The following is a 240,877-nucleotide window of genomic DNA, read 5'->3' as shown; positions in this document are numbered from 1 at the left end:
TCTTCATTCTATTGCATATGGCCGAGACTGAAATTATATTACTGTTTAAAAATGATGTCCTTCACTATCAAAAAGCTAATCACATGCAGGTGAACAGAGTCGTGCCACCATCAGTACTGAAGGCAGAATCTTTCATAATCACTGAGAAAGCTTGGAACTTACCAGTGACTGGGCAGGGACTCGGAGGTGCTCCCACCCTCCTTTCTGGGGCTCCCTGATGCTCTTAGTGTGAAGACGAAATCCTTACCCTCAGCTATGAGCTCATGAGCTCCTGTTCCCTGCCCACTTCTTAGGCCTCTCCTCACCTATCTCTGCTGCCTCTGACTTGCCACCCAGCCATTCATCCCCCTTTTTCCCAACCCCTTTCTCCTTGCTCTGTCCTGCTGCAAGGCGATGCACATGCTCCTGCTACTCAGGATGTGCTTTCGTCTCCTTCTCGCCTAGGTAACCCGTCTTCATTTTTCAGGTCTCAGCAGATGGATCCTCTGACATCTCCAATTGGTTGGTTCAAAACCACATTGTGGAATCTTGTGAACCACATACTTCTCCTTCACAGAATTTGTCAGTTGAATTTAAATTTGTGATTATCTGATGACTGTCTCCATCACTACACTGAAAGCAAATGATGGTGACCAACTTTTTGTTCACCATTAAGTTTCCAGGGCCTCTTTGCTCTGAGTCTGATATAGAAAAAAAATCTCAAAAAGTATGTGTGGACATTGGTTAAGTGACTGAATACATGAATGCATGACTCACTGAATGAGGAACGAATGAATAAATGTCATATGCTGGACCCACTTACTTACTGCATTGAATTTATCTGAATTGTTTCCCCCAAACTTTAATCTGATAACATAGTGTACATGCAAGTAAAATATAGCATAACACATGAAAAGAGAAGAAACAAACTAAAAGGAAAAAAAATCCTCTACTGCTCCTTATGAATACAATAAACTCTAGATTTTAAGTATATCCAACACTTTCAAGTAAGTACCAGTAACTTGGTTTAAATGTGGCTGAATGAGACACACGAGACTAGGGTGCCACCTTGTGGTTTAGTTTTACATTTATCATTTTCGACGGGCCTGGAACTTTCTACTTTAGAGGAAAAAAAAAAAGCACCATTAAAAACTACAGCAATAGAAAAGAGTGGAATTTTTGCTCAACTAAATATTGTTTGCATGTCATTATCCCAAAGACTTTATTCGAACATTAGCATTCATTCCTTTTGGTTTTTTATTTTAATTAAATATTGAATTGATAGAGAAAAGTAGTATAACATATGTATGTTATAAATAATCAAATGAGAATTACCATTGGTGCACCCACCACCCAGCTTACAATTACCAGTACTCGGGAAGACCCCGTGTGCTTCTTGCTGCATCCTTCCTCCATCTTCTCCGTGAACCAGGAATATCCACTATCTTGCTTTTATTTATAGTTTACCATCCATGTCCATATCAATAAGCAATATTTTTAGCTTAGCATTTTAAAACTTCAGATGAAATGGGCTCATTCTGTATCTGATTTGCTTTTTAAATTGAATAGTATTTTTTCTGGGATTCATCCTGTTGATAAGAAGAGCTGTGATCCATTTGTTTTCACTATTTCGTGCTATTTCATGGAATGACTCTACCACAATATATTTAGCTGTTCTACTCTCTTTTAAGGGGGGGTTGTAACCCAGTCCTATGTTACTTATTTAGCTTTCGCTCAAATCGTTCCTAGCTGTACTACTCTTGATGGACATTTAGGTTGTTTCCGATTTGGGTCTGTTATGATGGTGCTACTGCGAACATTCTTGACTCTTCCAGTGCTCGAGTACAGGATTTCTCCTAGGGGTTGAATTGCTGGGCATGACAACCTCCAACTTTACTAGATAATAACACATTGTTTTTCGGTTATTTTATTGCACCAATTTACACTCCCCCTGTTAGTGTATATGAGTTTCAGTTGTTCTGCATCCTTGCCAACATTTGATATTATTAGATTTTTTCATTTTTGCCACTTTGATGGGTGTAAACTGAACTTGTTTTGTTCTAACTTGCCTTTTTAGATTACACAAGAAGTCAGTCCTCTTCTCAAAGGTGTACTGGTGATCCATGTTTCTTATGAGAAGTGCAGTTCCAGTTTTTTGCCACATTCTTTCATTTATCCACCCAAGAGTTACTTGAAATGCTACTCTGTGCCAAGTACAGTCATAGTCTTGAGGATACATGGACGAATATGACATAGACCCTGTCCTCATGAAGTTTTGGCTTACTATCACTTTATTGCCTCCAGGGATCATACAAATTATCAAGACTGAAAAACAGCGACAAATGTGAGCACCAATTATGTGATTATCACTTTGCAAGACAGAAGAAGTATATTTTATGAACTTGGACCTCAAGGAATTTACAAAACCATAACTTACACAAAACAGCAAATCATTAAAAAGCACTGTATATTACATATATTATGGAAATTCAGAGGATGTGATAAAGGAGGAAAAAAGTAATTGATCAAGTGTGTCCATGGTTTAAATTTAAGTTGCTTTACTTTTATGTAACTAATGCAAAAACATTTTCCTATAGCCTACTTATTAAAGGAAGAAGATGGGGGAAAATTACCATTTTTAAGTCAATAAAGAAATAGTGATCAACATGAGGCTGTGTCAAAGATTAACTTTAAATAAATAAAAGTTGTACTGAAGAAAGAAATACTTTCACAAATCAACATACTTGTCCTTAAATGCAAGTACAGTGTGTTCTCTATTAAACTTATTTCTTAATTAAAAGTTTTCTCCAAGTTTCTAGGGAATCTGGTAACCTCCAATAGGAAGCTACTAGGGTTGACTTTCAACAAAGCTGCAATGCACAGAATTCAATTATACATTTGAAAGAGAACTTGAAATAGCATATAATTCCTTTTTCCTCTATACAGCACTCCCCATGAACCACTATTTGTAAAGACTTCTCTAAAGAATAATGTCACCAGAAAATTTGTTGTAGTGTGGGGGTGTTGTAAAGAATACAGCATTTAGGTTGGGCAAATCCAGGTTGAAATCCTGATTCCTCCATATACTTGTGTGACTTTAAATAAGTTATGTATTTTCTGCGTCTAAGTCTCCTAAACTACAAAGCGAGGATAATTTTAAGAATTGACTCTATTATTGTGGATAAAGTGCTTATTCAGTGTTTAAAACTGTAACTTACACAAAACAATAGCAAATTATTAAAAGTACTATATATTATGATATATATATATATAATACTTAGGAATAAACTTGACCAAGGTGGTGAAAGACTTATATTCTGAGAACTATAAAACACTGATATAGGAAATTGAAGGTGATTTAAAGAAATGAAAAGGTATCCAATGCTCTTGGATTGGAAGAGTAATATATACTACCTAATCAACAGATTTAATGCAATCTCTGTCAAATTACCCATAACATTTTTTCATAGAAGTAGAACAAATAATCCTAAAATTTATATGGAACCATAAAAAACTCAGAATTGCCAGAGCAATCCTGAGGAAAAAGAACAAAAGTAGAGGCATGACCCTCCCAGACTTCAGACAATACTACAGAGCAAAACAACATGGTATTGGCACGAAAACAGACATATGGATCAATGGAACAGAATAGAGAGCCCAGAAATAAATCCACACACCTACAGCCAATTAATCAATGGAGAAAAGGCAGTCTTCAGCAAGTGGTGCTGGGAAAGTTGGGCAGTTATATGTGAATCAGAGATGTTAGAACACTCCCTCACACCATACACAAAAATATACTCAAAAAGGTTTAAAGACTTAAAACATAAGACATGATGCCCTAAAACTCCTAGAAGAGAACATAGGCCAAACATTCTCTGACATGAATCATAGCAAAGTTTTCTTAGGTCAGTCTCCCCATGCAACAGAAATGAAAGCAAAAATAACCAATAAAATAAAAGACCCATACCAAATAAAATAACCACCCATAACCAAAATACCCATAACCAAATAAAATAAAACTTTGTTTAAAAATGAATCAAACAGGAGAAATATGCTGTAGGCCATTCATGACTACTCTGCAATTCCAGGCTCTTCCTCCTTTGACTTCTTTGACCCTGACTTGTCCTGACTCTACCTGCTCCTTCAGACTTTCCTCTTTTGTCCTCCTCTAGCCAGTTAGATCTGCAAACTTCAGCTCTTATTTTTGCTGCATTCAGTCGCTTGGCAAATATTTCCACTCTAGAGTCTTCAGTTCTCACTTCAAAGCTGAATCTCCTCCAAACCCATCATCATTAGTCAAAAACATCAACCCATGTACAGGACAGCTTCACTTGGATGACCTCTCTTTGGTTCAAACCTAATGCAACATGACTTCCTGCTTTGCCTCGCTCCCAATGAACACCTCTTCCAAATTAATAGGTCATAATCAAAACCTTAATCATTTTCTCCTTTGATACCTACTCTACTGTGATAGGCAGTCTTAGTGCCCTTACTTACCTGTGCCTACAACAGTAACTGGCATGGAGTAAGAATTCCATAAAGGATTGCTGAATAGGTGAATAAATGAGTGAATGAGTGACAGTAGCTCTGTGAAGCATGCAGGGGAGCTATTAGCCTCTCTATTGTACTGACAAAGATCCAGAGGCTCAGAGAAGCTGAGTCACTTTCCCATGGTAACTCAGCTCACATTGGCAGTCAGGACTCATTCAGTCTTTGGCTCCCGAACAAGAGTGTTTTCTTTGCTTTCCTAAGACCTCTTCTTTCTCCTCACTTGCTCTTCCGTAATATCTAGTTATTAATAGGTTTGTTGTCTCTTTCTCACACCAGTCAGCACCTCAAATCATTTTTATTGCTTTGACCTGCCAGACTGACTTGCTTACTGTTCTCTGGCTTCCACCAGTCTTTTCTGCACTCAGCAGCCCTGTCTTATCACCCATCTTTGTTTAATTTCTTTCATCTTCTCCTTGACCATTTACAATATCCTAGTCTCTCCATTGCTACTTCCTTCTTGAATTTCTCTGATCTGGTTATAAACTCTCTTCCTTTGCTATTTCCTTTGTAGTTATTCTAGTCTCACCTTGGTTTATACCCTGGTCTTCTGGCCTTTTCATAGATTTTCTTTTTTGAGAGAGCCCACATCTTCTCAAACATCTATGCTAATAGAGCCACGATCTCTACCTTCAACTCTAAGTTCCATCCTGTATTTCTAACCATCATTTAGCTGTGCTGCCTCTGTTAGGATTCATCTGAACTTACCTTCTCTCCCCAGTCTGCTTCCCCACCTCAACCTCCCTACCACTTTTTTATGCCACTCTAACTTTACTAACCACATAGAACACAACTCATGGAGTCATTATTGATTCTTCCCCATCATTCTTAAGCTTTTATATCCTATCTAACACCAACGCTTCTTGCATTCCCTTTGTAGCTCTTTAGCTTGTCTTGAGGTCCTCCATAACCTTGGTTACACCAGGCTGTCTGACCTGGACCTGCACTACTTCCTAGCACAGGTGCCCTTCTATAGCCAGCCTGACGTAGCCACTCGTAGTGCAGGTGCAGGCCCTGGTCATCCTGGCTCCCCTGAGATGAAATGCGCATTCCCCGTTTTGCAGGCTTTCCAGATCCTTCTATCCTTTAGATTATTCTGGGAATCAGTTTTCCAGTTCTGTTTTCATTCTCGTATCTGCTTCTCTCTCCCTTCCTTCACCACATATTATAATTATTTGAAGTACCTACCACATAATAAATAGTCAATGAATGGTGTCTATTGGTTTTGTTAGTAGCACTAATAATAACAAACATATTTGTCTTAATTCCTCATTGAAAGACTCCTTAAACACTAAAGTCATGTTTTCTTTTTACAACCCCTTGGACCAGTAATAAATACTCATCATTTTCCTCTTCTAAACCAGTCTCAGCACAGCTACAGAGTAAGTTAGACAAAGTCATGAAAGCTGTAATGAAGCTTTTAGTCTCTTTCTATGCTACTGTGAAATTTCAGATTTAAAATGAAATGGCCAAAAAATCCAACAACTTAAAAAGTAGCAAAGTTAGAATTTTCTTTTAAGTTTCAGGATTATGAAAAATGTATGTCTATATAGCACCATTTTGTGTTCTTTCTGATTTCAATATTTCCATGTTTTCTTTTGGGGAACTCCCAGTCTTTCTTTGACCTGAATGTAAGGATTCCAAGTGATACTTAACTTCATTTTTTGAAATGCCTTTATGATCTACCTACAGGGAATTGATATACTGGATGCAAGAAATTCACCATGTCTGTGTGAATCTCTTTGAGAAAAGTTAAAATATAACAGATAAAATAATTAACTAAAATGGGTTAGGAAGAGAAAACATAAAGCAGCTACTTGATAATTAACCAACAACGTATCTCAGAAAAGATCTTGAATTCATAAAGGAAAGTAGGATAAGAACAGCTCCAATGTACACAATCTACAATGCACATAATCTGAATATATGAAACTTGACTCTAAGAATGAGACAAAATAGATAAAATCCCTCCTAAAATTATTTTTTCCTTTTATTATTCAAGTAAAGATCTAGAGTAACAAAGGCTTAAAAAATTAATTCTTGTAGACACATCCAAATCATCACCAAAAGCTGTAAAATGCAATTTTAGAAGTGGCTTAAGTTGTATTTAGAGTACTTTAGAATCAGGAACATTTTTGTTTATTTGATTGCAAATAACATTTGTAAAAATGTATGGCGTATTTTAGATTCAATAACGTTAAAAACTAGCTGAATTTTTATAACTGGAAAAAAATTACTAACAATCATCATTGGAAAACAATGTAAACTCAGTTGCAAAAACCTAGTTTCCCTGACCGGGAATCGAACCCGGGCCGCGGCGGTGAGAGCGCCGAATCCTAACCACTAGACCACCAGGGAACTTGAGTAAATGGCTTCTCAGATTATATTTGCTTCCTTAAAAATGTCCACGTAGACCTGACCAGTAGAAAATGAGAGTGTTGTTTCTAAGCCCCGCCCACTTCCTTCCTGTTTTGGGTCTCAGTCTCCTAAAATCGGGCAAATTCTCTGAGCTCTCAGGCGAGCTCCAAACCGAATCCTCTTCCGACTGCCCTGCTGGAGAAGACATCCTGAGATTTCGTCCTAATTATGTAACTATCTATACCTAGAAAATGTTAAAGTACTGTCCAGAACCTTGTGATTTTCTTTAGTATTTTCTCAATCATCTAGCTGCTTTTTCTAAATCTAACCTCAATCTCTCCCTGTACCTGTCTGTCTTTCTCTCTTATGCAGGTGTTAGTCCCACTAAACCTTTTACTAAATCTAACGACAGAGTGCCGCCGGCGGAGAGCGTTTCTCGTTGCAGAGCTGGGTGCGACATTGCACACTCCTTGGCACGGGGCACATGCTTTGTAATATGGGTGATGAGGGGCCTCGTGGACTTATAGGACGCTTTTGTATATATTTACTAATTTGGGAGTCGATTAACAAAGCTGAGAGGGCCGTGGGTGACTTGCTTAGTGAAGAAGCAGGCCATCTACTCCCGGATCCAAGTAAACCCTTAAAACCCACTGTGTTTCCATTATCCTCCTATTTTCCTAACAGTGTTATTTGGGCAATCGCTTCACCTCTCCGCATTTTGTACGAGACACGGCCAGGAAATGATGCAATTACCAAAGGACTCAAAAAACCTTACAGCCCAGCCTCAGTTTAGAAACCCTCATGAAATATGAGCAGAAGGCAATAGGATGTAGCTCAGCTTGGAAAGTGCCAACTGTTACAGTTGGACAAATGTAACCCAAGAGACCCTGCTTTGCTGCAAGATGGAAGGAAGCTTAACTAAAACAGATATAAATTCGTAATGAACTTGCTTACAACACCGGCGCCACTGTGAGTTACAGCCGTCGTCCATCGCCATAGAATTTAGGTGAGCCTGAGCTGAAATACTTTTTTTTTTTTCTTGTTTCAGCAACTCAGAAATGGAATTTAAATTATTAATGAAATTTACCTAAAATTATTTAATAATATGAGAACAGGAAGATTAAAAGGACTTATTAAGACTAATAAGTAAAGATGGAAACATCACCAGCGGAAATTTCTAAACTTAATTACAAAGGTACGAAAGGGTACAGTGAGAACTATCATCCCTGTGTTTTCCCCTCATTACGCCTCATTTCTTCCCACAGTTAATCCGGGTTAACAGTTTCTTCTGTAACCTCCTAGAAATGGTCTATGCTATTTTAAGTTTTATTTATTTTATTTTTTATTTCCTAGAAATTCCCATTTCTTTTTTCCCCAACTTTTAATATTGAAACATTCCAAACCTACAGAAAATTGCAAGTATAGAAAATGAACACACACATATCCTGCATCTGTGCTGTCTAATTTAGTGGTACCAGCATCCATCCTGTGACTATTGTGCACTGAAGCGTGGCTAGTAAGAATTTAGGTGCTCTCCAGGTGTTGAATACATACTGGATTTTTGAGCCTTAACTTGAAAAAAAAAAGCATGTAAAATATGTCATTAATGATTTTTACACTGATTACATTTTAAATCATAATTGAATATATTGAGTTAAAATATTATTAAAATTAGTTCCACTTACTTTTTACTTTTTAATGTAGCTACTAGACTATTTAAAATTATATATATGGCTTGCATTATATTTATATTTTATAGTACTAATCTAGATTCACCAGTTGTTAATATTTTTCCATATTTGCCTCTTGACCTTTTTCTGAATCAACTGAGGTTAGTTGCAGACACATGATACTTTACTTCTAAGTACTATACCATATATTTCCTAAGAACGAGCAATACAATAACCACATTTAGGAAATTTAAATTTAATACCATATTATTTGTCATACAGTTCATAATCAGATTTTCCAATTGTCCTACCACCTTTTATATGTTTTCCTTTTTATCCAGGATCCACTCAAGGATTATACATTACATTAGTTGTCATGTTTCTGTAGTCTTCGTCCTTTAATCTGAAACAATTCCCCAATCTTTTTTTTTTTTTAAACAGCATTGACCTTTTTGAATAGTGGAGGACAGTTGCTTCAGAAAGTCCCTCAGTTTAGACAAATACTTCTTTTGCCAGGAAAACTACCTTAAATGATGTGTCCTTCTCAGTGCATTACATCAGAATTTGCATAATGCTAGTGTATTGTGTTGTCTCTAAAGGTAAATGTGGGAGGCAGAATAATGGCCCCTGTGAGATGTCCCTGCCCTAATCTCCAGTATACATGAATGTTACTTCATGTGGCAATAGGAATGTTGCAGATATGATTAAATTAAGGACTTTGAGACAGAGGAGATTATCCCAGATTATCTGGTTGGGTCCAAAATCATCATAAGGGTCTTTATAAGTAAGGGAGGGAGCCGGGAGACTTGAGTCCTAGTGATGTGATCTGAGGAAGACTCAACTAGCCTTTTCTGGCTTTGAAGATGGAGGAAGGGGACCATGAACTAAGGAATACAGGAGGCCTTTAGACGCTGTAGAAGGCAAGGAAGACCCACCAGAAAGAAACAGCCCTGCCAAAACTTAGATTTTAGCCTAGTGAGAGCCGTGTCAGAATTCTGGACTACAGAACTGTAAGATAATAAATTTGTGCTGCTGTAAGCCACTAAGTTTGTGGTAATTTTTTATGGTGCCAATAAGAAACAGATACAGTAAGTCTGATCATTTGGTGATGGTGTCTGCCATATTTCTCCACTATAAAGTTACCTTTGACACTTATCATGAACAAATTTCAAAAAAAAAAAAAAAGGCACATATCACCCCTGGAAATAATACTTGGAAAATGTATGAATTTTCTTTCCCTCAGCAAAATTTCACTCAGTGGTTTTAGCAACCACTGACAATCCTTGCCTGAATCAGTTACTACTATGGTGGTTACAGAATGGTGTTATTTTATCATTCTCATGTAAAGAACCTTCCTTTCTCTACTCCCTCTTTTTATCTTTCATTTAATGTTAAAATATCGGTTTGGACTTATATTCTTTTTCTTATCTTTGTGTTTTCAGTCAATGTATTGTAATCTACCACTGTCATTATTCATTTAATACTGAAATTGTCCCAAATTTGGCCAGAAGGAGACCTTTAAGCTGGCTCCTGTGTTCTTTTGACATGTCCCTATAAATTTTTCAGCACTTTACTTTCTAGCGCAAGGTGGTCCAGGCATGTTCTGTACTTTATAAAATATTGATTTAGGGAGAATAAACATCTTTATGAATATAGCTTTTCTCTGTTAATTTCATTTTTAAAATTTATACACAAGGAGGGGCATACTCTACATACTCTTCTGTAATTTTTAAAATTAATTTCTTTTGAAGGCTGTCCATTTTTTATATAAAGTATTTTTTCATCATTTTTGATAACTACATGGTATTCCACTGTGTATTTTATTAAAGCAGTTTTATATGACTGTTCATTTAGATTATTTTCAATATTTTGCTATTACCAAAGTAGTACAATGAGTAACCTTGGCCGACATAATTTGGCATTTGATTTTTATTAATTGGTCCACAAGTGACTCACTTTATAGAATGCCAATTTCTGACTTGAAAATGTTATGTATTGGAAGAAAAATCATGACATCCAATTAAAATTCAGTTATAGTCATAATTCATGGAAAATTTAATTTTTCAATTTTGATTTCAATCTGACTCAGCTATTCTTCTGTTCATTTGTTTGTTTGCTGAACAAATATTTATTGACTATCTAATACATGTTAAGGCACTATGTTAGGCACAGGATGCCTGTGATCTTGAAGTTTACTCTGGCGGGGTTCAAGTAAACAAGCAATTACGGTTCATAGAGAAGCGAATAGGAAAAGAAATGTATTCTTCAATTAAATATTGACAATTCTTCAATTAAATTAGTTTATTTAACAGATTAAAAACACATTATATATATCACGTATACTTTGCCAATAGGAATGTAAAATGGTACAGCCACCCTAGAAAATAGTTTGGCAGTTTCTTATAAAATGAAAGATGCACTTAATATATGACTCTTCAGTTGTACCCGTAGGCACTTATATCAGAGAAATGAAAACTTATATTCACATAGAATCTGCACACGAATGTCTGTAGCAGCTTTATTCATAATAGTTTAAAACTGAAAACAACTGAAACATTCAATTTGTGAACTGATAAACTGTGGTATATCCATACCATAGAAGATTTATCAAAAAAAGGAACAAACCATTGATATATGTAACAACTTGGATGGATCCCAAGGGAATTATGCTGAATGAAAAAAAAAAAAGCCAATCCCAAAGTTTATGCACAATATGATTCTATTTCTGTAGAATTTTTGAAATTATAGAGATGGGAACAGAGCAGTGATTGACAGGAATTAGAGATGTAGGGAGGAGAATGGAGATGACTGTATAGGGGTAGGTTGTGGTACCTTTGTGGGAGTAAAGGAACAGTCCTGTATCTTATAGTGGTGGTGGGAGAAGAATCTATACAGATGATAAAATTGCATAGAAAACACACACACACACACACACACACACACACAGAGGCAGGAACGTGTGTAAAACTGGTGAAATCTCAATGAGTTCTAAAGATCATACCAATGTCAATTTTCTGGTTTTGATTTTGTACTATAATTAAGGTGTTGTCATGGGGGATAACTGGGGGAAAACCCGGGACTTCCCTGTACATGTTTTGCAACTTTTTGTGAATCTCTATTTCCCTCGAAAAACTCCCCTTTCAGCTTATTGCTGTATACATTTTTTCACTCAGTAAATCCAAACAACAATCAGCACTTAATATCACCTTGAGCTTAGGGATTCATTTCAGAATTTTAAATTATATCTTATCACAATATCTTAGTACGAGATTATTTGAATAAGTTTTTCAGAAATTATAAAAAAAATGAAATCTCAAGCTATTGAACAGAGTATTTTTTAGCAGAAATAAGACGGCAGAAACTGTCTAAGGGTAGATACTTTTTGATTAACTGTAAATAAAAGAAGAGGGCAAATCTATTGCGCTTATTCTAAATAAACAGCCGTAAATTCTACTCCCTGACAGGCACCCAGACAGCAGTCTGTTCCTATAGATGTCAGTATTTCTTTCTCAAACACTCTGGCTGGCTCTTCCTCCTTTTAAATGACAAGAGATTTCTACCTCCTCTTTAGACAAGATTTCTACCTCCTTTTTATAACAAGCTGAGAGAAGGACTGAACCTAGGCCCATTCACAGAAGGACCTGTTTACATCCTTCTCAAAAATCAAGGTGATGTCTGTGATGTGCCAGACCAGTGATCCTAGTTGTGAAAATGAGCCACTGCCTTCAACATTATTAAATAGTGAACTCCGTCCTGCCCCTTTAAGTGCGGGATGTCTCCCCACAGACCTCCACAGACGTTAATCAGTGTTTACCTCCCACGGAACTCCTGTGTCTCAGCCAGTCTGAGTCAGGTGTGTGAAAGAAGGTGTTTCTCTCTGTGCTAGAAAAAGCAGGCTAGTTTAACCTCTAGAGAATGAGCTTTCTTAGTGCTGGTAGGTTAAACTCATCACCCAGTACAAAAATCCCTTCTCCAACGCCTTTACAGAGAAAACTCCCAAAGAAATTTCAATTCTCTCTGTGGCTGTGAACTCATTATTTACCAGCGAGCTTTCCTTTTGACAAAGTGTTGGAGCAGTATTTGCCAATGTGCCTGGAATGCCAGTTCCATGAGAGATTACCAGTGTTGTGGTTAAAAAACAGGAATACTAGCCATACTTCTTCATTACAAAACCATTATTAAATAGATATATAAGAAAAATACATTTGTTACAATGGTTGTTATTATTTGGTGTGGAATTCCTACCCACCTCCTCCAGGAAATCTCTTGGGAGAACACCTGATGCCTGAACTGAGGGAACCAGTTGCCCCCATCTGGTCCAATTCCTACCCTGTGGGGGAAAAAAGAGGATGGCAAGCGACCCTCTTTTCTTCCTTTAAGAGCTTAAGTGATCTCCACTTCTCTCTGTCTACACCAAAGTCTCATCAGACAGCATTCTTTACCCCAGAAAAAGTAAGATGACAATTCTACCTAAATTGTTCTACAATGCCCTCTACCCTTCAGCAGAGACAGAAAGGTCAGTTTTCATATTTAACAGAGGCCCTCACACCCTTAAAATCAGTGTAGCAATATAATTTGTCATTCACACACAAGACTTAGGCAAATCAATAAATGCTGAGTTAATGAAAACGAACGAATGAACAAGGTTTAAGGGGGGATTTTCTCCCCCTTTAAACTGAAGAGCAGAAGACTTTATTCCCGGGACTTTCACTGTAATAAAATGTTATAATTTGCCTATGATACAGCCTGCAGCCCTAGAGGAGTTGAAGACAGTGAAGAGGGTCCCTAAATTACAGGCAGTGTTTTTGAAAGGCTGACAGACCTATAGTTGATGGTTATTACTTTTAGAAAACATACTCAGTTATATCTTTGTCTAATAAAAAAGATCATTGCTTAATTTTTCTCTTGACAAAGCATGGGGTATATAGAGAGGAAAAACAAAAGGGGACCCCTGGTGGTGAAAGGATGGAAACAGTCAAGAATTGCAACTCAATGGACATTTCCTGCAAACTACAATCTAAAGCATACCTGTTTACAAATGAGTAAGCAACTGCCAAATTCTCAGTGTCTTCATTCTGTCACTTATACATCACATAGATACATATACATTCCTATAGTCAGCTTGTTCTGAATTTGGGGCAAATTATCATGAATAATAAAGGATATCTTTTGAAAATAAACTGGGGCTCTAAATCAAATCAGAGTCCCTGAAAGTTGCCAAGTCATGTGCCCTGTGTTTCCTGACCCGTACATGATGCAGCTCCACTTTGCTTAACTCATCTCAAAAAGCCTTTGCGATTTTGTCACAGTTTGTACTGCTATGGGACATGTCTCTTCTTTGACTGTTTTTAAAAGATTAACCTTAGATTTCAAATTACAAAAACACTCACGAAAGAAGTGTGAGAGCAGCTCAGTTTATCTGGAGATCCCAAACCGTGTTCTGATTCAATGAAATCAGCTCTTTATATTTTAGGAGACTAATTTTCCCTTGAAAATAGTTTTCAAATAACACAGTGCCTGAAGAAAAAAGAGAAAATCAATTCTTCACATTCAAACCAAAAGGATGTAAACCTGAGGTCCCACTTCATACGTGCTGAGAGCAGAATCGGGCGATGATTCCGTATTTTGCAGGATTGTATAACATGACCACTTGAAGCTGACATCCCAAAGCCATCGCTGTTAAGCGCTTCGCTCCACCTTCCACGAGAGGCGGTTACAGCATAAGCAGCATCAACAAGCCAGGGGAGGCCGCTATCTAGCGTGCCTGTGTACTTGGCCTGTGGCACACCAGTGTTATCTGACCAACTGCAGGCTCCTCCATGAAGTTTTTTTCTATGTGTAAGGGTAAACTTCACGGCCAAATCCTCCTAGTCATCTTGCAGTGCTAGTCATGGGATCTTAGAAGGAACAGCTCCCAAGTGGGGATGGGAAGCTCACAGGCACTGCCCCGCTGATGATGCAAATCCTCCCAACCAAGGCTCTCTCGGGTCTCTGCCAAGAGTCGGTCTGGAGAGCTCAATTGCTACGTCCCGATTGCTGTAATGATTGCAACTTGGCAGCATCCGGGATGCTGTACCGGGGAAGGGGGCAGGAGGAGGAAGGGGATGGTGGGCTCTTTTGCGAAACCGAACGCCGGAAAAGGACAGAAGGGTGAATTTATTGTGACCAGTGGTCCCTGAGCTGGAAGGAAACTCTAGGCTTTAAAGCGCAGGGAGGCGCTCAAATTCCAGCTCTGCTCTCAAAGGTTCACTTCCCACGAAGAGTAGTGGCCACGGCGGGCCAGCTTTAGGGGATGCGGCCTGGGGCGAGGTAAGAAGACCTTCCCAGGGTCCGCCACAGGGAGTCCGGCCGCCCGAGTCGCAACGAGCTCGCTCCCGGGAGGCGTCACAAAGGGCCGAGGCCTGCGGAGGCCGCGCACGCAGCTCTCGGGGCGGAGCCGCCGGGCCCAGGCTGGGGCTGCGACGGGGCAGTGGAGGCGGCAGCCGCCGGCGGGTGGCGGGGGTACCCAGCCTCCCAGCTCGGAGGTCTCCTGGGTGGGGAGGATGCCGCAGCTGCAGCCCGAGCCTCCGAGCCCGGCCGCCGAGCTCCCCGGCCCCCGCCGCAGCGGAGGGGCGCAGAGCGTAGCGCGGGCCGGGCGGAGCTAGAGGCGGGCTTCTGCACCGCGTCGCGCCACCCGCAGCTCCCCGCCTCCGGCCGGGCCCGGGAGCCTGTCGTGGCCGATGTCCTGACTGCGGGCGCTTCTGCAGGGTTGGCCAGGCGCCGCGCGTGAGGAGAGGCTTGAGGAGTCCTGGCGGCGGCCGCGTCCACCAACTCTGGACGCCGGTCCCCTGGGGCGCGCCTGGGCGCTCCTCCCTCCAGCCCCAGCTCCTCGTCACCGCACGGTCCTCCCTAGACCCCTCCTTCCACCCACCCTGGAGGATGCTCTCCCCCGCGCTGAGCGGCAGAGGCCACCGCTCCCAGAAATGCGTGCGCCAGATCCTCTTCTCCCGGACCCGAGGAGCCGGCGCCCCCGCCCTGTAGGTAGGTGGGTGAAGCCGGGACCAGACCTTGCCGCTGTCCGCGTCTGATCCTGCCGCTGGGGAGGGCGGGGGGCCGGGGCCAGGACCCGCCAAACTTGCCTCCCTCCGGAGCTCGGTGCTTCACTCGGAGGTGTGCTAATGGCGCTGGGCGCAGCCCCTGTAAACCTGACAACATCTTTTTGAGTTCGGGAGATCGAGCGGTGGCAACGGAGAGCTTGACCCTTTTTTGCCCACCCCCCTGGGCCCGGTTGTGTTCGCGCAAGGGTGGAGAGGACGGGTTGATGTGTGAATTATTGGGGTGAGGGGGGAGACCGTTGGATTTTCAGCAGCTCAGGTGGAAATATGTCACCATATTTTTTCGGCTTGATGAACAGATGCGTTCTTCCTGTTTTCTCCCAATATGTAGCCACGGAAAGCGTTATTTCAGCGGCATATAGAAGTCGCTGTGGATTTTTGTGTATTTCAGAGGTAGCTGGCTGATATATAAAATTGATATCTCAAACCCTTACAGTCAGCATTTTAGGGCCAGTTAGAGAAGGCCCTTCTAGAAGTCCAGTATTTAGGAGATAGATGAGGCTGGGGTATTCTCGCGCTGCTTTCTTGGGAGCCTCCTGCTTTCGTGAAGGCGTGTGCTTAAGAGCCTGGCAAGTTTGATACAGGTGTAGGGAGTTGAGAATCTGCTGGAAGGATGCACGGAGTCGTCCAGCAGAGGCAGCCTCGGGCGCAGCCTGGCTTCCAACTAGATGTTAAGGTTTGTATTTCTGAAAAACTGGTTATGAATTCCTTCTTCTTTCCCAAGTGTAAAGTTCATACATCAGAGCTTTTGGCAAGATTGTCTCTATTCTTTCTAAATTTCATATTAAGCAAGACGGTTTAGAGTTTTGGAAAGTGAATTGTTGTAAGCTCCAATTTTATTAACGTATTAAGGTTTAGAGCTTTGGAAAATGAACCTGGTGTAAACTCCAGGAGGACAGAGTCCTCATCTTGTTCAATCCTGTAATCCCCTGGCCTGATGCATAATGGACCCCCGTTAGTTTTTTGTTGAATGAACTGTGTTTCAAGCTTCATCTAAAGACAATTTAGGATTAAAATGTATTTGTCCTGTGGCCATTGAAGTTTAAAATTGGTTATCCCAAGATTTAAGTTGAATTTTGTCAGTTTTAGGACCATATGTTATTCCTTCTTAGTCTAATATATAATTAAATAAGGTAATTCTCCTCAGCTCCTAATATAATTTCACTTCTAAGCTTGCAATTTTTTTCTAATTGGTAATAAGACTTATTTTAATTAAACTCTAAAACACAGTTTAAAAAAGTACAGTTCATGTTTAAAGGAAATTCTAGGTTACTCCAGAGGTAACAGTGATGTGGTTAATAGGTGACATATTAACTCATTTTGGAATTGAGTTGTTATGGTTGACCTAATTATAATGTATTTTATTACAGGTAATGGTGAAAATAAAGCATTTAGAAATGTTTGTAAATCCTAAGTGATTCACAATTCATGGTGTAGTCACACATTTTAAACTGCATGGGTTTTCCTAAGTATATAAACGTATCAGTTTCCAAGTTTGACAACCAGGGTGGTTGTGAAATCCAGGATTTGGAAGATTTAGTGCATTTTCTGCTTTTAAATTTTATGTTATCTTGAAATAATCAAGGATAACTGTGTTATGTTTCATGTGCTTTCTTTCTGCACCATGATATTTACTGTTTTGATTTTGTTTTTATTTTCTCATTATGTAAGTTTGATGAGTCAGTATTAACCATTTTTCACTTTGTTTAGCAAAAATTATCTGGGAATGTTCCAGTCACTTATTTCCTCTCTTTCCTTCTTTCTTGTCATTTTAATACATCTTCACCATCTTTACTACTTATTACCCAAAAGACTTGTAATAAAACTATAGTAAGCCATAGTTTATTACTATTGTTTCTCCAGCCTACTTGGGTTCTCCCTAGATGGTGAGGAAATAACATTTTTAGGTAAATGGTAGTGAAATTGGGGGAACCATCAGTGGGAGAGAGCTTATGAAAAATATGCTCTGATTTATTCAACCAGAGCAAAAAGTCTCCCATGAAATAAAAATTATTACATTTCACACATCTTAAGTTTGTAATCAAGGATATTGCACAGTTAATTTACATTGTTCTTCCTTTTAAACTTCTCAAAGAGCCCTCTCCTATGGTTACAGTAAACCCTTTACTTTGTTGCAGTTAATAGACATTTATTTGTTCATTTGAGAAAGAGAAGTTGAGCACTTAGACTGTACTGGCACTCTTGGCCTGAAACCAGTTCCTAATGTCAGGATGGAAGAGGCATTTTTCTGTGTGCGTGTCTTGCATCCAAATGCGCAGCATCTCTGCGACTGAATGACTCAGTACCTGGGTCCTGTCTAGTAAGCCCCCTGCACCCTGCCTCCACAGGCAGCCCTGGAATGCAATCCTGAAACCTGGATTTACTCTTATTTTTCCTGTGTCTCTCCTAAGATTTTATTGCCAAAACCTCTCTTCCTTCCTGGCTAAATGTTACTTACTGTCTTTTTTATTATCCCAGCCCATTTTTGTTGTTGTTTACATCCAGTAGGATCCACCCAATTCACATATATTAGAACCAAAATTGTTACGGTTGCCTAAAAGTTATAGAAAGGAAAATTTCTTTAACCTTAAATTTCAAATATAGGGAACTGGCTGGCGGTTGAAGAATGATTGTTGTGTATTAATCTCCCCTCAACAGTGGTATTCAATGCCAGGGAATATGAATTGTCTGCTCATAAATTTGATCAGAAGCTTAACTGAGAGAGATGATGTTTTTAAAGAGTTGGCTGAGCAAAATGATGTCCACCCATTTTCCACCAATTCTAAGTGTTAGGCCAGGAGTCTAGACATCTTCAGAAGCTATGTACTTCGGTTCCCTTGTTTTGCATCCTTTGCACCCCCTCCCCCGAAACTGTGCTCTTACAGAAGCATTTTATTAATAAAAAACAGTAACAAGAAACCTACTGTTACGTTACTTAAGAGATGTGGTTATTTAAGATTGCAATTTCTTCTACAGCTCCTGTTTGAAAACTTATGCAAGAAATTCCATTCTGCTTTAAATGTCAAAGGAAAGCTTTACTTCCCCTGAGCAATTATTGAGTGTCTTTTTTTCATCATGCAAAACTAGAATTAGGTAATCGATTATATTTCCGTTTCTAATTTGGCAACCAGGAAACTCAGAGTCAAATTTGCAACTTAATTTTAATAACCTTGTTAAAACCTATGACCTAAAATTGATGTTCTAACTTTCCCTTGAGCTTCTGCTCTACCTTGTTTTATTTTTGATTCTGATTTTTATCTAATTATATTTTTCCATTTTATTGAATATATTATTTTAAGCTGACTCACTTCCTTTGTAAAACAATGCAAAATATAAAACATAAAATTAATCAGTGAGAACATTTACTGAGTTGATCTCTGGACACAGTATGATTTTGATTAACAAGTTTAATAGGTTCCATTAAATATGTTTTGAACAAGTATTGCAAATTTAGTATATTTGAACTTATATAGCCAAGTGGAAAACAGTGTTACGTAGTTTTGCAAAACTGAGATCCACTTATTTTTTAGCTATTAAATTCATGTCCACTTCTGACTAATTTAAGGTTGGTAAGAACCATTCAATTTAAGTCAGTCATTTCTGGAGTACTGGCCTTGTATGCTATTGTTAGGCTGAACAGGAGAATCATTCCATTTAATTAAAAAAGTCATTTTTAGCTAAAGGGCTAGCCTTAACCCTCACCACACTCGCCCTCACATCTGACCTCTTTTACATCAGTAATTTATCTGATGCATCTTTGTTTTTATAAATCAGATAGATATTCTTCCTTGAGCCTCTTTTATTCACCATAAAATTTAAAAGAGTGAGATCCATGAGTTAATCTATCAGACTTTCTTCATTCTGGTATTTTGACTTATTAAGTTAGTTGACTTTAACCTGGTAAATAGTTACTTACATCTGTATGATGTCAACTTCAGGTTGCTAGCCAAAATCATAGTTAATTTTTACTTGAAAGACAGTTATCTCTTTATGAGAAATGCCTTTATGGAAGCCTACTTGGGGTACTAAATTTCATGTGGAAGGCTCCATGAGTTTATAGAAGGCTTCCATCCTGGGAACAGGCATTTCTCATAAAGAGAAAATTGTCTTTCGAGTAAAAATTAACTATGATTTTGGAGAGCATTTTATGATTGGTTAAAAAAAAACAAAAAAAAGCTCAAGGTTGAAGCTTTTATTTAACTATTCATCCCTTTTCTAACCCTGCCCCCACCTCCTTTCCTTCCCTCAGTAGAACTCCTGTTCATATCATTTTTTTTAACATCCCTGCCTTACCTTATTAATTCTTTCTCAAACATTGTGTTAACTTGCATTTAAAAAAACCTTTCATATTTATTATGGCCCTTACCTAACAGAGTGTCCTTTTTGCCTTCATTCCTGGGTTTGCCTCTTTAATTGGTACAGAAAGATGCAAAACCCTCCAACTATGGTGTCAATCTTAAAAAACCGGAAGCATTAAACAACCTGGTAGATGACATGAGCCCTCTAGAGATAGTAGCCCATCCTAAGGAGTGACTCCTGAGTCTGTGAATGAGGTATTTTTCTTTCCCAGCCATATAATCGGAGGGTGTCCTAGATGCTCGGTTTTACTGCGAGGTGCCTGGCATGAGATAAATTGCTGTTGACTGATTAACAGAGGATTTGGCGAATAAGAATTGAATAGCGTTTGTTCAGCACTGTTCCTGTGGAATCCTCTGACTCATGGATGATTCTGATCACTAACTAGATTAGCCGTGTAGAATAGGAAAATTTTGTGAGACTGCTGTGCAGGTGTGAGGTCCCTTGAGAACTTCCATTTTCTTTCTGTAATTCTGATCTCACTAAACAAACATCACATTTACTGATTTGTTTCCCCAAACATGGTGATGCGAGGAATTGAGGGTGTGTCCTGAGTAACAATAACGAATATTCAGCCGTTAGATGAGCGCAGCCCCTGCCTTGTGGTGTGGAGCACAACTGCAGGCTGGCAGTCTGCGGGGAGGGCCTGCTCAGCCCTTGTGGTCCCTGGAGTTTACAGCTGAGCCTCAGCCCTGGGTCCTGGTAATTCCCCCAGGGCACTTGCCTGTCCTTGGCTCCCAGTGAGACAGCTAGTTAGCAACCCTCTGATACCTTGAATTACAACATCTTCTAAAGTAGTTTCAATTTAACAAGCTTTAACTCTTTAAAAAGCATTCTAGGAAGGAATCATTTTAGTCCACTTGGGCTTCTGTAACAAAATACCTTAGACCAGGTGGCTTATAAACAGCAGCCATGTATTGCTCACAGTTCTGGAGGCTGGAAGTCCAGGACTGGGGGGCCTTGGTTGGGTTCTAGTGAGGGCCCTCTTCCAGGTTGCAGACGGTAGACTTGTGTCCTCACGTAGTGGAAGGAGCGAAGGATCTCTCTGGGCCGCCTTTATGAAGGCACTAATCCTGTGAGGGCAGAGCCCCCGTGAGCTTATCTCCTCCTGAAGGCCCCACCTCATATCATCACCTTGGGCATCAGGTTTTCAACATAAGAATTTGGAGTGGGGTTGGGGGACACAAACGGGCCATATAACAGGAATAGAAAATTCACAAAACAGGAACTACAAATGGCCAACACATGAAAAAAATATTCAGCTTCATTGCATCAAAGAAATGCTGACTATAATTAGATTTTAAGAGTCCATAACAGTGCTGGCAAGGTTGAGGTTGGGTCCCATTCACTTTTCACAGACGATAGGAGGGTGTATGGGGGTATTATGTCTTTGATGGAGAGCAGTTTAGCTCATAGAATCCCTTGGCACCAGTGAATCTGTTTTAAGAGTACAGCCTAAAAAAAAAAAAAAATCAAAGATGAGGCTTAATTTCAGTGATGAGTGCATGTCTCTGGGAGGCAGGTGGTCTGGTAGGTGGGTTAAGAGCAGGGATGCTGGAGCCAGTTGCCTGGCTTGGAGTCCTCTTCCACCGCTTATCAGCTAAGTGAACTTCGGCAAGTTGCTTTCTCTTTGATTCTTTCATCTGTGAAATGAAGATAATAATGATATCCACCCCTCACATTGTATTGAGAATTAGATAAGTTAACACACGTAAGATACTTGGAACTCTGTCACAGAGTAAGCAACTATGTAAGTATTAGTTTTTAGCAAGGGTGATATTGTGAAAACTGGAGACAAATCCTACAGTGGAGTTGTTTTTTAAGTGATAGTACTCCAAACTGTATGTAGAAAAAGACCCTAATTTGATTATAAAGTGCAGCTGCATGGAAGAGAAGACAGGAAGGTGACAAAGTCACACTGATGGGATCACAGATAATTTCTATTTTCATATTTTTTTATCGATATGTATCACAGTGATAATTGTTAGAAATAATTAAAAGGAATATATCATGGGATTCTTATATACTTGACTTTTCTTTGCCAAATTCATATTCATCTTGACATATTTTACTTTCTCTTCCTCTTTTCAAAGCGACTAATATTTCACTTCCTCAACATCTTCACCCACACACCATCTGCTTGGTATTTTCTTGCATTTAGCTTGCTTGTTTGGCTTATAGATCAGCCCCAACGCTGGTTCTTCAAGAACATGTAGACCAAGTGAAAGGATTTATGAGATTTCAGTGGTGGTGGCTTTCTCTTAGAAATTTAGGCCAGAGAATGCTGCTTAGGTGTTAATGGCACTGTATCCCCTCCACATTTCAGGCACTCAGCCTCACCTCTCACCCCCAACCTGTGTAAACTCAGCACTTCTGTAGGGTCAGGAGAGCCCTCAGTACCCCTCACAGACATGGGGGTAATTGCTGCCTTCAGGCTTTTGGCTGCCCGCTCTGTCTGAAACTTCCTCGTGTATTTCTTCCTTTCAAGCCAATATTCTGTACCAGGTTGAAATTTAATTCCATGAACACTTTCCAAAACAGCTACACTACCCCTAATTTCAGTTTCTTTTGGCACTTAACTATTAGTACTACAAATTACAGGCTTGCTTTATGGCTTACTTCTTATAGTGAGCTGATGGGGGCCAGGTCTTGTTTTACTCTGTGCCCTTCAGGTTTCTCTCACAGTGCTGTCCACGTACATGCACATGGAACACAGGAAGATTGGGTGGTGTCGTGCTGATAACATTCTTGGGAGATGATTTATGAGTTTTCTGTTCCATCTTCTGCTTTGCCCATCCTACTCATTTCTTTATTTTCAAGATCAGAATGGTACCTCATTTGGTTCTCTCAGCCTTACAGATATTTACCTGAAATTTTGATAATAGATTTTCATTCCCAAGGTCTAAAAACTAAAAGGTTCAATTGCAAAGAACACCATAGTTAGCAAATGCATTTACAGCTGGGGCTCAGTAATATATGAATTAATCCTAGTTGCAAGGACAACTCTGTCATCAACTCTAAAATATTGCTTGATTGATCAAGACAACTTCATGAATCTGCTGGAGAGTGTGCTTAAAGTTCATATATATGTTAGGTTCTCATAGATTTTGCATTTCCTAGAAAAGACCAAATCCTAGGAAATGTTTTCACGTGTCTGCTCTCATAGTCTGGACCAGTGGTTTCCCAGCTGGGGTTCGTGTGCCCCTTGAGGGTAGGGGAAGAAATTGTTAGAATGTCTATGTCATCTTTTCATGACTTCTATTTTTCTTATATCTTTTATAATGCATGTGTAGTATATTATAATTACAATGCATTATAAAGCATCTTAGTGTGGAAGACATGGTTTTTTTTTAATGTAAAAACTATACATATTAGGATTTCATGCTCAGATACTTTTATTGATGTGGTATATAACTTTAAAAAATGTAGACCACTAATCTAAATAAAAGGCAAGACTTTATTATTCCATAACCTGAAGTAAGTTTCTGTCATGTATTTAGCCATAACAAATGAAATCAACCTTTTAACAACAAAAAAATCAACCTATTCAACATAAATCCTATGTCTGACCTGAACTAGGGGTTGTAATTTGTGTGTGTGTGTGTGTGTGTGTGTGTGTATGAGTGCGTGCACACTTGCTCATGCATGTGGCACATGACACATTCCCTGCCTTTTGAGAGCTTACAGTCTGAGTGAAAAGAATGTGGGCACGAGGAGCAATTAATCAGAAAATGGTAGAAGAGACCAGGCATGTGTGTGAGAAACCTAGCAGTGTGAGTGTGTTAGGCTAAAGTCACTGAAGGGTGGTGAGAATGGCCTGATGCACGGTGATGAATTATCTCCTGGGTACAGATGTTAACCATGTGAGCTTTCTGCTCTAATATTCAGAATAATATTTACTGGTGCTCTCAGTTACATGCCCACATTTCCTTTAAATTATAAAAGAAAGTGGCAGAACAGACATGATGGGAAAGTAATAATATTTTTGATGCAGTTTCCTTTTGGAACAGTGTATAAGGTTTAAAATAAGTGAATTAGTTTCCTAAGGCTGAACTGACAAAGTACCAAAAACTGGGTAGCTTAAAACAATAGAAATTCATTGTATTACAATTCTGGAGGATGGAGGTCTAAAATCTAGGTGTTGGCAGGGCGGTGATCTCTCTGAAACATGTAAAGGGATCCTTTCTAGCTCTTTCTGGCTTCTGGTGATTAGCTGGCCGTCCTTGGCCTTCCTTGGCTTACCGCTGCCTAGTTCTAATCTCTGCTGTCTCCACGTGGCATTCTCCCTGTGTGTCTGGTCTTCATACGGCCATCTTCTTATAAGGATGCCTGTCATGTTGAAATTGAGGGCCCCCAAACCCCAGTATGGCCTCATCTTAACTGATGACATCCGCAGTGACCCTCTTTCCAAACAAGGTCACATCCTGGGATACAGTGGGTACAACTTCAACACTTCTGGTGTGTGTGCAGGGGGCACACAATTTAACCCATAACAGTAAGTAATATCAAAATCTTTAGATGAATGTACCAAGGTGTACATAAGTAAAGGATGCCTCCTTACAGCTAAACTTCCACAGTCATGCACGTTGGTTATGGGGTGAATGACAGCTGGAAGAAAGGGAAGCTTTCTTGGCTATTTTTGCTAATTGGCTGCTTCTGTCTCTGGGCTTTGGTATTCCAGGCCTTGGTAGAATTATGCCTTATAGACAATAATGTGTCTTATGTGGCTTTGATCTTCCTGATAAAAATCCACAAAGTAGTTTGTGGATCAGGACATTTTGAAAGGCGTACTGGGTTTTTTGTTGTGATAATACTGCAAAACAGCCTCCAAATCTTAGTGGCTTAGAACCACAAATATTTCTTTCACACTTATGAACCTGCAGGTTGAAATGTGGTTGGGCTGCTCTTGGCTGGGTTCGGCAGGGCTGGTCTGGACTCCAAAGTTGTGGTAGGAGTTCAGGTCTGTTCTGCATGTCTTCATCCTGGAGCCTGTGCTGAAGAACCCTTTACTTGGGGCATACTTTTCTGGTGCAGAACAGAAACTTGCCTTAGGGCCTCCAGTTGAAATGGGTCCTCTGTTAATCTTCAGTCCGTTGGCCACAACAAGCCACGTGGCCAAGTAGGTGGAGAAGTATACTGTATATACTGTGCAAAGCCCCACAAAGTGGCATGGGAAAGGGCACGGGTGTATGATTCTCTTACAAGGAGGGAGTGCGTGATTGAGGACAACAGTCCACTCTGGCCAGAACAGCCAAAGGGCCCTTTTTCATTTGAATTCTGCAAGAACTTTTATATTGAAGAACTTAATAAACCTTTAAAAGAAAACAGACTTAAACCATCGACCCAATCTCTTGAAAAACTGGAGTTGAATATTGTATACATAATTTTTTTTTCCCCAAGAAGAGGTCACAGTACTTCCCACTGCTGGTTTAATTGTGTGCTGGGCAGATTTCTGGCCCCATAGACACCTTTCATTATGCCTTCTTCCTGGACCCATGTTGTCCGTTTACCACATTTTGCGCTGTTCTGACCAGAGCACTGTGTGCTCCTCTCCATCTTTACCCTGCTTGTCGGAAGCAGAGCCCGGTGCAGCTGCAGTCCTCTTGAGCATGCTGTGATAGAGGATGTTTGCATTAAAGATAAATCTGTTAATAGTTTACAGATGTGATCACTGACTGTGTAGCACTGTCTGTTGAACTGTAATCATGACTGGCTGTTTTGGTGTTGCCCCACTTCAGACACCTTCCCAGAGAACACTGGCCCGTGTGACCTGGCCCTTTTCTTTCTGTTAGCACTTCTCTGTGCATAACACATTTTATTGGGCATTAATTTCCATCATGCCTATTTTTTCTGATTGTTTTGTTTATGTAAATTTTATTTTCTTGCCAAAAATTGAAGTTTTCGTAGAGTATATCGAGTCCTGTTTCTATGCATAGGCTTTAGATAAACAGTACAGTGGTCAGCATAAAACGGGTTCCTAGTAGATGCTTATTGAATTGAAGTGACTGCTTGTCAGTATGTGATGACACACTATTTTGGAGTAAATATAAATTGTTTATTGCCATCTGTACTTGCCATGTAAATAAATATGCTGAAAACACGTTAAAAAGAGTGATAATTCAATTATTTTGTATTTCTACAAGTATGAGTGTATGCCAGTGTATTTTGAAAATGCATTCAACTGCCAGTACCATCCACATGAGAACAAAGAAACAGGTGGCTTTTGCTTAGCAAAATGGCAATTTACCAGGTAAAGTGAACTTTACGTCTCTTGATAGGGTCAAAAGATACTCAAATTTAATTCTTGGAAGCTAGTGTTTGCAGCCCATATACTGTGTGTTCTTTGGAAAGGCATTCCATTTATTATATCTTTCATCTGGCAAATTTTGTTGTTTCTATTTGCATCAATTAACTCTAATTCAAATCCATCAAATAGATAACTCTCACCAAGTAATAATGACGATGATAATGATAATAGTAACAATAACAATAATAATAATAATAAAGTAGTGGTAGTGACCACTGCTTACACTTACTTCTACCCTAAAACTGAAGGAGCTGGGGCATGGTGCAAGACCAGAACCCATGCAGTAGTGGTGGCGTTTGCTGTGAGCACAGGGAGCTGGGGAAGCGATTCATATTGGTTCTCTGGAAGGCCTTGGGAAGTAGGCTTGAGTTCTGTACTGTGGAGAGAGACTCCAGAAGACTGTGGAGCTTATTCCTTTTGGGATTTGTCTGCAAAGAAAATCAAACAGGCCAGAGATCCTAGGATTTTAGCAGTGGGTCTGTCTGATAATATTAAAATGAATTCCAGAAGTGATTGAAGACATACTTTTCTTCCCATGTCACCTGTTTATTTATTGATGTCATTTGGAACCTACCATCTTTAGATTCACCTTGGAGATGATCTGAAGTGATCTTGTGGTGCTGGAGCAGTAGAAGGGGCTGTCCCTAGAAACCGCCTTGGTGGGGATGCAGGCATCAGATGTTTTTCAACTCTGGTGAACGTAGAGATGATCATATGGGTGTAGCAGACACCCAGTAAATGGGGACTGATGGTGAGAAAGGGAAGATTTTCTCTTAGGGTTGAGATATGAGGTCAGCAGAGTAGACTGCTCTGTGTTCATTGTCTCCAATAACTTTTTATATGACTTCCTGCATATTTTCCCCCCTTTAATCTATCTTTCTTTACGAGTAGAAAACTGTTCAAAACTGAATTATTATATCCTTATAAGTATTAATGGGAGAATGTATGCAATATACTAAAGACCCCTGGTAGAATTTTTATAGAATCAAAAATTTTAGTTCGAAAAAGGACCTTCAGTTTTAGTCCCTAGAAAAAGGGGGGTTTTGTAGCTTCAAATTAATAAAGAAATTTTTTTTAAAAGGTCAAAATTCCATTTTTAAATTCTGATTCTCTGTATTTACTGTTTTCATTTTCAGTGGGGAACTAAGTGGATTGGCAGAAGATGACTTTTCAAAACAAAAGAAACAAAAAATTGCCAGCTGCTAAGAGAAATATTTCTGGCAATTCAAAGTTATATCATTACTTCTTAAAACTTAAGAGGTAATTCACTTAATTTAGTGAATTAAGGTAATGTGCTTTTCAGTTAGCTCTTTAAAAATCTAGTTCAATGCAATAAATATTTATTAACTGCATGGACATGTTCAGTGTAGTGCATTTATTGATCAATAGTAATGACTAACCTGAATACAGTTCAGGATTGATGTCCTAAAGGACAGCTGACCAGAAAACTGGTATTCACCTTCTTGTTCTTTTTAATGGTGGATAAGTACAGGAAGAACCAGGTGACTGATGTGAAAATTCTGTGCTCTTGTTCTGTGTTATCCGTGCCTTGCATTAGAGGCCATTATTAGTGGTTCTGACTTTGGCATCATACAAAGCAAATCATCCTGGCCCCAACTCTTATGGCTGTTTGACCTTGAATACACTTTTTAACCTTTCTAAACTTCAGATTCTTTGTCTAAAAAGCATTGCGAATATGGATTCTCTCATATGGTTAAAAAAGATTAAACAGCATGTGTAATAGCACTGAACACAAAATTTGGTACATATGGTTAATGTTCAATAAGTGTTTTCACTGTTGCTGCTTGCTGTCATTTCTGTACTTACCAGGCTGCCTGGCTTGAGTTCGTTCACAACATAATGTTTTTGTTTAGGGGCTAATTTGAATCTAGCTTTCCAGGTGCTTATGAAGGCAGGCATAATTTTCATGAACACAGGAACATCTGGGCTCATTGAAATCCCAGTGGAGAGAATTTTCTGTTCCATGGGGCACTAGACTCTAGAGACACCTTTTGGACACATTTAATCTCTATGCCAGTCCTTTTACAGATAAGGAACCTGGGGGCTAGAGAAACTGAGTAACTTCCCCAAGGCTGCATAGCTTGGAGATGCTGGAGTCTGGATTCCAACCCACTTGTCCTTCTTAAAGGTGCTGCCTTAGTAGCGTGGGTCAGAGGAGCTGGTCAGGTAAGGCACAGAGAATCTTGAAAATAGAGAACTACTCAGGTGTGTGGGGTTTATAAAGTCTCAGCTTTGAAGGAATTTTTGAAATTAGAAATTTTTAATTAGAAAAATAATTAAAAATATTAGTTCATCCATAGAATTTGACTTTCCTCTATAATAGTGGTTTTTGGTGAGTGTAGTATCAGCCCACCAGGGTGCTGTTTGATGGGCATGGTTACTGGGGAGGGACAGTAGCATTTAGTTGGGGCAAGCAGAGGTGCCAAGTGCCCTGCGATGAGCAGGACAGTCCTAGACAACGAAGAATTGTCCCTTATTCTTGGAAGCTTCCTATCATCTGTACGACCTACGTGAGTGGTTATTGGGACATTCTAAAGAAAAGAAATTTGTTCTAAATCACCATGTATAGAAATATCTGTTTGGTTATTATTTATAGCACTAGTTTTTATTCTAATGTTCAGTGCACCCCCAATGCCCCATTACCCACCCTGTCCCATCCCCTCATCTCTGCTCTCTCACTTTCCTGTATATAGTGAAATTGTTTCTGATCTCGTTTCACCTGTAGCTAAACTTGTCCTGTATAGATTGATATAAGCATCTGAGTATTTTATTGTGTCTTTCAATGAACTTGTGCCTGAGAATTTACTTTATGATTATGAATTAGTAACTTATAACTTACCTGTTATAAACTACTTTTCTTTTGACATTGTATTGATTTTTGAAACCTGAGAACTTATTTACCTGTTGTCAGTTACTTTCCTTTGGGGCATTATATTAACTTCATAAAATTAAGTGGGCAAGTAGACTATATTAGCTATGAACTTCATTTAAGTATTATAAAGGGTACATAATGAGATATTTATATACAGTTGACCAGTGAAAAATTTGGTGGTTAGGGACCCTGACCCTCCATGTAGTTAAAAAAATGTGTATGACTTATAGTGGGAACTCCATTATGGAGTTTCTCCAAAACTGTGAATCGTGGATGTTACAGTGTATTTAGTGAAAAATAATCTAAGTGGACCCATGAAGTTCAAACCCCTGTTGTTCAAGGATCAACCGTATTTATTTAGGTGAGGGGTATTGGTTTCTGATAAGGCTGAGAACTGCTAGTCTACAGCCATCCCACGAGGTGGTTGTCCAGCTTGTGCTCAGTCACCTTTGGAGATTAGGAAGCTGCTATCTCTGGAGGCAGCTCTTTGCATCAATCCCTTATGTTGAGCCCAGATGGAGAACCCTGAACTCATGTACACACAGCTGAGATCTGTCTGAATCCAAGTGTTGTTATCCAGGATGTTGTTTATCCCTCCAAAAGTCTAATGCCCTATTTTCACTCAAGTCAGTGGTCAATTTACTGATGAGGACAAGTCTTAAGAATGAATACTGCATTAAGCTGTTAGCATCTTCCCTCCATGTTGAGAAGGAAGCCAGCTCCCAGCTCCGGGTTGAGGACAGTCAGCTGGTCAGCAGTTACCTCTTGATACAGTGCTTCAGTGCTTCCCTTAATCCATCTAATCATAGAAGACTCCATCCATGTCACATTTCTCCATCTTATTGGTAAGCAGATCAAGAGAAACTTACAAAGCACCTTTAAGTATGGTTACACTGTGTTCACCTAATTTGCTTGATGCACTAGAATAGTAACTATGTCTAAAAGGGAAATTAGGTCAGTATAGTTGGGTTAAGCCACCATTCCTTGACTTCCTCCCTTCTACCAGCTCTCCGCTCCGGCCGTACCAAACCACTCAGGCCTCCCTGAGCCCCATGTCCCCTCCCGAAGGCTTGTACATCCTCATTCTGCCTAATGAGACCAGTCTCTTTTGCATTCAGCATCAAACTACTGTTCTTCCTTCATAGTCCAGCTCTGGCATCACCTGTGGAGTTTCCCTGACCCTCCTTTCCCTGCTGACAAAATAGTTGCTTCCGCTCTTTGCTGTGTGGTTCCTTGTACCCACCAATATCAGACCACTTGCCATTTGTCTTACCAGCTGATGGGTGTCAGTTGCCTGTTCCACCTGAGCTTCCTGGCCCACGAACGCTGTCTTCATCTTTGTATCTCTGGCAGAGTACTTGGCCTATGGTAGATGCTTCAACAGGGGATCCGCTTGCTTGTTGTTGTTGTGCTGAGTGGTTGGTTTTCTGTGAACATTCTGGATCTTAGTGTTCACCTCCTCCTCTTCTAAGTCCTTGCCAACTTGCCTTTAATTATCATGTCTAAAATTTTGCTGGGCAAATATGTGATGTTCTCCAGTGTATAATTTGCACATTCCCTTTTCTTTCTATTGTTGGAAATTAAAGTGTGTTTGCCTCTTGTCAGGCTTTTGGCACTTCCCACATCTTCAACAATTCCTGACCCTGCCAATGACATTTTAGAAATCTCATTTGCACATTCTCTTCCTAGAGAGAATTTATAAAGTGATCTGTCTAGCCCAGAGATGGGTCTTCATTTTGAGTATCTGAGAACTTTGATGAAATCTCTCTGCTCATCTTAGGTAAGAGAGCACTGAAACCCACATTTAATTCTTTCCAGGCCTAATTTCAGTTCCCCAGGCAGAGAAGAATGGAATAAGAGCTGACGGGGTCTCCATTCATTTTGCTATCCACTGGCTTCATCCCATTTAGGTAGTAGACCATTGACCCACCTTTGATCATCACCTTGATTCAGGCTTAACTTTTTAGCTCTTTGTGGCCATTAAGTTTTGTTACTTGTTTCTGTAAGTATTGTCTAGGAGGGAATGTCCGCGTAGAAAGGTACATTTCGGTCTGTTGCTTATGTGGCCAGATTTAGTGTGACCAAGCCTCAAAGCACGCTCTTGTCATTATTTCATTTGTGTAAAGGAAACATGTTGTTGGGAAAACAATTGATAGGCATCATGGGTGCTCTGCTGTTTTTCTGGTCCTGACTGGTTATACCTGAATGAACAAGGAGCTGCAGTGCATTAGATGCGAAGCCAGGCAGTCGCCCTGGGCTGTGTGGGTCCACACCGGTTCGATGTAGTTTGGGAGTCTCTGATCACTCTGTCCTTCAATCCCTTCTAAGTGACATCATGGGGAACATCAAGCATTTGCTGGTAATACAGAAAGTACTTTGTCTTTAACATAGTGCTTAGGAAGTAAGGGTTTGTATGTGCTTTTTTTTGAGTGATGAACCAGATTTATGTTTAAATTGACCATCCTGATTTAAGATCACAAAAGAGAAATATTTAGATAGAAGATACATCTTGTGCTTCCTCATAAAGTTCTTTTGGGTCTGTAACACACCGTAAATGCAGAAGACTGTTGTAATTCAGTGTTTGGGCCAGTCTGGGGTTTATTGATGTGAGGAAGACGGCAACGTTAAATGAAAGAAGGGCTTTTAGAAAGTCCATTATAACCACTTATAATGGAAAATGTAGTTCCCATTAGAGACTGATTTAAGGAGCTCTGGTTCTTCACTGAAGCATGAAGGCTGCTGGGTGGTGCTCTGTGCAAATCATTTTTATAGCATCCTTTGCTGATCTCTTTCTGGTTAATCTGTTGGTGTGTCTAGACCTGAAAGGGCTGCATCTGTCTTGTTTAAGAAATGTATAAATTACCAGAAATTGTAAAGAAACCAAAGATTAAGATATTTTTAATTTATCAAATAGAAAATGGAGAAGGAGCCCTGCCAGTTCTAAGCAGACACAGCCACACCAGATGTCAGTTCTTGGATCATTTAATCTTTTTCTCTTGTGCTTATTTTTGTCAATATTTTTCCACTAGAACCAAATATTAGTTTCTGGCTCAGCTTGCAATATAAAAATTTTCCAATTAGATTGTTATGACTTCATTTTTATTCATGAAGGGAAATCTAATAAACAGAGATCATCACATATGGTGGCACGCAGGAGAGGAACTTTAAAATAAACCACCTGGCCCAGCACAGGGCCGAATGCCAGGATTCTAATTCTTTCTAGAGTTCAAGATATGCTGGCTTGAGCCTATGCTCCTGGTATCCAAGTAATTTTTACTTTGGGAGGAGTCCTTGGGTTGGTATCAGTCTGCCAGATAAGTGACCTTATCCCCAAGACTGGATTAGTTCCTTGCTTGGCTTTTATGTGGGTTTTCTGCCTAGTTCTGTGTTAGGTATTTAGGGAAGTCTAAGGAAGTGAAACACGGTGGTTTTTGACTTGAAGAAATTTCAGTGTGTTCGGGCCTGAGGAGGCTAAGTGAAGTGGCATTGTCGCGCAGTGTGCGATTTGGTGCCTCGCAGTGAGTGATAAGGGCATGTGAAATAAGCTTTAAAAAAGAGAGAAGGGCACACAAGTGGTCAGGGAAGGCTTTAAAGCAGAGTTGGACCTTGTGCTAGATCCGGTCAGGAGGAGGAATGTAGCAAAGGTACCTTTAGCCTGGGGAAAGGGTCAGGATTCAGGTACAGAGATGGGGAGGAGCCCAGTGGGTTCAGGCCACAGTGTGAAATGGAGCTCTTGAGAGCTGGACACTCTGCCAGTGTCTTTTCTTTTCCTGCTTTCTTTCATTCAGTTCTTGAATGAGCACTATCCTGCGCCATGGAGGCGTGGCTTCCGTTCCCACTGCTCTACTGAGGTGGTCCTGGTGGAGGCCTCAGTGACCCCCTCCCCCAGGGCCAGGTACATTTGTCTTACCCTGAAGAATCTAGGTGAGATATTGGATGCTGCTGATTCCAGACGACTTTTTCTAGCTCATCTCCACATGCTTTCTGGCCCCAAAGGTTACTGAAAGGCATTGAAGTATACACCAAACTGGATTTAGATCTCTGCTCCACCATAACAGGTAATGTTGAACCAGGCAAATTATTATCTCTTGGCCTCGGTTTAGGGGAATGAGGATACCTGACTGACAGTGTGGTTGTAGGGGTTTGAAGGAGAACAAGTGGCTGATGTGTGGAGATAATGACTTCTGGATGCAGGCCTCACGGTCAGCTCCCTTTCCCTGCCCAGGGGCCGCTCTGCCCCTCTCGCCGATGCGTCTCGCCCTTTTCAGGTTCGCACCTATGCTCAAGTGTTCTCTCATTCTGGAACGCTGTCCCTTTGTCCTCTTGTACCTAGTGAATCTTCACCACCCTGACAGGTTTACTTTGTCCCCTCAGCCAGAACTGAACCTTGTGTCTTCTGGACTCTTGGTGTTATTCTTTGGACAGCTTCAAGTTACTAACCCTACGTTTTAGTTATCGGCACACATCTTATTTTCCCTACTGGTTGGTGAGTTCCTTGAGGGCAGCGCCCATGTCAGGGACACGGAGGTGAACCGCTAAGGGCTGAGACCGGGGCCCCCATTGTTTCCACACAGGGCCCTGTGCATAGTTGTGATGCATGCAGGGTGTTATCATCATACTGTTTTTGTCCTTTTTTCCCCCTTTACTATAACCATATGCTGATAATTTCTAAATATTTTTCTCTAGCCCTCACCACACTCCTGTGCTTTAGATGAAGTCAAACATCTGCTGGATGTCTACAGCTGACTAGCCAGTGGGCCTCTCAAAGGCATCTGTTTCTGCCCCCCCCATCCCACACACATGCCCCCTTCTTATAGATTGTGTCGTATCTGTGGCATCACAGTCTACCCAGTCCCCAGAGCAGAAGTTTGGAGGGCATGTCTCCCATGTTGTCTACGTGGAATGAGTCATCAAATCTGGACTCATTTGCCTCCTAAATACCACTTAAACTCATATGCCCTCTTCCTATGTCAGATACTGCTGGCCTAAGTGTGGACCCTCCTCTCTCAACTAGTTTTACGGTAATTTCTTTCCAAAAGGTCTGTTCACCCTGTTCTCAGTCCTCTTGGATCCATCGTCTGTAATCTGCATGCATTACACTCCCTCCCTCCCTCTGGTATTGTCTGCTGGGAGCGCTGCTGCAGGGTCAGCATGACACTTAGTGACATGGTGTGACATGGTCCAGTGGAGTGGGTGGCAGCACATATCACATAGCTAGGATTAAGTCCCTGCTCTTCAGCAGGACGTAGAAGGTCTCCCATGACCCTCATCCTGCCCATGTCTTCATCCTCAGCTCCCACACTTAATCCTGGAGCAGCAGGGAAACACTGTGTCTCCTTGCTCTTCTGCAAGCTGGACCCGTTTCCTGCATGCTCACCCTTCGCATCTTGGTGCCTGTGGGGGTTGAAGGGGTGGGCCCTGCCTAAGGCTCAGTGTCCTTCCTCTGGGCTCTGTGCTTTCTCCATAGCGGTTTGTATCCCCCATGACGTGCCATCCTAAGTGTCGTCTTTGTGAGGCAGTAGGTTCCACTATGGTGAAGGGCATGTCTTATTTATCTTTGGTCTCTGATCGTTATCACAGTGTCTTTCCTGTAATTTGTATTGTGAATTAAATTGTTTATGGAGTTGAAATAAATCAGTAAATAATTTTGATTGATGAACATTCTTTGCTTTTACTATGAGACTCATTCAGGGTGAAAAGACAGATTTTAGGAAAGGATAATGCTCTGCAGAAAGCTTAGATGAGTGAATCGGGCAGTAAGACATTGGGGCTTTTTGAGCTAGAGTGTGGCATGATGAAAGGGGTATTTAAGGAAAGACTGATCTGGAGACAACCTCTTATTATAGGTTTAAACCAGGTTGCTCCTGGGAAACAGGTGAGGCTTGCAGAGGGGGAGAGGAGAGGAGGCAGGGGCAAGCATGGAAGGCCGATCTGGAGAACAGCTTCCTGACGCCTGTAATTTCATTTCCACATGTGCTCAAGTGGGATGTACTTGCTGGCATGTTTCTGAAAATAAAACAGAACACTAATGTTACTTTTATTTTTTAAAGAAAGAACATTCTTGTAAAACACTTAAGTGATCCATTTTTCATCATTATATGTGAGACACCTTCATCGTTAATGACTTGAAAAGAGTGATTATGAATTAAAAATTAAAAACAAATAGCTTCTGCATAGCTAGTCTAAAATCCTCCGAAGTCAGTGGTTTTCATTTTGGCACATTTTGAAAGAATTGTTAATTATGAGGAAGATACTTCAGTTTATTTTTCCAGCCACTTTTTATTTTACAGTTTACCACCTCTGTTCTAATTGTCGTCCCCTCTTTCCTGCAAAGACATTTGTATTTTGTATATGACTCATGTGGCTGCTTACGGGTTAAAGTTTATCTTCCATTTGTTGGGACCATGTAGGTCTGCTTCATTCTTCATACTGGCCATTATAAACTTCTTAATTGACAGTCACTTTGTTATTTTTTTTTTACAGGGTTATGACTCATTAATTAAAAAGAACTTTTCCAAATACTTTGCACTTTTGATTGCATATTATGGATACCAAGGAAGAGAAGAAGGAACGGAAACAAAGTTATTTTGCTCGGTAAGCATTCGCTTTGCAAAATTGTATCAGTGCTTAAAAAAAAATGTTTGAGAGGACTTTGTCCTTGAGTGTTACTTGGCATTTTGTGATTTGTGACTGTTCATAATCAGAGCAGGTAACCGATAGAAGTTCAATATACTTTGTTTCATCCTTTTTCTTGTTGATACTAGAGAAATAACATTTGGTTCTTCTGTATCTTTGACGGTTCTCTCAGGCCAGTGCTGCTCAGGGAATCTAGCGGTCCTTAAGCATTGAACTGCAGATTGCTCAGAATCCCGTGTTTAGCAACCTGCATTGAATTTTAAATCCTGAATATTTAGTTCCTGCTGTTCTGTGGCTTAATTGGTTGAGCTATAACTAAAAATCTGTGACATATTTAAAACTTACTACCTGGTGGGGAGTCTATCACTGAAAAGTGTTTTTGTAGGTAAATGGAATGGATGAAATTGTATCATTGGAGTCCCTGGCATTTTTAAAGCTTGAACTCATCCAACATGTATACACAAGTTGGTATCTGAATAGAAGCAATCTACTTATAATTGGTTACTCTTTACAGATTTAAACATCTATATGGCAGCCACTACTAATCGTAATACCATGCATGGTACACCAAAAACATTTATGAATCATTTTGATGGCTGGAATGTTTTCAAACTCAGAGTGAGAGCATTCACTTAAAATGGTCATTATAATCTCCTAAATTGGAATATTTCTTGTGAACTGAATTCAGCCTCATCATATCCCCAACCCCCAATCTATGCTCTTTAAAGATACATTTTCTATTTTCCACATACAAGTCTTGGAAACTGAAAACCAAAGTTTTTTTGTTGATGTTTTTATCCAGAAATTAAGCTAGGTTTTAAATTATTCCTGGGAAAAAGAAGGTAATGAACATTTAAGGAACTACTGTGTGCCAAGTACTTGATTTATTATTGTCTTTATCTTTGCAATAAACTTGTGAGATAGGTTTTCCCCCTATTTTATCCGTGAGGTAACTCAGTAAATATTTTGTCCATTTCTTGCAGTATGAGAGTCAGTATTCAAATGTAGGGTTATGTCCAAAGAGCATGTTTCACTTGATAATAGGAAACCATGAATAAGAGTTTTTAGAAAGCAAGAGTTAAACTAATTGTAATGAACCGTTTTCTGCGATTAGGACCAAGATTGTTTGGGGAGGGAAGAACTTAGGCATCTAATGAGTGAAACATTAAAAAGGTAGGACACTTAGAATAAGTAAGAACTATATAACGCCTTTTAAAAATGTTTATTTTGAGATAATTGTAGATACACATGTAGTTCTAAGAAATAATACAGAGATACCTTATACCGTTCACCCAGTTTCCCACCTTATGTAACTATCATATAATAAATATCACAACTGGGAAATTGATGTTGATACAATCCACTAACCTTATTCAGATTTCACTCGGTTTACAAGCACTCATTTGTGTATGCAGGTGTGTGTGAATTTAGTTCTATTCAGTTTTATCACGTGTAGATTTGTATGGCCACTATCACGATCACGATACAAACAATTCCATCAAAAAGAGCCCACATGCTACCCTTTTGTAGCCACATTCACCTCTTTCCTTCTGCCCGTCATTCCTGACAACCACTAATCTGTTCTCCATGTCTATAATTGATCATTTCAAAAATATTATATAAATGGAATCACACAGTATCTAACCTTTTGAGATTAGATTTTTTTCACTTAGTTCAATTCCCTTGATATCTTAGTTTATTTGGACTGCTGTAACAAAATACCACAGACTGAATGGTTTATGAACAACAAAATGTTATTTCTCACAGTTCTGGAGGCTGGAAGTCCAAGAACAGGGTGCCAGCATGGTCAGGTTCTGTTACTGTTGAGAACCCAAGTCCTGGTTCATAAAAGGCCATCTTCTTACTGTCACCTCACATGGTGAAAGGGGCAAGGAGCTTTCTCAGACTTTCTCATCTTTTATAAGTGCCTTCAGCCCCTTCATGAAGGTTCTGCCCTCATGACCTAATCACCTTCCAAAGGCCTTCTCCACCTCCTAATACTATCACATTGGGTGTTAGATTTCAACATATGAATTTTGGGGGAACACAAACCTTCAGAAAACAGCACTTGAGAGCTGCCCAAGATGTTGCATAAATCAATAGTTTGTTCCTTTTTGTTACTAAGTAGTATTCCCAAGATATGGGTGTTTCACAGTTTTTTAACCATTCACCCATTGAAGGATATTTGAGTTGTTTCCAGTTTAGGACTATTAGACATAAAGCTAGGATCATTTGTGTGAAAGTGTTTTTTTGAGGGTATCAGGTTTAATTTATCTGGGAAAAATGCCCAAAAGAGCGGCTGAGTGAAATGATAAATATATGTTTAATTTTGTAAGAAACTCTTCCAGACTCTTCTCCAGAGTGGCTGTACCATTTTCCATTCCTTCCCATCAGCAGTCTGTTAAATGATCCAGTTTCTTGGCATCCTTATCAGCATTTGGTATTGCCACTATTTTTTGTTTTAACCATTGTGATAGGTGAGCAGTGATATCTCATTGTGGTTTTAATCTGCATTTCTTTAATGACTAATGAAGTTGAACATCTTTTCATGTGCTTATTAGCCATCTGTCTTCCTCAGTGCAATGTCTTTTCATGTCTTTTGCCTGTGTTCTAATTGGGTTGTTTCCTTATTCAGTTTTGAGAGATCTGTATAAATTCTAGATACTAGTTCTTTGATACATGGCTTACCAATATTGTCTTTCAGTCTGTGGCTTTTCTTTTCAGTTTCTTAACAGAGTCTTTTGCAAAGCAAAAGGTTTTAATTTTGATGTGATTCAATCTGTTTTACCTTTTAAGGATTGTGCTTTTGCCCAGCCCTAGGTCCTGAAGATTTTCTTTCATTTTTTTCCTAAACATTTAACAGTGTTATGTTGCATATTTAAGTCAATCCATCTTAAGTTAATTTTTATATAAGATGTGAGTTTAGGTCAAGGTTCTTTTTTTTGGCCTATGGATGCTGTACGTGGTGCTTTCAGAAGCCATGGTGCCTTCTCAGTCAGCATCCAAACTGATGCCAACAGTAAGAGTGACTGTGGTTCATGAACAAGCTGCTCAAAATTAACCACGTCTTGTTCCTAAGATGTAGAGTGAGGGGAGCTCCTGAAACTGAGAATACAAGATGAAACTTCTGAAAGAACAGCATAATTTTTTCAATTCAGAAATACAAAATTTAATTGTCATGCTTGTCTTGACCACTTGTGAAAAGTATTCTAACAATGAAAAAGACAAACATATCCAAAAATGGATTGTGACCTTAGGAGCACAGAGATGGCAGGACAAGGTCAACAAGCGGTGGTACCATTAAATAGTAAATCAACGTCATCAGTTAGTAGGAAATGAGAGAGAGACAGAACAGACAAACCTGCAGTTTGGCTGTTTTAATGCAGTTGCAGCTCAAAATGGTCAAGCTGTTGAAAGCAAAAAGAAACAAAACTCTTCATCATCAGAAAAGAGGCAGCCAAAGTTATAAGTCTTTTCAGATGCCTCTGACTAAGCTGTGGAATTCCATAAAGTGGGATTACCAATAGGACCTGCTTGAAAGCCAGTTTCTGACAATCTAGGGAAGTTTGCTCTGGAGTGTGAATACGGGCAGTGCAAGCAAGATCTCCGGGGAGGAGTATAAAGTCAGGCCAAGACTAAGGCCACATGGATACGGCCACACCATGTTGCACAAACCTCTGCCAGTGTGCGGAGGAGAGCCAGAGGAAGGTTCGCCTTGATTCTGCAAGCTACCAAAGTATGTATCAGAGATCCTAAAAATTGCTCTTAGGCTCGTCTCCTCACCCCATCCCTTTTCCCTTCTGAGTAGTTAAATAGCCTGTTTCCTTGGTGCACTGTTTTACCCTGTGCTTTCATAAACATTGTATGATTGTGTTTAGTAAATAATCCTTTATCCTCTCCCTTTGTTGATGGTTCTCTCTCTCTCTCTCTGAAGTTAACATCAAAGCAAAGTTAAGTTTAAAAGACCCTGTTGTAATAATTTTGGGTTGAAATTAGTGATTTGAGAGTCACCCTATACTTTTACTTGCTTTCCTATAATTTATCTTGAAGCATGCCTGTGTAGCTCCAAGTGGAAGTGTGAATGAGCATCACTGCTAGGCAAACCTGTTCTGGGTAAGCCCTAAGGACTTCTCAGGATCTCCTGGCCCGGGCCCACATGGTTTTCTGCATCTTCAGTGTTTTGTACCAGTTGTTCATTCCAGATCGAATGAGTCATGAGACATTTCCCCATGCTTTCGCAAATAATTTGCATAAACAAAATTAGTATATTATATGTATGCGTATTAATTCCTTGATACTTGACAGGTCTTGAAATCAAATGAAAAACTGAAGCATTAAAGCAAATGATACTTTGTGTACTCTCCTCTGGAGGGATCATGATTCATCATGGCCCTGCTGCATCCTTCCCCCAGAGTTTAGAATGCAGGTGTTTCTTTTTTGTAAAGTGGTTCCACAAGGGCTCTCTTATTCCACACCCACTGTGACATTATTTGGCTTCTGCAGAATTTAGAACCCTTTTAGTGGTTTTTGTGTAGGTCCCTTTGTGCTCTTGGTGTTTGTGTTTGAAAATTCTTTAAAAACATGTTTTTTAGGATCGGGTTAATTTAGGGTATCAAAAAATAAAATTTTTAGTTAACCCAAAGTGGTGTTTTCTAGATTTACTTTCCCCCTGTGACAAGATCTGAGAGGGCCTGTGAGTAGACCCTGAGTGCTGGAGACTCGTCGGGAGACTGTGGTTCACGCAGGTCCCTGGGACCTGCTGCCCCTCCCACACTTCCCCACTGTCAGGAGGCGCAGGACGGCTGCTGCTGTGCCTGCTCTCTTGTCTCACCCACCCCTCCAGAGCGTGTGGTAGGCAAAAAGGAGGGGGATGGTTTTTCTTTTCACCTCATCGCCTCACAAATCCCGAAGGAGGTAGAGTGTGGAACCCACCTTAGCTCATGTCTCCACTCCCCTGACACCTCCCCCTTCCAGCCCCATCCTCTGCCCTGGCAGTTCCTCAGCCTTGGTCCTCTGACCCATCAACAGAACACTTGGTGTTTGAAAATCACTCCAGTGGATAACCTTGGCCAAGTTTTCTAAATTTCACCCTGCATGTCTTCAGTCATTGAGGGTGGCTGATAACAACCCACTAATGAGATGGTATTGAAGAAGGAAGCTCCTCAGCCCAGACCAGGGAGCCCGAATGAGACACAGCAAGGACGACTAGAGCTGGCCCGGGTCTCATCCATTGTCCACGCTGACTGAGGTTTAACCCCCTTCTTCAGCGGGGAGGATCTGGAGTCTGATACTTGAACCCACTGGGTAGCCCTTTTATTAAGTATACATAGTAAATTGTGTAGCTCTCATTCAAACAAAACCAAACAAAACCTGTGAAGGCTGAGGTAACATATAGGGTGCCTGGCACAGTGAGTAAAGAATCTTTTCTTTAAAGACACATCATTCCTGACCTTGCTTCTGTGTCTACCTGTACCTTCATCTTCACCCAAAAGAATTCTCATCTTGAGGGAGGGTGTAGTTCAGTGGTAGAGTGTGTGCTTAGCATGCATGAGGTCCTGAGTTCAATCGCCAGCACCTCCATTAAAATAAATAAATAAACCTAATTACCTCCGTCCCAAAAAAACAAACAAAAGAATCCTCATCTTGATACACCACTCCCTTCCCATGGGCTGCTGCTGTTCAGACAGATCAGGGACGAGGGAGCAATTACAACAGTCCAAAGTGCAATTATACAGTTTCCCAAAGGTACATTGTAATGACCACTGTTAGGTTCTGGAATGTCAGAAAGGGAATTTATGTAGTCCAAAGGGCCTTGAGAAATCTATGGCACACTTTTATTTATCAGTTTGACCCTAGGTCCGTGAGGAGGAAGTGTTGGTGATGGGTTGGTCCCATACGAGGGCACTGCTCATCAGAACCTCACCACTGGTGTCGCCTGACACAGTCTCATGTCTCATGCCAGAGACACGCCTCAGCCCTCAGACCTCAGCCCAGACACCTGGGCTGGTCTCCTTTAGCAGTGAGCAGCATCTTACCCCAGAGCACAGTGTAAATATTTTCCTCATTCTGTGCATCCTCTGTTGTGAAAAAGGTTAGGAGAACTGGTCCAAATTATCTTCATACCAAGCCTCTCATATATAAAAATTTTCATCCCTAAATATGATTTGTCTGCTGTGGAAATTTAGACTCAAAGGGGCAGAATAACTTCAGTGAAATTATGTAGCAGGTGCATGAGGCAGCATTTGAACCAGCCCTTTCCTCCTCCAACGACTATGCTCTGGATGCTGCCCGGGCCCAAGTGGCAACTCAGTGGCATAATGGGGCCCGTAGAACACAGGTTACCTGACCTGCTGCCACTCACATTGTGGGTTGATTAGATTTCTGTGGGTGGTCCTGACAGTTTAACATTAATTGATACCACTGTAAGTTAATGTGCAGAAATGCATCCTGAAGTCTAAAGATCTAATTTATAAGTGATCTTTTCTAAAAACAATTCAGTTATAACTTGAAGATTTCCCACAAACCATGTCTCGTCAACTTTATCCATCCATAATATGGTTAATGGCAGAGTATTAAGGAATCAAGGCAGTAGGAGACATGCAGTATGTATACTCCACCTGTGGAAGGCAAGCTTTTGCATTACAGTGGTCCACTTTATACCCTAGGATTGCATCTTGTCTAAAGAGTAGTAGCCTGTAACAGAAATGAATGCAGAAATACATTTGGACAGAAAATCTCAGCTTGCTCTCTTGGTCAAGTACAGAGTCTAGGATCCAGTAGAAGGTGTCACCTGGCTGGGTCTGGCTGGTTAATCCAAGCACTGCCGAGGACACAGGGAGTGCACCCTGCTCTAGCCCCATGGAGGCAGTCTTTGAACCTTAGGAAAGAGCCATCTCTTTGTGGTATCTAGGGATGCAGATGTGACATGGGTGGAGTGGTGTGATGTGAACTCTTGCCCTTCCTTTAATTAACAGTCTCTACGCTGTTTTTTTCCTGCTGGCCAAGAACCATTGGAGGAGAAACTTAGTATGTCCCAGATTTGAGGAAAAAGCTTATTATTACCAGCTGTTAGATTCAGATAGTGCCATATTGCAGACTTTAATTGAGTTGACATATGAAAAGCAAATAGAACCATTTTAAGTGCTTGGTACATGTTAACTCTACACTTTCTTAATATTTGGTTAATCTCTTATCTTCTCAGTTTTACTATGCTTACTGATTATAATGAAAGTTAATAATAACAGCTTTATGATACTTTATAAAGTGCTTTCTTGTGCATTCCCTCACTTTAACCTCACCATGGTCCTCTGAGTAGATATAAATGCAGATGACATATCTATAGTTCAAAGGTTAAAAAACTTGTCTCCAGTCACGTAGCCTTTAAATGGAGGATCTGAGCCCTGAATCCCTGAATCTGCTTTGTCTGATTATTTTTCTTTATTCCGTGTTATCTCACTCTAAATTGCACTGAGCATTAAGTTTTACTTTGTCTGAGTGGGAGATTAGAACATATTCTTAGCATCATAATGTGGTAAGCCGGGAAAGTTGTATACAGATTTGGAAGTAAAATGTTCTAGTTGACTCTATTGGAAACCGTATCTAATTTTACCTGCTAAGTGCCAGCCTACAGGGCTGTTGGTGCTGTCGGGGACACAGGCCTGTAGTGATCCACAGCCCCACCCAAGAGCCCTCTTGTGTGTGACCTTAGCCCTTACTTCCTTGTTTATGTGTTTACAGTCATTCTCCCTGCAAATGGGCCATCTGAAGGGAAGGGACTTGGCTATAGTTCAGTGATCTTTCCCTGTGCTTTGTTAAATACTGGTTGACCTATAACAAGTGTTAAATATTTTTTTGACCAACTGACAGACTGAGGAAATTTATTTAGAACAGCTTCTTTAATGTAGGGTGTAACTGGTTTATGAATCTTAATTTCTACCACTATAAATTTTTTTAGTATTTGGAAATTTTTTAATCTTAAAAATACTTAAGAATATTTTAAGACCATTTCCTATAAAAAAAAACTGCATACACCTTATTTGAAAATATTACTGGTTACCAATTAAACTCATGCATGAGCTGTAATATTGTTTAAGGCTTATGTTTCCTGTTTTCTTGATTGAGTTCAGATCAGGCTGCTCTTAAGGGAATATTTATTTACATCTTGCTTATCATTCGTTATTGGGAAAAACATGGATGGCCAAGTTTGACCTGCTAATGCTTTCAGGAAATCATTAACTTTTTTTTTTTTAACAGATTAAAAACAAGACATAGAAACATTTAGCCATTAACAGTTAGACTCATGCTTTTTGCTTTATTTTTAAAGAACAGGTAGAGTTACCTGATTTAATTCTATATAGAATACTGCTTTTCAAGCTGTAGGTTACTAACCCATTGGTGTGTCATGAAATCTATTTAGTGGATAGGAACCAGCATTGTTTTAATGGAATGGAATAGAATAGATTAGTCTGGACTGAGCTAGACTGAATAGAAATGTGTTATCTATAGTCAGAATAAATAATATTTCATGAAAATTTTGTTTTAAATATTTATAAGGGTGTATATATTGAATCACAATTAAATATTTTTTTTTTATTGTAGGCCAGGCCATGATCAAAAAATGACTCATTGATTTAGCGGATTCTTTGGTGGTTAATATACTGGGATTGAGGTTTTTTTCCCTCATTGAAAAACAAATTTCTTTGACAGTTGATCAAACACAAATTAACCAATTGTTCAAAGACAGCTATACATAAAATACTTGTTGTATAAATATACCTTCCTACAGTACAGTGTAATGGGTCCCTGTAAAGCTGATTTTAAGGATGAATGACAAGCGCACCTCTGCTTAACCTGAGATACCTTGCTGATCTGGACTGCCCCAGATCCTGGAACAAGACCCAAGGAAGTTTCAGCAAAACCACCAGGTGGAACTACTATGGTTAGGAAGCTTGGGCATCTTCTGCTTTGGGGCCTCCCATGGGTTTCTTCTCTATAGAACTACTTACAAGCTGCAGGGCTGTGTAGTTTTCTCTAAAATGAGAAGAAGAATAATAATACTGATTTTATAAGATTGTTGAGAGGATTGACTGAATTAAGATATATAAAGTCTTTGGAATAAGCGCTACTGAAAAATAAGCACTAATGAATTTTAATATAAAAGCATGCTACCTAAATAAGGAATCCAGGAATAAGTGAGAAAATGAGAAAAAAGTAAGAATAAATATATAGGCATAAATTTTGTGTTAATTTCAGGGAGTTTATTTATCCCTTGAAACATGTCCATAAATATGCTCTGGTCACAGCCTTCGTTGAGATACTCAAGATATGACTCCAAGACAGAAAAGAACAAAGTGCATTTAAGACTCCTCCCTCCTTCTTTCATGTTGTTGCTGACAGTCAAGAAAGACTTCAGCTGAACTAACTCCTGAGTTTGGACTTGAACTTGGCACTGCTGGGTCGAGATAGGTCTGTCACATGTGTTTGAAACCTTTCACTGTTGTTGGGACAACAACTCTTCAACAAGAGAAAATCAAATTCTGAACCAGGAAGTGCTTTGTGCTCACAGCTCTGAAAGTTTATAACTTGTACTTGTGGTCCAGCTGTTGGTGATTTTAGTAGAGATACCCCTTTCTTCTTCCCCCAGCTCAGATTCATATCTGAAAATTCCAACAATCTTCACTTCCTCTAACTCTTAAGTCAGATGCTAATTGCACACCCTCCCACACATCCTCCCAGGTTAGTCTCCCTGCAGCACACTTCATATGTCCCTTCTGCACCCTGCTTCTCTGGAATTTGAGGTTCTGCACAATATGGTTCATTCCTACCTGTCTGTCTTTATCTCCCACTTTGATATTCTATACTCTTTGCCCCCTCAGAACTTTGCTTTCATTATACAGAAAACAGCTCTTTGCTTTCCTCTTTTTATCTACAGTGATGTCAGACCCATGACTCTGGCAAACCCATCTTCAGTTGTGACGCTGTCTCCTTGAGCGTCTTGTGACTGTCTCCTGACGCTGTTTCATTTAATCCTTCACCACCACCCACACACAACTTGCTGTGCCCCCCACCCCTTGCCCCTGGACCTAAGACATTGCTAGGCTCCCTTATGCCTTTTCTTGGGGCCTTTGACACAGTCTGTCTTTGGATACACCCAGTAGCACTCTCATCTCTGCCTTATTTGCCTTTATTATTTATTATCAGTTCTCAATTCATTTTTATATTCCTCAGAGTCTTAGCTCCATGCCCTGCACCCAACAGCCATTCCCTGTGAATGATAATTAGCGTTGGTTGAACATTTACTCTGTAACAGAGATTGATTTGTGTACTTGTGTAATCTCATAATTACCCTGTTATCGTCCTAATTACAGACAGAGATGCTAAGCCGTATCATAGATGTTATGTAGTTTGCCCAACGTCACATATCAAGTGGCAGACCCAGGACTCACGCTCTGGGTGCGCCTGGCCTCGCAGTCCATGCTCCTAATCATCAGGTTGTATTCTGCATTCAGGTATATGGAATTGAATTTTGTAGAACCTTGTCAGTTACCCATACAAGGATAGGTGTGACTCACTGATCTAAATGACAAAATACTTAAATGTGTTTACGTACTAAACCGATAGTGTCTGATTTTCAGTGTAAAGGAACTGTTTGGAACTTTGGAACAAGCGAGGGAATCTCAGGGAAACTTTGTAAGTCCCTACATTACCAACAGAAAAGCCAGCAATTTCCTGACCTTGCTCTGTATTTGGGTCTATAATAAGAATCCCCCTGTTATTTCCTCTCTAGATTCAGAGTTGGAGGCCCTAACAGGTGAAACTCTCCCACGTTTCCTTCTGTTGTAAAGGTGAAGGCCTCGTGCTTGCTTAAGCCACAGGGCCTGTTTTCATGAATTTTCACTTCCCTCTTCCTTCATTTACCATTTTAAATAAAGTTTGCATAAACAAAATCATTAATGTCCCCTTTTTCTTGCTCTCCTTTTGTGGTATATTGTACAGTGAACACGCAGCAGCCCTGCCTACGTGTTTTAGCTTTTTGCTTCTCACACATAAATGGGAACAGTATTGAAAAGGACAGTGGGCCAGGTTTAATGAGACTGAGCAAGATGTAGGGTGGCTTGTGGTTTACAGATGTGATTCAGCACCAAGTAAAACAGACAGACGAGTCAGCACCACAGAGCATGCATCTGCGGGTCCGAGGGGCAAGGAAGGAAGGTGTTAGTTGAATTGGGGGACCTCCTGGGTCTCTTCCCCAGAGCAAGACAGGATCGAACAGCTGCTGAGGCAGAAGGTGGGGGGCGCTAAGAAGAGAGCTTTCCTTAATGGTTCTGTTACTAAAACCATGCAACTAATTTCACTTGAAGAAGAATCCAAGGTGACTTTGAGGTGGATGTGTCATGGACTGAAATGAGAAATGTGGCTGGGTGGTTTTGAGACAAGATTTGTTTAGTTGTGAACAGAGAGCATGAAGTACATATAGGAGAACCAGAGAACAAGACTGGATTACGTCAAAATTTAAAAATGGTATTTATTGATGTATTTATGTAATACTTGACAAACGAGATGGCCAAAATATGATCATGTGAACTTAGGAAACAGTTAAATTAGAGGCCAGTTTTTCATGCTTAAAATATTCTTTTCTATCCTTAAAAAAAGAAAACCATGAAACCTAATTGTGTGTCTAAATCACTCTATGGCATTTAAAATACAGTTTGCACATACATGTTCAAGAACATACCTGTTGCATCAAGCAGAAAAGATTCAAAATTAATTGATCTCACTTTTGAATAGGTGGCATGATTTGAATCAAATTACTGTCATGAATGATTTGAGCTAAGTCATTAATTATTCCATTAAATTTTTTGTGTATGTGACAATGTGTTACTGTTGATGATGACAGCCTTGGTGCTTATTCTTCACAATTTAGAGCTAGAAGGGATTTTGGTTTAGAAGTTGCATTATATATAATTTAAAGCAGATGAATTTTGAATTTCAGATTAACTTTGTTAGCACAGCAGAAAGCTGAACAGTAATTTGGTTATTTCATTTTCAGAAGGTAATTGAAGCAGATGCTGGTGAGGTCATTGGGGACTGAGCCATCTCCATTTCAATGGCTCCACCTTTTTTTTTTTTAAGTGGGGGAGTATTTCCTTTTACTTTGTGAAATCAACTGCTTTCACCAGATAATGAGAGAAATTTAATTTTTTAAACCACGACTCTGAGCTTATATAATCAGGATTTCAAGTTTTTTTTTTCTTTTATAAGAGTAGATGCATTTTAAATGTAAAAATGAGTAATACATGCATGTTACATATATGCAAGCAATTTTTCTTTTATAAGAGGATCTGGATTTTTAAAATCTAAGAATTAGTTATAAACACACATATATTTCATCTTTATGTGCAATTTGCACTATCTTAACAGGTCATTGAACACTTACAATTATAAAACTGGTTGAGTTATAAACCTAATATATATAATCTTTACCTTCTTATTTATTTTTAATGCATAGGAAAATCTTTCTCTAATTTTGAATTTGGTTTTTATATTATCTGATACAAGTAGATACTTAAGAGAACTCCCGGTTCTTTGACTTAATCAAATATAAGACTTTATTAGAGTCACACAATGTTTATCCTTGGATTTGCAATATATTATTGTGTTACGAGGAGAAACGTACACATTGCTTAAATCTCAAACAGACCGTCTGTGCCTGCACCTGTTAAGCCCAGAGGATTGTGCACTGAACACAACAAATGTGGGTCTTGCTCTTGTGGAGATTACCTTTCACAAGGACGTTAAACAAAGAAACACATACATGCATGTGTCAGTGGAAATTTTGGTGTTTGTTATGAGGAGAATTAACAGGGTGTTATGAGAGAATTGCAAGAGAAAGATCCACTTTAGACCAAAGTGGTGTTCAAGAAAGAACTCTGGAGAGAAATGATGCTTAACCTGATCCTGGGTATGAACAGGAGTTTCCCAGATGATCTATGTGTTGGGGAAAGGCGAAGGGAGGGGACTGTTCTCAGCAGGCGAAACACTGAGACCCAAATCCTTCAGGTGGGAAAAAGCTTGGCAGGTTCCTGAATCAGCAAGAAGGCCGGTGTGGCTGGAACAGAGTACATTTAGGGAGGCTAGCACAGGAAGGGTGGAGATGAGGCTGGGCAGGTCATGCAGGGCTTTGTTGGTGATGTTTAGGAATATGGATTAAGCAATAAGATGGATGGGGGTGCCATGACGTGAAATGGGAAAACTAGAAAAGTAATAGTTTTGAGAGGGAATTTCAAGACTTTAAGTTTGGATGTGTTAAGTTTGAGATGTCTATGAAACATCCCTGTGGAACCACTAAATATACAATTGAGTGTGTGAATCTGTGTGAAACAGAGTGGTCTGTGCTGAGATGGAAATTGAAGAGTTGTTGGCTCCAGCCATGGGAATGAGACAGTGTGTACAGGGAAAAGAGAACAGAACTAAGGAATGGGGAACAGAATGGGGTAAACCCAATATTTAGTGATCTACTAGGATGAAATCCAGAAGTGGAGTCACAGTAGCCAGGAGAACAGAGCAAGCATTTCAAGAAGGAGAGAATGACCAGCAGTTGTGAAAGCAGTAAGTGATAAATTAAGATGAGGCCTGAAAAGTATCCATTATGGCTACTTGGAGGTCACTGATGATTGAATAAAAGTAGCTTCAGTGCAGTGATGGGAGAAGCCAGTTTAATATAAATGGGAAATAAGGGAGTGGAGACAGAGTGTCTAGGCAGTTCTTCTGGGAACTTGTCTAGAAAGGGAAGACAAAAATTAGAGCCATAACAGGAGGGAGATGTAGAGGTCAAGGAAGGGTATGTTTTTAAAGATGGAGAAGGAAGATTTGAGCATGTCTGTCAGCTAATGGGGATGAACTGTCAAAGGGGAGGTCCCTCAGGGAGGCCAGCTTGATGACTGACCCTTCATGAGGACATTAGCAAGGCAATAAAGCATGAAATGAGCCACACCAGGCTGCCTGTATCCTGTCCATCCAGCGTCTATAACATGTGGTAGAGTTTTACTCGTGTATATTGGTGGCACTGCCCTCTCCTGTGCTGATTGCTCACTCTGTGCTGGGAGCTTTACAGATATGACCTCATTTAATTCTCAGAACAACCCCTGAGGTAGATGGTGGTATTTTTCTCATTTTGACAGGCTCAGAGTGGTTTAGTAACTTACCAGGTTACACAGCTAGCAAGTAATGGAACCAGGATTGCTTCCCTTTTGTGTCCAACCCCAAAGCCTTTATTAGCTACTATCTCCAGAGTGCCCTCTAGGTATAATGTAAAAATAATTAGAATAAATCTGTTCCATAATAGAAATTTTAATTGTAATAACTTCATGGAAAACTTTATAGAAATTTTCCCATAAAAAGTTTCTTAACAGTTAGTAAAAAAATTCATTAGAATATGCCTTCTTTCTAGTATTTGTCCACAGGTAGTTGGAGAATTCCTAAACGTTTAAGTTTACTGAGTAGAACTTCTATGCATTATTTTAAGAAACAGGTGTACAAGCTTAGAATCAGAGTACCTTGATGGTATTAACTTTTTTTTTTAACTGATATAAATTTTAAAAATAAACTGAGTGACCGGATTTTAAAATATTAGTATTTTAATATAATTATTGTTGTAGGTGAGCATCAATTGTTCATGTCTATTTTAAACGAAAAATGCTAATCTTGATGTTGTGAGTGGTAACATCTGCATAGGGACTCGATGGACAGCCTGGTGAGGATGGCTAGTTGGGCCTGTTGTGTGTCCTCTTCTAAGTACAGAAAACCAGGCACTAGCAAATCTTCCTACATTTTCAAGTAATACTGTACGACGGAGAATCTGTGCATCTCTGATAACGGCTGGTAAATTTCTTTTCCTATAGTCAGAAATCTACTGAGTGTCTCCATGACTTTCTTTTAGTGCACTATTTCACAGCAATTTAATTTTATAGGCACATTATATGAAAAAATTCAGTCCTCTTAGAGGCACCAGGTAATACAGTAATTAGGCAGTGCCCTGGGGGCCTGGAAGAAGTGACTTAGAGATTAGAAAGAGAAGACAGCATTTTCTTAAATAAATGTCAATAACTTGATATCTCATTTTTCTTTGGCCACTCCTCATCTTAATGCAAACACCATGTTTAACTTCAGAAACAGATAATCTTTTAACTGAAAGACAGAGGTCATCTGGGCTACCACACCATGGCCAAAAACTCCACTACATCTGACAAATAGACCTTTTCCAACCTGGATTTGAGCTTTTCCAGCTGTAGGAATGTCCCAAGGACTCCCAAGGCTACTGGTTTCTTGCTTGAAGAGCTCTTTTTAGTAGACAGTTTTTTGTTTTTTTTAATTTTTAGTTGAAACTTCTTACAATTCTAGTTATTTTCAGTTACTTAGGATCCACACAAAATAAATCCCTCTTTTCTATATTATCATTTCGCACATTTGAAGATAACATCAGGTTCCCTGAACTTTCTTTTCTCCGGGCTGAATATCGTAAGTTTCTAAATCTCTGCACCTAAAACAAAACAGTTTTCAGATTCTTCACCGTCTTGGTATGGTCTGGCGAATGCATTTATAGGAATATTACTTGTGATCCCTTTATTTCTGTTAATATAGCATCCTATTTCATTAGTTTGTTGACAATCATATTCACACTGAGGGAAAAAATGTGTTTTTCATTATAATTGGAATTTTAATTTTATCTTATTTGTTTTCCATTCATTATTCTAATTTTCCAGGAATTTTAAAGCCTGATTTTTAACATCAAACACATTTGCTGTCCTTCCTAGCTTGGGTCGAATTATACAAACTGAACAGCATGCCTTCTTTGTCCTTATCCAGGTGGTTGATCAAAATGCTGAATCGGAGAGCTTTTTGTGTTAAGGCAGATTAGTACCATCAGTAGATTAAATTATTATCTCTAAAGCCTTTCAACTTGCTGGAAATCAACTTGCTCTAAGTTCACTTGTCCAAATTCTCTGGCTCAGCTATTTCTATCCTACTTTTAAGAAGGTAGCAACAGACACTTTCAAGAGCCATAGTGAGATCTTGATATACTGCCTCCTGTGATGTGCTCACCAATAGGTCAAACCTAGCAGCCCTATTAAAAAGAGAATTATTTTAGTTTGTATTCACTCATTTTAGCATACGCATGGTGGCATCTAGCCGCCAATAATTCATCTTCAGGTAATCACAAATGATTTGTCAGTTTATTTTTCTAGGAGCTGGTATCAAGCTGCTTAGTGTGTCATTTCTAGAATCTGGGTTTTGTTTTTTGTTTGTTTTTGAAAACCAGGATTTTTTTTCCCTACGTTTAATCTTTCCATGTGATCCTTCAGAGATGGTTGGTAATGGTTCTGCAGCTCAAGGAGCTGCTGCTTACAGGGCTAGCGACTTGGTCCCGAATTCTATTTTCTTCTTAGCCATGATGCTCTATCCTTTTTAGTTTTTCACTTAGTCTGTTTGAAGAGCTGCAAAATAGGATTGAACTAGATCTCCTTCCTCTGCTGTAAGTTAACTTCATCCAGGGTGCAGTAGGCGGTGGGTCTGTTGCTTCTTACCTCTTCATCATCTCAACATTCCTGAAACTTCCTTGTTACTTTCTGCATTGTATACAAACTTCTCTTTATTCTGAGCTTCACCTTTCTGTTGTAGTTCTTATAGGTCATTTGCTTTTTGCTTTTCTTTGAGCTTCATTATGTGCCTTTCGGCCATCCCTCCCTTACACGTACCCATTGAAAAGGTGAGTTCATCACGAAGCATTTGTTTCTGGAGATGCTTTCTGCTTTGCCTCTTCAACAGGCTTGTTTGTGATGGAGTTGGCAGAATTTGTTTGGAAAGAACATATGCCTCTTGAGCCATTTCCCTTTTAGACTCTGACCTTGAAGTCGTATTTATCTGTTTTTTTTTCCCTCAGCAGACCTTTTTAGGAATGCACAGTCTGGTGTAATAACAGGATGCTTCTAAAGTAGTAACAATGGGATAAGTACTGGAACCAGTGTGCCTGCCAAGTGCTATGAGTATGTGGCAGAAGAAGTGACTGTCCAGAAAGCCTGGGCATCATCACAGAGGAGGTGACATTGGGCTGTCTTCAGATGCCTTGAAGAGAGGGCAAAGAAAGGGAGCTTCACACAGAGGGAAGACTGTGCAGATGTTTGGTCACATGAAAGTATGTGACTGGGACACTGAAAGATTTCCTTATGTCATTTGGGTCAGTTGTTCTGCACTGTCTACTCTATGCTTGCATATCTTCCTTTTGATTTACAGTCACAGCCTTCAGCTGGAAGGCAAGGGAAAGAGATTACTGAAGACCCAAATCCACAAGATTCCTACCCAGAACTTCACAGTCACTAGGGAGTCATTTCAGGTTTTTTTTCATTGTGGATCAATCCCTGAAATATGTGTCTGGACAGGTTCCTCTTGACTGGTGATTCTGATAATTCTTAGGAGGTTCTCTGCCACTTTGTCCTAACTAACCCAACCAGCTCAAATTTTGGTTGCTTTTGCCCACCACCCCACCCCAGAAGGGATCCCCGAATACTTTGTTCTTTCTCTTTTAACTATTAAAGTGATCAACAAAACAAGCACTAAATTAATTTATTACTTGCCAGGCAAGAGATCACACACTCATTCATTGCTTTTGCTAATGAAGGATTGAAGTTTACATTCTGGAGAAAAGGATTGAGTCCATAGCCCATGAACAGTAGGTTTTCACTAGTTCCATTTGTCATTGGTCAGTTAAGAGCCTTCACTTATGGTCCATGAGGGTCTAGCATACCAAGATGCTCAAAAGTTAACAGTTTTTTAAAAATCAGCTTTGACTGATGGGCTACTCAAAATCCACAACCAGTTATGGTGAAACTCATCACCAAGTTTACCTCCTGGGGAAGTGTTGCTACGAGTGGAAAGTTCTTTGGCAGGACTCAGGAAGGACAGCTCTCATCTCTCAGCAGGTTTTGTTGTTTTCCATAGTCGGACTTGTCCAGCTCTCTCACCTGTGTGACATCTCATTGTGTCCCAATGTGGCATGGTCTCTGAGCCTTCTCTCTCCCCTGCCACCTGTTCTGCCCACCATAGTTCTGTTACTGATTTCAGTTTCTCTCTGGAGCCACCGAAGAATTTTCTTTCTTGCATCTTATATAAATGGTTTTCCAACTTCCAGAAACTGTGTTTAATGAAACAAGTTAATTTTTTCAAGGTAAAATTTTGCTCCAGTCTGTGTTACCATAGAGTGAAACTGTTGGCCCTAGAAATGTAGTTACTTGTTAATCTGAGGTCATAAATTGTAAGTGATTCTCATGGTTTAACTTCATCATGGAGAAAATGATAAATTAAGGACAAAGCAGAAACCAGGAAAGACAAACGTGCTTATAGTGAAGATCACACACAGACACATAAAACATTTAGTCATCTTGTCTGGCAGCTGAAATGCTTAGAAGGAATAAGTAGGGCAGGTCTGTTGTGTCCGTCAGGGTGGGGGCAGGAGGTGCTCTGGGGGCTTTGGTAACCGCCCGAACACCACTGCCATCAGCACCCCGCAGGCTGCCCCAAATAACCATGCACTCCTAATAAGAAGAATCTGTCTGCTTAGCAGATGCAGCTTTAAGGCAGGTCCCCAAGTCTTCCTAACCCCTCCAGAGCTCTGTCTGCCCCTCACTTCTTCCTGTAGAGAAATTAGAGAGTGGTTGCTTGCTTAAGACCTCCTTCCCTCTGTTTCTTCCTTCCTTTTTGTTGGTTCTACAAATTGTTCCTCTGAGAAATAATAATGGACCTTTAAAAAAAAAAAAAACTGGCGTGTTAAGCTGCAGAGTTTTCATGCTTTTTAAAAATCCTAATGCATACCAAAACATTTGGTAGGCAGATTATCAAGAACTGATAAAGAATCTCTTAAAATAAGATGTGCTTTGATACCCAGTGGGAGAGTATTAAAAGAAACATGGTGGGTGGCTTATTTTTGTGCTTCATTTTTTAATAAACACAACTGTTTGGCTTTAACCGTGGAAAGCAAGCTCTCATGAAACATCTATCTGTATGTCTGAAGTCACTGGATACAGCTAAATTGACTTAAAAATATAAACAATGCTTATTAAATACATGTGGACACAGGAAGGTTAGTCCTCTGCAGCTGTAAGAAAATTCTAAGATATTTCAAAAAAAAATAATGAAGATTCTTGTTTTCTGAATAATCAATCTGCATATGGTTTATGTTTGTTATTTACTAAATTTTTTATTTTTGCAGACATTTAGGGCTAGAAAATACTTTAAAAACTGCTTAAGCTAACTTCATGGTAGAGATGAGTTAGGTTGTTAGAGTCTTGAAAGGGTCAGTTAGTGGCTAGTTAGGGAATTATTCATTCATTCATTCATTGACTCACTCAGCAGATATATATTTGGCTTCTGTTGAAGCCTGGATACTGTGTGAAGCACCAAATCTACAGTGATAACTAAGATAGGCATTGTCCCTTTTCTCGTGGAATTTACTTTCTGACAGAGGACCAGCTATTAAACAGCTAATTGCGATAGTCATTATTCAGTTGCACTATTGCTAAGTGCCCCAAAGATAGAGTAGATAATAGCATAGAGGCTGGAGCAGGGAGGCCTAACCAAGTCTGAAGTCGGTAAAGGTGAGGGGCGTGAGCAGCTTGTCTAAAGGTAGCAGGTAAGATCAGTAGGAAGTAGAAGTGGTGGGATGTGGAGATCCAGATGGAGGGTCCAGGTTTAAACAGCTGAGTGATGGTAAGATAGGAAACAGCTCAGGAAGCCAGGATTTGGAGAGGCAAATGTCAGGCTCAGGTTTGGTCGTCTTGAGTTTGGTGTGTCTGTGGGAAGAGCACATAGAAAGGTAGAGTAGGGGGTTGGATCCTCAGGGGAGACGCTCACAGCATAACTCTGACCTGGTTGTAAAGCCGAGTCATCGGTGTGGGAGTGAAAGTGGAAGCCACGGGCTGGGTCTTCTGAGAAGAGCGTGAGGAGACAAGCCCGAGACCTGTTCCATCCCTGACCTTGCCCATCACAGTAAGCACGGCTGCCCATTAACTTCAGCCAAAAATCTAGGATCCGTGTTAACCTTCTTTCCCTCACTTCCCACACCTAATCCGTTAGCAAACCCTGTCGACTTCTATGGAAGGTAACCTGAATCTGTCCACCTCATCTCCTGGTTCCCGTCCTCTCTCCCGGATTGCCGCCATCACCTTCAGCTGGCGTCCTCGCCTCCACCCCTGCCCTTTAGAATCCAGTCTTCACGTGCGAGTCAGAGAAGCACTTTTAAGACACAAATCAGATCATCTCATCCTCTGCATTAAATCTTCCAGTGGCTTTTCATAGGCCTTGAATAAAATCTAAACTCCTTATTCTGGTACAAAGCCTGTGTGTCTCCGCCTCTGCCAACCTCTCTGGTCTCATCTTTCCAGTGTCTAGCTCGGCACCGCCTCCCCGTCGCTGGTGGCCTTCCTCCTGAACACAAACCCAAGGGAATTGAGATGGGGCGGCCCCTCAACACGAGGAGTGGGGAACATCAGGGGTGCCAGCCAACATCTGGCCAGCAGTGTTGTTTGCAGCTGAAGGGTCAGATGAGGCCAGAATTAGAAAAAGTCTCGGGCCTCACAGCCCCGGCCCTGCTCTCTGCATCACTGCCATGGCCTGCGCGGGGCATTTCCTGAAGCCGCCGTTCTGTGACTGCAGCATCCCGGGGTGAGTGTGTCATCCTGTGATGCCAAGAAGCTCATAATCCAGACGGGCCAAGGGCGCTGCACACGGAAGCATTATTTCTTGTTAAAACAAAACATAGGGAATCTAAAAACAGAAGAGTAAGGGAGAAAGAATGCAGTTTTTAATAATTGCAGAGGCTCACCTCTTTTTCATGATTTGAAACAGTAATAAGTGGTAAAGATAAGAAATTCAAACAGTATAAAAGAGTGTATCACACATGATGTTTAAGTCTTCTGACCTTTTTCCTCCCCTTCTCCTCGGCAGTTTCTATTCCCCAAAGGTAACCTGGGTCATAGCATCATACCTGTCCTTTCGGAAATACTCATGCATATATAATCCGGCTTTCTCCCCTACCCCTGTTACTGGGCTCTTACTGCTCTGTAGCTCCCCACATTTTTTCTTTTGAAGCTTAATGCTGTATGTGGACATCTTTCAAGGATTGTTCCCCTTTTCTTTGCATCAAATTGTGTTTTATATTTATCTTTGTGTTTTTGTGCAAAGATTTCTGTAGAATAAATTCCTAACAGTGATCAAAGCCTATGTACAGTTAAAATTTCGATCATTACTCCAAACTGCCCTCCAAAAATGTTGTTCCAGCAGTGTTTTCTGTAGGAAGTTACCATTCTGCTTCAAAACACATGCTTTTTAAAAGTTGCTCCTTGGGGGATGTCTTGATCTGTTCAGCCTCTCTCTCCCTCCCCTTTCCTTCTCCCGTCTTTTCGTCTGTCTTTCCTTATTTTGTCTTCTCTTTCTTCTTTCTCTCCTTCCTTTCTTTCTCCCCTTTCTCCTTGTCCATCCACGCCACCAGCAGTGTTTACTCATAGGCTGTCCCATGTTGGACAGTGCGCCATACCAGCCCTCAGCCTCTCCGGGAGGGGAGGCCACTTGTGTTCCCCGCCTGCCTGCCCAGGCCTGGGTGCGAGACAGCAGGCCCCGAACCGTGATGGCTGCAGCGCAGTGAGCATGGCAGGGGCACGTGTGTACCTTGTGTGAAGAGGAGTGGAAGGGACTGTAGGTGTTTAGCCGGAAGAAGAAGGAGAAATAAAAGTTGGTGTGAGGGTGGATGTGCGGTCTGTCTCACAGCTTGAAAGGCCTGCCACAGGGAGCAGAAACCTGAGTTCTCAGAGGTACGAGGGAGAAGTCAAACCAGTGGATGGAAACTTCAGAGGTGGATTCTGGCATTCAGCCTTACGAAGAACTTTGTAAATGCCATTTATTTATTTATGAGTCATCATTGCTCAATTAGTATTCCTTTTCATGCAAGTGGGAAGAGTAGACGTGACATTAAGAACAGAGGGTTTCTGGGTTCATATGCAACATCTCTCGGCTGCTTCCCTCGTCATACTCAGACCCTACTGCGAGTTGCCGGGGTGGCTCTGGACCCTCATTGTGTGGTGACAGGAAGACCACCGCAGCCACAGCCACAGTCACCCATCTTCCTGGTGGGAAAGAGTTCATCCAGCTGCCTACTCAGAGTCACCCTGATTGCGCTGAAGTGGGGGCCCGCTGGGGAGGAGCCTGCGGTAGCCAGAGGTCTGCTGCACTCAGCCGGGCTCGCTGAACAGGAAGGGCCGGTTCTGCCTGCTCTGGCCGTGGGACAGGTCCCTGGGCAGCCCTGGGGCAGCCCCGGCCCTGCTCAGAGCCGCTGACTCTGGTCCACTGTCCTGACGACGCGGAGGAGGAACCTTCTGGGAATTGGACTTCGTTAGTGGCCGTTTTCCAACAGCATAGATATGGAGACTGAGAGATTCCTTTGAGAGTTGAGCAATTACAAGTCCATTTTGTTTGACAAAGCAGGGTTTTTTTTTTTTCTTTTTCCCGGCAATTCCATTTAAAAATTTAGAAATTATCAGGCTTTCATTCTATTTTCATTGGCCAAACATAATGGTTGGAAACCAGACCAGTAGACTTGGCAGAGCCATGGTCTTTGGTTGGAGGTAGAATTTGGTCTCTCAGTGGTGGGCTGGTAATCATCTCTCTAGCCTTAAGAGCAGTGCTCCCCTCTGGGTCTCTGCTTCAGGGTGGTAACACCTAGTGGCCTGAATTAGGGAAGCACTATTTATTCCCTTCTCAGGAGCCTTGGACTATTTTTGCTGCATCTGTTTAGTGGGACCAACATCATGTGTGTCTGGCAGGAAGAATAACTGAGGCATTTGACAGGGGTCAGAGGAAGATCAGCTCACAAATCCTCATCTCAGAACAGTGAAGTCCCCTACTTTTTTTTGTACTGACTTTAGTTTGGGGCTGACAATTTGGCTTTCCCGCCTTTGCAGGACTCCAGGTCGCCAGACCCTCAGCTACTGCAGACCGCAAACAAAGGTCTTCTCAGCAGAATTGTAGTTCCATCTATCTAGCCTTACTTTCAGCAGATCAGTTACAGCTCAAACTTGTCTCTTTTTGTAAGACCTTACTGAAGGCTAAATTGGTAGACAGTTCTTTCCAGAACCCTGAATTCTCTTAAGTCTCCTAATAATGCAGTCCTGAAAGACACATGATCTAGTTTTAGATACAGCAGGCATCCATTTTATTGTCATCTGACAAAGGCGGCCAACTTCCCAGCTGCTGTCCAACCCCATCTCAGCCAGTCTACCTTTTTGAGGTCATTCACATGTAAATTTACATAATAGGAGTTTTCTTCCCTGGCCAGTGGTGGGGGGAGGGGCGGGGGTGGGAGGTGGTATGTGTCAGATAAAGCCAGTTTAGGGGGAAAAAAAACAGTTGGGGGATTCGCTGGCACCCATAAGTTAAAAGTCTTGGGATAGATTTTAGATTTGATATAAGGAATGCCTGGATTTGGGACCCAAACAATGTCATCATGACTCAGCTTCTCTGTATCTAAGTTCTTCTGTTCTTTTGTCTTCCTTCTCAGGGTTCACTTGATAAACATTGCCAATGCAGGATCTCCCCTGTGCAACAGCAGGCAAACTGAGTGTGTTACCAGTGGTTCATAGCAGTCCTTAGATTCACTCCAATTGGACCAGCTTAGATCATGTGCTGGTCCTTGGAGTAATTACTGCAGCTGGGTAGATGTGCAGGAGAGGCCTCAGTGCTTTGACTGGCGTGGGACAAATACAGTTATCCCTTGGACAATGCAGGAGTTAGGGGCTCTGCCCCCCTCCGCGGAGTCGGCCCTCCGCATCTGTGACCCCTCTGTATCCATGGTTCTGCTTTCACGGATTCAACCAGCCTCCGATCCTGCAGCACTGTAGTATTTACTGTTGGAAAAAATCCCCACGTAAGTGGACCTGTGCAGTTCAAAGCTGTGTTGTGCAAGAGACAGCTATGTTTTGTCCTGGAGCTGGGTGGAACCCTACCCAGATATGATGTTAAAAGTGGGGAAAGGGTATATTTATTGAAAATTGGTCACTGATGCTAAAACAAGGAGGAAAAGATTGTAAGGAGGTCAACAAAAGTCTACTGCAGTTATCTGTAGTGTGTCAGGCACTGAACTGGGCACTGGAATTGAAGTTTTTAAAAAGAATGATCTATGTTGAGTCGTGGTGAATTTCTAGGCACTGAAGTGTATTGAAAGAGTCTGTAAATATATTTATTCCATTGTTGGTTAATTCAATGAGATGACTTTTAAGGAGCTTTCCTACCTGAAAATTTTATGATTTGTACTTCTTGGAAAACAAAATGGAAAAGATAATTTTTTATTAGCTTAGATAATTATTTTAGCATTTTAAATTATTATTTTTACCATTTTAGAATTTTAAATATTATGACAGCTTTATGTAGAATTCTGAAGTCTCAATTCAGTGCTTTCTTTAACATCACAGATCACCTAAAACAATATCTCAGTGTAGAAAAAATTAATATAGGTTGATGAAGAGCACCTTATTTTTGTGTGGATAGTAATCTTGCAAAGAATATAACAGTTGCTAGATGCTGAATTTTAGTTTTTGCCCGTGCTGCTGTGAATTGCAGTGTGTAATACGTGGGTCACATGTTGAGCCTTGCTTTTTACTGACTGGGGCTTCTTTGCCCTAATCCATATAAACAGAGATGGAACTTTCCTTTATTTGACTTTCATTTGAACTGTAGCTAATATACTGCCTGCAGAGAGTCTCACTGGTAGTTAAAAGCACATTTATTTTCCTTCATCTTATGAAATATTATTATCATTATATTTTGGTTTTGTTCAGAAGCCTTCTTCAATCTCAGCTGAAATAAAGCCCAGCTGAGTTTTCTTACGGCTTAATGCAGGAACATGGAAATCCACAGGAAGTTTGGATGACTATTATCCCAATATTATATAGGGGTAAAAGAGTTCTATTATGTGCATGAAAATTAAAAGGAATTTCTCAGATCGGAACATTTTAAACTGCACAAATAAATGTAGGTCTATAGGAAATTACCTTGCCTTTTATAAATTGCTATTAAAAATGAAAAACAAAATGTAATAAAATCAAAGTGAAAATTTCTTGGTAAAGAACCCTTTTGGAGAGGGTGGTTTGGTTACTCGGTTAACGGCATATAATGAACTTTGTTTCACCACGGTGCGCCAGATGACATATTAGGTATGAAGAGGAGTTAATGATGGGAAAGTCCAGTTCTCTTTACCGGGGGAAATGGGCAGGGGTTCGAGTGGGAGGGGAGTTGTTAGGTCTTAGGGTAGCTGTCCTCCTCAAAGCACCTTATATTCTTTAAATTAGTAGATTGGCGTTGGGTGGAGTTTGACTTCTGTCATTGTAAGGATCTCAAACAACTTTATTTGCAGTATTAGATTTTTTTAGCCTATGTGACAAGGTGTGGAATTCAAGGATTTTATCAATTTGTGGAATTTGACATAGATAACTCAGCTTAAAATAAGCCTACTTTATCATTCCAGGACTGAAGTTTGTTCATTTCTTGTTTATCTGTCCATTCATTCACTCATGCCTCGTCTTATTCCACAAAGATTTCAGGCACCTTATAAAAACTGCATGTATGTAACCCATATATATCAGCAGCCTTGATTTGGTCTAGTCCCCGCATTACATCACATTCAAAGAAGTAAGTATGACTGTGAAAATAATTCAGATATTTACCTCTCATAAAACATCCCTCCCAGAGGGGAGTAAATGCATTGTATATAACAGAACTTAAAAAAAAAAAAAATCCTCTTTCCCCATCTCTCTGAGCTTTTACATGGCTGTCAGCTATTTCCCCAAATTTTGTCTGTCTTCTTGAAACCTACACAAAGGGTCTCCTCAAATCCAGTCAGTCCTTACCTTTCCCCTTCCCTCTCCCTTCTTTTTTAGGTACCTTTCCTTCTGTTTCCTCTCTCACTGTATGTTCTTCTCTACTTCTCTCCTCGTCCTAATTTATTTTATTGTGTCAAATTTATTATTTTTTTTGTCAGTAAGCCCAGAACCAGGGAAAGGGGAAGAAGCCCAGACTCACAGCCAGCATTTCCCTCAGGAGGCAGCGTAAGGAATGAGGTTGCAGTTATCCGCACATGAACGTATTTTCTCTTTGTTGCCATTATAAAAAGTTGTCGAATACTAATTAAAAATTTGCAAGTCCAAGCCAGGGAACATATAAATTGAGATGAACAACAGAACACTAAACTACATGTTGTTAATTGTGTAGTTGACTCAGAACTATAGTTGACCCTTAAACAACATGGGTTTTAACTGCTTGGTCCACTTATGTGCAGATTTTTTCAGTCTGTCAGCTCTCTGAGTCTGCAGATTCTGCTTCCATGGATTCACCCAACCATGGATCGACCATTTACTATAGAATCTGAGGTTGGTTGAATCCGTGGATGCAGAACTAGCTGACATGAGGGGCTGACTATGGGACTTGAGCATCCATGGATTTTGATATGTGGCTGCAGGTCCTAAATCAATCCCCCATGGATATGGAGGGAGAACCATACTTCATGGTCAGTGATATAAAGGGACTGGTTTTCCGTTGTTCTCCCTAATCATGAGTGGAGCACATCCCCGCCTGAGTTCCCCAGGTGACAAAGCCCTTCCTAGCCTCTAATCCTAAAGTTATATGAGACTTCACTTCCTAGATAAAAGAACACTTTAAAATGTAGTGGTAGTGTCTTTAACATCCATAAAGACAATTTATTGCAGTGACTGTTGGTGAAAAGAGTGGTCATGATGCCAAACCATGACTCAGTTCCAGACCTTCTGCAGGAGGCCAGCACATATCGTCCAAGCCTGCAGCTTTCTGATGATCTGAATTGACCTAAGAATAAAATCTGATGCTGTCTGTGGCACAAAATGCAAACAGTGACCTTAGGGACCAAAACAGTGATGTGAATGAGTGGACGATGAGTGGTGGCTGCCAGCCTCAGGCATGGGGCACAGCACGTGAGAGGGGACTGGTGACTGGACAGCATGTGCCCTTTCAGAGGAGGGAGGCCACTGTTGCTCTGCTCCATCCTGTTTTGCCATGTGGGGCTCCGCTCCTGTGCTATCATGTTTTCTAATTCTTCAGGGTGAGCCTGAAATCCAGATTTAGTGTGCAGTGCCCCCATTTTAAATGCTCATCATTTAGTCATTTGGATTTTTAGAAAGCGCCTGTGGACCAAGCAGAACTTGCCAGCAGGCATTCAGTCATCATCTCTCATCAAAGGAAAGGGTCACCTGCCTGTTTTTCATACAAGCCTTTATCAGTGTCCCCTCCCTCTTCTCTGCTGTGCCCAAGGTTGATTGGTTCTCTGGCAAAGTCTAGAATCTGGTGTTCTCTGATTCAGCTACGCCAACTGGGTGTCCAACCAGTCAGTTCAATTCTGACACAAACAGCCCTGAGTCAGTGTCAGACTCCACAGATTTAAAGGCTCAGTTTCTCAAGACTGCCCGCACTCCAGATGCTCCTTGTAAGTTCCAGATCCCCAGTCAACCCATACATATAACCAGTTTGGCTACAAATTCCCATGATTGCCTCCTCAGATTTGAATTCACTAGAATGACTCACAGGACTCAGGAAAACACTTCACTTACATTTACCAGTTTATTATAAAGGGCTTAACTCAGGAATGGCCCAGTGGAGAGAAGCATAGGGCAGAGTGTGGGGGTGGGGCTGTGCAGAGCTTCCCTGTGCTGTCTGCATGGGCCACCCTCCTAGAATATCAGTGTGTCTGTCCACCAACCTGGAAGCTCTCTGAGCTCTGTCATTTAAGGGCTTTTCTGGAGGTTTCATTTGGTAGGCACAATTGACTGAATCTTTGGCCATTGTGACTTAACTCAAGCTCCAGCCCCTCACCCCACGCCCCTCTCCTGAGGTCTGAGGGGTGGGGACTGAAAGTTTCAGGTTTCCAACCAAGGCTTGGTGTTTCTGGTGACCAGCCCCTATCTGGAAGCTATCTAGGCCTCTTCCCTCCCTCCCCCGACCCCACCAGGAGTCATCTGTTTAGCATACAACGACATTCTTATCACTCAGGAGATACCAGATGTTCTGGAAATTCTGTGGCAGAAGCCAAGGGAGGAAAAAGATCACATATTATTTTTTATTGAACCACAGATATTTTTTTGATGTTTAAGAGCAAACTAGTGTACTTGAGAGATGAACACTGATGAGGGTTTTTGAAGACCCCAACCAAGACAGCCACGAGGTTGGAAGGTCATTGCCTTGGAGATGCGCCCTTAGATACAAGGGCCAGGATTTAAAAAAAAAAAAAAAAATCTGTGTTTGGGTGACTCTTATACACAAGTGAGTCGCCCCAGAGTTCTATGCTCATTTTAGAAGGGAAACGTTTCCAAGTCAGTATTACTGGTCTCCCACTCCTTGAATCCTGTTTTTGAGCATTGAACTTCCCAAGGATATGGCTAGTATGTATGTCAACTGGAAAACATACATCTGAGAAATTGAATGGACATACTGGACGTAAACAAACTAAATTGCAGGCATCTGCCAAATAATGTTTTAAAATTTATGCCTGATATTAGATTATTCTTTATGAAAGCATCTATAATGATATGAGTTACGAGCCCATGTTCATGACATTGAAATAACATTATCATAAACGGGTAAGTATACGTGTGTGTCTAAAGTTGTTCAAAAGCAGTTAAAATATTAGAATATATTTTAAAAGTTGGAAGGGGAGAGAAGTTGAGTTAGAGCATATTATAATTTTATGCCACTCATTGTTTTCTGTCATCAGGCCATTTCTGCTGATCATAAATGTTACGTTTCACTCACTAGGCCTTAGGAAAGCATTAATTTATACACTAAACTGATGGCTTTCAGGATTGTATTTTTTCAGCCTTATTTTTCTTCCATGTTTCTGTAATTTTAGCAGTTCACAGAGAATTGGGTTAAAAATATGAGAGCAAAATCCTTGGCAACTTTGTATTTCTGCTTGAAAAATTTGAAAGTAGCTATGCTTTAATTAGTCACTTGTTTTGCTGAAATGGTTTCAAGAAATCAAAATTTTCTGTTTCTCCATAAGAATTGTGTCCCTGAAATATATTGCTGTTATACTGAAATATACATCCTAATGCTGTGTTTGTACATGGGGAGTCTGAGCATGACTCATTGTGAGTAAAAAATATTCAAAAAAAGTTAACTTACTTTAAAAAAGATTTCTGGGCATGCTAAGGAGCTCTAGGAAAAGAAAGAAAGTATTTGGAGGACTTCTTGGCTTCGTAAGTGATCATAAACAGTGAATAACTGATTTTGGTGAAGATTTTAAAAATCAGATATGAAAATGAAATGGACTCTTTAGAAATAGTCTGTTAAAATTTTTCCTTCCAATATCTCCGCCTCCAAGAGGCTGTTTTGGAGTCACCCAACATGAAATGAAAGCTCATGTCTGTAATGTTTTCATTGTACCTCTAGTTTTCAGGATAGTCCTAAGGAAATTTTTTGTTTTTTCTTAAGAAATACGTGCTTACTGCCAGTCACTTGCAGCAGTGAACTTTCCTGAGTGACATGGACAAGACACTGCATAGGTGTAGTCATGACTGAGACATGAGAAACGAAGACACTGAAGTCATAGGCTGCTCAGTTAACAACTATCTATGACGCACAAGCTAATTTAGCTAGTGTGGTAAATGGAACAATGACTCCCAGCGGTATCCAGGTGCCAGTCACTGGACCTCGGAATGTTACCTTCTCTGGCTAAAGGACCTTCAAGATAAGATTAAGTTACGGAGCTTGAGATGGGGAGATAATCCTGGATTATCTGAGTGGGCTTCTAAGTACAATCTCTGTCCATGTAAGAAGGAAGCAGAGGGAGACGTGACTGCAGCGAAGAACATGGTGTGACACTGAAACCAGGTACTGTGCTTTGAAGATGGAAGAAGGGGCCACAGGGAGTGTGGCTCTAGCAGCCGGAGGAGGCACGGAAGGAGCCTGTGCGGGGAGGGGGGCCCCCGCACTGATTGCGGACTCCTGACCGCGGAACTGTAAGGGAATATGTGTGTGTCGTTTTACGCTGCTGAGTTTGTGGTGCTTTGTGACAACAGCCATCGAGAGCTAGCACAGCAAGCTAGTTTGACCATAGTAAGTTAAATACCCACATACATAATACCGTTGTGAAGGAAAGGGGAATTTTAAAGCTGCCAAATACTTTGTCATCACTGAACACTTTTATTTGCAGATTTTGGTTAACTTCTGTCTTGCTGTTTCTCAGCTTATTCTTGACTCAGAAAAGGTAAAATTCCTAATATTTAAATACTGTATTTACGGGACTTTACTCTTAGCACAACACAGTTCTCTTATCTCCCAGAGCAAGTTCCCTTTTCTGGTTCCCTTCCTCAGTCTCGCTGAGGCGTGGATCACCATTGTTAGTGCTGTCGGTTTCCCTGTAACTCTTTTAGGCTGTGGCTCAGCATCCTGATTTTTAGAAAAGGGAACCAGGCTCCCACACGGGCAATCCATATATGCAACAAAAGCCAGTCTTGTTTCATAAATACAAGGCAAACATTCTACACAGTATGCATGCATCTTGCGGCAGTGCCATTGTGATCCTGGTACTGGGGGGGAGCATATAAGGTTCTCTGAAGTCTCCATTATGAACCCACCCCAAGGCTGCTCTGAAAGTGTGACTGTTTACGTCCACTCCTGGCACCTGCACTTTGATCACCAGAGTCCCTTAAGAGCTGCTGATTCCATCACTGTTAGAACAGCACAGAAAAGGGGAGATTTTGTGGTTTGTCCCCGATTGGCATTCTTTGTAGCAGTCTTTATTAGAAAGCAGTCATTTGTTGAGGCCAGGGGAAGTTCTGTCACGTGTATGTGTGTTCACCTGTATGGATGTATTGAGCTCAAAGCCAAAGGATCTCTTTTTCTAACTGCATTTGTTCTTTGGAACCCCAGGGTATTTCCATTTGAACTGATGAATTCTCTTGGAGGTAGGTGGGGATTTCATTACCAAAATTAGACCAAGTGAAAAAATGAACGCACATTTCAAAAGGTAGCACTGGAATCAGGTACATCTACAGATTTTTCCAGGGATTGCACCTGAACTTTTAGGTTTTATTTGATTATAATTCCAAGAGAGAATTTTCGTTAGGTGAGTGTTTTGTTTCATTTTTCAATGATTTCCCCCCGCCCCCCCGCCTCTGACGTGAAGTTTGATTTTATTTGGCATTTATCCCAGTTGGGAATTTGCAGAGGGAACTGAAAACTGACCTTGCATTTGTGAAATCACAAAATAAAGTGGAATATCAGAAATGATGTTCTTCTAGAAATAATAAATAGCTTTGTGCTGGTGACTACATTCACAGCAGAGTTAACTAAAATTAATGTTTATGCACAATGAGAAGAAGAATGTCTAGAACCTCTCAGATACCTTCTGAGTTGTATTTTCTTGGATCCTGAGGAATCCCCGAGTAACGACAACAGCAGTGGCACAACCGAGTAGTAACGTTGGGGTATTGAGCTCTTAACTGGGAACCAGGCAGAGCTCGTGTTTAATAGTACAAGTAAGCCTTCTGTACACTACTTAGTTTAATCATCAAAAAAGCCACCTGAGGCCATTATTTCCCTTTCACAGACAAGGAACCTGAGGTTGAGATTTAGGAACTTGCCCAGGGGTGCATACCTAATAAGGAATAATGAGGATGCAAACATAGATGTTTCTGGCCCACAGGCTGAGCTTATTCCGTGGCAATGCCCCGTCTCCCTGAGTCTGGAAATGGCACGAGTCAGGTGTAGGCAACCAGGAAAAAACAGCTTAGACTCTGAAGGTCAGAATAGTGCAGTGACAAGGTTGCAGTGGACCAGCCAAGGACAAGAACTAAGAGGAGGTCCCCTGAGGGCGACAGACCAGCTCTGCCTTGATACAGAGGGGCGTTGGGGCTGCAGGGCATTCGTTCCCTGTTGATGGCTGGACTTAGGAGAAGGAATGAACCCCTGAGCAAGGCTGAGCGAAATGTGGCCATAGCTGCAGGTGTTTAATTTTTTTAAATGTGTTTGCCATATAATTACAAAAGTTGCATGTGTCCTTAACTGTACAAAAAATTCAACAACACCAGCTTACACAAATGTGACATGAAAGTTGCCCTTCTTCTCCACTGACCAACCCTTTAACTGTACCTGTGTATCTAAACCTAAGTACATATGTAGCTAAATGGACTAGTTGTTGGTCTTGGAGGGTTTTACTTTATTTTTTGTTTTATTCCACAAAATTAAATGCATGCTATAATATTGTTGTATAACATTTTTAATGAAACAATATTACATCTCCATCTTTTATCTTAGTACTCTGATTTCCCTACAGAGGCAATTTTTGGGGAGAAATATTTGTCTTAAGACTGAGTTGAGGGGGTGGGCAAAATGGGTGAAGGTGGTCAAAAGGTGTACATTTCAGCTATAAAATAAGTTCCAGGGATGTAACGTACAGCATGGTGACTATCATTCATGTGTGTTGTATATTTGAAAGTTAGTAAGAGAGTAGATCTTAAAAGTTCTCATCACAAGAGAGAAAAATTTGTAACTATATGTGGTGGTGAATGTTAACTAGACTTATTGTGTTGATCATTTCACAAAATATGTATATATTGAGTCATTATGTTGTTTGTACACCTGAAACTAATATAATACATGTCAATTATATCCCAATAAAAAAATACGTAGGGCAATTGCATGTGATTTGAGAGGTCCCAGCTTGGACCTGACCTGCTTGGATACTTCCAGTGATGGGGAGGTCATGTCTTTGTGAAGCAGCTGGTTCTATTATTGATTGTTCTGATAGAAACTTACATTGAAGTAATGTTTAATTCTCCGTGACTTCCTCTTGTTCATTAGTATGTTCTCTGGACTTCACAGACCACATCTCATCCCCTCTTCACCTGTAACTGGATGAAATGAGACACCAAGGGAATATGCATAAGAAAATTTAAAAATGAAAAAACTGAAAAAAGACTAAGACAAATAAAAAGGTTATATTGCCTCCATGGCTGGTCAGTTTTGACACTTTCTAGTTTTCTTCATGGAGCTACTAGCTCCAAATTGTAGAGCAGAGCTTCTTTGCTGTTTTTTGGGGTTTTTTTTTTTTTTGGTTTGTTTGTTTGTTTTTGGTGTCTGAAGGGTGTTCTGTCTTGGCCTCTGGACTTTCGCAGGGCTTAAAACTCTTTAGTGGAAGGAAGATGAAATCAGATGTGAGGGAGCACAGGAAAGTGCAGACTCTTAGGAAGGTTCGGTTTGGATTTAAAAGATTTTTTTTTAACCTTAAAATAGCTTTAGCACATTTTCTACTCTCAGCCAACTGTTAAAACTAGGCAGGACCTTGAAAATCATGTCAGCCTCTTGCTTTTGTTTACCTTAGAAGTCCTAGAGAGTTTACCGTATTTCCATAGAAGGTCACAACTGATTACGGGCACAGCCAAGCCCAGAACCTACCTCTTTCCTTCCTGTGAGTATGTTTTCCACTGAAGCCCACTAGACTGCCAAACCATCATCCCCCAGAGAGCTGTGAGAATCCCCAAAGCCCAGTGGATTTTATTTTAGAGTCACGATATGCCTACATGCCCTAGAGCACTTGCAGGAGAGGTCCCGGAGGCCTCGTGGTGTGGCCGTTGTGAATTCCCACTCCGAAACTTCACTAAGCCCGTGACCTTGGGAAGCGGCCCTAGTTTTTCTCAGCCTTCCTTCTCTTATCTGTAACATGGAGATAAGACTGCCTCCCTCCTTGGCTTTTTGTGAGGTTAGGATAATGTTTGTAAAGGACGTAGCACAGAGCCTGGTTCATTAGTAGTTGTTGTTAGAAGAAAGCCCTTTCAAGCTTTTCATGATAATCTTTTTTAAAGTTTTTAAAATCTGACAATATATGTGTTAAATTATTATAGGAAGGAGACTTCAAAGACTAAATACTTAAAAACATTTTCTTTTTTTGGACTAGCTATTGTACATGGTGTAAAATCCAAAATATACAAAAGAGAACTCAGTGAAAAGTAATGTTTCTTACTCTCTCTTTACCCCCAGTGACTACCTTACTTTTACTGGAAACTCACTTAACCAAAATTTTTGTGTACCCTTATAGACATATTCTATGCACATACTCAGTAGGCTTTAAATATTAAATGATTTCTACCTTCACTCTTCCCTCTAGTCTCTGGCTAATAGGGCTGTTGACTCAATAGCTGTCGGTCAGCACTGTCCTGTACTTTCTGTGATGACAGAAGTGTTCTGTACGTGTGTTGTTCAGTACAGAACCCACCAGCACATGAGTCTGTTAAGTTCTTAAAATATGGCTCTTGCAACTGGAAAACTGTATTTTACATTTTTATTTAATTTTTATTAAATTTAATAACCACAAGTGGCTAGTTAGTGGCTACCATATTAAACAATTTATGTCAGTGGCACTTTGTATATAAACACATTGACCTCCAATTGTGGAATTAAGGACAGAGTCATAGAGAACCACTAATTTGATAGTAATGAAGGAAGTCTATAGTTTAATACATTTTAAATTATATGTGGCTAATATATTTTATTTTTAATTATCTAAATGAGGAGATGGGAGTTTATTTTTGAGAACATAATGCAAATTAGAGAAAGCTGTGGAATGGCATGCTTGTAGAGGAGCAGATCTCAACCAAGTTAGAGCGTGGCCTCATTTATCCATTTCTTCATCTAGGAAGTATTTATCAAATAGCTATTATTAACATGCTTAGGCCCTGGGAGTATGGCATTTAACAAAACCTAGGCAAATCCCTGCCCTCGTGAAGCTTTCCCTCTAATGTTAATGAAATTCTTCTCCCTCCATTCCGTGCGCTCCACTGGAGGTCAGCAAGCAACAGAGGAACCCCCTGGAAGGAACTTGTTCCAGGCGCTGGCTTTGATAGCTGCCCGTGCTCTGAACTGACTTCCTTTAGTAAAGGAAAAAGCCTCAGAGCAAAACAATTTGCATTCAATTACTAAAAAATGCTTTCTTTATCTGTGTAACCTTATTGGTTTCTTCAGTCTGCTAACTCTGGGTCAGATACGAGTAGGGAAAAACACGTGTGTCTTACAAGTACACATGATGTTAACATGTTAAGAGCCAAGAGACTCTAAAGCAAGCCCTTTAGTATTCCTTTGTGGAAAGGTACCTAGAAGAAGCCCAGACTCATGATGGTGAATCATTGTCTCATTCTTCTGCCCTTGGGGGAGGTCTGGATAGTGTAATGGCCCTACCTTCGCATTGTCTCCCCCAAACAGTGATTCCTTCTTTAGTGTTGGCATTTCATTTGATTTGAGTGTTATTCTTTTACTTTTCTGCATTTTCCAGATTTTCTAGCATTAATATGTATTATAAGAATAATCAATTTTATTGGGGAAAAAACAGTCCAGTCAGAGAGATGATGAAAGCCTGAAATGATTCCATGGGAACAGAGATCAAGAAGAGAAGATAAATTTGAGACCAAGAGGTTTAGGAAATAGAACTGACGGGACTTGTGAGAGGAGACTGAGCAATAAACACTTGTTTTATGTAATGTGATCTATTTTAAAGAAAGGCAAATGTAGCATCACAAAGGTTTTTTTTTTTTTTTTTTAAATAAGCACCTCTCCCCACAGGGGTTTTTTTGGTTTTTGTTTTTTTGCCATCATAGCAATCAAATGTTAAATATGTCTTATTATTTTCAGTCACTCACCTGTTAAGATGATTTGCCACGTATTTTTTAGTTCACCATATAAAATATGTACATTTGGGGTCATTAAAAAAGCTTAGGTGAAACAAGGGGAGTTTATTTTCCTGTATAACTTTTTGTTTTCAGTTTGCCTTAATTTAGTGATAACAAACCCTTCTGTGAGACTGTCTTACAATGATAGAGATTGACTTAGAGAACAGAAGGGAAGGCCCAAGAGATAAAAGCCCTAAAAAAGAATGTTTGAAGAGCACTGACTATACCACATTCATCAGATTGGCAGTTACTCCCCCTTAGAAAAGGTGTCAGAAATGTATTTCCATGCTTTGAGGGAGGATTTTACAGCAGGCTTCCAGAACTCCAGCCTGATTTCCAGTTACAAGATCAGCATGTTCCACTCATATTGATAACCTCCAGAGAAACAAATTCTCATGATTCTCTAGTCAAAACAAAAGATGTGGGTGATTGTAAAATTACTGAAGTGTTAAATTCTACTCTGCTGTTAAACAAGCTTGGCATTGCTGTTTTCTAGCATTTTTTTTTCTGAAATAACCACGATGTTTGGCTATATGTGAGGACAATAACTGTGTGGAAAAGGGGAAAAGTGAAAGAAACAGTGTGTCACAGTGTGTCCCGTTTTGTTATTTCCACGTGTGAAAATCAGTCTTTAATGAGATGTCCCAAACAGTGCTACTGTTCATCAGAACATGTGCCCTAAGTCTGAGTGCGTTTAATTATTGTGGGGACAGTGAAATGAGGACATTTAAATCAACTTACAGTGGAAAAATTCAGAAGATTAAGAAGCAACAACATCTCTCAGGCTGCTCAGAACGAATTTTTGAGCTCTCTTCTCTCCTCCCGGGAAGGAATCACTGTTGGAAGTGGGCAGTAAAGTTCATCACCAGCATGTTTTCCTTAAACCAGTACGTCAGGACAAGATCAGCATGTCGTCTGGATGTAGCAATCCGTGCTCTGCATAGACCTCCCGAAGCAAAGGGCTGGTCTCTGTGTGATACGTAGGTTACTGCATGTTCATTTCAGCCTCATGCAGAAATCGTGGTCGAGAGAGAAATTATTTTAAAGGAGCATTATCTGACTCAGTTTTGCAAAGAGCCACTTAGTCTTTTACCAGGGAGGGAAAAAAAAACAGTTTAAAATCTGAGAGTAGAAAATAAAAATGTGTTTACAAGGATGTAATGCCTTTTTACGAGTTTCCTGTTTTGTTTAGTTTATGGTTTTGTTTGGTTTTTGACAAGTAAACATAAAGAGGTAGCAAAACTAAGAGCTGGGGGAATATATTCAACTATGATTTTTCCTCCAGCAGTCTTTTCTCCTAGGTTGTGTACTCATTTATTAGCCAATGAAAATCTAAGAACTTGGATGCTGAGTGTTCAGTGACTAACAGCCTAGTTGAAGTGTTTTGTTAGAACGTGGGGCTTTATCTCAAAGCTAAGTGTGTTATATATCTTACCATGCTTAGTTCTCATGTCATCAGATGACTGTATTTGGGTATATTCTACTGTTTCTGTTTCTGTTTGTGTGTGTTCTGTTGTTGACGTATTATTTCAATTGATCCTAATAAAAGACCCTGTTAGATAGTTAAACCTCAGTGAGGGATCTCTTTAGATTGTTTAATTGATTTGTCCATCATCAGAGAGTAACGCAGCATAAAATCAAATATTAGTCCCTGTACAGTCCTACTTGTTTGTTTATATGTATGTATGTTTATTTGTTTATTTAATGGTTATCTCCTTTTTCTCCCCAAACCTGTCCTTATCCATTGCCCAACATCAAATTGGATGGATGCTCAAGAGAGCAAAGGAAATAGATGTGTGAGAGAAAGCTGACTGCCTAAATGGAAGGTGGTGGGGAGTGGAAGGGAAGGATCCTAATTTTAAAATATTTATGTGGGCAGACTGCCACATATAGTCGAGGCCAAGGCCCTTATTCTTTGCATTCTGGGAAGGTAAAAACGTTCTTAAAAAGCTTAGTGAGTATAGACTGACACATCAATTAATTGGAGTGATACATCAATTGGAAAATATTTTGAGTTATTGGATTATGATGAATTATGTATGATAAACTTCCTCTCTTAAATATCTTTGACTCAGGAGTGAAGAATTAAAAACATCAAGTATGTTAACTAATGTATCTGTCAGCAGTTATGTTGGTAATCATAGTAACTATATTGTCATTATGGCATTTTCTATCTCAGGAAATATGGCTGCCTCTTCAGTACCACGATCATACGTATAAAGGAAAAGAATTACTCAGACCTGAACCAGTTCACACCTTGCCAAACCTTTATACTCAGTGTGTGAGCCAATTATACAAGATTTGTTTTTATAAATGTGCTTGCCCATCAGTCTGAAGGTACCCTTGAAATCAGCAACACTTCTTTAAAAAAAAAAATGTAACTCACCAAAAAACATGTCTTTAAAGCAGGGTAGCTGTGTATCTTGATAAAAAATATTCAACATTTTGTAGCCTACAGAGAGTCTAGTTTTTCCTCAGGACTAAAGCATTTCCCAGTCATTTTTTGAGATGTAAGTACTGAGGATATAAAATTGAGGAAAGGCCACAGATCTCCACATAAGAATTTTTAAGTGATTAGAAAAGAAAAAAAACAGGAAAGTATAATTGATGATAATATAAAGAAAGTGTTTTCAATATCAGCTAATTAGTTTCTTAAAGCCCAGTTGCATGAAATTAATATAATTTTTCCTAGCAAATCATTTATCCAATGTTTTTCCCTTTTTTTCCTCCTCATTCCTAGATTGAAAAAGAAAAAGCAAGCCAAACAAAATGCAGAAGCAGCCTCAGCTATGGCTACAAGGACTCACACTGGAAAAGAAGTTCCTAATACAGTCATTTTAGAACAAGACAAGTGCAACGTTGCTGTGGAAGAGGAATATGTAACTGATGAGAAAAAAAAGAGAAAAAGTAGTCAGTTAAAGGAGATCAGGCGTACAGAGCTCAAGAGATATTATAGTATTGGTGAGTATCAGTGGCCATTCTGCAGCATTTTCATTTTAAAAATCTAATAATTTTTAAAAGATCATGATTTGTAACTGATGATGATAGTAATAATAGTAACAGTTTACTGAGCAGCTGCCATGTGCCGCCAGCCCTTGTATTATATACGTGATCTTATATAAAGGGAATGACAATGAAATAATGTTGGTGTGTCTTGTTTAATTTTATGTTCCCAGCATGTAACACAGTGCCTAGCACCTAGCTTGTGCTCATAAACATTTATTGAATGGTCACTTTCCCTATATGAGAAGTATTTTTCTTACTGTATATAGGCGTATACCTAACAGTGTTGATAGAAATGGCCTGCCCTGTGTGGTATCAGCTGGGCAATAAGAAATGGACAATAGGACGTGGCCTAGCATCCATTAGTTTAAAAAAAAAAAAAGATGACAATGATGATGATGACTTTGGAACTATAGTTAAGGGGGACCTTAAAATGAGTCCACAGTGCGATAGGTTTCTGAGGTTAGACCCTGCATCCGAAGCTGCATTAGCACAGGTGGCATGTCCGGCATGACGGAGGTGATAGTCTGCTCTGCTTGGACTGTCCATCTCATCCCTACTGCTCCTGTCACGTGCAGGCCTGGAGTATGTTCAAAAGAGAAGGCAGAGAAAGGGAACCAGGAGTTGAACCTTGACGTGTCATCCAGGGTACAGAATGCTCAAGATTGCTAGGCTCAGAGGGAGAAGACTGAGGAAGTCTCTGAGAGTAAACTGCATTACAGAATGTGGAACGTGGGCTGGTAGCAAGGACTTGTTCCCCACGGCCCCAGACCTGGCCCAGTTAATGCCAAAGTTACCAGGAGACAGATCTTGTCTCTGTGTCTAACATACCTTTTCTCCTAGTGCTGATCAAAGATAAAAGGGGTGCCACTGGGATGGGTATAAGTGTGGTTTTGCTGACATCGCTCCAGCCGAGGCAGAAGAGGTATCTGCAGCAGAAAGCCTGTGGTTTGTAGCATTCTAGTGGTTTCCTGTGATTGTGTCATGTAGTACATAGCTTCGTGGATGCCTTTAATCTGAAGCCATTCAGCATTTTATTAAAAAAAAAAGTCAACCTATTTGAAAGAGACTTCTGTGTGATTAATAACATTCCTTTTAAAATTTAAAGTGTTGGGCATTATCCCTTGCTTGCTAAAAGGGAAAGAGGAGTAAGGAAAATTGCATTTCACATCTTTTACATAGGATTTGTACACATTGGACGTTTGAAAATGTGTGGTTTTTACAGTTGCACAGTTTAAAATGTCATCTTTTTTCATCCTTACTTTAAATGCTGTTGCTTTCGAAGCATGTTAAAGTGGAGACAGTTTGTTCTGGAGGGTTTCCCTGATAGCGGCTGGTGGATCCTGTACGTTGAGTTTTCTTTTCTCATGAGGCTGTACTAACTGCAGGTACTGCATTAGGATAGCTTTTTAAAGGACTGCACTCTGTTGCATGTGTAAAGTTTTGAGTCTGTGACAATACCCTTCACTTTACTCTTTACTTAACAACTCTCACTTGACTTCACAAAATCACCTCAGTCATCGCTTTTCCAGGAGGCCCTTCCTGTCCCTGTACCAGTTAGATGTCCCTTCTGCATTGTCATCATGGATTTATTTATCTGCTTCTGTCTTTACAGGCTGTCATGGCTAGGACCCTGGGTTATTTAGCTTTGGGTAGGATCTGCATTATAGGTGCTCTTTAAATGTGCATTTAATGGATGAATTAATACAGAGATGAATGAATACTTTGATTTGTTTGAGTTTCATGAAAATTCTGGAAGGTTATAGGTGACAGTGTAGTAGTTGGGTCGGAATTATCCTGTGATTTTATTTGGTGACAGTAAGTAAAGAGATGCCATCATAGCTTTTCATCTTCTCTCAAGAATGGCTGTAATAACAACTGGTTTGAGAGTTTGGGGCATTTCCTCAGGAGAATCTAGTGCTTATAGAAAATTGCTACGTGGGCCACTGAACCCTGGGGTTCCTTGTCCCTTTTCACATCTGACTGAAGCTGACAAACACCCGTGTTGGCAGGTTTGCTTGATCTCATTGGCTGACCTGGCATATTCCCTAGGTCCCCACCCCAGCATGTTGTCCTGCACCACTAGGTGGAGCGTTAGACCTCAAGTCGAAAGTAATCCCAGTTGAAGTTCTTTTGGTGGCTCTAGTCTGGGGAGGAGAGATGATGCCAAAATGGGAGGATCTTGTCAGCCACATTAAGGATTTGGACTTTATCCTGTGTCAGTGATTGCCATTGAGGAAGCATCATTAACTCTATTTTAAGATGATAAATCCAAGGACAGTGAATGGAGCTGAGCCTGAAGGCAAGTTGTGCTGGTTGGAGACTGGGGCAGAGGAGAAGGGGCACCTAAGGAGAGATTTTGTTCACAGAATCAGCAGTAGCTGGTGACCAATGTAGTGTGTGAGGGAGAAAAAGAAGAGAGTCAAGAATTGACAAACTAGAAAACTCAAGAAGAAAGAAGGAAAATTTTGAATTTATGTTTGGAGATGTTTTAGAGGTGCCAGGTAAATGTCTAGAGGAGCCTAGAAATTTCAGGGGAGAGGCCAGGAAATTGCTACTTGAAGGTGTGAGGTAAATGCATGCATGTAAAAGTAATCCAGGAAATGCACAGAAAGTCAAAACAAAAAGTTAATGGATGACAAACGGAAGGATCTGTAACAGTATGTTGATTATTGTTTTCTCTGGTTACAGAAATTGCAGGGGAGTTTTGTTTCCTTCACTTTTTACATATTACACATTGAAAAATTATTTTACTATTAATTTGAAAATTATAGAGAAGTGAATAATATAATAGAACAAACCCAAGGGCTTTGAAAAAGAACATTAGACAAATATTAAATTCTATAATCAATATAAAAGAGATTAATTTCTCTTTGTAGGTATCTATTTCCACATCTACAACATTACCTCCCTGATCTAAGGAAGCACATTTTGACAAAATAATGTTTTTACTTGTTAAGTTAGATTTATCTGTGCCTCATTTAAGCCTTGGGTAATAATTTGTTACTTTCTCCTGACACTTAGAAGAACACAACAGCTAAGATATCGATGAAAGATGTTATGGAGAGATTGAGTCACTAGAATTGCCTCGTAACGAAATGGTACCAATTCTCAAAGTGTTTTGTTTTTGAGAAGGGAAGAAGGAGAAAGGAAGTGGAGTAATTACATTGGGGCAGATGCCATCAGATAAATCTAGATCTAGCACCTAGTGTACACTGGCACACGGTAAGCATCCAAATAAAAGCTTCTAGAATAAGTGAACTCAACCCTCAGTGCTGTACAGGGCTCTGTATTCTCTTACTCTATGTATTTGTATAAACTCTTAAGGAATTGTTTGATAATAATGCATCTTAATGTATTTTTCAAAATAAGCTACTAAGTAAGTTATGGTTAAATTTGACTCAAGTGTGTAAGAATGTTTACATATGTATCGAATAAGTGTTTGGTCCATATTGCATATCAAAATATGTTAAATGGCATGAATTATGTCAAAACTTTCTTTTATACTAAAGGAATACATTATTCCTTAATCTTAGAATAGTATGCATCTTTACTTCTGTGAAAGTAGAGAGAGGAATGGGGATTTTATAAATGCAGATTACAACTCAATGGGAAGTTCTTTAACTGAGGCACGGGTATATAGGTGTAAGACCTGAAAGAGTTGGAGACATTTTAAAAAGGTAGGAGACAAGCCTACCTTGGAATAAAATGTATTCCTAGGCTTTTGTAGTGTTTTAATATAAAAGATTAATACTAAGAATCCTGGATAGTAAAGTAGGTATTTTAAGAGAATTGGGAGGTGATTTTAACAAACAGAAAACACTTAAGTAGGAATATGGCCAGTTCTGTGGCTATTACAGTAAAGATTTATTTAGGGAAAACCTTTGTAGTATAAAGAACGAATTTAGCTTTTCAGTATTAAATTTGTAATGTCTGTATTAACCATTTCGATTCATAGTTTTTCCTTCTGCATTTAAAAGAACTTAATAAGAGTGAAATAACTGAAACTTTCCACTTTTTCTTTGTTAAACATTTTTGGGGTTTGCTACAGGATGAAAGTAACCAACTACTGATTATTTCCCACGATGGCAACCCTGACACTTGTCCTCACACAGATTACTTTTTCCTAGGGTATTTTTTAACCACATGTGTGAAGACTTCCTATCTGTCTTTTGTCTTTGTTTCACATAGGAAGTTCTGAAAGCCAAAGTTACGCTATTTTGATAAATTAATTCCCAAACATAAAAGTAGGTCAAGCCACAAACATACAGTAGCATGACTCTTCTGTTCAAACACAGTGATCATTCTTTAGAGCTCAAATTAAAGGATTAAAATGTACTTTGATGTGGAAAGAAGATATCAGGAACCTAATTCATATTTTTTTATAATCAAGCAGAATATAAAGACTTGAGGGATTTGGGTATTAAGCAAGTTGAAATTATTAGGATGGCAATAATTGGGTCTGTGCTTCTAGGGGCTATCAAGGAAGTCAGATTACTGTTTAAAGTGAAGTCATACCATGAAAGCCTGGGTGGTGAGCAGGTCCAAGTGCCCCTGGAACACACAGGATTGTCCCAGAAAGAATGCAAGCGTTAAACGAGAAGATAACAGATGTGAGAGTTATACGTGAGGAGGCTGGGAATTAAGGGTGTTCTTGGCAAGGAGGTCAGAGCAATGGTATTCGAATAGAAGCAGGAATCAGACGTAGTATAAGAATACTTTCATGAGCTGAAACTCAAACCTGACTTTTGAAGTCAGAAGAGCTCATCATATTTCAGCAGAATTAAGGGGGAAACTCTGCACTTAGATAAATGGTGGCAGATGTTTACAGATTATAGATAAATGGTAAAACAACAACAACAAACAGGCAAGGAAAAATACTTAAAAAAAAATGGCCTACAAAGGAGCAAAGAAGAGAGGCGCAGACTTCTCCACAGCATGAACACCAGAGGAGTTAAATCTTCAGAACTCTGAAATGAAAGTTGTTTTTCAGACTCAGAGACAACAGCACATCCTCAGACATAGCTAAGGAGTCAGGAAGCATACTTTTTGTGTCATACTTGTCCTGAAACAAAGTTATTGAGAGGGAGTGAGGTTCTTTTCTGAGACACACGTCAAAATGTAGTCCTCACGAATGGAAAAATTATTTTATAAAAGACTTTGTGGTCAACATTGCAGTAAGTAAACATAAAATTAGAAATACATAGTCATTGTAAATATGGTTATAAACATGAGTATAAAAAGGCATCATAATTCTTTTTTTCTAGCTTTATTGATATTTAATTGACATAACATTGTGGAAGGTTAAGGTATACATACAGTGTGTTGATTTGATACACGTATATATTGCAACATGATTACCACCATAGGGTTAGCTAACACCTTCATCTGGTCACATACTTACCATTTCTTTTATGTGGTGAGAATGTTTAAGATCTACTCTCTTAGCAACTTTTAAGTATATCATATAGTATTTTTAACTTTGATCACCATGCTGTTCATGAGATCCTCAGAATTCATTCATCTTATAGCTGGAAGTTTGTACTTTGACCAACATATCTCCATCACCTCCATCCCTTGCCCGACCCCGATCCTCATAACTTGGCTATGATTGTACCGGGTTTCCCTCAAGGAACACTCTTTCCTTTTCCTATCACACCTTTAGCCCTGCCATTAACACAGTATATTGTAATCCATTCTAGTCACTGAACCAAGCAGCTGTGTCTTTAAAAACCTGCTGTACTAAGAGTTCAAATTCAGAATCTAGTCCTGTTAGGATCATGGGTCTGCATCATGGAAATCTTACTTCCTATGGTCTGTCCTGTGATATCACGTTTGTGTTGTGAGAAGTCCCAACTGTAAGAGAAACACCCAAACATAATTTGAGCTGAGGGAAGACTAAACAGATTCGACTAACAGATTAGACCAAAGTCTAACAGATTAGACTAAAGTCAGTGATTTTTCAGTTTGAGTGACTTTGAAAAATCAAATTATAAGTGAACTGGGAAGCGTGTAAGGAGAGAAACACTTCCTGGTTGATGGTGGGAGAGGAAGGTGGATCTATTTGGAAGGCAGTTTGGCCATTTTTATCGGGGGCTTTACTTTTGTGCACCCTTTGACCCAGCAGTTCTGTTTGCAGAAACTGACCCTAAGGAAATGGTCCTGAGCGTAGTAGATGTAACAACAGCAACTATCATTGCATTGTCTAAAATAGTGGGAAGAATAAATATAACATAAATAACTTAAAGTGGAATAATATGTGCCATTTTTTAATGATGAAGAAAATCAGTTAATGACATGGGGCATTGCCACAAAACATTGTTACAGTAGAGAAGCAGGTTGGCAATACTCTGAATGGGAGTAAAATGGGTGGTTGGTTTGTTCTTCTTTTGTTCAATTGTATTTTTAAGTGACCATATATCGTTTGGATTCATATAGAATTATTTTTCATATTTCATACATTTTCTCCTAAAGTTTAAATTTTCTCAGTGAAGCCCTTGATCCGTTTGTGAAAAGAAAAAGCCATTTTGGAAGAGTTTTCGGAGGGTGGGAAAGAGAGTGGGGGAGAGGAGAAGGAGAATCAGGCAGGAAGAAGAGCAGAAAGAACCTTTTCTGGGCAGGTGTCTCCCATGGGCGAGATGCTGTATTTCATTGTTTGATTTTCTACTCATCACCATCTACTGCAGGCAGTAGTAGCCTGTGTTGTAAATGAGAAAACCTTTAGAAGCCAAAAAGCTTGTGGAAGGTCCCACTGTGGGTCAGCATGAAGCAGGGTTCAAGCCCAGCTTTCTGGTACCGAAGCCTGAGTGAAGCCTTTGTCTAACATTCTGCTTCCCCTGAATCCTCGGAGAGAAAAATAAGGCAAAAGTTAAATATAGTTTTAGTGTCTTCTCCACTGATCCCAAGACATTGTTGTATCTTAGTAAGGAAGAAAAATTTGACTATACAAGGAATTTCCTTTCCCCTGGGCTATAATGAGTGATGATAAGATTGGAAGTTCTCTCTGGGCTTAGCTGCTTGACCCAGTCACATATATAGTTAACATTCAGAACACTCACTGGTTTTACGACTAAATCAAATGCTGACAGAACGACTGAAATAATCTGGTTCTTCGGATTTTTCTTTTTTTTTTTTTGATGTAAAGCGTTACTTAATTTTTTTCTCATTTTTCAGTTTTATTAGGTAGAATTGTTACAATTTGACTACACATATACAATATATTGCATGTAAATACATACACAATATACTATACTCATTTTTTTGAGTTTACATATATGTACTGTTCATTGTTTCTAAGAACGTTTAGAGCTTTAGCTTTTTAAACTTACAGTTACCAAAGGAATAAAGCCAACCACAAAACAGGAATTAATTCAAAAAGAAAGATACACCCCGCTATTAACAGCAACATTCTTTATAATTGCCAAGATATGGAAGCATCCTAAGTGCACATCAGTAGATGAATGGATAAAGATGCAGCATATATATATAATGGAATACAACTCACCGATAAGAAAAAAGGATGTTTTGCCATCTGCAGCCCTTCATTCACTTTTTTTTTTCTTTTCACTTCAAAAACCAGAATTTTATAACTGGCATAAACATTTCCATTGCGTCAAAAACAACAAAATACCTAGAAATAAACTTAACCAGGGAGGTTACCTGTACCCTTTGTTCCTCAGAATTATCATGAGACTAGTTCGTTCATTCCACGAACAGCTGAGTGCTTGCTCAGAGCTGAGGGTGGTACTGGGCTCCATGACAGACAACTCCTTTACCTTTCCTGCATTCTTGGTTTCCTTTCAGTGCGACTCATTTTAGTCAGGGACTGTAGTGCCTGTGACATGCTTGAAGGAAGGAAAATAACATCTACTGAATGATGTTTGTGTCAGCAAAGGAGGAGAGCGTGGAATTCACTCTGAGTACAAAGTTCTTCCTCACGTTTCCACCCTCTCTAGGCTCAGGAGAGGAAGGCGCCTCATGATACAACTGTTTAAAATTTTATTGTTGATAGCTTATGATCAGGTGTTCCAGAAGTTACGCTTAGAATGTGTACTATTGAATATTTTAATTGCATTCCTGGCAGGAGTCAGGCCGATAATATGGGAAGTGTGTATCACTAACAGAGAAGATGGTTATTTCTTTCAGCAAAGACAAGTCCTGTATTTTCTTCAGAGACATTTATGACTTGACTTTTACTGTTAAATCTTTGATCCATCTGCATTGATTTGAGAGTGATCAGGGTTTTTCTCCAAATGTTAGCTAGTGTTCACTAACATCATTTAATAATGATCCCTAGGGTTTCCTGAGCCCTTTCTTTGCACGTTGTGGGGTGCTTCACCTGAATCGAGTTGCCTTATCTAATCCTTGCAGTAACTCTCTGTGGAAGTCCGTTGGGATTCCCATTGTACGCTCTGGGAAACTGTCTTTGTTGTCCAGGGTTGCACAGGGAGCCGGGGCAGACAAGGACTCGCTCATTTCCCTGATGCCAGACCCTCCCTCCAAACATGAAGTTAAATGACATTTAGCCTTTTCATACTGATTTCTAAAGCCACTTTTCTTTTACATGAAATTCCTTCAATATAGCTCTGATTTTTAGTTATTTCACCAGTGTTTAGTTGCTTTGGCTTTATAATTATGTGTTTTATTAATTTAATTTTTTGTTGTTGTTGAGGGAGTAGAAATTAGGTTTATTTATTTACTTATTTTTTAATGGAGATACTGGGAATTGAACCCAGGACGTGGTGCATGCTAAGCACACGCTCTACCACTGAACTATATACACTTCCCCTTTATAATTATGTGTTTTAACATCAATACAGTGTATCTACCCTTTCTCTTTTAAAAATCATTCTGGATAGTCTTTTTTTTTTTTGGCTTTTTTATTTTATTATTTTTTTAAATTGAAGTATAATCAGTTACAGTGTGTCAATTTCTGGTGTAGATAGTCTTACGTATTTATGCTTCTGGTTAAACCTGTTTATCAATTTGACATGTTTCCCTTCTCCAAATTTAAAAAAAATTTTTTGACTTAAATTGCATTTAATTTAAACCTTAAATTTGAAGAGAAAGTGAAATATTCATGAGATTTCCTATTTAGGAACATTCTTTGTACCTCCCTCTTTATTCAGGCTTCTGTTTATATATTTCAAAGAACCTTTAAAATTTTCTTCATGTATCTCTTGCCATTATCTTGCTATATTTATTCCTATTTTCTAGTTTGATACCATTATGCCTGGGACTTTTTCAGATATATTTCTGTCATAAGTATACAGGACTGTTACATCTGGTCACCCTATTGAACAATTTTATGATTGCTGGATGTTTTTATGATGTTGGTTTTAATTTAGGTATATAATTAATTCATCTGTTAATAATCAAATTTTCATTTCTTTCTTTTCAGTATTAAACTCTTTTATGTGTTGCCTGGACTAGAGATTCCAGAACAAAGTTGAGTATAAACCATAATAGTAGGAATTCCTGTATTTATTTTGGTTAGTGTTTTACTTTTTGTATTTGCTTTCAGTTTCTGCTGTAAGAGCTCATCTCAGGTTACTCAGGTATGCTTTAGGAGGGTTTAGAATAGTGCTTATAATGGTTGATTTCTAAAGAGACCACTGAGGTGCAAGTGGATGCCTGGAGTCCATTCTGCAACAAGCTGCCTTTCAGGCCTGTAGGAGGGGCCCCCGTGAATGGCAGGGCTCCCTCTTACTCCTCCAGGTTTCCACGCTGTCTCCTTGTATTTGAAGTGCTTCTGCTTTCATCTCCACTACCAAGTTTATTTTTATTACCTTAAATACTTATGGTTTAGCCTTGCATCACATTAGGTTAGCCTTTTTGTTGTAATTTAGTGGAGTGGGAGATACTATGTCCAGAAGCCTTAAGAGCTTTTGCTGGGAGGTCTCTCAGGCACTTGTCTTGCACAGAACAACAGGAATAAAAAGCATGAGTGGAGCTCATGCAGTGCCCGTGGGTATCTCCCACTGCGCACCCTGGAATCCTCCTTTTATAAGGCTGGGCTGGGGGCCCCACTAGTGCCTTTGTTCAGGCTGCATTTAGGTAATTAATGAGCCACTGCAGTCCTGGAAGTGATACCAGAAAGTCATTCGGTTTTCATTCTTACGGGGAAATTGCGTTTGATGCATACCCTTTGGGGCTCCAGTGCCCTTTCAGAAGCACATTTCTAATGAATATCAAAGAGGGACTAAATGTTCATCATATTACAGAAGTTAACTCCCATTCTTAGTTTTCTAACAGTTGAATTTTTTTATTTTGTTCTTTTAAAAAATATAATAATGGCTGTTTAATTTCATTAGATACTTTTTTGACATGTACCAAAGTAATCAGATGTGGTTTTTCTCCTTTAAACAATTTATAATCATCTATCATATCAATATTGTTATCACTCCTGTATTTCTGGAGTGAAACCTTTTTGCCTATGGTATAATTCTTTTAACACCCTACTCTATTCAAATTGTTATTTACTTATGTTGACTGTATTATTATTAATAGCACTTCTTAAACACTTACTCTGTGCCAGGCTCTGATATAAACGCAGTATCCATTATCTCGTTTAATCTTTTGAACAACATTGTGAAATCTTCATTTTACAGATAAGGAATGGAGGCACAAAGATTTCAAGTGACATGGTTAACATCATACAGCTGTGAGGGTTGCTAGGCGAATCCAGCTCATTTTGACCCCAAAGCCAAATTATAATCAGAAAAATGTTTGATGACATAAGGGAAATGACACATGACTTGACTTTGGTTAATATCATCAAATTGTCATAACCAAATGTATCTATTCCCAGTATAGGGATATGTCTGTCATTGGAAACAAATTTTCCTGTTTACAAATCAAGGTTCCCCTTTCTTAGAAAGATCTAGAGACATAGACAGTTGTTGCCTCTCTAATCTCCCTTTTTGGCTGCCATGGAAGCCATCTTTCCTCATGGACAAGTGTGCTGTGGGTCCTGTGCTGTGAGCCTCGTGCACGCTGTTCAGATGGTCCTAAGATAGGGGTAGAAGGAAGGGAGAGAACTGATCATTCAAGAAGAGTAAGGGAAGAGGGGGAACATACACCCAGTAAGTGTAGGGCCAGTGCAGAGTTGGTCCTGGTATAATCTGAAAACCTGATAATTTTCTAAGTTGTTTGTGCTTGTTCAGATAGTTGGCAACAGAGAAAAAAAAGACTCATACTGTCTTTTCTGTCCTTCCTCTATGTAAAGATTATGGAATCAAGAGCCAGGGAATTCACAGGTGTCTCTTGTTTCTGTTTTCAGTACGATAATAGATAATGTCCACCATCCTGACTTCGCTCAGTCCCCAGTGGTCGGTGACAGGAGCCAGGTGTCATTCCTGCAGGTTTTTCTCAGAACTGAGACATCTAGCCAGAGCTGCATTCTTTAACACCCCCTTCCCCAGCACACTCATACTCACCTGAGCTCACTACTTAAATAGATACCCTCTTTGGATCTGACCCTCTTTTGTTTTTTTCCCATAAACCTGTTCTCCATCTGTGGTAGGCAGAATAATGTCACCACCCTTCCCACCCGCCAAGTCCATGTTCTAATCTCCAAACCCTGTTAGGTTACACAGCAAAAGTGAATTAAGGTTGTAGATGGAATTAAGGTTGTTGGTCAGCTGACCTGAAGGAGGCGTGCATCCTGGATTATCCAGGTGCACCCAGTAGAAACACGAGGCTTCTTAAAAGTGAAAGAAGGCAGCGGAAGAGAGAGACCTAGAGAAATGGCAGCCGGGGAGGATGCGGCTCCGTGTTACTGGCTTTGCAGGCGGAGGAAGGGACCTTGAAGCAAGGAAAGCAGGCTACTTCTAGGAGTTGGAACAGGAAAGGAAATCGGTCTTCCTGTAGAGCCCCCAGAAGGAACGGCCTGCTGATGCTGTGAGTTTTTGCCCTGCAATCTCTAACTGTAAGATAGTACAGACGTGTTTTTTAATTTGGAGCCATTACAGCATGGTAACGTTTTACAGTAGCAACGGGAAACAAATACATCAGGCCATTCTCCTGACTCTGCCATCTCAGTGCCCCTCACTTCAGCTGCCCTGCTTGCATGTCCTAACCCCACAGGTGGCCACTGCAGCAGGGGATTTGCTTACTCCTTCCATGGTCTGTCACCCTGGTGTTGAGACCCACCCCTGGGTGAACCCCGATTGCTTCTTTCTTGTTCATATTTTTGAAGCCTTATTGACCATAGTAACTCTTCTAAATTTCACAACTCCTTAAGCCCCCAGTCCTGTCTTCACCCCATTACATTTTAGCAGATGACCGTGTACTTACTTTACTGATAGCGTTAGCACCATCTGTCTTGAGGTCCTCTACTTTTCACGTCAGGAACTCTGACCTCCCAGTTGCCCATTCCCAGTTTTCCATCTCTCATCCTCTGGGCAACATTTGACAGTGTCTGTACAAGATTCCTTTAGCTTTTTTCCCATGGCCTTTGTGACACTGCACTCACTTTCTTGTCTTTTCAATCTCCCCACCCCGCAGTCAGCCACGCTTCTTTTTATTCCCCAAATCTTAGCCTTCCTTAGGTTCTGTTCTGAAACCTCAGCTCGTCTCTTAAAATTTATTCCCTTAACAGTTGTAACCTCCTCTAAGACATCACAGATCTCCTGGAAAGGATTCCTTTACATCCAACCTTCGTGACTTTCCAGGCCCTGAACTTTTCTCCTGAACATCAGCTTCTTTCAGTCCCAATGCACGGAGAGAGAGGAGTGTTTCCATAAACGTATCCAGGATACCCTCAGATGCAGGAGCCAGGAGCCTTGTGTTCCAGACATTCCCAGCCTTCCTGTGGGGTGGGAAGGGAGGAGGCAGGATTTGTGGGCACAGTACCAGCGCCACCTGGGGTGAGGTTAATGTAGGCTTTCCCCCTTCCCCGTTTCATTCCTCTAGGATTTTGGTCACAGTTACATTTCCTTATTGGAAAAGCTGGCTCTGAAAACTTTTGAGAGGTGGAGTAAATAGGAGGTTCCATGGCTTTGCTCTGAATGGCTCCTGAGGATCACCCGGCCAATTTTCCCCTCTGGCAGCAGATACTTTTACATCACTCACTCCAGGTTTTTGTAAGCAGGGGGAGGATCTGAATTTGAGTAGGCATAAAGGGTCTGAGGAGGCCTGCAGCTGGAATTAGAGGTGTTAGGTGTCATTGGAAGATAATTCCATCCTGCCTTTCCCAAGGCAGCTTGGGTTCCTTCCCAGCTGTCTCCAGTGCTCTGTGGACCATGTGCTGTAGAGTTCGTCCAGGTGTCCAGGGCTTTGCTCATTGTTGGCCATCTTTAAAACTTATTGCAAAGAATATTAGGGTGGAGTATGAAACCTTACCTTGTGCTATAATGATGGGAAGACAGTTAGGTCCGTAGAATGTGCCAGTTACTTCTCTGCTTCCTGTACTGAGTCAACTGTGAAACATAGGATTCGGTTGGTGCTTTCATTCGCTCATATGACTTTCCTGGTGTGATGTTTTGTCAGTGAAAATGTTGCCTATAGTCAAGCTTGTCAGGCTTATTGATCTATATTGGAAAGTTCATCATTAAAAAGTCTACAAATAATGAATGCTGGAGAGGGTGTGGAGAAAAGGGAACCCTCCTACACTGTTGGTGGGAATGTAAATTGGTGCAGCCACTATGGAAAACAGTATGGAGTTTCCTTTAAAAACTAAAAATGTAGTTACCATATCATCCAGAAATCCCATTCCTGGGCATATGTCCATAAGAGAATGAAATTCTAATTCGAAAAGATACATATGCACTCCAGTGTTCATAGCAGCACTATTTACAATAGCCAAGACATGGAAGCAACCTAAATGTCCATCAATGGATGAACAGATAAAGAAGATGTAGTGTATACATATACAATGGAATAGTACTTAGCCAGAAAAAGAATGAAATAATGCCATTTGCAGCAACATGGATCGACCTAGATATTGTCATACTAAGTGACGTTAAGTCAGATAGAGAAAGACAAAAGCACAGGATACACTTATGTGGAATCTAAATTATGATTCGGATGAACATATAAAACAGACACAGACTCACAGACATAGAAAACAAACTTATGGTTACCAAAGGGGAAAGTGCGGGGAGGGGTAAATTAGGAGTTTGGGATTAGCAGGTACAAACTACTATATATATAAAATAAACATCAAGGTCCTACTGTACAGCACAGGGAACTATATTCAGTACCTTGTAGTAAGCCATAAGGGAAAAGAATATGAAAAAATATATATATAACTGAATCACTTCTGTACACCAGAAACTAACACAACATTATAAATCAACTATACTTTAATAAAAATTTTGAAAGTTCATGCAAGCATATGTAATGGGTATCATATTAGGGCACAAGACATTCAAAGAGGTCACAGTCCTGACCTCAAGTATTTCAGAATGTTAGACTCTGGAGGAAAGATTTTTTTTTTCAGTAATATTACCATGTTTGCTATTTTTCCGGCCTACCCACTCATGCCAAAGAAAAGTAAGTTAATTTTTGTACTAATTCAGGTGTACACAGTATGTTTATCTTGAAAGGATCGGCCAGCACCTGGTTTTCTTGGACAGCTGAACAATATGGAAGCTCTCGTGACTGGCTTACAACAGTGGCCCGATTGGAACCTGAGATAATTATGCACAGCCAATGGAAGGGCATGGGCTGAAGCTGCCCCAGTGGGAAGCAGCAGCCTACGCTCTAGAAATAGGAAGCATCTGCAGAAGAATATGAAGAGACTGTGCTGAGCGCACGAGGACCTACAGTGACTGCTGTTCATGGTGACAGCGAGAAGGGCAGGAGTGTGGGACAAAGAGTAGAGCTGGGATAGTAAAAGGAATGAATGCTGGTTAGGTCGTTGGTAATGGAAGATGTTATGATTGGGTTTTTCAATAGGCTGTGTAAATTTCCTGATCTGCAGAATTTGGGGATCTAAAAAACACCGTCAGTGCTTTCATCTTCCCGAAGTAATTCAGGTGTGGTCCCCTGAAGGGAGGGAAGTCATTGTTTATAGTCTACAGGGGTTTTTAGTGTTTCTCTGGTTCTACAAATGACTGGAAGATGACTCTAATAGCATCTATTATTTTTCTCTTGGTTCTTAATTTTAAACAATATAGAGAAAATATTTAAAAGACAGATAAATCCCATGTGACTTAACTCTTTTCATGTTTCTGTACTACCTTCCAGTTCTCACGCAGTACACCTGTATTTGTACACCTGTTGGTCTGTGTGTGGAGTGTGGGGGTTGTAGGACCTCAGGGGTAGAGGGGTGCACTCATCACACTTCTGAGTTCATGGTGGGTCCTCACTGGTCAGAGTTGGGCTCCTTAGGCTCCTTTACTCAAAAATCCCCTTTTATCCTCGTTCCCCATCCCTGTTCCTCTCCCTGCTCCACTCCATTCTGTTATGTGCAGTGTGTATGGGCTTTTATTTGGATGTGGCCTTGAAAAATGTTTGTAGTTGTTCTGTGTGCCTCTCTTTTAAATAGATAGAATGATACCGTCACGTACATCCCATTCTGTTTCTCTCGACGTGAACATATTGCAGTGTGTGCTTCTGGCTTGTTACTGCTGATCACTGCCTAGATCCCCAGAGCATGTTTTGCTTGCCTGCCCACTCCCCACTGCTGCAGAGAACGTGGCTACGTCCACCCTCGGGCGGGTCACTTTATGGCACCTCCTGGGACAGGATGCATGTCTGTGAGTTAGGTTGCTGAGTCAAATGGGCCATGTGGACTGAATTGGCTGGAATGGCTATACCAGGTTATGTTCCTAGTAGCCGTTCTCATCTTGGCTGACATCTTGCTTTCTGATGTTTGCCATGCTAATTGGTGTAAAATGAAACCTTGCCTTCTTTTGAATTTTTTCTGATCTCATACAAGTTAGAGTATCTTTTCATAGTTAAGTGACAAGAAGTAGAAAATTGACTTAAGTATGTATCTGTTGAAATATGTCTTTCTGGTTTTCAGTATATGGGTTGATAAATATATTAAAATATAGTTAATCCTAACAGTTGGGTTGAATCATATGCAGCTGCCATACTATTAGGTTGACCAGTTTTTGACCTTTTAAAAACAGCAAAATCTATGGTCCAGCTTTATATGTTGTTGGACACAGAGGTCTTTCCAAGTTTTCATTATTGTAAGTAACATTTCAGTAACCATCCGCTGTGTGTAGCATTTTTCGTCTTTTGAATTTTTCCTTAGGATAACTTCCTAAGGGAAAGATGACTGAGTTAAAGAATGAACTTGTCTATGGCTCTTGTTGCGTATTGGCTAATCACATTCTGAAAAGGGCTGTACCGATTTACATAATGCATCCTTTACCTCGTGACCGTACTTATCCTATTTTAACTTCATCACTATACATTATCATATAAACTACCGAATAATACCTTAATAACTATGCAGCTTAACTTCATTGTTTGTGCTGTTTGATTACAGTTAACGTTAGTCATTTATTCAAGTGTTCATTGATGAACAACATGTTTTTATGAGTAGGTCTATTTGTACCTTTAGGCCATTTTTCTTTTGGTGTCTTTTTTTAGAAAGTCAACTTGAAAGTGGGTTTAATATCTTGTATATTACCCTGTTCTCAATTCCTGAAAATGAAATCATTTATATACATTTTATTCTTCAGATGACAATCAAAACAAAGCACATGATAAAAAAGAGAAGAAGATGGTGGTTCAGAAGCCCCATGGTACTATGGAATACACTGTAAGTATGAACAGTAGTATGAATTGTTTTTGTTACACAGCTAGATTTATATGATGTTTCTCCCTGACACATCGTGCCCCTTAGCTACCTTCTTGTTGTGTACCTATTAAATAGTGAAGCTTCTTAAGACCTGTTCTAGGTCATTTCCATTCCTTCCATATTTTCTCCTTGGGAAAACTCATATAAACCTGTTACTTGAATTACCTTCAATATGCCAATGATGACCAATTTTAGGTCTCCATCCCGGACATGCTTTCTGAATTCTAAAACCATAGATTCAGTTGTCTCCTCAACACACTCACTTAGACCTTTATACTCGATCTTTTTTGAAGAAGTAATGGCTTCATCATCCATACATGTCTACAAATTAGAACCTTATCTGTAACCTCATCTTTCCACTACTTTCCACATTCATTCTTCTCTTCTGCGACCATCCAGCAAGTCTAGGCTGGACCCCTTCATTTCATTCATAGTCATGTTCCTTTACATAATTTATCTCAGTTTAACATTATTGATTCACTAGTGTGATTGGTATTTTAATGTCTCTCTTGTGGAGACAGACTGGATCCCTTTCTGGTCACCATGCTATTTCTGGTGCTTGCAGGGTGTAGGGCTCCATGTGGTTGAATCGGTAGGTGAACAGTGCGATGCGTGTGCCCATGACTGCACCTCCACATCGTGTGCTCATCCCTCTCACTGTGCCGTGAACTCCTGGCGGACAGGAGCTGTGCTCCTTGTCCTAGGCCTGGCACAAAGTGGCCCTCAGTTACAGATCCGTTTTAGTCCGCTTTGAACTCGCATTGTTGAGGCGTGTTCTCCGACTTTTAGGAAGAAATTAAGTGCTGTTGCCATTGCCTGGTTGTGTTCTCCTTGTGTGTGTTCATCTTCTACTCATTATTTGTGTTCCACGCCAGGCTCTATACAAAGCAAGCAGCCAGACCTGCCCCTCCCTGGCATTTCTTCTGGAATGGTGCATCTCCTCCAAGTCTCTGGGTGGAGTCGCCTTGAAGAGCCCTGGCACTGGCATTTCGTGCTCAGTGCTCTGTGAACATCCCTCGGCATCTTTCTATGGTATATAGGCCTGGTCCTTTCCAGACAGGATTTGGGGTGACTCTGTATCTTACGTTACCACTGTCTACAGTGTCTTGTTGATCCCCGTAACACCTAGCCAGTGCCTTATGTCATACTCCTATTAGGTGCTGAAGCAGTGTTGGACTATTTATCACTAATAACAATATTAATACTAAAGCCATGTATCTGACCGGCAGTGAGATTCACAAACTCCCCCAAAGAAATGAGAAGTGTTTGCTAGGAAATACTTCACACAGCATACACTAAAACAGTGCAGTGAGGGTAAAAATCAACCCCAATTAATTCATATAAACAGATGATCAAATGAGTAATGCAGATCTGTCCACCTGTTTGATTTATGTTATGGAGATTAGCTTTAGTTGGCAAGTTTTTTGTGTACTCGTCATTGGAAATAAAAGGTGATCTGTAATTTCCTGTTTTGAGGACCATGGCCAGAACCACTGACTAGATTGCTTCTTTTGCTCCAGAGCTATGGGTGTTCAAGCATTCTATTTAATTTCAAACATTCAATAATACCAGTATCCCTCCCAGGGTCTGGAGCTTGGTTCTGTATGTATGTCTTAATCTTGGTGTAATAATTCGAGATTGTTAGTTTTTCTCCTTCTTTGAACCCCCTTTACATAATGTCTTCTAATTTTTGCATTAAAAATATGAAGCAAATTTATTGATCACTTGCTGTGAAGTAACTGCTCTGAAGTAGAAATTACAATTATGTTGCCTCTATTTGATGGATGAATAAACTGAGATACAGAGAAGTTAAGCAGATGACCCAAGGATGCACAGCTGACAAGCGGCAGATTTGGAATTCAGATGCAACAGTCTGGCTCTACTCTGTATTGTCAGTCTATATCTTACACTGACTCTAAACCGAGAAAACGCCTAGATTTGAATTATTATATAAATATATAATATTTGAAAAAATACATATATTTAAAATTTTTTTTCATTTTTACTAGAGAAGATTTTGCTCGGTAGAGGTAGGAGCATGTAAGTTTTCAATGATTTTTAATAAAAGGATGTATGTATTTATATCTTGTTCCAGAAATGCTTTGTGGTAATTTTAGCACAGTCTGTATGAACTTCATCAGCCTGAGACAGTTCGTCTAGTTGGTGGGTTTTTGATACTTAAGGGCAGTGGGTGATAGGTTGAAATCTACATCTGTATCTTTTCATCGGTCCATAACCTCCTGCAGCCACCTCAAATTCCCAGCTGTAATTCAGGATTCCCCTGGTGGATCCAGTTCTGCTCACAGGGACAGCCACCCATGTTGACGCAGGGACATATTTGGGACCTTCTTAGTGTCATTCACCAGAGTGACCTCCCACTAACAAGTTCCACCCAGTGACCCTGGATAGGGAGTCTGTCCTGGCTGCTGACCTGACCCGAGAGAGCAGACTTCTTTTTGGATGGAGTTTTTTACTGGGAAGCCTCACGTCTTCTCACTGCTCTCTTTATTCCTGCTCCACCTCTGTTAGAGAAGCAAAGAAACACACACACCTGAGACCCAGATCACAAGTTCTGTAGATTTAGAGAATAACACCAGTTTGGCTGACCATGGGAAATCATCATTTTGATGTCAGTGAACAATTATTGGTAGCCAGTCTTAAGTTCTTTTAGATTTCCCTGCCTTGCACTGTATTCATTCATCAGATATTTAAGTGCCTTCTGTGTGTCAGGCACTGTGGGGAAAATGGATATTAACAGGCCACAGTCCAGGAGCCTACAGTGCAGTGAAGAGATAGGCAAATAGAATAATGCAAGGAGAAAGGCGCCCCATTTCCCCTATGGTTGGGACTGGGTGTATGTTTTATTTCTTCTCTTCTTACAGCTTTAGATTATTCCTTGTGACCTAAGTTGTGCCAGAGTAAGTTTAGAAATCTGTTAGTGGACAGTGAAACTTGAAGATAAGGAAGACCAGAAATGAATAATAATTAAGACTTTTTTGTTAAGAATTCAGAATGCATTCACTTTTTTTCATCATACATTTGGACGTGTTACTTTTTTATTCACTCATATCATAAATAGATTAATGTTGACTGTCGAAGTTTTTGTTTGTTTTTGCTTTATAATGAATCTTTTTTGCTTGATTATTCTAGGCTGGAAGCCAGGACACTCTAAACTCCATAGCCCTGAAATTTAACATCACTCCCAATAAATTAGTGGAACTGAATAAGCTTTTCACACATACTATTGTTCCAGGCCAGGTAATGATTTTCTTGTTGAATTTTACTTTAGAAATTTTACATTTATTTTTTCTTGCCATTTTTAATGACTCACTCTTAGTGTCATGGGATTATCATAAGTGATAATGTGTGTTAGTTCAGTCTGTTTTTTTTAGATCCAAGGATTCTGAAAGCATCCTGGTACCTGGGAACTGTTGAGAGACGAATGCTTTGCAAATGATTAACGCAGTTTACTTAACTATCGTTAGTTGTAGATATTTCCATAAAGAAAAGTTAAAATGTAACTTTTTCTCCTGTATAATTTCATACATATTCTTAGAATGTTTAATTTAGAATTGCAAGTTTCAGTTTAGTCCACTCCTGGGGTACGTTATGGTCATCGTTTTATCTTAAATTAGGTAAAATTTTTGTCATTTTTATCATGATTTGATACCATGACAAAGGTGGAGACACTCAGCAGGACCATCAAGAAAAGGCCACAGACACATGAAAAGATGCTCAGCATCGCGAATTATTAGAGAAATGCTAATCAAAACCACAGTGTGGCATCACCTCACACCGATCAGAACAGCTGTCATCAAAAAGTCTACACATAATAAATGCTGGAGAGAGTGTGGGGAAGGGGAACCCTCCTTTACTGTTGGTAGGAATGTAAATTGGTACAGCCAGTATGGAAAACAGTTTTTTTTAAGTTTCCTTAAAAAACAAAAAATAAAGCTGTCATATGATCCAGCAATCCCACTCCTGGGTATACATCCAGAAAAAATGTAAACTAATTCAGAAAGACACATATACCCCAATATTGATAGCAGCACTATTTACAATAGCCAAGTCATGGAGACAGCCCAAGTGCCCATCAACAGACAGATGGCTTAAGATGTGTGTGTGTGTGTGTGTGTGTGTGTGTGTGTAATTATATGTATATATATTATACATATATACATATGTATTTATATATAAAATGGAATATATGTATGTAATGGAATTCTACTCAGCCGTAAAAAGAATGAGATATTGCCATTAGCAGCAACATGGGTGGAACTAGAGAATATTATACTTAGTAAGTCAGAGAAAGACAAATATATGTATCACTTATATGTGGAATCTAACAAATAATACAAGTGAATCTATATACAAAGCAGAAAAAGACTCACAGACATAGAAAACAAACATAGATTACCAAAGGGAGAAGGAGGGAAGGAGAAAGGAACAAATTAGGAGTTTGGGATTAACAGATACAAAGTACTATGCATAAAATAGATAAGCAACAAGGATTTACTGTGTAGCACAGGGAAACTGTGTTCAGTATCTTGTGATAACCTATAATGTAATATAATCTGAAAAAAACCATATAGTTGAATCAGTTAACTATATAACTGAAACTAACACAATATTGTAAGTCAACTATACTTCAATTTTAAAAGGCCATGGTTTTTTTTAGTACTTTATTTGTTAAACTGAACAAAATTGACAAATTGTATAATTTTGCCATTCTAGGTTAATCCAGCAAATTTTTTTCAGTACCTTCTATATAAGATATTCTTGTATTTCTACTTGAAAACTACATTTGGCCAATGAATGTAAATGACCCAGCCATGGACAGATCCTTGCTGAGGCCAAGTTTCCAGTCCCATCCATAGAACTGCTTGGTTGCCATGAGCGTATTCTGGTTCCACTGTTGATTTACTAGACCATCTTCCTGCATCTCTATATTATAGTGACATTTAATTCTTTCAGGGTGGATATTGCTACTTCTAAGTATATCTTCATTCAGGCAGTAGTTATACTGTTCTTTGCATTTCTTTCAAGGCAGCAAATGGAGCCAACAGGCCATAAATTGGCCAGTTTGTACTATCATGCTTTTGGTATTTTATGTTCGTGTCAAAAGGAGAAATTAGTATACTGTCAGTAGCAGGTACTTGAGGGGAATTATGCATTAAAACTTTTCAAAAATTAATACATTTTTATCTCCAGGAAAATTAACAGATATCAATCTCTTTTATTGGGTTTCTTATAATCTGGGGTATTGCTGCATAATGTGTAACTGACGCATAGCAGAGAACGTAGGCATGAACTTGGTAACTCAGGCTGAAGACCATAGTCACGAACTTAGTAAAACAATTTATGGTCATTGCTTATTCTTTTACCAAGTCCATGAACAAAACAACTTACTGGATTAAGGTCCAGCAGCTAATAGGAGGTATAGGGACTTCTAATATGCTGACTATGTTTTAAAAATACCAGAAACAGATGCCTCAGGGCTTCACTTCCTTTGGCCTTTTAGTAGCTGACCTGGGTAAGTCAGTTCCTTTTTTGGACCTCAGTTTCCTTATCTTTGAAATGCGGGGTTCAGCTGTGTTATCTCAGAAGTCCCTCCTAGCCTTTACTGTGCTGTCCGACTCTCAAATTTAACTGAAAACACGTGCTGTTAGTTGTCCACGATCTGACTGTACTCATGATTTTTCTGGCAAAGATGAGGAATTGAGAAAAGTGAAATTGATTGAGGGGCTTTCAAAAACTATAGATAATCTTTTGCTTTCAAAGATTTTTAAATATGCCTGTTAGGGGTATGTTAGGGTTCGGGTCTCAGTAGATCTGATAAATCAAAACCAGTTTTATCTGCTCTGGTTCCAGAAAATTTGAGACTCACTCTTTTAGAGACTGATTTGATGGCCACTGTGAGGTAGGAAAGAAAACTGACCTGAGTGGATGAGTGTTGGAGCAGACCCTGAATTATTTTCTGAAGTCAATAAAAAAATTCACCCCTGCCCATAATCCAGGCTCACCTCCATGGTGAGGTAGCTCATGTTCTGGCTGAGTTTCCCAGTGTTCAACTGCCACCTCTGTCTATAGTACAGTGAATTTGAGTTCAAGCATAGGAATTATCTTTAAAAAAATTTTTCATTGAAAAAAAAAAAGGTTTACAATGTGTTAATTTCTGGTGTATAGCATAGTGATTAAGTGATTCAGTTTTATGTATATATATTCCTTTTCATATTCTTTTTCATTATAGGCTATTATAATGAATATAGTTCCCTGTGCTATACAGTAGAGATTTGTTGTTTATTTTATATATAGTAGTTAATATCTGCTAATCTCGAACTCCCAATTTATTTCTTCCCACCCTCTTTGCCCCCTGGTAAGTGTGTTTTCTGTGTCTGACTCTGTTTCTGTTTTGTAAATAAGTTCATTTTTGTGTTTTTTTTTTTAGATTCCACATATAAGTGATATCATATGGTATTTTTCTTTTTCTTTCTGGCTTACTTCATTTAGAATGACGATCTCCAGGTCCATCCATGTTGCTGCTGATGGCACTATTTTATTCCTTTTTATGGCTGAGTAGTATTCCATTGTGTATACATATGTGTGTATATATATCACATCTTTAACTACTCATCTGTCAATGGACATTTAGATTGTTTCTATGTCTTGGCTATTGTAAATAGTGCTGCTATGAACATTGAGGTGCATGTATCTTTTTGAATTAGAGCTTCCTCCAGGTATATGCCCTGAAGTGGGATTGCTGGATCATAAGGTAAGTCTGTTTTTAGTTTTTTAAGGAATCTCCATACTGTTTTCCATAATGGCTGCTCCGAACTACATTCCCAGCAACGGTGTAAGAGGATTCCCTCTTCTCTAAACCCTCTACAGCATTTATCATCTGTGGACTTTTTAATGATGGCCAGTCTGACTACCTCATTGTAGTTTTGATTTGCATTTCTCTGATAATTAGTGATATTGAGCATTTTTTCATGTGTCTGTTGGCCATTTTTAGTCTTCACTGGAGAATTGCTTGTTTAGGTCTTCTGCCCACGTTTGGATTGGGTTGTTTGCTTTTTTGTTATTAAGTTTTATGAGCTGTTTTTATATTCTGGACATTAAGCCCTTGTCAGTTGCATCATTCACAAATATTTTCTCCCATTCCATAGGTTGTCTTTTTGTTTTGTTTATAGTTTCCTCTGCTGCTGACCACATTTTATGTTTAGAAGCATGCTATGCTACACTCTCCTCTATTCCCTTGTACTATTAGTACCCTCCCTGGAAGGCTCTTCCCTCTCTATCCAAATCCTATATACTGTTTAAGGCTTTACTGGGACCCACCTGCTTCATGGGGCCTGTGCAAAATATTTGCCACCTTGCTCTCCCCTTCTGTGAGCTCCTGCAGTGTCTACAGGTGTGTTCAATACCCTTTGTTTTGCACACATTCGTATTGCTGAGTACCATCTCATGGATTAGTCTGAAAGACCCCCACGTTGCTCATGAGCTCTGCAACAGCCAGCTAGGTCTTAGTCATACACCCTTGCGGAGAGTGACTGCTCTAAACGCTGCTAGTGGTTGGCCTGATTCTTGGGACTCACCTAGCTTTGCTTTCCCATTCTCAGGTTCTTTTTGTGCCAGATGCCAACTTTCCTTCCAGTACCTTAAGGTTATCATCATCCAGTCCTGGTGCTACTGTCTCTCCTTCATCATCAGATGCAGAATATGATAAACTGCCTGTATGTATGCCATTCCTGCACTGAAGCTCATATTTATCAACAGTGGTTTTTGAGTTAAGGAATTCTACATGTTGTTTTTCACAAGATTTTTTCTGAAATTCCCACCCCTTTGGTAATTTGTCATTAGTTGAGAGAATGCATCCTATGGAGAAGAAACTTGTTCACATTTAAGGTCTCAAAGGCAGAAATGCATGCCTTGTGTACGTAAAAATATGAAGTTAAACTCTCAATGAGACCAATAGTTTATTTGTACTACTATTATGCCTTTTTCTAAAGAATTTGAACCCTGAGTCAAATATAAATTCTTTCATTTAAGGTATTTTCTAAAGACATTTGATGAGACATTTTTATGAGTTCATATATGCATGGTTTTGTTTTTTTAGTCTTTGTTTGATTTAGGTATTTGTGATTTTTTGAAGGACAAATGACATTTGCCTTTTTTTTTAATGTTTGAGTTAAATAGAAACAGGTTACTTATAGGGAACTTAGACGGCTTATTTCATATAAATAATCTTTTGAAAAAGTGCTTGTATTTGATTTTGGAAATTTTTGCTTTCTAAAGGATGCTGACTTAGCAAGAAAGGCCTTAAAACCCATTGAAAGAGTCTTATCATCCACTTCTGAAGAAGACGAGCCAGGCGTGGTAAAATTTTTAAAAATGAATTGTCGATACTTCACCGATGGAAAGGTATATGGCAATGCAGTTTGTTTCCTTTTCTTGGAATGTATGGAAAACTAAACGAGGTTCCAAATTACTGAAAGCAGCCTACTGTAAATAAAATATCTTACCCAAAGTTTCAGCTTAAGATTTCACAACTGTCCATTAGTTTTGCCCTGTTGGATGCCTGGCATTTTACTTGTTGAGGGAGTAGTGATGATTGGAAATGTCAGTCTTTGTGACCTTGAATTTATCATTTATGTTTGAGTTCTTAATGCCTATAAATTGTTAGGGAGACAATATAGAATATGTTTAACAGCAAAAGCTGGAGTCAGACTTGCTGAATTTAAATTCCAACTCTGGGGGAGGGTATAGCTCAAGTGGTAGAGCACACGCGTAGCATAACTGAGGTCCTGGGTTTGAACCGAGTACCTCCTCCAAAAATAAATCTTAACTACCTACCCCTCACACCAAAATAATAATAATAATAATAATAATAATTTTTTTAAATAAATAAATTCCAACTCTATTACTACCAGCTCTGAGACCAGTAGCAAAGTATTTGAATTTCGTAAGCTTCTATTTTCCTCATCTATAAAATTTAATTAATAGGATGTGCTAAGTAAAAGAGAATTCATGTAAAGAGCTTAGCACCTAACCTGGGCAATAGTAAGTTCTCAACCTGTTTGCTGCTGGAGATGCTGGTATGAAAAATGGCAGTTATATCATGTTTTGAGTTCTTTTGGTTGTCAGTGTTTTATATAAAGAACAAATCTGATTTTGGGTGAGCCTCTGAAGAAAGGGTGATGTTGATAGAAAGCAAATTCCTGTGCTCGTGGTAGAGACTTCATGCCAGATTCAAATGGTAGGAAAATACATTATTGATATGCACCTAAAACTTAATGCAACCAAGAATAAGTAATGCCTGAAATGCAAAACTTTTTGCTAAGATGATCTCTAAACTCATTAAGAGTATCAAAATAAATCATTTACCTAAAGAGGGTCACTTGTATCCTGCTGTTTGGTATGTAACGTCCCTGTGGCCAACAAGGTCTATCATGTAATCTGACCAAGTTTCAGACTGTAAGTTGCCACCAAGCTACTGTTTTTGCTCTCAGTTTCCATAGTTTAGATATATTCACTTTTGTATGCAAAAATTTCATATTCGTATTTGTGTTGAATTTTTCTGAATGTGGGCTTTCTAAGCGTTTTAGAGCAAAATGTTTGGAGTGTTCTTTGGCACCCAGACTGAGCTGCATGGTACCATGTGCTTGTTGGACGTGTGGTGAAAACGTGCTAAGTGAACTGTAAAGTACCTAGTTCTCGATGGGGAAAGTACCTGGGACAGCCCTTCTCACCTGACAGACAGGGAACTGGGGAATCTGAGACATGATGTGAAACCCAGGACCCCATCACAGCCAGGCAGGTCTGTTTCTCTGCCTCACTCAGCACACGGCACCCAACGCTGCATTTCCTTAGCCTGTTTTTCCAGACCTCCTGGAGGGGATGTGCTTGCCCCGGAGGGTACCATGGTTCACAAAGTCCATGCAATGGCAACATGAGTTCATTTGAGCTGCGGGGGTGGTTGCATCTTGCCTGTAGCGACTCTGTCCTGTCTTTTTCTTCAGGGTGTGGTTGGAGGTGTCATGATTGTCACTCCTAACAACATCATGTTTGACCCTCACAAGTCCGATCCTCTGGTCATTGAGAATGGATGTGAGGAGTACGGCCTCATTTGCCCCATGGAAGAGGTTGTTTCCATCGCCCTCTACAATGACATTTCCCACATGAAGATCAAAGATGCCTTGCCATCGTAAGAGATGTTTCTTTGTTTACCAGAAAAAGGGTGGTGTTGGGAGAATTAAATGCAGTTTAAAAAGTGTGAAGGCATTGGCAGGAGTGAGAGATTGTATAGAGATGAATTTGAAGGTAGAAGATTTGTGCATTAAATTTGAAAAAATAGAAAAATGAGATGAAATGGAAATGATAAAGTCAATGCTAAGGAAGAGTGGAGCACACAGAGATGAAAGGAGAAAAGCAAAAAAGCCAGCATGTAAAAATCATATTTGTTTGACTTATTTTTCTGAATAGCAATGCCTGTTCTTAATGGATTTATGAAAGAATAAATGAAGTTTCTCTGAAAGAATTTGTCTAATTACCAATAAGAGAGTAGTATTTTCTATTTGGTTTAATTGGTAAGCAGAGTTATGTTCTTCCTCATTCAAATTCTAGGATGGACAGCCTTCCAGACCCGCATCTTCTCTTAATCTTGCGTGGAGAGAAATTTGCGGGACGGTGCAGAGGCCACTGCCCCTGTAGCCAGCCTGCCTTAAGTGGTGTGAAAAGGGAGTAATACTATTTGTTTTGTCTCTGAAACGTAGGTGGATATTCCTTTAGTCCTGATTGGTTTTGCCTTATAATGCTGAGGGTTTTGTTTTTTTGTTTTTTTTTAAACAAGGCTCTCCATGAAGAAAAAGTTAAGCAAGCTCAGGAAATCGATTCACTTGTAGGGCTAATCTGATTCTTTCTGCCATTTTGTCGGCGTGTCTGTTTCTGTATACTGTTAGGCCAGCAGTAAAATAAAACTCTTTAGAAACTCTCAGTGATCGAAAGGAGTAAGCAATACAGTGGGTCCAAGAGTACAAAGGGAAACTAGCCCTTGGGATTCATGAAAAAAAGAAAGGAGGGTAACTAGGGAACTAACAGACACAAGAGTCCCTGGGGGTTTATGCCGGCAGGTTCCCCTGGCCTTCTGCCACAGCCCTTAGCGTCTGATCTACTCAGCCTTTACACGTGTCAGGCCACGGAAGCAACCGTCGGACACAGGCACTCAGGCAGTCTCAGCGTGGAGACGGAAGTGTCCAAGTGAGACGTTTAGGAGGCAGTGTAGCATGATAAGGTCTGGAGCCACACTGCCTGGCTTTCTCTGGCTCTGCCACTTATGGCTCCATGACCTTCATGAGTGACTCAGTCTCGAGCCTCAGTTTTCTCATCTGTAAAATGGGATTCATAGTATTCTCAGCTTGCAGAGCTATTATAAGAACTAAGAGCATTGATAACACCAAAACTCATAGGAAATAGCCTAATGCCTAATAAGTGTAGGCTTTTAGTATTGGAACCTTCAATTCATACCTGAAACTCTGTTCATTGTTCTGTGGGCATCTTTATCCATGCAGATTGAGGCTTCTAAAGCATCTTAGTACATGCCTCTTGTGTGGCAAGGATATGAAGAAGAGGGGGGTCACGGCCCTTGTCCTGCAGTCTGCTGGGTTCAACAGACAGGTTGGCAGAAGTGCTGATTGAAAAGCACTGCAAACATAGAAGTGCACACAGCATTTATGAGAACCACGTGAGGGAGTGTCCAGTTGCCTTAAACCTTGGATGACGAGGAGGAGAGGGAGTAAAGGAGCTAGTTTTGGAAAGAAAGTATGAACATTGGGTTCTCTGTGACAAGAAGGAAGTAGATAAGAAGAGGTAAAAATACAGTTCAGTTTGGAAGTGGCTGGCCAGGCAGATAGGGGCATTTCTTGCCCAGTGCTGGCTTCTAATGGAGTAATACTATTGCACATCTTCAGCTTAGGATGTTAGGCATTCCTTTTAATAGTAGAGAAGGTACAGCTTTACAGAAAGATTTCTCTCAATGTGAGATTGTGTTTAATGATCCAGGGCTAATGCTGTAGCTGGAGTGGGGAGAGAGAGAGCAGAGTTCAGAATTGGCTCCTAATGTGCTGAAATTATTTCAGAGTTGTACAGTGATTCCTGCCGTGGATACACATATATAAAGACTTTTTGGTCTAGTGAACAATATGTGCACCAGTGAACTGAATAGAATGTTAGTGGAATCAGTGTGAAATGAACTTGGGATTCACTTTAGAATTCCATCAATTGTTTAAAAATTTGCTTTAAATTTCATTCTCATTTAAAGTTGTATGGTAAAACAGGAAGTGCAGATTATCTAGCTGCCATGTGAAAATATTTTTTTAAAGTGTATGTATGTGTGTGTGAAATCTCTCCATTCTCACCTTTGGGATTTGTATGTTTTGTGTGGGATGTTTTTTAACTCCAGCTGCCACAGAAACTAGGAAGGAAACAAACAAAGGGATTATTGATCATCACTCGGTGCGTGGCTGAGTCTAGAAAACATTCATTAACAGCAGAGCCGGTTGACACCACTGTGCACTTTGCCCCAGCAGAGCTTGGCAGCTACAATGCAGAAAAGCAGATGGCAGAATTAATCCCGTCTTGGATTAGGGAGAACAAGAAGGGAGGGGTAGGTGAGAAGGTAATACAGGAGGCTGATTACAGTGCAGTCAGATGCATTCTTTGTGGACGTCAGGCTAGCTAGAGAAGGAAAGGGGCTTAGGTGTTCACAGAAGACAGTTTTGTTTATTAATTTGCTAATTAAGTATGTGAAGAGCTGGGCTTCTTTGTTACAGGCCTTTAATATGCCAAATTAAATTTTGGGTCTGAAAATGGAAATTATACCACGTTGCACTAACTTGTTTGACTCTAGGATTAAAGCATCTTTAGTGTCTCCTGCGATGCTAGGGGTGGGCAGAACACCTTTGTGTATGCAGGTGCCCGCAGGACAGAGACACTGTCACAGTGATCTTTTGTATATAGCATTTTGGGGCTCAGTGAATGCTTATTGAACTGAAATGAATTTATGAATTAAAGAGGTTTTTTTTAAAGGATTTGTCAGAGCCTACAATTACATAGGCTTTTATTTTGTATTGGAAAAGTATTGGAAAAGCATAGATGTCCTGTGCAAGTGATTTATTCAGTAACTTTGGGGAGACAGTCTTGTAACTTGAGAACTTCCTGGCACTTTGTTGTTTTATTGTCATAATTATTTAAAAGCCAGAATAATAAAGTATTACCTGAATGTGGTTTAGCCATTTTAGAAAATCTATTTCTGAAACCTGAAAATGTTATTTTTAAAAAAGGTTTTTATATCTGTTTTTAACCCAGTATCAACACTAAGGTAAGTAAAACTACAGATTGCTCAAGATTATTTCCAATCAGAGTTCAGAAAGTATATTTCTTGACAATTATTTTATGCTTGGAGGAGGGCATATTTAATCAATATTGTTGTGTAATTCGGAAGTTCTGGGTAGTAAATCATCTATTATTAAGGAAAAGCAGTCAACTGTGTCCCAGCACAGTATATTTCAACTGATAAACCAGTTGCTCATGGCCACTGCTTATTGTCATAAAGGAAAATGATACTGTCGTAAAATGAAAGAGTTAAGAAGTTTAAACTTAGTTAAGAAAGTTAAAGTAAGTATTGTAAGTAAAAGCTTATTTGATTTACTTTTCTATGAATTTTCAGACTGTAACACGGAGCAGGTGCTATATATCCACAGTAATAGTGGGAGCATCCTTTGCATTTCCCTCAGGAGTAGAAGGATGTCTGTTGTGGGGAGCATCAGGTCCTGAGCTGTGAAACCCACAATTAGGGTTCAGTGCCAGTTACTTCATAGAGCAGTTAAATCAGTAGCTACTAAGTCAATGAGCCATTCTGAATTAATGCAGTTGGTTTATATACTATTTTATAAAAAAGGAAATGCATTTAATATTTAAGGAACTTTAGTCATGGTATTTTAGTGATGATACTAAAACATTTCCTCTCCTTTGTCCTTCATGAAAAGCAGAAACATTACTTCATCATTAAAAATCTGGTGGGTGACATCTCCATGTTCATCAATGACGTCAGATACCATTCATGTGTGTCTAGTGGGCTGTGCAAGCAACTCTCATGATTCTTTGTTTTGCTACTTTTTATAGTTGATTTACTTTTCATTTTGAAGTCAATTTCTTGATTTCATTTCCTTATTTTGAAATCACTCAAACATAAATTTAAGTTGTGGTATATTTATGTTTTGGTTTTTGGTTGGGTTTTGTTTTGGTTTTTGCCTTTCATCCATTTTGCTTTCATTTTTGTTTTTAACATTCCATGTGCACCCACCATTTTTCCCCTCACAGTGACCTACCTCAGGATCTTTGTCCTCTGTACAGGCCTGGAGAATGGGAAGACCTGGCTTCAGAAAAAGATATCAACCCATTCAGTAAGTTCAAATCTCTCAGCAAAGAAAAACGGCAGCAGAATGGAGAGAGAATCATCACTTCAGATTCCAAATCCACAAGGCCTTTGGAGAAGTCAACAGAATACACACAGACGAAGCCCTCAGACAGCTCTGTGTCAAGAAAGTTGAAGAAACTGGAATCCTCTACAGAGGCAGCCAGTGGATCTACCCCAGTAGCTAACATCCGCAAGGAACCTTCTGACACTCAGACTGCATTTGAATCTATAGCCAAAGAAAATTCTCTTTTAGGGGAAGATGATGACTTCGTTGACTTGGAAGAACTTTCTTCTCAAACTGATAGTGGAATGGACAAAAGAGACACCTCAAAAGAGTGCCTTTCTCTTGGCCCAGAGGAGCTAAGGAAGACTAAATCACAAATAATTAGTTCTACTGTGGAAAAGCAGGCACAGTCAGCCCTGAATTTTTCAGGACCAGAGTGTGATGCTGAATTGAAGGGGGCCCTAGACTTAGAAACCTGTGAGAAGCAGGATATAATGCCGGAGGTGGACAAGCAGTCTGGTTCCCCAGACAGCCAGGTGGAAAACACACTGAGCATACACGAAGATCTAGATAAAGTTAAACTCATTGAATATTACCTTAATAAGAACAAAGAGGGGACACAGTTATCTGATAACTTACAGAAGGCAGAGTTAACTGATGGCAAAAGCATTGAGCCCGTGGGAATAGACATCACCCTTAGTAGTTCTCTTCCTCAGGCAGGTGATCCCCCAACTGAGGGCAATAAAGAGCCAGAGAAAACCTGGGTAAAAGAGAGACCACCCCTTCCACTGCAACTAGGCTCTTCTACAGAAGAAAATATGAATAAAGAGTGTCCAGACTCCTCTTTGGAATCAACTCTGGACAATAGCTGCCAAGGCGCACAAATGGACAATAAATCCGAAATTCAGTTATGGCTATTAAAGAGAATTCAGGTACCCATTGAAGGTAAGCCATTTTTCTTTCATTTCTTTTATATTTTGTTGTGTAGGCATACCTTGTTTTGTTGTGCTTCACAGATAACGTGTTTTTTGCAAATTGAAAATTTGTGGCAACCCTGCATCAAGCAAGTCTATGGCACCCTGTTTCCAACAGCATTTGCTCACTTCATGTCTCTGTGTCACGTTTTGATAATTCTTGTAATATTTCAGGCTTTTTCACTATTATATTTGTTATGGTGATCTGTGATCAGGGATCTTTGCTATTACAACTACAACTTGCTGAAGGCTCAGATGATGGTTAGCATTTTTTAGCAATAAAGGATTCTTTAAGGTATGTACTTTTTTAGGTATAATGCTATTGCACACTTAATAGACTATGGTATAAACATAACTTTTACATACACTGGGAAACCAAAAAAATTGTGTTACTCAATTGATTGTGATATTCGCTTTATTGTGATGGTCTGGAACCAAACCTACAGTATCTCCAAGGTTTGCCTATATAGGTGCCTTTCTGAAATTTGCACAAATAGCAAAAAATAATAAAATAGTACAGTTATTTGAGAAAAGTGTTTTCTCAATAGAGTATATCTTTACTGATAAACCAGAAGGGTTTGAACTGCTCAGGTCCACTTATACTGAGATTTTTTTTCAATAAATATGAAACACAGTACTGTACCACCCATGGTTGGTTGATTCCACAGAAGAGGGACATGGAGGGCCATCTCTAAAGTTATACATGGATTTCTGACCACGCGGTGGTCAGTGCTTCTAACCCCTGTGTTGTTCACGGGTCAATTGTAATTGGGAAAAATTAGATATATGGTGGTATCTGTTTTGGAAATTGAACTATGATATTGAATTCTATTTCAAAGGTAGTTTGCTTTCAAGTAACCTTCCTTTTTCACTTTGAACTTCTAAATATTAAAGGAGTTTAAAAGATTTCTGAAGATATTTTAGTTCTAAAGTGAATTGCATTATGGTGTGATTGGGTTCTTGGTACCGTTTGTTAATACATCTTCACAGTTCTCCACTCTTGGCTGTTGTGTTGGTTTTTATGCTCATTCCTAGTTTGCAGCATCTCATGTGACGTAGACCAACCTAAAACAGCCAAACCTTTTTCCTTTTGTGCTAAAGAAGATCTGAAAAATTTAATTAGTCCTAATGTGATGATGTTGTATGATGTGTATATTTTGAGTTTCCATCACTAAGAGGGGGATTGGACACTATACTTTGTAAGTTGAAATGTTTTATTATCACCAATATTGTCAATGAGGGACTTTTTTTCCTTCATGTGTAATTCAGATATACTTCCTTCAAAAGAAGAGAAAAGCAAGACTCCACCCATGTTTCTGTGCATTAAAGTGGGAAAACCAATGAGAAAGTCCTTTGCCACTCACATGACAGCCATGGTCCAGCAGTACGGCAAACGAAGGAAGCAACCAGAGTACTGGTTTGCTGTTCCTCGGGAGAGGTGAGTGTGGGCTAAAATGAGAAATCTGTTGGTTAGTTAGATTGTAACTGCATCTCAATTTTTAAATTAATCTTGAAATGCTTAATTTTATTATTGAATAAGAGATTTCTCTTAATTGTACCTTTTAGACTTTTTAGAAGGATACTATTTCAGGAGCTTTCTGCTAAAGGGTGGTTTCAATATAGCAAATTTGAGGTCATCATAGGTACCGTGTGCTAAATCCCTTCCATAACTTTCTGCCCAGTTAAACTTTAAATGAAGGAAGATTGAAATATTCTCAAGTGCCAGTAATTGGAAGTGCTAAGCTGTTGGGAATAAAGGAATATGATGGAGCAGATCCAAACCCCAAGTGCAAGAGAGAGGCAGGATTTAAATTTAAAGTAACTAAATTCTGGGGTAACTAAAGATTGCTTTCTCCTTATGTAGAAGCTGTCTGTGACTCAGCAGCGTGAGAAATGTGATCAGAGGTCACCTGGGTGGGCTTGAGGGGCTTTATACCTCTAAAGAGATTTGTATTTTTAAAGTGCCAGCGAGAACATTTTATTGGTGATGAGACAGTCTCAGATAACAGGGGTAGTGGCAGAGACATTCTTCAGCCGTACCTCATTAACGAAATCTTTGTAATAGAAATAATTAGGAAACATCAGTTTTAGGAAAAAAAAAAGTTTTTCTTTTGTGTATGTGATAGAATAAATATGTCTTTACAAAGAACTTGCAATCAGTTTTCAAAATTATTAAACCTATGTTTTTCTTTTTCCTAACTAGTCACGAAGCATCATTATCTGGGCAGACCTTTTGTACAGACCAAGTGTAAATATACTCAGTGAGGTTCCTTAAGCATGAATTTTTAAGAAAGCAAAATTAAATTCCAAGCACCAGCACACCTTCTGGCTCATTAGTACCTAGAATGATAATTCTCATCGAGTTGCCTGATTTTAATATATTATACTTTAATGTGGAAATAATTAATAGGATTTTAATTACCAAATTTGCTAATATCTTTTCCCTGTCTTAGATACAAGCCTACATTAACATGGACATTAAACATGATTTCTTTCGTATTTTAAAAATATTTTCCTTTTCCCATGCTTGTAGCCACAACACTGTCTCAGTACTCAGGGATGCTGGGGAGATGCAGAGAAAAATGTGTCTTTTACATTGCTCCTGCTGAAATATTTTTAAGTAATAAATTATTGAAGCCCTGTTGAAATAAGTGTTCTAAAATCAGATTTCACAGATGGACAGTATCTTAGAGGTTAAGGCCAATTCCTGATTCTATAGGTGGGGAAAACAAAGCACTGAAACTCAGCCACATTTAGATTATGTGGACTTCTTGGTCTATCAGAAAAACTACCTGTCACATACCACTTTTTCTCTGGGAAAATGTATTTTTTATAATATAAAGAAATTAGTTTTTTTCAGTTTTATTATCTTTAATGAGACTGTGTGCACCAAGGACTCATCTAAATTGCTGTAATTACAGCAATCCTGTACATGTAGCTATTTTACTGTCATTTTTTAACCTTGAATAAATCTTAATGGTGGAATAGTGTATGCTCTTTGACCTCATACACAAGTAGTTTTTGTGAGCTTTTTAAAGTCGGTCACTTGCTGAATTCTAGTCCATTGTATTTTATAATATCCATGACTTTTGTCTTTGGCTAGCCAATAATCTGACATATTTAGTTTTGTTTCTTTAATTACTAATTAACCAAAGATTTCCTGGGAGGCATTATATCCCACTATGTTAATGATAGATTTTTTTGTGTGTAGATGTTAGGAAGTTTTTTTTTCAATTGTTCCTTTATGTATTTCCATTTCTACCTACCCTAAAAAGGAAGCCTCATTTTAGTTTAAGATTGGGAAAGATGAAATTCTGAAGTTAGTTCCCACCCAGAACTCCAAGTGCACAGTAAGAAATAAGGAGAGTTCATTTTTATTTCCAATTTATGAAATTCTTCAGGACTTTAGGCTCAGTGACATCCTCAAGGAGCTAGGAAGCGGTGTGCGATGCTTTTCTCACTCTGATGATAATTTCTGGATTCCCTTGCAACAGCAAACTGAGCACTTCTACTTGCCTTTCTATTTAATGGATCCTGTATTCACTGGAGTTACAGCAGCAGAGTGAAGTCGCCCTGGCAGTAGCTTTCTTCCTCGGTCACAGTGTGTTCTCATAGACCATCTAGACGTGACATCATACTCTCACATCAGCAGGTCTCTTTCACTCCCACAATGCACCACAGCTCCTTGTCACAGGAGATTAATGCTTTCCTGTTGACATAAGTTCACAAATGTGTTTCACTGTTCCTTTCTATTGTTCCTAATACTTCTTTGAGACGTTTTGGGTTTTTTTTCCTTTTTTTATTACTATTACTAAGCAATTAACTCTATGACAACACTCCTTCAGTTATAATGTGAGTTATGGCTTCCTAAATGCCATCACTGAATCAATAGTCTACAAAGTATGAGAATGGAGAGGGTGGAAATCAGGGGAAGCAATGATGGAAACCTGTGTATGGTCTCGACTTATCTTCTTTGTTTTTGATGGGGTTTTCTTCCTGTAACCCTTGTTATTAAATTTTTAGATACTAAAAGTCAGAGATGTGAAGTTGTTAAAAAGTGCCTAAATATATAACAATAGCTTTATTTAGCTTGGAAGTTGTCAGAAGAGCAAAGAGCACTACGGAGCCAAAAAAAAAGCTGATAGTTTTTTCTTGCAGACTCACACTTTGCTACTTGAGACGTGTCCACATTCATTGAGGATGAAGTGCATGTTGACTTTAAACCCTCCCTCTCTCCATTGCAGCTTGTAGAATCATGTGCTTCCCGTGAATCAGGTAAAGATGACAGTGGTATGTTTGGGAGATGTACACAGCCTCCAGAATGTATAAGCCTGGGACATCCAGGCTTTTCCTACTCTCCTCTTGATGATAATGACATTAAGACAGGAAATAATTGTGCCTCATTTTAATCATTTAGAATGGGACTTCTCAACCTTACCACTGTTGACATTTTGAGCTGCATAATTCTGTTTGACAGGATGTCCTGTGCATTGCAGGATGTTTAGCAGCATCAGTGGCCTCTACCCATAGATGACAGTAGCACATTTCCAGTTGTGATAACCAAAAGCGTCTCCAGATGTTGCCAGAAGTCCTTTGAGGGACAAAATTGCTTCACATTGAGAACTACTGGCCAAGCATTGGAGTATTAGATCAGGGCTTATATACCATTCTGAACGTATTATGGGCTGTAATAGCCCTGGCCCTCTCCAGCTCCAGCTGTCCCGCCAAGGCAGCCCCAGTGCATTGCACCCTGAAACATCCTGGGCCATGCTTGCTCTAGCCAGCCTGACAAAGCCACTCGGTCTACACAGGGGACACTCCTACACAGGACCACACCTTCAAGACTGGGAGAGGTGGCTGTTTCACCTAATTCATAGAAACAAACATAGAAGGTCAAACAAAATGAAGAGACAGGAGTATATTCCAAACAAAAGAATAAGATAAATCCCCAGAAAAAAACTCTCATGAAATCGAAATAGGTAATTTACCTGATAAAGAGTTCAAAGTAATGGTGATAATGATGCTCACCAAACTCAGGAGAAGAATGGAGAAACACAGTGAGAAGTTCAACAAAGAGTTAGAAAATAAAGGAAAGAATCAGAGTTGAAGAATACAATAAATAACTGAAATGAAAAACACAGTGGAGAGAATCAACAGCAGAGTAGATGATACAGAAGAATGGATCAGTGATCCGGAAGATGTAGTGGAAATTACCCAGGAAGAATAGCAAAAAGAGCAAAATTTAAATGAGAATAGTTTAAGGGATCTCTGGGACAACATCGAGTGTACTAACATTTGCATAATAGGGGTCCCAGAAAAAGAAGAGAGAATGGGACAGAAAACTTATCCACAGAAATAATGGCTGAAAACTTTCGTCACCTGGGAAAGGAAACAGACACCCAGGTCCAGGAATCAGAGTCCCAAACAAGATGAGCCCAAAGAGCTCCATACCAAGATATATCATAATTAAAATGGCAAAAGTTAGAGAATTTTAAAAAGCAGCAAGAGAAAAACAACGAGTCACGTATAAGGGAACGCCTATGACTATCAGCTGATTTTCCAACAGAAATTTTGCACACCAGAGGGAATGGCAGGATATATTTAAAGTATAGGAAGGAAAAATACAATCAAGAATACTTTATCTGGCAAGATTATTGTTCAGAATTGAAAGAGATCGAGAGCTTCCCAGACAAGCAAAACCTAAAGGAGCTCATCACCACTTAATAGGCCTAAGAAATGTTAAAGGACCTTCTTTAAATGGAAAAGATAAGGCCATAACTAGAAATAAGAAAATATGTGAAAGAAAAAAAAATCTCACTGGTAAAGGCAAATAATAGTAAAGGCAGCAGATTGACCATTTAAAACTGCCCAGGACTCTGGTCTCCTGTGACCACCTCAGTGCACGTCCTGGCCCCTCTTGTCCTGCAATGCAGCTCCCCACTAGTGTGAAGGCTGCGTTGCAGAGGAGAGTGCACAGTTGTGGGGAACAGAGCCAGCTTGGACCCAGCAAGGCACTGAATAGGGAGAGAGTAGCCGTTCCTGGCACTCATGGAGCTAGCAGGTAGGGAGTGGTCTGGAGTGCTCTGACTGGCATGCTTGGACCAGCCCAGCACGTGCCAATGCTGGGAGCAGGGAGAGCACACACTTAAAGGGAACATAACCAGCTCAGACCTGAACCTCAGGGCTTGTGCTCTAGCACCTTGGGACCTGCCCCTGCCCCTGCCCCTGTTAAGGCATTGTCAGCCACTAAGCATAGGAGAAGCCCTGGCTCACCTGGCTCTGGCTCTAGCCCCTCCATTGCCAGCCCCACATCCTACTAAGGTGATAGCTGCCAGCACACTGTGAGGAAGGATGGGACCCATGCTCACTTCATATCCAGCTCTCACCAGAGCCATATGCACATGTATCAGGATGGTTCCACACAAGGACACCCCTTCAAGACCAGGATAGGTAATTGTTTCAGCTAATTCCACAGAGAAAGTTGTTTCAAACAAAAGAACAAGAGCGCCCCATCCTGAAAAATAACTAATGAAACAGAGAGAATTTACCACATAAGAGTTCAAAACATTAGTAATAAGAATTCTAGCTGAACTAGGGAAAAGAATAAATGAACAGAATGAGAATTTTAACAAGGAACTAGAAAATATAAAAAGTCAAAGCTGAAGAGTACAATAACTGAAATGAAAAATACACTAGAAGGAAATAGCAAGAGACTAAGTGATACAGAAAAACACATGAGTGATGCAAAAGATAAAATTAGGAAACCACACAATCAGAACAGCAAAAAGAAAAAAAAATGAGAACAGTTTAAAGGACCTTTGGGACAACATCAGGTGTACTAATATTGACATTATAGGGGTCCCAGAAGTAGAAGAGAGAAAGGGTCAAAAGGTATTTGATAAAATTATGGCTGAAAACGTCTCTAATCTGAAGAAGGAAACAGATATCCAGATACAGGAAGAACAGAGAGTCCCAAGCAAAATGATCCGAAAGAGACCCACACTAACTCATATCATAATTAAAATAGCAAAAGTTAAACAATTTTAAAGGCAGTGAGAGAAAAACAAAGAGTCACATACAAAGGAATCCCTGTAAGGCTATCAGCTGATTTTTCTGCAGAAATTGTGCACGTCAGAAGGGAGTGCATGATAAATGCTTCAAGTGCTGGAAGGGGAAAACCTACAACCTAGGATACTCTACCTGACAAGATTGTCATTTAGAATAGAAGTAGAGAGAAAGAGCTTCACAGGCAAGCAAAACCTAAAAGAGGTCATCAGTACTAAATCAACCCTAAAAGAAATGTCAGAGTCTTCTCTAAGTGGAAAGGAAGAGGCTCCAACAAGAAGTAAGAATTTACATAGACATAGAATACAAACTTGTGGTTGCCAAGGGGGAGGGGGATGGTAAGGGATAGACTGGGAGTTCAAAATCTATAGATACTGACAGGCATATGTAGAACAGATAAACAAGATTATACTGTATAGCACAGGGAAATATATACAAGCTCTCATGGTAGCTCACAGCGAAAAAAAAATGTGACAATGAATATATGTATGTTCATGTAGAACTGAAAAATTGTGCTCCACACTGGAATTTGACACAACATTGTAAGATGACTATAACTCAATAAAAAAAGTTAAAAAAAAGAATTTATAGAAAAGGAAAAATCCCACTAGTAAAGGCAAATATCTAGTAAAGGCTTGAATAAGCCAATATGAAGATTAAAAGACAAGAAAATTGTAAAAGCAACTATAACTACAATGAACAGTTAAGGGATAGACATGAAGATATAAAATATGACCTCAAAAACAAAAATGAGGGGGAGTAAAAAAAGGTAGGTCTTTCAGAATGTGTTTGAACTTAAATGACTACCTGTTTAAAACAAGTGGATATCGTTGTAGGTCAGCATGATATGAACCCCATGGTAACCACAAATCAAAAACCTACAAGATAACTTTGTATAGTAACAGATGGTAAGTGGACTTCCCATGGTGACCATTTCATAATGTATAAAATTTCAAAGCACTATACTGTACACTTGAAACTAGTATATTATTGTAAGTCAATTTTACTTCAGTTTAAAGTTAAAAAATAATAAAACCAAAGAACAGCATTGCTCCTAAAGGAATGTTTTGTCTGGAAGATAATCCTAAATTGATAAAGTACCACAAGCAATAAGGTTGTTGGTTTTGACGGCAGCTGTTTTTGCACCTTTATTTTGTACAAGCCTGTGCGAGAAGCCATGTGAAGTGTGAGGGGGTAGGACCGTGCGCTGCCCTGGGAGAGCTGTGGAGCTTTGCGCTGCCCTGCTCGGCCAATCGAGTAATGAGCCCCAGAACTGAACCGAGATGGATGAGAATCCCGCAAATCATGAGCCCCAGAATGAGATACTTTATCCATTTTAAACATGATTTCCTAATTTGAAAAATGGGTCATAGTGAGTGTTAAGTAACTGATCATATCTGAACAATTACTGAGTTGTATGTCCTGGCAGGCACTAGGCTAGTTATAAATAAATAAGACTGGGACCCTACTCTGAGGATCATATGAAAACAGTTCCTAGCACTTTCTGGAGACTGAATATAGATTGTATTCCAAAGATTTGGCACTGTTCTATATAAAAAATACCACTATTGTCTTTTTTCCTTTCTTCATATTAAGATTATTTTCTTTCTTAGAAAGAACCAGTAATTCCTATTCAAATGAAAACTTTAAAAAAAATTATGGCTTCTTAATCTCTTAAATGTTTCATAATAATTGATTTTGTGTTATCCAGCTTTTAAAATAAATAAGATGGAAATGGAATTAAACAGCAGGAATTATGTAGAATTTGCCAAATCGTGCATAAATGTTTAATCCAAGATGAATTAATTTGTTAGTGTACTTTGTGTAATAAGTAAGCTAATAAGAGAGGGGATGAGGGAGAGGGAGAGCCTGTGGGTATTTTTAAATGTTTTTAAACTTGAAAATAATTATGCTAAGATAGTTTTAGCAACACTTGAACATATAGTTAAGTGGGAGGGGTGAGAGGTAGAATCTACTTTGCAATTTGCTTTTATCCCCACTTAATATCTTATGCATATTTCCACATTAAATACTAGATTTTTTTTAATATATATACATATGTACATATGAACAATATAATTAGCACCTTCATTATACTTCCTGGTTGATTCAGTCACGTTCCTGCTTTGGAGATTAGGTTGTTCCAAAGTTTTTTCCATTATAAGCAATACTACGTTAAACACCTTTGTAAAATCCTTCAGGTTGTCTTACCAAGTCAAATGATGTACTTAAGGCTTTTAAATACAGGTTGCACGTGAAAGTGTGTGGCATTTATACATCAGCATAAGAGTGCTCTTTGCTCTACACGCTGAGAAATCTCAGTGGTGTGATTCTTTATCCATTTGGTAGATGAGAAAGGAAACAAATGTAGCTTTTAAAATATTTTAAAGTTGAGTAAGTACCTTTATATAACATTTGTTTGAAATAAAGTCAAGTCAGTAGTGACCTGAGGATTTTTATTCTATGTGACTCCTTTAATAAGAAAGTTGTTTATACCTTGATATACAAATATGTATTTGTTCAAAATTCTGAAATACCGTGTTTCTCTAATCTGCTTCTAATTAAGATCAGAAAGCCCTTTGATTATGTAGGTTACTTACCATTTTGTGCCTGCCCAGATATGGAGTAAACTTATATGTTAAGTTGATTCTGTTTTAGAAAGCATGGTATTTCCTTATATGATGTTATGAATAACTGAAGTTCCCAAGCACTCTGCAATAGTTGGAATTTTTTTTATACTTTCAAAATCTAATGTACCCATGAGCACACTGTCCTTTGAGAAGGTGCCATCCATGTCATATGCCTCTTTCTCAGATCCAGTTTGTGACCAGTAGCAGTACCAGAAGCATAATGCTTCGGTCATACATGAATATGCATATATTCGTTTTCATATTGTTTTTCAACATAAGTTACTACAAGTTATTGAATATAGTTCCGCTATACAGTATGAACTTGTTTCTTAGGACCCTTTAAACATACAGAGTACTCAGGTCCTTCCCTCAGCATCCTGCTGCATTGGATTTGGGTTAGAACGCTAGAATCTGTTAGGCATTCTCCATATTGTGATAAACAAGTGGGCACTACTTTGTTCTTCTTTTACTTTATCATTCAATAACGTTTGACACGATTGGCCATCCCCCATTTCTTTAATACCTTCTTTCCTTCTCTCATCCCTTCCCGGTCTGTTTCTTCATTAAATGTTACTGTTTAAATGACTTTCTCTTCCTCATTGTATATGCAATTGTCTGCACCTGATTAACTCTTATATGCCAATCATTTCCAGCTATCTTTAGTCTAGAACTTTCTGCTGAGCCCCACACACATATAGTTAATATCCTTCAATATTTGGATCATCCATGTATCAAACTCAAAACAGATCATGCCCTATCATGGGTTTCTTATTTTCATCTTTGTCACTGTCACTGCCCCCTTCCCTCCCCTCCACCCCTCGCCAACTCCTGCCTCCTGTTTTCTCCACCACAGTAACTGGTACCACCAGCTTTTCAGTCCCCGAAGCTACAGTATGGGCATAACCTCACCTCTCAGTCATCTCCCCACATTGCTCAGTCACCACATTCAGCTTATTCTGTCCGTTTAGCATTTCTGGAATCTCACTCCCATTATGACCCTTCTGTGTTTCATGTTACGAAGGATGGATCAGGCTTACTAGCTGCTTGGTTGGGATTTGGGATGCCCCACTTCCCCCTTTTTACCCACCTCACTTAAGTGCCCCTATTCGTTCAAATATCTTCTCTAAGAACTTTCCCTGTCTGGTTTAGATGCTCCTCCAGTGTACTCTTACCTCTGTCATGGCACATACTACACTCTTCTACAATGTGGACTACTCGTGGCTTTTTCCTACTGGACTTTAACCTTCTGAAGGCAAGGCAAAGTCTTATGACACTGTATCCTAGAAACAGCATAGGGTCTAGTATATTTATACTCCTTGATGTTAGTTTGCTGGGTGCATGAATAAATTAGCCTGTAGTCTAATAGATAAAAATGTTTAAATAACTTATTGCTTATAATTAAAATAACGCATAGACTATATATAGTATTTATATAGTTAAGGAAGAAGGAAACAAAAAGCTCATAATTTTGTTACACAAAGCTAACTACAATTTATCTTTATTTCTGTAGACTTTCAGCCTTTTTTCTATGCATGAATTAATGTAATAATAGTATATATGTATGTATACACTGTATACAACATGTGTATGTATATACATGTACATATATACATTATTGTATATTTATGTATGTGTGTATATGTATACACACACACACATACAATTTTGTAAACTGCTTTTACGTCAGAGTATCCTCTGCCATTAAATATTTGATCTGCATTCATTTAGTGAGCATGCATTACTTTTGTTGACAAGAAGTAAAATCATAAAAAAATTGGTTCTCTTATTAAACTCACTTGGAATATATCCAAGTTCTAAGGACGCTCATAAAGAATAAGCAAAATCCTCTTAAGAACATTTTCCTTTGAGAAAAAGCATGAATTAAAGGAATCACAGAGTGACCTAGTTTTCTAGCATGAAATCTTTAACCATAGTTAATGCTAAATTTTCTGATCAAAAGTCACCTAACTTTTAATGGGATCAGAGCTAAATTGAAATCATTAGTGATTGTCAGTGCCAAGAAGACTGTAGTGTTGCATAATCTTTAAAGTACTGTACTTTCTAGAACAACTTGGGCCCTACTTATCCAAGCCAGGTACATTTCAGAGTACAAACCCTATGATTTTTATGTATTACATACCATTATGTCATACTATAGTCTTATAATGATGTTTTAAGGTGAGACTGTAACCAATAAAGAAAAAATTCCAAAAGGTCTCCAAAACAATTCCAGAAGGATTTATCATTCTCATTGTGCATTTAATACAAGTTCCAAGTTTTGGAAAACTGCTGAACAAATATAGTCCAACATCAATTTATCAGGATGTCAGTATATTTATAGGACTATAGGTTACTTATGTAAATATTCTCACTTCTTTTTTAAAAAATATTTTAGAATGTCTTGAAGTGACCTTGTTGCCTCTCATTCTTTTCCTGATCATTTAACCTTTCATTTCACCAACTTAAATTTCAGAAATTCATCATTATTTTCCAACAGCACCATTTTAGGCAGCCACCCTTCAGTTAACTTCACTAACCAACTCTGTCCAATGCCTTGAGTTAATCAGTGACTGTACTGTCAGATCTAAGCTCACGAAAAAATAAGCCCCTTTATCAGTGAGCTTTTTACTGTGGTGGCTGTGCTTTCTGGTGGAGGAGTGAGCGCCAGCACTTTGGAAAGTAGCTTTTCACCTGTTTCCACTGCAGGACAATTAATCCCTGCCAATGGGTGCTGCACATAGTGTCTGGGAGTAAGTATGCAGAAACAGTAATTATTGCAAGCCTAAATGTTTGCAGGGGCCGGACAGAGGACTGGAGGAAGGGAAGCTCAGGGGCCAGCATTCGTTACCTGCTCTGGGGATCAGCAGCTGAGTAGCTCTGCACCTCCAGCCTGATGTTACTGTGTGAACGTGTGAGCCTGGTGTTACTGCATCTTCCCATCTTTTTCAAAAGAAATTGAAATATGGATTATGGGTGTCAGATCTCCCCAATTTTTAAGTATTAGCCACTGTTTAATTAAAAAAGTAGTGAGCAGCCCATAAAGAATGTATTTGCTACTGAGGCCAAGCTATGGGGTTGCCGACCAAAGGCCTTCCAGTATTTACATTAATATAAACTTTCAGCTTTTACTTATTTTTGAGTGATCATTTTATAACTAACTTTTGTGTTGATCAGTGATTCTCAAAAGAACTTTCCTGGTGGGGTGGGGAGGGTATAGTTCAAGTGGTAGAGAGCATGCTTAGCATGCATGAGGTTCTAGGTTCAATCCCCAGTACCTCCTCTAAGAATAAATAAATAAACCTAATTACCCCCTCCCCCACCAAAACCAACCAACCAAACAAACAAACAAAAAAGACCCTTCCTATTATTTTTGGTGAACCAGAACAAGGAAGCGTGTTTAGTTGGTACTTTGTAAATAAAGCTTTCGTTTTATAGACACACTAAGACCCTTTAAGAATGGGCCTGACTAACCGTTGATTTCATTTGCAGTTGTGGGGTATTGAACCTGGAAGGGACCTTACAAGGCAAGTAAAATGACCCTTTTCATGTAAGGACTTCGGGTCAGGCCATCGAGGTGGATTTTAACAGATGGTAGTTTTCTGGTAATGCCTCTGTGGGCAAGAGGGCTTTGCTTTATTGGGCTTCTGTGGCTGCGTTCAGAATGGAGGAGCCTGGGAAGGTCTTAGGCTGAGTGTATTGGAATGACTTACATTTAATATCAGCATAAGGGAACAGTGGGACTGCATACATATATTTCTGTACTCATCAGGTCACATTCTTTCTCTCTTCTTCCCTCTCCTGTCTTATTATTTCCTATTCTCTGTAGCATAATGTCCTCTGAAGTATGTTTTTAATGTACTAGCTATTAAATTGTTTAATGGTTTCCACTTACATTTTTTTAAATCAAATGGGTAGATTGAGTGTTATATCTTGCTGTGTATTGCCCCAGTTTCATTTCCTACCAGTCAAGTGACCTTTGATAAGAAAAGAGTGCTTAATTGCTTTTGATTTGTTTTGGTCAAGTTTGTAGGTTTGTGTGGTAGCAGGATTTTAGATAATCACCTGAAAGGGACTTTCTAAAAGGTCTGTTCAAAAGTAGAATGAATGTGTACATTGAATGCTCCAGACACCTATATGAGGAGCTAGGTTTTCTTATCTTTGTTTTAGAAGCTCAGAGAGATTAAGGAGCTTTCCTAAAGCCTCCAGTTGATAACACACGGGACCAATTTGGGAGTTCAGGTCTTTAACTTAGAAATGTGTGCTTATTGTTCTTTACCTCACAATTATGTTTAAAAAACAAGAAGGAAAAAAAAAAAGCAAGAGGAAATGAAGTCCCACCATAACGTGTAGTCTTGTTTGATGTCATTGATTGTAATTATACCTAGAGCCCATACACCAAACTAGGAATGGTTAGAATAATGTTTTGTCCCAAGCATCAGCTCAAATTTTTCATTAGGTTTTATATCCCTCCACTTTACCACTTTGTCAGTTTCGGGCTTTTATGAAATAGTAAAACTAGGACAGGGGGACTGATTGTAAAGGGAATGATGAAGCTTGTTGGTTGAGACCATGAACTGACCTGAGGTTGACCCCAGGCCCACCCCTAACATACTGTGTGGCCTTGTGCAAGTTAGTCAGTCTGTGTAAGCATCTTCCAACATTGAACAGGAGCAGTAATTGCAGTGGCTACCTCCTGGGGCTGCCACGAGAAGCAAGTCAGCTTGTCCACCCACTCAGTAGAAGTTGTTGCTTCCTCTCCTGTAATCAGCAGTGCTTTGTTGCCTCTGAGGTAAGCCTGCTGCCTTCCAAGAACTGGTTTCACTTACCTTCTTTGAATTTTTCAGAGATGACAACTTTATCTGTAACTTGAATATGGTATTTCCTTTGGGATGAATCCCTAAAGGAGCCTTGAGCCTTAAAGAAAAAATCTGATGAATCCCAGATTTGTAATTAGACAGAAAAACCTCAACAAAACCTGAGTGCCAGGTTTTGGTATTCATGGTTGCCAGATGGGTGGGAACTAGTTTTGTGCCTGGAGAGGTATGGATGGCAAGCTTCTCGCCATGTCCATTGCCTCGCCTGGGCTCTGGCCTTGCTCGTCTCTTGGCTGGCTCACTGTTGTAGCCTTCTCCACAAGGCATCTGTTTTGAGTCGGTCCTCTCTTTTCCTGACCTCGCCTGAGTGGTTCCATAGCAGTCTTGCAAAACTGCAGATCTGACTGGGCCTCTTCCCTGCTGGAGTCCTGGGTGTTGCCTCCCCAGTGCTTCTCAGGCTTTGGTCATTCACACCCTTCCTTCACAATTATCCCCATATCTGCAAACCACCTGTACTGCTGTTTAGTTACTAGTTGTCTTCAAAGGATTTAAATCAAATCATTCTTTTTTTTTTAATTTAGCCTTTTTCTGAGCAGTAATATCTGTGAAATCTGAAGTATATAATATGCTAGTTGTGTTTACTCCTAATACTCTTTAAATAAGTACATAAGTGTGAAAATAGGTTCCTCTGTGTACCTTCTGAAGTCACTGGAGCCACCCCTGCCGCACTTTGGGAAACAGGGGCCCCGGGATAAGGTAAAAGCAGTTTATCTTGTGCTTGAGAATTTCTGTGACCCTGTGACCTAGCCCCTCTGGCTTTTTTTTTTTTTTTTTCATCTCCTGCCACTCCATTAAGTAAAAGAATAAATCTTACCCTTTCCTCCCACCTAACAGGAATTTCTCCCCTGCCTGCTGAGTTCCCATTCAACACAGACATCCCAGCTCCAGGGCTCACTGGCTCCTGTCACTGTGTTGTTGGAACTGGGTTGGGATTTTTTGTTTATTCCTCTCAACCTGATCACTCTAGGGCAGGGGCTGGCTCGCCTGCATCTCAGCAGCCCTGTCCCTGTAACAGAAGCCTCTGGCAGAAGCCGCCAGTGACATGATTGCATTGCCCCTCTTTCCGTCTGCTGTGTCCAGTTTGACCTCCTTCCAGCATCACCCTGCTCTTGAGATGCCAGGTCTTTCTGCACGCATCCCCTCTGGTAGAACGCCATTCCCCGTCCTCCTATCTCTGACTCTTCCTCCTCCCTCGACACCCAGCTTAGCCATGGCCCCCAGGAAGCCTTCCCTGCCCTAAGAGTGAAGTGATTCTCCACTCAGCTTACTTTTGTTGTCACTCTTCTGAAAATAATAACAATAATAAAAGAAAAGAGACAACAGCTTGAGAACAGAAGCCAGAATGGATGCTGAAGCAAAGATAGAAGAGCATATGTCTGGAACAAAGAGCACATTTGGGGGACTGGCACAGAACAGAGCTCCCAGGGGGCCCTGAGGAGTTTGAATTTATCCTAAAACCTGTGGGGAGACATTGGAAGGATTTTACACAGCTGGGTAAAGTGATCAGATTTGCATTTTTATTCAGCTCCCTTCTACCTCTTTCCCACTCCCTCTTGGCTTTTTTCTAGGATCATTTTTACTGTTTCCTCCTTAAGCAGGAGTCAGTACCTGAGCCGTGAATGCTCTGCTCACATGTGTTACTGCACTCATTGCTTCATGACCACATAGTAGCTGGCGTGGCCTTAATTACTGGTAATCCTGGTGGCTTGGCCAGAGGCTGTAGATAGTGTTCTGAGATAACTGAGGCCAGAAGCTGTGACTCATTGGAAACCACAGGGTGAATCACTGAATTTCAGAAAAGCCATCAACAGGCTTCCTGAGGTCAAGGTAAATGATGACTGAGATACTACTGAGTTTCAGAGTAGGTCACATTTGAGAAAATTAGCTTCACTAGAGTAGTGAGGGAGGGAAGAAGATTTAAGACCCTGCATCCTCCAGACAGTATCTGAGGCAGGTTTAAGAAAGGGCATACACTAAAATGTTAATGAAATCCGGACTGAAAAGGACTTGGGAAAAATGCTAACCCACATGTTAACAGTGTAATCTGAAGGGAAGATGTATAGGAAGGAGGCTTTAGGGAGAAACAAAATCCAGAAGCTTTTTTTTTTTTTTTTAAGAATGGGGAAATACAAGTAAGTTTGTGGATGAAGATGAAAGAGATAAAGGGATGGAGGGGTGGGGTAGAAATAACAGGATATCCACCAAGGTGTGGGACTGTCACAGTACAGAGAGGAGGGTTAAAACGGGAGAGCAGTTTCTTCTCCTGAAGAGAAAGGTTGCTGAGAGGGACGGTGGAGGAGACATTATTAGAATGGAACAGTGCAGACTCCTCTGTTCAGAGATGAAAGCAGGTGGGAGAAAATTTGAGAGCTTGGGAAAGGAGGTCTGGAATAGCTGCTACATGGAGTAGTAAAGGAAGAGAACTTGAAGGGAGGAAGGAGCCCCACGACGCAGGGTTTCTCATGGCCAGCATTAGATGCCTTTGATTTGTCGTGGATGCATTAAGCACAAAGAAGCAAACCCAGCAACATCCATCATACCAAGAGAGGAGTTAGATGGCTGTTTCTGTTTCTGTGGGCAGGTGTTTGGAAGGGCAGGTGCAATAGGACAAAAGCTGTGGGCCTCTAGGGGACTCTGGTGAGGGGGGGATGGAAGGATTGGCCTGGAAGTGTGGGAACCCAGGAGAGGCTAATGCTGGGGAGAGATGAGGTGGGGGTCAGGGTGACAGCAGAACTGACAGTCAGGAGGAAGGAGTGGGCTGGTGGAGGCAGAGGGACAGGAGGGGAATTTTCAGAACTTGAGGCCTGTTTCCAGAGGGCAGGGTTTGGTTCTGGGAACTAACCACTAAGAAAACCCAGTTAAGTTAGCCAAAAAGGACCCTTCCAAGTATTAGGTTAAATAAACTTAACAGCCATTCTAATCTAGAAGGAAAAAAGATGAAGTCACATCCTCTTCTCTTCGGTCTCCAGGGCCTAAGAGTTAAGCAATCGAATTGGTTCCAAATGAACTTAAATTTTCTCCTATGGAATGGGCTGTTTTAATTGTTCGTTCCTGCTTTTGCCCCGGAGGCGCAGTGTGAAGAATGGGGAGCCTTTCTGTGGGAGGCCATTACTGAGGGAACTCGGGGTGTGCCGGGGCCCTGCCTGTCTTAGAGGAGAGACCTGACCGTTTCCCATCAGGCTGCTCCGCTGCAGAACGAGTGAGGTCCCATCTCACCTCGCCAGAGGCTGCTTGAGGCGAGGGTGGCTTTGTTGGCTGCAGAGATAGAGCTCACCACCTGGGAGAGGCAGGAGGCTGTTCAGGGCTGCTCAGGGCCCTGCCTGCTGCAGCCCGTGAAGAACTGTTCCCAGAGGCGAGGCTGAGCTGAGGCGGCCGCCCCACGATGCTCCCCAGGCACCGAGCGCTGTGCTGGCAGTTCTGTGTGCCTCCTGATGGAAAGTGTAGGAGGACGGATGGCAAGTGGGCTGCGTGGGCCCTCACGGCCACCCAGGGCATCTCAATGTTACGCTTCATTAATAAAACCTAAAGCTGAGGAAGTAGGTTGACCTGCACTAAGACACCTCTGACTGGGGACAGGTACAAAAATGCATTTGCCCCTTGGAGTTTAGCATTCATAAAAGAAGAGGCAGTCAGTCTAGACTGACCGGAACATTTCTGGAGATAGGATATTTGAGCACATTATTCAGTCTGCTGAGCCTCAGTTTCCTTTAAACGGGGCAAAGTCATACTTGCCTCTTAGAGCCGTCGTGCACTGTGAGGTCCTCAAGGCAGAGAACCAGGTCATCCCATTTTAAGTAGCTGATATGTTTAATCAGGAAAGTGGGTCTAAAAAGTGATAAAAATGTGTCGTGCCATAACCAGGAAGTTAACTGGAAAACAATTCAGAAATCAATGTGGAATAAGAGGAGGACTTTATAGTGTGGTTCAAAGAACCCTGATTGTCACCTCAGGCGATCTAGTCCTGGCTGTGATGCTGATAGTAGGCTTCAGAGCCCCCATTCTCTTATATCTAAGGAGAGTTAGTGGGATCAGATGATATCCTGGACCCCTCCAGAAGGTAGCTCCACAAGGGCAGGGTCACCGGCAAATAGCAGGTGTACAAAGAACATGGTTGAAGGAAGCAACGCCCTCCAGCCAGGAACCCACATGAAATTGAATGCGTGGACTCTTTGCAATGAGGGAGAATGTACCCCATGGGACTGAGGGCTGTCTCAGTAGGAGGCTGCTAGAACGGGGTCACAGGATTCCGGTTATGTTAGGTGATTCAGGCAGGGGGACTTAAAGAAGTAGGACTTTGCTCTAGACTGGAAGCTGTCAGGAAGCAGAGGTCATTCTATGATTGAGTATATTATGAATCCTCTGTGGAAGAAGAAAAGATAGGTGAGGCCAATGCCATAATTGGTAAAGAAGCACAGTAATTCATATTAATAAAGTTAGAGGGATGTTTGGTTACTTTTGTGTCTGGCCAATGTTTGTGTTTAGATAGGAGACCTCGGAGTAGTCTTGTTTCTGTCATGATCCATCGTGATCAGAGTGGCCTTGTCTGATGCTGGCATTCTGTGAAATTGTTTATGCTCAACAGGAGGCTTCTAGGGCCTAGTTGTGAGCTCCAGGCCAGCTCCTAGCACCCTGGGGCCTGGCTGATAGGCCCAGGCTACCTAGCTCCCAGGTGTCAGAGACTGCTTTCCTTTCTCGCAAATAAGCTAGCCAACAAATACTGAGGGAGCCATTTTGTTCAGTGTGGATATGCACATAATAAATGTGTCCTTTTCCAAAAGTTAGAGTGAAGCAAATTTTTTCCAAAGGAGTTTTCCAACTCTTTTCCAAAATACAGTTAAAATGGACTAAACTTTAAGTGTTAGAAAACTAAAAGAGAATTGTATACTTATCAAACCTTTCTGGAGTGGTGATTTATTTTTCCTAAGTTAACTTTTAATAGGAAATGTCACACTACATGATAAAAATAGTTCAGAGATGCAGAAGAGTATATATGTTACCGGTGGGAGAGCAAAAGATATCCCTAAAAAGGGCAATATGGTGTTATATTTCAAAAGTGTAAGTGAATTACTGTTTTGATTACACAATTCTGCTTCTGGGAATATATCCTCCAGCTCTACCTGTACACATGCAGAATGACTCACGTACCAAGTTATTCATCGTAGCATTGTTTATAGCAGCATAGTCTTGGGAATAACCCAAGTGGACAGCTAGAGAGGATGGTTACATAAACTATGGGAAGTCCACATAGTAAAGTACTGTGTAACCGTAAAAGAAAGAATGAGGCAGCCATCTCTATACTGATGTGGAAAGATACCCAAGCTGTACTGTTGTGTGAAAAAAAGCAAGCTATAGAATAGTACTATCTTTTGTAGAAATGAAAGACAAAAAGATTCTATATCCATATTTATTTCTATCTATAAAAATAATACTACAAAAACACACAAGAAGTAACAAAGTGGTCACCTATAGGGAAAAAGGGTGGACCCAGAATGTGGTGGACAGGGATATGAATGAGATGCGAACTTATTTGCTTTTTTAAATGTAATTTTAATTCTCAAATTATAAAAATGTACTCCATATTCCAAAAATTCAAATAACTTAAGGAAAAAAAATATATATATATAATGTAAAATTTGTCTTTCTCCCACCCTATTCCATTCCCCAGAGGTAACTGTTTTCATAAGTTTCTTATGCAACTTTTTAGAGTAGTCCATTGTGTTAGTCAAGGATCTCAAGAAAACCAGAACCAATAGGATGTGTGTTGGGGGAGGGGGAGAAAGAGAGATTTCTTTTAAGGAATTGGCTTGTATGGTTATGGGGGTGGACACATTCAAAATTTGCAGGGTAGGCTGGCAGACTAGAGACCAAAAGAGGAGTTGATACTGTAGCTTCAAATCTGAAGAACATTTAGAGACAGAATTCCTTCTTGCTCAGGGGACCTTATTCTTTTTCTCTCAAGGCCTTCAGCTGATTGGATGAGGCCTACCTATATTATGGAGGGTCATCTGCTTTATTGAAAGGCTGCTTACTTAATTGTTAATCACATCTTTAAAAAACACCTTCATAGCAGTATCTAGTGTTTGACCAAAAACTGGCCATGGCCTAACCAAGTTGACATATAAAATTATTACATCTATGTACAATTATAACACATATCTATATGTTTTTTTAAAAAATAGAAAGCATAGCATGTCATACACACTGATACACACTTGAGGGACAACTTTCATTGTTTTGTAGAGTAGGAGGAATCTCAAAGGAGATATACCTTTAAAATATATGGAAATTGGTAATTTTATATTATAGAAGAAAAGGCATAATTAATATAAAAAGGACAAAAAACAGCTGCAAAACATTTGCTAGTGGTTAATGTTTACATTATATAAAGGTTCCCACATATTGAAAAGAACATTGAGACCACAATCTCAAAGAGCCAGTTCATGAAGGCAAAGCTGCAGCCAGGGTGTAAATATTTGAAAGATGTTCAACCCATTACCAGTCAAAGAAATGCCAAGTGAGTCAAGTAAAACTTCACACATATATTAAACACATTTTTTTTTTTTAAGAAAAAGGGTAAGCAGATTGTTATGAGACTTAGATGCAAATTGCAATGCTCATGTCAGAGTGAACTAGTCAGCCTTGCAAAAGCAGTTTGGCAGGATGAATCACAAGCTATAAAATCATGCCCTTTGGCCTAATAATCCCTTTTCTGGGAACTTATCTTAAAATAATTCAAGAGATGGCAAAAGGCATAGATCATGAGGATGTTCATGGTAATGTTATTTGTACAATCAAAGAAATAGAAACAAACTAAATACCCCAAGGACATAGGAATATAGGATAATTATTGTTTATTACTTTCATAAAATACAGCCACTAAAAATCAGTACAGAGACAGGAACATTGCATATACGCGTTATTTTAGTGTTACATCTAACAAATAATTATGTCTTAGCCCTAATTACAGTGAAAACTGTGTACATGTGGACAAGAACGTAGAGGAGTGTGGAAACCTAAAAACAGTTTGATCCATTGGAATAGCAGAATTGTAGTGACATTTCTTTTTTGTTTTAATTTTGTTAATATTTGTCTTAGTTTGCTCAGGCTGCTGTAACAGAATACCAGAGACCAGGTGGCTTATAAAAAGTAGAAATTTATTCCTCACAGTTCTAGAGGCTGGGAAACTCAAGATTAAAATGCTGACGGATTCTGTGTCTGGGGAGGGCCCGCCCCCTGGTGCACGGACAGTTGTGTTTTCACTGTCCTCACGTGGTCAGAGGGGCTAGTTAGCTCTGTGGGGTCTCTCGTAATCCCAGCCATGAGGGCTCTGCCTCATAACCTAAGTATCTCCCAAAGTTCCTACCTCCAAGTACCATCACACTGGGGACTAGACTTCAATATGTGAATTTTTTCAGGGGGTACACAAACATTCAATGTATAGCAATAGTGTTTTAATATTTTTACAGTTATAACTTTCCAAAAAATAGCAATAAGTTAGCATTGTTCCAAACATTAGCCTCAAATTGAAGTTATCATTTTGTAATTAGAAAAGACTTTAAAGATCATTTGATCCTCTATCTTCCCCTCCCCGACGGTGATGGTTGTACTTGTGGAATCTTAGGTCAAAGCGCTTGTGACTTGTCTCCATAGAGGAGGGGATCTTGTAGATGATGCGGCGGAGAGCTTCCGTTCTCTGCTCAGGAGCTAGACACGTCGCTATTGATTGAGCCTGGAGAGATGCTTTACAACATTTATATGTTAAATATCTGTAAGAGAAAAGAAATATTGGAAGCAAACTGCATTCCTATACCAGTAAAATTAAGTCTCTTTGTAATATTAAAATAATAGCTAATAGTATTCCTAATACTTCCTAGTTATTCAGGATATTTTGTTAAAATTATGATATAATAATGCTTCAGGCTACATAAAGACCCCTTGGATCGTTGCTTATCTTTGTCCTCATCTAAAGCTTCAGATCAATTTTCTTTCCCATGAATACAGGTGCCCAGTGAATGAAGACCCAACAAGGAAAAAAAAATTGGTATAAATATTTTACTGTGTTTTTTTAATTTTATGTCCCATTTCTTGTTCTTTTCCTCAGATTGAAAGAAATTTTCTCAGTGTCTGTGGACTACTGCTTCCATTTATTGACTTATTTTCCAGTTTTGGAATGCACTAGTAGAGATTATCTTCAATATGGGAGATTTCCCAATTAGCAAAAAATGATTTGCCAAGCAGGAAAAAGATAGCTGTACATGCTCAAATTCCTACTAGTGCATGCCAGGAAGGTAGATTTGGTGTTAACTCCCGTGGTGAACATGTTTTTCAGGGTGGATCACTTGTACACATTCTTTGTTCAATGGTCTCCGGACGTCTATGGGAAAGATGCCAAAGAGCAAGGCTTTGTGGTGGTAGAAAAAGAAGAACTGAATATGATTGACAACTTCTTCAGTGAGCCGACCACCAAGAGTTGGGAGGTGAGCCTCAAGAGACGGTTAGACTGTCATAGTCCTTATAAAGTACAGTGTGCAAACAAAACGTTCTTAAGTCCGAATTCCAGGAACTTCTTGGCTGGCAAGGTTAGGTTTCCTGTGCACCCTTGAAATTACATGGGAAAAAACCCTATGCCTCTGTTTGAAGCTAGTTATGTGTCAGAAAAGACCTCATCACCACCACTACCACTCAGTAATTTCAATTCTCTTTTGAAACTGCTGCCGGGTCCCCATTACACACAGGGCAAAAGTCAAGCTCCTTAATTTGACCTGTAAAACCCTTCATGATTTGTTGAGCATTTACCAAACCCTTCTCGTGTTAATGGTATGACGGATAAGCAGAACTTAGCATCAAAGAGTATAGATAAATAATTACAATATAATGAGATAATTGCCATTGTAGGTGAAGTGCCAAGTGCTGTAAGAACATGTGTCCAGGCACCTGAATGGAGCTCGGGGGGGTTGGAGAAAGCTGATCAGAAGGAGTTATCTGAGCTGAGATGGAGAGAAGTGGGAAGAAAGGCAGTTGGGGTGGAAATGGGACATGGAATATGTTCTGGCCAGAGAGAAAAGTCTGTGCAGAGGAATGACTCGGGGGGAAAACAGATTTTGGGGCATTTGATGAACTAATAAAGGTTTAGTGCAGATGGATCATGGAGTGGCAAGAAATGAAGCTGAAGACAATGAAATGGCAGATCAGAGAGGACCTATGAACCATTAGTAGGAGTTTGGATATTTTCCTAAGGGCAGTAGGAAGGCATTGAGCTATTTTGAGCCTGGAGAAGTAAACACAGATACGCATTTTGGAGAGCTCGCTCTTGCTGGTAGATGTTCAATAGATTGGAGTTGGACAACACTTGAGGCTTGAAAACCCATTAGGAGGTTCTCACAGTAATCAGTGTTGAGAGATAACAGTTGCAGAGTGAGGACAGAAAATTGAGTGCTTTTGAAAGATAGTTGGATGGTGAAATACCCAGGGTTTTGTGAGTAATTAATTACATGTGGAAAGTAAGGAGGATGTCGAGACTGATCTCTCGGTTTTTAGAGTGGGAACTAGAGGGATCTAGGTGACTGACCTTCACTGCAATAAGAACTACAGCAAGAGGATTAGATTTAGTAGAAATCACTCTGTGTTTTGGTTTTAATCTAAATATGAGGTGTCTGTGGAGTGTCCAAGAGACAACTGAGACTAAAACTTGGGAAAAAGGGCTGAAGATATACTTTTGGAAGTCATTAGTGAAGCTGAAGTTGTGGGTGTAGATGAGGTTGTCCTAGGAAAGTATATCCAGTGAGAAGGGAACAGGGCTCAGAACAGAACCCTTAAAGATACCAGCATTAAAGAGGCCAAAGACAGCAGAGCCCACAAAGGTGAGTGGGAAGAAAAGCCCAGAAAGGGTGTGGAAAACAAGAAAAGTCATGTCTTAGAAGTGAAGGGAAGAGAATGTTTCAAGAGGGGAGTAGTGGTCTAAAATGACTTATGCTGCAGAGGAGTCAGAAGGGAAGAACCAAGGTATCTTTTGGATTTAAAACCAAGAAGGTAGTTGGTGACTTTGACAGAAGCAGTTTCATTAATGTGGTAGCTTCAAAATGTAGCTTCCAGTGGTTCAAAGAACCAGTGAGGGATGAGTAAGTGGAGGTAGTAAAGGTGGGCAAACAACTAAAATTTGGTTTTGGAGAATAAAAATGAGATGGGAAACTGGAAGAAGAGGTGAGAGCAGGGAGGTTTTCCCTCTTGTGAGGGAGACAGTACCCTTTTGGATGAGGTCAGTGGGAACGGTAGAGTAGAAGGTACAGGAGACAAGGGAATAAGCATGAGAGTGGATCTCTGAGAATCAGCAGGGATGTGAGGGTAGGGATAGGATTGGTGTGAGGTGGCTGAGCAGCAGAGAAGGATAGGAGGTGTGCGAACAGAATGTGGATTCAGTGGTGGTAGATCACAGCATTGCCCATTTGACGTTTTTTGTTTCTTTGGTTTTTTTGCAGTGGAAGCAGGGGGCATCTCCTAGAAGTGAAGGAGGGAGGACTTAGAGGAACATGGAGAAGGCCTGCATTGGCATCTGTAGAGACTAGGAAAAATGCTGAGGAACTTACAGTAGGATGGCTGTCTGGTGTTGCAGGCCCTGGTGGGGTCTGGCACCAGGCAGCAGTGAGGGGTGGTTTTCTCCAGCAGTACTCACACTCTGGTTTTAAACTCATCAAGTGGGTGGTCTGATCCTTACAAGGCTGGAACTCTGCCAGGCTGGGATGACTAAGGATGAGGAGGCCTGCCCCTAGGGTCTAATTCCTTCTGGAATGCCGGGTCCTGTGCACGTTTGCCTTCACCCGTCCCTTTTTCATTTACTCCTTGCCAGCCTGAATGTGTGCTTGCAGCCTTCTCTGGCAAACTCTTGTCATCCTGCAAGGTCCAGCTCACTTGTCACTTCCATGAGGCTTTCAGCCAGTTACGCCTGCTGTCCTCCCACTGCCCGTGGCTCCTAGCTCTGTGGTTATATTGCCCAGCAATTCACTTGTTTACATGTTTGTCTTCCCTTAGTTCACAAGCTTCTTGTTTGAAACCATTGATTAAAAATATGTAGGCCTATTAGTCTCTCCTTCCCTTGGCTTTTCATTATCAATTCTATTGTTTTTGTTTTTATTTTTTTCTGTTTCCTCCTGTCTCTGGCCAGTCTTTCCGAGTATACTTTGCTTGTTCCTCTTCTCATGGTGCTCCCTGCGAGTTTATCCTTGGCTATCTTTACTGCTCATCTATTATATCTTCTTTGGATGAGCTGGTCAACTTCCAAGGTTTATGCTGCTGACTCCCCACATCAGTGTCCACCACCCACCTCTTTCTCTCAGGCTGCTCTTCTAGAGCTCACAGATGCCCCACAGCACTGCTGGGTCTCCATGAGGTAGACATGGTGTGACATTTGCATTCTGGCCAAGGCATTCAGGAATACAAAGTCCTGTCCTCCTCACCTAACCAGCCCTGCCCAAGAGGCCCTCATGAGATATGTGCACAGAGGAAGGAAAGCTAGGAAAGGCATTTTTCCCTAATGAGGTTATGGTCTCTTGCCCCAGCACGGAGTTCCAGAGAGAAGGTTTAAATTGCATTGGGGCCTTAATCCTTTCCCGACTAGGCCTGATTATCTTGAGCCAAAGCAGCACTCTTTTAAGGCCTGTTCTGCCTCTTTCCACTGATCTCAACCTTGAATCTCAGCTCTTGATGACTCCAGTGGGAGAAGAGGTCACATCTACCACTGCCAGAGGACAAGGAGGTACAGAGGCCTGCAGAGAGAGAAAGGTCTGCTTCCGGATCTAGGGTGGAGTAGAACGGGTTTGGGCACTGTCTGCCCTAGGCCTTCTCAGGCTTAGCCACTGAGGAAAATGAAAAAGCAAATCCCTCTAGAAGGTGTCTCTAGATCCTTAGTGGAAGAGGAAGAAAGGGATGGAGGAGGAAGAAATGAGTTGTCCTGTTCCAGGCTCCTAGTGCTCTTGGTTAACACTTGGAACACATGGAAAGCAAAGATAACTGGAGAGAGGGGTGACTGGACTGCTATCGCTGTTTCTTGCCACATGGAAGAGAGAATTCAGAAGTACAATGAGGAGAAGAATGCTGGCCCAGCTCCCTCCCATATAGGAGCAAACTCTGCTTACTAGCATTACCTGAAGGCCAAGCCACTGTAATCGCATGTCTCCTCTGCGGGTGGGGAAGAGGAACCTTCATTCCCCTAGCAGGTATCTGATCCTCAGCATGTCCAAAACATCTCATTATCTTTCCCCAAAACTTGCTTCTCCTCATGTATTCCCATCTAATGAGCACACCCTAAGCCAGAAACCTAGATGTCATCCCAGGTCCCAGGTTCTTCTCTTTCATCATCATTTCTAGTCAGTCATCTCTAGTCAGAATTTGTTGATTCTGATCTTATGTGGGTTGGGAACCATTGCCTTAGTCAGCTGTCTGCACTCTTCGCTTAAGACCCCCAAGGGCACCTCCAACCCCAACCCAAACACCAGCCATTCCTCTATACCCAAGCTCTTTAAATGAGCTTTATTTACTAATTTTATAAAACTAACACCTGCTTATTGTAGGAAATTTAGAAACTACAGAAAAGTACAATGTAGAACATTTTAAAATAATACCTAACCACACTTAATGCTTCTGCACATTTTCTTCCAGTCCTTTTTTCTACTTTAGGGTGTTTTCTAAGGGGCAGGAGTGGGGAGAGTGAGTCTTTTTATTTTTGCAAAATGGGGTCACGTTCTATTTATAGTTTGATATCTGGCTTTTCTCACGTGACATCTTAGCAGAACTGTATCATATTAAGGATTCTGAAGCCTCATTTTAATGGTTGCGTACTATTTTAAACATCTCAATCATGATTTATTTAACAGTTCCCACTTTTAGGAAACATTGTGTTGGTTCAGGTTTTTCACAAGGATGAGATGACCTGTACCTCTGACTGTTCTCTAGTTTTCTGGAAGTGAAATTACTTGGTATCAGGCTACTAATTTTTTAAGGCTCCTAATTTTTAAAATAATGACAACTTAACTTGCCAGAAACGTGAGGAATACCCTTCTCCCTGTGCTTCTGCCAACAGAGTATTGTTATTATTATTCAATTCTTTAAATTTTTACTAATTTCTTAAAAAGCTGAGAAATGATATATTGATTGTTTTGTGTCCTGGGCTTGGCAAAGCACCTGGCATCATATAGAAAGCGCTCACTAAATGGTACTGGAGAGAATGCTGTCTCACTGCACAAAATCCAAGTGATCCGCCTCAGATTGTGTCCAGGCTCTTGCACTGAGAATGAGTTAGGGCTGACCTGAGATTGGTCACCAAGTATCTGCCAGAGTCCTCATTAGAACTGACCCCCAGGAGGAGCTACGCAGTAGCACTCCATCTCCCAGGGGTACCGGAGACTGAGAGGCAGGCCATTCTGGATCTGACAGACTCACAGAAAGATCACTGAACCTGATCCAGTGGTGATCTACATTCCTTCCTAACCCCCTGACACTTGATCTGGGCAGTAGAGGAGGACTCATCATGCTCATTTAGTCATTAAGATTAATGTTTCAAAAGGTTAAAAGGTAAATATTGCTCTGCCAGCTCTTTTGAAAAACTGAATCTAAAGTAACATTTTTCTCAGCCTCATAAAAACCAGATGTTCTCCCATTCTTTGAAGTTCTTATTCCCAACAAATATAACATGGTATTGAAGTGAAACACCATTGTTCTAAGTATAACAAACCTACCTCGGGTAAAAGGCTCCTTTCCATCCTTCCTTTGAGATTCAAACTGATGTCAGAAAACATACATAAAGTTTTAAAATGGAGGTTTAGCTTTAGAAGGTGCAGGAAAGAAAAAAAAAAACCCCTGTAAATGCAGGGCTAGAAAAGCTGGCTCAGCCAGCTGGAGGACAATTAGGAAGAAAGTATAAGACGAAGAAGAGGGGAAAAAAAATAAAACAATGGGGTTTTGTTGTACTGTTAGGAAATCACCGTTTCAAAGGTGAAAGTGTCATTTTACAGCCTCACAGCTTTGCCTAACAGGAAGTGTGTGTTTGCTCTAAATCCTAATTTGGGTGTGTTCCTGTAGAAATATCGAACCTTCTCCTAAGGGAAACAGAAACTCAGTCGTGCAGGAAACTAGATACTACATAAGCAGTTGTAACTCAGCGTGGCTCTAAGTAACAGTGGTGTGGAGGCAGGCAGAGGAAAAACCTGTTCCATATTAGAGAGCAAGCAGGCAGTTCCCACCGGGTCACCATGAGAGTCCGAAGATTGCCCCTGGACATTCAGATTTTCTACTGTGCCAGACCGGACCAAGAGCCTTTTGTGAAGGTATGTTGGAGTCCTGAGAGCTAATTAGGTGCCCGTGAATCCTCAGAGCTCTGCCACTCAGTATGGAATGAAATGGTTTCCAATTAGAAAGGATTGTGCTGACATTGCAACCAGAGCAGGTATTTTATCCGTTTTGGAGATGGATATGGTGTGTTCTGCCCCTTCCCTTTGAGATCAAAATCCATATTTGACTGTTTTCAGCCACATTTTGTATAGCCACAAATGTGTATAGCCACATTTTGTACCTTTGTTAAATGTAGAGATCCCCCAAAACATGTGATTTATTTAATACATTTAAAATGCTGGATTTGTGATTCTTTGACAGTGTTTTCTTTAAGTAAATGTCCCTTGAAAAGATGCTAAAGTTTAAGGGCTAATTTCCACATCAGTAAATCTGGGACAGACGACAGCATTTTGGAAACTGAGTAGTCATTATCTGACAGTCTGTACTAGACATAACTTAAGTATTTTTTCTCTATAATGCAAAAATCATTAATATTGGTACCCAGGTGAATTACCTTCTGTCTATATCCTTCAATTCAAAATAATTCATTGATTTATCCAGCCTTTCAGAGAGACCAAGAAAAAAAAAAGATTAAGGTGAAATTGACTTTGGTAGTTTATAAGTGTATCCACAGTGAAATAAATGTTGTGTACAGCATCATGTTTCTGTTCTCAGTTTTGAAGGAAAGATTACTTTGATGGTTTCTGAACAGTACATAAAGAATCGTTACCTAATTGTAATTTACACCAAAGTTTGGTGTCTCTTTGTATTTTTGCTCTCGGCAGATGTGACCATTTGCTATTTCTGTCTGTTGCTATGTGCACACCCTTGAGAGAAAGTAGGAGTCTTGATTTAAAAACTATCCTTATCTTCCCAATTTTCCTATTTATAGAAGACTTACAGTATGAGCTCTGATTAGTCCCTTAACAATTTAGGGCATTTCAAAGGTGTAAGTCCCTTGTAGAATTATACATAATTCTCACTCAATGTCTGAGCAATAGTGAACTGGAAAACTTGTGACTTTAATTTGTACATATTAATTAAGTGCTGCAGCTGTGCTGTGTTAAATTCTACATTTGTTCTGACATTGAAATTGTAATTAGCTACTTCTCCCAAAGTCCTGGCTCAATTTATGTCCTGCTACTAAAACCCCACCTGTTATAGGCAGTTGTGTACCTGAAGTCCTTTTCAAAAACAGGCGAAGGAAAAGCAAATACATTTTTCTCAGTTTGTCTGTCTTCTCCATTTCAGATCATCACCGTTGAGGAGGCAAAACGCAGGAAGAGCACATGCAGCTACTATGAAGATGAGGAGGAGGCGGCCCTGCCGATCCTGCAGACCCACAGTGCGCTTCTGGAGAACATGCATATCGAGCAGGTGGGCTCTCCCGGGGACTTGTGATAGGTTCCAGGCTTTAAAAAGCTTTTCCCATCCCTGACGTTTGCTCTTCCACTCAGGGTGAAGGATGAGCCAGGTTTTGAAGGAAGAACACCAGCAGCCTGTCCAAGGCCAGTGTCCCCTTCTCTGCTTCGGAAAGGCGGCATCATGGCTACCTTCTTGGGAGTGTGAGGACTTGGCTAGACACCTACATCCATTCCCCAAACCTGAATAGAAAACCATTTCTTGTCTTCAAAACCATTTTTAAAGTGGCCTGCAACAGCCCTAATGCATTTAAAAAGGACCCAAATTTATACTAATGATTATTGTAGAGTTACAGTGGTTTTAATTTATCGGGCTCAGTAAGTCATATAGCAAGGACACTTTACTTGCTTTTTGAAAACCACCTACCACTGGGTGTAATTTTCCCTTTTCTGTAGTTTTCTTTATTTACTTTCTATTTTCTGAAAATCTGCCTACTTCAGTTTTTATGAAATACTACAATGTGCTTGTATTTGAACTTTAGTAAGGGACCTCTTGTACTTTCTCCGTCAGTCAGCATAGAAACCTGAATTTTAGAGAACTTAAAGACTTATCCAGCTCAAGTCCCTCAATTTACAAATCTGTAAGACCCAGGAAAGCCAGGAGACTTGACCAAGCAGTCAAGGAGATGGAGCTCATGCTGATACTGGAACTATGTCAAGCATCCTGAAGACTTCAGCACTTTACAGTGCCTCTTTTGTTTGTATTTCTGAAGAGATATGCATTATTGATATTTATGGCGCCAAGTTTAAGTTAAATATTAATGTAAGTGGAAGATACAAATGCGATGAGGACAGACTACAGACTAGCAGCATGAAACAGCCATGTTTTCTTGTTCTCACTTCAGGGGAAGCTGCAGTTATCAGTGGCAGCTCTGAGCCTGTTAGGTTTTAGAAAGAACAGTCGGAGAAACATGAACTGCCTGGTGAGAGTCAGGCTGAAGTGTACAAGAGGGAGCATGTAATTCATGCCTCTTTTATCAAGCTAGGTGCTACACCTTTAAATGTACAGTGGCATAGTGACCCGTCAGGGTCATTCTGAGAGGGAGTGCGTGCTCTGGGCAGCATCCCCGCCAAGGTAAACACCATCAAGCAATAATTTTCCCTTCTCAGTTTATAGTGGCAAATATTTGCCAGAGTAAAGGAGAGCAATATGTAAGTGAGTGTGATTTTTGAGTTTAAGCCACAGGCACCTGTTTTATACTACAAGTTCATGATTGATTTGTAGGCACACTGTATATTTACATCTCCATCTTTGGATTCACAGCTGGCCCGACGCCTTCCAGCAAGGGTACAGGGGTATCCATGGAGACTTGCATATAGCACATTAGAGCATGGGACCAGCTTGAAAACTCTCTACCGGAAATCAGCATCACTAGACAGTCCTGTACTGTTGGTCATCAAAGATATGGATAATCAGGTAAGGCTTTTTCCTTTTATAGAGGAACATTTTCTAATGAAGATTTTCAAACCTTCGCAACAGTAGGGAGACTAGTACAATGACCTGCCATCACCCAGATTCCAGAGTTAGCAGGATTTTGACACATATGCTTCATTTGTCTTTTTTCCTTTGTTGGCTTTTCTTTCTTGAAGTATTTTGGAGTAAATCCCAATTAATATGTCATTTTGCCCCTATGTGCTTCAGAATGCTTCTCTGGAAAGAGAAAATGGAGCTTATCTTCAAATGCAGTCACATTCTAAAGAACTTTTTTTTCCTGTGCTCACCATAGAGTAGGAAGCTATAATGATATTCTACAATCTAAAACTGGGGAGGTTGGAAGAAATGTCAAGTCTAGATTTGGAAACAGTTACAGAAGGAAGTTCCAATGCCATACCAGAAATTTCTCCAGGTAGCTGAAGTAGTGCCCACCAACCTTGCTGCATGGTTTCTGAGATGGAGAACCAGTCACGGCCACAGTGGTTGTACCTGAGGACCCTGTCTTTATGAAACGGGAGAAAATGCTCAGCACCTTGCTTATTGCGCTTCTGCCTGGGCTGCAGTTGTTCTTGGAGGCACTGGTAAAATCTAGGTATCACCCCCAACTACCCTACATTAGTAGTTTTTCCCCTCGGTCAGCCTGGAGTATGAGTGGAATCTGTCCAGGTTTTTTCATATACTATCCCGACAGACTTCTGCTTCACAAAAGGCAGGCATCTTTCAAGTCTGCTCTTTATTCATTCAGTCTGGTCTGTATTATATCAAGGAGAGATTCCTGTTTAAGACGTAGATATCATTATTTTCTCTTCCTGGCACTGAAGCAGGTTTTATTCAACAATTCATTTATTCACCCATTCAGAAAATATATAATGAGTGCCTATTAGGTAAGGGCCACCATTGAGCATTGGGGAGCTTGCTATGAAGCCATATAATTGGGATCATTTTAGGGAAAATAGAGTTCTGCTGTCATAATTTGTCTTGGGAAAAATTAGCAGAGAGATGGGGGTATTAAAGACGCTGTCTTTCTCAGCTGGTCTTTCTTGTGGCTTGGTTGCAGTATACTGCAGATTAAGGGTTGTAGTGGGTAGTTTAGCTATTAGCATTGTTACCACTATTATTTACTGATAGATGACACTTGGATTATTTAATCATAATCCAACCTGAATAGTAGGGAGAGTCAAGTTAAAAATTTACATAATAACAACAGAGGTTTCAAATGTAATTACGTAGGGATTTAATGAAATACATGTTTAGTTAAGTGCTACATTTTAGATGAGATAAAACTAGGCGGGTTTGGACCACACACACACACACCCCTGCATCATTAGTACAGATTAGTTCTCCTACTAATTTACCAAAAATAATAAACATGTTGGGGAATGTGTTGGCTGCAGAGTGGGTTTGGATGACACAGTTTCACCCAGCTTCCTGTCAGCAGATATGTAAAGGGGGCCTACACCTGAACGCTATGCTATTTATCCAGAGGTATAAACTTACTGAATCTGGTACCCTGGGGGCACCTGTGCTATGTGAAGGCAGCTGGACACTAACTCTGCCTCCCCACCCCACCTACCCTCCAGGCAAGCATGTGGTTTTACCATGTTGGAGAACATGATAGAACACCACCTGCAAATTTATCTGGAAGTGAATTATATAAAATTCTAATATAAAAGCATTACATATGCAGAATGGCAGGCATGGGCAGCTCTACAAAATCAGTCCCCAGTGAAACAGCCGTTACTAGTAGAAATAAAAACAGCAGCCACTTAAAGTCTCTGGAAATTGCCCTGAGGGCACACAGCAAGTGAAGAACCATTTGCTGAGATAAATCTCAGTAGTAAGAGTGGGATTTCTGTGCCACTTGAAGCACAGCCTGCTCCCTCCCCATCCCCCACTCAGATGGACAGAAGCTTCCCTCTGAGCACCTGTGGTCAAGGTGAGCCTCTCTCAACCCCCAGCTCCCAGGCAAGGGGCATGCTATGCCCCCTCAAGGGGCAGACGCCAGCACTTTTTATCCCCTGCCCAGGATCTGTGTTTCAGAGGCTAAATTTCAGGCAAGTGTCACCTGGAGGCAAGGGGCTTTCTTCCTCTCACTGGCCCCTACTCTGAGGACAGAAGCCGTGCCTTAGGCAAGGCCGGCTGAGAATACTGGGGTCTCTGCTGCCTTTGCCCCAGCTTTAAGGGCAGAAGTGCCATGTCAGGTGAGGGGAGCCGAGACCAGCAGCTGCTGCCCTGCCCAGCATAAAACACGATTGTCCCTTTGAGAGAAGCAGGCCCCCACTCCAAAGCAGAGCCCGTAGCTCCTACCTCCAGGGAAAGAGGTGGACCATAAGACATACAGCTCAGAAGCTCTCCCCAAAGGAACTGACATTATTTAGAAGAACATGGGGAAGGAAGTTCAAGCCAAAGGTCATTCTAGAACTAGACAATAAAAATTTTGGTGGTAACAATTCAGAGGAGGCTGGTAGCTCCATGAAGGCAACAAACTGGGTGTTAACTGGTGAAGGAGAGATTCCACAATGATGACAATCCCATGAAAATTATTTTGAAAAATTAAGATATTTTCCAGGTAGAGTCCATTTAAAGCAATGGGATTGGACTCTATCTGGAAAACAGAGTGGGGTTTGGAGGAGAAGGTATATCAGAATCACCTAGGGACATTTTAAAAATATATATGCTCACTCTTGCCAGTCCTCAGCCCCGCAGGTATTGGTCAGGATCTGAGCAGAAGGATATGAAGCTGAAGCAGTGGGCATGAATGTTCTGAAAACACTACTTCCAACCGCCAACAAGAAAAAATAGAAACATCATTGATTCAGATACATCTAAATCATCTCTAAAGCTCACAATATTATGGAATTGTTACTTTTTTCTTAACAGCCAGTTTGAACTAAGAGATATTGGATCAGTCATGTTAAGGATACAGTTTTCATAAGCATATTAAGAACTCATTTTTACAAATCAAAAGAGAACAATTTATTTTCTCTGAGGAAATGGGTTTGTTCATGATTGCACTTATAAAACACATCAGAGACATGCCTTCGTTCTCTCAACCACTCATTTCAGTGTGCAGGATGCATCTTGTTGTTGAATGTTCCCAATGTGTCATCTGTAGTCACTGAAGGAAATTTGTCTTTTTAGTGGACTTTGGAGGTCTTTTAAAATTGGAGTTGTTGGCCTTTGACAAATAAGTTCTCTGAGTCATTTGGGATCTCATGAGAGCTGAGGACATTTTATTTATCTGTCTGCTGGTGGTCTTTTTGTTTAGGAGCTCTGATTTGGTAATGATCTTTGCTGAAAGAGATAATGAGATCTCAGAACAGGATTGTGCTTAAAATATTTCAGAAAGCTTTTCTTTCGGAGGTTTATGTTTGGAAGTAGATGACATTTGTTTTCTTTTGACAGATTTTTGGAGCATATGCAACTCATCCTTTCAAGTTCAGTGACCACTATTATGGCACAGGCGAAACTTTTCTCTACACGTTTAGCCCTAATTTCAAGGTAGCTAAATGGAAGAAATACCCACCTTCTTAGTGTCACAGTGTCAGGAGGGTGGGTGGGGTTGGAGGTGAGGGACTCTTGCTGGAGCAGCCGCTGTCCCATCCTGTGAGCTCACCGGGCCTCATTCTAGCCTGGCCAGCACTTCACGGCTACAGCATAGAAATGGCTTAGATTCCCTCCCCGGGGCCTTGGGAAGCACTCTTTCGCATGGTCTGGGATCCAGGGAGGAACTGAAGGTCAGAACCAGCATATGCCTGAGAGGTCCTTCTTACCTCCTGACCTCTTGGGAGACCTCATCCTGGTGTGGAAAAGGTCTGGCAGCCAGGAGCTTCCTCAGCCAGTGGGTAGTGCCTTTCCTTACACAGCTACTAGCCTGATACTCCCTCTTTGCTAATTCTCTGTTTTGTTTCTACCCTAAGGTCTTCAAGTGGAGTGGAGAAAACTCATACTTTATCAATGGAGACATAAGTTCCTTGGAACTTGGTGGTGGAGGGTAAGACTTTTGTTGTTGTTGTTATTAATTTACCACCTGGCCTGAGTGGTTCTGTTTTGACTCAGGTAACCAAAACCCCATCTATGTGCTTAGATTATTGAGGACAGTGTGGTCTAACACATGACACCAAGAACCGAAGATAAAATGATTTGTTTGTGTCTAAATGAGGGGCTACTGCCACCTGTCTTTTAGAAAAGATGGGTCATTTAAATGAAATAAAGGAAGTATACCCCTTATTTACCAGCCGTTTAGGGTTTTGTCTGTCTATAGCATAAAAGAAAGAAGATGGGTCAAGGGAGGACGGTAAGTGTGCATATAAAATTGAGATGTTTTCACCATTTTGTTTTTTCACCCTTTTCAGGGGACGATTTGGTTTGTGGCTAGACGCTGATTTGTACCATGGACGAAGTAACTCCTGCAGCACTTTTAACAATGATATTCTTTCCAAAAAGGAAGACTTCATAGTTCAAGACCTCGAGGTATGGACATTTGAGTGAAATTCAGACTGCCTTAAAATAGAATGTTAACAAGACTGGGTTCAAACAGCCCTCCCAAAGCTGGCTGGAAGATGAAGTCCAGCCCAGACAGCCTCATCCCATCATAGTGCTTTCTTTCTGCCATCATCTCAGAGCATGATCACACTGAAGAGAGATTCTGAAAGGGACATGTGGAAGGCAGACGATGAAGAAAGAAATCTGAAGTCCAGAGTGTTGGAAGACTTTATACTCTTCCTTCAAATCCATATAGTGAGGAATCGGAATATTTATAGATGTATGAGTTGAATGCAATTTTTATTTTTGGTAACTGTGAAAAAGAAGATACTGTGGAAATATATACATGCCTTGTGTATTTATCAATGTAATTTTCATTACCAAAATGTACAGCATTCTGTTGTTTGCCATGGTAAAGTTTAGTCTCATTTAGAAAAACTGAAAGTGCACAGCACTTAAAGGGAATATGTGATTTTTTTAACTGTTTTATTTATTATTTCTAGTATATTGTCTGAAATGTGTTGGCAGTTTTTTTCTTTTAATGTGTCAAATCTTGAAATAAAGAAATGTATACATTTTGTGTTATGTTTTGGCAACAAATCCATTTGATTTATATAATTTTATATTAAATTTTTTTGCCCTGATTGTTTAGGGTGATATGTATATGTATGTGCTGCTTAATGTCCATATATATATGGACACATACACATATATATACAAACACATAATTCTGAATTTTTTTAAACTCATTACCAATGTTTATTAATTTGACTATTGTAGGCCAGCTTTCCATTTACTCATTAAAAAGGTACATTTTTTGTTACCTACTCTGAACATAATTGTGTAAAAAAAAGTAAGCCATTTCTCACAGTCATAAGTTGATATTTATAGAAATGTATACTTTTAAGATCCTAGAATTAGAACAGACTATGCTTTTGAAAAGAAAATGTTTTGGTTCTTATAAAATCATGTGTGTTAATAACAAAAATTGTATTTTCATTTTTTTTTGTATAATTTCCCCCAGGTTTTCACATTAATGAACAGTCCTCTGTTTTAAATGGGACTGTTTTAATTTCTGTATATTATATGAAATGAAAAATGTCAAATTAGCCCAATGGTCTTGGTTTCTGACTATTTGAGAAAAAGCAGTGCAAAGAAATGCATTCATACCAAAATTGAAATAAAAAGTAAAACCTGTTTTTTAATATCAACCCACTTTCATATCATGAAACACTCTTTTATTAAAGTTAATAATAAAGCCTTGTTAAAATTTTAACCAATATTACTGACTGCCAGACTTCTACGAAAGCCAAAGACTGCTAATGGAAAAAATTTTCAAATAATAGCCAAAGCTGAGAAAGTGGTCTGTCATAAATTACATACCCAGTGATCTCTTTGAAAGGAAAAATTAAAAAAAAGTAGTGTTTATATACCTGTATTTTTAAAAAGTAAACAATTCTTAGAATGCTGGCCTTAAGCTGTCAGAATATTTCATCTAGCTTACTCTTTTATTTTTAGGCTATTTATAAAAGAGAACAAATTGCCAGGTGGCCTCCTGTCAGATCAACAATTATTTTACTCCATTTACATTCCATGCAAGTTTAAATGAATGTTATAATATCTTAAATCTGTAGCCTGGGTGTACTTGCACCCAAGTTCTACTGAGAACTCTTGTTTAACAACGTATCAGCAGTCTAACCTTAATCTGCTTGTTAAATAATGTGTTGGTGTGAGATATCAGGAATGTCTCATGATGATCATGTTTACCATTTATGCCATTTGCAACCATATGCTATTAACACACAAAATGGTCATTTTGCATATAGTTCACTCCTATCTAGTTTAGTCCATGATATTATACTTGTGAGAGCATATCCAGATGCTGTGTTCTCTATTTAAAACAGTATTGTCCAATCAGAAATGTGTGGCCCTCCATTTATGGCTATTGAGTATATGTAATGCAATGCCAACCCAATATTTTCAATAAAGGAATTTATGCATTCAGTGTGATTTTCTTTTCCTGAGGAGTCATTCAATAGGTACTGCATGCCAGAGTTTTTACCTAAGTGAGAGGATCATGAAATATCCAAGACTAAATAAGGTCCAGGGCTCATGTTTTTATCGCTGCCTTGGAAATTCCCTCTTTGTCCCCTGTAGTCACCCTCCTATTCTCTCATCAGTTCATGAAAATGGCTCCTGTTAACAGTTACTGGGGACAGCTCTTGGCTCTGTCTACTAGTTTCTATGTTCTTAATCCTAAGTGTTCTTTGAATAGTGACTTCCTCTTAACATCTCTCTCGACCTACTTCCTAACTTCCATGAGAGACATCTTGCCCTCTGATCCATTTTCTTTGACATCTTGTCTCCTAGCCCCTAAAGATGAGGACCTCAAGATGAGGACTTCATTCCTTCCCAATTCCTCAGTTCTTGAGTCTACATTAAAAGACATGGGTGGGACGGGGCAACCAAATGGCTCAGCAGACTCTGCTGAAAATGATTTAGATACAGCCCCATTCTACAAGCCACCAGGGACACTCTGAACTAGTGTGAGAAGTATTATGGCTTTCATTTGATTTCCCTTTCCTTAATTCTTTTTAAAGTTTTAGAGGCATGTGAACCAGGACTAGTAAAAGAAGTACTTTCATTTTGAAGAAGGTGTTAAGAATCTCTTAAACCAGAAAGGGAGGCTGACATTCATGCTCTTCTTAGGATGCCTAACCTATTTTTACCAATATAATCAGATAAAGAAAGGTACGGAGGTCAGAAACCAAAGGAAGTTCCAGAAACTAAACATCAGCGGTACTCACCCCTTGTGCAAGTATCAAAAGTACCTCTGACCACTTCCTTGTGCCCAGTCAGGTCACACACTCCTTCTCATTCAGAGGAAGCCCTAACCCCACAGCATCACATCCTCTGCTCCCACCTATGACCATTATCCATAGTGATCTCCAAACAGAAGGTAACTTTACTGAAAAAATTAGGCTTTTCAATGCATACCAAAATCTAAGGTCTTAACTGCCTTCACTCTTCTACTTCAAATCTCTGGTAGTTCAGAATAAAAACTAGACAGAGCCTCCCTGGTGTGGTCAATCAAGCATCAAAATGGTGTTTTTTTGATAGAATATCTTTGGAGATCTAGTTTATCTTCTAGATCAGTGCTGCTCAACAGAGCATTCTATGACGATAGAATTGTTCCATGAATTTGCATTGGCCTTTACAGGAGCTACTAGCTGCCATACTAGTGCTGAACACTTGAACTGTGACTTGGATGACTAAGGAACTAAATTTTAATTGTACTTAATTCATTTAATTTTATTAATTTTAATTAATTTCAATTTATTTAAATTTAGCCAATTGGGGCCAGTGGGTGCCATGTTGGACAGCGCAGCTCTAGATGAAGATCAACATTTGGCACAGCCAAATCATATTTCATCAGCAATGAACTCAGACTATTACTCCCTCACCAGAAAAGAACCTTTAGTTCTAAGTACTTTGATTTATTTCTGCCATTATGGATCTTCACAAAACTTGGCACCACTAAAGTAATAGTGTGTCTTACTGTTTAGGTTGTCAGCTAAGAAAGAGACCAGAAGGCTGAGTTCCCTAAGAGTCTTTCCACACTGAAAACTTAGATCTTTATAGGATTACTGATCCCCTATCTTTAACCAAAAATAAGAAAAACCTCTTTCAGTGCTCAGGCCTTGACTCAAAGATTTCCTGCCTTGGTCATCAGTGTGCGTTTTCTTCCTACACTAGGCATTCTACTGCCCCTGGCAGTCCTATAGAATGCCATATCCCTCACCAGGCACCCACCCAAAATGCACAATGAACCACAGGAAGGAAAAAGAATTCATTCCTTATTCAGAACTGTGCATCCAGTTTTCAGAATCATCAAGGAATAATGACCCATCAACAGTTCCATTCAGTGACCAACCCTCCTTATTAAGCTTGCCAGCTGGGATGCCCACTAGCCATATGCACACCTAGAGAACCTGCATGCATATGGTGAAAGTTTTCAATATCAACCTGTTAGAATGAAGTCGTAAGAGAAGAGACCATTAGATAATCTTGGTGTCCTATTTACCCACTACCAAGAGCCCATCATTTGACAAATCACTCCACTTCTAGGGTTATAAAATCTAACCCTGATCTACTTTAATGTAACTCTGGGGTTACACTGAGGAAATACTAAATGAGAAACACCAACAAGAAACACATTCACATTAAACAAACTTGGGTGATAAGGCATGTCTTCTCATGTCTGCAGCTAAAAAATTCCTCCTTACCTTGACATATTTTGAAAACACTGGAATTCAGCCACTTAATGCAGCCTTTAATCCCCACAGCAGTCCCTGGTTTAGCCACAATCTCTATAGGCTGATGGACCAGCCAGTGAAAATCAGTCAATGTGATAAACACCACATTAACAAACTGAAGAATAAAAACCATATGACCATCTCAAGAGATGCAGAAAAATATTTTTGATAAAATCCAACATCAATTTATGACAAAAACCTTCCAGAAAGTGGGCATAGGTGGAATATACTTCAACATAATAAAGGCCATGTGTGACAAGCCTACAGCTAACATCATACTCGATGGTGAAAAACTGAGAGCATTTCCTCTAAGATCAGGAACAAGACGAGGATGCCCACTCTTGCCACTTTTATTCAACATCGTTTTGGAAGTTCTAGCCACAGCAATCAGAGAAGGAAAAAAAAAAAGTAAAAGGAATCCAAATTGGAAAAGAAGAAGTAAAACTGTCACTGTTTGCAGATGACATGATACTACTACTACTACTACTACTACAGAAAACTACTAGAGCTCATCAATGAATTCAGTAAAGTTGCAGAATATAAAATTAATATACAGAAATCAGTTGCATTTCTATACAGTAACAGCAAAGTATTAGAAAAATAATAAGGAAACAATCCCATTACCATTGCACCAAAAAGAATAAAATACCTAGATATAAACCTACCTAAGGAGACAAAGGACCTGTACTCTGGAAACTATAAGATACTGACGAAAGAAACTGAAGACAACACAAACAGATGGAAAGATATACTGTGTTCTTGGATTGGAAGAATCAGTATTATTAAAATGGCCATACTACCCAAAACAATATACAGATTCAATGTAATCCCTATCAAATTTCACAGAACTGGAACAAAAAATTTTAAAGTTTGTACGGAAACACAAAAGACCCTGAATAGCCAAAACAATCTTGAGAAAGAAGAATGGAGCTAGAGGAATAACGCTCCCTGACTTCAGACTATACTACAAAGCTACAGTAATCAAAACAGTATGGTACTGACACATAGAAAGTCCAGAAATAAACCCATGCACTTACAGTCAATCTACAACAAAGGTGGCAAGAATATACAATGGAGAAAAGATAGTCTCTTCAATAAGTGGTGCTGGGAAAACTGGACAGCATATAAAAGGATGAAATTAGAGCATTTTCTAACAACATATACAAAAAATAAACTTAAAATGGATTAAAGACCTAAATGTTCAAAATTTGTAGATACTGACAGGCATATGTAGAATAGATAAACAAGATTATAATGTATAGCACAGGGAAACATATACAAGATCTTGTGTTAGCTCATAGTGAAAAAAAAAGCAACAATAAATACATGTATGTTCATGTATAACTGAAAAATTGTGCTCTACACTGGAACTTGACACAACATTGTAAAATGACTATAACTCAATAAACATTTTTTTTAAAAAGACCTTAATGTAAGACTGGATACTATAAAACTCCTAAAGGAAAACACAGGCAGAACACTCCTTGACATAAATTTCAGAAATTTTTTTTTCAAACCAGCTCATAGAGTAATGGAAATAAAAGCAAAAATAAACAAATGGGACCTCATTAAACTTGAAAGCTTTTGCACAGCAAAGGAAACCATAAACAAAATGAAAAAACAACCTACAGAATGGGAGAAAATATTTGCAAATGACATGATTGACAAGGGACTAATTTCCAAAATACACAAATAGCTGATACAGCTTAATATTAAAAAAACAAACAACCCAATCCAAAAATGAGCAGAAGACATAAATAGATATTTCTCTAAAGAAGATATCCAGATGGCCAACAGGCACATGAAAAGATGCTCAATATTGCTATTAGAGAAATGCAAATCAAAACTACAATGAGGTATCATCTCAACCAGTCAGAATGGTCATCATTAAAAAGTCTACAAATAATAAATGCTGGAGAGGGTGTGAAGAAAAAGGAACCCTCCTAAACTTCTAGTGGGGATGTAAATTGGTGCAGCCACTATGGAGGACAGTATGGAGGTTCCTTAAAAAACTAAAAAATAGACTTACCACATGATCCAGCCATCCCACTCCTGGGCATATATTCAGAGAAAACTATAATTTGAAAAGACACATGCACCCCAATGTTCATAGCAGCTCTATTTACAATAGCCAAGACATGGGAACGACCTAGAGGAAAAGGGAGGGGAGGGGTAAATTAGGAGCTTGGGATTAGCAGATACACATTACATAAATTAGATAAACATTATATAAAATAGATAAACAAAAGGGAACTACTGTATAGCACAGGGAACTATATTCAATATATTGTAATAAAATATAATGGAAAAGAATCTGAACAAAAAAAATATATATGTATGTATATGTATAAATGGATTGCTTTGCCATACACCTGAAACTAACATTGTAAATCAACTACAACTTCAATAAAACATAACATAAAATAAAATAAAATAAAACAGTAACAATGAACACACCCTTACATTACCTAAAATGCATCCTCTTGCTTTTTCTATGCTTAATTACACCCCCACCTCATACCTTAGGACATTTAGAAATAACCTCCTCCAAAATCAGTTCCACTTTGCACTAGCCTGTAATCATCTCGTTAACACGTCAACATTTTCAGGAAAGGTCTTGGGAGAAGATTTGAACGTCCATCTGAAGTACCATCCTCCGGTGAGTAAGCAAGAGCTGCCCAAGACTGAGCGACAACTGCTTAGATTCTCAAACCTATCAGAACGCCTTGCTGAGAAACAACTGATACATTAATGCTAATAACAGTGATGGGGACAGGTAACATTTGCTGATCATGACTCTTACCCTCCTTTTTATGTGCACTTATCTTATTTGATCCTCAAAATGAATACAGTATAATTATCATCTCTGTTTTAGAGATGAGGAAACTGATTCTTCCCAATGCTAGGTAACTTGCCTGAGGTCAGAGTTCATGAGGGTTAAAGCCAGTATATGTTCAGTTATTGAATGACCCCAGAGATGAGCTCTTAACCACAATAGTAAGCTGACCATTGTCCAGTCTGTCCAACACCACCACCTGGCTATCCACACTCTACTTAACCACAACAGGCACCAAGATCCACAGTCTTCCTCTTTAAAAAGAAAGCTCTTTAATGGCTGGGAGGTCCGCCACAGCTAACCGGTCTTATGCGTCCCTGTATCCCCAGTACTTGGCAGGGTACATGGCACCTAGGAGGCATTCGATAGCTTGTCAAGTCTAACTGAACAAAGTGCATAACTGAAGGAAATGAATCCCAGGGAAGTTAATGAATTTGTCCAATGTTGCACACCTAAGCAGCAGAACTTGGGACAAAGATACAGATTTTGGATTTCTGGCTCCCCTCCCCTCCCTGTCATACAATGCTCAGTCACAAGTTTATAAGCATCATTTTTAAGATTGTGATGTAGGAAGAAATGATCCTCCATCTAGCTTTCCTTTGGGTCTCATGGGTGTTAAATAAAAGACTGAAAAAGAGATTTTTTGGGGGTAGGGTGTTGGTGGTGTGAGTTGATGCTTCTGGGGAAAATAATTGTTTAATTTTGAAATCTCTTAAGTTATTGGCATTCTGAAAAAAAAAAAAAAAACATAGACTGAAAGGGTGTTCCAGGGCCTCAGGGCTTTAGGGCGTTGACAGTGAGTCACATTCTGTTTTCAAAAGTGACATCTAGAAAATGGTTCAGAAGACCATTTAAATGAAGATCAAAATATCTATTGAGTTTGCACTTAGGTGTTGGGGTTGAGAGAAGAATGCAAAGGCATATGATAAACTGGATTCTCCAGCTGTAACTTGCTGTGTTGATTTTGGAAGTAAGACTTATCAGGCAAAAAAAAAAAAAAATCAAGGACATTTTATGTGGAGCATTTTTTGTAAAATAATCTAGGTAAGTGTGTGGTACTGCATTAAGCATGCAGTAAATGTTAGCTAGATCCTGGAACCTGTACGTATCAGCAAGTTACTTAAACCTCTCTGTGCCTCAGTTTCCTTATCTGTAAAATGAGAGCAATAGTACCTTCCTCAAAGAGATGTTAAGATAATTAAATGGATTAATATATGGAAAATGCCATTATACTATATATTTATTTGTTAGACACATGATTTTTAATGTTTCCTTCAACACTAAGATTCTTTCATATTGTTATTGCTGCTATATTTTATTTGCATGTGTCTAATATTCTTCTGTGTGAATGTGCCACTATACTACTATTTAATCTGTTCTCCTGTCCGAGGATAGAGTTGCCTGCAGTTCCGTCTTGCTCTGACCATTCTGCTGAGAGCCATGTGAAAGAGCTTCACTGAGATGGAACGGCTGGACCATGCAGTATGTGAATATTTGGCTTTACAAGATAACCCTACAATGTTTCACAAAGTGATTGTACCATCTAAGTGCCTATTAGAATACTTTGTCCAACATCTGCTATTCTTAGATTTCTTAGTTTTTGCCACTTTCAAGGGTTTGCAATGTTATTTCATTGTGGTTCTAATTTGCATCCCTGACTCCTAATGAGTGAGCATCTTTTAATGTATTTCTTAGCCATTTATGTTTTCTCCTTTGTGAGATGTCTATTCAAGTCTACTTCTTCTAGACTATCTTCTTGGAAGAGTTCATATGAAATCCCTGCTGTTACTGCCTTAAAAATAGACATTAGTCAGTCTGTTAATCTCATCTACTTTTGATGAAGAGGACAAATAGTTAACATGAGGTTATCAGAGGTTCTCTGGCCCTACAAGGGTATTTTCTCAAGCTTCTCCCTTAAGTGGGCAATATATAGGGAGAAGGGTGAAAAAGGAGGATGTTTGTTGATTTGAGTCTTGCTTTGCAGATTCGGGCATGAATTGGCACTTATTAATGAGAATATGTGATTTTTTTTTTTAGAAGCAGCATCAAGTAGTTCATTTGTAATCATAGTAAACATTTCTTGAGTGCTTATGCATGAGGTACTAGTCTAAGCACTTTACATATATTATCTCAATTAATCTTCATAATAACGTGTGATGGTCATTGAGGAAATGAAAGCCCTGAAAAATTAATGATTTGTCTAAGGTGGAATCACTACTAAATGGTAAAAACAGGCTTCAAATTGAGGGAGCCTGACTCCCGAGCCCACACCTTTAGACACTTAGATAACCACAAGCAAGTTAGTTTTGGGAGTACAGCAAAAACAGAGGGAGGACATGGCGGGTACCCAGAAGCAACTCAGGTAATTGAGGGGCCTCTGAGGTTTACGCTGGGTAGGGAAGGAGGTGAAAGTCGGAAAGCAACTGAAAGAGTTGAAGAAAGATCAAGAGCAGAAATTACCAAAAGGTCAGGAGAGTGTGGAAGTTGCTAGGACAGGTGCTTTCAGAGGTGTGAAGAATCACTGAAGTTCAGGTCCTCAGAGCATCTGGGTAAACATCAAATTAGGATTTTGCCACAGGAATGAGTTGCATTAAAGAAGAATTGAGGCAAAAAGCACTGGAATCCAGGTGCTTGAGAAGCTATGAATCACGGACACTGAGGTTGTCTGAGATGACAGCGGGAGTTTGGCAGCACTTGTGAGCCAGGTGCGGAAGCTTTCTGTGAATCGGGGAGTGACCAGGAAGCTGGTGCACGATGTGACTAAGCTTCAGGCCAATGGCAGGAGAATCAAAAGCGCGCAGAGGGTGGGAAGTTGCACACAGGGAATGGGATCACCTGGACTGGCAATCACAAGCTAGAAGAATGCCAACACTGCTCCCAAGTCTCTCTCAGCATGTTGGAAGATGTGGAGAAACAGCAGTTTTTGTTTGTCAAGGCTCAAGGAAAGCGATGTTCCTGGGGGAATGCCAGGTTTGAATTAAGGCAAGAAGGTAAAAGTATGGTTTTGTCAGGAGGTTGAGGGTATAGATTAGGGTGCTTATGATGAAATTGTGGCTTTTACAGGGGAAAGAGATTCAAAGAAGTTAGAGGTGGGAAAGCAGGGGAAAAGCAGCAGGGGACAGTTTGGGTATGAGTAAAGTGAAGTTTAAAGATTGTTTTAATAAGAAAAGGAATCACTGGTGAGGATGAGATTTGTTGGCCTTGGGATTATGAAAAAAATACAGGTGTGAGTTTGACAGGAAAATTGACATTAACTTTAAGACGATGGAGGTGTGCTGATTTACATGGCAGCTGTTTTCTGTTGATTTGAGGGAGAAAGGAAGTGCCTCTGGTCCTACTAAAAGGTCTGAAAGAGGGACCTCCTCTATCATCCCAACCAAATGATCCTGAGTAGGCGGAGTCATCCTCCTGTGTCCCATTTTCTCCATTTCTACAATAGGAGTAATAATATCTACCTCTCTGAGTTGTCATGCAAATTGCTTCACCTCTATGAAAGTGTCTTAGAAAATGGCAAAATGCCAGACAAAGGTAAGGGAGTACTATTATGATGTTAGCCACATCAAACTTTGTTTATGCTGAATTCTTTATCAGAAATGCAAAGTCCAAGTGTAATCTTGTTCCTGATAAAAGCAGAAATTACCTTTAATGCTTGGTTTTCAGGAAGCCGAAGACATGGCTTTCAGGAAAGCATTATGAAACAAAGTAGAAATGGCTGCGTTATATTCAGTAGACAAGTAAACAGAATAATTTATCAGGGAAATAGCAGGAATGGGAGAGTCATTATAAGGAGATGAAATTTTTTTCTTTCGTCATTCTCTCCATTACAAATAATTTACAGTTTCCACTTCAGAACAACAGACTAGGAATTCCCTTAAAGTCCTTCAGCAAAGTTCAAACACCCGCAAGTTGGGACTCTGGGCTACTTGCCAATATTTGTTCAAAGGGAACTCTAAATAAAGCAGTTTAATAATCAGAAACTGGAAATTTCTCTCCTTTCCCACACACAAGCACTTCTCCCTCCCCTTCTTTTTCCCATTAGACATTTCACTCATTCCAACAGATGGAGGCCAGTATCATGCAATACTTAGTACCAAGTAATGGCCCCTTCAGCCTTAAGTGTTTCCTTTTATACTGTTTTTCTTAAGGGGAAGAAATGTGTCCATGCTTGTTTTTGCCTTCAGAAAAATCTAATATTCTTCAGACATGGTGAAACAGCAAAGTTATCCCTATTTACTAAATATAAGCCAGAAAAGGTCTTTGTATTCATGTTCAGAAAATTTCTATTTAGGATGTAGAAAAGTGGTGTCTACTGTCAAGATGATACTTTATGAGTTTAATACAAACTCACCAACACATTTTCAATGTCCTCACTGTAAAATGGAATGAACACTGCGCTTTATCAGATATATGGCTATAGCAGCTCCATCATCTGTCTCTGCCAGAAACACCAAGAAATTTGCCTAAAAATGTCTTGTGGCTTTTGACATCAGGGTTGAACAACTCAAAAATTTATGGAATGAGATTCTTTATGAAATAGAATGATAAAGGAAATGATGTTTATCTGGAACCCTGAATTTTAAAAATCTGTTAAAATGTTTTCCTTATGACAAAAATAATATATTTTTATTGTTTAAGATGTAAAACCAAAAGAAGGAAAACATCGTCATAATTTATCCATCCAGAGATCACAGTGCAAATATATATAGATATGTATCCCTCCAGGCATTTTTCTTACAAATTCACGTGTATATTTAACAAACATGGACTCATATCAGACATAGCATCTTACAACCTACTAAACATATGAACGGGTCAAAGTATCGTGACTTAAGAGCACAGGATCCTGTCAGACTGCTTGGATTTGGGTCTCAGCTCTGTCACTGACTAATGGAATGACATTGGGCTGTGTGAGATCACCAAGGGAGTGAGTGTAGCTAAAAAGAAGAGTACCAGCAAGTTGCATAAGTTAAATAGACATAGCTTTGTGTTTGTGAGAGGAAGACGGAGGGAGGGTAGGGAGAGAGACGGGGGGGGGGGGTAGGGAGAGAGGGAGAGAGAGAGGGAGAGTGGGGGAGGAGAGAGAGTGAGTGGGGGGGGAGGGAGGGAGGATGGGGGAGAAATCTAGGACCAAAACCCATTAGTGATGAAAGAGTTTTAGAAAAAGTGGAAGCAGCCAAGGAGACTTGAAAAGGAACACCCAACCAAGTAGGAGGAAAAATGAGAAAGTGTGGTGTTCTAGAAACCAGGAGAAGAAAAGCTGATCAAGACGGGGATAACAATCATTTCAATGAAAAGGTGAGGACTGAGAAGAGACTGTTCGATCTGGTGACATGGAGGTCACTGGCCACCTTGACCGAATAGTTTGGATGCAATGATGGCAGTTAAAGCCTGATAGGAGACAGTGTGAGAGGAGAGGAGAGGAATTGGAAAGAGTACAGCCAACTTCTTGGGGGGTCTGGTTGGAAAGGAGAGCAGAGGAATGGATCAGTAAGTGATGGGGAAAGCACAGAAACCTGAAGGCTTGTTTTAATTATGGTATGATGTTCAAAGCTGGCTCTTAATAAATGTTTGCTACTGATAACAATGATATGACTTACATCCATACTGTAAATTATTTTCAAATAAGATGATAGCCTGATACATCCTTCTACATACAACACATTCATGCTTTTTTCTCAGTTGGGATTTTAACTTAAAAAGTAGATAAACAAGAATGATGGGTAAATTCCCCATTAATCAAGTTTATAAGTTGTTCACAGTCAGTTACTATGTAGTAAACACTTTAGCAAATATGAAATTTGACCTTTAAATTGAAAAGATTATTTTCTAAAGTAATAACCAGATAATTAATTGCTTAAGTTTATTCTAGTTAGCATTATACAAGATAAATGACACTGCAAAAGCACAACTCAGTCTCTGTCATAAACAGGAGCACTAAAGCTTCTGTATTTCAGTGAAAACGAACCATCTCATGATTTAAATCGTTTTACATACAACCACTATCTATTGACAACAATTGTTAACATTTATTGAGAGCTTTGGGCCAGGCTGCCAGGCTTTAGTTCTCACAAAAATGTTTACATTAAGCATTATTATTATCCTCATTCTATACATGAAGAAACAGCCACAGCAGAGAAAGATAAAAATCTTAGCGCATGTCTTCACAGATGGTAGGCTGTACAGCTGTCTAATTTCAGCGCCTGCCCTAAAGCAGGACTGCTAGCCCACAAGGTGCCCTTGTGAAAGTAGGAAACAGCACCCCATTTTGCAAATAAAATTTAAAGTTAGTTTACAACACAAACGGCTGTTTACCAGGGGCCCTATCCAGAACATCAGCTGGTAGCAGCTCGGCCTGTGCACACACAATGCCTATACTTCTGTCTGCTTCCACACCAGGACATCTACTCCCATTTTCAAATATTTTGTTGTGCTCCTCCCACTTCCATGGTAGGTGACTATAACAAGTCCAAGGTTGGGGAATAGGAAGCAAGTCTTTGAAAGTACCAGGTTAAGGAGAGAAGTAGTTCCTAGGAACGTAGTCAGGACAGGTGTGCAGGTGCCTGTGCCACTGCGTGGATGAATGGTCTCCTGAGCATGTGTGTGCATGACCATATGCTCCCAATGTGGGTTTTTGCAGGAATCATTGGCCAGAAGGTCTGGAATCTCCAGACCTGTGCTTTTAAGTAAGTTTATGTTTGTCTATGATGTGAATTAGGACATTCCTATTTGCGGTGTTCCTTTATCAAGGAACATAATTCCTAGTAGGGAAAATATGGACATAAATAGCATATAATACAAAGTGGTAAGTTCTACAAAAGAAGTATTAAAAACCTGAATTGTGAGTTCACAACAGGAAGTGTTTATTTCAGTTTGGTTAATTAAAGAAAATTTCATGAAGGAGGCAGCATTTGAGGAGTGGCGTGGAAGGTGGAATCCGGCTGTGCAGAGGTGTAAACAAGGATATTTCAGAGGGAACAGTGTAGATAAAAGCAGAGTGATGAATGAAAATCATGCATGAAAACAGTGGATACTTAAACTGGGCAAAGTAATGTACTGATTCTGAACCCTGCCTTGGGCTCCTGAAGGGCTATGAAGCTGTTATGGTGGCTCCTGAAGTTACTGGCAAACTGCAAAAGGATTGAAAATGCCTTGAATACACATGTACAACTACTTTACAAATATATAAATGCTTCTGATTAATACAACATAAATTCATTCAAAAGCGTTAGTGAATTTGTAATTGGACGTTGTTACTAAGTATTTTCTAAACCAACAAATACCAAGGGTACGACTACTGTAATGAGCTAGTCTAAAAAATTTTCCAGTGTTAAAAACGTTCTGTTTTCAAAAAGGCTGACAGGTTATGGTGTCAGACAAACCTTTATCTGAACTCTGTCACTACCAATAATTAGTTGTATGTTACTAGGCAAATCTGAGTTTGTTTCTTTATCTCTAGTGGGAATTATAAAAACTAACCATGCTTGTTTTGATGATTAGAGAAACACTTGGCACATTTTTAGGTGTTCAGCAAATGCTAAGTACTGTAAAATGAAAAGCCGAGGTCAAATCAGAGTCCACCTTGAATGCCAAAGCTAAGGAATTGGTACTTTATCTTTGGGCTTGATCACTACTGAAGGGTTTTTGTCTGAGTGGCAGGAAAATCAAGGAGAGAAACTAGTTAGAAGGATATTGCTGAGGTTGAGGTGAGGCATAATGGGGCACTGGCAGTGAATTTCTGGAATATTTCAGACTATAAGCTACAGGATTCCTCATTGACCTGTGTATGAAGAGTAAGATAAAAGCTGCTATTCTGATCTAGCTGGTGCTGTTAGCAACAAAACAAGTAGAGGTATGAAGTTCAGTTTTGGACATTCTGAGCTTAGCACATGATAAAAGAAAATTTCACACACTGAAATTTAGGTAAGTCATTTCGGCTTATACATGAGTTAACTTGAATTTTATGCTAACTAAAATGGCCTGTTTGTGGCCCATCAAACACCCATTCTACATCTGCTTTGATTATTAAAGAATAAGGGCACCTTGGCCAGAAGTAAACAATGTCCATGTAAAAAACAAAAATTAAATGCCCCTCTTCTCAGGATGCCAATGCTAGTACTTCCTTGGTGATAAGGCTCCCTCCCCAGGTGCCGAGGCCATACTGAATCACTGTGTAAGTGCTCGTATGTTCTTTTTTGAAACTGTAAAGAAATATATCCTTGACTTTTATTGTTTCTTTGTTCTGACAAGATACAAAACTGTGCTGGAAGCCATGCTTCTCTGGATCAGCACCTCAGAGTAATTTGAGAAGCAGGCTTCCCAGCTAGTCCTCATTTTTACTCAAATAAAACTGTTTCCTATTCTTATTCTTATTATTTATGTTGACACACCTACTATCGCTGAAAATGCATATATAGAGCATCAAATATGATCTAGGCTGAAAACAAAGCGCTAGAAATTCTGTTCATTCTCTTAAAACGCATGAATTTTTAAGAACTTTTCTTTCCCTTACAACATCGTGACACACTCCTGGGGCACCTTACATCGCAGGCTTCAGGGAAACGACGTTCAACCCATCAACAGGTTCCTTTTGGCCCCAAGATAGGGCGCGCCAGTGATGTCACCGCGACGGAGGGCGCGAGCCTGCGTTTCGGCGGACGTCGTGCGTTGTTACCAACGAGACGCAGGGCGAGGGCCGACTGCCGCCGCCAGCGGCTCCTCTCCGTAGCGCCCGCTCGCGTCCTCCTGCGCCCCCTCGTGGCCTCCAGTGGGCGGGCCCGCCTCTGGCTTTGCGGCCGCGCAGCGAGTCTCCCTCGGTCTAGCCTGGATCAGCTCCAGCGCCCACCTCCTGGCCCGGCCCAGCGCCAGGCGAGGGGCGACGCCTGGAGGCAAAATCGAGGAGGTGCAGGAGGCGAACTCTGCGTGGGCCCTGTGGTCGCCGAGAAGCCTGAGGCTCTCAGCTGCGATGGCGGAGGAGCAGGAGTGCGGTTCCGCGAAGTCCTGCGCCGACCTTGAGGCAGCGGGGGCTGCAGAACCTACGGGGTCTTCACCGGAGACCAGCGCGGTCGCCGCAGAGTCGCCGGAGCTCCAGGGCTGCAGTAGCAAGTGCGTGTTCTGCCGGATCGCGGGGCAGCAGGACACCGGCACTGAGCTCCTGTACTGTGAGGTGGGCGGCGCCGACCGGCCCGGGGCTCCGCGGGGCCTCGCGGGTGTGGGTGCGGGCGGGTCCTGGGGAAATGGGGATGGGAGGCTGCGTGTTCTGCTGTTAGTGATAGACTTGCTTCTCTCGGCGGCGGCGGGAGGGTCACCAGCGGCCTCTCGGCTGTTCTGAAGGGAGAGAATGTGGGGATAAAGTCTCTCTCTGCAGCTGCCGAGGTACTTGGTAGAAAGTAGCAGGTATGGCCTCTAATTTCATTACAGGGACCCCTCCCTGCGCCTTTCTAGGCACAGCTTTTACATTCCGCACTCAATTGCTGATACTGAAAACTGGTAGAAAATCAATCCTGGTCATTGTGAAGCGCTTGTTGTTAGACTGAAAATAGGCTGGCAGGAGTGGGTCCGAGGTCGGACCATTACTCAGTGACTTCTGATTCGCATTAAAGGGTCCAGTTCCTAGAACTGTTATCAGTTGAGATGTGTGGAAAATTTCAGAGCACTAAGACTGTCCAGATATTTAAGAACAGATACCTGGTAGTCAGTTTCTTCTACCAGCTCAACTTGCCTTTAAAGAAACAACCTTTTGAGACAACCAAAGATACTGAGTTTTTGTTTTTGGTTTTGGTAGTAATCATACTATTCATTTGTTAAAAGTAAATTGATTTCCTTCTAAGCACTGTTGGAGATTCAGTGGTGAGCAAGGTAAAGGATAGTCCCTGTCTAGATTTTATAATCTGAAGGGTGGAGTGAATACCGAGGAAGCAGCTGATGGTGAAATGGTTTTACCACCTGCAGTATTTTGCAAGGCCCGTGGAGAGGCACCTGACCCAGATTTGAAGGGTCAGGGAAGGCATTCCCCAGGAAGTGAGACATGAAAAAATAAGTAGGCATTTATCAGGTGAGGAAGAGGGAAGAATGTCCCTGGTAAAGAGAACCTTGGAAGGTTCCATTTGTGCCACAGGAAAGGAGAAATCCAATCTAACTGGAATACAGAGTCTGAGGGGATGCATGGTGAGAGATGAGGCTGAAGAGGTAAATAGGGGGCCAAATTATTAAGGCCATTGTAATTTATGTTAAGGAGTTTGGGCATTATTTGAAGAGTGAAGGGAAGCCCTGCAGTGTTTAATGCTACTGTTAAGGCTGGGTTTGAAGGAAGGGGTTGAGGGGCTACATGAGAGGGTTTGATCTTTGAGAGATCATCTGGCACTGCTGTAGAGAATGGAGCAGTCTGGAGGCATGGATCTGAAGTAATCCAGCCTGATGATGGCCTGAAATAAGAATGTGATAGTAGGGCTGAAGAAAAGTGGATAAATTTAAGGACATAGGAGATAAAACAGGCAGGACAGGATCTGACACTGGGGAGATCTGTATCTCTAGCCCAGATGATAGGACTGATGGTTTATAGATGGCAATTGTAAAGAGAGGAATTAATGAGATCACTAGGAAGTGTATGTAGAGTAAGAAGTGAAGAGGCCCCTACACAGAACCCCAAAGAACACTAACATCATAAGAGAGAGGCAGAGGAACAGAAGGAAAACCAGAAAAGTTAAGAGAAAGGAGTGTGTCAGGAAGAAAGGAATTGGCAGCACTATCAGCCTTCCCTAATCCTCATGTCTGGGTTAGGTGACCCTGCAGTATGCTTGCAGAGAGGCCAAGTTAGATCAGAACGGGTTTTGCCTCTAGAGTGATGGTCATTGACCTTGAGGAGAGCAATTGCAGAAGGCATTTGGCAGATTGTACTTGATAAGAACCTGGAGGATGAAAAATTGAAGACAGCAAGTATAGACAACTTTTGAAGGAAGTCTGGCCATCCTGGGGAATAGGGGAAGGGAATGGTAACTACAGGAAGAGATGGGGTTAATGTTGCCGAAACACAGCTCCCATACCCTGCTTACCGAATTGAAACTTGAGGACAGAGTTTTGGATGAAGTAGAAAAGGCAGGTTTATTTCTCTGCCAGGCAAAGGAAGTCACAGTGGACTAACGTCTCTTAAGACTGTGAGCCTGCTAGGGAGAGAAGGCAGGGGGTTTTATAGTAAAAGTTCAAGAGTTCAAGGGGCAGAGCTGGTTTCCTTAGAGATTGCATACAGGGTAACAAGCTGTTGCAAAGTTATTCTTATTTTTGCAGATGCGGTGGTCCCCTTCCCTCTGCTGGGTATGAAGTTCACCTCAGGCTTTGAGACTCTCTTAATATTCTTGTACAACAAAGGATGAATAGGAAGGGGATCCCTGGAAAAGAGCTCTAGAGAAAAATGTGTGCAGTTTAAAATCAGGTTGATAAATGCTTTTAGCCTTTTAAGCAGGCTGAAGCCTGGGACCTCCTGTACCTCAAACAACAGGATACGAGGAAACCACAAGGGGTCTAGGAGGCCACTAGGGTCAGGAGCAGGGTACTGGGGGCAAAAGCAGGGTACTAAGCATGACCCCTGCACACAGCACCAGCACCACAAGGGAGCTGGGCAGACCACCCATGCCTCCCTCCTTTCCAGCCTAACCCTAGCTCAGTTGGTAGAGCATGAGAAAAACCCTTTAAACCATCATATAGTTAAGCAGTTACAAACACCATTACAGATATCAGATGGTCACCAATGACAATAGAGTCCTGCTCGGTTACATTAAGAGAAAGCTTTTTAAAACAGTGAAGACTTTGGTGTGTTTAAAATGAAACGGTGCCGGTGGAGAGAGGTTTCAAATGGCCCAGGGCAGTAGAGCTTTGTTCCTGGGAAAGAGGAATCTCAGGCACTCATCCATTCCTCGGTATTTGAATGAGTGCCTCCTGTGTGCCAGGCACTGTTGGAGGCATTGAGAAACAGCAGTAAACAAAATGTGCAAAAACCCCTGTCCTCGGGGAACTTACATTGTACTCACAGGAAATAGACAATAAGCAACATAATAAGTAAAATACATAGTTTATTAGATGGTGAAAAATAAAAGAGAAAAGGAATGCAACTTTAAAGGAAAAGCTGCACTAAGAATGTGGCATTTGAATGAAGCCCTGAAGGAGGCGAAGGAGCAAAATATATGGTTATTTTGAAGTAAAAAGTTTGAAGTAGCTCCCCTGGAGGCCAGCAGAGAGGATGAGGGAGACAAGGATTCTTGTGTAGTGATGAGGGTCAGTTGAGGTGGAGGACATTTGGTTTAATGTCTGCTCAGCCACAAGACTTTTGCCTCCCCTCAAGCAGAAGCTTAAGTCCAGTTTCAGATAATGTGGGCCGGTGTGTCAACCCAGAGTTGGAGTCCGGTCCTATGGTTGTTACCAAAGTGCAGCAGGACAACGCTAAGAATTTATGCTGCAGAAAGACTGAATAGGAGAAGAAAGTGAGACAGGAAGCAGCTGACAGAGAAAGAGTAAGTCCATCAGTTGTCTGTACAGTAGACCTTTGCTGAGCTGATCTGGACAGTCAGAAGGGACCAAGTTCTGTCTCTTTATTCACTCCTTATTTTACTAATTATAAAATTAAGTAAACAAGAGGTAAAGTGAGTTTTTTAACTTCACAGAGTTCAATATTTCTTAGATTCTTGGAAACTGCTTTTAAATTGTGCATGCTCCAGTACCAGTGTTGAAGAAAACTGATAGAAAATAGGTACCAGTAGTTGTGGAAAGCTTTGTCTAAAAATTGTCATTGAGGAGGGGAGGCTGGTCCAGACTTACATCATAGTTACCTTCCTGGCCAAAGGTCAGGATTTTTTCTTTGTTTGGAACATTCTCAAAGTAAACTATATGAGGAGACTCAGGGCGTTTTTATAGAGGAAATTAATACTTTAAAATAATTTATACCCTAAATAGGGAACATAGATCAATATATACAATAGTCCATATAATACAAAACATAGGATACATATACTTGTGCAGTAGTGCGCCAAGAAGTTGTTCTTTTTTTTCCAAAATGAATCTAGCATGATTTAATGTAGAAGAGCTCACTAACTAAAGATTAATGAATCTTTTTAAAAAGAGAATAATTACCTAATACTGAATTTGTACATTTTAGATTATATATAATATTCATGTATTCATATATATTCATTATAAACATCTAGATACTGTTGGGTTTATGTGAAGTAAGGTAAACTTATAATTAAGTGTAGAGGAGAAAATCTGATTTGGATTAATTGGACTGGTTACCAGCATCATGTAGCGTTAGTCTGGGAAACATTCTGGCAAAAGCTGGAGAAGATTCCTCACCCCACAGGCCTCTGTATAGTGTTTTCTTGTTGTATACTGTGGAATCAAAAGTAAGCAAAGACTAGACCATGCGTTCTCATGGGGGAGATACCACTCCCCAAGGGGTGAAAACTGGTTCTTGGGAGGCGATACTGTATTCTCTTTTTATGTATGAGGCAAAGATGTACATAGAGTACATAAACAGATAAAGAGTGTTCTGTGGTATTAAAATGTAGTAGGGGTGGGATTAGGAAGAAATGCCTCAAAAATGTTCTTAGAGGGGCATTGATGAAAATGTGGTTGAGAAACACTGGGCTAAATGTTTATTTTCACCCTGCTTGAGACATTACTGAGGGAATACTAGTTTAATTTGAATGCTTTTCCCCTTCTTCAATCAAAATTGACCTAAAACCTTAGATGGCATGATACTGAAATGTTCTTTCAAGTGTTCTTTCTTTTTATTCGCTTAAGATGTCACTCATGGTTTAGTTGCAGGAAAGAAAAATAAATCAGGCTTTTTTTTAAAGCAGAAATTGATTTAACATAGGGAATTATTTGCTAAAATAGTCATTGCAAGGGCTGGAGGAGCTGGTTTTGGAAAAGCCTTTAAGAATGACATCCAGAACAGCACTGCAGAACTGGCTCCCTGGGGAGATAGGTCAGGAAGGTAGGAGTCAGGTGACTGCCATCAGAAACTGGACTTCAGGAAAATGTCCCCTTAGGTGTGATCCAGAGATGAGGAAAGTGTGACTGCCACTTTTAAACTGTGCTTTTAATGGCAGTACTGTTGGCATTTGGGGTTGGACTCTGCTTAGTTGTGCAGGGCAATTCCACCTATTGGATCATGGAAGACTTCATCTCTGTGGAAAAGCATCTGAAAACCATTACAACACACCATTTTTTAAGGGATAAATGAAGGAGTTTCGGTAGCTTTATCCTTCTATTTAAGCAACTGCCATTTATTTATTCAACAGTTTTGCAGACTTACTATGTGTTACTCACTTGGAGTTCAAAGATGAATATGACATGTCCCACACTTGAGAAGCTTGCCAATGAGCTGAACTGAAAGCAGCAAATGAAAAATTCTCTTTTAGTGGGTGTCATTAAAGATAAGATAGTCAAAAGTCACTTGAAATTATCTGGTCTTTGTGTGGTTATGCTACCAACATGACATGCAGTTAGGTTCACTTGTTTCTGTTTGTTTTCAATTTTTAGAGACTACTTTTTTTTAAGTCCAAAAATGTATGCTAAATATTCACTTTTTTAAAGCAAAGTACATTCGAAGTCTAGTATTCATTCTCTTGTTATTTCTACCCTGTTCCTCTTTCCCTGTAAGAAACTTTTAAAAAGCGGTTTTGGTTTATCTTTCCTTTGTGAGTAAATATGTATGCATATGTTTATATTCCCCCTTAATATACAAAAGATAACCTAACCGCTCTTGTTCTTTGCTTTTTTTTTTTTTTTTACCTTAGGAGAATGTTTCAGAAGTGACTTCATAAGTATATAAAGATCTTCCTCATTCCTTTTTACAGCTACACAATACTCCATTTATGAACTCACTGTAATTTATTCAACCAGTCTCTTAAATGAATTATGGACATGGGTTATTTTCAGCCGTTTGCCATCATAAATTGTGCTTCAAAGAATAGCCTTGTTCAAATATCATCTGATATTTTTTGCCTTTTTAATCTGTGGAATGGGAGGACAGTCTTTCTTCAAGTGAAGAGTCTATATATTCGCTGGGTCAGTAGTAGCAGCAGGGAGAGGGGGACATCAGAGAGCCAGTTTTCAGTACTTTAGAAAGCCTAATGGGAATCTAATTCAATCACTGATTGCATAGACTAGATAAAACATCAATCTTCTTTGCTTTTGACAGGAATTTTACCTACTGATGATGATGATAGTTATGTTGATTGATAGTTTTTTTAAATTAATAAGAATTTAGAAAATAAAATACTAATGTGTGACATTTAGTAAACAAAACCTTTCAAAATAGGGTTTTGAGAGATGACAGAGAACTGGGCATTTCGTTCATTCTCATGGCTGAGTCATATAAGACAAAAGATTTTTAGGAGCTTATTTTTTTTCTTCTATTATCCTTTAGATTGGCACTTTCTAGTTCCATGAATCTAAAGAAGTGTCACTCCTGCTTTGAGGTAGAATCCAGCTATATTATCTCTAACTAATTCTAATCAAGATGTATTCTGTACAAGAATTACCTCTGGATTTTGAAAGTTAATACCATAATTGAGGGGAAATAAAGACATATAAAACTGGTGTGTTATGATCAATCTGGGAAATACAATTTTGTTGTGCTAGATTAGGTCCCCAATACTAGTTGTTTCTCAGCTGGGAGCATTAAAGAAATAATGGAAAATGAAACATTCAAAAACATTGTGGTCTTCAATCTTATCCTTTCCTAAAAAGGATATCAATGGATATCAATATTTAAAGTTACTACTAGACAGAATAACCATAGTAAAAATTTTTTAAATTGATGAAGTTGTTATGTTTGTTATTTTAGGGTTAGAGTTAGCCCTTGGGGTTCCCCAAGTCATCCAACCTTCTGGGACTATACACACACACACACACACACACACATTTGCATATATTTACATATGTATGTATATGTACACACACGTACGTACGTATGTATGTACGTACACACACACACACGTACACACACACACACACACACACACTCCTAGTCTGAATCTCTATCCATGAATTAACAGCAAACCCATCGCTCTCTCAAATATATCAAAAGATTTTCTCCTGGGACTAGGGGAATATGCTGCATACATTATCCCTAGTCACCTCATGAGTTTCTGTTTCTACTTAATTTTCTATCTCAACCTCAAACTTTTGTCTTGCTTCAACCGAAGAGAATAACAGATTCTTTTCATTTTATTTTCCTGTTAACATTAAAGCAAAGCAACAATTGCTACAGATTTTTCTGAAAGTTTGGGGGCAGTTAGGATCTCATTTTTGAAACATAGCATCAGATCCCTGTTTCTGTAGGGAGGCACCTCCATTCACTTCTTGTTTGTTTACCTTCCTCCTAGCTCATGCTTCATTCAGTTAACCCATCACTGTGTTTACCACAAGATCTTAAAGTTGCATTTTTTCCCCTCTCTATTCTCCTCTTTTAGGCAGGTTACACTTAATAGCTGGAAAAATAATTCAGATTTTTGTGTTGTTGTGCTTCTGCATTTTAGTAGCTCCTCATTGAAAGTATGCATGTGAGGACAGCAACAAATCAATATTTAAACAATATTTTAATAAGATGATATTGTGGGCATTTTATAGAAGCCTTAAGGTAGAAAAGGGACACACAATACCTTATTTTTGCTGACCTCCATTTCAATCATGGCTCTGCTTGGGGGCTAAAAGTAGACAAAAAGTCCCATTCGCTGAATTGTGGTCTCAGTGAGGTTAACTTGTCAGTCACCTGGAGCTTAGGTGAGCAGTATGGATACTGATAAGGAAGTTCATGGTGCAGTATGTACAGTTGCCTTTTATCATTCTCGTTGAAATCAAGATTGCTGACATGGATATTAGGCCCTTGTTCAAACTGAATTTTGGTTCTTAGAGTGGAGAACTAATGAGCAACAATGCATTCTGGGAATTTTTCTGAGGGAAATTATGCTTATTGATACAGATTTTATTTAACTTTGACTAATTTTAAAAATATAAGGTATTGAATGAGGTTATTTAGGGAATACAGGTTTTTCTGTTGGAAAAGCTTGAAATTCAAATGTTAACAAGTTGAAAGACTCCCTGTTTCGTTTCCTTTTCTTTTTTTCTTATATTACTGTGTGGAGTATGTAAGCCAGAAAACCGAGGCCTTACATGTACTGGACTGGGCACACAACTTAATACAAAATACTGGAGTTTGTCTCAACATTTCAGACTCTTTTTGGTGCTGTAACGTGGCAAGTAAATTTAAAGTATTCATAATTACTGTAAAAAATGTTTAAAAGTGTAACCCCTAGATATGTAGATGCTAGATGATGTTATAACAGAGGTAAATGTCACTTTGGAAAAAATTAAACGTAAACAAGAATTTATCAATCTTGCTATGATTCTGTAGTCAAACCCTTAAAAGTACATATTAGGAGTGGAAAAACTTTAGGGTAGAGATGAAGAAATATATAATGAAATTTTTAAAACTCTGGGATTATGGTAATGAAGTTTTAATAAACTTTATTCATAATTGTTTTCCTCAAATTGATTTCTTGTCTTTTTCTTCTCTGGAATAAATGAGCATCTCATGAAGGAACTAAAAGCTTGTCTTTATGGACTTAATGCTTAATCACAAAATTGCCCAGTGGGGATTAGTTGTGACATAAGGACCATTTCCTTATCAGACTGAGATTTATGATGTTTAAGGCATGCATTAGGACAGCATTAGGAAATTCTTTTAAAAAATTCACTAACAAATGATACATTTTTTCCTTTAGAATGAAGACCTAGTTTGCTTCAAAGATATCAAGCCAGCAGCACCTCATCATTATCTTGTGGTGCCAAAGAAGCATATTGAAAACTGCAGATACCTAAAGAAAGATCACCTGGAACTGGGTAAGATGATCGCAGTATTCTGCGTGGCTATGTCTTCTTGAATCGGCATCAGTGATGGCAGAGACTGAAAACAGTTTAGCCAGGTATTATGATAGATGAGCATTATGGCTTTTTGAAACTTTCATTATGAAAAATTTCAAAAATATACAAAAATGAAGAAAATTGTATAATCTCCATGTATTTATCACCCAAGCTCAACATTTATTAACTCGTGGCTAATCTTTTTACATATATTAATCTTCTCCCACAGTGAATTTGAAGCAAATCCCAGATATCATCTTTAAAAAAAATCTCTTTAAAAAATCATCTTTAAAGAAATCTCTAAAAGATTATGCCTCTTTTTGCTTTTTAAATGATGGCTTTCTTGATTCTGAAAGTGAAAGGTGCTATGAAAAGTTACAGACAAACAAGTTATGATATGGCATATGAGCTCATATTGCCTGAGAGTGAGACCATATTGGTACCTGCCTTGTAGTTAGTTTCCTGTGTAGATGAACCAACGTTTAATTATGCGATTTTAGTGATGAACTTTTAGGCTCTGAAAAAGGGATTCTGAAATCCTTCTCTTACAGGATTATCCTGTATTTTCTTATTCGTGATTTCTGTGACTTGTCAACTATCATTTACTAAGACATTTCTAAGTTTACATCACATCTGCTTTAATAGCCATTGTCAACAGGGTCTGGGATTAATTTGATCAATACCGTAAGGTAACTGGCAAGATAAATAGATAAATAGGGCTAGATTTTTGAAGGTCATTAAGAAATTTCTTTGATGAAAACCTTGATAGGTTTATTAGTGTTTGTACTACTGAATTACCAGTTTATTTAAACAGTTTTTTCTAGATATTGAGAAGTACCTTAGTCATCTTAAGTTCTATCAGTACATTTCACGCTCATTCCAACAGATGGAGGCCAATTTACATGCACATTTAGGCAACAGCCACCACAGCCTTAAGAATTTCCTTTTATACTATTATGCTTAAGGAGGGAGAAATGTATTTATGTTTGTTTTTCTTTTTCTAGTATTTCCTTTCTTGGTAAAAGTTGTTATAACTGTTGTAAATCAAATGTTACTAATTTTGAGGCATCATTTGGGATTTCATTATATGTATTGTTCTTTCTGATTTTGCATATATTTGAATATTTCCATATTAAAAGTTTAAAGATACTTGCAATTAATGTTTTTATATAGTCTAAAGTTGGGAAAATAATAAGCATATGGAAGAGCTCAGTAACACAGGCAAGCACTGTGACAATAAAGGACATTAACAGAACTTCACCTAACTATAGAATACACATTTTGTTAGAAGCACGTGTTCACCAAGGTAGACTATATTCCAGACAATGAAATAAGTCTCAATACATTTCAAATGATCAAAATCTTATAAAATATGTTATCTGATGACAATGGAATTAAAGTAGAAAAATAGTAAAATCTAGACTAAGTCTTAACATTTTAAAATTAACGCCCTTTTAAATACCTTCTAAATAAGTTAAAAAGACTATTTTCAATTGATTGGTAATAGACATATATCTATCAAAATTTGTAGAATGTAGTGAAAGCAGAATCTAGAAGGAAATTTATAGCTTTAAGTGCTTGTATTAGAAAAGGAAGTGTAAAACCAATGACCTAAGGTTCCAGTTTAGGATGCTAGAAGAGGCAAGCAAATTAGATCAAAGTAAGTATAAAGAAGGAACTAGTAAGATTAGATATCAGTGACATAGGAAAGAGACAATAGGTTTTGCTTCATGTATTTGGATCTGATTCTAAGTGAACACGTAATTATGATTGTCATGCCATCTCAATGAATTTATCCATTTTTATCATTATAATAAATACATTCCTCTTTATTTCTGGAAGTACTTCTTGCATCTCTTTTGTATGGTATTAATTTAGCTCCTCCAGCTTTCTTATTACTTATTGTTTGCATTTGGTATCTTTTTCTATCCTTTACTTGTAAATTGAATATTTACATTTAAAGACTCGAAGACAGCAATATAATTGGGTCCTGCTTTTAAAAAAATATATATATATAGTGTGAAAATCTCTGTCTTTTAATCGGAGAGTTTAGTAAAGAAACAATATAACCATTGATAAAGCTGGATTTAGGTCTACCATCTTGCCATTTGTTTTCTGTCTTTCTTCTTGATTCAAACATTTTCTTGCTCATTTACTTGGTTTCCTTATGATTAGAATTAGACCTCAGTAGGGTCAGATGTCCTAGTCACTTGATAGTATCTGTTAACAGCTGTCCAAAGTCAGCCTATGAGTGATATTGTGTAATAGGTTGAACCTTCATTTCAGTTGTTGATAAGCAAACTTCTCAGTAACTTAGAGCTATTGAATGTGTCTTTAATGTGTATCCATTTTTACTAGGATTAGTAACTATGTAGTGAACTTAATGTTTCCTATAGTGTGATACAGTTTTCCTGTTTTATAGTTGAGAACATGGTAACTGTTGGAAAAACCATTCTTGAAAGGAATAATTTCACTGACTTTAAAAATACAAGGTATGTATACTTCCAGGTAGAAATCAATATATGCAGTTGATTTTTTTGAAATGTTATTTCCTCAGGAAAATTAAAGTAGAGAAGGCAAAGTTCATGGGTTAGAGCAGTTTTCCTGAAAGTGAGCATTGTTCATTGGTAAATTTAATAAACAAATCTTTTCATATCTCAACATCTAATAATCACCACTTATAGTTTGGACAGACAAGTGTATTCATGCAGTGAGTACATAAAATTAGTTACTTAGTCCACTTTGTTCAATTTGTGCATTCCTATAAAATTGTGTATAAACTGAATTTCCTTAGAAAAAATTTATTCTGTGATTGAAATATACATTATGACACTTCTAGCATGAAAGTAACTTGTATTCGTTTCTTGCTGAACTGAACTCTGGCATTTGCCAAAGTTTGAGCAAAAGCACTCAATGTTCAATTTGGCAACTGTGTTAATTAATCTAATTTTTTTCTTTTTAAAAGATTTCTGATTTTGTTTTGTATGATCAAGCAATACCAAGGCAGGTATAGTAGAGATTACTTCTGACAACTCTGAACTGGAATTTAGAGAGACCGGAATTCTAATGCTGTCCATGCTACTTGCCGTTACTGTGCTTGTACTGGCTGTGTTACTTTAGATAAGTCATTTAACCTCTCCAAGGTAACAGCTGCTCTGCCTACTTATAGGCCCAAAGGAGACTGTGTGTGTGTAAAAATCCCGTGAAAACTGTCCAGCACTATGTTCAAGGGTGATAATGACAAGGGACAGATGGTACTTGAGACCCTTTGGTCAAAAGCAGCACGTTCCCCCCCCAGTCATAGGAGTGCTTATGAGAAGAATGAGCACTGGACTTGGAGTCAAGAGCCCTGAGTCTTAATCCTACCTCTACCACTGCCTAACTTTGTGACCTTGGGAAGTCTCTTCAACTTGTTGGATCTTGGTTTCCCCATCTTTAAAATGAAAAGGTTGAGTGAACCCTTGAGTTGCTTCTAGCTTTTAGATTACCTGATTCCATTGTATGACTCCTGTTTCATAAGGGAAAACCTAGTCTTCTTTTCTTGGTAGTGGTAGGAGCTTTTCAATATGTCACAAATCTGACTCCACATTGTCAGTCCTGTGTTGCTGCAATACAGCACCTCTCCTCTGCCTTCTTCCCACACTCCCAGACACTTTTGGTCTCTTTTTTTTTTTTTAAATTGGGACTTCTAGTTTGAACAGGGAAATATTTCTAGGCTTAGATTATTGTTACAGGTGTGCTTTGCTCCATTCAGAGTAAGTGAACTTACAAAACTGTTTGTAAATGGATTTTTAAGAGGTTAAGTCATATTTTAAAAAATGTTTTACTAGTCAAAAGAATTCTCTTGTAAATGTCCTATAAAGCACATAATTACGAATAGTTATCATCTAACTTATTTTCAGTATTCAAAAAACTTAACTCATGATAAAGATTTTTTAGCGGTGGTAAGGAAATGATGGATCATTTTATTAAAGGAGAGAGCATGCCATCTACTGGCTATGTCTTGGAAAAGGGAACCCTGCTTCTGCTTGAGTGTCCAGTTATTTTAAGATTCATTGCAGAGACATCTTTTAGGAGAATGAAAGCTTAATATAAGAACTGAAGCGATAAGAAATGCCAGCTCAGAATTCATAAAGTTTATACTGCGGCACAACATGCTGTGAAAGCCTTCATTGATAAAGAGTTTATCTTACTGTAAACTTCAATATGAAAAGAAGAGGAGCTGTGTGGATACTCTGAAGTGCATAAGGAAAAACAGTGAAAGAGATGTTTGAGTAGTAATCTATCTACCTTAGGTAATCTGTTTTGGATATCTTTAATGTCCTTGTTTTAACCTGAAAATACAGCTTTGAACTATTATGGAGCTCATTTGCGAACTCTCTCTCCGCCTTCCTGTTGCAGGATGGGGTTCCACCTGCCACCGTTCTGTTCCGTCTCCCACTTGCACCTTCACGTTCTGGCACCCGCCGATCAGCTTAGCTTCGTATCAAAACTGGTTTATAGAGTGAATTCCTATTGGTTTATCTCAGTAAGTACTATTGTTTTGCCAGCAGCATACAAAAATATTTAATATATTTGTCCTTTTTGTTGTAGTTTTTCTTTTCTTGGCAACAGTAGGTAGGTACACCTCTTATAGACTTGGTCATCTGTTTTAACCTATCATTGGCACAGATCCAAAATAATATTTTTAATTTGGGGGACTTTCCATGTCATCAGATCTGTAGGAAGAGGTGCTATGGCGAAGTCAGTTTTAAGCAGAGGATATGATACAGAAGAACCATGGCATTAATAGTTCATAATCCTGATTCCTGGCTCCATTAGTTATTTGAGTGGCCATGTGCAAGTTACTTAAACTTTTTAAGGCCCAAGTTTTTTATCTATCACCTGCATATAGGTCATAGTGCCTACCAGTAGGGTTGATAAGAGGATTGATGAAATAATTAACATGTAAAGCAGCTAAAACTGTACCTTGCAAATAGTAGGGGTTAATAAAAGTTACCTGCTGCCTCTATCATCATCACCAACATCACTGTAGAAACTGATGCAAGTGGTAGCATCAGCTATTAGATCTGAGGTTGAAGCTTTGAGCCTAAAAAATTGCAGGACTCTGCTTTGCTAGGGCAAAAGTAGAACAGAATTCAACTGATTATAGGCTTGAAACCTGACAGTCGAGCTTTAGTTATTAAGTGACTCTGTCCTTCCAGGGCCACTTGACTAGTAATAGTAATTTACTTTTCTTATTTTATGTGTCCATGATATAGTTGCTATTTTCCAATAATTATCAGATTACAAATTAAATAATTACTATTAGGTAATGCATACCATTATTATTCCTCGACTTGTTGTCCAGATGATTTTAATTAAAAACATATTTAAGATATGTGTGTGTATTTGAAATTAAAAAGTGGGGCATTTTTAGGAAGCTTTAAAAAAAATCCATATGATAAGCAGGGATATTTATTGTTATTTGTATTTCTAATTTGCTATACTATCTACGCTTTTATAATAAAATAATTAAAATATAATTTAAAAATTATAAAAATGTATTTCCTTACATGATATTTCAGTTGGGAAAAAAATGAATGAACAAAGTTATGAGATCTGTTAATGTTCCATCCTGGGAATCTGAACTCTTCTTAAGTCTAGGTATTTAAGTATATATTATAAGACTTTGAAAAAAATCAAGATAAAGATATTAAAGTTTATTCCAAAACCTTATATAATGTTCCAGATATATAAGATGATTGTGAAAAGTATCTGAAATGATACAACTAGAAGACTTTAGTTTTCTTTTTATTTTTTCAAGATTTATTTTTTAGAGCAGTTTTAGTTTCACAGCAAAATTGAATGGAAAGTAGAGTTCCCGTATACCCTCTGTCCCCACATACTCACAGTCTCCCCACTATCAACATCCTACACCACAGTGATAAATTTGTCATGATCTATAAAACTACATTGCCATGTCATTATCACTCAGTCTGTGGTTTACATTAGGGGTCATTCTTGGTGTTGTACATTCTTTGGGTTTGGACAAATGCATAATGACTTGTATCCACCATTACAGTATGATGCAGAATAGTTTAACTGCCCTAAAAATCCTCTGTGCTATGACCATTCATTTCTCCCTCCCCATAATCCCTAGTAACCACTGATCTTTTTAATGTCTCCTTTTGCCTTTTCCAGAATATCACATAGCTGGAATCATACAGTACGCAGCCTTTTCAGATTGACTTCTTTCACTTAGTAAAATGCATTTCATATTCCTGCATGTCTAGTTTACTTTTTAAAACTTTAGTATTATATTTATTTTCCTTATTGAAACTGTCTAACAAATAGGCAATGTGGACAAAAATCTGCCTATTTACATATAATCTAGAATACCTTTACTGTAGTTTAAAAACTACTATATTGAACAGAACTTGTAGCAGCCAGCTATTCTGCTGTGGCTCGTTATACTAGGGATGCCAGTAGAATTATTTCATGTTGGCTATGATAACTAGAATTTAAAATGTTATTTTTAAATTACAGGCTGATTATTTGATTGAAAAACTAAGAACATGAAAATGTCAACAGTGGAAGATTTTCCTAATCTTGGCTCAATATAAACCAATATTTTGGTCTTTTGAAGTCTAATTACAATTGTAAGGTTCATTTGGTTTTATGAGAAGCTATTACTGGGTAGCCTTAAATCTTTTTTTAATGTTTATTTCCTGAAATCAGTGACAGTTACATGAATACTTTGTCATTGATTTCTTTGTTTTAATGGTTCCTTGACTAAGGTATAAGATACAATAGATAAATCCCATTAAAACAAATTCTGTTAATCAAGAAGGGCTCTATATTTTTTTTTAAAAAGTTCAAATATTTTTATTTCTCAGTAGATAGTCAATTATAATAGTGATTTATTTATGAAAAATAAACTGGTATTAAAAGTACTTTTGTTGGATCCCTTATTAAATGAAGGAGGAAAAGAAGTTATTTCTTGATCATTCTATAATTTTTCACATTGAATTTCAAAATAAAGAGTACCATACTACACAGTGCTCTCTAATCTTGTTGATGGAAGAAGTTGTACATGTGTCACTTTTTATTCAGATTTCGGATGCTGGTTTTCATTTCTGGAAACCTAGCATCTTTGTAATAAGTTGATCCTGAAAACTATATAATATATATAAAATAATTTCTTTCTAACAGTGAATTTGCCATAACAATTTGGCTACACAAGAGAATTCATTGCAGTGGAATTTTATCTGTAAGAAAATAAATGGGGAAGGAACATAAAGTAGTTACATGAATGTATTAAAACTGGAAGAAACTGTTGCTTTATGACTTGTTTATTGTACCAAAGGAAAATTAGAATTACAAAGTGGTTAGACCAATCTTTTATCATGAAAAAGTCCTTATTTGAAAGTAGAGATAGATAGGCTTGGATGAGAAAATTTTACTTCAATAACACAACATTAATATTACCGGCAAATCATTTCATGAGACATATTTCTTTAGGGATTGTCTTTTGGTGCTGATCTACACTAACAATAATGAATGTGACTGAAGAGTAACTACTGAAAGCTAATCTTACGTTGTGCCACTGTGTATAATAATACTGTGTACATGAATACAAATGAACATAAAGATTAAAGTATTGGTGTTAGAAATAGGCTGAGAAGACTAGGTTTTTTTCCTCCCTTCCTTTTTTGGGCCATGATATTAAACATAGTTTTAAGTAATGAAATACTTATTACAATATTTAGTTACAACTTCTGGAATCAGTACTGTTTAGTTTACTTGTTCATCTATTCATTCAACAAACATTTGCTGAGCATTTAATGTGTACCAGACACTGTCAGGATCAGGAAATACAGAAGTGAGAAAGGACAGTCTGCCTCCAGTTGCTAATACAAGGATCAGACGTAACCAGTGATTACAATTTAGTATGTTAAGTGCAGTAATGTACATAGAAGAGGCTGTGCAGAGGGAAACACTTTTGAGAGGAGGTGGCAGTAAAACTGAGTATTTAAGACAGTGTTAGGCAGGTAGGTAGTGGAAGTTCAGGCTGGGAGACGCACATGTACTCTCCTTGAGTTCTCCTTCCATGTTATTTTACTTCACAATTGAGTGTCCGAGCTTCATTTTATTCATTGGAGCTGGAGAGAAGGATTTGGAAGTAGGGGTTATGGACTGTCAAAATTAGATTTACAAGTTTTTCAGCAGCTTGCTCAGCACCTATACAAATTAGCAGTTATCAGTTTCTATAAATCTGTGACCAGCTTCAGAAAAGGAATTTTCAACATGTGCAACATGTTGTACTATGTGAACTTGCCTTGACATAATTGACAATATTATGCTAAAAACATGTATTTAAGGAATTCTCAAATGCCTTGTGGACCTCTTAAAAAATGTGTTTAACCATTTGATTTAATTTATATGGGATTATCCCCTCTCATAGAAAGTTTTTCTCCTTTGTTGTAAAACCCTTGGAACCTTACACTTTTAGTGGCACTTCTCTTGTAAAAATTAGTAATGAAATTATGACAATTAAAATTCACTCAGCCTTTTCAGAAGTTTGATTATTTGGTAACTTGTACAGCTACCTATAACATTAGCTCAACAGAAAGCTAATTCATAATCTGTCTTAATGTTTAAAGTAGTATCAAGAGCATTATTTATGCATGTTGTGATACTGTGTTTTACAGCTGCAGAACTATAAAATTATTAATAATGAACTACTTCAAACTGTATTTACACAGCTAAATTTCTGCTAAATAAATATGGAAAAATATTGTGTAAAATTTTGTCTCTCTGAACTTCAAAAATTATTTTTGTTTTTAAGACTTTTTTACAGAGTAGACATACCTCTTATTTCATACAAGAATCCAAAGTCAAGAGGCCAGTCTCTACTACTGCAACACCCATATATTTCTAGAATTTGATGTGAAAAAGTCATCTTTAGAAGTTGATATGCCCACACTTTCATTAAGTGCCCACTATGCTTTTTACTAAAATGAAGCTTATGCCTATTGTTTCATCAGTTTATGAATCAGCTTTTATTTTGGCAATATAAATACAAAAAACAGATCTGATTCAGCTTAAATAAACTTTATTAAGGTGGCTAAATATACTTTTGATTAAGGAGAATTAGATCCTTGTATGATTAGTTATTTAAAGCCACCTGGGTAGAGATGGAGCTACAATTAACAATCATCCATTAATTCAACCAATCTGAAGTCAAATATCTTTCAGATACATGTATTATATTTTCTACTGATATAAAATAGGAATCTCAAGCTTAAAAATTTCCCCCTTCCCTATCCATTCCTTTCAGTCTTCCCCATCTTCGTTAATGGCAACTGCAATCTTTCAGTTTTTCAGGCCAAAAATCTTGCAGTCATCCTTGACTCCGGCTATCTCTCACACTTCATATCTAACACATTAGCGAACTCCATCAGCAGTATCTTCAGAATATATTCAGAAGTTGACCACTTCTCACTACTTGTACTTCTCACTCCTCGCCACTGCTGTCATCTTGGCCAAGTTCTCATCATCTCTTACCTAGATTATTACAGTTAGCCTCCACTTTCTCCCTGCTTTTGCCCTTGCCCACCCTACAGTCTATTCTCAGTGCATTTATACATTAAATAAACAGAACTTGTATGCCTACAAGTATTTTCCTTGTAGCAAAAATACTACAAGGATACCAAATGGTAAATGAGTGGTCCAGCTAAGTCAGTCCCCAAAGCCTGGAGTGGTGAGAGAAGTCTGCACACAAAAAAGTGACATTTCAGCCCAGTTTTGGAGAACTAGGATTTGAAGGGTTTTAGGGAAATTTGGAAGTACACGCCAGGAGGAGGACCATTAGGAACTACGCTCTCAGGCTCACAGTTCCCAAACACTTTGCCCTCAGACAGACAAGAAAATTTTGGCACCAGGGTGTTGCCTTGAAGGGACCCCAAACAAAAATCAGTTAATTCCTTTCGCTGCTCAGAGTCTCTGCCTTTTCAGACAGTCATCCTCTCCTGCCTTGAATATTACTAGAATCTCTTGACTGGGTTCCATGCCTCCAGTTGCTTCCTTTCTAACACTGCCTCCATCAGAGTTCTTTCTGAATTACTGACCTGATTATGCAATTTTCTTGCATATGAAAACCTCACCATCTACCCTCAAGATTATATATCAGCATTTTCAGCTTTATCTCTCACTTGTGCCCAATATGCCAGCCATTTTTACTATTTCAACTGAACTGAGCACACCTTAGAAAATCTGTTCACCTTTAAGGGCCAGTGTGAATAGTTATAAGCAACTTCCATCATTGTTTTAATATACAGTGGGCTGTTGACTGGTCAAGTGAGTCTAACAAACAATACAACTTAATTGGGTACAGCTGACCGTGTAACACAAGGCGGGGCGGGGGGGGGGGCCAGGAGTGGTGGGGATTGGGGCACCCACCCCTTGCAAAGTCAAAGATCTGTGTATAACTTTACAGTTGGTCCTCCAATCTCTAACCTTGTAGTACTGTAGTATTATTCATTAGGGGAAAAAACAAAAAGTCCGCATATAAGTGTACGCGGGACGTTCAAATCCCTGTTGTTCACGGGTCAAGAGAACTTACTCTGACGAGGACATTGTGAGGTACAGAATGAATCGTAAGAGATCTTCTTGGTCCTCAAGAGCTTATTCTAACTGGTTTACAAGGCATGTATTTTGAAAAGTTATTGCAAAAATACTACAAGGATACCAAATGGTAAATGAGTGGTCCAGCTAAGTCAGTCCCCAAAGCCTGGAGTGGTGAGAGAAGTCTGCACACAAAAAAGTGACATTTCAGCCCAGTTTTGGAGAACTAGGATTTGAAGGGTTTTAGGGAAATTTGGAAGTACACGCCAGGAGGAGGACCATTAGGAACTACGCTGTCTCATAGCAACCTGCCCTTGAACACAACGCAGCCCCTTACACCAGCTCCCGGTACACAAGAGACTCAACCAGAAGGTACCTGGCAGCCGAGGCAGTCTCTCCTGGAGCGGCGAGGTTCAAACCCTGCAAGCGAGGACCCAACCTCAGGATAGCGTCGGACTCCCCCCGCTTCCGCTTCCGTCCCCTCCGGCGCTGCCTCAGCGGAAACGGTCCGTGGGGGAAGAAGGAGGGTGAGACACCCCCGGCCGCGCAGGCGCACTGTGGGCGGATACCATGGCGCTGCCGAGCTCTCTGAACAGGTATCTGCTGCTCATGGCACAGGAGCACCTGGAGTTCCGTCTGCCGGTGAGTCCGCAGGACCCTCCCCCGCTTTCGGCGGGAGAGGACGGCGCGGTGGGGTTGGTATGCGGCTGGAGGCGACCTGCGCAAGCTCAGCACGCAGGGACTGGGGATCTGTGCTGTCGGGAACATCACGCGTTATCCCAATCCCTCGGCCCCTGGGACGGGTCCAGGCTCGGCGGAGGGTGTTTGAGAGAAGTCCCAGACAGCCTCTCTCAGCTGCTAAGCATTTTCATTCATTCCTCTGCCCTTGTGCCAGGTACTGGAGTTAGGCAGGTGAATATGGCCGGCCCTCTCCCTCCAGGTGCGCTTCTTCTAATGGAGAATAGAGACGACAGACAACTGCTCTGGGTAGTGTTTTAAGTGCCAAACGTGCGGGTCAGGTTTCGTGGGGGTGGGAGTAGTGGTGGTGGCGGTGGTGGGTAGTAGGGTTAGATGATGGAGAAGTTGGGGAAAATGTTTATTCATTCAAGAAACATTTTCAGAGTACCTGTAATAGAATGTGATGGACGCTGGGGATATAAGTTTACTGTTTAGGTTAAGGGGTGAGCAGATGCATAAACATAGTATTATGAAATAACGTTGCTAAGTGCAGTGATAGGTACGCAGGGAAATATCAGAGCTTATACAAGGGATCTCATCCACCTGAGGGGTGGGGGATGTTGGCCATTAGGATGGCTTCCAGGAGGGTATGAGTAGGAATTAGCCAGGCCAAGGAGAGACATAAGTAAATTAGAATTACAAGCCAGTCATTATTACTGGATTCCAAAATATATAGCAAAGAATGACAAGAGAGCAGGAGAGGAGGGTAGGGTTCAGAAATGCAAAGCCTTAAGTACTCTGGGACTTGGAAGGGGACTTTACTGAAGAATTTTGAGGAACTGACACAATCAGATTGTTTTTTCTTTTTAATCACTTTGGCAGCAATACGGAGGATGGATTTGAGAGGAATGAGGAGTTAGGAGTATTAAGGGGAAGTGAGAAAAGGAGGACACAAGATAGGTAAGTGCCAGAATAGGAAGTGTGGGAGACCATGGAAAATCAAGAGGGTAGTTTTAGGATTTTGCTAGAGCTGTTGTGCAGTTGTATGGGGAGAAGCCAGGTTGCTGGACAATGAGGAAGGGTAAATAGACTGTTTTTAACATAAGAAGGGAAAGTAAGAAATTGGTTAACAGTTTGAGGGGGACCTAGAGTCGAGAGAGAATCCCCATCCCTTTTGGAGAAATGGCATGTTTGTAGGCTGAAGGGAAGGGGAAAATGGATATAAGTATACAGTGGGAGGTGTGGGCCTTTAATAGAAGGGGAGCGTGGGCAGAGGAGTGATGATGGGTGTGGGTAGCTGCCCCAAAGCCTGTTTTCTAGGTAATGAATGAGTCCAGGTTATTTCTTGAGAGATGGGGGGCCAAGCGGTTGAGTGGAGAAATCAAGAAAAATAGTAAAATTTGAAGTAATCATTGAGAGCAAAAGAAGGAGCGGACAAGCTAAACAACTGAGAAGAAAATTGTTAGAGGAATGCTGAAAACCCAGCTGAGAGTGAAGGTTATGTATTTGTAATTGTGCCAAGATTCTGTGATTTTCTTCAGTTGTGCTCAACTCACTGGCCTTAGGAGTTTTGAAGGAAGATTGAGGCATTGACTCAGGACTGATGTTTCGCTGGATGGGTGCATGGGCAAGATGGGGTGCGAGGGCATAAAGTTTCACAGAGGAAGTAATATTTTAATTAGATCTTAGTAGATAAAGGAGATATTCTGGGGATGAAGAGGACTGGAAAGCCCACATCAGTGAGAAACAAAAGAAAGTGTAAAGGCACAGAGGGATGGTGGATTATGGTGGTTTGGGGTGTGGGATGTGTGGGGTAAGAGGATGAAGTATTGGGCAGTGAGGCTAGAGAGGTGGGTAGGATCTAAATCTTGGAGTGTTTTGAAACCATTGGAAGGAATTTGGATTTTATTTTAGATTTAATGGAGAGCCATTGACTTTTTTTCCTTTTTTTTGTCAGGAAGTGACTTTTTTTTTTTTTTTTTTTTAAATCAAGAAGTGACTAGCAATCGTTTGCGTTTTAGAAAGCTAATTCTGGAGTACCTGAGAAAGCATACCACAAGGAGGGCCAGTGCTATAGTCAGGCAATGCAATGAGAATGGAGCGGTTAGGCTGCAGTCTTAAAAATAGCATCCCTAGTACTTAGTGATTTTACCTGTTTCTTCCTACTTAAATTCTTCAGTCACTTAAACTCTTCATAGTTAATGTCTTTCCCGCGTAACTGCCCAAAAGTTCAGTTCTATTTTATGTCTCCATTGCCCCAAGGCTGAAACTCTTTTGTCTGGCATTCAAGGCCCACCATTCCATGGTTCTGTCCTCTGTGCCCTCCCACCCCTTCCCCCAACACACCGTGCAGCCCAAATTGGCTCTCCATCATTCCCTGAATGATGCCCCTCTCCTTTGGGTCTTTTCTACCCCACTCTTCAATCTACTGATTTTATACAGTCAGTATTCATTTAGATTTACCCACATATTTATTTTAGGTTTATATTTTTACTTGATTCTTTTTCAAATGTGGAATTTCCTTTTTTAGTTTTTTATCCTCTGCCAAAACTTTTAATTTTGTCTTTTGTCCCGTTCAGCATAGAAACCACTGTTAACGTATGTGACTGATAAAAGAGGTCCGACGTGTCTGTTTCTTTTGTGTATTTTTTGTCTTGTTTTTTTTTTTATATATATGTGCTGGGTGTTTTTTAAATAGATGCCAGATATATTTGAAAATTCATTTGAAAAAATAAATGAGGGCTAGGATGACGTAAATCCTCTTGAGGAAGATAGGAGCATTGACAATCTAGGATCACATGATCTCATCTCTGGGCATTAAGTTCTGTTTCTGTGCTGATTCGCACACACTGCTAGTGTGTGTAGCTTTGGGGGATCCCAATCTAAACTGGGTGGTTTATTAAACTTCCTTTCCTTCCCATGGGTGGCCTCCATTTTTGTTCTTCTGGCTGCTTTAAGCTGTCAAAGGGCTATCCGCTCTCACAGCTCCTTTTAGAATTGGTAAATGTCCCAGAGAGAGAGTGGCTGCACCTTGAAATTTCCATCCTCTCTGGATCATGGTTTAGAAATTCTTGTTATCTTTTTATGCCTTTAGGCAGGAGTCAGGTTTTTCTCATTCTTCTCAACTGTAGGCTTAATCTGAATTACCACATTTGCTGGAAGTAAAAGTCCTCTGTCTGTACAGATTTTCTCTGTGTTTCAGGACTTAAATGAGTTTCCTTGAAACTTTTCTTCTAAAACTGAAGAAATCTTTATCTTCCTTTGTACTCTAGTGTAATACTTCCTGGCTTCTTTAGTAGTACTCACTATTTTACACCTTACGTTCAGTTACTAGGTTAAATGTTATGTTAGTTCTACTAGACCTTAAGCTCCCTCAGGGTAAATATGTATCTATCTTTACATAGCTCATTGCCTTGCACATATTAGTTGTTTTAATAAATATTGAATTGAGTGAAGTAGGATCCCTTCGAGGAAGGCTATTAAAAGGAGTCTACACTTTTGGACCCATCTATTGTATTAAAACTGCTAGGCGGGAAAGCTGTAATGAGTAGCTGCCTTTATGATTTAAAATGAGAGATTAAGAATGCAAGTGTGGTCTTTACCTCTGTGTGGTTAATCAGCACCAGTTTTAGCTTGCAGCTGCCTTAAAGGTGCCTGTACTAAAAGTAAAGTTCAGACACCTGGGTTTTATTGCTGGTTCTGAAGAAGACAAAATGGATGAAAAAGTTAGTGGCTAAAAGAACTGAAAAGCTCATGTGAATTAATGCATCAGGTATGCCCCAGATTATGCCATATTTTTATACCTAATGTCTAATAGAAATTCTTTTGTTCTTAATGTGAAAGATTCTCAACTGGAAAGTGAATTTGCTATATGATGAGTAAAAATCTTGTGTTTTGCTTTTCCCAAGTAGGTTGATGCAGTTTAATATGTGTTTTGTTTTTGAATTTGAAACTTGGGTTACCATATTTATTTTCACTTTTAAGTCATTGCTTAGATTTTGGGTAGTGAAGCTAATGCTATTCCATAAAACTTCTAATACTTCACTTTTTTTTTTTTTAAACTCTTAGCACTTTAGTGTTTTTATCTGTTCGTGATTTTTAACAGTGTATTCCAAGAGCAGCAAACTTTCATGTTTTAAACGTAAAGCTGATTTCATAATATGCTTTGATATAGCATGAACAGTAATCATTCTAGGCTGAGTAACTTAATCTATAACTTCATTTTTTCTTTTGAGTATTATAACTTTGTCAGTCTTGATTTCTTGAGTCACTGGACTTCAAGCCCACTGTTGTGGTCATCGTCATCTTGATTCCTTTAATAACAGCCTAGGTTCTTTGCTCCTCTCTTTACAGATCTCCTTCCCTTGTGAGGTAGCAGATTCCTGTTTTTACAGATGAAGGAACTGAGAGTTGGAGGACATGTAAAGGGTATATATCTTATATAAAGCCATGTAGTTGTGTGGTCTGATTTTGAGGTCCAGTGATGCTTCCTATTCAAATTTTTGTCACTCAGGTTGCAAAGTGACTTTTGGACTACCTTCAGTGATTTACTGATAGTCTATACTGATTCTAGGTCTGTTCACATGGTTCAACTGAATTCAGCACCTTCTAATACCAGGGATTAAAAGAACATGTGTTGCGTAGACAAAAGGAAAGACAGAAAAAGCTCCAGTTGCTCCAGCCTCCCATTCTTCTTGTTCTTGAGCTGGAGGACTTCATGGTCTGAGTATACTTTCTCTCATGGTGGCTGTGGCTCATGATGGATTGAGTGTTAAGGCTTCTTCCCCTGGTTGGGAGGAAAGGAGATTGTAGGCACCCTGCGATGTGGACACTAACCCCTCATTAGGTTTCCTCTTCTGTGAGACCTACACAGGAGTGGCGTTCTACCTGCTTTATATTATTTGAAGAGACAAAATTTGTTAGTAGTATAAATCATAAAATTTGTATAGTCATCTTGTGTTTATCAATACAGAGTGATTACTTCATAGAGTATAATGCTATTTGAACAGATTTCAACTTTGTATGCCTGATGTTTTTAAAGTAGCTGTCGTGTTCTCTTTCTAGTTCTGTAAATTTATCCAGAAAGGAGTTTAACTTACTGTAACTTGTGCTTAATGAATCCATGGTGATACTTCCTAGTTACCCACTTTTCTTATTTTTAATGCAACATATGTTTATTCATCTGAATAACTGGGCAAGACAGCAGATTTAATCTATAAAGGGACCCTCTTCACTCTTGCCTGACATTTGGCAAAATTCTATTATTGGTCTTCTTTTAATCAATTAACACATCGCTAATGATTTTAGTTTTAGAAGAAGAATGGTTCCAAATGCAGCTTGTAAACAAATATATTAAGAATGATTTTCTGTGCTAGTAATCAAAGCCAAAGTAAAAGTGCCATTTTTTCATCTATTTAACAAAAACTGTACAACATTTAGCTGAGCAGTAGGGAAGGCAAATTGATACCCTTGTATTATAATTTAGGATGGTCCTTTAAGAAAGTATTTTGGCCATATATACTTTAAGGAGCTAAAAAAATTTTCACATCCCTGGATATAGTAATACTACTTACTGCATCTGTATCCTAAAGAAACAATCTAAAATATGGAAAAAGCCATATATTTATGAAAATGGGTATTTAGCCTTATTTTAAACTGCTAAAATTGAAAACCAACTAGATGTCTGACATAAAGTATATTGTTTCCTGCTGAAAAATGTGCAATTCTGATGCCAAGGAGGAAAATGTTTATGATATTAATATTCAAAGGGCAGAAACAAGAATCTTAAGCATCATTACTAACGTGTTAATTTCTTTTCTGAACATTTTCAAATCATCTGATTATTTTATTTTTACTGATCCATTATCAGATTTACTAATTTATAGTTTTTGTAATCTGCTTTTTCCTTTTCAAAATCAGGGCATTTTCTCAGTCTTTTGGCAACTCTTTTTTTTTTTTAATCAAAAATTTCTCAGAAATTACTTACTATGGTTGTTACTGTAAATTTTTTTCATAACCCAGAGTTGTAATTTGTCTGGTATCAACATTTAAATGCCTTAGGTAGACAGCCAACCCACTCTTTTTCTTTTTTATTGTATTATAACTATATCTCAGTAGATTTAAAGACCCCGTATTAAACTGTATTCTCTCTCTAATATTTTTCATATAGGAAATAAAGTCTTTGCTTTCACTTTTCGGAGGTCAGTTCACCAGTAGTCAGGAAACTTACGGAAAGGTAAGTTGAATGTCTATTTTTCATTAGACTATATGTAGTATCCTTATGCATAGAACCTTGGATTTGAAGAGAAGAACTTAAAATCTTAAATTTATATTTTTATGGTTACTCTTGTCTGTTTCTAGGGGCAAATGAGTAAAAAGGATATTTTGGAAAAATTTTTATTTTGGAAAGTTAGCTTTATTTTCAGTATTCACTTATTTTTAAATTTTAATTTGACAGTTATACCATAATTTGTATCTGTCTTGTCATTAAAAAAGAGGCTGTCTTCTATTGATGAGGTATAATTATAATGTAACTGAATTTCAGGCTTGTATTGGTACTTATTTTAAACTGTGAAATCGTGCATGTGTGAGATTGTGAGTTTATAAGCTTTGTATTTTGTTATTGACAGTTTATCAGTGTATATTAGAAAAGTTTGGGAAATAGAAAAGAAAAAAATCATTCACAATTCTTCTCCCTTGACATGACTTATAATTTGGGGACACTGCCTTCTAGTCCTTTTTCATATACTTTTTTCCCTCAGTTGTAATGCTATTAATGAACAACTGCATTTTTCATTTGATAGCTTTAATACAGGCATGTGTTAGTACACAGCCTTTATCACAATATTTTCCATCTATTAGCTCTACAGTAATTTAATTATTTCATTTCATTCAGGTTGCTTTTAGATTTTCCCTGATAAAAATAATACTAAGATGACCATCTTTTTTCCTTTTTGGATTGTTTTGAATTTTTCTGTAGGGTAGTATAAATATGGGAATAAAGACTAGGTGTTGCAGGGAGGATTTCTTGCAAAAGATGAGAGAACTTAAGTTGAAAGACCCCTCGTGTTGGACTTACTCTTCTGATGACTTTCACGTATTGGGGGAGGAGGAAAAGAGGGAGAGTGTAGATACAATTGGGTGAGGGTGATGACTGAGGTTACAGTCTTGCTGCATTTTGCTGTTTTCTGGCAAGGGAATATCTATCTGGGTGGAGCTTAAAAGTGCCTATAATCTTGAGTATTGAAATACCCCTGATGCACTTGGAACTTTTTTCCTTAGATAAAATAATAAAAATAAGTGGTAACTTAATAATATACTCTATAATTTTCCATCACAAAGATACCCTCTCCCACCCTTCAGGTGACCGCAGCTACCTAGAAAAAAAGGGATCTTTCAAAGAAATACATTACTTAGTAGTTAAAGATAAAATAGGTGTGTTATAAGAAATTATTAGCAACAGTAAAAAAAATTCTGAGATTATGATTTGCGTTAATTCATTTGGTCAAACTACATAAGAGCAGATACAAATTTAACCTTAAGTTTAAATAACTTTAATTTTGCTGGTATTTTTGTTTATACAGTCACTTATAAAAGTGTTCTGACATTGTACTGTATTATCCTAACAGGTTACTGATTAAAATAATTTACTTTTTTACTATTGGAGCAGGTTTTTTTTGGTTAGAGTCAGTTCAGGTATTCTTACATAAAAGTAGCAAATAGCAATCTCTCCTTATTGATTTCTTAAATGAAAGCACATGAGGCCATAAAACCACTCACTAAGTTGTATATTCTTGTTTCTTTCAGTCTCCTTTTTGGATTCTTAGCATTCCCTCTGAAGATATTGCCAGGAACTTAATGAAACGAACAGTGTGTGCCAAGTAAGAGAAACTTAGTGTTCTCCTGCATGAGTGTACACTGTATTTCTCATAACTACTCTGTCCTACTTTTTGCTGTATTGGCAGCAGTAGAAGGGATGAATTGATTGTTGTGGGGTACTCAGTTTAGCTTGTAGTTACATGTATTTGCCACTGGATGGTAGTGGGCGAACAGAGGAGATTTGTCTGCTGAACCTGAGGATGAAGAAATCTCAGTGGTGAAATGCAGAAACATTTGTTTTAGAGTAATTTTTTTTAACTTCTATATTAAGCAAGCATATGGCATAAGATGTAAATGCTATGTTATTACATAGGATAAATGTCACATTTAATTATAACCAAAGTATTGAAAAAACCTAAAAATGTTTTTCTTAAAGGTGGTTTTTAGTTGGATGAACAGATTTGTGAAGTGTAAGTGACAAAAAGAAAATGAAGACTACCATGAAATATGCTTTACTGTTTTATTTGTTAGAGGAATTCATATTATCATATCTTGATAAGGATTAATACAGTGATGTCATTATTGTTTATCCTACCTGAGTCTTTTCTAGATTTTATCATTGGTAATGTTGTTTTTTCCTTTTTTTAATTTGTTTTTTCATTATTGGAAAATTCTGTTTTTGGGTTTGAAAATTAAACTGAATTTTCAATTAGCATCTTAAAATTAAACAACTTATGTTATCCTTGAGTTGCTTTTTCTTCCCTCTTGACCATTTTGGCAGATTTCTGAAAATTTCCTTTTGCTTAGAAATTATATTTAATAATGTAGTGCAAATAAAAATTTACATATATCTAGTTTTATTAACATGGTTAGCAGTGATTTATAGCATGATATGTAATTGCTTTGTTATTGAATAGACTTCAACCCTGTTATTAAATTTATCCTATTGAAAACTAATTGCAATGCTAAATCTAATCTCTTTAACTGAAGCTGGTTAATGGGTCTTATTCAATAAAAGTGACTGGAAAATGGAAACAGAACTAAAAGTGTATCCTTTAAATAATCATAGCTGTACATTAGCATATTAAAATGTATGGCTCTAAGAGGTGTTTGAATTCCAAAGATAAGGCTTTAAAATAACTACTTGAGAACCAGAACTTGTACACTTCTTTCAAAGCTCATGTCTTCGGATGCATATGTTTGAGTATTGGTACAATGAATATTTGCCTAATAATTGTATAACATTATTAATAATTTTCTTGGCTGCTTTTTATTCTCTGTATATTTTGTGTAGCTGAGGTTATACCTCAAGTGGCCACCCAGTAAGAGTATATTGCTGGGAGTCCTTTTCTCTATAAATTTAATAGAAAAGGGGGGATTCATTTACAGAGGATAAAATTCACAATCCTGATTGTAGCATTAACTGTTCTGGAACTGAAAATAGACTTTTAGAAGTGTATATTCAAAACTGACTTAAATTCAGGTTTTGTTTTGTTTTTTTTTTGTGGTAGAATAGGGGTTGAAAATTGATTTTGTTTAAACTTATTTTTAGCATGGACTATTTTGAGCATATCATAAAGATCAAAAAGTATATCAAAGACCCACATACCTACCTTGTTAGATCTCAACATTTTAAGATATTTGCCACAGCTTTTTTTTTTTTTTTTAAGAAATAAGCTATTACAGAAACCAGCAGTTCTCCCTGTGTACCTTTCCCAATTCTACCACCCTCCTTCCCGCAGAGGATAGTTTCTTAAAAGCATTTTTATTTGTCAGATAGTTTTCATTATTACTGCTATAATTAGTGAAATATTTTAGATCATCACTGACATATTAATAAGTTGACATCTATTCTTATTTATATAGCACCCATGAGAAATGTGGCAATCCATACAAACTTTATAATCTCTAAAACAGGGATCATAAAAGTGTAGTCATATATATGAAAACTGTATACTCTGAAAATCTAAATCATTAAAGGTATTACTCTTATGTTCCAATTATAACTGAAGCTTATGATGTTGTATGTCTAATATTTTTATTTTGACCATTTAAATATAAATTTGTTAATATATTGTATAAGCACTTCCTGAAAAAGAGGATATGTTCACTGATTCTGGGTTATCACTGTAAGCATTAGTTCCTGTGTTACTACTGCATAATAGTTAGGGATAATTAGTGATTTATGGAATTGTCTGTGCCTTTCCTGAGTGCCCTGGCATTCCTGTCTTTGCATTTTCATCTCTGAGAAGCAGTGCGTGGATTCTGGAGTCAGATGGATAAGGCTTGAATCCTATCTCCACCGACGGCTGTATGACCTGAGAGAATTATTTACTCCTTCTGCCTCAGTTTCCTCAAGGATGATGATACTATCAGCTGCTTTATAGGATTCCTATGAGGAGAATAAGTGAATTAAAAATATAAGTGGCCTTAAAACAGTCCCTGGTACTTGGAGTTACATTAAGTGTTAGCTCTTACTTAACTGAGCAGTATAAATGTAGAGGCCCCTTTTCTATAAATTCAATACAAGGGAAAGGAATTCATTTTCAGAGATAATATCCTTAATCCTAATGGCAGCATTGTTTACAATTATAAAGTTGTTGAATTTAGATGTGTAAAACTGTGCTCATATATAGATCGAGTCCTAGTACTAATTCTAAGAATTGTTTAATTGACTGTAATGAAACATTGCCTAATTTTTTGTGTCCCTTGAAATAGATGAAAGCTTGAGATTTTTTCATAATAAGAATTTTGCTTTTGTAATAGTTATAAAAGTATTAATAAATGTTATTAAATAACGGTTAAATAATAATAGCAACATTTTTATCTGGTGACTTTTCCTTTTGTTTTATGCAGAATACCTTGGGAAAAATAGAATTTCTTGCAGCTCTATACCTGTTTCACTAAAATAATTGATTCCACCACATCATTTGTGTTCCAGTATAAAAATAAGATGAAAACTTTGAAAAATCTTGACTTACGATAAATTTCACTCCTATGTAAAGTTCAGCTTTTATTTGTAATTTAAACTTAAGCTATACTTGTTTCTAGGATACATATTTCTCATTTATAGCTTAGAAAACCTAGGCAATAAAATTGTTTTAGTGAAGCAAGCATAAAGAACCAGTGAAATAATTGTTACATATTACTCACTGTATGAACTAATTACTTTACTGAGGTTGGTACCAACCATTTATTCCCTAGATCTATATTTGAACTATGGGGTCATGGAAAATCTCCAGAGGAGCTGTACAGTTCTCTTAAAAACTACCCTGTGGAGAAGATGGTGCGTAGTGAAATGTGGTTTTATATAAGCATATCTGTAGATACTGTAGAATTACTAAGCTTAAAGAATTTATCTGCTTTTGTTTTAGGTTCCATTTCTACATTCAGATTCTACATATAAAATAAAGATTCACACATTTAATAAAACATTGACACAAGAAGAAAAAGTCAAACGAATAGATGTAAGTGAATTTAGCAAAAACCAAAAACCTATGGGATTAATGTAGTCTAGCCATTGTTAGTATATAATAGTCTACTAAGTGATTATTTTGTACTATGTTCTATATTAAGTACTTGTCATGTTTTGTCTTATTTAATGCTGATACCAGACTTAAGGGTAGGTGTTATTATATAAGCACTATTTTTCCTTTAAAATTACTGTAGGATGTTAGGATTACTTTTTTTTTAGGCACTTGAATTTCTGCCATTTGAAGGAAAAGTGAATTTAAAGAAGCCACAACATATATTCTCTGTTTTGGAGGATTATGGTTTGGACCCAAATCACATCCCTGAGAACCCACATAATATTTATTTTGGTAGATGGGTAAGTAAGTTTTTTTTTTTTTTTTTTTTACCTATTTCAATTTGTTTCCTTAAAAGCTAAATGTTAGCCTCTGTATTTGACTCTTTATATGTAAAACTTTAAAGGAGCTAAAGAGTCAGGACTACTGTATGAATTAAAATCAGTGTAAAAATACGTGGTTATGCGTTTTGCTTGTTTTTCGGGAGGTTCTGATGAAACACAAGAGAATTGCTATATATGGGGCCTAGGTAGCAGGTGGTGTGCCTGGAAACCTTAACACAAGACTTGTCAGAAAATGTGAACTGCTTTTTTAATAAAGCGGAGAAAAGGCAGAGTGCTGTGACGCTCAGGGTTCTCAGTTGCGGAGCTCTCCGATCTAGTTTTCCGTCCTATAAAGAAGTGAAGTTACTGCAGAGCTGTTCTGCCCACTTCCCCGAGGCAGTCAGTGGGCAAGTGGAAGCTGGGGCTTATGTTACACAATATTGTTATTTAGGAGAAAACAAAGAGATAGCTAAAGTTTACTCACCACCAACCCCTGGAATAATTGCATTTAAATTCAATTCAGATTTGCTTTGAAAGCAAAAGTAGATGGGAACACACTAAGAAATAAAAAGTATTTGTCCATAACTGCCTTCACTTCTTTTTAATTGAAGTATATTTGATCTCAATGTTGTGTTAGTTTCCGGTGTGTAGCAAAGTGATTAAGTTGTACATACACGTATTTTTTTTCAGATTCTTTTCCATTGTAAGTTATTACAAGATATTTAACGTAGTTCCCTATGTTCCCTCAATCACATTTTTATGAAGCAGTTATAAGTGGAAAGAAGTTCTTATCATCAAGATACTGTGGTTTTATTATATGAATGATTATCTTAAATCTGTTCTGTACAGTTATACTCACTTGAAAAATCTCTCTGATCTAGATTGCAGACGGACAGAGAGAGCTCATTGAGTCATACAGTGTCAAAAAGAGACACTTTATTGGAAATACAAGCATGGATGCTGGTTTATCATTCATCATGGCCAACCATGGAAAAGTGAAAGAAAATGATATTGTGTTTGATCCATTTGTTGGAACAGGTATTTTTATTGTTAAACTAGTGTAGAGATGCTGCTTGTTTATGTTAGTCAAGGTCATAGTAATATTTTTGCTAAAATGTTAAATAGACAGAATAATCTTTCAGTTATCCTTACATCATGGCTAAGAGACAACCACGTATTTGTGAAATAGCCAGTATTTAACACTTTTGCCACGTCAAAGATAATGCTGAAAGAGTTTGGTGGGGTTTTTTCCCCCTGAGTAAACCGCTGAGGGGAACATAACCATACATTGTAGAAATATTGCAAAGCTATATAGTTTATTTAAATAGCAAAACTCTTGGGGGGAAGAAAGACTTGAGTGACAAAATTTTTAAATGTGTTTATCTTTTTCTTTTGTTTTGGGGGGAGTGGAAATATTTACTTATTTGTTATCATTATTATTTTTTATTTAACAGAGGTACTGGGGATCGAACCCATGACCTTGTGTATGCTAAACATGCACACTGCCACTGAGCTATACCCTCCCCTGAAAAATATGTTTCTGTTTTAAAGTGGATAATTATATACTCACATAGAGAAAAGTGGTTAAAGTGCCTTACCTTTCATTTAGTTTGTGGAGGTTCACATGTAGGTGTGAAAATAAGAAAAGTGAGTAAGTGTCAGTGGGCTGCTGAGGCCACGGCTTGGGTTCTCTACACACTTGACTGGATGTCCTCATAATTAACTTTTGTGGAAGTCCTAAAATTCCAGGTTTGTTTCATCTGACTCTGAAGGCATTTTCGTGCTTCAACCCATTTTTCTCTGTCTTGTCTGTACTTAGGGAGTACTCACATTTAGGTTTGTCTGGCTAAATTTATTGTGATTCAGATTGTGTAGGAATAGATTATGCGTGGTTGGAGTTTCTCCCTGTGTCGTCTCTCCCTTCAGAAGGTCATCAGGAACTCCCTTAGCAGTGATGATACAGTAGCTACCATCTGTATACTGTTGTTAAACAGTAAACATGTCAGGTACTAGCTGTGCACTCTGATGTTACTATGTAATTTAATTCTTATGACAACTAAAATGGAGATACTTTTAAAGATCTTTGAGGCAATTATGGCACAGAAAGTGGTTAAGTGACTTGATCAAGGTTGTACAGTGTATAAATTTCATGAGATTCACACTCAAGCAGTCTCACTCCAGAGCTCTTGCTCTTGACTGTCCTAGAGTGGCCTCTGTCTGCCTTAGGATCTGCCGGCCAGCTTTTACACCGTAAACTAACTTGAGGAATACAGTCACGTGTCATTAGGAGGAAATAGAATCAAGGTCAAGAGATTTTTAACTGATGGAATAATTTCCTGTGTTGAGTTAACCCACTAGTAAATCTCTCTTCTCCCATTCCACCTTGTCTCCTTATATCCCACCCCCAACATAGTGCCTATTCCTTTCTTTCCTATTCTTTTATCCTAAGTGCCTTCTGACTTTTTGAACTTTTACAAGAAATAATACCAAACTTACAGAAAAGTTACAAGAAAAAAAATAGAATAATGAACACCTACATATCCTTGATCCAGATTAGACTGTTATTAATTTGGCTCCATTTGTTTTATCATTTGTTTTCTCTTTATGTTTATATACACAATATTTTTTTCTATACTATTTGAAAGTAACGTGTATCCATCATGTCCCTTTACCTCTTAAATACTTCAATATATATTTCTAAAGAATAAGGATAATCTCTTACATAACCACAGTATAGTTTTCAATGTTAGGAAATGCACTATTAACACAATACTTTAGTGTTTGTATTCCACTTTTGTCAATTGACCCACTAATGTCTTTTATACCATCTTTTTTCCTTTCCAGTCTAGCATTAGGTATTGTATCTTGTGGTCAATATTTCTTTGATCCCTTGATATGGAATATTTTTAAAGCCTTACTCTTTCTTTTATGAAATTTGTAATTTTGAAGAATACTATTCCTCTTCTCTTTGTTTTTTAATCCAGAATGTTCCTTATTTTGGGTCATTTGATGTTTCCTCATGATTAAATTCAGGTCATACATTCCTGGCTAGTCCACTACATCAGTGATTTTGTGTCCTCAGGGCATCTACATGATGACTGTCTTCCCCTCATTGATAGTGTTAATTTTGATCAGCTGGTTAAGCTGGTGTTCAACTTTTTTCCACTGTATGATTACTAATTTTTTTCCCTTGCAGTCAATAGGCAGTCTGTGCGGAGACACACTAAGACCATGTAAATATTCTGTTCTGCACGTCTAAATCACCCCTCACCCCTGTCAAGTTGTCAGGTTTGGCAAACATTGACAATTCTTGCCTAAATCAGTCTTGACTTTGATGGTTTCAAAGGGACGATTTTCCATCTCCAGCACTCCCTCCATATTTACCACTTGACACATTCTATTGTAAGCAAGAGCCCTTTCTTTTCTCTTACATATTCCTTTTTCTCCTACATATTCATTATTAATATGAACTAGTGGTTTCCCCCTTTTTTCCCCTAGTGGTCTATAATTCATTTTTTTTCCTTAATAATTTTGTCGCTCAAATTGCCCTGGATTTGCCAAGTGAGAGCGCTTTCATGTAGGATGCCTTTGTGACGTTCTTATCATCTTTTTTTTGTGAGTAAGCACTTCCCTGCTTTTTCACTCGTCTCCTACCTTTCCAAACCCTGGAGTCAGTCACTTCTCCAAGGATCCCTTGCTTCTGTTAGTGGGGAATAGTACTAGAGAATAAGATCTGAGTGCTAGGTACCTTTGTTTCTAGACTCTTTGAGCAGACAAGCTAGGAAATGTGTATGTGTATATATACAATATGCATATAAATGTGTGCAAATACACATGCACATATTCCTGCGTACATACATGCCGTGTGCACATAACGACACATACACATATTTTAGAAATTGTGAGTTTCCGCGTATACTACAAATTCTAGTCTATCCCTACAGATTTCTTTCTTGCCTACCCACCCCCATTCCATATTTACTTGTACCTCCATCCATAGTGAGAACCCTAGTTCTGAACCCTGGTCCCTGTCAACATCAACACATTTTTTTTGCTCATTCCTGCAATACATCTAAAATAGTGTCAAAATTGCTTTGCCCATGCCACTAAAAATATCCTATTAGAAAGATATGTTTTCAGAATATGTATTCTGTTCTCTACCCCACCAAAGAGGCAGGGAGGTCAAACATTGTGCTTTCTTCTTTTTCCTCTTCATTTAAACTTCAGCTGAATTCATTCTTTCCAGTTTGCCATCAATTTTAGATTTTTACCCCTCCAATCCTCGTTGGTTTACTTTTGTTTTTAAGTATGTAGCAGATTAATTTACTTCTGAAAATCAGAGCACACAGGAAGGTGTCCTCAGGGGAAGTGTCACTGTCTTCCATGTTCCTTACATTCTACTATCCCCATCCTTGTAGGTAACCAGCTCCTTTATTTTCTAATTGACCCTTCATGTGGTGGATGTTTTTTGTTTTTTGTTTTTTGTTTTTTGTAATGATACCCCAGCATACATATATTTTCTTATTTCCACTTCTTTCTTACACAAAAGGTGGCTGTTAACTTTGCTTTTGTCACCTAACAGTATTTCCTGGAAATCACTTCCTTTTAGTTCAGAGATTGCCTTCATTCTTTTTTATAGTTGTACCCTATCAGTGTATATACTTAACAATCTCCTGTGCTTGGATACAGGTAGTTTCCCATATTTCACAGTCACAAATAATGCTTGCAGTGAATCATCTTGTATGTGTGTACTTTCATAAAGTTGGAAACAAAGCTTACAGGGTAAATTTCTAGAAGTAGGATTGCTGGGTTGAAGAGTGTACACATATGTAGTTTTGTTAAATGTTGCCAAATCACTCTCTATTCTACCATTTTGCATTCTTGCCAGCAGTATGAGAGTCCCTGTCTCCCCACAGCCTCACCAGCAGAGTATATTTTCAAGCTTTTGAACTTTGACATTCTGTGGGGTGAAAATGTTATCTCATTGTTGGGTTAATTTGGATTTTTCTTACTATGAGTGAAGTCTATTTTTATATTTTGAGGGCTAGTTTTACAACTTTTTTTGAATTATCTTCAAGTCTTTTTGCCCATTTTTCTGTAGGCTTTTTGGTTCCTCTCATTTTTTAAAATACTTGTAGGTTGTAGGTTGGTCCCCCTCCCCCCTTTTTCCTATTTATATATATATATATATATATATATATATATATACACATATACATTTTTTCCCAGTTTGCCATATCTTTTGATTTTGCATATAATTTTTTTTTGGCCAGACAAAAGTTTTCCCTGCATCCAAGTTATAGATGAACTCAGCTGTGTTTTCTTCTGGTACTTTAATAGTTTTAATTTTTTTTTTTCCTTTTAGATCTGTGATCCATTTGAAGTTCATTTTCTTGTATGCTGTGAGGAATGGATGTAATTAAAATTAATCTTTTTCCAAATGCTAAACTTTCTATTCTTAATCCTGTTTTTAGACCTCTAAAATCCTTTCCTATGAAGTGATTCTTTGAGATACATACGTGTGTGTTTATTATGTACACATACACATAATCAGACCATAAAGTTTAAAAATAGAGTTACTAGTATAGGTAAAATTTCCTTCCTTTGATGTAGATGAGGGTGGGCATATTATGAAACTAACTTACATAGTAATCAAGGTATTAACTACCTTTAGTGTGGTAAGGGGTAAGAAGACCTAACCCTAATTTGCTTTAGGGCAGCTCCTTAGAGTGGGTAGCATATCTTAATCATTTAACTGTTTATTTTGGGCAATTAATGAAAAATTAATCGTAATGTAGGACAGTTAATGGAAAATTGCAAGAGAAAGATCTATGCAAAGATGCTGCTTAAAATACATTTCATAATTTGTGTTTGTAGTTTAAGCATAGCTTTAAGACTTTAGCTCGTTTTTGGTGCTTTTGTTTTAAAACTGGTAATAGCCAGTAATTGTGAATAGACTCATTTCTTAAGCAGTTTGTCCTTTCTTGGGTCTTTTGTCTCTTTGATGGGTAGTACCTTCTGAAGGATTAGAGAAATAAGTAGCCCTGTGCCCTCCTCCATAGTCATAGTTTTCCATTAAGTATTGGATAATACTTTTTCGTTTTTTAGTATTTTTTTTAAATTCAAGTGTATCTAATCCCTTTTTCATTTTACAAAATTGACATGAACTAGTACTAGTTTCCTAAATGCTTTACCCGCAGACTACTTATGACTTGTGATTTTTCTCAAGGTTATAGTGTAGGTTAGAAAGCTTCTTGGAAACTGAAAGGAGATACAATCTTTTTCTGACTAAATACCTTTTTCTTTTAGACAGTCTACTGTGTTGTCTGGAATGACATTATGAGCTGCAGAAACACACTTTCATTTCCATTTTTAGCAAATACATTGATTCTAATTGTAGTTACATTTTTTCCTTTTTAAGTTGTGTATCTCCATTTTCCCAAAGGGGAAGATACATATCATGTGTTAGCTGTCAGTATTAGGAAGAACTGCTGTTCTAATATGGGATCACTAAAAGAATGATCAGCCCGCATATGTTGAATACCTGTAATGGCACTGATCTGCCTATGATACGTTACAAGACTTGTCAATGGTATACAACTCTTATTAACTATGTGTGCAGCTTTGCTTACTTAATTTGTTTAATAGCAAATTTTACTTTTGTGTATCTAATTAATAGGCTAATGAATATTTACTTCAATTGCTACTGACCCCAAAGGAGGTAGTAGTATGGTGTAGACAACCATAAAACTAAATTGAGTGAGTTTTAAATCCTTACTCTATCAGTTACTATGTGACTTGCAGCAAGATTATTAATTTGTATGGGCCTCAGTCCATCATTTGTAAAATGGTAATAAGTAATATATTGTGAGGTTAAGTGAGGTAATATATGTATACGACATTTTTAGGAAGTTGTGTGACACATTGTAGACATGTGAACTATATACTATGAATCATTTTAAAAATTATTACTTTGTTAAACACTTAGATGCCTTTATGGTGAAAGATGTTCGATATAGCTAATATTGAATGGTGATGATGAATGATTTGGGTATCAACTCATTTTCTAGTCCTTCTTTGGCTGATTTCCAAGATATTCATAATTTGCAACTGTTGGCAAATTATGGCAGCAGGCAAGGAAATTGAGGGTTAAAATTGTAAACTTCTAATTCTTTGTTAATAATGAAAATAATTGTTGCAAGTGTCTGCCGCGGGTTCAGGTGCTGTGGTAGGATTTTATAATGCAGCTCTGCAACCATCTCTCTGATTCCTCTTCCCTTTGCCCTCAAATGAGTCAACTCCTTTAGGAATGGAAAACACATCCAAGAGGCTCTTGTGTACTTCTTGGCCTTTTCTACCTTCAAATGGCCCATAGATGTAAGAAAAGGAGTGAAAATTTTAAATTTAATCATTGCAAAATGATAGACATGGAAGCAAGGCACTGGGAAACCCACTGGGGAGGAAAAGAAAAAGTTAGGAGAGAGATAATGAATCTCTGTAGGTCTTTGTAATAATCACTGCTTCCCATTTTATCCACAACTCTTCGTAGTCCCTTTTTCCTGAGTCTCATAGTTTGGTAGAATTTCTGTTTTCTGGCAGTATCCTTTTGTTTAAGTTGCTAGTTTAATTTCTTAGAGTTCTTTTTTTGAAAGAGATAACATAGGTGTAATAGTATCACCATTTTTCCTCCTATTCTTTCAGCAAAACCAAAGCCCAGTTCCCCTTTTCACACTTTTATAAAAGCTTTCCGCTTAAATCTCTCCACTTAAATTAGTTTCTATACCATAAATAAATTTCAGTTATGTCCTTTTGCCTGTAAGATATTACCCTAACCTTAAAATGGTTACTATTTAGGTAATAAGAAATTAAAACACAGAGTGGCTAGTCTAGATCACACGTGGTATTTTTACACTTGATGTCATACTAAGAAATCAGGTGAGTCACATTACTTGCCCCCTCAACACTTCACCCTTCCTTTTTTATCACCCCTTCTTCCACCATAAAGCTTCCAAGAAAACTCCAGCTGAGGTATAACTAAGTGCAAACATGCTTCATTTAATTGAGAAAAACAACTAGATGATTAAGAGTGATAACCGAATGACCAGATCATAGAAGCTATTTTGTGGTCACTTTATTTAAAACTTGAAAAACTTTTAAAGGGCACAAAGTTAACTGACAGATGCAGTCTAACAGATTATTCATCTCCTTTCAGCAGTGTACTCTAAATTGGGTCTTCTCAAAACTCACTCTAACCAAATGGATAAGGTTCTGTTTAAGGAAGCACAGGAAAGCTTTTCTGTTCCCCTTGACAACTAGTTCTTCTAGGTGAGTATCTGCCTTAATTGGCAGAATTGTAGTAATTCCTCGTAATTTGGGTGAAGTGATTTTGTGAGTATTTCAAGTCATCACACACAGTACCCTTCCTAAATATGGGCTGTTCTATTTATAGACTAAGAGTTTTGACGTCTTACTTATTACCTTACCTCTCAGATGCTTTCTGAAGTTGGTATGAGGGAACCCAGGTTTTGGTTTCTGCTGTACTTTTAGTCTTCCATTTTTCTTATTCATGGCTCCACTAGGAAGTAGTCAGTGATAATATTTTTCATTGAGCAAAGTATTTTTAAGTACATGTTACCAAACTGTATTTTAAATGGCTATGGAAGGAACAGCACTGATTTACAGAACTTGACCCTCTGGAGGCACTACCCATCTTTAGAGACTACATTTCAAAAGGATGGAATGGAAAAAGCCCTAGTTAATTGTCCCATATCCAAATCTGTATGCAGTCTAAGAATATATTTTTGACTTCAGTTTGACAGACCTTTCTACAATATAGCTATTAGGACTTACCCAAGCACTAAGAGCATTTTTAATTTAGATGATTAAAAAAAAGTGAAGTTCACTGAAAAGTACGATAATTAAAGTATTTAACTTTATGGATTTTTGTTCTTAAACAATTTAAAAATATTATTACCTTTTATTTTGAAGCATTTCAAAAATTTTTAAATCTTTATTAGAATTTTTCTTTATCTGCGAGATGGTCATACCTACCAGATTACTTAGTTCAATCGTATTTTATCGGTACATTGTTCTTAATTTGATCACAGCACTGAGTAAAAAAAAAAAAATCATTGTATTAACTATTTTTATGTATGTCTATAATAGTTATTCAGAAATTTGTATTTACAGTTTAGAGTGAGATAATTACTTCACTGGTTATCAGAGTAATTATTTCTTGTCCTCATATTCTAATTTTTGTAGGGATTAATGTCTTACATATTAATTATGCCCTCTTTCAGTTAGTTGCAACTGTGACTTTGGTGAGAATTGAGCCCAGTTGTCAGAGCTTGTTTATTGCCAGCTCTTTGTGTAGCAGCATTATATGCTTGTTTGTAAGAAAGGAGCAAGATGCATTTGTGTAGACGTCTCAAAATAAGATGAAAATGTCTAAATACACATTATTTTGACCAAAACATAATTTTCCCTAAGTAGTGCTGTTTAAAGTATTAATGCCAGGGCATATATTAATTCCTTGCTTTGTGACCAATATAATGAACATAGGTTAGGATTTGTTTTTTCAGTTCTAAAGCCTGCTAAATATGGTGAAGACCAGTGTTATTCTAGGGTACTTGGCCTGCAGCTAGTTTGTACAAATTTGGATCAGATTAAATAGGGGAAGAAATAAGAGTCTGGGACCTTCTGGTTAACAGGTCACAATTGTGATTTTTCAGGTGGTCTTCTGGTAGCATCTGCTCATTTTGGTGCATACGTGTATGGGACAGATATAGACTACAACACCGTTCATGGCCTGGGTAAGTAAAAGTTTTAGTTTTACAGTCTTTGCTCTTGTACTAAATGTACCTTAAAAATACTTAAATAGTTCTATATGGCATTATACATCTAGTTTTAATGTTTACATATATAGAGTTAGGATACAATATAGTTTTACTTATTTTTATAACAATGAGACTTCGTTGGTATCTGTTCTTTATGAAGTGGTCCATTGTGTGCAAAGTGACCTCCTAGGGGAACACAAAGTGAATAAGAAAAAGCCCTCCCCTCAGAGCTATTTTGGTCTTAGAGAGGTTTTTAGAATGCAGGCATTCAGTAAGGCTGTAAAACTTCAGGGCTGGGAAGGAAGTAGGAGAGAGGGACTAGCCATTTTGTAATCAGCATATTCATGGTAATGAAATATACAGTTTCTATTTAAAAGTTATCTCCATTCTTTTATTCAGTAATCATACATTGAGTGCATACTCAATTTCTAGTCTTTGAGTACGATATAACTGACCAAAACATCTTTGAAACAGGTAAGGTGACAGTAGCTTTAAAGATGCTGTATTAGGCTGAGGGTAACTTGAGACAAGCATCTGCTTATTTTTGATACAGTTTTGGAAAATACTTTGAAATCTAGAAGCTTCATTAATGATGTGTGATTGGATGAAATTGAATCAAACTGAAAAAGTATTTCTTCTTAGCATTAAAGTATAAAGTTTCTTTGATTTTGAAATTGTATTTATATTGGTATTTCATTATTGTAACTAGTTACAGTGTCAATTATTACATAGGTGAGAATTTATTATACTTTATTTTCTTTTGCTGAAGCAATTTGATATATTTGATGACTTTTTTTTCCTACCTTGGATGTAAGGAATTTAGTAATATTTATCATAAGGAGAATGAGTAATACTTTATAAAGTTCACCTAAACAGGCTAACTAGAAAAAGATAGTCTTTCTCTGCAGTATGTTGGAATAGACAAAGCGCTAAGAAGAATTATTCCAGGTTACTTTTAGTAGAAGCAGTATGTTTGCTTTAAGGATATTATCCTTTATAATTTATTTGAATATTTATTAGAGTTATGTTTAAAAGTTATGTGATAACCTTTCATTCTACTAGGGCAGAATTCTGCTTGAGGTAGGGTTTCCTCTGAGCTTATCCAAGATGCTGTTAGATACGCCCTGTTTCCTGTGCTTCTAATCTCTTACTTACACTCTCAAATATTTTCAAGTTTCTTCTTTTCTTAAAAATACAAAACCTTTACTGTCAACCCTATGGGGCCCTCCTAGCTACCACTTTGTTGTCCTCCTCCTTTTGCCAAAGTGCTGTTTTGAAAAACCAGTATATACTCGCTGTTTCCTCTTCATCCCTCACTCTCTTCTGCTGTTATTTTTCAGCTTCCATCCCTACTGAAAACTCTAAGACTGCAGATCTATGGGATTTGGCAGTGCTGACCTTCATCAAACCTCCCTTGGTTTCCTAGACAGTGGCTTCATTGGGTGGTACTTTGATTCCTTTGACTGTTTCCATCTCCGTCTCCTCAAATCAAGGCCTTGCCATTTTCTTCCATGTCTGTGGGTTGCCTTTCTCCAGGCGTCTCTCTTTGAGACCCTCTCCTGTCACACTACATGTTGTGTAGTCATGTCTTTCTTCTCCTTTTGATTTTTAAGTTTCGTTTTTATTGTGAAATAGATACTAGTACAGAAGAGTTTATAAAAATAGAAGAGTAATTATAGAACAAACACTTACAAAATTGCCACCTAGGTTAATAAAAAATGCCATTCCTTCTTATGGATTCAACTTAAGTCTGTATACTGCTATCTTACAGCTGTATGTATTCTGACCTCCAACTACTTGCTGAATATCTCTTTCTGAGTCTTCTGTACTTCAGGGTATATCAAGATTGACATATCTCAGGTGAATTTCATCTTTTTTCTTAGGTTTGTTTTCATCTGGGTTTCTCTGATCTTGACTGACTATCATCCACTATGTCTCCTAAACCAGAACTTTTGAACTTCTTCCTGGAGCCCCTACTTTAACTTTTCATCTGTTGTGTCTGCTTTACCCCCTCTCTCCATGGTCATGGCTCCTGTGTTTCCCAAGTTTGCTTTCTTCATTTCTGTTCCATTTATCTGATTCATCAGTATTTCTATACTGCTAGAAGAAAGGGACTGTATTCTGTTCAACTCATTAAGTACTGAATGCTTCAAGGCAATTTTATTTGAAAGGATACAGAACCAGATCAGTTAGACATCAGTACAGTTTAGTGTTCAAAATATTTTCATAATAAGTTGAAATAAAAATAAGTTTTTATTTGTATAAATAATATTAAGATTTTAAATGATAGCAAGTTTTATTTGAATAAATGTAGGTTTAGATGAGTTAAATATTACTTTCAGCTAAATAACAAGAGATAAGAATGTTGTTTGTAGTTCTATCTTCCTTTTTCTTTCCCTTCAGGAAAGGCTAGTAGGAAAAACCAGAAATGGAGAGGACCAGATGAAAACATTAGGGCAAATCTTCGTCAATATGGTTTAGAGAAGTATTACCTTGATGTCCTGGTTTCAGATGCATCTAAACCTTCCTGGAGGAAGGGCACATTTTTTGATGCAATCATCACTGATCGTAAGTTTGTTTTTATACAAAAGTAAGAGTAGAATTAGTTTCCTGAAGTCATTTGTATTTAAAGTACAAAATTTATCAGCACAACAAAAAAAGCTAACTTGTACTAATGTTCCCCTCAACCCCATTTCTTCACATAGTGAGAAGGAAAAAATTATGAATGTGGGGCAGGGTACCAATTTAACTAAGTGGTTTTGTTTTTTTAAACTATATATGTTAACTTGTCATCCCTTTTTCTCTTAAGCTTATTTTTTAAGACATATATTTGTTTTTATATTTGTTTTATATTTGACTGTAATTGGTTATTAGAATACCAACTGGAGCCAAAATGTCATTTGCAGTTATGGTGTCAGATTTCTAAGAAGAAAATTTGATATCTCACATTTCTCTATGTGTAAACTTTAGTGTTTTGGTTTTTTTTTTTTTTTTTTAATTGTGCCTGTTGTAACTGGCATCTCTTTTCTAGAGTTAAAAGAAAACTGAGCTTCTGGAATGTACATAAGAACTTGTTTTCCCATGCCTCCTGAGTTCTTGGGCTTTTTAGTCATCCTATCAAAGAACAGATCTGCCTTTTCTATAGTATTTGGCAGTAAATCTGTAGATAGTGGCAAACTGTATCTCAACACTTTCATCTCAGACCTCTTCAGTTCTTTGGTAACTTAGATGGTTTCAAATCTAACAAAAGAAAAATTATCAAGGCATTACAGTATCAGCATGAATATACTTGTGAAAATTAGGTGACTTTTTGTTAACAATATATCATCTGATCTCACTCTGTATGTGTATTTATAAAAATATGTAATTTTTTTCCTGATCAAATGAGAGTAAGTTGTTTACATTGTGACCCTTCCCTGCCATTTTTCAGTTTGTGTTTCTTAAGTATAGGGATAGTCTGTTAGTCAAAGTGCAGTTATCAATTTCAGTAAATCAATACAGTACTTTAATCTACAGTTTCTCATCCAATTTTGTCAACTGACGCAGTAATATCCCTTATAGCGTGCTTTTCCCTGAAGTGCAGTGTCCAGTCTAGTGTCAGGTATTGCATTCAGTAATCATATCTTTTAGGCCTCCTTTAATTTGTAACATTTTCACAACCTTTCTGTGTCTTTTATGACATTGACATTTTGAATAACAGTCACCTGCCTGCCTGCCCTCCCAGGGTTTTAAATAGAATGTCCCTCTTGTTATGCATTAACAGCTGGAACATTGCATAGGTGATGTGTCCTTATCAGGATGTCACATCTGGAGACACATGATGTCCATCTGCTTCTTGGTGGTGATTAGGTGACTTTTGACTGTCTGTGTTACCTGTGTTTTCTGTCTAGCTCCATATGGTATTAGAGAATCTACAAGAAGAACAGGTTCACAGAAGGAAATACCAAAGGGGTTAGAAAAATGGTAAGTGAGAGTTAAATATGATGTGTTATTACTTTGAAAAGAAGCATATTGCTTCTTTTTAGTTAACTTAGTTTATGTCTTAAAGTTTTTCACTGATTTTGAAATTTTGTTTTCTTTTGTCTAGTCCAGAAAGCCACGTTCCTGTTTCGTTGAGTTATCATCTGAGTGATATGTTTTTTGATCTGTTGAACTTTGCAGCTGAGACCCTCGTATTAGGTGGAAGACTAGTCTATTGGTTACCAGTGTACACACCCGAGTATGTAATACTAAGTAATTTTACTTTTAATTTCATTTTTTTTGTTATGGTATTTGTGTATGTAGCATAATTTTCCCTATCTCTAATCGTATTCAGGGTAAATATCTTTGTAGTTAATGTGTATAAAACAGGCCCCTTCCTCTTGTTGATTGAATTGCTTTGAACTTTCTGTTTTACATCAGGGGTTGGCAGACTACAGCCCGTGAACCTGATATGGTCTTCAGCCTATTTTTGTAATGCATTTGAGCTGAGATTGGTTTTTATGTTTTTGAAGGGTTGTTAGAAAAGAAAAAAAAACAATAAAAAGATGTGTCAGAAACATATGTGGCCCACAAAGGCTAAAATTTTTACTATCTGGCCCATAAGAGCAAAAGATTGCCCCTGTTGTATATCACAGTTAGCTCAGGGCCTGTGTGTTACCTGTTCAATAGCCAGGCCGCAAACAGGTAATTTTAACAACCTCACTGAGTGATTCATCTGTCTACTTCTAGTTAGCTTAAATATATATTGGCTATTATCATCACTATAAGTGCAATAGAATCTTTTTTTGTTTTGTTTTAAATCAAAATTTTCCAACTATGAACATACACTTCCTCTGCCCCCCTTTTTTTCGCCCATTACATTAATCACATACCCATTTATCATTAATCTTATTTGGAACTGTTTGAGAAGTTGCAGATGTGATGCCCCATGACCCCTACTTATTTCATTGCATTTCTCAGAAGCAAGAGCATTCTTGTCAAACCACCATCAACCCCTGAAGTCTGGAAGCCAGCATTGATAATACTGCTGTCCAGTTTATGAACCCCATTCAAATTTACCAGTTGTAGTTTATCCAGCAAAATGTGCTACGTTGACCCATCATGTCATTCTCCTTCAATCTGGAATATTTTCTCCATCTTCCCTTATCTTTTGTGTCCTTAACCGTTTTATAGAGTACACAGCTTATGTTCTGAGGATGACCCTCAGCCAGGGTCCACCTGGTGTTTCTTCCTTGACCAGACTCAGGTAATGCTCTTGGTAGGAATACCACAAAAATGATACTGTGTTCTTAGTGCATTGCTTTGTGGAGCACACAAAGCCAACCCCTACTGGAGATCTTAAACTTGATCATCTGGTCATATTGTTGTCTGTTAGGTTTCTCCATTGTGAGTCATCTTTTTTTTTTTCCAATTATTATTTCTCGGGGAGATATCCCAAGTATACACCAATATCTTGTTTTTCATAAAATCACTACTCACATTGACAACTCCATTGCTGACAGCCAATATAATGACGGCTTTTCTCTTCCACCATTCCTTCTGCATTTGTAATTTGACATTTGAATATAAGGATGAGTTTTCCCTTTCCCCCCATTCATTTTTTAATTTACACCAATATGGAGTCTTAGATTCCTGTGTTATTCATTGGGTTATAATTTATTATTGTTGTTATTTTGTTGCTCATATTGTCCCAATTTGATCAGCAGGAGTCCCTTTGAGGTGGCTCCTCTGTCCTCTTGAAATATCCTCATTAGGTTTTGCATACTTCTTATTTTCTGGCATTTCTGACTTTCCACTATTTTGTAGGGTTTTGTTTTTGTTTTTGTTTTGTTGTTGAAGTACTCTCAGTAACAATTTATTAATTTCTGGTGTACAGCACAATATCCCAGTCATGCATATACATATATACATTCTAATATTCAATTATGATTGAAATTAAATGTGGTTATGAATATCTTTTGTAATTTATTTCTTTCTTTCTCTTTATAAGAAGCCAAGTTGGAGGCACTTTGAACTATTTTAGTATTTCTGAAGACCTTAAAAAATGGCTACTGGATATTTCTTCCGTGATTTCTCTTTTAATAATTTTTGACAAGGGGAGATTTCTAAGTCCGTATAAACACAGGGATATTTTAGAAGTACTTGAAAAGGGAGGCATGTTTTTATCACTTCTTTTTACCTTAGATGTTTTGTCAAAGGACAGATTTCATCCAGGCTAGCACACACATGGAAAGTCTAGTATGGCATTTATTTCCCTGACATATTTGTCCCTGGAGAGAGTTATTTCCAGGACCTCTGCTATATGTTTTCCTCCCCTTAACCCAAAGTAATCCTATTAATGAACTTAGTTTGGCTTGAGTTTATATTAAAGCATAAACTATTTCACTTTTGCAGCAAACATAATCCAAAACCTTTACTCTCTTTAAAACAACACAGTATTAGATTACTTTAAGACTAAGGTCACCTGCAAAAATTTGAAATGATTTTCTTGCTTCTGAACTAAACAATTTAGAATTAATTTGATTGTGTTGTATTACAAATATAGCTTTTTATTAGACTAGGAATAAAAAAAATCATTTTAAAATTGTGCCTCAGCACAGCTTAATTTTAAAACTTTTGTATTTTTGGTATAGTGAATGTAGGCTTTTAGTCCTACTATTAATTTACTCAACCAAATCTTGTTATATGATTGAGGCTTAAAAATAAGAATTGCACACTATAATCAAGTTCAGGTATTATTTATTGAACTCAGGACATTTTGAAAGGTATAAGGCCTAATAAAAATGAAATACTACCTAAAAGCTTAGTTGTTTGTGAAGAATTGTCAGAACTTATGATTGAAAAAGGATTTTCTCACTGTTGAGCAATTTAAATTGTGATAAAGAAACTGCTACTCAACACACTTCTGCTTCGTCTAGTCTAGACTCTCCCCAGTCTTGTGTATTGGATTTGGGACCACCATCAAGACACTCTGTACACTTTACATCTTTTCACCTTTGTTTTTTCTGTCCCCATTGCTAGATGTGCCCTTTCTTCTTTCCTCAGCTGTAAAATTCTAGTCCTCTTCCAAGGCCTGGCCTAACTGTCACCACCTCTGTGGCACTTTCCCAACCCTTCTCAGCGGAATCAATGAGTCCTTCACCTGTGCTCTTCTAATAGATTTCTCTTATTGCTCATAGAGACTTACCGCATAAAATTAGTGTAGACTATTGGTATTTGTGAGTTTATTATTCACAATTTCAACCATACGCAAATGACCCGAAGAACTGTGTAATATTCATTTGGGCAGGACATACTTTCCGCTGGTGTGTTTGATGTCATAGGAGTTTCTAAACTATTGAGTGAGGGTAGCTTTTTGCCCAGGTTCCACACTCCATGTAAGTGTTGTTTTCTGATTGTCGTTTACACACAGGTAAGTCTCTTGAAGTGATTAGAAATTGTGTTTCTTTGTAAGATGTCCTTTAACAGAAATCCAACTGCAAGTTCTTGTGATAAAAATGATGACAAAGTAAAAAGTCTAATAAAGTCCTACAAAGTAGGATTTGTGGATAAATTTTAACTGTGATAAAATAAATTTTGTGGTGGCTCAGAGCAGTGAACAGAACGTGTTTTTCATCTTTCATCTAGGAAGCAGAAAGAAGTGATTCTTTAAATTGTTTTCAGTAAGTGCTCCAATCAGCATGAAAATCTTTTTGTCAAATGGGAGATTAAACTCTAGTGACATTTGGAAATAGCTTGAGGCATGAAGAGTCACAGGAAAATAAATGACTGTCAAAATTGATTGAAGGAAAAGCGAGAGAAAACCTATACAGATAGGTTTTTTTTCTTTTTTAAAAAAAGTTGAAATATTATTTATGTACCATGAAAAATCACCCTTTTAAAGTGTGCATAGTTTTTAGTGTATCGACAAAGTTATGCAACCATCACCACTGTCTAATTCCAGAACATTTTTATCACTCCAAAAAGAAACCCTGTATGCAGAAGCAATCACTACCGCCCTTGTCCCTAGCAACCACTTATCTATTTCTGTAATTTAGATTTTAAGTAGATGTTTAGATTATAAGGGGATAGTAGTAAAAACAGGCAATTATGATAAAATGCTATTATAATAACATAGGCAAAGTACAAATTTATAGTTTCTACTTACCAGATTGCAGACAGTCCATTGGTATGAAATATATTAGTAAATATATAGTAAATAATTTTTAACTGCTATCTTTAAATTTAGTATGGCATTTTAGGAGTACACTGTTAAATTGATTGACTCATTCATATAACAGTGGTTAAAAACAAGTTTGTTAATGACAATGATGACCTAAATGATGTTCTTTCATGCTTAAACTCAAATATCAATCAAAAAGATAATCTCAAACATGTAAATATGTTTTTCTGTTGTTAAGCCAAATGCTGGTGACTTAGTTTCACCAGGTTAGCATTATTCATGTCATAAATATTAATTAAAATTATATTGGTTTTGTACTTTGATTTAATTTATAAATGTGTTTTGGGTTTTATAGGTATATAAACTATATAAGCATAAGGAATTTATGTTTGTATACATTAAAAATTTTAATGAAAACACCTTGTCAGCTTTGCCAGGAAATAAGATTTTTTTTTCTTTAAAAAAGGGTACATTAAATTTGACAGTTTCAGACATCTGTAAACCCTCCTATTTGCAAGCCTAAGGTCAAAACTTTATCTTCTCTCTGTTACCATTATTTTAGTCTATTAACTATGATGTAGAATATATTCTTTCATATCATAAATGCTTTGTATGAAGACTCTAATGTGAACTAATAGGAGTGCAACATTTCTGACTATATAGTGAGCATTAGAGAATTATTAAGTGAGGTGAAGTCTAAAATGGTCATTACTTGTTGGAAAGCTCTGAGGAAAGAGGCAGAGGATGACTTCAAGAGAATTCCTTCCACTGATAATAAAGTGAAGTGTATTATGAATGTTGCTTGGTAAGTGGGTGATGAAGGTTTTGAGCATGTGGTCAAGGTTATGAGGGGGAGCGTTGAAGATCACAGGGACCTAGAAAAGTCAGTTAAAGACTGGCGATGAAATGATGTTGATGCATTAGACTGGGCTAGCCGAGATGGTGGTCCTTTACAGGAAGTACTGATCAGTACTTTTCCCATTTTGGATCAGAGCTTTAAAATTTCCCGTGTAAGAAATGTTTGCAGAGACTATCTGGAAAGGTATGAAGATTTGCAAAGGAAAAATGAAAACTGGCAATCACAGTGTTCTTAAAGGTATCCATACCTAGGGAGCCCTCTCTCCCACTGTTCTGAATTCTGCTCTGTAACGTTCCCTCATGTTTGTTACCTGTTTCTTCTGCCAAGATTAATGCCAACAGCCTATCATATGTCAGGTTCTGAACTACTGTAGCCTGACCGTCCTGCTTTCTGGGTGTCATCATCTCCATTCACAAAGTATACATAATACAAAGTAGAGGCACCACTGCTTTATCATGGCTTCAGTTTTATTTCATGCTTAAGGTGACCAAAGAATCGATCTCATCTGGAGTGTTTATTGTAGTGGTAGTTTATTTGAATAATCTTATATATCAAAGTTAATGGAGATCTCAAGATGTCATTAAAATTTTGCAGGGACATTTCATTTTAAAGGGGAAAGTGTGTGCTGTAGTGAACTTTATACTTTGGGAATTTGTGAAAATCCCCAGTTGAATCATTCCCTCATGAATGTCAGGGGCTTGTTGTGGAATGTATTTCTGTCTGCCTTATGTGTTCTTGTGGGATCCTTTAGGGTGGAATTGCCATCTTGTATTTTTGTGGTTTAAATGCTTGGCATTTTTCAATAAAACATACTTGTATTCTCTCTCATTCTCATCCTACAGGTAAAAAAAATTAAACTGCTTTTTTTGGATATGGTAATATTAAAATAGTTTGCTTTTTAAAAATACAGATTGTTTATGGATTATGTGGACAGTTAGCATGTGTGAAATACAATGGTGCAGCACGTGGTGGGAGGATGTCCCATTCCACATGGGATAAACCCGTGACAATCCAGTGCGGGGCGCACATGGGAGTGTTCGTAACACTTAGCTGTTCTTTCTTCAGATACACGGAAGAGATGGTACCCTGGCACCCTTGCTTGAAACTCATCAGCAACTGTGAGCAAAAGCTTTCCAGTCACACATCAAGGCGCTTGATAACAATGGAAAAGGTGGAGGAATTTGAGGTAAATCATCCTAATATTTTTCCGATAAATTCTGGAAGAATTAGATTTGTCCTCTAATGGAGTCAGGAACTGTTAGTTCTTGATTTTTTAAGAAGTTATGGATAAATTCAGGAAGAGGCAGAAGATGAAGAGGTAGCATTTGGTGGGATTTAGAGGGTAGGTATAGAATATAGAAGTTGAATAGAAAAATAGAAATAAAAGTTGACCTTAATGTCTTAGGCTTTATGTGACATCCTTGGGCTAACTCAGTTATAAAACAGAGCACTCTTAATTAAACAACTATTGTCTGACTAATAGCAATATTGTAGAAAGTAATTTGTCCCCATCTATTAGGGCCTAACATGAGTTCTCTCTGTCTCTCTTTCTCACATACGCACACAATCCATTTAAGCTTGAGAATAAAGAACAAGACATCTGTTATTTCGTGTCCATATCAGAATTGATATGTGTAATACCTCATCATGGAGCTTAATTAAATCTACACGATGCTCCTCGGTCTGTACTTGTCTGGTGTGACAACCAAAGCTCGACCATATTCACTAGACACTTGAGTGAGCCCCATCTTTGCTGTGGGGCCGTAGGGCGAATAGAAAAGAACAGGGTGTTACTGCCCGAGGATTTTGTCTTATTCATCTTTACTCTGTGTTCGATTTTTTTCATCTAATTCACAATTTATGGATTCTTTCACACTAATAAAAACTAATATTTGTACAGTGTCTTTGCATATATTATTTTACATATTTCTTGTTTCGGTTTCCATTTCCTGTCTCTAATTTAGACCCTTATTACCATATACCTGGTTTATGCTGATAGTCTCCCATATGATCTTTCTCCTTCCATTTTTCACACCTCTAGTTCTTAGTTGTTAAATCAGTCTTCTTAAAACACTGCATTCATTAAGTCACTTCTGTATGCATAGATTTAGTGAACTCATTTTTATTACCAAGTAAGGTTCAGAAATTTCAGTGTGACAAGCTTTCCTCAATAACTGGGCTTCAGTCTCAGGGCACTTATGAAAGCTAAGCTGTGTGTGTGTGTGTGTGTGTGTGTGTATAAATAAATAGCTGACTGGTGTCCACACTGTGTATGTGTGTATATGTATTTGTGTACACACATATATATATATGTATATGTGATGTAATTTAAATGAGTGTCTAAATAGTTATTTTTAAACAAATACTAGAAGTTTATATTCAGATGACAGATATCCTTGGAGTGGCATCTGGTACTCATATTTATGACATAATTATTCAGCATATTCTTGAAATTTTTAGAAGTACAGTTAAATATATTCATATTAAGCAGTTATTTTACTTAGTAATAATACCTTGCTTTTCTTCAAGTTTTATTACTGGACTTTACTGCTCATATTTTATATCAGGCAAGTCACTTAATTGTTTTTTGGAAGTCAAGTCCTATTCCAAGGATGATGATTTACCATTCAGCACTTAAAACATAAGCAGATTTCAGAAATTCCAAAAGAGGAGTTTTCACATTGTTTGACGTAGTGACAGCTTTCCAATGTGATGGTATTAAATGACCACCATTTATTGGGATAAGCAGTCGGTCCTCCCTATCCCAGGGCTCCACGTCAGCAGATTCAGCCAACTGCGCATCCTAAACATAGTTCATGATCTGCAGATGTTTGAAACCAAGGATACGGAACCCACAGATGTTGGGGGCCGACTATCAGACTTGAGCATCTGCCAGTTTTGGTGTCACTGTGGGTCCTTCAACCAATCTCCCATGGATGCCTAGGGAGAACTATGCTGTGGAAGCCCTCTTGACTAACCTCATTTCAGACTCAGCTGATTAACCAGTACTGGCTATTCCAGCTGTAAAACACAATGCCTATGTCAGACACTTTCAGCTGGTGAATTACTTGGCCTCTACTATAACTGTACACTTCTGTACATGAATTGTCTGTTTACCATGAGTCATTTGTGATTTTTCTGTGAGCTGTTTATGCCAGTTTTATTTGTTATGGCACTTATATAACTAAATGCTAATTAGGCCAGTGAAATATAATGAAGAATAAAGTCATTTCTGTAGAAATGAATATGAATGCTTTAGAAAATAAGATAAAGTGAGTTGCTGAAAAAAAGTGTCTTGAATTGGAAATGGTTGAGATAACTATAACAGGTTGGAAAAAAGTTATTGCAAATCTAGGGTTCTGTACTGAGATTGCTTTGTAAGAGTCTTAAAGTTCTTGCATCATTTTACAAAAGCCAAAATTGGAAATCTTTGTAGGTGTTAATTCAGTATCAGAAGATTGATAAATGAATATACAATTTTTAAAGTTGAAATAAGATGTTTAATATATTAACAAAGCATTTCAATTTCTTCTTGCTTTTACTGGCTTTTTCAATTAACTAATCATCTACTCAGCCTGCCATAACAGAATACTGGAGGCAGAGTGGCTTAAATAACAGAGCTTGATTTTCTCACAGTCTGGAGTCTGGAAGTTCTAGATCAAGGTGCCAGCAGGTTTGGTGTCTGACAAGACCTCTCCTGGCTTGCAGACAGCCACCTTCTCTCTGTGTCCTCTGTATATACACAGTGGTGTTTTTTCCTCTTACAAGGACATCAGTCCTATTGGATTAGGGCCCCACAGTTGTGACCTCATTTAGCTTCATTCACCTCCTTTAAGGCCTTACGTCCAAGTGCAGAAATACTAGGGGTTAGAACTTCAACATGTGAATTTTTGGGGCACACAATTCAGCCCATAACACTAACAATTACCAGTATCTTGTCACATTGAATAAGAGGCTTCTGTTGTATGTTAGAGGATGCTTTTCTCATACTCTCCCAGTTTCTTCCCGTGCATCTATCTTTTAGTATTTTTGAGGGAAGTAAGACATTTGATAATTCAAACAGTAACATTACAGCTCTTAGAAATCACAGCACTTAATGAATTTATCTGAGTTAGTAATAGTAAAAATAGTAACTAACATTTATGTGCCAGCCACATGACTAATACATGTAAAAAACAAATATTACCTACAGATTTTGTAGTTTTTGTTCTTGAAATTAGAAAGTAAAGTGAATGACAGCATTCTTTTTCTTAATGAGGTATAATTGACGTATTCATTTCTCATCTGTACAACATGATTCATGATTCAATATTCATATACACTATGAAATGATCACCACAGTGAGTCTAGTTAACATCCATCAACATACATAGTTACAAATTTCTTTTTTCTTGTGATGAGGATTTTCAAGATCTACTTTCTTAGAAATTTTCCAATATGCAATACAGTATTACTAGCTATAGTCACCATGCTGCACATTACAGCCCCATGACTTATTCGTTTTATAGTAGGATATTTGTACCTTTTGCCCCTTCCCTCCTGCCCCTGGCCTCCTGACAACCACTAATCTGTTCTCTGTATCCATGAACTTGGCTTTTTGTTTGTTTTGTTTTTTCTACATGTGAGATCATACGGATTTGTCTTTCTCTGTTTGACTTATTTTACTTAGCTTAATGTCCTCAGGGTCCATCCATTTTGTTGCAGATGGCAAGATTTCATTTTTTTCATTTTTCGTTCCATTCCATTTTTAATATAGCTCTCTCTGTATCTACATTGATATAGATATACGTCACATCTTCATCATAGACACTTAGGTTGCTTCCATATCTTGGCTATTGTAAATCATGCTGCACTGAACATGGGGATGTATATATCTTTTTGGACTATTGTTTTCATTTTCTTCAGATAAATCCCAGAAGTGGAACTGCTGATCATATGGTAATCCTGTTTTTAATTTAAGGAATCTTAGTATTGTTTTCCATAGTGGCTACACCAATTTACATTCCTACCAACAGTGCACACAGATTCCCTTTTCTTTACATCCTCACCAACACTCATTATTTCTTGCGGATAGTAGCCCTTCTAATAGGTATGAGATGCTATCTCATTGTAGGTTTGATTTGCATGTCCCTAACTACTGATATTAAGCATCTTTGCAAGTGCCTGTTGGCTAGCTCCTATTTTTGTCTTTGGAAAAATGTCTATTCAGATCCTCTGCCCTTTTTTTTTTTTTTTTTTTTTTGCTTTTGAATTGTAGGAGTTCTTTGAGTACTTTGGATACTAACCCCTTATCAGATGGGATAGAGATGATCGTATTTTCTATTCTTCATTTTGTTAATGTGATGTATCACGTTGATTGACAGAGCTTGATTGTGGGTATTGACCCCTTCTTGCATCTCTGGAATAAATCCCACTTGATCATGTTATATGATTCTTCTAATGTATTGTTGAATTTGATTTGCTAATATTTTGTTAAGGAGTTTTATATCTATATTCATCAGGGATATTGGCCTGTAATTTTCTTTTCTTGTGGTATCCGTGTCTGGTTTTGGCTAATACTGGCTTCATAGAATGCATTTGGAAGTATTTTTTCCTCCACTATATTTTGGAAGAGTTTGAAAAAGATAGTATTAATTCGTCTTTGAATGTTTGGTACAATTCACCAGTGAAGCCATCTGGTCCTCTGCTTTCATTTGAAGATTTTTGATTACTGATTCAGTCTCTGCTAGTAACTGGTCTCTCAGATTTCCTATTTCTTCATGACTCAATCTTGGAAGGTTGTATGTTTCTAGGAACTTATCCATTTCTTCTAGGTTGTGCAGTGTATTGAGATAAGATTGTTGACAGTGGTTTCTTAAGATCCTTTGTGTTTCTGTGATATCAGTTTAAAGTCTCTTCTTTCAGTTCTGATTGTATGTATTTGAGCCTTTTTTTCCCCCTTGATGAGTCTAGCTAAAGGCTTGTCAGTTTTATCTTTTCAAAGAACGAGGTCTTAGTTTTATTCATCTTTTCTGTTATCTTTCTAGTCTCTATTTCATTTATTTCTGCTCTGATCTTTATTTCCTTTTTTCTGCTCATACTCTGTGCTTTGTTCTTTTTTTCTAATTCATTGATATGTAAAGTTAGGTTGTTTATTTAAAAAAATATTTGCACCATATGATGATTATGATGGCTTGAAACACTGTTCCAAAGAATTGGGAGAAGAAAAATCTAGAGAAAAGAGTCTTTAATAATTAATGGAGTCACATAATAAACTAGTCATTTCTGTTTTAATAGCAAAATAAAGACCCATTGTGGACAATTTTGCGTTTGCTTTCCCCTGAGTTTAATTTGCTTAAGAAAGGCTAGTATTTTTTTAGATTTATAATATTTCCCTAAGCAAATTTGATACTTAGAGGAAGAAACAGAGAATGATCTAAGGATGCTTCTGGGAATATTTCTCCTATATGAAGATGATAAATAAGAGCACTTGCCTTATGTATTTTTAAACCTAAAAAGGCAGTGTTCATTGTTCTTTGGTTGCTTTTTATCATTTTACTTTTGTCTTTTCAAATTAATTTATAAAACAAGGGAAAAGCCTGTTGCTCAAGTAATTTTTTGAAATGGTATTCACTTTATAAGATCAAATAAGATCAAATTTAATCAGTGAGTTTCAACTTGTATGGAGTTTATTATAACTGAAATCACTTTGTCATGTCAAATTAATCATGTTTGGTTTTTAATTAATTACTTCATTTCTCCTTTCTGTTTGTATGGAGAGGAGTGTATATAATAGCAGCAGGATCCCAGTCTTCTATAATGCAAGTGATGACATGAGATTGTCAAACAGTTCTCATACACATCTAACAAATTGTTCTTGACCTTGTTCAGTGTTGTTGATTTTGGCAACGGAAGACTATTAATTTTAGATTTTTACACTTTTGTATACTGTGTCTCTTCATTTCTGATTTGTCACTTGTTAGGTTCAGTATATAACTTTTGGCCTACTTGGTATGCTGTTATAAAGTGTTCTCCCTCACCTCTTTTATAATGTAAACATAAGTTATAAATGCAAAAAGTAAAGAATACAGATATTTCATAAAATTTTGTATCTTTACATTATTGGCCATAATTTTCAGACTTACTGAACCTTAGTAGTGAAGAAGAAAATTCTTGCTGTGTTAAAATTATAAAGATACCTAGTAAGAAAAACCAATTTTTTATCATTATTCCTTGTTAATATAGTCTGAAAGCTAAGCAAATGATAGAGAACACTTTTATAATGCTTTTAGGTTTCACATCCATTTGACCTTGTTATTTTACCCATGTTCCAGATGAGGAACTGATCTTGGCCCAGCCTATTCTACTTAAATAGGAAGTTGTCAATTTGAGACCAAAACTCCTCTTTGTACCTAAAGTTTTATATGCTTTTTTCTATATTATGTTGCCTCTTTACCAAAACACAGTTTTACCTTTACAGTGTGCCAAGATTAAATGGCAAATATTCTTGAGTGGCATGTTACAAGTTTCTTTTAAAGACCGTCTTTCCTCATCACTCTTGGGGCCATGGTATAATGTGATTTGTTTCACCAGAACTCATTTTTCCTGTTGATACAACATGTAGTTGATGCTGCTATATATAGTTGTGGTCACAGAGGTTACTCCGATAAGATATTTTTCTCATATAAAGTCCATAGGAGAAAAATGCTGATCTCTAGAGTTGTCCAGAACAGTTCAGAATACAAGAGCAGTGGTTTGTCTTCAGTGAAAATCACTTAACATAATACTTTCTCAATGTTTTATACCAGTATATTTGGGCAGATGAAAAAGTATCCAAAGCAGCCATTTTCAAGACTTCCTTGAATTTTTTTTTATACATTCATGCAACTTTTATACATTATAGTACTTGGTTAAATACAAGAAAATTATCTTAAATTGCCATTACACTAAATGGACCATCGTGTGCCCTATTTGTTTTGTGGCTTATTTACTTGACATGCTACCTTATGCTGCTCATGATTTGATAACTACTGAAGTACAGGTTAGTTTAATTTTAAATATTATATAGACACTAATTTATACTGAAGGTATAATATTGTGTAAATTAGTTGTTTTTTTTAAAGCTAGCAAGTATAGTTCAGATGATTTAAAATAGGGAATATTGGGAGGTCATAGTGGCAGGTGATCAAACTTAGTGTAATTTTTTATTTTGGACTGAATGAAAGAGTCCAGTTAACATGAAGCCTATGAATGCTTCATTAATCAGAATGGAAGGTGGCCAAAACTGAGATTTCACTGAAGGGCTGAAAGATTTTGTAGCTGTGGAGGGAGAAAAGAACCATTAACATTATAACGACAACAACAACGTTTTAAATGAGGAAGAAAGAGAAGAGAAACTGAGATCACTTGTGTGAGAAAATGACAAACAGGTGGCTTGATGGGAAGAAGGGAGTCTCTGTGTAAGCAGTTTACACATGAGAATAGTGGCGGTGCTGCTCATTGTAAACGGCGGTGTTTTGCTGACGTGATGCTGATGCCTATTTCTGTTATGAATGATCCTTTCTCAGGATTAATGTTGTTAATTGGTTTTCCTTAGGCAGCCACTTGAATTAAAGGTGGTTTCTTCCATCTTTAGGTTGACCTTTCTTTCTGAAGTATTTTGGTTTTTGCTTTCTCTTGTCAGGATGGTTGGGTAGTTTCCTTTTGATTGCAGCTGTGAAAGATTAGAGATAAGCTGTGAAGTATTTCAATCATATAGCATGCCTGGTGGGAAACAGATGCGACTTCGTTTATCAGTGAGAAAAATAAGACAGGGTGACACTAAGTTAGAGCGTGGTAGTTGGACATGAACCCAGTCTAGGTCTTAGTACAATACAGTATTCATTACCATCAAATGGTCCTGGGTTCAATCTCTAAGTACCTCCTCTAAAAATAAATAAGTAAACCTAATTACCTCTCCCCACAAAAACAAACAAAAAAAATGTGTCTGTGTGTGTGAGGGGGTGGAAGGGGGCATGGGAGAGTGACGGAGAAAGAGAGAAAGAATCCTTTAAATTATTTTGCATAATAGCAAATCAGAAGGAAGCTATCTGCATTATTTAGAAATTGTTTCAACTTGAGATGTTTCAAAAAGGCTTATAAAAGCAGATGGGAGCCGGATGATGCTGCGTATCATATTACATTAATTCACTTTTAAGCATCATATCATCTACTTAGTTCTGTTACTTTTTCTGTTAATGGTACTTTTCCTTGAATTTAAATCTTAGAGGATCATCATTTAACTTTTTATACTTCTGCAACTAAATGATTTTGCCAAACAAAATGGATTTTTTAAAAATTAATGCTATCATAATAGTTTTAAATGACTATTTCTGGTAAACCAAGAAAAAAGTAAGTCTATCCTCTTCTAGCTCCAGGAAGGCCATCATTTAAGATTCCTGGATCCTTCTACTTGTGGTGTTTGGATATGACTTTTATTTGCAGGAAAAAGCAGCTCTCTCAAGGCAGAGAGAGCATTCACCTTTATGCTCCAGCTCTAATGCTCCTATTTTCAAGCCATGACAGTAAGCAGTCTATTTAATATATTGCTGTTACAGAGTCTTGGGCAGAGGTAGTTGCAAAATGTGAAGTATGACTTGGGAGTCCAAGGCAGGAGTGGTTAGGGAAATGGGAAGTTTATGTCCAGAGTTAGTGTAATACTCTGGAGCTTCTCCTCCAATTCTCAACTGACACATTGTCTGCTTTCTTTTGTGTTTTTATTTATCATATGGTTATTTAATTTAGAATTCTCTTTCTAGTATGTTTCTAATTCAAACACAAACTTGTGTCTTCTTCTCACTCCATGACCCACCAAGAACCTAACCCTGAGATTTTAATGTGTATTTTTTGCCCCAAACCTAAATGTACAGTCTTAGTAAGTAGTTATAAAGTAAACATCTATGTCACCACACCAAGGTCGAAATTACAGAGTATTGAAGCACCCCTGTTGTGGCTGTTTCTGATCACCCACATCCCCCACTGCAGGTATAACCACTAGTCTGACTTTTATGGTCATCACTTCCTTGCTTTCCTTTATAACAGTATCACTGTCGAATTCTCCCTAAGCAAAGTACTTTTGCTTGTTTTTGATCTTTATATAAATTCATGTGTATTTTTGTTAATTTTCCTTTTAGTGGATTGTGATGGTTTAAAAAGGTCACCTTGAATATGAATTGTCTTCACATTAAAGCAAGAGAGTTTGTATGTGCATGCCTGTATATATTTTGGTCTATTACTCAGCCTTTGCTCTTAGGGTAAGAAACATTTTTTCTTAATTTTAAATAACTGTTAGATATAGTGACTAATAAGTTGTCATTACATTTTCATCTGGTGTGTTGGCCTGTATTTTAATACTTGAGGTTAAAGTTTGAATTTTATGTAATTAGAGGTTCTAGTGGTGAGCATATGAAAAGGACTCATAGTTCTATATCATCATGATAGCACAAATATCCATGATGGTCTTTTTACAATTAGAAAGGAGTTTTGTGCTAGATGTCAAAGTTCAATCAAATGTCACTCATTTTGAGAACTCTAGACATGAAGATGTGTGTGTATATGTGTGTGTATATATATATATATATTTAAATAGATTTTAAGTAATGATATTTTGCAGAGTAATGAATTTTTTTTTACTAGGACAGATGACATGTACATATCTAATTTAGGGATGAAGATTTCCAACCCTTACCGTGTTCCCATTACGAGTAATGCTAGCGATTTCCCTTAATAGTATTGGTTGCCAGACTTCTGACCTGCTTGTCCTTGGTTTGGAAATGGTCTAGTGCTGTTTATAGTTGTGTAACTTTAGCACAAGTGGTTTCTATAGCTACTGTCCAGTACCAGATGTAGAACAGTGGGAAGCTTTGATAAGGGGAGCAGGACTTTTAAACAAAAGCCGGACGTGGGTAATTACCCTGAAGCTGAACTGAGGTCCATTATATTCAGCACTGTCATTTACATTTCATTTCATTCTCTGCTGATTGCAAGAAGGAAAATCTACCCACTGTTTTCCTCTTCTATCTCTTTGCCTTCTTCCTCTCACCTTATTAAAGAATGTATGTTGTATCTTTAATCTGTTTCACGAATCCAAAGGTCTTTGACAAAATGAGATGAGCATCACCAGTTCGATGGCTTTTACTATGATGGTAGCATCGTTGGTTTTCACTTATCATAGAGTAAGTTTTATAAGCCATCTGTATTCAAGTGTTTGCAGTGAAACTGCTGTTTTGTATAAACTGTTGTCATTTTGAGAATATAAATGACTTAAGGTTAATACTAGTGAGGTAGAAGAAATCATTATTTCATTATCAGAAAATGTCAGTAAGTAAAAGGACAGCTTAAACCTGACCTATAATTAAAATAGAAGCCATTTGGTTTTCTTCTAAGTGGTTTTCAACTTCATCTCCAAAGTGACACCTTTCTACAGGAAATCTCTTGTTTTTTAAACAGTAACTTTTATAAATTGGTGATTATCCTTAGGTATATATTGGGGGATTCCTTAAAAGTAACTCATTTGGCAATAAAGGGTTACTATGAGAGAGAATTTTGGCTTTAGTTAGAATGTGGGTAGAGTGGTGTGAGAGATGAGCCTGTAAAGTAAGGGGGATCCAGTTTGTGGTAGAGGCTGGGCAGGGGCAAGGAAGTTGAAGAAAGACTCCTTTTCTCTGTAAAGAAGGATGTAAGTTTTGGTTAAGAGTGATTGCAAAAGGTGCTATGAGAAATGAGAAAGAAAACTGTCTTTCACTGATTTTCACATTCATGTCTTTTTCATATATTTGTATGCTTTCTTTTTCTGACTTTATTGTATGTTTGAGGGGAAAGCCATGCTTTTATCACTCAGCATGTGTTTATAGGACCATTTTTATCAGGTATTGAGACTGAACAGACTAATAAAACATAGTCCTTATCCTTAGAGAACTTGCACATGGGAGACACGATCACCCAACCCATTCCAACATAATGTGTTTGGTTCTGGAGTGATCTGTGCATGTTGCTGCGTGAACACCCGGGAGCACCTACCTGAGGAGATGGTGCTTGAGTAAAGAGGCCAGCGTTTTCGGCAAAGGTACAGAGATGTGAGAGGGGCTGTGGTGCGTTCAGGGAAACCTGGACATTTCAGCATGGCTCAAATACTAAGTATTTGGGAAGCAGTGACTGGAGATGAAGTGGAAAACCACAGGCTTACCTAGTGTTGAAGGTCTGTACATACCAAAGAGTTTCAAGTTTATCCGATCAATGATGGCAAGCCTGTGAGGGATGTGAGTTATGAGAGTGGCAGGAGTTCTTGTTTTAGGAAGTTCACCCGGGCTTTAATATTCAGGCAAGTTTGAGTTGTGGAAAGATGCCTTAGATACCAGTGTGGAGGTTTCTGGCATGGTCCTGGGAGGATGATGAGGCTGTCAGCCAAGACAGGTAGAAGCTGGAGATTGTCGGGGAGACAATGGGATTGAGAGTTTCAGAGGAGTTAGATGTGGCAAGACCTGGATGATTGGGGTAAGGGAGATGGGAGTTAAGTATAACTTTCAGAAATCTGGCTGGGGGTAACAGTGGGCGGTAGTTTCCGTGCATGCATTTTTATCCTTCTCCCCTGCTTCCCAAAGGACATGGTGCAGTGCCTGGGCTACTGCCGTAGACTTCCGGCTGGTTTCCCTGCTTCTGGCATTTCTTCCACCATTACATTTCTTATACGGTAGCCAGAGCACCTTCCAGAGTGCAGATAGGTGATGCAGCTCCCCTCTTAAAAGTCATCAGTAACTTTCTGTTGTTCTGAATTCTTCACATAACCTTCAAGGCCACCCTGACCTACTTCTGGCCTGTGTCTCCAACATCATTTTGTGCCACCTTCCCTTTTGTTTTCCAAGCCTTGGCCACGCTATCTTGCTTTCAGTTCCCAGAATGTCCTTACTTCCTTCTAGTCTGAGTTTCCTCCCTCACTGTGTTCCCTGGAGTGCTTTCTTCCCCTCTCTTTCTGTAGGTGGATTTGATCCATCCTGTAGGTCTCAGATAAATGTCGCTTCCTGAGGGAAGCCCTTCTTGTCCATTCTCCCCCCTCCCCATCTGACTGGGTGTCTCCTTATGTTCTCTCTTTTATTCCCAATGCTGAATCACAGTCTGTAAGTGTATGTTTGGGTATATATTGTTTAGTGTGTGTTTCCCACTTGACTGTTGGGCTCACCACTCAGTAAACATGGAATGAATGAATAGTAACTGTTCAGTGATTATTTGGGGCACCTCTAGAATAAAACCAGTCAAATTCAGCAGTATTTAAATCATGCATTTGAAGGAAGAGAAACAGATAGTTATGGCTAGCTAAAAGTTTTCTGTTTGAAAATACCCTGAATTTTATCATTACCCTGACGCCACTCTTCAAAAGTCAGTGGTAGAGAAACATTTTAATTCCATGACACCTAGGCCTCATTTCTCATGAGAAGCAAACCAAAAAAGCAGCTGAACTGCCATACTGTGGAAAATCATACCACCTTCCTTCTATTTAAGGAGGAGATGATAATAAAGAATGGCAGATTTCTGGGAGAAGGCAGTAAGTAGAAAGGTAGTTTTACCTAAGTGGAGTTCTCAACAAAAATCTTTAGATCCTTTGAAGTCTGAGCAGTCTTGTGACACTCAGTTTGAGAACGCTCTTACTTACATGTATTCTCACGGTATAATCCAGAGTGTCAGTTTCAAATGTTACTACAAAACATAGTTTTGTTTCTTTTCTTGACTTTTTTACCCTTTAGGTTAACATTTATTAAATTATAAGTGGCTTATATACTTTCCTTAATGTCTTTTTTTGTTCTTTTTGATGTAGAGTTAGTTGTAAAAATAAGTAAGGATTAGCTTGAATAAGGTCTGGTTTATGTACTTTTTCTAGAGAATAATTTTCAGTTCTAGGTTGGACATAATAACAGCGATACACTTAGAATCACTAAGGTAAACATGTATTTGTGTATTTCCATATTATTCTTTAAAAAATAAAATTATGTGAACAAACGCAAGTGCTCCCTGAAGGAAAACGGCTATCCTGGTCATGTTGATTCTCTGTGACTCTAGATGTTTACAGCAGTCAGGTCTCATAGACAGTGAGGGACACGGAGTGCTCCTGACTGTCAGATGCATGGTCAGCTCTGCTTTAAACTGTCTTTAACCACATCAGGAAATACTATAAAGAAGGATTTCCGCTGCAGCCAGCAGAGGGCAGTGTACACATAAAAGTACACTACCACTTCAAGTCTTCCTTTGATTTTTTTTTTTTTTTTGGCAAGTATGTTAAAATTCCTCGAGTGGTTTATGTTTAGAATTAGCAATACTGATAGGACAGGAAATTGGCTGGGTGGGGCAGTGGTTAAAGGGGCTCAGTCTAAAAGTTTAGATCTGAAATATGTGCTACCATAATGTTGCTGTTCAGTGAAGAACGTCCTCTAAATGTCAAACTCCATTTTGAATGACCCACTAATCTGCCATGTGGGAAGTTAACTCTTTAACTATTATTTTTATGTAATTTCTAGTAAGAAAAAACTGTGATGGAAAAAATATGAGCCTTGAAGTCTCATTTAGTCCACAATTCTGGCAGTGCTGCTTACTAGCTGTGTGTACTGTGGCAGATTATATAAACTCTTTCAATCTCTTTCCGTACCTGCAAATTTTAGATAATAATCTACTGTGAAAAGATGCAGAAAATTAAATAATTCACTTATGTAAAACACTGAGCTGTAAATACATATCAGTTGCTCTATTAAGTCAGAACTTTTATATTTCTCATCATATTTACAGTTGCTGTTTGTCTTATGAGTGATAGGCCTGAATGCTGCGTATTTCCATCATGTAGCCATCTGTAACTAGCACAAGCTCTTCTTCAGAAATTCTTCATTTCTGATTATAAAAATGATAAACAGTAGATAGTGTAATCAACAATCTTAGCATTTTATTCATATTTCCTTAACTACTGTTGTGTGCCAAAATTTAATCAGTAGTTATGAAATTGGGGAAAGGTGGTCCATAATCCTTCACTGCCATAGTTTTCTTTCTTGGCATTTTCTAATTCTTTGTGTGTGTGTGTGTGTGTGTGTGTGTGTGTGTGTGTGTGTGTGTGTGTTTTCTCCCATGAAGTATTTCTTGGTTACCAGAAATTGGCAGAAATCAGGTTTTATGATACATAGATGATCTCATGACTGAAAATGATAGACAAATTTGGAAGTGTTAGAGAAGGCAGAAATCAGACACTGGGGCAGGCTTGAGTTAGGGAGGGACATCAGAGTTGTGTTGCTTGAGGACACTTTTCTCCTTTCAAGTGAACACTTTGACCTTGGAGATACTGAGTTGAAAAAAAAATTCTGCAGATATTCCTGGTTGAGATGGACAGGGAATGTGAATAGAGAAGAGTTATCAAAAGGTGATGAAAAATATGTAGAGTTGAATATCATCTCAAGTGTGAGCCGTGGTAAACCAAACTAAAGATAGGATGAAAGAGAGAGAAAAGAGAGAAAAAGATACCAAGTTTGCCATTGTCTTCAGCATCGAGGTAACATAAGTTCTGAAAGCTGCAAATGGTGTATTTCTTATGGACTAGAGTATATTTTAAATGAGTATTGTTCACAGGTGTGTGGAATTTACAGGTATGATACATCAGTATGCGATAATATGTGGACCGTACATGTACTGTTTCATGTGGCACATTTTATGAACCATGACTTTTCCACTTAGGTGAAGATGGTAGCCAAAGTCCCTGGAGTGTCTGGCTTACCCTGAAGCAGGACTTATGCTTCTAGTAATAGAACAGCTCTGCCAGATCCCTGGCTGCACAAGGGATTTGGAACTTTTGGGTTCTCCAGGAGTTTTTGTTATGAATGCCTTATTTCACAATCAGGGAGCAATCAATCTTGTAGGAGGCCTTCCAGGATAGGACCCAAACACATACCTCATATTGCTCTCCTCTACTCTGTGGGAGATAAATAGGATTTTTTCCTTCCCCCAGAGGTTGCATTTCTGAGGTTAATGGTCTTTTCCCACTTTTCTAATAGCATGTATTTCTGTGTCACGGGGCCCTGTAGCACTGAATAGATGGTCTGTTAGGGGCTTATTTTGCTTTTACTATATTCTGAGGGAATGTTGAGGTCTAAACTATTCAGATAAAGAATGTCACAGGTAGTGCATGACTTCTTGGTAATCGCTAATTAGTATAGGTTTTAATCATTACTTTTGCATTTTCTAGGCTTCTGCTGGCCATTCCCAGTCTCTGCCTCTGATCTTTATAGTCTCTTCTTTGTCATCAGTTTGCCCTATTTATATCCTTCAAGTCAAAGACAAGCTGTTTTGTTAAGCTCTCTCTGGTCTGTGCGGACACCTATCTTCCATTGTGCTTCAGCTTTTCTCTCCTGCTTCCCTCAGTGAGCTGTATAATTGGCATTTTAGGTGGACTAGGCAAGTGAGCAACTGAGCCCCAGTTTGTCCCTGGCCCGTCCTGTTAGTACCCGGCCTGACCTGGTCTTCAGCAGTCTCACCATGCTCTGCCTTTTAAGCTTACATGCTGGGATCATGCATTTCTGTCCTATCTTATCCTCTTCTCAACCGCAGCCCTGTGACGTTCCCTGAAGCAGTCGGCAGGGCATTCTGATGTAGAGGTGATCTTGCATGGCTTAGAGGAGTCATAGGGAGAAGAGGGGACAGAAGGCAGAGCTGGGAAGGATCTCACTGCCTGATGGTGTTCTGTTCCCTCTTGTACAAGAGAGGAAAGTGAGAGGGCATTCAGGAAACCGATGTGCAGTTGAATCTCACTTTTAAATGTTAAGGGAAAAGCCTCAGAATTGGGGAAAGTTTGAACCCATTTGGAGTTTGTCAGGAATGCTGGCATTTTAATAAGTTGCACTGGGTCTCAGTATGGAGAATAGACTGAAGATGGAACCAGTGAAGGCAGGGCAGCTGACTAGGAAAGAAAACAAGGAGAGATGAGAAGGCTTAAACTAAAGTCCTGGAGTTATAGATGAGGAGGAGGAGTGAATCTGAGATATTTAGGATGCAGAATCTAAGTTTTTAGGACTGACTAAATATGATAAGAAAGGGAGAGGGATTGACCCAGGTTTCCAATTTTGATGACTAGATGGAGAATCATGCAAAGAGCTGTGAGAAGTAATATAGCAGGAGAGATGTCACATCTTGACATAGCTTTAAAAATAACCAAGTAAAGATATTTCTGCCAGGATTAAGCTAATGTAGTTCAGAGTGGACAAGTTTTCTGCTAACCTTATTTGATACAAGGAAAGAATGTAGAACACGTAGAGGAGCAGATGACAGCATGTCCCTTCCTTTCCTGTGACTCTTCAGTCAGACTTTTGATAAAAGCTGAAATGCACAAGGCAAGGTTAAATGCTGGGCCACCGTTCTGTATTGCTGCTGTCCCAGGTACAGTCCTGAGGTGTGGACCAGACTTCAGTTCTCCTCTCACATCAACTGTACTCCTAGTGTTACGGCATCCTCAGGCATCCTGTGGCTTCTTTTATCTCCTTCTAGTGTGAAAATTTTGTGTTGTGGAAATAATCCTCTTAGTTACTAGAACTAAATTAGTAGCATTTCTTATCCAATTCTGTTCCTTTCTGGGCAGGCAGCTCATCTATCAAACCCTTAGCTCATCACATATTTATTCCCAGAGATACTCCTGCTTCTTGAGTTGGGGAAAATTAGACCTTTTGGAAAAAAAAAAGAAGAAGAACCCATTATGTTGTAGTTTCAAAGGGTGTAGTCTCTCCAGTAGACCTGTGTTCAAATCCTAGCTCTGTCGCTTACCAGCTGTATTGCCTTGGGCCTGTACTCAAGTAATTCCTGATATGTAGATGGTGATGCTAGTGTACTTATTTCTTAGAGCCATTGAGTTTATATTAGACAGTACATATAAAGCACTTACTATAGTTTTTGACCCATTATAAATACTGAGTAAATACTACCTTTCATTTGGTATTCTTTAATTTTATACCTATAGATAGGTAAAATTTATTTTTTATCTTTTGGGGATAATATAGCCAGAAGTTATTAACTGTTGGCATGTTTTCAGGTGCTTGTGAGAATTTGGGACTCTAATATACCTAGTGCCACAAAGTTTAAGTAGCCACTTGTTTTTGTTTTTTAATGAATCAAGAAATCTGGGCAAGTTTAATAATTTGGTATTTTTTTGTGATTAAAAAAATATTCTGAGGCAAATAGCTTCTGAATAAATAAATCAGCCAACATAATTTTATTTTGGCTAAACCTAGACTTTTATTAATGTTGGATATGAGGGAAAGAATGAAGGTATTCATCTCACACAGGAATGAGGAAAAATACAAAAATATTTTGAGGATTATTATATTCCAGTTATATTTATAGATTATCATTTTGATACTGAAACCAAGATGAGAAATTAGGCTTCATATTTTCTAATAGTGTGTCCACACTTATTCTCAAAATCACATTAACCCATGTGCAGTTGAATATGAATTTACAGAAGTGCATGGAAAATGAGATTTTATTTCTAATTAGATTTTTTTTCACAGTTTGAGATGGCTAGTAAAATTGGCCAAGAAGCTGATGTTTCAGTGTTTTCTGTCAGTCTTCTTACCCCTCAATTTTCTAGGCTGAAACATGACATTCTAACCCAGGTTAATATTTTGTTTCAAAATGTCAGTCTGAATACTAGTCTTCACCTGCGTCTGAAGTCTAAATGTATGAAAATCACATCTTTAGCCTATATTTTCACCTACTGGAGGTTACAGTTTTGAGGAATAGTTTATTTCATTAACTGAACGTGGATATACCCCCAGTTTTATTGATCTATGTGACATCATACAAATGCAATCATTTGTTGTTATACACAATTGGAGTGCAAGCTTCCTAGTTTGGTAATTCTTAGAGTCATAGATGGTTTCAGTTTGTACTGAACTAGGAATCGGAACGTGCACGTGGTTGTCCCAACTTGAGTTACCTGGGATGATTCTCTTTGCCTTCCCTTGGTCTATTTTCCCAGGAAAAGTATTTGTCCTCTCTGTGCAGAGGACTGTTGTGTGGATCAAAGAGGTGAAGTAAGTGAAAACACTTTGGATACTCAAGCATGATACAGACATAAAGTAGTGGTATATTTCTAATTCAGGTAATAAAGGGAAACAGATGTGTTCCAGAGAGTGTGATTTTGTAAATGACTAAATGAATTTTATATATATATATATATTTCTCCTAACAAAGGAAGTAACTCAAGCATCTTTATTTTCTGTATTTTCCAACCAACCAGAACCGGGACCAGTATTCACATCTACTAAGTGATCACTTTTTGCCATACCAAGGCCATAACTCCTTCCGTGAGAAATATTTCAGTGGAGTAACGAAAAGAATTGCCAAGGAAGAAAAATCTATCCAGGAGTGAAAATTAAGACTTTGACAATAGAGAAGGAATAAGGATTTGACAGAAGAAGCATCTGGATGTGAACTTTCATGTATGATATAGGAAATGTACTGTTTTAAATAATTTTATACAGCAAAATCAATGCTAAAAGGTCAATTGAACAATTCTTTTAACATTAGCTTTGTTTTATAGACTATTTTGTTGTATGTACTCTTTTGACCTTTAATTTATATTTGTACTTTCAAGTATTACAGAAATTGACTGAAAACAGTTATATTTTTGGTAATAAATTTACAAAGGGAACTAATAGTGTTGACTTTTTAAACAGATATCTGCTGAATATGTTATAGGCAGTTAATAGTAGTTGAAAATTTATTCATTAGGTAGATTTGTTTAATTTGGGTTTTGATTTTAATTGCTTTACATTGTCACTAATAAAGCTCACTGAGGATTCATAAAATTGTGTAGAATTCAGTGCTTTTCAGGGGGATGTGATGAAGGAAATGAATTTTTACTTCTAAATCCCAGACAAGTAAGTAATAACAATGATAATGGTGATGATGAGAAAGGCTAGGACCTGACAACCTAAAAAGATTCCAGACTCCTTGAGGCCTGTCCGCATCTGAAGCTCGTCTGTACCTTGGACTTGCTCTTGCATTCCTAAACCTTGACTGTCGGTCAAGTTAACTACCCACAATTTTTGGTTTAGAAAGTAACTGATAGTTAAAAGCAGTAACAACAACACAATCCTTGATGGTTCCCTAATGGTATTAAGTCTAATCAGAGCTCTTTGAAATAGAAGCTACATTTTTCTTGAAGGAGAAACTTTGCTGAGTCCACATTGTGTCCATCATGAAAATATCTTGTTTGAAAACCACTATACCCATTAATTCAGGATGCTAATAGCTTTCCTGTGTTCAGTGGTCAACGTACCTCAGCAGGGCAGCAGTAAACGAATCCTCTCTCTAACCAGAGCCTATTTTTATTTATGCTATTATTATTATTTTAGTGTTACTGCTGGCTTTTTATGGATTCACAACTTGAATGTGTGTAGCTTAGGACCTCCAGAAGACCAGAGCTGCTCAAGCAGAGAGAGGGGACCGGCCATCTGCTTCATTCTCTCTCCTTTCCTCATCCTGCAGCTCTGAATTTCAGCAGCAGATCTCAAACGTTTCAGTGATTGTTTTGTTTGGGTTTCTGGATGTGATTTGTGGTACACTGGGGAAAATCTAAAAGTATTCAAGGATGATTTATTTTCAGTATTTCTGTTGTAAACCATCTTATTTAAAATTTTTTGAGGTTGTATGGAGGGTGAGTTTGAAACTTTGTAGCTGACTAAATTTGGAATATGAGATTTTAGCCTTGCCCCATTTTTTGGTTGTCACAAAGATTAGTCTAAATTACTTCCAAATCAGACCTGGAAAAGTTGCAACATTAATTTTAGTCACTTTGTTCTTAAAAATTATCCAACATTAAAAAAGTTTTTTCAATTATTTTTATTACCACTAATGGAGGCCTTTTAATCTTTAATTTTTCATTATTATGAAGCTTATTTTCATATATATCAGTGAATTCCATCTCCCATTCCTGAAATGTCACTAGACTCAGTGTGAATTTGTGCAGTTATTTTCAGGTTGGTACTCTGAAGTGAAAAAGAAGCTGGATCACTTTCAACCAATTTTGATTTTAGAGCAGAGGTCACACATCCCCTTATTCTAAAAAGAGAGACTTTATTTTCTGGCATCAGGATCTTATTACTTTCTGCATAAGTTACAGAAGATCATTTCCAGAATTGCTTTAGTTTTATGTGTATCCCTCATGCACTTCCAGCAGGAATATCACCTAACAAAATGCCTGCATTTTAGGTAGTTCTGTAATATGAATTTACAGTCTAATCTGTGAGTGAACCCTAGGTGGTCTGTGGGCTGGCCTATTTAATGTTTATAATATGACAAAATCTATAATTTTGTTCCTGGCATATATTAGAACATCCATAAAATCCAGACGGTTACCTTGGTGGTGTTTCATCATAAGTAACCTCCTTCCTGTCCATTCTGGTGGGGGCTTTTCTTGCTGTGATGGCTGGGAGGGAAGAGTAGAGTGGGTGGTCTTTGGAGGACTTAACCAAAGTGGCCGCTTCCTGCCCAGGGTGACCCAGGTTTGGGCCAGCTCGCCACCAACTTCCTAATGACTAATTCTTTAAATACAAAGATTGAGCAATAAAACATTTTCAAACTTTTAAACTCTGGGAGGTAAGTCAGTGTTCCCTTATGGAGAAAACTCACAATTTTATATTCCCTACATATTTAAGAAGAGTGGTGATTACCAGTAAAGAACTTTATTTGAAGTTTGGTAGAGAAAAGTTTAGTATGAGTTAACATACCAGATGCATTGTAGTGAATGTGTTTGTTATTGGATGAAAAATGTGCTTTAAATTAAAGTTTGGGACCGAAATAACTTTTATTGAAGTAATATGTTTTATACTCTTATTATAATTAAAGAATCAGGGACTTGACTTTTAAAAAAAAATCAGGCAATTAAATGTGAAGGTTGTGTTATCTAGATGCCAATATAAGCAAATCTGACTCTTGAATCAAAGGCCTTAGTCATTTTGGGTTAAAAGAACTAATCTATGCTGGAAGTATTATCAAGTATTGCTAGTCCAAAGAGATACAGAATAAAACACAATATTGAAAATTGAAGGTGATGTTTTTGGGGGGAAATTATCTTTTTATACCATTCTGATCTCCCTTGAAAAAGCACAGTGGAACTAAGCTGATGTTAATGATTCTAATAGGAAAAAAAAAAAATCCTTTGTTGTTGAAACAGGGCATAAATAAATACATTCATTAATGGAACACACAGGTGGAACTGGAGGTGGATGTTACTGAGAAAATTGATGACCTTATTGTTTCCTGTTTGACCAAAAGGGAGCAAATTACACCAGAATAAGGACTTTGGCTCTTTTTACAAGAGCATGGTTTTTGCTCCATTGTACAGTTATTTAGAAAAGTGAACACTTATAAGAACCTTTTTTTCTTAGAAGGATTGTATTCATAGAATAAGTGAAACCTACTTTGATTTCCAACTCACACACTCCCATTTTTCTCAGATACTTATCAAGTAATGTGGTTTATAATCCAAACAAACAAAACAAAATGCCTTAACCCAGAACATACACATGGACACAATAACACTAGACTGATGATGTTTGTACTTTACTAAAACATTGAGATCTCTAAAACAGTGGTTTGAGAACATAAGGTCTAGAGTGTAAAGAATTGTAATGGAATGATAAACATATCTGTGATTCTATCTAGCCATAGAAACATAGAGGCAGCACATTCCTGTCTATTCTTTGGGCAAAGCTTGCTAGGGAACCTGACCCTATTCCCTTAGTAGAGGTCTGCCTCCGGATGTTCATATGGTTCACTATGTGGAATAAGCAAATTGACATTTAGACGTAACTGAGGCCAACCTGGAATTTGGCTCTTATCCCTTTCTTCATAAGCCATTGTAGACAGGCTGTTAGGGGAATGGAGGTTAAATTCTCATGGCAGTGTCTTAAGAAGCCCAGGTCATGGAACAAAATAGGCTTAATAGATGTATGTTTAGATAAGCCAGCTTCACTTTATGTAACTGCGAGCCCTATTTCTTGGGATATTAGGATGTGCTTCGCATATTTTTGTTTTAGAACTTGAATGTTCTTCCTAAGATAATCGTATTGTGGGGATGCCCAACCCAATCAACTAACAAGGAGTCTGCTTTGAGGTCTATGACTTTAAAATCTCTCCTTTAATCAAGCCTTCCTGACTCTCTCCTGAGGGCTTATCCGAAGAACTCTATTTTGTCTAACATCCAGCAGTGAAGATTAGTTGGGCTTATGTGTGAAGTTAGTCAAATTTGAAAAAAGGCTGAGGAGAAAATTAAAATTGGAAATGAGATGGTACTTGAGTTAGGCTTTGGTGGACTGCCCAAGTGTCGTATCTAGTGTGTTGTATGTTTGTGAAGTGAATCAAAATGATCAGAGCTGGTATTGGTGAGCTTGAAAAATCTGTAAGAGCTCCTTAATATTTGTTTGTTTATAAATCCTGGACTAGAGTATCTCACTACAAGTCTGAGTACTTCCAGCACAACAAAGCTTTTTTTGGCATTATTTTTCTACAGTTTATACCTGTTGGGAAACAATTCACAGATGCCTTGCACTTCTTTATGTCTTATCAAGGAGCCACTGACTCCTTTCACCCTGAACTGTCTTTTGGTGGATGTGTAAACACCCTTGGAAGATAGTGTCTCCACCTCCCCTACCTTCCCCCTCTTCTGAACACCTTTGCCATCCAACCTGATGCTTCCAGTGTGAAGTGGATCAAAAAGACTCACAACTACCAAGATGAGAAGGACCCGACAAGCCTCACTTGTCAGATAGAATTGGTATATTCAAGAATGCAGTTGGCTTAGCTGTAGTTGCATCTTAGATTTACATGAAAAAGTAGCAGCTGTCCATTTGGGGAAAATTTTATCACCCATTCCACTGCCTGAAACAAAGGGAGGGGCTCAGTGACATCCTTGATTCACAAATGTTACATTTAGTGGGGTTTAGAAATACATTTGGGTTGCCACTCTGAATGCCTACTGCCTCTTTCACTGATGGATTGGCCAAACTGAAACCCATTGGTGGTCAGTGGGCTACTCTGGCAGCTCGATCTCAGCGCCAGGTACACAGAACTGAAAATGGACGTGGTTGGCCTGGTCCGTGGGCAGAAATCAAAGCTATTCTCAAAGCTCCAGCCAATGCCCTCCTTGTTGAGCTTTGTTATATTTTTACTGACTCTCAGGCTGTTGCTAATGACCTACAGTTTGGTCTGTCACTTGGAAAACTACAGACTAGCAGATAAAAGACACCCTTCCTTAGGGGCTACAAACAGTGGAAACAGATTGTGGCTTCTGGCAGAGCTGTCAGGGTCATTCTCTGATGAGACCAACTTGAATAAAGCTGTTGGTTGGGCCAGCAACATTCAGATTGCCATCATTGTTGCCTGGATCTATCATTGTCCTCAACAGGCAGGACATCCACCACTATATAGACAGGACACAAAAGTAAAGGACTTTGTTTCTGATGCAGAGCCACCATTTGATGCCAGACTGCTGCCAAAAGTTGACCTGGTTGCCTTGTGGTGAAGGAGACCACATTGCTTGGAGTGTTGTCCAGCTGGCCCCTGGCAGATTGATTATTTCGAATCTCTGCCCCAACTCTTGCAGCTGGTGGTTGTGTGTCACTGCTGTTGCCACTTTCTCGGGTTACAGTGTTGCCATTCCAGTCTGATCAGTTGACTCCAGCCACACCACTTTGGCCCTTGAAACTAATCGGTGTCACGTGTTTGGCTTTCTGGACCATTTGGTATGACAATGGTATTATACCTTTTATTGCAAAAGCCACTCAACCGTGGGCTGATAGTCAAGGTATTTGATAGACTTTCCATGCTCCCTACCATCCACAGGCATCTGGAATTTTTGAGCTTTGGAAAATTTCTCTACATTGTTCTATGTTTTCTCTGGCAGTCATTTACTAAGCCTTCTCAGAAAGGTTTAGTATATTGCTCCAAATTTAGCTCTGAATAGTGCAGTGTTTTGCCCTTTGTCAGACACCTAAGTCTTTTATTTGGTGGGTTTCAACTCAGAAACAAGTGGTGATTAATAGCTTCAGTCTTGAACTGTGAAGGTTTTCCAAAACCAGTACAAAACAGGGAGCTGTGACAAGCTGGTCCAAAAGGACTTCTCTACCTGGTATGCTTTATTATTGATGTTGAAACAGGAAAATGAATATTTCAGCTGATTTGTTGTCTTCAATTAATTTTCTTTTCTTTACAGTTTCCCCTAGAGCCCAAAAAATGTAAAAAAAAAAAAAACTTTTTCTATTTTATTTTAATGGTGACTGCTATTATACGTGTTACTGTACTTTTCCTGTTATACGTGTTCTAAGGCTTGCCTCCTGGTGATTGGTTGATGCAAAGGCATAGAAGTGTGGTGTGTAGGGGAACTACATGCAGTTTAGGGTCACCGAAGGGTGATGTGTGACCTGGGAATCAATAAAGTAAGGCTAGAGCCTATGGCAGGAGGCTCTAGCCTTACCTCCCCTCCCCCTGCCCTGGGGGAGGGAATGGAGCTACCTCGGGATTTTCAGTAGGAAGCTGGTATTATCAGGCATGGTCTATCACCATCACTCCAGGGATAGTGGTTTGGAATGGAGGGAGATAGACTAGAAGCTGGAATGCTAGTCAGAACGTCGCTGCAGTCATCCACCCAGGTTAGAGATGTAAGGATCTCAAGAGGCAGTAAAGAGTGAATGGAGAATATTTAGCAGATGAAATGAGCAGATCTTAGTAATTGATTGAGCTCAGGGATGAGGAGTAATGGATAATGTCCAGGATTCCAACTGGGTAACTGGGTGTATAGCATGACACAAACTGGAATAGAAAATGGTAGAAAAACGATGTGTTTAAGATTGGACATCCAGAATATGAGAAGCCTATGGAGCAGGCACAGAGAACTGCACAACAGGCTGCTGAGTATTCAAGACCAAAGCTGGACAGTGATTGCATAAGTGAGGAGCCAAAGATCACTGCATGAGACAAAGAACCACTGAGTTAAGACACACTGCACCTCTAAGGTTCATTCTGTCATATTGTCCCATTGCATAACATGTATATTTAGCAAAGAGAATTAGTATCACCCAATACTCATGAGACTGGACCAGGCAATTTCAGCTTATTACAAGAAATTTATACTTGAATTACTAATGAGATGAAATTACTGCTAGAAGCTGCAGAAAACAACAGTGGCTTTGGGGTAACGTGCTTCTGTCTGAATGGGATGGGTGCATGCATTCTATTTGTTGTATATGCTAGTGACCCTCATCGCAGAGTTAGAACTTAAAAAACTGCTAAGCTGTTGTTAGTTGCCTCTAAGACAAACCTGCTAAAGAAACAAAAGCCACCACTGTTTGGACCCTAGATGTGGAGAAAAGAAAAACTCAAGTGCTTTCTTTTCCCTCTTCTCCTTATCCTTTAAAATTAAAAATATTTCCTCTTCCTTTCTCTTTTTAAAGTAACTACATAATAATTTTGGGTAGCAACATAAAAATTACAAAGTAGGTCAGAATATGGGGAAGTTTTTAATTAAATTGGGAGTTTTGTTTGTTTTTTCATTTATTAAAAAATGTCGGGCCAAAATCCCAATTTCCCTCTACCCCCTTTTTTATATATTCTTACGCATTTGGCAGAGTTTGTGACAAAACCTCATCCCAGCTGTACACGGGCCAAAAGCCTTTTCTGAAGTTCCTACTAATTTGGATTAAACTGACTGGTTGAAAGCTTCACACAGAAATTCTTCCAGGAAATGTCATAAGTTCCCTTGACATTTAATTCTACAAACAATCTTATCTTTTGGAGAGAGATAGACAAATAAAAATTTATTTTTTGATTTTCGCCTTTGTTAGCTTGTTTTCTTTCTTAGTTTTGGAGAAACAGATCAAGACCCTGAAAACAACAGAAGCCTATCTTGCCTCCAGTCTGGCCTTCCGAACCCAAAGAGAGGAGCCTGCATGATGCTAAGTGGGTTCCTAAGGAAAGAAGAGCAAGATGGATGCTCTGTACTGAATAAGGCTTCCAGGGGAAGGCATCACACGTGTCCATGAGCTCAGTCCTGCAGCAGGTGGTATCACTCAGTGTATCAGAACCGAGGGCTAGATCTCGTGGCCTATCAAATTCATCTCTGAATAGTTTGTTGCCATTCTCAACAATGAAAAAGACAGCCCCCATCCTCAAAGAGTTTATAGTCCAGGGGCTACAGGTGGTAGTAAACACAGAGGCAAGTAGTCTATTCAAATGGTGGTCAGTCTATCCAGAGGGTAAGTCCATGGTGAGTAAAAGAGGAGTAATTAGCCACTTCACACAGTATAGGGTATATTCACCATGTGTTTCTGATATTTCAACATGTGGGGCCTTGTGGACCCTGCTCCTTGCAGGGCCAACCAGTTCCTAGAGACAGTACAGGAGTTGTCTGCAACGTGCCTCTCCTCTGCAAACAAAGCAGCCCAGAGCTCACACCCCCAACTCCCACCTCCTCTCTCAGGCTCTTACGCTCTGGGCCACTATTCCCCTGTCCTAATCACTCAAGGGCCGGGTACCAGGCAACCAGGGACAGACCCTACACCCTAGACCCCACTGAAACTATTCAGACTGGCCAATCCCAAGCCTGCTGTTTGTTCCTGGGAGAACCCCAATAAAGGCTCTTGCCCACATTTTCCCCTCACTCCCCTCTGCCTCCTGCATGGCAAGGCGTGTTCCTCTGTGGGAACTTTGGGAGCAAACTATCTTTTCAGTGGCAATCGTCTTCTGTCTCAGCCATACCTGAACAATCGTAACATCTACATTTCAAAACATAAAGGGTGGGAGAGTTTGGGGTCTAGGAAAACTTTTCGTAGAGGATGACATCTACGTGGACTCCTAAAGGAGCAGCAGTGAAGCTGCCAGATGACGTCAGGTGGTGAGGGCAAGAGGAGATTCCAGGCAGAGGAATCAGCATCTGGAAAAGCACATTTGGAAAACTGTTTAAGTAGTTCATATGTCTGGAGCTACACTAAATGTGCTGGATGAAGAGAAGACATGAAGCTGGAGAGGAAATGATGGCCAGATCATAAAGGACTTGCATGCCTTGCTACAGAGTCTGGGCTCAAACTGGGAGAAGCTCCCTCCCTACGAGGATCATTCCCTTCTGCTGTTGTCAAGGCTCTTTAGGAAGTTTTAGCTTCTTACAAAATGGCGCCCTGTGGCCAAGGTGCTTGACTTCCTTGACAAAAGTCTGGTGGTGGTGGAGTTTGTGGCTTTGCCACTGCTCTAGGGTCTGTTCCTCCCTCGGTCCTGGGTCTCAGTTAATGACCCCTGAGTGGGGCAAGTCACATACTTAAGGTGTCCTGTAGCAAAGTGTTACCACCTGGGAGCCTCAGTTTCTTCATCTTAAAGCATTCTTAGGTTCCCAGTTACAATGAGTGAGAGATTTCCTGGCCAAACGCAGCAGAAACCTCCCTGACCCTGACTGATACTTGCTCCAGAGCCAAGAAACAGTCTTGAGCTGGCCTCCTGCACTGAAGGAGATGATTTTTATTGGTTTCACTCTTCACACAGTGCTGACGGTGTAGGCCTGCAGAAAAGCAAGCTGATGAAAGTAAAGACTGTGTTGCCAGCTCGTGTTTGTCCTTATTTCCAAGGACAAACACAAACCCTGCCTCCGGGAGCTGCTGCTCTGCTCCAAGACAAATGAGCTGTTGAAGTGTCATGATTTTAAAATCCTGACAATATTCATAAAGGATATTTTACTGATCAACCTCAAGGAATCTGTCATAAATAAGAAATGATTTGTGATTTAAACACTGTTGCCTGTTTTCAGCGCTTTGCCTCAGGGTCCGATGTTCTAATGTGTAAGACAGGCAGTGTTCCCTGAAGGAAAATGGCCTGGAACCCCCAGCACTTCTCTTCCCTATCTCCTCATCTCCTTGAAGTAGTCTACCAAGAGTGTTCAGTCTTATTTCTTTTTTCTTTTTCTTTCTTTCTTTTTGTCACTGTATTCTGATGACCCGTTAATAACCCATCAATAGTGAGGACGAGAGAGAAGGCAGGATGGAATCCCTGTTGCCCTTGCTTGTTGTCCTTCTTCCCTCTCTGGCCCCTCCCTCCATCACTCCCTGCTTCTCCTTCACTATTTACCGCATGTACTGCATGCCTGATGTACAGTGACCTCTAACCACCTTGGACAAAAAAAGATTAAAAAAGGTGTTTCTTGGGCTGAAAAGACATCTCCATAGTCTTTGGGTAAGCTAATTTTTGTTAAACTATTAAAAAATCGTATTTAGTCTGAGTTCTGAAATCTAGGACTTAAAAAAAAAAAAAAGCAAAACTATTAAAAAAAAGCTAGACTATACCACTCTCAATATACTATTCTCTTGCCGAAGTTCTAGTGAGGCTGGGGGTGGTGGGGAGGTAGGCTGGGGGAATACATACAATCTTACAAGAATTGAAAAATTTCTCCGTTAGTGTCTATTTCTTCTCATGCCTTAGCCATTTCCTTTACATGTTCATGTTTCCTCCTATAAAGCTCTACAGCCATCTTTTTCATGCTTCCTCCGTGTTCTCTAAAGTTTTACAGTCTTTAGAAAATTTTTTCTTAAAATTAGAATTGGGTGACTAGGCAATAAATTTACATGGTTTAAAATTCAAAACAGTTCAAAAAGGTATACCCAGTGAAGTCTCCCTCTCCCCCTCTTTCCCTCCTGGGGGACCCCTCAGCTCCCTGCCCTGAAGACAAGCACTGTCACAGATGGCTTAGCTCAGTGTCAAACATAGGAGAGTCCAAGTGTGAAGCCATGATTGCAACACCCGTGCAGAGCAATGGCAAGAACAAAGTGTGATGGACCCTTACCAGACGGCCCCAACAAGGGTCCTCCTGCCTGGTGTGGTTTAAGCGTTTAGAACCAGACAGAGTTCGGTTCAGAAACAAAGGAAAGCCTTATTCTGTAATCAGAAAACAGAGAGGTGAGTGCTCCCCCTCTAGAGCCCAGGCCCTCCAGGACAGGCTGTGTCCGGCTGCTCGGTAGCGTCCTGGGGGGCGGGGCGGGGTGGGGGTGGTGGGGGGCGGGTCAGCACAGCGCTCTCACAGGCCAGGCGCACGCGCAGCCGTGCTGGTCACGCTCCGGATCGCAGCGCCCGCCGCAGCATCTCTGCACACCGCCCGCCGCCGCCATCTTGAACTGCAGTGTCCTGTGCCCGGGGGCCTTCTGCACAGGGTACCCGAGCTGAGGTGTCAGCGCAGCCGTTTCCCGGTGGGAGCTCTGGTCTGAAGTGCCGGGGCCAAGGCCTCTGCCTGCGGCACCGTATGAGCAAGCGAACCTAGCCTAAGCACAAAGGACACGGAAAAAAAAGGTTAGACTTTATTTATTACCCAGATTCTGTTTTTATTTCCCGGGTATTGTTGATGGGCTTTGCCGATGACAAAAAGCCCGGAAGTTAGAGGGTCCATTCTGGCCCTGTCGGGACAGCTCTGACTTCATCTGTGTCTGTTTCTCCCTGTTTACCTAGAAGTAATAATTTTTCCCTAGCTCTCTCCCTTGGAATGAGAGTCTATTGAGATGCTACGTATGAATGCGTTTTGAAAGATTGCTCCTGTAAGGGAAGAGAAAACCCAGAGCCTAAAGCTAAACCCATCAGGCATGTTTGTCGTGGGAAGGAGTCGAATCGTCCAGGCTATTGTCCAAGAAAATCTTTCATTTGATTTCAAAGCTTCCAGTGAAGAGACGTGGAGAGGCCATTGGGCCCAACAGAGAAAGATAAAGGGTGGATTTATTTCCTGTCAGTTTTCAAATCCTTTCTTGAGCCCTCCCATCACCTAGGGGAAGCAGTGCCCTCTCTTAGGTGCAAAAGTAAGCAAGGAATGCGACTCCTTTTATAGCTGCCTGATCGGCCACCTTTGGGGTCAGTTGAGGCTTATGTCCTCGGGCTGCTTGATTCCTTTCTGATTCGTAG

At 38.8% G+C, this 240,877-nt stretch overlaps 3 protein-coding genes, 1 long non-coding RNA gene and 1 other non-coding gene across 14 annotated transcripts; 3 read left to right on the top strand and 2 right to left on the bottom strand.

Annotated features, from left to right (window-relative positions):
* Positions 1-6,813: 6,813 nt before the first annotated feature.
* TRNAE-CUC (transfer RNA glutamic acid (anticodon CUC)) lies at positions 6,814-6,885 on the bottom strand. Its single transcript has one exon. It is a non-coding gene; the product is annotated as a tRNA-Glu (tRNA).
* Positions 6,886-14,674: 7,789 nt separating this feature from the next.
* Positions 14,675-145,070, top strand: NCOA7 (nuclear receptor coactivator 7). Of its 7 annotated transcripts, none has more exons than XM_031456270.2 (16): positions 14,675-14,864; positions 35,689-35,799; positions 74,362-74,582; positions 91,268-91,347; positions 94,537-94,644; positions 99,006-99,119; positions 99,682-99,807; positions 101,406-101,590; positions 105,763-106,808; positions 108,107-108,275; positions 129,736-129,883; positions 136,977-137,102; positions 138,411-138,563; positions 141,987-142,082; positions 142,502-142,575; positions 142,937-145,070. In XM_031456270.2, the coding sequence occupies exons 2-16, from the start codon at positions 35,750-35,752 to the stop codon at positions 143,070-143,072; spliced, it is 2,832 nt and encodes a 943-aa protein (XP_031312130.1). In that variant the 5' UTR covers positions 14,675-14,864; positions 35,689-35,749; the 3' UTR covers positions 143,073-145,070. The 7 variants fall into 7 exon arrangements, with proteins under 7 accessions (XP_031312130.1, XP_031312134.1, XP_031312129.1 ...); XM_031456269.2 differs by lacking the exon at positions 14,675-14,864 and adding an exon at positions 15,005-15,571; XM_031456273.2 differs by lacking the exon at positions 14,675-14,864 and adding an exon at positions 15,005-15,575 and having other exon boundaries at positions 105,796-106,808.
* LOC135321479 (uncharacterized) lies at positions 127,816-158,922 on the bottom strand. Of its 2 annotated transcripts, none has more exons than XR_010381242.1 (3): positions 158,728-158,922; positions 149,412-149,531; positions 127,816-129,172 (listed from the first exon to the last, which is right to left on the bottom strand). It is a non-coding gene; the product is annotated as an uncharacterized LOC135321479 (long non-coding RNA). The 2 variants fall into 2 exon arrangements; XR_010381241.1 differs by having other exon boundaries at positions 158,759-158,908.
* Positions 158,923-158,957: 35 nt separating this feature from the next.
* HINT3 (histidine triad nucleotide binding protein 3) lies at positions 158,958-176,923 on the top strand. The gene is made up of 5 exons (XM_010988610.3): positions 158,958-159,381; positions 167,996-168,113; positions 170,557-170,626; positions 172,536-172,662; positions 174,663-176,923. Exons 1-5 carry the CDS (start codon positions 159,181-159,183, stop codon positions 174,693-174,695), a joined length of 549 nt encoding a protein of 182 aa, XP_010986912.1. The 5' UTR covers positions 158,958-159,180; the 3' UTR covers positions 174,696-176,923.
* A 2,293-nt stretch (positions 176,924-179,216) lies between these two features.
* On the top strand, positions 179,217-230,015 carry TRMT11 (tRNA methyltransferase 11 homolog). Of its 3 annotated transcripts, XR_010381240.1 has the most exons (14): positions 179,217-179,384; positions 185,590-185,655; positions 187,227-187,300; positions 190,443-190,524; positions 190,613-190,705; positions 190,933-191,067; positions 191,970-192,126; positions 200,820-200,900; positions 203,328-203,492; positions 204,815-204,887; positions 205,012-205,143; positions 210,992-211,112; positions 220,078-220,197; positions 229,194-229,322. XR_010381240.1 is itself a non-coding variant. In XM_010988612.3 (13 exons), exons 1-13 carry the CDS (start codon positions 179,313-179,315, stop codon positions 229,323-229,325), a joined length of 1,383 nt encoding a protein of 460 aa, XP_010986914.1. In that variant the 5' UTR covers positions 179,270-179,312; the 3' UTR covers positions 229,326-230,015. The 3 variants fall into 3 exon arrangements, 2 of the variants coding, with proteins under 2 accessions (XP_010986914.1, XP_064342785.1); XM_010988612.3 differs by lacking the exon at positions 220,078-220,197 and having other exon boundaries at positions 179,270-179,384; positions 229,194-230,015; XM_064486715.1 differs by lacking the exons at positions 179,217-179,384; positions 220,078-220,197 and adding an exon at positions 183,830-183,848 and having other exon boundaries at positions 229,194-230,015.
* The last annotated feature ends 10,862 nt before the right edge of the window (positions 230,016-240,877 follow it).

Source organism: Camelus dromedarius, chromosome 6, assembly GCF_036321535.1.
Source record: "Camelus dromedarius isolate mCamDro1 chromosome 6, mCamDro1.pat, whole genome shotgun sequence".
Classification (NCBI taxonomy): domain Eukaryota; kingdom Metazoa; phylum Chordata; class Mammalia; order Artiodactyla; family Camelidae; genus Camelus; species Camelus dromedarius.
Note: the sequence above shows the minus strand (reverse complement) of the source record. Positions and strands in the feature narration are given on the sequence as shown.

Coding starts and splice junctions, on each gene's coding strand:
- NCOA7 (XM_031456270.2), top strand. CDS start 35,750: ATGGATACCAAGGAAGAGAAGAAGGAACGGAAACAAAGTTATTTTGCT. Junction 108,276..129,735: donor TTTGCTGTTCCTCGGGAGAG/GTGAGTGTGGGC, acceptor CATGTTTTTCAG/GGTGGATCACTTGTACACAT. Junction 129,884..136,976: donor CGACCACCAAGAGTTGGGAG/GTGAGCCTCAAG, acceptor TCTCCATTTCAG/ATCATCACCGTTGAGGAGGC.
- HINT3 (XM_010988610.3), top strand. CDS start 159,181: ATGGCGGAGGAGCAGGAGTGCGGTTCCGCGAAGTCCTGCGCCGACCTT. Junction 159,382..167,995: donor CTGAGCTCCTGTACTGTGAG/GTGGGCGGCGCC, acceptor TTTTTCCTTTAG/AATGAAGACCTAGTTTGCTT. Junction 168,114..170,556: donor GAAAGATCACCTGGAACTGG/GTAAGATGATCG, acceptor CCTGTTTTATAG/TTGAGAACATGGTAACTGTT.
- TRMT11 (XM_010988612.3), top strand. CDS start 179,313: ATGGCGCTGCCGAGCTCTCTGAACAGGTATCTGCTGCTCATGGCACAG. Junction 192,127..200,819: donor TGATCCATTTGTTGGAACAG/GTATTTTTATTG, acceptor GTGATTTTTCAG/GTGGTCTTCTGGTAGCATCT. Junction 203,493..204,814: donor TGATGCAATCATCACTGATC/GTAAGTTTGTTT, acceptor TTTTCTGTCTAG/CTCCATATGGTATTAGAGAA.